The 256,069-nt window shown below is 57.7% G+C and overlaps 5 protein-coding genes and 1 long non-coding RNA gene across 63 annotated transcripts; 4 read left to right on the forward strand and 2 right to left on the reverse strand.

Annotated features, from left to right (window-relative positions):
* Positions 1-27,537: 27,537 nt before the first annotated feature.
* On the reverse strand, positions 27,538-39,769 carry MRPL21 (mitochondrial ribosomal protein L21). The gene is made up of 7 exons (XM_082748799.1): positions 39,617-39,769; positions 35,760-35,817; positions 33,839-33,924; positions 32,336-32,499; positions 29,810-29,862; positions 28,834-28,937; positions 27,538-27,652 (listed from the first exon to the last, which is right to left on the reverse strand). The coding sequence occupies exons 1-7, from the start codon at positions 39,714-39,716 to the stop codon at positions 27,588-27,590; spliced, it is 630 nt and encodes a 209-aa protein (XP_082604925.1). The 5' UTR covers positions 39,717-39,769; the 3' UTR covers positions 27,538-27,587.
* Positions 39,747-65,026, forward strand: IGHMBP2 (immunoglobulin mu DNA binding protein 2). Of its 3 annotated transcripts, none has more exons than XM_082748797.1 (15): positions 39,747-39,939; positions 42,273-42,442; positions 45,213-45,396; positions 45,624-45,721; positions 47,658-47,821; positions 49,053-49,253; positions 50,682-50,829; positions 53,146-53,320; positions 54,959-55,141; positions 55,456-55,574; positions 56,067-56,161; positions 56,904-57,027; positions 57,828-58,763; positions 61,245-61,417; positions 63,922-65,026. In XM_082748797.1, the coding sequence occupies exons 1-15, from the start codon at positions 39,854-39,856 to the stop codon at positions 64,117-64,119; spliced, it is 3,054 nt and encodes a 1,017-aa protein (XP_082604923.1). In that variant the 5' UTR covers positions 39,747-39,853; the 3' UTR covers positions 64,120-65,026. The 3 variants fall into 3 exon arrangements, with proteins under 3 accessions (XP_082604923.1, XP_082604922.1, XP_082604924.1); XM_082748796.1 differs by having other exon boundaries at positions 39,763-39,939; positions 49,053-49,283; XM_082748798.1 differs by lacking the exons at positions 45,213-45,396; positions 45,624-45,721 and having other exon boundaries at positions 39,779-39,939; positions 49,053-49,283.
* Positions 65,027-79,868: 14,842 nt separating this feature from the next.
* Positions 79,869-102,461, reverse strand: LOC309873351 (mas-related G-protein coupled receptor member F). Of its 14 annotated transcripts, none has more exons than XM_082748841.1 (6): positions 101,268-101,589; positions 100,741-100,933; positions 100,249-100,462; positions 98,406-98,516; positions 87,602-87,825; positions 79,869-81,535 (listed from the first exon to the last, which is right to left on the reverse strand). In XM_082748841.1, the coding sequence occupies exons 5-6, from the start codon at positions 87,691-87,693 to the stop codon at positions 80,590-80,592; spliced, it is 1,038 nt and encodes a 345-aa protein (XP_082604967.1). In that variant the 5' UTR covers positions 87,694-87,825; positions 98,406-98,516; positions 100,249-100,462; positions 100,741-100,933; positions 101,268-101,589; the 3' UTR covers positions 79,869-80,589. The 14 variants fall into 14 exon arrangements, 13 of the variants coding, with proteins under 13 accessions (XP_082604967.1, XP_082604978.1, XP_082604974.1 ...); XM_082748852.1 differs by having other exon boundaries at positions 98,406-98,519; XM_082748844.1 differs by lacking the exons at positions 79,869-81,535; positions 87,602-87,825 and adding an exon at positions 93,715-98,261 and having other exon boundaries at positions 98,406-98,519; positions 101,268-101,570.
* Positions 89,526-111,477, forward strand: LOC309873352. Of its 2 annotated transcripts, none has more exons than XR_014316305.1 (2): positions 89,526-89,605; positions 111,012-111,477. It is a non-coding gene; the product is annotated as an uncharacterized lncRNA (long non-coding RNA). The 2 variants fall into 2 exon arrangements; XR_014316306.1 differs by lacking the exon at positions 89,526-89,605 and adding an exon at positions 98,986-100,269.
* A 9,579-nt stretch (positions 111,478-121,056) lies between these two features.
* TPCN2 (two pore segment channel 2) lies at positions 121,057-156,407 on the forward strand. 42 transcript variants are annotated; one of them, XR_014316301.1, is made up of 27 exons: positions 121,109-121,287; positions 124,461-124,525; positions 125,235-125,311; positions 125,679-125,856; positions 127,821-127,937; positions 131,936-132,042; positions 132,615-132,687; positions 133,902-134,004; positions 134,931-134,996; positions 135,687-135,751; positions 136,064-136,164; positions 136,719-136,800; positions 137,055-137,141; positions 137,894-138,013; positions 138,136-138,195; positions 140,060-140,188; positions 140,962-141,011; positions 142,374-142,473; positions 144,159-144,230; positions 144,568-144,641; positions 145,130-145,211; positions 145,300-145,382; positions 145,906-145,987; positions 146,350-146,444; positions 154,484-155,048; positions 155,391-155,559; positions 155,646-156,407. XR_014316301.1 is itself a non-coding variant. In XM_082748835.1 (26 exons), the coding sequence occupies exons 1-26, from the start codon at positions 121,191-121,193 to the stop codon at positions 154,518-154,520; spliced, it is 2,697 nt and encodes an 898-aa protein (XP_082604961.1). In that variant the 5' UTR covers positions 121,109-121,190; the 3' UTR covers positions 154,521-155,572. The 42 variants fall into 42 exon arrangements, 39 of the variants coding, with proteins under 39 accessions (XP_082604951.1, XP_082604961.1, XP_082604931.1 ...); XM_082748835.1 differs by lacking the exon at positions 155,646-156,407 and adding an exon at positions 146,924-147,091 and having other exon boundaries at positions 144,803-145,211; positions 154,484-155,572; XM_082748805.1 differs by lacking the exon at positions 155,646-156,407 and adding an exon at positions 147,006-147,091 and having other exon boundaries at positions 144,803-145,211; positions 154,484-155,570.
* A 37,509-nt stretch (positions 156,408-193,916) lies between these two features.
* Positions 193,917-195,165, forward strand: SMIM38 (small integral membrane protein 38). The gene has a single exon (XM_082682564.1). It carries the CDS (start codon positions 193,950-193,952, stop codon positions 194,103-194,105), a length of 156 nt encoding a protein of 51 aa, XP_082538690.1. The 5' UTR covers positions 193,917-193,949; the 3' UTR covers positions 194,106-195,165.
* The last annotated feature ends 60,904 nt before the right edge of the window (positions 195,166-256,069 follow it).

Below are 256,069 nucleotides of genomic sequence, written 5' to 3' on the forward strand. Positions count from 1 at the left end.
GGAGGCCTGCACACCCCAGGCCTTGCCTCCCTCCCCACTCCTCCTCCTGCTCCGGCTGCCTGGGCCTCCCCTCCAAGGCCACGACTGCACCCTGTTCCCTCTGCAACTGGAAGGAGCCAGTGCCCTGATGGGCCTGTCGGGGGCACCAGGAAGGCCGGCCAAAGTTTGCCTTCCTGGGGAGTCATCTCAGTAAAGAAGAGCGGGGGTGCGGGAGTGGGCACACCTGGCCACCAGCCTGGGTCTGGGTGTCCGTTCCCTCACCTACACGAGGACATGGCTCTCGGGCCCTAACACACACCCTTCTCAGTACGGCTTGGAGAAGCAGGAATTCTAGTGGCTTAGGCGGGGTGAAGTCCAGAACCAGACATGGCCTGGGTTCAAACACTGACTCTGCCGCTCGCCGGGCTGAGTGATCTTAAGCTCTCTGTGTCCTCATCTGTAAAATGAGGAGAGTGTTGATTACTCTCCTTGGAGAGTCTTAGTGAAAATGACGCGAGTAACTGATGGGAGAAGGGCTTAAGCGTCCCCAGAACTTGGTAGGTGCCATGAACGCGTTAGCCATAAGTATTAGTTTCCCTCCGTGGAGCCTCTGTTTTAAAAGCCTTTGTTTATAAACAGTAAAATGTGATCAATGAATAACTCATTTCCTGGTTTATTAATCAGAAATGCAGATGCGATCGCCAGCCAGAGCTCGCCATCAACCTGAGTTCCGGCCACACTTTCAACAGATGTTTATTCCAAAGTCCAGATTGCCAACACCTGATGCGTTGCCAACCATGAGCAAAAAAGAAAAAAAAAAAAAATGGGCCTTTTGAACCACACGGTTTCATTTATTTGAAATAAAATGGACCCTCCGGAAACCATTTTATAAAGGTCAGAATAGTTCAAGGGCCGCCACTGTGACAGCTCCCAGTCATCTCCCAGGTCCCCGCTAGCCCAGCCTGCCCGGAGAGTATGCACTAGAGGGACTGGGGTCTGAGCTTCTAGGTGTGACCAGAGCAGCGTGCTGGGCACACAGCAGGTGACAGCTCAGAGGGTACTCCGGGGAGTCGGCGGCTCGACGCGTCCCCAGCTGGAGCCGGGCCAGCCTGGACACCGGGACCTCAAGGGTGCCGAAGCGGTGAACATCCCACAGTACCTGTTAACAGCTGCCTGAGCATCCGGTTGGGAGCGCTGGCTGAAGACTTTGGTGTCAAGAAGCAAACCCCCTTCCCCAGCATCTTGCGTCAATGGCTTTTATGCTCCCTGGGGAGGGTTCCTAATGAACATCTGCCCACAGCTGCAAATCTTTCCCCAGAAAAGTGCACGCACACAAGCAGCGGGAAATAATTTCAGTCTTCGACCTTCCCAAGCCCACTGACAAACGCCCAGCTCAGACGGGTGAAGAAAAATCATCTGAAACTCAGAAATAAAGCAAAAGGATACTTGACGGTTCCTTCACGGGCTCATTATGTAACTGGGGTAGCGTATCTCGACCGGGCCCTGGACTCTAAGAAGTTACATGTTAACCAGTGGACTTTTGTCCAACAGAAATGTAAAGAATTTCTGTTGGTAGGGGGGAAAAAAGTATTCCCCCAAATTATGATTTCATTGCCCTAAAGGATGTTAAGCGGTTTGGGACCTATTTAGGAAAAACTCGGATTTGTGTCCGCCTTCCTCTGTAGGGGAAATGCAATTCTCCCTACAGTGTGTACCTTCACCGTACATCCCCTTTACTGCCCAGCAGAGCTCTTTGCTTCTGATACTTCCAGTCACCAAACCGCCACTGCCCAGAGAGCATCAGATCCTCCTGGTTAAGGGTTCGGTCCCACAAGATGCACCCCTATCCTCACCCCTTCAAATGACAGGGTACAGGTCACCTGTGTTCTGACCAACCCACTACGGAGGTTCCAAAGACCTCTCTTCGGGCCCGACGAATTTGCTGAAGTGGCTCTCAGAGCTCAGGGGAAACACTTACTTAGCTTTACTGATGTCTTAGAGGGTATGACAAAGATGTTGACGAGCTCTCTGAGGGCAAGACACTGAGACAGCTGCTGGGGGCTGGGGTGGGGGCATCCTTTTTGCCCATAGCATCCTTCTGCAGCGGTGCAACCCTGGGGGAGACCTTCCTGGGGAAGAGTCGGGGGCACCCACACGCATGAGCCTCCCCGGACCAGCAGAGGCCACCTGGTAAATCGCAGAACCGTGTGTGCAAGACCCACACTTTGTACAGCGCCTTTCCACCCACGCGGGCTGTTATCCTCTCGATTCCGATGCATTCTGTATTTTCTTTTTCCCTAAAAAAGCCCTAGGGTGACTGGAACTTTCGGGACCTGAGGAAAAGCACGGGCTCTACCCAGCCTGGTGCCACCTTTCTTTGGTTCTCATCCCAAGCAGGAAATAACTTCAAGATTCTGGGTTCAGGTCAGAGCATGCATTTCTGCGTTCCCGCGGTCCACAGACCAAAATGGGCTCCAAGTACTGCCCTGGCTTCTGCCCCGGGCTAGTCCCTTCTTGTCCCTAGCAGGTCCTCCTTGTATAGAAAAGGAGGGTCCAATGACTCATCAGTGGAGACTTCTCCAGGAGGTGGGAGAACTTTCAAGCATCTATTGAGCACCTGCTGTATGCCAGGCAACAAGACAACAAGAGCGTGACCGCAGAATGTGAGATCCTCTGAGGCCCCTCCCGCCCTGCTCCATCTCCTCTAGAACGCCCTCCTCCTCCTCCAGCACGAGTCCTCCCGAAGCTCACCAGTGACCCCAGTGACCCACGAGCCTCCTGGGCCAGCAGAGGCCACTTGGCAAGCCACATTTGCCTCTTTCCCTAGAACCCATCCTGTTGGAACCCTGTGCTGCATTTCACAGTTGCCTCATCTTCCCCTCCCGGGGCCTTCTCCTCTTGTAACCTGTGAGTCACCCTGGCCCCAGGTTCTCCTTCTCCCCTGGGACCTGTTCTCAGACGCCTTCCCTGGCTCACTTCCATCTGCCCTTCTCACACCAGATGTGGCTCCAAGCTTCTTGCTTTGGCCCTGCCTCAGTGGCCAGCCTTGCTCCCCTGGCAGCTCCCACGAGGCCACATGGGCACCCCCATTCTGATCCTCCCAAATCCACATGATCAGGGGGCCCTCCTGAGCGACAATGATGGACTCACTTGCTTCCTGGGACTGAGTGGCCCACCAGGAGGAGAAGGCTGTCTTCAAGTGCAGTGGGGCAGGGCCACAGAGAAAAGTGTGTGTGTGTGTGTGTGTGTGTGTGTGTGTGTGTTATATTTTCTATGTCGCAGAAAGCAGCAGATAGTCATCAAGGGGAAAATTAGAACTTTGATGGATTATTTATGCTTATTTTAGTCTAGTATATATTTTTTAAATTACATATGAGAAAGTCACCCTAATTCCTTTAGCAAATAAGGCTCTCAAAAGATCTGAATCTAGGGGTGGCTGGATGGCTCAGTCAGTTAAGTGGCCAGGTCTTGTTTTGGGCTCCGGTGATGATCTCAGGGTCCTGGGATCAAGCCCCGCGTCAGGCTCTGTGCTGGGCATGGAGTCAGCTTAAGATTCTCTCTTTCCCTCTCCCTCTGCCTCTCCCTCTCCCTCCCCAACTTGGGCATGTGTTCTCTTTCTCTTAAAAACAATCTGAATCCAGCCCTAGTCCTACCCATTTTCATTCATTTGTTCATTTATTCATTAATTGGACAAACATGTTCTGAGCACCTCCAGACTGCCAGGATTGTTCCAGGTACTGGAACCCAACAGTGCTAGAGCCTCAGGCCAAGCCCTGTCCTCAGAAGCCCACATTCCGGTAGGAGAGGCAGGCAAGCAGCAAATACTCTTTCATGTGAAAAGAAAGGGCAAAGGAGGAAAAACAAAATGGGGAGTAGAACTAAGGGTGCATGGCCTAACACGAGGTAGGCGAGGCTAGCTTGTATTTTCAATAGACCATGAGTTCCTAAGGGTGGAAACCCTTGTAACCTCACCTCCCCCATCATAGTGTCTCAGAAATGTGAGCTGGAAGATTGACTGATGGGTGAGTGGATGGTTGGGCAGATAGATGGATGGATGGTTGGGTAGATGGATGGATGGATGGATGGGTAGATGGATGGATGGATGCTTGGGTAGATGGATGGATGGATGCTTGGGTAGATGGATGGATGGATGCTTGGGTAGATGGGTAGACAGATGGACAGGTGAGTGGATGGAGAGATGGATGGGTGGGTGAGTGGCCCTGGAGGATTAGCTTCCTCTTGCCCCTCCCATCGGGCCCTTCCTTTGTAGACCCTCAACCCATCACAAAGCCTTCTTCAGGACGCCCTGAACTTCACTCCTACCTGTTCTTCTTCACGGTGTGCCTAAGATCGCCTTCTGAGTCACAATCCCTTTGATGCACCCTGTGGCCTCAGGCAGAGCTAGCTGCATAATTTGTCGGGTCCAAGGCAAAATGAAAATGCAGAGACTCTTGTTCAAAAATTATTAAGCATTTCAAGATGGTGACAACTGAGCATTAAACCAACCACAGGGTCCTTCTAGAGATTATTGGCTCTTGTGACTGCGTGGGTGACACACCCATGAAACCGGGCCTGCCCTGAAGGTCTTCCTAAACACGCACTTGAAGGGCCATCCAGCCAGCGTTTAAAAGCCTCACTGACTTCTGTGCTCCTTCCCTCAAGACTTCACCCCACTCCCTGCCTCTGGGCAACTGTTCCCACTGTTCCTGCTGCCCAGGATGCCTTCCCCACCCACCTCTTGTCTTTGTGCTCAGCCATGATGTTAGGAAAGGAGATGGGGTCAATCAGACCTAGTCCAGACTCTCCAGAGAAAACGCTCAGAGGGCATCTGAGTTCTGATTCAGCTGTGGCCCTGCCCACCTGTGGGGCCCCAAGTAGGTTCCTGTTCCTTATTACAAAATGGGGCTCTGTTCACAGCCCTCCTCCTTTTTAAAAAAATCTAAGATATAGGCTGCCTGGGTGACTCAGACGGCTAAGCATCTGACTCTTGATTTGGGTTCAGTCATGACCTCAAGGTTGTGAGATCGAGCCCCGTGTTGGGTTCTGTGCTCAGCACAGAGTCTGCTTAAGATTCTCTTTCTCCCTCTCCCTCTGCCCCCCCCCCCAGCCCTTGTGAGTTCTCCCACTTAAAACAAAACAAAACAAAACAAAACAAAAACAAGATATGACTCCCCTGTACTATAACACTCATCCCTGTAAAGGGTATAGTTCAGGGGCGCCTGGGTGGCTCAGTGGGCTAAAACCTCTGCCTTCGGCTCAGGTCATGATCCCAGGGTCCTGGGATCGAGCCCCGCATCAGGTTCTCGGCTCAGCAGGACCCTGCTTCTCCCTCTCTCTCTGCCTGCCTCTCTGCCTACTTATGATCTCTGTCTGTCAAATAAACAAATAGATAAATCTTTTTAAAAATGAAGTGTACAGTTCAGTGGTTTTTAATATATACACGAGGTCGTGCACTCATCACCACAACGCAGTTCCAGAACATTCCCCACACATTTCTCCTTAAGGAACCCCCCTTCCCGATAGCAATGCTCTTCCCAGACCTGCAGCCCCTGGCAAGCACCACTTTACTTCCTGTCTCTACAGATTGGTTCCTCCCGGTGTTTCCGTGTTTCACGTGCATGGCACCCAGCCCTATGTGGCCTTTTGTGTCCGACTCCTTCCATGTTTTCACCCCTCAGCCACGTTGTAGCAGGTCTCAGGACTCTTCTCCTTTTTATGGCTGGATTAACAGTCCATTGTGTGTCCAGACTTCATTTTGGTGGCTGCCCACAGCACCCACACATCAGCTCCCCATGCCTGGAGGCTGCAGGTGCCCCCCTACCACTCTGGCCTTGACCCTGAAATACAACTGGTGGTCTTCTTCCCTGCCTGGAAAATTTCCACTTGGCCTACAAAGTCCAGTTCCAAAACCACCTGCTCCAAGATTTCCCTGCTCCAGATTTCTCCCCAAGAGCCGGATAATCCCCCTTCTGGGTCTTCGGGCAGGGCCCGGCTGCAGGACAGTCCGCCTTCCCTAAGACTGGAGGCGCCTCCCGGCCCCACTGCAGATCCCAAACCGCAGCCCGGATCCCCCGGCAGCTCGCCGGAGCCTTTGTGGAATGGAAAAGAGGGAAATTGGCTGGACGCGAACCGGCCGCCAGATACCCTATTTCCTTGAGATCACTCGCTTTGGATGAGCGGCCACGGCAGGAGACAGGAGCCGGGAAATCCGGGGTGGGCTGGGGTGGGGACGCGGACATGACCGCGCGGAGGACACGGGGCGGGGGCACGGACCGGAGGTCGCCGGCAGTTGCAGGACGGAGTTTCCGTTCCAAACGCCCAGTCGCGCGGTTCCCCGGAATTTGTGCTTTTCGCGCAGGAAGCTGGGGGTCCTCCTGACGCGGTGGGCCCCGGAGGTGCCCTGGGAGGGAGCGGCGGGGGCCGAGGGCGCCGTCAACGTCCCTGACGCCCGGCGTGGCCCGGGGTGGGGGAGGGGGGAAGGGTCCCGGAGGCCGGGGAGGGGCGCCCGCCCCCGCTCGCCTGCGTCCCTGCCATCCGGGGCTCCCCTCGGGGCCCACCCACAGCCCCATCGGCGTCCCAGGGCCCCGCCGGGCAGCTCCTCTGCGCCCCGCTGGGGGTGGAGTGGGCGGGAGAGGCGGCCCGCCTGGGGGCGAGGGATGGGGCTGCCCAGGCCTGCAGCGCCCGCGGAGTCTGGCGGGGACCGGAGCGCGGGGACCCCGCGCGCAGAGCCGCTGGCCGCGCAGCGGACCGGTCCCGCCGCCGGGCGCGCCAGGTGGCTCAGGTGCGTGTCCATTACGCTTTCCAGCGACACGGTGACTGCGCGTTCGTCGTGGAAGCACAGCAAACACTGAACGGTCACATAAAAAGCTTGGCGACTTTGGTTGGAATCTCACTACATAACACCGGGCGGCAGTTCCTCTCTCTGTGTGTATTTTGTTTTTAAGATTTATTATTTGTTTGAGAGAGAGCGCGCCCACGAGTTGGAGCGGCAGAGGGAGAGAGAAACTCAGGCTGACCCCCAGGGAGCCCAGAGGGGAGGCAGGGCTTGGACCCCAGGACCCTGAGAACCATGAACCGAGAGAAAACCAAGAGCCAAGTTGCTTAATGCACGGAGCCCCCCAGGCACCCTCCTGCCTTGCTTTCTAGGGATCTTTGTCCTGTCCTTCCCCGCTTGTCTACAAAATGCAAGTTGTAGGGCATAGAAGTGCTTCTATTCTGTTTTTCTTGATTTGACGTTTTGCATTCTCCCCAATAGATGGCTTCTCTTGGGGACAAATGACAGCTGTCCCGAAGCCCCCTTGTCACCGCCCCTCCCACCCCCATCCCACTCCCCTCTGCGGAGGTAACCAAAATTGAGTGGGCTGTATCTTCTTCCAGCCCTTTTCCACTTCTGACATCACACCTCATATATGTATCTAGAAATACATGGTTTTGTTTTAGGGAGATCAGACTTGGCTGTGTATATAGTTCCAGAACTTGCTTCCCACTCTCCCCCCTAACAGTGTATTTTGGAAATCAGCATGTCTGGACCTACCTCTAGCTTAACAATACGCCACAGTCTGCGCGCACCTTTATTCATTTCAAGGCTTCTCTGTTGTTCCTTGTGCTCATTTTGTTTCCAGTCTCACTCTGACCCCAACGTGCTTCATAAGCACCGCTGTGTGCCGCACCTTTCCAGCCTCACTCTCCAGAAGCGCAGTGAACAGGTATATTGCATGTGGGTGAGGACGGGATATTGTATTTTTTTTTGAACAAGGAATATGCACAAATCACTAATATGGTTTGAATATCAATATTTTAAAAAAATATCTAGAGAAAAGCCACACCCCTGCGCCATCTAACACACAGGTAACCACTTATGGCTCTCGTATTATCCTTCCAGTATTTCCTTATAACAATATAAGGGGAGAAAAAAACAAGCAAAGACGAGTACGTATGTTACTTATCACCAGGGTAACGCAAATCAAAAGTGCAAAGAGCTCACACCTCACACCTGTCAGAACGGCTCAAATCAACAACACAAGAACCAACAGGTGTGGAGGAAAAAGAAAAAGAAACAACAGGTGTTGGCGAGGATGTGGAGGAAGGGGAACCTTCTTGCACCGTTGGTGGGAGCGCAAACTGGTACAGCCACGCTGGAGAACAGTGTGGACGTTCCTCAAAAAGTTAAAAATAGAGCTGCCCTATGATCTAGCAATCGCGCTGCTGGGTATTTACCCAAAGGACACAAAAATACAGATTCAAAGGGCTACATGTACCCCCCGTGGATAGCAGCATTATCAACAACAGCCAAATTATGGTAACCGCCCAAGTGTCTGTGGGCTGATGAATGGAAAAAGAAGATGTGGTACACACACACACACACACACACACACACTGGAATATAATTCAGCCATCAAAAGGAATGAAATCTTGCCATTTGCAACAGCATGGAGGGAGCTAGAGAGTATACTAAGGCAAACCAAGAAATAGACTCTGAGCTTTCGAGAACACACGGATGGTTACCAGAGGGGAGGTGGGGGGGGGTAGTTGGCGGAAACAGGTGATGGGGATCAAGGAGCGCCCTTGTGATGAGTACCAGGTGACGTATGCATGTGTTGAACCACTATATTGTACACCGGAGACTATGATTACACTGTAGGTGAACTACTTGGGATTTAACTAAAAACTTTTAAAAATCATGAACAACAACAAAAAAATGAGGAGGTGTGTGTATTTCCCTTCTTTCCTTAAAAGATTTTATTTGACACAGAGAGAGAGCACAAGCAGGGAGAGCTGCAGGCAGAGGGAGAGGGAGAAGTAGGCACCCCGCTGAGCAGGGAGCCCAATGCTGGGCTCATCGCAGTATGCGGGGGCTCCACCCCAGTACTCTGGGATCATGACCTGAGCCAAAGACAGACACTTAATGACTGAGCTGCCCAGATGTCCCCTCTGCCTTTTATTTTATTTTATTTTATTTTTTAAAAAGATTTTATTTATTTATTTGACAGACAGAGATCACAAGTAGGCAGAGAGGCAGGCAGAGAGAGAGGAGGAAGCAGGTTCCCTGCCGAGCAGAGAGCCCGATGTGGGGCTCAATCCCAGGACCCTGGGATCATGACCTGAGCAGAAGGCAGACTTTAACCCACTGAGCCACCCAGGCGCCCCACCCCGTTCCTTTTTAAAAATGTCTTGGGTTATTTTCCTGTAATTGCATAGAGAGCTTCCTTTAAGTTTATTTATTGTTTGAAGGAACTCAGTGTTCCATTGCATACTTTACTATGATTTATCTGCGCCCTGTGGCATTTAGTGTTTCCTGCCGTTTGCTTTATAAACCTTGCTGCAATGAACAGCTGCACAAAGGTCAGTCCTTCCACCGGCAAGTTTAACTTTTGCTTGGATCCTCAGAACTGTGACAGCTGGGTCAAGGTCATGTGTGCTGACTATTGATGTACGTCATTGAATTGCCTTCTGTATGACTTAGGGTTCTTTGGAGACCCTGAACCAACCAGATATTATACATATGCCTTAATGTGATATAGAGATTTATTGTGAGGGATCTGCTCATTCAGTTAGGGAGCCTGTCAAGTACTAAACTGTGCAGGAAGGCCCAGATGGAAACCCGGGAGAGCTGGGGGTGTACTTCCAGAGTGGGAAGGCCCCCAGACTCAAGACCTAGGAAGAGTGCTTGAAGACAGAGGGAAAAAAAAAATCAATGTCCCAGTTCCAAGGCAGCTAGTTCTCTCTTAGGCAGTTAGGAGTTCCCTCTTATTCAGGAGGAAGTCATCCTTTCAAGCTTTAACTGATTGGGTGAGGCCCACCCTCATTAGGGAGGGCAATCTGCTTTGCTTAATCCACTGACTCAAATGTTAATCTAGAAGCAGCCTCACAGACACACCCAGAATCATGTTTGACAAAATACCTGGGCCCCTCCTTGGCCTAGTAAAGTTGACAAATAGAATTAGCCCTCATACCCTCCTTGGAGTTCTCCTGGTTTGCCTTCCCCTCGGCTCGGGATGAGAGCGGTGTTTCTCCAGGTCTCCCCAAATGTTGGAGGTCAAAATGTTGGATGTGCCCCAGCGGGAGAAGTGAAAATGATGTCTTCATGCAGTTTTAATTTGCAGTTTTTTCATTTACTCATTATGAGTAAGGCTGAGGATCTTTTCACAAATTTGGGGGAATATTTGTATTTCTTTCCTGTGTTCTGCTCATATGTTTTGCCTATTTTTTCTGCTAGGTTGTTGACCTTTTCATAGGTTGAGTTGAAAAAAATAACTTTTTAACCAGCATGTCTTTTTATAATGAGCATTATCAATCAAATTCTGTATGACAGAATTCAGCCGGCTAACGTATACATTGAAAAAAAAATAAGAAAGTGCATATTTCAAACCATTTCAAAATGGGTTTTAGTATATTTACAGAATTGTGCAACAATCACCACCATCAATTTCAGAAACATGTCATTACCCCAAATGTCACCTGTCACTTTCCTCCAACATTCCCAGAAGTAAGCAACCACAAACGTCCTTTTGCTCTGTGTGGATTTGCCAGCCCAGGACATTTCGTACTAATGGGATCTGATACTATGTGGCCGTGCCGTAACATGTCAGTTCTTAATACCTTTGATATGACAATGTCCCCACATTTTCTTTATGCATTTGTCTCTTGAGAAACACTGAGTTTCTTTCCTCTTTTTGGCTAAGCCCCATTCTGCATTCCCAAGAAAGGGTTCCCCTTTCTCCACATCCTCACAAACACTAGTTATGACCTATAATTTTGATTATAACCGTTGTTTAAAAAGGCATGACAAGGCCCCATGGGACCCCTGGGTAGCACAGCCCTTTGAGTGTCCGACTTGCGGTTTGGGCTCAGGTCATGATCTCCGGGTCGTGAGATCGAGCCCCGCATGGGGCTCCAAGCTCAGTGAGGAGTTTCCCTCTCTTTCTCCCTCTGACCCATCCCGCTCCCACTCTCTCTCTCTCTCTAAAGTGAATAAATACATAAAAAATAAATTTAAAAAAAAGACATGACAGTTCCCAAAATGGAGTCACCCGTGCTAAGTTCCACACCAGACAACTAAGACTTAACTCCTAACACCAGTTTCAGCCCCTCCCAGAAGGGGAATTTTGAACCAACCCATCTAGACTTTCCTGATCAATACTAGAGAGGTCATCTGCTTGATAGGCCCCTGCCTTCTCCCAAAGGAAGGTAACCTTGCCTGAGGCAATCCACTTTTTGCTAGAAACTTCTTTTTTCTGCCCCCTTCTGCCTGCAAAAGACTTCCATTGGTACAGCTTCCCAGAACTCCTTTCTATTTGCTTGGTGGGAGGCTGCCTAATTCAGGAATCATTTAACAAAGCCAATTAGATCTTCAAATCTACTCTGTTGAATTTTGCTTTCTTTCTCTTATTTTTTTTTAAGATTTTATTTATTTGACAGAGAGAGAGAGATCACAAGTAGGCAGAGAGGCAGGCAGAGAGAGAGGGGGAAGCAGGCTCCCTGCTGAGCAGCGAGCCCGATGCGGGGCTCGATCCCAGGACCCTGAGATCATGACCTGAGCCGAAGGCAGAGGCTTTAACCCACTGAGCCACCCAGGCACCCCATCTTTCTCTTGTTTTTTATTAAAGATTTTATTTTTTTATTTGACAGAGGCATAGCCAGAGAGGCAACAGAAGCCAGGGGAGTGGGAGAGGGAGAAGCAGGCTCCATACCAAGCAGGGAGCCTGATTCGGGGCTGGATCCCAGGAGCCTTTAATCAAGACCTGGGCAGAAGGCAGACGTTTAACGACGGAGACACCCAGGCGCCCCTAAATCTACTTCTTTTATGGCTTCTGCATAGCGACTCATGGAGAAAACTGTCCCCATGCTAGGATTATACGAATAGATTTTCCTACACTCTCTTCCGGCACTTGTAGGCTTCCAGATTTTGCATTTGAAACTTGGCTTGGGGCACTTGGGTGGCTCAGCTGGTTGGGCGTCTGCCTCCGGCTCAGGTCATGATCCCAGGGTCCTGGGATCAAGTCCTACAACGGGCTCCCTCCCAGCCGGGAGTCTGCTTCTCCCTCTGCCTGCCGGTCCCCTGCTCATGCGTGCTCTCTCTCTCTCTCTGACAAATAAATACACAAACTCGTTAAAAATAAATAAATAAAACTTGGGTCCATTTGGATCTTATTCCGGTAAATGACGCAAAACGTACATCAACTTCTTTCTTTTTTCCAGAAGCATGCTGGGTCCCGGCACCCTGGTGGGGAGGAGTTTTGAGCAGGCAGCCCAGCGTGAGGAGAGGACCGTTGCACGGAGACCCCCGGATGGTGTAAGGAAAGGGTCCCCCTCCATAGCAGCCAGCGTCGCCCGCGAAGAGAGCTGCAGAGGCAGAGGTCTGGGTGGAAGGGGCTCAGCCGGTCTGAGAACAGCAAGACCAGGGTGGCTGCAGGTGGCGGCTGTTCAAGTCGTAGAGGGCCTTGTACCTTGGAGGTAACTGTGAAGTGAGATGTTGTTTTGGGTGTGACAGCACTGGACGGCTGCAGGGGGAAGATCATTCCAGCCATTTGGTAAGATAACGCCAAGAAAGGAGACCTCTTCAAAAAGGCTGTACAGAATTACGTCCCGCCTTCATCTCAATTACGTCCCGCCTTCATCTCGTTGTTTCAATCACATGTGCCGTTGAACTAAATATTTTTGAAACCTGTTTTAATGAGTACATGTTTCTTTTTTTAATGGCTCTTTTATATTTTACTATTTTTTAGAAAGGTTTTATTTATGTATGTATGTATTTGTTTATTTCTTTATTTAAAGATTTTATTTATTTATTTAACAGAGATGACAAGTAGGCGGAGAGGCAGGCAGAGAGAGGAAGGGAAGCAGGCTCCCCGCTGAGCAGAGAGCCCGATGCGGGACTTGATCCCAGGGTCCTGGGATCGTGACCTGAGCCAAGGCAGAGGCTTTAACCCACTGAGCTATCCAGGCGCTCCTTTATTTATTTATTTATTTATTTATTTATTTATTTTTGACAGAGACAAAGCAAGAGAGGGACCACAAGCAGAGGGAGTGGGAGAGGGAGAAGCAGGCGTACCGTGGAGCAGAGCCTGATGTGGGGCTCGATCCCAGGACACTGGGATCATGACCTGAGCTGAAGGCAGAGGCTTAACCAACCTAGGTGCCCAGGCATCCCCCTTAAGACAAATTCCTAGAACTGATAAAACCAGATCAGAGTTTGTGAATGCTAATACTTTCGAAGCAATTTGCCAAATCTGCTCCATAAGGCTTGGGAAGTATGACATTCACTTTGCATTTGATTTTCTTTCCAAAAATGAATGTTTTTAACACACACACACACACACACACACACACACACACACACACACACATATAGCTATTTTCCAAGTGTGGTTCCACTGTTTCTGCTTGCAGTGAGGACTGGCTGTTTTTGGAGAGGTTTTGTGGCTGGGAAGGAAACAAACATTAACATCTGATGGGACTGCCTTTTTCCTGGACCCCTAAGGCACCCTATGCTTTGTGGGGATCCAGCCCAGAGCGGGCTGCAGTGGCCCCAACAGCCCTCCCTCAGCCATGCAACACCCTACAGAATTCGGGACACTGTGCATCAAGGATCGTGAGATCAACACCTTGGGTCGACTTCTCTAGGCCCAGGGTCCTTGAAGCACAGTTCTGGGAGCCGTTCTCAGGATGCTGGAGGTGGGGGCAGCCCAGCAGGGTTGGGGCCCCAGCACAAGCCACCCCCAAATAGGCCTCTTAGGCCTTTGGGTTATTTTGAGTCAGATTAGTTCAAAATTGCCATTGAAAACCAGCGGATCCAGGGAAAGCTCTAAAAACAGGTCACAAGGGGGTTTCTAGTACAGGAAATTTACATTTATAAAGGTAATTTCCATTTGTAAGGCGTCTCGGCTCTCACACAGGAAGTGGAGGGCTCTGGGGCAAATCAGCGGGAGGCTGGGACCCTGAGCTGCTCCAAAACCTCAGAGCTTGAACCTCGATTACCATTCTTCACCCCCCTCTCCCCGCACCGGTCCCGCACCCTGCAGCCCCAATCCCCTTCCCCTTAGTTTTAACTTGGGTGGTTCTTACGGTTATGAGAAGATGGTGTGTGTAACCCAAGTTCCAGCCACTACACGGGCTGCTCTTCCCTACGTCCACACTCGATGTGCCTGTTAGCAAACTTGTTTGATTTTCTTGCCTTCATCTGTCTTTGCCAGTCTCATTCCCAGCGCCCCAGTTGCACAACCTACAATGGGTGGAGGAAAAGACTTTTTTCCTCCCCTACAGGCATTGTGGAAAAAAAAAAAATGTGGGGCACCTGGGTGTCTCAGTTTGTTGAGGGTTTGACTCTTGATTTTGGCTCAGGTCATGATCTCAAGGGTGGAGAGATCCAGCCCTGGTCAGGCTGGGTTTGGAGCCTGCTTAAGGTTCTCGCTTGCCCTCTGCCCCGCCCCCTCCATGCTAGCTCTCTCTCTCTCTCTCTCTAAAATAAATATAAATAAAAAAATTTTTTTAAAAATGCATATTATATTATATTACACTTAATAGAGATAAATGGGTTGAAATAAGTCTGGAAGATTTTGCCATCAGCTATTACTTCTTGAGAAGGATGTAGCGTTTGGGTAATGGGAATAAAAGGAATTTTTCTCTTTCTTTCTTTCTTTGTTTTTTAAAAAAAGGGGGCACCTGGATGTCTCAGTGAGTTCAGAGTCTGACGTTGGCTCAGGTTGTGATCTCAGGGTCCTGGGATCAAGCCCCACGTTGGGGGTCTGCTTCTTCCTCTGTTCCCCGCCCCCCTTTCATGTTCTTTCTCTCTCAAATAAATAAAATCTTTTAAAAAAAAGATTTTTTATTTTTTATAAAATGTAAGATTATTTATTTTTTATTTGACAGAGAGAGATCACAAGTAGGCAGAGAGACAGGCGGAGAGAGAGGAGGAAGCAGGCTCCCCGCCGAGCAGAGAGCCTGATGCGGGGCTCCATCCCAGGACCCTGAGATCATGACCTGAGCTGAAGGCAGAGGCTTAACCCAGTGAGCCACCCAGGCGCCCCTAAATATAATCTTATTTAAAAAAAAAAAAAAAGAAAAGAAAAAGAAAGAAAAGAAACAACAGAGCGAAAATGGAGTCCCTTCCACTCACTGGCATGACTCCCGGCCAGGATTTCACACCTACCCTAACCCTAGTTGCAGCCCCTCCCAGGCCTAGTGAGGTCATCCTTGATAGACCCTCCCTTTGCCCCACCCTCAAAGGGAGGTGACCCTGCTTAAAACAATCCTTTCTTTTCTTTTGCTAATAGCCTCCTTGTCGGTCCTGTTTCCACCTACAAAATCAATCCTTCGGTTCTGTACGGGTCCCCGGAGTCCCCTCTACCTGCCACAGGGGCTGCTGCCCAGTTCACAAATCACTGAATAGAGCCGATGAGGCAGGTGGTTTGCTCTGCTGCGTTTTGTTACCTCCCCGGTAGGTCTCCGATCCAGGTGCCTCCACGCCGGGCAGGGTGTGTGCGTAACTGCTCCGGGTTTCAGGCCTGTCGCTGGTGAGGCAGGCATCCTGAAGCCTGCCTTGCAGGATGATTGTGGGAAATTCATGGATGTGAGGGTTGGTTTTACATCAGCCTGACCGGGCTGAGGGGCGTCCAGAGAGCTGGAAAAGTGTAATTTCTGGGCATCTTCGAAGGTATTTCCAGAGAGATTAGCCTCTGATGGGAGGGGCTCAGGGAGAAGGGTCGCCCTTGTCCCCAGCGATGCGGGCTGGCCCCGTCCCATCCTCGGGGGCTGGGTGGAGCACACCAGCAGAGGGAGGGTGAGTTTGCCCTCTTTGCTTGGGCTGGGGCTGCCATCTTCTGCCCTGGACTTGGCCTCGGACCCTGGAATCACGCTTTCCTGGGTCTTCAGCTTGCGTGTGGCCCATGGTGGGACATCGCAGCCTCGGGAACTGTGTGAGCCAGTCTCGGACAACACATCTCCGTCCGTGCACCTCTGTATATCCTGTTGGTGCTGTTCCTCTGGAGTCCTGGACTCGTACGGTGCGACCCTTTGGGGATGGAGTGGGAACTCACGGAAGGGCCTGCGGGACGTTCTGGATGCGAGGCGGTGAGAGTTTGCTCTTGATTCTTCGGCGCACGTGCACAGAACCTCCTGGTGCTTCTGCACGGAGAGGCTGCGAGTGCCGCGTCGTGAAGCTGGAGTCACACGATGGCTGTTCTGAATGAGTGTAACGTATTCTGTCGCACCGGTAGTGATACTTGCCCATGGCCCAAACCCCAAAGGTGCACAACGGCGAACATGAAAAGCCTGCGTCCCCGCCCTCTGGTCTCCCCGCCCCCCACTCTGAAGAGACGCGCTCCCGTCTGCCAGAGACAGTCCAAGGTTGGACACACACATGCTTTTCTGCAATTTTTGCCCAAGTGAAATGGTATCTTAGGACAGCTCGTTCGTCGTGAACAAACATTTCCTGATAACTAGACGGGACATGGGCCAGAGCGGATTGGGAGACCCTCAAGGAAAAGTGTCCTGTTGCGATTTGAAGACCCTTAACCCTGAATGCAGTGTGGACAGGGCAGCTTCCCCTGCCAGGAACTGGGTAAGTGTGTGTTCGAACCCATCACAGACACGGTCTTCAATGATGAGAGACATCAAGACGGGCCCTCTCCTCAAGCTTGGCTTTGGTCCCAACTATCCCATGTCTGTCTGTGGCAACGAAAGCAATCAGAACAAGGCCCCCGGGGGTCTCTGTCGGTCCAGCATCTGACTCTTGATTTCAGCTCAGGTCATGATCACAGGGTTATGAGATCGAGCCCCCTGTGGGGCTCCTTGCTTGGTGGGGAATCTGCTTGAGGTTCTCTCTCTACCCAGCCCGTGCGTAGGTGCACTCTCTCTTTCTCTCCTCTCCGTCTCTCTAAAATAAATGAATAAAATGTTAAAACAAGAAACAAAGTGACCAACCAGCACAGCACGACTGGCTTTGTTCTCAGAGGGCGTCCCCGCCCTGCCTCCCTGCATCTCCACAGTGGCACGGCGGGGACCCTACCCAGGAATCTGGTCCCGTCTGCGTGGGAATATCTTCTATGAGCGTAACTGGACTGAGAAATCACCTGGCCAGGACTCTCTCCCAGCACGATGTATCTGTTGTTCAGTCGCTCATTCTGCCATTTATTTACACAGACTTCACAGGAATATATTTTTAACTTTTTATTTTAAGTAGTCTCCATCCCCGATGTGGGGCTTGGACTCGGGACCCTGAGATTAAGAGCTGGATGTTCTGGGGCACCTGGGTGGCTCCGTGGGTTAAAGCCTCTGCCTCCGGCTTAGGTCACCATCTTGGGGTCCTGGGATGGAGTCCCGCATTGGGCTCTCTGCTCGGCAGGGAGCCTGCTTCTCCCTCTGTCTGCGGCTCTGCCTGCTTGTAATCTCTTACTCTGCCAAATAAGTAAATAAAATCTAAAAAAAAAAAAAAAGTATGAGACTCTGATCTTAGGGACATAGGTTCCAGCCCCATATTGTGTGTGGAGCCTACTGAAAAAAGAAAAAAAAAAAGGAAGAAAAAAATATTGGTTTACCCACAGTTATTTTGCCCATTTTGCAGCAAACATCTAGCCAGAGACAGGCTGAGCCACTTTGTCCCAGCTTCCACGGCTTACAAGGGCAGAGCTGGGGGCTGACCCCGCAGGTAGGCTCCGTGGCCGGTGGCGACAGACAGCAGCGGGCTCCACCAGCCCGGGTTGGCCAACAGTTTGTCACCAGGGTGGGGCGCCCGGCCGGGCTTTCCGAAGGACGCCGAAGCTATGATTATGTTGTCCTCGTCTGCTGGTGTCTCGGCCTCCCCGGGGGACAAAGAGCAAGGCTTGGAGACCGAGTGCGTGGGCTGGGGCTGCGTCTGCAGAGAAGGACAAACACGGAGGCAGGAAGGCTGGGCCGGAGGCTCGCACAGTGCTCAGGCATCAGCTCGCCGCTCTGCTGCCAAAGGAAACAGGTCCAGGAGGAACCATCCAAGCACCGCTGTGAAGGGTCGAGTGAGTGGCAGGGCACATGACCCGCTGGTCCAAGCAGGAGGAGGAGGGGTGTGCCGGGTCCTGGCAGGGTTGCTGGAAAAGTACATGGCTGGGGGCCAGGGCCATGGTCCTAGAGAGATTTCTGAAAGAGCTCCTGATCTCTCTACACATCCCCTCGCCCTGGCCTCGGGTCCCTACATTTGAAAGGTGACCTTTCATTACCAAGGGTGACCTAGAGTGGATTCAAGCACACACAGCCTGGGTTCCGTTCGGGACACCCCTGGGGTCCGTGGCTGCCTTCGGGGTTAAGGGATCAGCAGGGATGGGAGTTAGAAGGAAGGAAAAGTTGCTGGGACTGCAGTCTTTGCTCTTAGCGGCCCCTGGGAGGTCTGACGCGAGGTGCTTTGGGTTACGTCTTAGCAGCGGGGGCTGGTCGGGGCCACACCCTGTCGAGGTGAAGAGCGGACAAGCCGGCTGGTGTGTCTTTGGGACTGATGGGTTTGCTCCTCCGTGACTCTAGGCAGCTCACGCTGGGCAGTCCCTGGAGGGACGCCGGCCACCAGAGCGAGGAAGAGCCCGGTCTCTGTGAGCTGGCTCAGCTTTCGAAGGAAAATGAAGAGCACGTGTGGCTCAAGCCCAGGGCTAGACGCGGGGAGCCAGGTGGGACATCAGACAGTGGGCATCGGACTTCCGGGCTCAAGAATGTGTTCACCCCCCCACCCCCATCTTCACCACTGTCTTCGTGTCCTGGGGCTGCTGGATGAAGGTCCTGCAGACCCAGGGGCTCACGCAGCGGGCGTCTGTCTGTGGTCGCATGGTGCAGGAGGCCCGGAGTCTGGGATCACTGGGTGGGCAGGGCCGGGCTCCGCGGCAAGCGCCAGGAGGGGCAGTCCCAGGCCTCACCCCCTGAATCGGCTGTGGCTGTGTCGCTCCCGATGTCACAGTGTGTCCTCACGGTGTGCGTGCTCACATTTCCCCTTTCCTAAGGACACCCGGTCTCAAGGGATCAGGACCCACCCTAGCCCAGTGCGACGTCATCTGAACGGGTCACATCTGCAATGACACTGTCTAAATAAGGCCACATTCTGCCATGCAGGGTAAGGGATCCAACATAAGAATTTTGAGGGAACACAATTCAACGCAGCACGACCGTCTAATGGGGCTACCTCCCTTCTCCGTGTCTGCCCTGGCAGCGGTATGCACCTGTGCGCGCTCAGGGCTGGGCTGTGACGTGTCTTGCTGCCCTGAGGCTGCTTGAGCTTGGACTTGGGCTTCCCTTGAGTGGCCAGAGGCCCTGGGCTTGTGTTCTGGGTGACGATAGGGTGCCTGAGCCCCCCAGGAGCAGAAGCAGAGAGTGTGGTCCGAGAACCGCGTACCTGGAGGTGGCCTTTCTCCCGCCTGGCTGTGAGCAGAGATCGGGAGACTCCGGCAGGAGACTGACACGCCACGACCGCTCCTGCCCCACGAGTGGCCAAGAAAGGCCAGAGTTCCTTTAATCTCTGTTGATGCCCAAGGCCCAGTTACCCAACAGGTACTTGTCCTTACCACGGGTCTGCTGCGCGCCAGCGCAGACTTCGCCCGGAGCCGGAGGCTTCTGCATGCCGCCTGGACACCCTGGCAGGGCTCCGCTCTGGGAAACTGGCCGCAGGTGGCAGTTAGTTTGACACGGGGCACAGAATGTGGCTCAGCTGCTTCCCGAAGCAGAGAAACAACATGAGACACATCGAAATGCGCTTGCAACAAAGCCTATAGTTACTCTTAAAAAAAAAAAAAAGATTTTATCTATTTGAGAGAGAGAGTGAGAGTTAGCAGAAGAGAGAGCAGCGGAGGCAGAGGGCGAAGCAGGCTCCCTTTGGGGCCTGACATGGGGCTCGATCCCAGCACCCTGGGATCATGACCAGAGCTAAAGGCAGAGGCTTAATCAGCTGGGCCACCCAGGTGCTCCCCCGTGTTTACTGTGGCCACAAAAGGGATTTATTCTCTCCAGTCCAGTTTTTCGTAATGGTGTCTCTTGGCCTCTTGGTCCCCTCCCCCGTAGTGACCGCCTGATGGACAATTCGCAGAACCTTCGAGCTCTTTCCTTCCTCCAGGGCGCTGGGAACTCGGTGCTGTTTATTTCCTCTGAGTGGCATCACGGTCAGTGTCCTGCTGGGGGGTCCTCTCCTGGCCCCGCGCTGCTCCTACCTTGTCGAAGGGTCAGCCAGTGGCCCAGCTGACTGCAGTGTCCCCTGCCTGGGCCTCCTGCACGACGCCGGGTCTCAGTGAGGACTCGAGAGAGGAGCGAGTCTCCCGGCTGCTGTGTGCGTTTGTGTGTGTGCATGCGTATGTGCGTGTGTACACATGCGGGTGTGCATGCATGGGTGTGTGCACATAGGTGCATGTGGGTGTGCACATGTGTGCGTGTGCATACGTGTGGGTGTGTGCATGTGTGTGAGCACTAGGCGGCTGTCCTGGGAGAAAAGCAGCATGGACAGGGCTTGGCCATGTTCTGGGCGTCACCACGCACGTGGCCGTATTGGACTTGGCCCCAGTGGGCAAGGGGGTTGTTTGCTCTGATTCGTGTGCAGGGACTAGAGGCTCACAAATTTTCCGTGCTATTGGCCTGCGTGTGTGTCAACCGCGTCTTTTATCTTCTGTGTTTCTGAAACTCTGGCGCTGGGGGCCTTGCTGACTCCGGGGGGACGGCGCCTCTAGGGTTAGCGATTCCTAGAGACAGTGAATAACGAGCCCGAGAGGGCGACTTTCCAGTGCCAAGAAGCCCACATAGAGCCTCACCCCCCCACCTGTCTTACTGGGCTCTCCCGCTCGGGGCCTCTGTCTCCCGTCCTGAGGAGCCCACGGCAGGTCCAGACAGCCAGGGACAGCCCCTGGGTCCCAGATCCCCTGAAATTATCCAGACTAGCCAAGCCTCAGCCTGTTCATTCTGCCCCCGCCTGTTTGTCCTGCAGAAACCACAGGGAAGGCTCCTGCCCACAGCTCCCGTCTCCCTCTGCCTCCTGACCGCCCCTGGTGCTTTCCTGTGTGCCCCCCGTGGCAGTGCGCCCCTGCCTCTCGGGATCTGTGAGCAGCAGCACACGGTCTTTTCAAGGACAGCAGACTCCCGATCTGACGGCCTCGCTGTACCTCACTGGTGATGAATCCGGGGGGGCTCCGTTGGTGAAGCGTCTGCCTTTGACTCACGTCATGATCCCAGGGTCCTGGGATCAAATTCTACACCAGGCCCCCTGCTCAGCGGGGAGTCTGCTTCTCCCTCTAACTCTGCCCCTCCCCCCTGCTTGGGCTCACTCTTAAATAGATAGATAGGTAAATAAATAAATCTTAGAGAAAAGAGCTCTATTTTTTGAAACCGTGGGATGCAGAAGAAGGGAGGAAGGTGGTGGCCGCGTAGGAGGACCCCAGGCTTGTCTTGTCCCTTGAGCACGACTAGGTAATTATCAAATCATCCTGAATATCCCAGAAACTGACCTGACCACGGACAGAACAAGCCCCACAACTAAAGACGGAGAAGAGACCGCTTCGAAGAATGGTTTTTATTCCGTAGAATCCCACTCTGCATGACTTGTTACCGGAGAGTGTGATGCATAATTTAACAAAACCAGTTATAAAAGATTTAAACCATATGCCAAATAGCATAAAATAAAAGAAGATAAAATAAAATAAAATGAAACAAGGCAGAGGGCTGCAGCTCCCCCAGCCAGGAGGAGAGGCTCGCCCAGGTGACCACCGGGCACGTGCCCTGAGGTCCTGGCCAGGTGGACTGAATGGCCAGGGAAGGGCTCACGGGTCCTTCTGGAGACTAAGACTGATGGCTCAGGAGGATGAGGTGTTCACCCGTGAGAACCGGAACTCTTACAGGGCCGCCCAGACCCTGCGTCATGAACACGGCAGACTCAGCAAGGCTACGTGCTCATACGGTAACTTTTTTTTATTTTTAACAGATTTTATTTATTTGACAGAGAGAGATCACAAGTAGGCGGAGAGGCAGGCAGAGAGAGGAGGAAGCAGGCTCCCTGCTGAGCAGAGAGTCCGATGTAGGCCTTGATCCCAGGACCCTGGGATCACGACCTGAGCTGAAGGCAGAGGCTTTAACCCACTGAGCCACCCAGGCGCCTCTTCATACAGTAACATTAACCCTGTGATCACTGGGGAGGGCACAGGAACAGGGGGGTGTTAGCCGGAGGCGAAGGTGCAGTGGGGGGAGGGTATTTTCTGGGGTGATGGAGGGGTCTGAGCCCAGGCCTCGAATTCTGCTGCTTGAAATGGCTCCGCTTTGAGAATCTTAGTTTTTTTTTGTTTTTGTTTTTTGTTTTTGTTTTGTTTTGTCTTTTTTTTTTTTTAAAGGTTTTATTTATTTATTTGATAGACAGAGATGACAAGTAGGCAGAGAGACAGGCAGAGAGACAGTAGGAAGCAGGCTCTCCACGGAGCAGAGAGCCCGATGCGGGGCTCAATCCCAGGAACCTGGGATCATGACCCGAGCCGAAGGCAGAGGCTTTAACCCACTGAGCCACCCAGGTGCCCCTTGTTTTGTTTTTTTAAAAACAAACAAAAGTAGGCTCTACAGCCCAGAGCAGAGCCCAGTGTGGGGCTCGAACTCGTGACCCTGAGATCATGACCTGAGTGGAGATCAAGAGTGGGACGCCTGACCGCCGGAGCCATCCTAGGACATTTTATTCCAGTCCAAACATTCCAGGAGAGAGAACTCTACAAGCCTCAGCTGAGCCCCAGAAAGTTCTGGGCAACAGATGGGGGCGGGGCCTGGGGCTGTTCGCAGAAGGGGGGACATCAGAAGACACACTTGGCTCCCACGTCCAGCCTCAGGCTGTTCAAGGGAACAGGTTCCCTTTGGCACCTTCAGAGACTTAGAAGGGTTTCTTAAGGAAAACATCCCTTACCAGTGGAAATACCAGTTTCTTTACAAAGCCTGGACTTGGCAGTTTCAGCGGAGACCCCCGGGAGGGGCGGACAGACCAGGTGTGCCCACCTGCATGCACAGCGTCATCCCTGGAGAACTTTTCCGGAGGGCCAGACCCGGGGCGCAGCACGTGCGTCCGCCGTCAGCCAGGCCCGTGCCGATGAGGACGCTTCCCCCAGCACAGGCGCTGGTGCGGGGCTAGGCCGGCGCTGCCCCTGGGCCCCCAGCACAGACAGGAAACCGAGGAGTCTCCTGGGCTCGCTCGGGGCACGGAGGCCGACCTCCCCGGCCGACAGACCCTCTCCTTTGAACAATTCAGAAACCCCCCTCGAAAAGACAATTATCGTATGATCTCACTGATATGTGGAATTTTAGAAACAAAGCAGAGGATCATAGGGTAGGAGTGGAAAAAACAAAACAAGATGAAACCAGAGAGGGAGACAAACCATAAGAGACTCTTAATCATAGGAAAGAAACAAACTGAGGGTTGCTGGCGGGGGGGGGGGGGGAAGGGGGGGTGACTGGGGGACGGGCATGAAGGAGGTCACGTGATGGGATGAGCGCTGGGTGTTACATGCAGCGGATGAGTCACTGACCTCCACCTCTGAAACCAATCATACATTATATGTTAATTAAAAATAAAATAAAATAAAATAAAATAATCCTTGCCGATGTGCTCTGTCCCTCAGAGATTGTTCCCGGAGACAATCTGATAGACTCTGCCGGCCCTGAAGTTTGGTGAGAAGCTCGGTGGGGCAGGGCAAGACCCCCACCTCGCCATTCTGTTCTCACGTGGACCTTGAACTCTTGGCCGGGCCGAGAAGGGGGTGCTGCATCGCCCGGCAGCAGGAGCAGGAGCAAAGAGAGAAGAAACCCGGAGGGCATCTTTAGGGGACATTAGGTGTCCCTAGTTAATGTGTCCTCAGTCCTCACAGTGTCGCCGCACAGGAAGTGGGTCGAAGTGCACCCAGACTCCCGGGGTGTGGCACCGGTCCCCTAGAGCCATGGTCTGTGCCCCGCCTTCACGGAAGTGGCCCTTGGCCCCTGGAGTCTGAGGCCCGGGGTGTGGGGATGGCGGGAGGAAAGGTCAGCGTGGCAGCCACGTGTAGCCTTTCCTGCGGGCTCCCGGGAGCCATGTGCCTCCCTCCATCGCTGAGTTCCTCCTGTGCCTGCGCAGTTTACATCTCTGATGCTCCTAGAGCTTGGTCCGAGTCTGGTTCCCGCAGACACGGCTCATCTCCCCCACGAAACCCCTGGGCCATCAGCATCGCTAGGGAGCCAGGCAGAGTCATCCTCGTCCTGGGGCTGGCCGTCCAGGGAGGGCAGGAGGGAGGCCAGCGGGGAACCTGGGGCAAATGAATACACATGCACTGACCCCAGGGAGAAGGCGGGGATCCACAGTGACCCGGGGAAGTGTCCCCTGAGGTGGGATGGCCCAGCAGCCCCATCCGAGCTGGTGTACCCACAGCAGCCTGGCGTGCGGGTTAGTGGTTGGGGGGACCACGAGGGGTGGGTTACTGGGTTAGTGGTAGAGGAGACCTAGCCCTTGTGCCTAACCTTGGGGCTGTCCTGCCTCCCACTGGCCCCTTCCACGGTCTCCTTACAACACCTGATGCCCCCCTGTGTTCTTGGGACATGCTGGGATCGGCCGGGAGTTCTCATGGTGGCCTGGAGAGGGTGAGCGCGCTCTGCAGGCCAGGGGGGCACACTGGGGCGCCACGTTGAGGGGCAGCGGTCAGAGAGGGTCAGGCCAAGGTCGGTGCCGCTGTGCAGAGGGGCTAACAGGTGAGGTGGGCGGGTGCTTGGAGGCCCTGGGTGAAGCCCAGGCCGTTCCCGGAGCTGCAAGGCGTTCCTGCGGAAAAGCACGCAGAAAGCTGGCCTGAGGGAGCTGGGGGCAGCTGGATGGGGACAGAGCAGGAGCAGGGCCAGGGTGCCCTGCCAACCCTGGGGCGCCCGTCCACCATCCGCTGCCAGAACTGCACTGCTGTGTCGCAAAGAACCCATGAGCTCATGTTTATACTCTGCAAAAATACAGACGTGGGTCATTTTTTTTTTTTTTAAGTCAAGGGATGTCATTAACCTAGTCCGATTTTCTTCTTCTTTTTTTTTACTGTGGCATAATCTATGTCCCATAGAATTTACCATCTTCACCATTTTCTTGGGAGAGAGAGAAGGTGAGAAGAGGGAGGAGGCGAAGCAGAGGGAGAGAAGATCTCCAGCAGACCCTGCGCGCTGAGCGAGGAGCCCGCGTGGGGCTCGGTCCCGGGACCAGCCGACCCCGCGCGCTGAGCGAGGAGCCCGCGTGGGGCTCGGTCCCAGGACCTGACATCAAGACCTGAGCTGAAACCAAGAGTCCGCTGCTCCGCTGACTGAGCCCCCCTGGCGCCCCCTCCTCAACCATTTTGAAGATTATTTATTTGACAGACAGAGATCACAAGTAGGCAGAGAGGCAGGCAGAGAAAGGGGGAGGCAGGCTCCCCGCGGAGCAGAGAGCCCGATGTGGGGCTCGATCCCAGGACCCTGGGATCATGACCTGAGCTGAAGGCAGAGGCTTTAACCCACTGAGGCCCCCAGGCACCCCTCCTCAACTATTTTAAAGTGACAATTCAGTCACTTTAAAGTTATGACATTCCCAATGTTGTGTAACCTTCACCCCCATCTGCTTGCAGATTTCCCATGACCTCCGACATCAAGCAATAGCTCCCTCTTCCCCAGGGCTTGCAGCCTTGGGAGCCTCTCTCCTGCTTTCTCTGCGGATTTGCAAATCCCAGGTGTTTCATTCAAGTGCAATCACACAACACGTGTCCTTTTGTGACCGGCTTCTTCCACTCAGGGTCACTCAAGGTCCATCCACGCGGCGGCCGCGTGGGCCTTCATCATCGTTGTGGCTGAACAACGTCCTACCGTACGAGGGGCCACCTATGTCTCTCCACCCACCTGCGGACCCTGGAGTTCTGTCCGCACTTTGGCTGCTATGAACAAGCCCAGTCCAATTTTTTGTGATTTTTTTTTTTAAAGTTTACTTATTTATTTGTGGGAGAAAGAGGGGGTGTGCATGCACAAGAGTCAGGGGAGCAGAGCGTGAGGAACAAGCAGACGCGGGGCTTGAACCCACGACCCTGAGATCATGACCTGAACTGAAATCAAGAGTCGGATGCTTAGCTGAGCCCCCCAGTTGCCCCAAGCCTAGCCCAGCTTGTAAAAGCAGTGAATGTTCACGAGCTCAACAGCCCTGCTGATGCCCGGAAGGCCCATCCCGTTTCCCAGAGCAGCGGCCGCGTCTCGTTCTGGGTAATGCGCTCGGCGGACACCGACCCAGCACTTCCCTTCACCCGGCGTCCCCGCGGTGGTCCAGTGAAGCGGGTACTGCGATCTCCCCCATTGGACGGGGGAGGCAGTCAAGGCCCAGGGTGCACGGGTCTGGGGCTCACACCCCAGCTGTGTGGCTCAGAACCACCCCGAGCCCCAGAGCTATACTGCTGGCTGGAGCAGGCTTTCCACAACAGGCTTTCCGGAACCTATTGGATGCTTCCAGCATGTGGCTGTGCCAGAGGCAAGAACGTGGAAGGGGAATCCTGTCGGCCTGAGGCACATCCACGGAAGTTCGCAGCGTGGCCCTGGGGGAGAGCAGTCCTGGTCTGGGGTCTGGGTCCCACCACCCCTCACACCCCAGCATCACAGCCCCCACCAGCCCCCTTGGGCCTCCTCGTCCTGCAGGACTGCGCCCCCTGCCGTCCACGGAGGGTACTACAGGGGGAGTGTCCCCAGGGGCCACCGGCTCTGCAGCCACCAAATCCACGTGGTAGGGACGGCCCCCGACCCCCACGGGACTCTCCGAACACTCCTGCAGAAGGAAACATCCACTACGGTTCCACAGAAGGTCCTCTGTGTGGCTCGCAAGCCCCGGCTGTCCTGTGGGAGGAAGGCCCTGCCTCTGGGAATGACACAGCTCAAGGGGCCCAGCCGCCAAAGAGCCCCTCGTCCCTACCCGCTCTCCTGTTCCCGCAGCCACTCAGGGGTTCAGGACCTGCTGCCCCTCCTTGCCTGACAGGTCCCACACAGATCTGGGCCACCCCAAAGCCTCCCAAGACAGGTGGCTTTTTTGGATCCATCCCCGCAAAGCCTCCGGCCCCTCGGCTGTATCTGCCACTGTCCCTCCACCCCCACTGCCCCCCGCTGCCTGTCCTTCCGCGTCCTGGTCGGAGTACCAGCCCCTGCACTGTGATCCTCCTCCTCTGCTGGACCAGGAGCAAAGGACAAGAATAAGAGCTCTGGGCCCAGACTGGTTTGAATCCAAGCTTCTCAAAAGAGCAGAACACTAGCAACCGGTCCGCTCAGAGACGGGGTTTGCTCAGGCTTTGTGCACCCCACCAGAAGCGGAATCCAGACTGTTTCTCTTGGCCTTAGCTCCTGGGTCCCAGCTGCGCCCCCTGCACCACGCCCTTGGGCCCTGCCACCTTCGGTGCGGTGGAGAGTAGCCAAGAACACAACCTTGTCTCCCGAGCAGGCCTCCGGTCTGCAGCCCTGGGAGGGCCGTGCTTGTCACTCTTCCCAAATCCCAGCTTCTCCAGCTCAGGGAGCTGCTTACGGAACGAAGCTCACAGACACGGTGCTCAGGTTCAAACAACCGGCCAAAGGAATGCCAAGCTTTTTGTATCGGAACTCAGAAACATGGTCTCCAGAAAACAGGCGTTTATTTTTATATTCTGTAAACATGGCCTTCGTGGTTAGCACAAACGTGGAGCAATCTCGATGGTGTTTATCCGGAGGACAGTCTGCGGGTTCACGATCACTGGGAGGGAGAGAGAGCAGGGTCACAGCTTGGCCGCACCCGGCGTGCTCACGAGCTGCGGTGAGACCCTGCTGCCGGGCCACCTGCTCTTTGCGAGTGAGTGCGGGTCAGCCTGGCACTAGCCCTTCCCAGATGGCACCCAGACCCCGTGTGGGCCCTGCCGGCCACATGCCATGAGGGCCTCCTGAGGGACCCCGGTGCTCCGTGAGCCCCCATCGGAAGCAGCACAGGCTGTTAAGACCCGGGGCCTCGGAGGCCGGGAGCAGCCCGGCCCCCTTCTCCTGGCATGCGGTGAGACCTGCGGGCTGCCCGGGGGTGACAGAGGGCGGAGGAGAGTCTCCTGTGGCCCTGACCTGTGGTAAAGGCCACCCCACGGTGTCAGGGTATTTTACCAACTCCCCACTACTGGTAGTTCAGGCCAGCAGTTCCCGTGGTGACCAAGGACTGTGAGGGCTACAGGTTTCCCCAGACAGGCTGCCGCAGCCCATGAGCCCAGCCTTGAGCAGCCTCACAAGGTGGCTCCAGCAGAAGCTCCTGCGCGGACGGCCCTGCAGAAGCTCCTGCGTGGACGGCCCTGCACAGAGCCAAGCTCCCGTCGAGACGCCCCCCGCCGCGGGCCCACCGAAGCCCACGCACCCCCCCCCGGCCCCTCTGGCTCTCCCTTCTCTATCAACAGCCCCCACCTTCCAGCCTCCCTGCTCCCCTGGAGGCTCTGCAGACGGGCTCGCCCTCCCATGTTCCGTCACACACACGTGTGGGTACAAGCGTATGTGGACGGACATATGTGCCCGGAGGCACAAGGTCAGGTGTTGCTCCAAGATTCGTTCCCGTTCTCTGTGACGCTGCGCTGAGAGGACCCACTGGCAACCGCCACGTCCCGTTCCTCTGTCCAGTCTGTGTGGGACGTGACTGCTGCCTCTGGCATCTGCGTCCGTGTCTCCCGGGGCACGCGGCGTCAGGCTGTGGCGAGGGCCCGAAGCTCCCGGGGTCCTCTCCCTCCACACCTCTGGCCTGTTTAAGACGGGCCTCCATCTGCCCCTCCACACCGGAGTACTGGGGCAGAGCTCTCTCCCCCATGTCTGTGGCTGGTGCATCCCAGTGGCCCCAGACCCCCAACAGCCGCAGGACCATCGACGGAGCAGGGTGGGGACAGGACACCTGCCAGGCTTCCTCTAACTTACCTTTTTTCCTCTTGTAGTTTTTCCTTTTCCTAAATTTCATATTGATTTTTGGCCATGATTCTGTCTTTTCAATGACTGTGGCCTCTACACGAACGAGATCCTTTCTAGGAGGGAGAAAGATAATCAATGACACACCTTCTCAATTATTTTTCGATCTTACTAATGCTCTATGTAAGAATTTCCAAAACAAACCTTTACTTTCTTTTTCGCCAATTATAAAAGTAACACGTCCTTCCTGCAGCTATTTTTTGAAAACCACCAAGAAGCATGATCGAGCCCGGTGTAGAAGGAAGGGGCGAAGGCTGAGGGGACGGGGACCAAGGGTGTGAACTTCTGGTCACGAAATAAATCAGTCACGGGGCTGTGACTTCGCTCGGGGAATCCAGCTGATCAGACTGTAATCATTTTGGGAGGAGACAGAGGGTAACTAGGCCGATGGAGGTCTGCACTTGGTAAGGTATAGAGAACAGATATGATACTGTATGTGAGCTGTAATTTAATAAGGATAATAAAAAAACAGGAGCGCCTGGGTGGCTCAGTGGGTTAAAGCCTCTGCCTTCGGCTCAAGTCATGGTCTCAGGGTCCTGGGATTGAGCCCCGCATCGGGCTCTCTGCTCGGAAGGGAGCCTGCTTCTCCCTCTCTCTCTGCCTGCCTGTCTGCCTACTTGTGATCTCTGTCAAACAAATAAATAGAACCTTAAAAAAAAAAACACCCAAAAAACAGCACATGGGCCCTTGGCTCTCTCGGTTGGAAGGGCACACGACTTGATTCTGGGATTGCGAGTTCAAGTCCCACATGGGGGAGGTAGTATTTACTTAAAAAAAAAAAAAAAAAAGAACAGGGTAGTCTGTCAACAAATCTTACACGCCCCACAGTAAGAAATTAGCAGCACTAGTTGGGCCCGGGCGTCCTCTATCTGGCCTCCCCCCACAGCCCACTGAGTCCCAGAAAAAGCCCCGCACAAGTGCGCGTTACCCGAGGAGCGGCTTGCCGAGTAACGTGAAGTTGTCAGCTCCAACCAGCAGGACCTGTGAACGAAGCAGGCGTGTCACCAAGTGCCAGGAGAGTCAGCGGCGCAAACACCGGAGCAGGAAGGAGGTACCCGCCACCTCATGGTTCCCGGGATTCGAACTGGTGGGGAGGCAGCCAGCCCTGGCCCCAGTGCTGGGTCTACCTTCCTGGACCGGCCCAATGGCAAAGCCCGGACCAGTGTCCCCTGAGCACTTGACATGCTGATTGCCCACCCGGAGGACAGTGTCAACTGTCCCGTGCAAACAACGATGTCCTTTTTTTTTTAACTTTTTATAGGAAGGTACAATGTATGTGGGAAAGCCACACCGTGGCGTCCCTGAGGCGGTTCACAACTGCTGACCCCGCCGAGACGGAGGCTCAGGTGGTGTTCTTTTAGAGACTGGGAAAGTCCACGTGGACAGTCCAGAAACCGTCCTCGGCGCGGCCAGGCGTGGCCAAGTGTGGCCTCAGATGAAGACATCTTTGCATTGCGAGGACAGCGGTGTTTTTAGCAGATGTTGGAAGGCCATCTTAAATTTTACTGATAAGAAAAATCCCTGATCAGGGCGCCCAGGGGGGCTCAGTCAGTTAGGTGCCTTCAGCTCAGGTCATGACCCAGGGTCCTGGGATCGAGCCCCGCACTGGGCTCCCTGCTCAGCGGGGACCCTGCTTCTCCCTCGGACCCTCTCCCCCTCATGCTCTCTTGCTCTCAAGTAAATAAAATCTTCAACAACAACAACAACAAAAAAGAAAGAAAGAAAAAGAAAAAAGGGAAATACCGAATCGTATAAAACCTAAACATCGACAGACGAAGCGTACTTTATAGCGACTTCAGCGGACTCTGACGACAAATAACCGAGACACCGTCTCACAGTGACTTTCAGGCTGACGCGTTCTCTGCCACTCAACCTAAGTGAGGACAAGCAATCGGATCGCGTGGTCCTTTTGAGAATGTTTTTGTTCATGCGACAGGTTTCAAAACAGTATCTTTCTGGGGGGCGTCTGCCGGCTCAATTGGTGGAATGCGTGACTCCTGATCTTGGGGCCGTGAGTTCAAGCCCCACAGGGGGTGTAGGGATTACTAAAAAAAGCAAACTTCAAAAAAAATGTCTTTTTAGAAATCTTCTCAGATACACTCGAGTCTCTTACTTATTTTATTTTTAAAGGTTTTATTTATTTAACAGAGAGAGACACAGCAAGAGAGGGAACACAAGCAGGGGGAGTGGGAGAGGGAGAAGCAGGCTTCCCGCCCAGCAGGGAGCCCGATGAGGGTCTGGATCCCAGGACTTTGGTACCATGACCTGAGCTGAAGGCAGACACTAACGACTGAGCCCCCGGGCGCCCCCCCTCCTACTTTAGACGTTATGGAGTAAATGAGCCCATGCCGAGGAGCTCATGACAGAGCCCCCGTGGCATTCGGGAGAAGGGAGCTCTGGTGGCTCTTGCAGTCCACACGGTCAGTCAGCGCAGCTCAGAGCTCAGACTGAAGGCGGGGATGACACCATCTTAGAAACAGAGTTTAGGGGCGCCTGAGTGGCTCAGCCGGTTAAGCTGCTGCCTTCGGCTCAGGTCATGGTCCCAGGGTCCTAGGACCCTAGCCCGTATCGGGCTCCCTGCTCAGCGGGAAGCCTGCTTCTCTCCCTCTGCCTGCAGCTCTGCCTGCTTGTGCGCGCTCTGACGAAACAAAAGAGCATTTAATACTCCCCTTGGTGTACAGACTCGAAGAGTCTGCAGTCACAAAAGAAGAAAGGTATAGAAAGCTAGTGCAGAACACTTAGTAAATATATATTTTAAGCTTTATTTGAGAAACAGAGTGAGCTCGATCGAGTGCACAGATGGAGAAGTCCCACGCACACCCTGTGCCAAGCGGGGAGCCCAAGGCGGGGCTTGATCCCGCGACCCTGAGACCATGACCTGAACCAAAACCAAGAGTCAGACACTTCACTGACTGTGCGTCCCAGGCACCCCTGAGAACTTAGACTTTATATGCTTTTATAAACAGAGTAAGAGAAAAAACAAAAAGGCCGCCCGAAACAGCAGGAAGCATTTTAAGTGGTGGGTGGAAACGCCAGACTCGCAGACCAAGGGCGTGGAATGGCCGGTAAAGCCCACCAGTGCCAGCCAGATGCCCCGGGAGCAGCCGCCGTCCAGCCGACACCAGCGCAGGGCTCCCGCCGAGACACTCTCCACGGCCATGCGGCTGCAAACCCTCTGCCTGTACCTGGGAGGCTCATTCTTTTCTCCGGGAGAACATTCCCGACACGTGGGACCTCAGTACACGTATTTTCCTGCACGGAAATCTCCTGGGTTGGGGCCAGCCGCCCGCACCGCCCCTTGCTCCGCTGGCCGCCCGCACCCAGGGGGGACACCTGGCTCCTGCCTTCGGCTCTGCTCGCCTTCGCCTGCCGACCCGAGAAAGCCTCCTGAGGACGAACCCGGGGGCAGGAGGGCACATTTGGTGACCGCGCCCTGAGATGTGGATGCTCTCACCTTCTCCAGCCGTATCCGCTCTCCACACGCGATGTCTAACTTGTTATTGATTAAAATCAGGTCCTCGGAGGTCACTTTCCACTGCTGGCTGGCGAAGTGCACCACGGCGAAGAGCCGGCCGTACTGGCCCGTGGCGATCAGCTTGTTCACCTTCCCCACGACCTCTGTGGGGGAGGAAGCCAGGATGGTGGCGGGCCGGTCGGCCACTCACACCGGGCATGGCAGCCACGCGGTCCCACACAGCCCAGGCCCGCAGCGATGGTCATATGAGGCCCCGTGCCCCCTGCTCTCCCTCACAGGACGGCAAGCTCCAGTGGCGGTGGGGGTGGGTGTGACAGCTGTCACCGTGCCTCTCCACACAGCTGGGGCTCAACCTGCCCTTCCCAGGGGCATGGGCTCCTCGGCACGGGGGGCACCTAAAGACACGTGTCCCCCAGACCTCACGGAATGCCCCACGGCCGCCTGTGTCCTCTGGCCTGAGCACTCAGCGTGCCTGACTCGGTCTCTCTGACTGGGTAGGGCAGGGGGCAGACCTTCACCCTGTGGAGCTCCCAGTCTTTATTAAGAAAAAGCCAGAGGACTGGCCAAGTGAAGGAGAGGCCTTTCTGCACCCAGGAGAAGCTAGAATGACCCGCCACCCTGTGCCAGATTCCACCTTCAAGCTGCTGCCCACACAGCTCTGGGCTCCACGGCCTCACCTCGGCTCATCACCTGCTCTTTCCCACCCCGGTCACCGTCTGGTAAGCATCTATGAGCCCTGACCCACCCCGCCTGGCCTGGGGCTGGTGCTCGGAGAGGAACACACACTTCTTGTTCCCGAAGCAGAGTCAGGCCAGAGCCGCGGCTGGAGAAGGGGCAGATCACCGCGGATCTCGCGCCGCATCTCAAATGGTACTTTAAACCTGGAAGATGGGGGTCTGGGGGGCTCAGTCATTAAGCGGCTGCCTTCGGCTCTGGTCATGATCCCGGGGTCCTGGGATCGAGCCCCGCATCGGGCTCCCTGCTCAGCGGGAGGCCTGCTTCTCCCTCTCGCACTCCCCCTGCTTGTGTCCCCTCTCTCGCCGTCTTTATCAAATAAATAAGTAAAATCTTTTAAAAACAGAACAAAATAAACTGGAAGACGCCCCACGCGGACCTGCATCTCCAGCCTCGTGAGGGAAACGGAGCCCTGCGCTCGCTCACGCACTGGTGGCCGGCCACCGAGTCCCTCCTCCTGTCGCAGCACCCTGACAGTCTCGCCACCCCCCGGCGCAGCACCAGCACCCAGTGCTCCCCCGGCTGCGGAGATGGAGAGGCCCCGGGCCGCTCCCTCGCTGGTCTGCCTCTTTGACCTCGGCAGGTGCGACATGAACGAGGGGTGACGTTTTTGTGTCCAGTGGCAAACATGAGCCTAAGCGTTCACCCCACGCTGGGTCTCAGGGCATGTGAAGATGTGAGATCCTGTTCTGTGGCTGGGGACAGGCCCTCCTCCCCGCCCCTCCCTCCGGCGTCCGCCTGGGTCACCTGCATGGCGTTTGGTCTCCTCAGCGGGGTCTGGCAGGACAACGTCTGGCCAAGGCGGTGAACTCAGCGATGTTTTAGGAACGTATCTGTAAAACACATGTGACGCGTGTGTGGCCCGTCCGTGGGAAAAGACAGTTCAGAGTCTGTAAGAAATGGCTGTGCTCAGGCTGGAGGGCCGTCACTGCCTGCCGACATGGGACTCTTTGGTACAGACCTGCCCCCTGGTGGCACTGGGGACAGCTCCCACATGACCCCGTGTTTCAAGAAACACCCACTTATCCCTCAGTAATCAAAACGGGAAATCCAGCCATTTTATTCCAGAAGAGTCCCTCCTGGGAATAACTACCCCCCCCCACCCCGGGCCATCCAACACCTCCCCGCCGGGCTCCTGCGTGTCACCCCAACATTCCAGGGCTCTGTGGGCAGGGCTCCCACGACAGGAACACCCTTGCTCTGCCCCTAGCAGGTCCGCCCTGACCCCTAAATCCTCTACCAGGCACGTGCCTGCTCAGCCTTCATGCCCAGACAGGAGCCTCGGGACTGAACCCCGCCTCGGCCACCAGGTGAACATGACCTTGGCAAGCTCCTCATGACTCCACGCTCCAGTTTCTTTCACGGAGCAAATGGGCATAAAAGCACCTGCCCCCAGGGCCCGCGGACCGGGTGGTATGGGGACGTGCTCGGTGCTCGGGGCCACGGCACTGCCGTCCGTCTGTCCTGTAGCAGAGGAGTCAGCTGTGCGTGGAGCGCGGCCCACGGGCAAAAGGAGGAAGCAAGGTCTGTCTCATTTGGCCTTGAATTTCTGTAGACTACAAAGAGGGGAGAGTTCAGGAGAACCCACATCGGATTCAGTTACTCAGAACCATTTTAAAGCTCTTGCTGCTGTTTTCCGCCAGAGGAGAGGTCAGTCTTTCTGTGGCAGAGCTCCTGCAAGGAACAAGGGCAGCTCGCCAGGGAAGAGCCGCTTCCGCAGCCACCCCGGGCCCCTGTGCTGTGCGGGCAGCCAGCAGGCGCTCCCCACAGCGGAGCTCTGGGCGCCGTGGCGTCAACTGGCCAAGGAAGTGAAACGGAGCTCGTCCACTGCGCTCAGCTCAGAGCACCTGGAAACACGCTCCTGAACTGTGGCCTGGGGACCTCTGATGGACAAGGAGGAACAGGGTCTGACGGGGGAGCCCCAGCGTCCTCGCGGGGCCTGGCCATCCCCTGCTACAGACAGCGAAACAACGGACGCTGGAAACCTGAACTCCAAGGGGAAGAGACAGAAAGGGCAAAGTAACGGACATTCCCCCTTAGGATCTCTCTCTATCACCTGGTTCTGTTTTTTGAGAAACCTAAGAGCCCCCTGAATCTCCCCACTTCTGAGCCTGTGATGCCAACACTGTTGACAAGTCGCTGCCCGGCGCTGTCCTAAGCTCTTCAGATGCAGGAATCTACTGCAGGCGCACAGAACCCTACGGAGAGAGACACTAACAACATCTCCAACTGGCAGGACAGGAAACAAAGCTCAAGGACCCTGGCCGGCAAGGGGCGGGGCCAGCAGAGGGCCCCGGAGCTTCCTAATTCTTAACTGCTATCCTCCACTGCTCCTGGGTATTCCTACTAGTGGGTGGGATTTTTCTTCCAAATGGTATTTAAGTTCTCCCTAAAAATTCTGATCCAACCTTCCTGTGATTCCATCTTCTCAGAAGTTTCTAATTAGGAGCCATGAACCTTCCTTAACAGAATGAGCTGCATAAGCCCTAGCAGCACATTTGTCCGGACACTCAAAGTCCTAAGTTTATGTCAAGGGTTTTTGAAAAAATACCATCCAAAAGTTAAGAGAAAATGTAGATGTTCTTGAAAACCCATGCATCTGCTGTTTTGACTTGAGAAAGACAGTCCTACAAAGGACAAGTCACCCAAACCCACATCTCAGTATTACCCTTCCGGAACCGCGGTGCTCTGCGAACCGAACCTTCGGGAAGCGGACCCCAGGGAAGCTGAGGGAACAAGAAACAGCAATCGTCACCGGTAAGAAAGGCCACCGCTCTCCAGAAGGCAAAACACACAAGAACTGCTTCTGCGGGCGCCCGTGTCAGGGCGCCGGCTCCCCACGCACCTGCGGGAAGGCCAGGTCAGCAGCGCTGGGACAGCAGCGCCCAGTTACAGCTCGCGCGTGCCGAGATGTGTTCATCACACCACGGGAAAGCGCCTAAACCCAGAACCGCTCACCCACTGATCTGTTCCTTGACCGCCACATGCCTGGTGGGCTCAGATCCAGCTCTGTCCCCCCGAGACAGCCTGCAGAGCGCCCACCTCCTGAACACAGCTGGTTTCTGCGGCCAATGGCATGCGGCAGAAGGAAGAGCACGGCACTTTTTTTTTTTTTTTAAAGATTTTATTTTTTTATTTGACAGAGAGATAGAGAGAGAGCACAAATAGGCGGAGTGGCAGGCAAGGGGAGAGGGAGAGGAAGAAGCAGGCTCTCCACGGACCAGGGAGCCTGATGTGGGGCTCGATCCCAGGACCCTGAGATCATGGCCTGAGCTGAAGGCAGATGCTTAACCGAATGAGCCACCCAGGCACACCAAGAGCATGGCATTTCTGAGATTAAATTCTAAGACTGGAACGGAGGCCGCCTGCTTACGGCCAAGGTGTGAGCTTGGAAACAGAAAGTCCAGCCCCAGCTGACGAGAGTTCCAGAACCATCCAGCTAAGTGGCCCCCGGACTCCTGACCATTGGAAATGGTGCGCACGACAAACGCTGGTCATCTCAAGCTGCTACGTTTTGGGGTAACTCTTGTTCTGCAGCGACAGGCGACTACTACGCCAAGGGACAAAGGCAATCACGGTCTACCCGGCGAAGGGCCGGGAATGCAGAGCTTAGGAGTGAGAGGCAGAGGACAGTAATTCATGAACTGTCGAGGGTTTATTTATTCTTTCGTCTGAAGATTTCCTGTTCCTGAAGTTTCCTTCGTGGGGGCTCCTGGCTGGCCCAGATGGTAGAGCACGTGGCCCTTAATCTCAGGGTTGTTTCGAGCCCCATGTTGGGCATGGAGCCAACTTAAATTAAAAAAAGTAAAATTTCATCTGTATCTACCTGAGTTTTTGTTACGAACGCATGTTGACTTTCGTCAACTATTTCTTGCATCTACTGATCCATTTTTTTTTTACGTTGAGCTGCGATTTACATTTCCTGAAATTCACCTTTCTGTAGTTACCTGTTAGCAAATGTTCCGAGTTATTGGTGTCGTGGGCTGGTTTCTCCTCTACTGCCTTGCCGTGCCTGGGGTTTAGACCTTCGGCTTTATCTCTTCTTTCTCTATGACCATTCCTCCGCTGACTGCACCCAGAGGAATGACTTTTAAATATCCCGTCTACACTGGCGACTCCCAGGTTTACACCCGCAGCCTGGATTTGACGATCCACTTGAGTATTTGCTGTCACCACTCGCACGCAACTCTAGGAGGCATCTCAAAATCTGCGAAGGCTCCAGACCCCCCCACCCCCCACGCCTGCTTCCTCACCCCACCGCCCACCATGGCATCCTCATCCTCCCAGGGCGCAGGCCAGAAATCTCAGTCACTCTGGACCCTTCCTCTGGCCTGCCCTCAGAGCTGTCGGCAAATCCTCCTGGCTCTCTCTTCAAGAGATCCAGGCTCTGCCCACCCACACCCTCCAAGCCACCACCCCTCTTGCCCGAGTGGTTACTGACACCCTGCCTTCCCTATTACCTCCTTTCTCTGCAGCCGCTAAAGTGATCCTGGGAAAACTTAGGTCAGATCCTGTCACTATTTTGCTGAAACTCTCACAAGAGCTTTCTGTTTAACTCAGAGAAAAAGCCAAAGCCCTTACAGGGGCCTCTAGCCAAAGCCCTTACAGGGGCCTCTGCATGATGCGTCCCCCCCACCCCCCATGTCTCCGGCCCTACCTCTTGTTCACTCTGCATCTGCCACTCCAGCTTCCTGGCCATTCCCATAACGTGCCAGGCACGCGCCTGCCTTGAAGCCCGGGTGCCCGGACGGCTGTTCCTCTGGCCCCCCTCCCCCATTTTCTCTTTGTGTCCATTCAAACAGCATCTCAGTGGAGAGGCCTTCCCCGACTGTCCTATTTAAAACTGACCCCCTCTCTCCACTGCACCCTTTATCTTTCTGTATAAGACTGAACGGCTTCTAACACACTATGTCACTTATTTTTAGACACTGCTGTCTTGCCACGCCCCCCTCCCCCTCCCAAATGCCACCTCATTAAAGCAGGGCTTATCTATGCTTGTTACTCCTGTATTCCACCCCCTCCCCACCCCTGCTTGACCCAGAAAAGGTGCTCAATAAATGGTGGGTGAATGAAGGAAGCCCAGTCTGCTGAGTCAGCACATGAAGCCCCGGTTGGGAAGATGCGCTGACGGGGGACTCAGCGCCTCTCCTGGGGGCCGCCCCACTGCGGAAGGCTCAGCTGCAAAGTTTCTGCACCTGATCTGCTTCCCTGTAACTCTGAGCTACGGTCCTGCCTTAGCCCTGGACCCCAGAAGGAACAAATATGCTCCTTCCTCTCCTGGGGGGGGGGGGCGGCGGTCGTCCTTTAGCTCTGTAAGGACAAGGACTGTGGTGCGCCTTCCATCCTGCTTCCCTCTCTCAGTCTTCACGGCCCCATCTGCCTATCACTCCGGCCCCCTTCTCTGTACTCCATGGAACTTGTGTTTCCGAACGCGGGGGGTCTGGCGGCGAACACAGCATTCCAGAGGCGGTTTTGCGTCCGTAGGCCACGGTAACTCCCCCTGCTTTTGCCAGAACGTCCCTCCCTGCTTCAACCCGAGCTTCACTACTGGAAGACGTCGGGCGCACAGAAGGAAAAGCCGAATCGTGGGTCTGGAGCCCTCCGGCAGCCACTGGCCAGTTACCAGCTCACCACCGGTCCTTTGGATTCCCACGGCCTCGGGCCCCACTTGGCAATTACTTCTAAGTAAAGCACAGGAACACTGCTCCATCGGAAGGTCGCCGGCGCTTCTATCCGAAGCGGACACCCTCACGGAGAACTGCACGCCGTGGAGGCGCAGAAAGAGAACAATTCTTTACTATGGAACATACACTCGGACCTAGTTTTAAAACACGATGAAACGGGCACCTGGGGGGCTCAGTGGGTTGAGCCGCTGCCCTCAGCTCAGGTCATGATCTCGGGGTCCTGGGATCGAGTCCCACATCGGGCTCTGCTCAGCAGCGAGCCTGCTTCCCTCCCTCTCTCTGCCTGCCTCTCTGCCTACTTGTGATCTCTATCAAATAAATAAATAAAATCTTTAAAAAAAAAAATAAAACACGATGAAACGCTTCCGGACACAGACACACACCCATCACTTCGAGCAGAAATGCACGGTTTCTGACGGACCGAACTGCTCGGACCTTCCTGAGAACGCGGCCGCTGCTTCGGACGAAGGCGTTAAGGTCCGGGTGCGGCCCGGCCGCGCAGCACCGGCTTCCAGAGGCCGCCCCGGCGGGCGCGCAGGGCGGCTGGAGGCCGGGGCCGCGGTCCCGCCCAGCTCGCGGCCGGACAGACCCGCCGCGCGGCCGTGGCACCCGGACAAGCCACCTCGGTCGGCTGCCCCGGCCACACAGGCTGCGAGCGAGCTGGGGAGCCGACGGCAGCCGCGAAGCCGCTAACCGAAGGAACCGGATCCCAACCCGGGTTTCCGCGGCTGCAAAGCGAGTACGATACTCGCGCACCAAAAAAAAACGGGTCAACACCGAAGCGGCGGACACGAACCCGCGCGCCCCGTTCCCTCTTCTCACCCCGCCGCCAGGGTCTCACCGGCTCCGGGCCCTGGCGCTCTCAGGACGCCGCGGCTGCACGCGGACACCAGGCGTCCGAGGGCCACCGTCGCGGCCCGCGTCGTCACGGCCGCCGCCATCTTCCCGCAGCGTCGGCCGGAAGCGGAAACGGCGCCGGCTCGAACCTCGTGCGTCGACGCACAGGGTCCGGCCCGGGAACTCCGCCCCGCGCGGCAGCCGGCCCTCCGTTCCCCCGGGCCCCGGCCGGGCGGCGGCCATGGCCTCGGCGGCTGTGGAGAGCTTCGTGACCAAGCACTTGGACCTGCTGGAGCTCGAGAGAGACGCGGAGGTCGAGGAGCGCAGGTACGGGGTCGGTCGGCAGTTCCCCGGCGCGGCCGGCCTCGGGCAGAGACTTTCCCCTGCCGCCCTGAGGCCCGCCCGGGGCGCTGGGGGGTTTGGCGGCCGCTGGAGCTGGGACTGTCGCCTCCCGGGCGGCCCGGCCCGTCTCGGGGCCCTTGAGAAGCCTTTTCTTTTCGGCCGGGAGCCCCCTACTCCCGACCTTTCCGTCCCGGGTCTTAACTAGCGTCAGCGCGTCCTCAGCCCTTTTTCCTCCTCCGGTGCGGGCCGGTGGGAGGGCGCGAGGCTGCGGCCGCCTGGGCCGGGCCGGGGCGGGGGTGGGGGAGGGGGTTGGGCCCGGCCGTGGTCCTGGGAGAGGGGTTGGGCCCGGCCGTGGTCCTGGGAGAGGGGTTGGGCCCGGCCGGGGGTCCTGGGAGAGGGGTTGGGCCCGGGCAGGGGTCCTGGGAGAGGGGTTGGGCCCGGCCGGGGGTCCTGGGAGAGGGCTTGGGCCCGGGCAGGGGTCCTGGGAGAGGGGTTGGGCCCGGCCGGGGGTCCTGGGAGAGGGGTTGGGCCCGGGCAGGGGTCCTGGGAGAGGGGTTGGGCCTGGCCTGGGGTCCTGGGAGAGGGGTTGGGCCCGGCCTGGGGTCCTGGGAGAGGGCTTGGGCCCGGCCGGGGTCCTGGGCAGGGGTGGGTCTGGCCGTGGGCAGGGGTGTGGGCAGGGATCTGGGCCTGGTCGGGGGACCTGGGCCAGGGAGTGGGCTCGGGTGCTTGTGAACGGGGCCTTCCCAGCCGGTGTGCTCCCGCCGTGAGCGTCGCGGGGACGGGGCAGCGCGAGCCCGCAGGCGGGGGGAATGACCAGCCCCCGGGCCCGGTGAGGCCAAGGCTGGCTTCGGGGACAGGTGGTGCCAGGCTCACAGAAAAATGGGTGCGGTGGGTGGAGGGGGTGCAGGGACAGGGGCTGCGGAGCGAGCTCTGCTTGCTCCTGAAGGTGGATACGCATTTAGCTGAAATAGAAGCATCGAGCGCTCACCGAGGGCCGCGCGGGCTCCTGGAACCCTCTGTGTTGTTCAGATTTTGTGCCCGAGGAGCTGTGACAGCGGGTGCTTCGGTGACTTGCCCGGGGTTGGAGGGGAGGCAGTCTGATTCCGGGCCTGGCAGCGAGTCGCTGCACTGCAGACGGGCAGGGGTTTGTGCGAGAGGCTTTGGCTCCGGAGGCTCCGAGCGTTTGCGGTCGCAGCGACCTACGTAGAACCGCAGCTCCACGTGTGGCTGTGGGACCTCGCAGGGTCCGTCCCTGAGCCGCAGCCACCTCGCCTGCAAAGTGGGACTGTTCCCACCTCGCAGGTTTGCTGTGAGCGCAGGACGGGCCTCGGTCAGGCCCTCCGCGCAGTACCCAGAGCAGTGACCACCCGCGGAGAGGTCGGCAGCGCTCAGATTGAGCAGGGCCTCGTGGGCGAGCCTGTGGTGTTCCGTGCCCAGCGATGGCTCTCTGGGCAGGGGGAGGGGCGGCATTAACCTTAAAAATAAAACAGCCAGATGGGTTTATCCGTCCCAGCAGAGAGTTGCAGTTCGGGCTGAGGGAGCTGTGGCCCACGCTCTGGGCTAGTGTAGCCGGTGACGGAGAGGACCTTCAGTTCACGGAGAAGGAGGGCGTGGGAGGGGTCTCTTTGAAGGGAAGCCCGTTCCGGAAAGGCAGGAGTTCACGTGGGTGACTGTTGCTCACTGCCTGAGTTGCAGGGGTGGCTGGTTTCTTGAGGGTGTGCGATGTGCATCTCTCCCTGCTGCGTGGTGGAGGGTCCTGTCCTGTCAGGGTCTGTAACTGATGGGGCGGTGCTGCTCCTGCTGGTCTCCCCCCTCCACTTTGGTGAGGCTTCCCTCTATTAACTTCCAAAGCGGAGCACATAGATTTCTATTTCAGGTGGATCGTGTGGGCGCTGCTGCTTGTGACTGGTCGGGGCAAGCCCCTGAGGTCAGCCAGTCTGGAGGCAGGAGGCTCTGTCTGGTCCAGACGATGAGGGGTGTGGCTTGAAGCAGGGGTGTGGTGGTGAGGATGAGAGGCAGAGTGGATTCGTGTGGGTACAGATGGCAGGCGTTGGGGGGGGCACCGATGGGCTTAGTGACCCAGGGGAACCGGGGTGCAGAGTGCGGGTAGAGCAGGTAAAGAGACCAGCTGTACCAGCAGGACAGGATGGGGAGGGGCAGGACGCCAGGGACAGGTACGGAGCCCGTTGGGGTTTTATTTAGAGCCTGGGCACAGATCCTTGTCTGTTTCCCTCTCCCTTTTACGTTCATCCCGGGTGGGTGGAAGTGAAAGCTGCTGGAGTGTAAATACTGAACCCTCAGTGTCGGGTGTCTTCCAGGTCCTGGCAGGAAAACATCTCCCTGAGAGAACTCCAGAGCCGAGGCGTGTGTTTGCTGAAGCTGCAGGTGTCCAGCCAGCGGACGGGGCTCTACGGGCGGCTGCTGGTCACCTTGGAGCCCAGGAGATGTGTGGCGGCCGCGGTGCTTCCCAGCAACAGCTTTACGTCAGGTCTGTGCGTTTGCAGCGGAGGCGCGTGCTGCACCCGCTGGCCTCCGGGCCGTGCCTGGTACTCCGTGAAGCCCGGCTCGCACGGGGCTAGCGGGAGAGTTACCGCGGACAGTGAACGCTTAGAGAAGTTTGCCTCTCACGTGGCTTCTCGGTAGTCCAGGTCAGCGTGTCCAGGATGGCAGCCGCGAGCCGCAGGTGGTTCGGGGCGCCCGGACTGCGGCCGTGAGTGCTGTGTGTGCGGTGCTCGTCGGATTTTGAAGCCCCAGTACAGAAAAATTCAGATTATCTCCAGAGTCATTTCTGATACATGTGGAAATAGTATCTGTCGTGTGTTGAGTTAAAATATGTTGTTATTAAAATCAATTCACTTGTGTCTTTAAGAAAAATTTTTTTAAAAGATTTTATTTATTTGATAGAGCATGAACGGGGCAAAGGTAGAAGGAGAAGCAGGCCCCGCAGAGCAGGGAGCCCCGCATGGCTCGATCCCAGGACCCTGAGATCATGCTGAAGGCGGATGCTTCCCTGGCTGAGCCACACAGGCGCCCCTTAAATTTTTTTATCGCGGCTCCTAGAAAGTGCAGAACTCCACGCGACTGCCGTCATATTTGTCTCGGACCGCCGTGGTGCCGTGTGCAGTTCTGTCTTCCCCGGCTTCCTGAGCCCAGCTCGCCCGGGGGCCGCTCGTGCCCGCCCTGCTGGGGAGGAGCAGCGGTGGCGAGGAGCTGCTGAACCCACATGAGGGGTGCCTGGTGTCGCCCTCAGACCTGGGGACAGCAGCCTTGCCACCGCTGTACTTGGCTCTAGAAAACTCTCCATCTTGTTTTGGTGGTGATGGGGGTTTCTCATTTGCTGTTCGGATTTCCCAAACTCTTGCGCAAGGTTGTAGGAGTACCGGCTGGATTCGGAGACCGAGGGATGGAGGGGCTGCTGGTTGGAGTCCGGTCTCCCACGTTCTTGTTGAGTGAGCGAGTCCGGTCTCCCACGTTCTTGTTGAGTGAGCGAGAGCTCTTCGCCGCCCCGCGTCGGTAGGTGGGGCTGGGGGCGATATGGTGGCCCCTTTCCGATTTGCCGTCAGGGTCGAATGTCCATGTGGGGGACACTCTGCAGTCCGAGAGTGGACGCATGTTCAGTAGTGGATGCAGCAGCCCGCACCGTGCCCTGTGACCGCAGAAACTGCTGAGTGGTTCATATACGGGAAGCCAAGGAAGCGGCATTTCTGTGGAAATCTGGTGTGTCACTGCAACTGTGGATCAGATCGAGGTGGGTTGTCACCTCTTCATCCTCTGAAGAGCAGTTTGCAGGCTCGGCCTAGAAACATGGACCCCTTGCAGGGCGCTGGTGGGGAGGTCCCAGCAGGCATGGGGTCAGTATGCCCAACCCCATAGTGGGCCCCACACACAGAACTAGACCCTGCCCCAGGAGCACTGCTGCCGCCTGCTGCTTGTCTCTGTAACGTTGGGAAGGAGCCCGAGAGAGGTTCAAGGTGCAGATGAAGTTCATCGCCTGGCGGAAAACAGCCTGGGCTAGGAGCGCGTCTGGTGCCTGGTTGTTCCAGGCACCCGTGGTGTTCACTTTCTGACGCAGAATAAGGGGAGTGTGGGGGGTGGAAATCTGTGAGTAGCTCTGGCTTTATCTGAGTGGAGTCTGTTTGGGTCAGAACTGTCTTCTGTTCCAGGTGATGAAAAGCCAAGCCAGGGGTGCCTGGGTGGCTCAGTCGGTGAAGCGTCTGCCTTCGGCTCAGGTCATGATCTGAGAGTCCTGGGATCGAGCCCTGCGTCGGGCTCCCTGCTCAGTGGGCAGCCTGCTTCTCCCTCCGCCAGCCACTCCTCCTGCTTGTGCTCCTTCTCTTTCTCTGACAGATAAATAAATAAAAATCTTTAAAATAATTTTTTTTAAAGCCAACCCAAATTGACTTGGGGAAGAAGGATTGCATTGGTTGCAATACTGGGAAGTTGACTTCAGGGCTCACAGGAGGTCGCTTGGACTTAGTTTCTCTCCATTTCTTGGGTTTGCCTCTTCTGGGTTGGCTTCCTTCTCAGGCGACACATGATAGCCCTTCCGGCCCGACATGCCCTCAGGTTCCTGATCCGGCGGGACAGACGGGGGCCTCTTCGCATCTGCTTGGAACGTTCCTCCCTAGATGTGCTTGTGGCCCCCACTTTGTTCAGGGCCCTCCTGCTTACCTGTCACCACTCGGGGGCCCTCGCCGTACTGTTTCTAAAATGATGTCCTCGTCTCTCCCCATCGTCTCCTGGCTTCATCTTTCCTTAAAACCTCTGGTGCGGATGTCTGTGTCCTGTTCCCAGTCAGACCCATGCCTAGAGCGGTGTCTGGCACAGAGCAAGCGGCTCTTGAAGTGTTCTATTGACGGGTGTGTTTGTCTTAAATAGTTCATTGGTCTCAAGTCAGTTTTCATGTTTAATTGAGGTATTGGTTAAAAGGCTTTTACTGTGGGCTCCTGGGTGGCTCAGTGGGTTAAAGCCTCTGCCTTTGGCTCAGGTCATGATCCCAGGGTCCTGGGACCGAGCCCAGCATTGGGCTCTCTGCTCAGCAGGGAGCCTGCTTCCCTTCCTGCCTCTCTGCCTACCTGTGGTCTCTCTCTGTCAAATAAATAAATAAAATCTTAAAAAAGAAATTTTTTTACCGTTACTGATTTCATTTCTAAAGAAAGCAGTGGAGATGGGATATTTGAAACATGCTGGAATTTATTACATAAAATAAACGGCTTAAGTCTGCTCAGTGTTCGTGTAACGTGAATCTGTTTCTGCAGGCGATATAGTGGGTCTGTACGACGAAGGGAGTCAGCTGGCCACGGGGGTCCTGACCCGGATCACGCAGAGGTCGGTCACGGTGGCCTTTGACGAGTCCCATGACTTCCAGCTGAACTTGGACAGGGAGCAGACCTACAGGCTGTTAAAACTGGCCAATGATGTCACTTACAAGCGACTGAAAAAGTAAGGGGGCGCGTGTGACTGGGAGTCCCATGTTCCTTTTCCTCAAGCAGCGCGTCCTGACCGCGCGTCCCGCTGGACACAAGAGAGCTGTTGGGCTGAGTGTGCAGTCACTGCGGGCCGCTCGTGCGAGACGGCGGCTGTGGTGGCCGTGCTGGGCAGGGGCTTGGGCAGGGAATCTATGTCTGGTTTTCACCAAAGCTCCTAATTCTAGTTTTCTCCCTTGGCAGGGCTCTGATCACACTGAAGAAGTACCATTCCGGCCCCGCGCGCTCACTCGTAGACGTTCTCTTCGGTGGCTCCGCCCCCAGTGCCGCCAGTGAGATCCGTAAGAACCTCTGTGTTTTCTTTTCTGCTCAGAGTCACTGCGGAAGCTCTGAGAACAGCAGGGCCTCGGGTGTCGGAGCGAGAGTTGGAGGACACACGGTTAGACGGCGTCTTTGTGTCTTCTGTAAACCTGAGTGACTCGTGTGGACTAGACTCTCATACTCCGCGCAGAGATGCAGCTCGTTCTGCTGACTTTACAACGTCCTCTCGAACGAATGTATGTTCTTTTAGGATGTAAGATGTTCTAGCTCAGTGGTCTGTGGAAATAGGATGGCTGAGCACAGTCTGTGCTTAATAGTGTTCTTGTGTTTGTTTGAGAAGTTCAGATTCTAAAGGCGTTTGATCGTTTCTCGGCGTCCTTCAAATTGAAGGTTGTTTCTTTCTGATGAGAAGAGTACTGTGTTAGGTGTTAATTATAGAATATTTGGAAATGAAGACCTGTGTTAACGAGGGAAACAGAAGCCTTGCGAACCTGCCATCTGGAGTTAACCTCCCTGTGTTTGTGTCTAGTCTACTCTTTTCCATGTGGAACACCAGGTCTTTCTCATACAGACACGTGCACACACGTGCTCACACGCACCCCTTCCTTGTAGGTGCGCTTTCTCCCAGCCTTCTGTGGTCTTGAAGAACTCCAGTTTTGAGGGGAGCATGTTGTCTCAAGCGGCTGCCATGACTTGTCAATCTTCTACATTCTGATTTTGCCACCTTCCCAGCATGCCCTCAGTGAAGCCTTCGGTCTCCTGCTGCCTGGGGGGATGGGGGTCATCCTGGGCCCACGTGATGTCGTGCCTGTGCCAACCACGCAGGGTCGTGTTGGCTTTAAACACAGGGCTGCTGGGTGGCCCCTGTCTGGGTTCTGAAGGCACGATGTTTCAGTGTTTTATTCTGTCAAATATTTATCGAGAGGCTGCTGTGCAGTAGAAGCTGAATTAGAAATTTATATACCGTGTTTTAGGGAGCACGGTACGTTGTGGTTAGGCGGGCGTTTAAGGAAAAGGGAAGCAGTGCGGAATGGGACATGCTGGGACTTTGGGTCAGGTCTGCTGCTGCTTTTCAGCTTTGTGTCTGTCTGGCCAGCCTGGACGAGGGCGCTGTGCCCGGGAGTTCTCACTCACGGGTCCGGTGTCTCCACGTACAGGGGCCCTGCAACTCTGGACACGCAGTAGCTACTCTCAGAGCATCCAGCACGGGAGGCAGATGACTGGTCCTTATGGAAGATTCAGCGGAGAAACAGGATTCCAAAATTTGCTCCTAATTTTTTTTTGTCATTTTATGGGCACTTAAAAAGGGGCAATGTGGTAGAAATAAATAACTTATTTTAATTTTTGTTGATTTTTAATTTTCTTTTTAGTTTTGAGAGAGTGAACTGGAGGGCGCACGTGGAGGGGAGGGGCAGAGAGGAGAGGAGAGAGCAGCCTACGCAGGCCCCCTGCTGAGCACGGAGCCTCACGTGGGGCTCATCTGTCTGGTGACCTTTAGATCATGACCTGAACCGAAATCACGAGTCCGATGCTTAAATGAGCCACCCAGGCGCCCCTGGGAGAAACAGGTTCCAAGAAACATTTACTTGAGGAAAATCTGTTATCGTGGAGCCTGAGTTGGCAAACTTTTCAAATAAAGGGATGGATTGTACATATTTTCGGCTTTGTGGGCGCTGTGGCAGCCAGAGACCGCGGGCCAGTGAACGGGCGTGGCTGGGCCCCCGAAAACTGCACTCACAGAAGTAGGTGGCTGGCTGCATTGGGCCTGTGGTCCGTGGTCTGCCACTTCCTCTCCTGGTGGGAGACCCGGCAGGTTGCTCCTGTGTCGCCTGGCTGGCTCCAGGGAGGTGCCGAGCCCCACGGGCGGCGCTTCCTTCCACCGGCTCCGTCTGCCGGGAGCAGTCGCCAGCCGCTCCGAGCCAGAGCCTAACACTGTCCCACTGTCCTCTCCCGCAGAGCCGCTGCCGTTCTGCAACCCGTGCCTGGATGCCTCCCAGAAGGAAGCCGTCTCCTTCGCGCTGTCCCAGAAAGAGCTTGCCATCATCCACGGGCCTCCTGGCACCGGGAAGACCACCACCGTGGTCGAGATCATTCTTCAGGCTGTGAGGCAGGGCTTAAAGGTGGGCCCCGTGAACACGCATGAGCTCCTGTGAACACGCGTGAGCTCCTGTGCCCGGCTCACGGGTGCGCGGCTGGGTCCCAGCCTGGTCAGGACCGCGCTTGCCTGTGTGCTGTGCGCCGCTGTCCGACCTTCCGAGGCGAGTGTTGTGTGTCACTGTTCACTTACGTTTTTTTGGCTGGGAAAGGGTCTTTTTTCTTCCCGCGTCATCGTGAGTCATCATGGATTCTGAGCACGTGCGAAACTTTTAGAAAATCTTTCTTGTTTGTAGGTGTCAGATCATGGTAAGAATTAGAATAATGTCAACATTGTACTGGGTGTTTTTTATGAAGCAGTTCTCCTTCTGAGTGCTGTCCGGTAATCCTCACAGAAACCCTGGGTGCTGGGGACGGCCGGTGCCCCCCATTTCCGGAGGACACAGAGCTCAGGGCACACGCCCCAGTCCCGAGCCACGGGTGGCAAGGCCAGGGTGTGCGCTCAGGGCGATGCTCTCCAGGGCCCGGCTCCAAGCCCCACGCTCCTCTGCAGGCAGAAGTGCTGCTGCTTCGGGGCGAAGGGGGGGTCTGGTGCTGGGTCCCGGAGCTGGCCAATAGTTTCCTACGAGTGAGTGACTTGGTGGAGGCACTGGAAAACTTGAGGGAGTGACGACTCACCGGTAGGAAGCGGGTCTGGAGGTGTGATTGGACGGCCTCTGTGTGCACAGGCAGACGGAACACGCCCCTGTTCCCGCTCAGGCCCTGGGTGGGGGTCGGGGGTCAGCTGTAGCGGCCCCTCCCTGCCGCCCCTGCCGGCTGTCACCTGCTCCTCACAGTGGCACTTGAGGCTTTTCTCTCCTGATTGAAATCACTGCAGAAAATAGTTTTAGGAGCAGGACTGAGCCCACCAGAAAGATGTTCCCTCTTTCCACTTTGTCAGATGATGAGGTGATTCCACTGGTGGTGCGCTGGTCACCAGACCCGGTCACCTCAGGGCCTGCTTTCACCTTCGAGGCCTTTCTTCCCTGGTCGCAGATGATTTAAGCTTCTGGTGCTTCGGTGACTAGTTCTGCAGACCCACGTTCCAGCTCCCGTAGAGTCTGCGGCGGTCCGAGTCCTCTAGGCTGCGCCCACCCTTGCCGCAGCCCCGTGTTTGCGTTCTGACCACTTGTGCACACTCCGGCCTCCTCTGCCTTCAAGACTGTCTCTTTGTTTTCTCGCGAGCGTAAGTGGTTAAGTGGAGCTGTGCTCCCGCAGGTTCTGTGCTGTGCTCCCTCCAACGTCGCCGTGGACAACCTGGTGGAGCGCCTGGCCCGCAGCAAGCAGAGGATCGTGCGCCTCGGGCACCCTGCCCGCCTGCTGGACTCCATTCAGCAGCATTCCCTCGACGCGGTGTTAGCGCGCAGTGACAGCGCCCAGATTGTCGCAGACATCAGGAAGGACATCGATCAGGCCTTCGTACGTGCCTCCTCCCTGCCACCGCTCTGCGTGGGTTCTGACCCGCAGACTTTTCTAGGAGTCACTTCTGTCTGTGTTCCTCTCGCTTTTTTTGGTCTCTTGTCAGTTCTATTAAGGATTTCAGATGTCAGGGAGGCTCAGTCCATTAAGTGTCTGGCTCTTGATCAGCTCAGGTTTTGGTCTCAGGGTCATTGGTTCAAGCCTCGTGTTGGGGTTCGCACTGGGCCTGGAGTCTACTTAAAAAAAAAAAAAGAATTTCAACTTCAGGACTGCTCATTAAAAAAAAAGTTTCCTCCCAGTTTTATTAAGAAATAAAGGACTGGCCGCTTTTGATAGAAACTTATACTCAGCATGTAATAGGGACTCTACTGTTTTCTGAGTAGTTTCGTGAGCAGGTGAGGGTCGTCTTCAGGAAGACGTCTCTCCAAGCATCCCTGGGTCTGGTCATGGCTGGGTAACATCAGCAAGAAAAACCCCAGCAGCCTGAAAGTGAAAATTCAAAAACTCATCTTCCCAATTTTTGGTCCATTTTACACCTCCCTGTGGGACAGACGCAGCAGTGACAGGTTCCTTGGAGACATGTTTTATCTTGTAGTCCAGTACTCGGGAGCTCGCTGGTTCTCTGAGTCTCACGTCCCCTCCGCGTGCTCGCCGTCAGCTGGTCTCACGGCCTCACGGTGGTGCCGGAGTGGTGGGGTGGTGCTTCAGATGCCCCTGTTGGCCCAGCAGAGGTGGGGACAGATGAGGCGTGTCACGCGAGGGTCGAGGGGTTAGCAGTACGCACAGATGGTGTTGCCTCCGCCACAGTGTGGAGGACTCTGCCTCTTGTCCCCGTCGACCTGGGTCTTCTCCGGGAGGGAGGCGCAGGAAGACCCTTCCGGCCGACCCGGCCACACCCCGTCCTCCACAGCGGAAATCACACGTAGGAAGGGAGTCTTATTTAGTATTACAGAAAGTCGAGGCTTAGGTAAGCACTTTATAGGCTGAAGATTTGTTGTTCTCTTGGCAAGTGTGGAATCCCCGCTGAAGGGTGGCCTCACTGGGAAGCAGCGGGGACCCAGGTCTGGACGGCAGGGGCCCTTCTTGCGTGGAGCCTGTGGGGGGCCTGTGCTCGGGAGCGTGGGTCCCGGTTCCTGGTTTCATCTGAGTTAAGCTCAAAATGCCGTGTGGGTCGAGGGCCTGGACTCCACCCTCTGCCTGTCTCTGTGCAGGTGACACTGGCTGGAGGGCCACACGGGGTGTCAGGCACTTGCTCACCTGTATGGGTCTGTTGCTCCTTTAAGACAGGTTTTGGACATTTTAGTGCCTTTCGAGAAACTTATGAAGTGCGCCAGCTGGTCATGAACGCAATCGCTTCATGAGCGTGAAAGAGCGAAGTAGGTGCAGAGTCGGTGCACATACGTGTGTGTTCTTGGTTTTCCTTCGCAGGCGAAGAACAGGCAGACCCAGGAGAAGAGAGAGAAGAGCGGCGTTTGGGGTGAAATCAAGCTGTTGAGGAAGGAGCTGAAGGAGAGGGAGGAGGCCGCGATGCTGGAGAGCCTCAGGTCGGCCGCGGTGGTGCTGGCGACAAACACAGGTGAGGGGCCGGGGCCGGCCGGCTCTGACCCCCAGGGGCTGGGACGCGCCCTCCTGCTTCCTGGGGCAGGCTGGAGTGGTGTAGAGTTGTCCGGAGAGGGTGGGTGGGGTCCGCCGGGGAGTTGTCCTGGTAAGGAAGTTTTGGTAGTGACACAGGAACAGGTGTCTTCTTGAGCGAGCTGCTCTCTTCGAGAAATTTGTTCGTATTCTCACTGATCGAATGCGTAGGTCTGGAGCTGTCTGTGTCATCTCCTAGTGGTAAGAACATCTGTGTGGTCTGTAACTGGTTTGGAAATCGGGACCCCTCCTCCCCGGGGCTTGCTGTGCTCCGTGTTGAGTGACTTTGCAGTGCTGACTCTGAAAGGCCTGTGTCGTCCCACGAGGCCACGGAAGCCGCCGGCTTGGGCAGGAAGGACTGTGCTGAGTCCCTCCTCCAGAAGCAGCACGTCTGCTGGGCTTGGCCAGGGGGCTCAGTGTACGTGTTGGGGTGCACTTTTTACAGCCCTTAGGCCTCACTTTCTGTTGGTGCAGAGCCAGGGGTGGGCCAGCTGGTAGCATTGGGGGCCTCCTCATGTCTTGCATGTGCACACGCGTAGCCCGATGCATGTGTGTGTGTGTGTGTGTGTGTGTCCCTCCAGGTTCCCCAGGGACAGGCTGGAGCTTTTCTCGCTCCCCGACTCTTCCTTGGGAGCTTTCTGGTTACCTCTTGCTCTCTCCAGCTGTTCCACGTTGCCTCAGAGAGGGACGGTTTTGGGCAGCTGCCGGGAGGAAGGGCTGTCTGCATCAGGGCAGCTCCCAAGTTGGGGGAAATACAGGCCTGGTAGTGGGATCGCCCGGGCGCTGGCAGACGGCCCCAGCTGTCGCGTTTCTTAGGGAATGGGACTTTAAGGGAGTTCCTGCGGCTTTTCCCCATGATCGCTGGCCCTTGGCTTCAAGGCTCCCACAGAAGTCAGGACACGGGCAAGGCTTTTCCCATAGGAACACTGCAGAGCTCACTGTTGTGGCCCAGATGGAGCCACGGCTTTTTTTTTTTTTTTTTTTTTAAGATTTTAATTATTTGAGAGTGAGAGAGCTCAGAGAGAGGGAGAAGCAGACTCCCTTGCTGAGTGGAGAGCCTGATGTGGGACTCAGTCCCAGGCCCCTGAGACCATGACCTGAGCCGAAGGCAGAGGCTTAATGGATTCAGCCTCTCAGGCGCCCCGAGAGCCGCGTCTTCTAAAACAAACACTCCCTGGGTTGCTCCAAGCCTCTAGCTTCTCTGTAGAGTTCTGAGAAGATGGATTCCGGCAGTGCTGCCTGTGGTCTCGTTTTAGTGGAGGGAGAGGGTTTCCAGAGGCCCTTCTCCACCGGACCAGATCTTTAAATATGGTGCTTCCTGGAAACCACAGTGCAGCCTTCCCCCTGCCAACTCAGCAAGGTCCGCTTGTGGCTCTTAAGTCCTCCCGTCCTGTTGGGAGGGGAGCTAGACCGGGTCTCTTGCACGTGCTTCTCTTTGCACCGTGAAGTCGTGTCCGTGCGCTGAACCCACCAAGCCTCTTCCAGCGGCTTCTCCAGCTACCCCTGCAAACCCTGTCCTGTGGGGTTCATCGCGACGCGCGTCTGAGTCTCAGAGTCGTTGCGACCGCCCAGCTTGCGGCAGGCACCTTGTGTCCTTTGTGTCAGTGCCTGTGTGCCGTGTTAGGGTTTGGTCATCGTCACGGGCCTGTGCAGTTCAGGTGGTGCCCGCGTTTGTAGATGAGGAGCAGGCTCAGGCGGGCGGCCTGCCTGGGCCCCTGCTGGTTATGAGGCTTGCGTGGGGTCCGGGTCTTGCTCGCACGTGAGCTCTTGCCAGGGTAGGGCTGTTCCAAGGAGGAGCTGGGGCTGTTGTCAAGTACACGGTGGCGGGGGCGGGGGTCTGTGGGTCCTCCCTTCCCTGCCGGACCGATGCTTGGTTCATTGTTCTGTGTGTCCAGTAGGACATCTTATGGGGGAATTAATGAAGGTTTAGATTTAGAAAATGGTATAAAAATAACACTAGAAATCAGATGCCCTTCCAAGGCTTTGGTCCCAGCCACAAGGGGTGATGGATTCTGATGCTTGGAATGTTGGGGCGGCCCTTCCTGGGGGCGCACTGCCCCACACTGAAACACAGGTGGGCTGCAACAGATGTGCTTAATGTTCTTCCCAGGTGTGTATTCCAAGACGCACACCTCTTACACACTCTGAATGCCAGACTGGGCTCTGAACCAGCCGGCCTGTGGTGTCTCTTTCGGTGAGGTCGCGGCGGTGGGACGCAGCCAGCACCTTCGGTGAAGGCTCACACTTCCGGTTTCCCCAGGTGCCTCTTCCGACGGCCCTCTGAAGCTGCTGCCCGACGGCCACTTCGACGTGGTGGTCATTGACGAGTGCGCACAGGCCCTGGAAGCCAGCTGCTGGATCCCGCTGCTGAAGGCCAGGAAGTGCGTCCTGGCCGGCGATCACAAGCAGCTGCCCCCCACCACCATCTCTCACAAGTAAGGGCCCTGCCCACGGAGCCCTTGTCCGCCCTGCCCGCCACCCCTTTGGTGCAGCCTGGGGTGTGGTGACCAAGACGCCCTGACATGCCCTCCCTGGGGGTCTCCTGCCCATTGTACTGTGCGTGCCGCTGTAGGTGTCAGTGGGACAGGCTGCGTGTGCCCGAGCTCGGGGTTCATAGTCACCAGGTGCGTCTCCGTAGTCGTGGCTCCTGGCACCGTGCCCAGTCCGGGCCAGTTGGATGGCGTTTCCCCGGCACGGCCAGCCGGTCGATGTGCCCATTCCCGCCGGGTGGGGTTGAGGGATGGTTCTGTGGGCCGGCCAGCTGGCCTCTGGGTCGGTCCGGCCCTGGCCTGGCGTGGAGTCTTCGAGTCCTGCCGGCACATCCTGCGACCTAGGCCACAGGGAGCGATTCCGTAGGCTCCAGTCCCATGTGCCGTAGACGCAGTGGCAGTCCCCGGCGTGAGTGAGCTCAGCCGCCCCAGCCCCCTCCTCACCGCACTCCCGCCGCTCCCTCACCCACTGCTCTGGCCACACGGTCTCTGCCCTTGCTCTCTCCATCCGGACGGCGCCTTCCCGGACCCGGGGTGGCTGTGCGCTCCTCCGTTCCGTAGTCTCTCAGGTGAGCCCCCCGGGGCGCCCCGTGACCACCCTGTCTCAGCGCCTCTCAGTGTTCCTGAGCACTCCTGGCTCCCTCGCGGTGGTGCAAGGCGGTCTGCGGGTTCCTGGCCGTCCCAGCCAGGATGTAAGTCACAGAGCAGGGACCCCCCCTCCCGTGCTGGCGGGATGCGTGCCAGCCAGTCCGCTGTGGTTGGGACTGGCAGCCGCCTCGCTTATGTCTTTGGCGCAACTTGGGTCCAGCAGGCGTCCGGGTGGGAAGAGGGTGACCACGAGGTCATACAAGCCCACGGAGTGAGCCCCTGAAGCACGGGGAGCTCTTGCGCGGGTTTAGCCTCCCCGGCTCGGAGGGAGCTGGTGCGCCTTCGTGGAGGAGAGACGCTCCTGGCTCTGCAGCCCCTTGGCGGGGCGGCATTGGGCTGGTCCCTCGAGCTCTCTGTGTCTCGCTCCCCTCCTGGGGCAGTGGGGAGCACGACAGGAACTACCTCCTGAGGTTTTGTGGGGCTCGGGTGAGTCCGTAGCGGGGAACGTTCCCAGGAAGCGTGGAGGGAGCGCGGAGGGCCTGCTGCGGGGCTGCTGAGGCCGGCGCGTGCTGCCCCTTTAGAGTCTGTCCGTCGCGGCTGTTGTTGCTGTCGGATCACCAGCGTAAGCCAGGTGGATTGTCTCCGGCTCTGGACTTCGGAAGTCCAAACTCTGCGTCCGGGGGTCACGGGATGGTGGCAGGAAGCTCCAGGGGAGGGTTCATTTTGGTCGCGTCTTCTGCCCTGAGCCTGACCCTCCTGCCTTTCTCTTAGAAGGCGCCCATGATTCCACTAGGCCCAGCTTCACATCAGGTCGCATGGTCGCAGGTCCTGGCGTGAGGCCACGGACATCGCTGGGGTGACCACACCCTTAATGTTCAGTCCTAACGTGGCGGGGGTTGGGTTCTGAGGCTCTAGCACTGCCTTCCTCCCTGGCCTTTGGTTTCAGGCTGGACGCGGGCACTCAGGCCTCTCTCCCCGGTTGCTGTCTTGGCGCAGGGCCGCGCTGGCGGGGCTGTCGCGGAGCCTGATGGAGCGGCTGGCGGACGAGCTCGGCGCGCAGGTGGTGCGGACGCTCACGGTGCAGTACCGCATGCACCAGGCCATCATGCGCTGGGCCTCGGACGCCCTCTACAGCGGGCGGCTCACCGCCCACCCTGCCGTGGCGGGGCACCTCCTGCGGTGAGTGGTCTGGTTCTGCCCACCCGGCCTGACTTGTTTCCCCCAGGGCCCCGTGAACTGTGTTCAGGAGAGATTTTAGAGTCAAAGTTATCTCTGAGGCTGATCTTCAGGAGGGGAGAGGGGCCTTGCCCCGGAGAGCTGGCGTGGGGTGCTCGGTCTCTGACGCCGTTCGCGCCCCCTGTGTTCTCTGTGGAGCAGCCTCGTTCTGCCGTGGGAAGAGCCCGGGCCCGGGGGTTGACGGGAGACGCGAGTTCTGTGGTCAGGACCTCGGTCCCGCTTCATCCCTCCCACGCTCAGTCTCCCGCTGTGCGCAGGGACCTCCCAGGAGTGGCTGCCACGGAGGAGACGAGTGTCCCGCTGCTGCTCGTGGACACGGCCGGCTGCGGGCTTTTTGAGCTGGAAGAGGACGACGACCAGTCTAAGGGGAACCCTGGTGAGCTTGCTCGGACGGGGCCAGCTTTCTGGCTGACGCGGACCCTGGGCTCCTCTTTGTAGAAACCCCAGCGTCTGCAGCTGCCGACCTCAGAGGAGCTGAGCGGGGCGGGAGGAAAGGGGCAGTGGGAGCCCGTCCCCAATGAGCTGGGGGGTTCGAGGCAGACAGGAGCCCTCGCAGTGCCCTTCTCGGCTGGCAGCACTAGTTCGGGGGAGCAGTAGGCCTGGGAGCTCTGCCTGCTCAGGCTTGGGCAAGATCCTTGCTCACCCTAGTACCAGCCTGCCGGGTCGCATGCTCCGTGTTGCTGGGTAAACTGAGGCTCAGCTACACGGCCTGCATCTTCATAGGCTGGACCTGCGACCCTGCGGCTCAGGGCGTTACCCCAAGCGTAATGTAAGATCTGGCAAAGTGGGGGGCAGGCTGAAGGAACGCGCACGGGTGGCGGGACAGCATGGGGGGACCTGGGCCAACAGCCTGCTTGCTGCCCCCCAGGTGAAGTGCGCCTCGTCAGTCTGCACATCCAGGCCCTGGTGGACGCTGGTGTCCAAGCGAGTGACATCGCTGTCATCACGCCGTACAACCTCCAGGTGCGAGGGGCTGCTTTGTCTGTGTGTCGGGGGCGCAGTCACCCCCAAGTGCCCGAGGACGGGTCATGTAGCATCTGTGGCTATAAACTCCAGGTAGAATCAACTGCCTCATGACTGCGTCTGGGGCTCATGTGACATCGGCGAGCATCTCTGTCTGCCCACCCGCCCCTTGTTCTTGCTCTGCCCCTCCCCCCTTCCCTGGTTGGCTTTGTTTTCTGGCCACCTCCCCGGTGGCCCTGCTGCCTCGGGCATCCTTACAGGGTGGCCCTGGACCACCAGTCCCTCCACGGCATCTCACACAGGCTCTCAGCTTAGAATCTTATGAGTCTGGCTCCAGCCCCTGCCCCTGAGCTGGTTGCTGTGGCCAGAGCAGGATCCTTGCCCTCTCCGGGTCAGTGGAAGCACCTGCCAGCTCCGTTCTTTCCAGGGTTTCTCACGTTTTCTCTCTCCATGCCTGTGTGCTTGATGCAGCCGCAGCAAAATACTGTGAGGTCTGTGGCTCGGTCGCCATCCTTCCTGCGTCACAGGCACCACCCACCGGGGCATCTGAGGCCCGTGGCTCTGCGGGGTCAATGTCGTGCTGGGGTGTGGGGCCCCATCTGACCTGTCCGTGTGCTGCTGTGTGAGTTCGCTGAGCTGTGAGACAGCGGCGGGGACCGCGCTGCAGCGGGAGGCCCTCTGCTGAGTGTCGAGGCTGCCCCGGCCTGAGCCGAGCTGGGAACATGGCTTCCTTGTGTTCCAGGTGGACCTGCTCAGGCAGAGCCTTGCCCATAGGTACCCCGAGCTTGAAATTAAGTCTGTCGATGGTTTCCAAGGCCGAGAGAAGGAGGCTGTGGTCTTGTCCTTCGTCAGATCCAATAGGAAAGGTATGTGGGGCTCAGTAGAGTCCCTTTGGGTGGCACAGAGGGCGGACTGGGGTTCTGCTGGGGGCTATGCTGGGCCCCAGTGAGAGAGCAGGCAGGGAGTGGGGGGCAGTGGGGCCCCATCCGGAGCCTGCTGGGGGCCAGAGCCGCAGGAGGTGGGCGTGGTCCCTGGGGTGCTGCAGGAGTGGGGCCTGGTGTCCCCGGCAGAGGGAGCAGAGCATGAGGTCAAGCTGCGTGGGAGTGCGGGCGCGCTCTCGGGGACCGCCTGGACGCCCTGCCTGGGACAGGGAGGCCCTTGCAACACAGAGCTCGGTTTTTGGCCTTAGGGCGCCATTAGCCTCAGGGCCCAGCTTCTGTGCCACTGCAGTTTGGGGCTCTTCTGTTCAGTGTTGCACCCAGAAACGGCTTATCTGGGCTTCGTAAGGCACCGTCGGCAGAGAGCCGAGGACAGCGGAGTGGGGGGCTGCTGGGGAGCTAAGGTCCTGGAGCACCGCTCATGCTGTCCCTGCTGCTGGCTGCTGTCACCCCCAAGCTGGGCTGAGGGAGGAGCTCGTACTTTGAGACAAACAGTGGTTTGGTACCCGCCACGCCCAGACCACGTGCGGTGGGAGCCAGACTTGGGGAGCCCTGGGAGGGCAGCAGGACCCCTGGGCAGGCTGCCAGGTGGGGGCGGGCGGGTGCTCGGTGCGGAGGGTGGGGTGTTGGGTGATCCCCTCGGTGACCTGTGCTGCTCCGGTGCAAGAGTCCATTTCCCGTTCCTTAGTCTTGGGTCCACTCTGCCACTCACCCTGGCTTGCTCCTAGGCGACGTGGGCTTCCTCGCTGAGGACCGGCGGATCAACGTTGCAGTCACCCGCGCTCGGCGCCACGTGGCGGTCGTGTGCGATTCTCGCACGGTCAGCAACCACACCTTCCTGAAGACCCTGCTGGGGCACTTCACGGAGCACGGGGAAGTGCGCACGGCCTTTGAGTATCTTGATGACATCGTCCCTGAAAACTACTCCCACGAGAGTTCCCAGGGCCACAGCCAAGCTGGGGCGAAGCCCCACGGCTCCGTGGTGTCAGCCAGGAAGCCTCGTGGAGGCCGGCCGCAGGACGGGACCCGGGAGACCAGGGCAGCCGCGGGGCTGGAGCGGAAGAGGACGGGTGGGAAACCCTCGGGCCCTGAGGTCCCTTCTCAGCCCAGCCTCAATGGAGGCAGCCCAGAGGGAGCGGCGACCAGAGACCCCGCGGAGCACTTCCGGGCCAAGATCGCCGAGTTTGTGGCGAGCGAGAAAACTGAGCTGGAGTTTCCTGCGTCCCTGAACTCCCACGACAGGATGTGGGTCCACCAGATAGCTGAGGAGCACGGGCTGAGGCACGACAGCTCTGGGGAAGGGAAGAAGAGGTTCATCACCGTGAGCAAGAGAGCCCCGCCGGCCCCGCCCACCCTGCCAGCCCCGCCTCCTCCAGTTGGGGCGGGCAACCACACCCCTGTGGATGCGCCCGGCCCCACCCAGACAGAGCCCCCTGCTGGGGGGCAGAGCAGCCCGGACACCCTGAATCTGAAGGCCCTGCACCTGGAAAGGCTGCAGAGAGCGAAGAGCAAGCAGGAGCGGCCCGCCATGGACGGGGCCACCACGGACAGGGCCGCCACAGACAGGGCTGCCACGGACAGGGTCGCCAGGGACGGGCAGCAGGCCTCGCGCTCTGGGCCGCGCACGTTACCAGAGAAGAAGAAGAAGAAGAAAGAAGCAAAAGGTAAGTGGGTTCACCTGGTGGGGGTGGTGCCAGCTTGGCGTCCCCTTCACTGTGGTGTTTCCCCACTTGAAGCCAGCTGTGACCCTCGGAGAGGTTTGGGACTTGCCCTGCGTGCTAAGGCCCTGATTGTGCATCTTGTTACTTGTTTTTAACTGGTTTGTGAGCTTTCTGGGGCAGCGATTGCTTACGGTGACCATCGCGTCCCCAGACCTCAAGCAGGGCCTGGCCTCCTTGTTAATCAAGAAAACATCTAAACACGAGGTCGCTCCTCGTGATGGGAACCACACCAGGGAGCCGACAGCGTGTTCGGGTGAATCCCGGCGTGCTCACGGGTCACAGCATGAGGGGACCTCAGTGTCCCTGACCAAGTACACGGAAATGCAGGAGGGCCCCGGGGTGCGTACACTGCTGGGGAAGAGCCTGAAGGAGGAGATGAGGACGGGGACAGGAGCTCTCAGGCAGGCAGAGTCCGTGCTGGGTGACGGCTTGTTCTGCCAGACCCGATCGGGCTCTCGCACGTCCCGCTGGCCTGCGTCCCGGCCCTGCGTGCACTGTGGTGGCTGCACACTGACGCGTCCCCTGGGGCCCTGCTCCGCCGCCCCCGTACCTCACTGTGATCGTGCATCCACGGGCGCTGGGCTTGGAAGACTTGGGTTTTCTGAAGCCTCTGGGTAACCTTGTACCCCAGCTGTTCCTCTCCCAGCACGCCCGTGGAGCCGCTTGTGTCTTCTTGTTTCCGTTGAGTTCCTCTGAGCAAAGCTGTACACACCCGACTCTTGGTCTTAGAAAGCAGCCTCGGGCCTGAGGCTGTAGCCGATCCACCCTGTGGACAGAGGAAAAGAAATGTTGCGCAGAGGAAAGAAATGTTAAGTGCTTTTCTTTTCTTTTCTTTCTTTCTTTCTTTCTTTTTTTTTTTTTTTTAAGATTTTGTTTATTTGACAGACTCAGGGAGAGAGGGAACACAAGCAGGGGGAGTGAGAGAGGGAGAAGCAGACTCCCCGCTGAGCAGGGAGCGTGTTGTGGGCCTTGATCTCAGGACCCGGGGACCCTGACCTGAGCTGAAGGCAGACGCTTAAGGACTGAGCCACTGAGGCGCCCGTTAAAGTGCTTTTCTAAGCCGCACTGAGAAGATGGTTCGTGCCATGAAGGGCAGGTGCGGGGGCACCGTGATGGGGTCCTGGTCCGTGCTCCGCAACGTGTATGGCGCGCTCCCTGGAGGACAGTATCCTGGGGAGACTTTGCCCCGTTTAGGCGATGGTAGCTCCACTGAGGTTTGAAGTTTCTTCAGGCCGCCACCTTCACAATTCACCTTGCCCCTCAGGCTCAGAACGTGACCCTGTCCAGTTGGTCCCCAGGCTCTGCTGAGGTTGTCACAGCTGAGAAGCAGAGGCTGGTCTGAGCAGGCCCCTAGAGCCATGGCGGTGGCCCCCCGGGAAGGCTGCTGCTGAACGCATCAAGGGCTGCCTGCTGCTCGGGACGGTCGGGGGAGTGACAGGCGCTCGGGCCCGTGGGAGAAGCGGTCGGAACACTGAGGTGTCATTCTGAACACTCTGTGCCTGGTCCCTGCGTCTTCTCTGTTCCCTGAAAATGCCGGCGAACAGTGGGCACCTCGTCAGCCCTTCTCCAAGCTTCCTGCTGCTGCTCCTGGGCCTCAGCGTGTCTGTCTCGCCCCTGCCCTCTGCTGCGCGGCTGCTCGGCGCATGTGGGGGTAGAGCCAGGCTCCTCAGCCCGTCTGGGGGAAGGGCCGGGGACCGTGGCAGAGTTGTGCCTGTATGGAGGGAGCGGCGTGGCCACGGCCGGCTGAGGTGCTGGGGGGCTGAGGTCCCTGTTTCCCCTGGGTCCCCTCCGCGGCCGACCGTCCTGACCTGCGTACCAGCCGAGTGTGAGGAATTCACTCAGGGAAGCGTCTCGTCTGTGCTGTGCCCCCGTCACTGGCAACCGTCTCCTGACGGATGCCGTCCTGGTGTTCCCCGGCTGTCCGCGCCTGTGTGTCCGGGTCGTGCACGCCTGTTTCACAGAGCTACACTTACACGCGGTCTCAGGTTGGTTTTCCACTTGTGAGCATTTTCTGTTCTTCAAAAGGTTTCTGTGTACTTGGTCAGAAACGCCGAGGTCCCCTACCGCGGGGGCCCGCGAGTACGCCGGAGTCCTCAGAACACGCTGTCGGCTCCCTGGTGCGGTTCCCATCGTGAGGAGCGTCCTCGTGCTTAGAAGTTTTCTCGATTAAAGAGAATGGGCTTTTCGGGGGCACGTGCCATGCCAGCCCCTTCTAGGAAGTCCGCGTGCTGCCCACACCTGGCAGGGCCGGTTATTAGGCCGCTGAAGGACGGTCGCTCTTGGCTGGACGGACACCAGGCTTGACTGAGGGCCATTGGCCTGATCACTGTGAACCGAGAGTGGGAGCTGCTCACGGCAGCTCGGGGCAGCCGTGGGCCCGACATCCACGTTCTTCCCCGTTTGAGTGACCCTTTTCTTCTCTAGGGAACACGGCCATAGATTTGCCCGGCAAGGAGGACTTCGAGGCCCTGGTCGCGGCTGCCATCAAGGCTGATAACACCTGTGGCCTCGCTAAGTGCACAGCCAGCGTGGCAACCCTGGGCCAGCTCTGTCTGCACTGCGGCCGCCGGTTCTGCCTCAGCCACCACCTGCCCGAGGTAGGGCTGCGGGGCGGGCGGCGGGGCGGCTGTGTCTCCGGGGCTCTGGGCAGACGTGCTCCACGCACAGATGGGAGCTGGGGCTGAGCGCTGGGTTTTTCTGAATGGGTGTAGACCCGTGCTTTGTTTTGAATGCATCAGGGTATGAGAAAGTAAAATGTCACACTTGCCAAACTGTGAGAAAATTGGTGGGAATTCTGGACAGAGAGGACTTTGTTCCAGTGTCTTTGGGGTCCGTCAGTGGGTTAGGCTAGGGAAGGTGGGGGTTTGGCTTTAGATCTGAAGTGGGCTGGCTGCCCGGCTGCTTTTTCATTCATTTCTTGAGCTTGTTTGGATGGGAATGTCATCTGCTGGGCCTGGGGAGCTGGGGGCCAGAGCAGGCTTCATCTCTGCCCTGAGGAGTGAGGACCTGTAGGCACCTGGTGTGAGACCACATCTGGTGCCACGTGCCGACCGTGGTGAGGGAGCATCTGGGGCCAAGCTGGCAGCAGGGGGGGGGCTGGGCTGGGGAGGACACGTGTGAAGGCCCCAGAGAGGGGGTGCCCTTGTCCAGCTGGGAGCAGACCGAGGCAGGGTGACGGAGTGCAGGCCGAGAAGCCTCTGCCCCGAGGAGCTGAGCCCTGGTTCTGGAAGCTGTGGGGCTTCTGGAGCGCCCTCTGTGTTGCCGGAGCGCCGGCTGCAGCACCGGGGAGGCTCAGGGCGAGACTGGGACGTCCTGGGGTGGGTTGTGGAGAGCGTGGGGCGGTGGGCGTGGGCCCTGAATGGGTTGTGGGTCACGATAGCACAGGAAGGAGGACCCAGAGGGGCCATTGGGTTTCTGCTTCGGGCCGATGGGAGGTGGCGGTGGGGCTCTTGGAGGCTGGTGAGGGGTGGGTGTGGCGAAGGCACGTGGCACCTGTCCTGGCACTGTCCCGGCACTGTCCAGATGAGCTGCGTGGGGGTCGGGGTGGTGTCCCACTCTGGGTCAGGGGGTGCGGCTGCCTACCCACAGGGAGCTCTGCTGCCTCGGAACCTAGACGGGGCGTCCCCCTGGGGCAGGGTCTCCTCCCCCCCCCCCCCCTTCCCTCCACGCGCACGCCCGCGCACACTTTCTTCTCCTCACGCACGCGCACGTGCGCACGGTCTGTGTTTGTTCCTGTTGACAAAGCACGAGGCGTTTTAGGATCTGTTTATCTAGAACGTTTAGAGATCATCAGGTGTGAGGTTTGGGCAACCAGCTCGCATCCCTGGCACAGCCTGTGTGGGTCTCTGTGCAGGGTGGTGAGAGGCGGCAGCCCCGGGCGGCTCCCGCTCCCGACCCGAGAGCACGCCCTCCCCGTGCGGCTGGTGGCAGTGTCGAGGAGGGCACTGGCATGGTGTCCGTCTGACGGGATGCTGGCTGCGGGGAGGGCCACAGGTGCCCCTGCTCTGAGATGTTCTGTGGGCTGAGGCTGTGCAGAACTGGCGCAGGGCTGGGTGGCAGGGACCGGGCCGCAAGCACCAGCTGTCACCTGCTTCTTCCGGGACGTGGGCGAGGGAACTCTGCCTCAGCCCGGGGCCGCTCTCCTGACACGTTCCCTGGGTGCCGTGTCTCAGTCTTTGCCCCGTGACTGGGATGCGGTGAGGAGCGGGGACACTGCGTGTCGGGTCCTGGGCCACGTGGAGGGCATGGCGCCACACGACTGTCTCTGCGGGAGCCGTGGTAGGCAGCCTGCGGGCCCAGGGCTGCCCAGGAGGGGCGGGGTGGGGACACCCCGTGAGTAAGGGAGGGAGGGGGACAGGTGCTGCGTGGGTGGTGGGCCACAGGGGTCTTCGCTGTCAGGCACAGGGCTGGGGACGCCGACAAGCGAGGTCCAAACTGGGTCCCACCCGGCAGTTCCCAAGGGAACTCCCTCGGTGTGTGCAGCGGGGAAGCGCGGGCTTTCTGGAAGGCTCCATGACCTGCGTGCTGGCTGTCACGCCTGGTGCTGGAGGTGCTCGGAGGGTTTCCTCCCGTCTCCCTTCCTCTCCTTTCAAAAGGAGGAGCTACGTGAGAGTTTCCCGGAAACGGGGGCCCTTCATGGGGTCAGGCACGTTCTGGGGCTCCGGCCCAGGCCTGGTGCTGGGGACAGACTAAAGAGTGCAGCCTTTGGCCTGGAGGGGATGGCGGTTGCACTTGGGCTGGAGCTCACGGAAGGGCAGCGTGGCTGCAGGGTCACGCCGACCGCGCATCGGCGTTTTGTTGCCACACCGCTGCCGGTGGCTCTGTGCGTGCGTCACCCCCGTCGGGAGCTTGTGGGGATCTGGCCATGCGTCCGTGTGTGCTCAGAGGATGGTTCGGGCTGAGCTGAGGGCGGGGGTGGAGGGTGCTTCCTCATACCTCCCACCCCGGCAGCCTGATGGGGAGGGGCCCGGCTGCAGGAAGAGGAGGGAGCCCCTCCGAGACCTCATGCTGGGACTTAACGGTCCCCGGACTCTGCGATGGGCGACGTTGCAGGGCCTTTGTTCCCGTTAGGCTCCGCGCTGACTGCTGTGTCCCCCCGCAGATCCATGGCTGTGGGGAGAGGGCTCGTGCCCACGCCCGGCAGAGGATCAGCCGGGAGGGAATCCTCTACGCCGGCAGTGGAACCAAGGACAGGTCCCTGGACCCCGCCAAGAGGGCCCAGCTGCAGAGGAGGCTGGACAAGAAGCTGGATGAACTGAGCGGCCAGAGGAAGAGTAAGCGGCAGGAGAAGGAAAAGTGACGGGCAGGCTCTTTGCGTGCAGCCCCAGAGCTGCTGTCTTTGGAAAACATCTGCGAGGGCAAGCAGGGCTGCTTTCTGCTTCCCTGTAGCTGCTCCGTGACAGTGTGCAACCTGACCCACCTGCCTGTACCGGAGCCAGGTGGGGCACAGGGTCTGGGAGCAAGGGTGGGGTTCTGGACTCTGGAGATGAGCTCTTCCCCCCGACAGCTTTCGGAGGAGGGTGCCCAGGGCACGTGGTCATTGCCGCGTGGCCCTCTCTGGAATTGGTGTGGGTTGGCCCGTCCGTGCCCCTGTCCCCCTTCTCTTGCCTGGAGCATTTCCTGGTGTCTTCCTAATTAGACAGAAATCCCACCATCTGAACCTTGGGGTGCTGCCATGAGAGTCCCCCTGCCCTGGACTGATACCCCCTCAATCTTTGTCCAAGGAAATTCCCACCATCCGGGGCCGGCCAGCTTTCAGGCCGCCGGAAGGAGGGAGCACACCTGAAAAGTCAGATCACGTGTCTGAGAACGCGGGCACCTCTCCCATGCATCCGCATGTAGCTGCCTTCGCAGAGGCCCGCTTCCGTCTGTGTCCTGTTCCCTGCCGGCTGTGGGGCCCTGTCCTGGTTGTGCAGGGCAGCGGACAGAGCTCAGACCGGTCGCTCCTGCTCCTGCGAGGTCTGGAGTCCACTGAGGCATGTGGCCCGGGTGAGCCCTCCGCGGGCGGCGGTCTCGGGAAAGAGCTTCCGCAGAGCGGCGGTGCGGCCGACACGAAGCAGGAGCCCTCCCATAGGTGCTCCCCAGCGTTCTCCACCAGCTGCTTCAGGGAGGACGGCCTCAGACGGATGTGATGTCTTCGTCTCAGAGTTTTATTTGTTTAAGTGGGACATAAATTAAGAGTAAAATAAAGATCTACGCGCACCGCCTGCCGTGTGTGTTGTGTGTCTGTGGTGAACGCGCTTTCCCCTCTCTGCTCCCCGTGCCTTTCCCGGAGTGGCCCGGAGCTCAGGGCCAGCCCACGTTTGCTCCGAGCGCTCGGCATCTCGAAGGCGCTGGCAGCACCCAGAGCAAGGAGGTGGCCATGCAGGGCTCCTGTGGGGGCCTTGTCCCCATTTACAGACGACAAAGGGCAGGGAAGAAACCCTTGGCATTTTTATCAGAACGGAAGTTTGAAGTCGGGAAGGCTGGGGTTGTAACTGGTCCAAACCAGGCCAGCCTCCGTGGAGAGATGGCAGGAGAGAGGCTGCCGCCCCCGGGAGGAAAGGCAGGTGGCAGAGACCCTGCCTTCCTGCGGGCTCAGAACCCAGGGTTGACCCGCCTGCCCTCACCAGACCTGGTCTCACAGAACTTGCATCTGCTGACCCAAAATGCCATTCGTGTCCCTGTGACCTCAGCCTCCCTGACCAAGCGTTCAAGATGTCTGTGTTGTTCTGGGCGCCTGGGTGGCTCAGTCAGTTAGGTGTCTGCCTTCAGCTCAGGTCATGATCCGGGGTCCTGGGATCGAGCCCTGCATCGGGCTCCTGCTCAGCGGGGAGCCTGCTTCTCCCTCTGCCTCCCCCATCACTTGTTCGTGAGGGCTCTCCCTCTCTCTCTGACTGTTTCTCTGACAAAATCCTCAAAAAAGAAAAAAGATGTCTTTGTTGTTCTTAGGAGCCTTCTCTGTCTTGTCTTGCCACTGGTCCCCAAGTGCCCTTTATTCAGCTCGTTTATTGACTGTGTCTTTGGCCCCGGGCTCATGCTCTCGGACTGTCTGCTTTCGCAGATGTGGGGCCACCCTCTTCCGGGGCCAGCCCGTTCCCTTGCCTAGGGCAGACACCCTCTCTCCATGCCCAGGGTGGACCGTGGCCCCCTACCTCCTCCTTATGTGGACGCCTTCCCTGCTCCTGTCAGCTGGCTTTAGGACTGAACTGTGCAGGAAGGTGAAGCAGTGGGGACCCCATGGCAGTGTGTGTGTGTGTGCGCGTGCGCGCATGCCAAACACAGTCCTCTGGGTGGTTTGTGTCAGCACAGGGTGCCGCCCCCTGCAGGAGCCACGTGGAGCATCGCAGATGGCTAGCTAAAGTTCTCGCTGCCCCTAGCAGCCAGTGGTTGGTGGGAAACAAGATTTCGAGGAAATGAGATCTGTGCACACAGAGCAGTGTTTCACTGTCCTCGAGGGACACAGTGGCACCTGTCTCGCATGCTGAGGATGCTTGCTTTTTCTCCCTGTCTTTGTGGTAATAAACTCTGATCCTCTGGCCACAGCAAGGCCTGGTTCAGGGACGGGCCAGAGTCCAAACAGGGCCCATCAGGGGTCTAGCCTGGGGTTCACATGCGGATGCTGAAATAAAGATGTTCGCTCTTTTTCCTGAGAGTGGCTGGCAGAGAGGAAGCCCGTCTGTAGGCGGGAAGGAGGCCAGCATAGAAACAGGTAAACAGGGGTAGGAAAATAACACAATTATGTGGTTTGAGCACCTGGATCCAGCCATACCTGACCTCCACCCCATTCTTCCCAGTGTCCTGAACTAGTGTCTTTTTTTAGCTGAAGAAGGTCTGCCTTAGGTTTCTGTTACTTGCAGCTAGCACGATCTTTGCTGGTCTAGTCATGCCTTTGTCTGTTCATCTTCCTGGGCATACTCTGTCCAGCATGGAGGCAGTATCGAATCAGGACACCGCTGCTCTAGAGAGAGCTCTTCCCAGGGGCCACCTTGCCAGGAAGAGCGCGAAGTAGAGGAAGGAAGGCAATACAGCATGGGCTGGGGTGGTGGGAGGCCTCCGGAATCAGAAGGCCCTGGGTGGGCTTCCACAAGTGCCCACCTCCCTGAGCTCCTCTGCTCATCGGTGATGGGGTTGACAACAGTCTTCACCTCTAGCCAGGCCAAGGCATCCACAGAAGGATCTGTGGGCAGCGTCGTGTGTCCTAAGCCCTAGGTCTGGGTTAGGCTCCGTGGCAGTGCCGGGCACAGGGTTTGCTGTGGCCGCCACGCCCACCTGCCCCTTGCAGGAACCTTTACCCTCCCCCGCCAACCTCCCGGCTGGTTTTGACGCCTTGTTAAAATGTCAGAGTTGACTGTTGCAGCACAAAAAGTTTCTGTTTCTCATCCCAGGGAGACCTTGTTAGGATGATGTTTGTAGCTGGTTGCTTGAAGAATGTTCTACATTTGGCCCGGACAGGGTAGCCCAAAAAAAAGAAAAAAAAAAAAGTGCCAAGCCAGACATCTTCCCAGGCTGTGAGGGTGGTCTTGCTGGTAACCTGCGGGCCACAGCCCTTCTGGAGGAGCCGCCCAGCGCTGAGGATTCCCTTCTGGGTGGGCACTGAGCAGGGAGCCCCGTCTCTCCTTTTGGGGTTAGGGAGCAACATGGCACAGGATGGAGCCCCAGCGTGGACCAGGTCAGTTTGGGGGTTCATTCAAGATTCACCCCCATATATGGGCTGTGTGGCTCCTGCCTCTGTTTCCCCATCTGTAAAGTGGGTGAATAACAGGACCTGCCACCCCCCCCCCCCCAGGTTGCTGTGCAGGTGAAAGGCTTTAAGGTCCCAGGGCCCCCAAGACTGCCTGGCACGTGCGTGCTCAGGGAAGGTCTGCAAAGCTGCAGACACCAGGAGGGGCAGGTGCCTCGGGAGGGTTTGACCCACAGTCTTGCCCACTTGGGGCCCTGGGGAGGGCGCCCGGGGCCCCAGGAGCCAGTCAGCCCTGTATGGGCACACCTGGCTTCCTTGGGGACAACAGGGCTCACCCTCACCCCCTGCTGGTGGGCCAAGGACGGGACCAGCCCGCTCTGTGTTTACCAGGTTGTTTGGACCGTTACCCGAGGGACCGGCGGGCTGGCGGGCACCGTGCTGCTTTGGGACGTTTGAGGCCGGAGTTATAACCTGGCACTTAAAGGGAACTGTGGCGTGTGCTGGGAGCAGTGCAAAAGCTGCAGCCTTATTTGGTCTGGAAACTTCTCTGCTTGGAGGAAAAGGGGGACGAGGAGGCCGACGGCTCATCTGGGCGGGTGGATCCGTGACTGCCGGGACACCGTGTCCAGCGTGAGGACTGTTTTGCTCCCTTGTCCTGCGTGCGGCTGCCTGGCCATTCGTCTCTCAGCCCTGCCCTTGTGGCCGGTGTGTCGCCGTCGCCAGATCATAAAGCCACCCCTGCAAGCCTGCGGCTCGGTGGGCGGCGGGGGACGCAGACGGCTCTGCCGGCCGCCGCCCACCCACTCCCTCGCACCCCGCTGCGGCGATGAGGCCGCACGTTCCCTGCTGTTCTTGCTTTGAGGAGCCTTGATGTATTCATTTAGTTATTTACTTGTTTTTTTTAAGACACTTTTAGGGGCGCCTGGGTGGCTCAGTGGGTTACGCCACTGCCTTCAGCTCAGGTCATGATCCCAGGGTCCTGGAATCAAGCTCCATGTATGACTCTCTGCTCAGCAGGGAGCCTGCTTCCCTTCCTCTCTCTCTGCCTGCCTCTCTGCCTGCTTGTGATCTCTGTCTGCCAAATAAGTAAATAAAATCTTTAAAAAAAAAACTTTTTAAATTAAGTTTTTTGAGATGGCACAAGTTGGGGGGCAGAGGCAGAGGGAGAAGCAGACTCCCCACTGAGCAGGGAGCCCGATGTGGGGCTCGATCCCAGGACCCTGAGATCATGACCTGAGCCGAAGGCAGACGCCTAACGACTGAGCCACCCAGGCACCCCCATTTACTTGTTTATACAGGTTTTATTAGACTTTTTATTTTTTAAATCATGCAAAGACTTGGGACTTCATCAAAGGTTTTTTGTGCCCTTTGAGAAGGTCCTTTATTCTGTTAATATGGCCTCTAGTACATTAATTGATTTTCTTTAAATATTTAATTTATTTTTTTGTTTATTGGGAGAAGCAGACTCCCTGCTGAGCAGAGAGCCTGATGCAGGGTTCGATCCCGTGACCCTGGAATCATGACCCGAGCTGAAGGCAGAGGCTTTAACCACTGAGCCACCCAGGTGGCCCGCATTAATTGATTTTTGAATGTTAAACCAAGCTCGAACTCCTGGATAAATCCCACTCGGTCATGGTGTCTAATTTAAGTACGTGTGGCTGATACGCTGTGTGGTCGGGCGTATTTGGAAACCGCCGTTTTGGGGTCTGCTCCGAATCGGAAGTGACTCTCCTTCTGTGGGACAGCCGCGCTTGGGTTCTTATCGTCAAATGAGACAGGGATTCTAGGACTTCGAGAAACAGACCCCGAAGGGTTTCTCGTGCCCCTTGTTCCCCACTGAGCGCAGTGCCCAGACCGTCCTCGGTGGGAACGCACGCATGTTCGCCCTCGCCCCGAGCACGCACCTTCCGCGTCAGGCCCCCGTGTCCGACCGTGCAGGGGGGCTTTGGGGCTGAGTTGGGGCTGCCGTTCTCCATTGAGTTGTGCCCTCAGGCTGCGGCCACTCAGAGGAAGGGACGCCGGCTTCCAGCTTGCTCGGCGCCGCTGCGGGGGCTGCTGGCGGCCCTGGCTGTGGTCTGGGAGGGGGCGCGAGAGGGAGATCGCACAGCCCACCCCGTGCAGGGAGTTTCTGCTCCATCCACTGTCGCAAATGAAGGAGCGTCCTGGTGTCTCTTACACGCGTCCCTCCAGTCGCGAGGACAGAGTGGACAGAGCTCGTGGCTTGCTCCTCCCTGTCCCCCTCTGTCCCCTCCTCACTGAGATCTTCGGGGCGGAGCTGTAGCAGAGCCCTCCAGCCCGCTAGCTAGGTCTCCGAATGTATGGGAAAACACATTCCTGCGGGCGGCCAGAGGGTCGTTGAGCGGGGAGGGCCCCTGCAGCCGGGAATGACTTTCCTCTCCCTCCGCGAGCCCACCCGCAGCTGTCTTCCAGGCCAGGCAGCAGTCCGCCACGGCCTGCTCGGGACAGCCGTCACGGTCTCGTGGCCTTCATTCCCGAGCGGTGAGGCAGCAGGAGGCTCCCCCCACGGGCGTGTCCCCAGCCCCCAGCATGGAGGGCAGCTCGCTTCGTAGGAGGTCAAGGTGACATGGCAAGTTTATGCTGGGAGGCACGGCCCCCCTCCGCCCCCGTCTGACCTGACTCAGACTCAGCAGCGACACACAAAATGGAAAAAGTTTTAAAAACATGGAGCCACATTCCAAAGAAGATAAACATCTCCACCTTCCAGAAACCCAGCAGGGCAGGCAGTGGTGTGGACACCGTGGGCCTGCCAGGTGCTTCCCCGTGGGTGAGAGAGACAGACAGGGCCGATTCTCAGGGGGGCTCAGAGCCCAGGTCCCGCTCTGGAGCTAGAAGCTGGGGCAGGATTTCCTGACTCAATAGAGAAGAAAAGGCTGTTCCCGTTACCATGGGTGCATGAGACGCTTACCCGAAACCATTTCCCATGCCTGTGGGTTCTGGGGCTCAGGAACTCAGATAAGGCAGACTTCCGATGCCAGCCCTTTGCCCCCTGTGGGATCAGCAGAGCCACCGTGGGGTCACGCTGATGGCACTGGTCTCCAGCTAAGACCGTGTCTTCTCTGACTAGTGCCGAGTCTGCCCTGTGGCCGTCCTCCTCCCCCGTGGCCTCTCCCAACAAATCCCACGCACTGGAGTCCGGTCCCAGGCTCGTATCCTGCAAACCAGGCCTGAGCCCCTCCGCACAGCCTCGGGCTCTAAGTGCCGGGCGCTCGCTGAAGGTCCCCAGCTGTGGTCTGCTGGGCTGTCCTCCCCCAGCTCCGAGTGACCACCTACTCACATCCCAGTTAGGTATCTAAGAGGCATCTCAGACTCACATCCCAACCTGAGTGGCCTGGTGTGCCACTTGGCCATGGGCTGAATTGTGATCCCCAAGAGATACGTCTGCATCCTCATACCCAGAACCTGTGTGGGTGCCCTTCTTTGGAGAAGGGGTCTGCAGAGGTAGTTAAGGATCTTGAGATGGGCTCGTTCTGGGGGCCGGTGGGCTCTGAATCCAATGACAGGTGACCTTCTGAGAGACACACAGGGGACAGACACACAAGAGGAGGAGATGCCCATGGGAGGTCAAAGGTTGAGGCCAGGGAAGGCCTGGGGCCCCCGGAAGCTAGAAAAGGCAGGGAGGACCCCGTCCCCCACCCCGGAGCTTTGGAAGGAGCGCACCCACATCTTCATTTCGGATTTCCAGAAACCATGAGTGAGTAATTTTCTGTTGTTTTCAGCCATCTCGTCTGTGGTCATTTGTCACGGCCACCGCAGGACAGTCACACACCTTCCAGATCTGCGCCTCGTCCTCCAGGCCCCCAAATGCCTGTGGTCACTATGTACCTCTCTGCCCTGCACCCTGATCTGCCAACTGCTCCTCTTTGCTCAGGTTTCAGAATGTGCTCGCCTGTCCCCGGACCCCAGCAGTGGCTTCACCCCAGGGCCGCGGTGTTCCCACCACATGCTTCTGCTCCAGATGCCCCTTTCTCCTCTGCTCTCTGACTCTGGGCAGACGCTCCGAAGGGGACTGGGAGTGGGGAGGAGGGCCTGTGGTCCTGTCCTTCCCAGCGTTCGCCCAGCAGTGGCAGCTGCCTCCTGTCCGGGCCTCTCCTGGTACTTCCCAAAGCAGCTTCTCGCCTGACATCAGAGGCTGCACGGTGCCCCTGGAGTTCTGTGGGGCTCGTCCTGTGAGCTCCTGCATTCTGGACACCCTCTCTGTCCCCATCCGTCCTCCCTGTGCTGAAGGTGGTGGCTGCTTCCCGTGGTGATTCTCTCTGTGAATCTCAGTGTCCCAGATCAGATCCCGTGGTTCAGGGCACCTGCTGTGGCTTCCCTTGTTCCTGACCAGATCCCAGCGGATCCCCGGGCCTTCCAGCCTCCTGCCTTGATTCTCAGCCGGGCAGGCAGAGCGGCCATCCTGGACGCAAGCGGGGTCTCCGGAGTCGGGCGGACAGAACGTGGAGCTTGATGGGAACGGCCCGCGCGTGTCGGCCCGCACCGCCAGCTTCGTGCTCGGTTTTCATCTTCCCAGTGGCCGGCCGTGAAGTCCACGTGCTAGGTGGTGGGCAGGGTGGTGACCAAGAGTGAAACGAACGGACTAGAAGGTGTGCAGAGCCATCAGAACAAGCAGACGTGGTGCAGGGAAGCCCTGTGGAGTGAGACCTCCGTGCAGGGGTCTGCGCGTGCTGCCCACGTGGCTCTTTCTGTGACCCCCACCCCGGGGCGGGAGCATTTGCCTCTTGGAGGTTTCCAGGCATCCCTTGTCGAGTGCACCACTTGGGTGGCCCCCTCGGCAGCTAGGGCGGTGTCTCTTCGTGCTTCTGTCCAGGAACCTTTTCTGCACCCATTGTGCTGATTCCTCTGCTCTTTTTAATTTTTTTTTAAAGATTTTATTTATTTGAGATTGAGAGAGAGCGCACGAGGGGGGTGGGGGAAGGGAGGAGGGGGAGAGGCGGGAGAAGCAGGCCCCCCGCGGAGCAGCCCCCTGCCCCCGACTCGGGGCTCCATCCCAAGACCCGGGATCATGACCTGAACCGAAGGCAGGCGCTTAACTGACTGAGCCACCCAGGCGCCCCTTCTAATTAGGTTGTAAACATTTGCCCACGTTTTTACGGTTGAAGAACTATTTCCTGTGTCCCTCTGTGTCGCGCCCTCTCTATGGTGTTGGGGGGTGTTGGTGTGTTGTTTGAGGTCTGCTGCTTCCTGCCTCGTTTTTGTTCCATATTCTTCCTGTCTCCCGTTGGCACGAGGACTGTCCCCAGATGCCCGGTAGTCACGTGCTCGTGCCCAGGGAGGGGCCGGACCCGGGCGTGCCCTCGGGCCTCACCCACCGCTTCCTTCTTCCCTTACACCGCCGCACCCCGCCTCCCGGCCCCCGGGGCCCCGTCCCCGAGCCTTCAGGGAGCGCGTGGTGCGTGTCTGTTTCGCGAACCTCCATCGGTGTGGGGGTTCCGTCCGTCCTCTGTGCCCCGAAGCTCCTCCGTGACGTGAAAAGTCTTCTTCTCACGGACACTGTGTAAAGTGAACCAGTGGAATCATTTTGTCATTGCAACACACGGTCACGAGCGGGAATGTTTACCGGCAACGGGAGGATGTAACACTACGTACTCAGTGTCCCACTGATTCGGAACACCTGTCTACGCACAAAAGAAGGTGACAAGGCGTAAGGCCAGACTGTGAACGTCTGTCACCTTTGGGATTTGGTGGGATTCTTACTATCTTGTTTGCACTTGTCTTCCTTCAAGTTTCCCCCGATGCTGAGTACTGGTTTTGTCGCTGGAACGGAATGACTCCTATTGGCTGGCTTTGTGGCCGTCTTTGGAGCGGGTCACAGGCAAGGGCAGGCGGGAATCCCCCTGGGTCTGGGGTCCACGCGCACCATGTGGGGCCCCGTGTGGTCATTGACTGTGGCTGTGGGTCTCACACGGGTCGGAGGAGGGGAAGGCAGGTGGCGGGGAGAGCAAACAGGCCCCAGCTGTGTTGTAGGAACATGGCTCTGGGGAGGCCATGGGGAGCGGGTGCCCCGGGTGGGCGCGGATCGCGTAGGGGGCCCTGCTGGGAGGGCAGCAGGAGTGTGCGGGGGCGCTGGGCAGGGCGGCGAGGCCCACGTGTAGAACATTCGCGGCTTCGGGCATCAGAGCTCGCCCGGCTGAGCCACGGTGGCGCGAAGGGTGGGGAAGATCTTCCGGTTTCTGGCCCAGGTGAACCATGAGTGGCTGAGGAAGGGCCGCCCCAGTGTTCTTAATAATAATGTATTTCTTTTGCTTTTAATCCCCACGTGCCGCCCGGAAGTTCTGCGGGCTCAGGGATGTATGCGTATGAGGAACTCCGGATTTTCCAGTCCTGCCGGGCCGCGTGGCACCTGCCGGCAGTCTGTTCTGCGGGAGTCCCTCCGGGGCTCACCGTGGGCGCCACGGGGCCGGGGACAGATGCACGGAAGGCTGCAGCGTCTTGGTGGAAGTGGAGCTTCCTGGGAGCTCTTTGTCCTCTTCAGGGAGAGGGTCCCTGTCTGAGCTCTTCCCCGCGCTGACCCAGAGTCTGCCTCCCGGGGGTGCTGGTGCATGTGTATTGGGTGGCAGAGCCGTGTGTGTGTGTGTGTGTGTGTGTGTGTGTGTGTGTGTGTGTCTGTGGGAGGGGCTGGTTAGGACTCCTGGCCTGGCTCTCGACAGCCCCCCACCCCCAGGCCCACTCCCCGGGCGCTGCTTTTTTTTGTGGAGGTAAAATTCACAAAACCTAAAACTAACCGCTATAAGGTGCGCGGTTTGGTGGGCTTCGTAAGGATGTACAGCTATTATCTGTAGCCCCAGAACGTTCTCACCACCCTACAAGGAAGCCCTGTATCCGTTCGCAGTCACCTCTCCTTCTGCGGGCCTGTCTTCTGTCTCAATGCACTCTCTCTATACGCCATTTCTCGTATGCGGACTCGTACGCTCCGTGGCCTTGTGTCTGGCGGCTTTCACTCCGCAGAGTCGCTTCAAGGCTCACCGACGGCTCAGGATTCCCTTCCTCTCCACGGCTGAACACGATTTCATTGTCCGGCCAGACCCCACTTCATGGACCCGTTCCTAGTCATCCACGCAGTTGGGTACATTTTTGGCTGTTGTGAGTCATGCCGCCGTGGACATCAATGTACACGTTTTTACGTGAACGTGTTTTCACTGGTCTCAGATGGTCAGTTTGAGTCCCCTTGACTTTTTTTTTTTAAGATTTATGTATTTATTTTAGAGAGGGGTGGAGGGGCAGAGGGGGAGGGAGTTTTTTTTTTTTTTTTAAACGGTTTTACTTATTTATTTGAGAGCGAGAGTGAGAGTGAGAAAGCATGAGAGGAGGGAGGTCCGAGGGAGAAGCCGGCTCCCCGCTGAGCAGGGAACCCCATGCGGGACTTGATCCCAGGACTCCAGGATCATGACCTGAGCTGAAGGCAGTGGCTTAACCAACCGAGCCTCCCAGGCGCCCGGGAGAGAGTCTGAAGCAGACTCTGTACTGGGCACAGAGCGCGGTGCGGGGCTCAGGCTCGGCCCCGAGATCAGGACCTGAACCGAAACCAGGAGCTGGATGCCGGACTGATTGCACCATCCCAGCGACCACCCCCCCCGACCCCGCCGTCCTCCCCTGACTTCTTGAAAAGCGCCCCAGACTTCCAGCCTGCCTTGTCCGCCAGGCTCTTCGTGACGCCCACTCCTTTGGCCCTTACTCTCCTCGGTGAGGGGCGTGTGCTCGCTAGCTCCATATTTCAGGCGAGGAAACTGAGGCACAGGGCCACGAGAAGACTTGCTGACTCTCCCTGGCTGGTCTGGCCTCCCCACCTGGGCTCCACAGCTCTGAGGCCGCCTCCCTCTGAGCGAGGAGAGCGCGGCTAGTGCCTGTGTGGGCTGGGCCGGGCTTGCTGGCAGGCCGGGGGACACGTGCGGAGCACTTGCTGACCACCAAGACACGGGAGACCGTTGTCCAGGAGGTGCCCCTGAGGGACCGTGACCGAGGAGGACACCACGCGCTGCAGTTAAGGCTCCGAGGAAGGTCCCCGTGGGAGAGGCGTCTCCACACCTGCGGTCTCCACGCCAGCGTAGGGAGCCTGCCGGACGCTGGTGCACACTTCCTGCTCGCAGCAGCCCCGGAGAGGAAGCGGGGGCATAGCCACGGCAAGGTCCCAGGAGGCTTAAGGACCAGAGCCGGGATCAAATCCGTTTCCAGCCAAAAGTTAGGATTTTAATCACCGGCTACACCGCTTCCCCCAGCCTTCGAAATCTCATTTTGCGACCAGAGCCGTTCCTTGTTATAATGGTTCTCCTTGGGGAAAAAAAAAAAAAAAAGTGAAGAAATCATGATAAAAACTGCTCATGATATGCTAACTGAGCACAGAGGTTTTAATATTTTGCAGATTACCCTCCGCACGCGTCACACGTTTGCACGGTTGCCATCAAACTGCCCAGACCCGTGTGAGCTCCGCTGTTTCTCACCGAATGAGAAACAAACATTTCCCATATTTGTATTTGTCACAACTGTCATTTTAAATAGCCTCCTGGGGTTGCATCGTGAGGTTCCCCATAATTTTGTAAACCACTCTCCCCGGCGTTTCTTATTTAGATGAATCGGCACGCAGAGCCCGCCGGCCAAAATCTGGCCCACCACCACCTTCTTTGTATGGCCCGCAAGCTAAGAATGGGTTTAACTTTTTTAAATGGTTGGGAAAATAAAAGTCAAAAGAAGACCTACAGTAGTGGTATTAAGTGTGAATTTCAGTGTCTGTTGGCAAAGTTTGATTCCAATTCGTTTACCTGTGGCTGTTTTTGACTGAAGTGGTGGTGCCAGCTGTGTGGGGACTGGGTCGTGCTCAAAGACTGTAATGTTTCCTGTCCTGGACTCAGGACGGAAAAAAGTTTGCTCACTCCTGAGTAAGATCATTTATGATTTTTTTTTTGGATTCTTTATTTCTTCAAAATATATTGTGAAGTGGCAGGTGCTATCCAATCCTGGGGTACAGTGGGGCGTGGAGTGAACAAAGCATCAGGGTTCCTGATGCCCTTGGGAATGGAATGTTCTGGAAGTGATGCTGGATGGGGTGAGGAGAGGGACAGTGAAGTCAGAGTATCTCAGAGAGTGGCCAGGGGAAAGTCATGGGATCCAAGAAGACCTCTCCAAAGACGTGACACCCGCGGAGGTGATATTGGAAGCGAGATGTGACGTTGAGAAGGAGAAGCCCTGTGAAGAGCATGGACAGGAGTGACTGCGGTGTTAGCCGAATCGTCATCGGGGTGATCATTCAGGGTGTGTGTAAGTCAAACCATAATGCCGTACACCTTAAACTTGTAGAGAGATGCATGTCAACTAGTTCTCAGTCCAACTGGCAGAAGAAGAGTTAAGTGCAAATGCTCGGAGACAGGAACCCGACGGGCACTGTGGAGGAGTCAGTAGGAGGGAAGTGTGAGAGGGACAGAGTGATCGGAGGGTCCAAGTGGTGCGACCTCAGAGACCATGGAAGGGAGCTTGGATTTTGCGTAGAGCCACCCTGTATGAGGTCCTTGGCAGATCCCCAGGATTATAGAAAACAGCCTTCAGGGACAGAGTGCAGGTTTGATGGAGAGAATTGGGCAGATGCAGAATATTTTGGGTGTTGGAACCTACAGGGTTGCTGAGAGACTGTGGGAGATGAGGGGTTGAAGAGAGGGGTTAAGACACCTCCTCAGGTTTTTTTTTAAAGATTTTATTTATTATTTGACAGACAGAGATCACAAGTAGGCAGCGAGGCAGGCAGAGAGAAAGGGAGGAGGAAGCAGGCTCCCCACTGAGCAGAGAGCCCAATGCGGGGCTTGGTCCCAGGACCCCGGGATCATGACCTGAGCTGAAAGCAGAGGCTTTAACCCACTGAGCCACCCAGGCACCCCACCTCCTCAGTTTTGGGCTTAGGCAGCTGGGTGGATGGGGTTATAATTCCTGAGATAGAGCAGACCAGGAGACGAACGGAGTTTTGGAGCTGGGATTTACACAGGACTGCAAGGACTCTTCGGGTGATGTGTGAAGTTTGTGGAGCCTATTTGACACCCGAGGAGAGATTTTTAAGAAGCCAGATTGAGGGCGCCTGGGTGGCTCAGTGGGTTAAGCCGCTGCCTTCGGCTCAGGTCATGATCTCAGGGTCCTGGGATCGAGTCCCGCATCGGGCTCTCTGCTCAGCAGGGAGCCTGCTTCCTTCTCTCTCTCTCTGCCTACCTCTCAGTGTACTTGTAATTTCTCCCTGTCAAATAAATAAATAAAATCTTTAAAAAAAAAAAAAAAGAAGCCAGATTGATACGAAAGTTGGAAGCTCAATAGGCAGGCGGGTGATGGGGTACAATAGGGGACAGGGGTATCACGGACTCTATAATGCTAATCGGCCGTGGGACTAGATGGGCTCATGTGGAGGACAAATCAGGTTAGAGGAAATAAATATGATAAGTGCTGATTATATTTCCTTTCTTGTACAACTCTTTGTTTTTACTAGTTATTGATTGCCTTGTTTTTCTCATTTGCTTAAATTTTATGTACTTTTAAAAATGATTTTATTTTATTTATTTGACAGAGATCACAAGTAGGCAGAGAGGCAGGCAGAGAGAGGGGGGGGAAGCAAGTTCCCTGCTGAGCAGAGAACCTGATGTTGGGCTTGATTCCAGGACCCTGGGATCACGACGACCCGAGCCGAAGGCAGAGGCCTTAACCCACTGAGCCACCCAGGCGCCCTTTTATGCACTTTCTATGCACAGCCTCAAACACTCTCATAAAACTCAAAACCCCTCTTTCTTGCTTTTTGCTATTAGTGGCCTTTAGAGAGTGAAGGTATGGTAGAATTGTTGTTTTTTGGGTTTTTTTTGGAAGACTTTTCTTTATTGGGTTGATGGTTGGATCATAGGCTGAGGATCGTTTTCAGCCTGGCGCTGGAAGGCAGTATTTTCTGCTGCTTCCTGCAGCACCCTGCACGGTCTGTTGCCTCAGAGTTTCTTTCTCCATTTTGTTTTCGCATCTTGTCTTTCATGTTTAAACTTTCCCTGGAGATCTTCGACTCTATTTTTATTTAAGAGTATGGTACTAAGAGCTGATGGATAATTCTGTGGATGGGGGGGCTGGCTGAGTTGACTACTGGCTTCACTATCAGTTTATAGAGAAGGGACCACTGGTTTTTGTAAGAAAGCACTACATACACTCTGTAGGTCTCATCTCTTGGATAGGCCATTTTGCAGGATGGTAGACAGGATAATGGTCCCGCAAGGATGTTTGTGTCACTCACATCCTCACCATTAAGGATGTGAGTGACCTTAATGGTGAAGGGACTTTGCAGACATAATTGAGCATCTTGAGATGGGGAGGTGGTTCTGGATTGTCTGGGCGGACTTAATAAATCCTTAAAAGAGGGAAGCAGGCCTGTGAGAGGAAGGTGATGGGGTGTAGCAGAGAGTGATGTGAAGGTGGTGGCTGACTGGCTTTGATGATGGAGGAGGCCGATGGCCTCCCGAAGCTGGAAAAGGCAAGGACACAGATTCCCTTCTACAGCGCCCAGGGTGAACTCGGCCCTGCTGATCCATTTTAGATTTCAGACCTCCTAAACCGTAAGATTATACATTTGTGTTGTTTGAAGCCACTCAGCTTGTGGTCCTTTGTCGCATCAGCCACAGGCATCCTAACACACCCGGTGAGGACCCTCCCATCTTCTGCCCAGGGAGCTGGGGGGGGTCTCTGCTCTGACCAGGGTGTGCTTTCACTTTTGTCTCCTTTCCAGAACGGCCCCATATTCCTGCTCTTGGTCTTGTCGCCGGATACAAACCTGAGACTGGTTTGTTTTACTTTGGAGAATACTAAGCATTTGTCATCTGCTTGGTGTTTACGAATGTGAATTTGGGCTGGGCTCTGAGTTTGCTGAAGAGTGTGAAATGCAGCGATGCACTCTCCCACGCTGGCGCCCACCCTCCAGAGGCAGGACAGCACGTGGGCCGAGCTCAGGGACTCTAGAGCTGAATACCTGGCCTCAGAGCCTCCTTCTGCGGCCTCCTGGTTCTCCGACAAGCCAGTCAGCCCTTTCCCACCCAAGCTGCCTCAGCTGTAAAGGAGGTGCTGGTAGAAGCACCTCCCAGTGCTGGGGGGACTGTACAGTTCATGGCCGTATAGTGTTAAGAATGGCGCCTGGTCCGTCGCGGGGGCTGCCGGCCGGCAAGTCATGGCTGGTTTACAGTCACGTGCTGCGTCCGTATTATGTGCCTGGCCTTATGCGGTCCTTCCCCTGCTCTAGCTCATTTCAACTTCACTGTAAACCTGTACGGTGGATTCAGTGAATTCTTTCCCTACGAGCAATCCCCTGGAAGGGGAAGACCTGGGTCATGTCGCAGCGGGGACGGAGAAGGGGGCGGCTGTGGTCCAGGTTTTTTGCCCCTGCCTCCTGGGCACAGTCCCATCAAGATCTGTTGTGCATCTCCAGGGGGTCAGCAGGGGCTCTCCTGGTTCCAGGGCAGCCTCCTGGAGCAAAGCAAACAGACCTGCCGTGGTTGCCAGGTGTGGTGCTGCACAGCAACCCGAAGGCAAAGGTCAGGGGTCAAGCGCTGTCCTGGGCCAGGTGGAGGACGAGGCTTACGGCCAGTGGGTTTGGTCAGTGGTGGACATGGCTGGCCAAGGACTGCAGTCATGGAAGGGGTCAGCAGGACCCCTGGTGGAAGGCAGACCATGGGCATCCCCCTGGTGGTCAGCTGATGCCACCAGCATGTGCCCAAGGACCAGCATCAGGCCAGAAAGTCACAGGACCCACACCCTGCCTCCTGCACAAAGATGTCCTTGGAGGGGAGCAGGAGGCTTGGAGAATGTGCTTCCGCATTCACATGGAAGCAGGCTACCCACCCACAGAGCCTGGGGGACAATCAGGTTCCACAGGCCAGGCCTCAGCGAAGGAGAGCCCTGTGACACCCAGGAAAAATTGCATTTTGTCTTCCCAGCTGAGTCCCATTGTGAGAGCCAGACCACATCAAGGCATGGGGGGCTTTGGCCTAGAAGAAAGAGACCCCAACAGGGCAAGGGGCAAGGCTCTGGGGCTGTTAACAGCAGGCCAGACAGACACTGGGCAGGGAAGGCATGCAGATCCCCGGGGCGCCCAGGCTCTCAGGCCCCCAGCTCGTTGGTGCTGGGGGGGGGTGTCTCCCTCCCCTCCCCGTCAGGCTCCTCCCTCAGCACCCTGCGGAGTATGGCCCCCGGGGACTCCCGCAAGCACCAGTGTCCCTGGCTGCCCACCACGAAGTAGATGACAGGATTGGCACTGCTGCTCAGGGCCGAGGAGAGGCATGCCATGTGGTGGAAAAGAGTCTTCTGATTCTGGGGCAGGTCCAGCCAATAGAGGAAGAACCAGCTGATGCCGAGAGGCAGGGCGCAGATGAGGAACATCGTGACAGAGGCCAGGATGACCACGTACAGCCGTGTGGGCTGCGGCCGCCCCCACTCCTGTGAGCTCCTCCGCACCCGCACGAAGAGGGTCACGCTGGACAGGGTCATCACTGGGGTGAAGATCCCCATGATGAGGAAACTGAAGACGGAGTCCACCGTGTAACACTGCCTTAGGCTGAACCAGAACTCCCTGCAGAAGAGTGAGACCAGCACGTTCATCAGGAGGGACAGCACCCAGAGCAGGGCACACACCACGGCTGACAGGTGCCGGGGCCGGCGACACTTGTACCAGATGGGGAAGAGGACAGACAGGCAGCGCTGCGTGCTGATGGCCGTCAGGAGGGTCAGGCTGGTGGTGTAGGTGAAGGACCTCGCTCTCTCCATCACCTCATAGGCCAGCAGGGTCAGGTCGAGAGAGAGGGTGACGGCCGTGCAGAGGAGGAAGAGGAAGTCCGCCACGGCCAGGTGGAGGATGTATGTGCAGAACGGGGTCGTCTGCCCCGGGCAGCTCAGCAGCCAGACCACCAGGCCATTGCCCATCATGCCGCACACGCAGACGGACGTGGCCAGGATGCTCAGCACCTCGGCAGCGGTGTCCGGTGTGTTTATCATGGAGTCATTTTGGGAGAGTATCTGGGCATAGGAGTCCGCTATAATCCCGTTCATCCTGTGGAAAGAATATGGACCGACTTGAGGTTCTGTGTTGCTGGAGCCCCAAGGGGCTTCTTGGGGCCCCACACCCCAACTGTCCAGTTTCAGGGCTTTCTCCTGGGTTCTGTTTATAAGAAACATAACCAGGAGGGGCACCTGGGTGGCTCAGTGGGTTAAAGCCTCTGCCTTTGGCTCAGGTCATGGTCCCAGAGTCCTGGGATCGAGCCCCGCAGGGAGCCTGCTTCCCCCTCTCTCTCTGCCTACTTGTGATCTCTGTCTGTCAAATTAATAAATAAAATCTTTAAAAGAAAAAAAAAAAAGAAACATAACCAGGAGGCTTAGCCCATTCCCTGCTTTCCTGGTTCCCATCCCGCCAACTCTGCCAGCCCTGCTGTGATATACCCCAAGTTGTTCTAAACATCCTTTGTCAAGTGAAGAGGTTCTCTTGCATTTTGAGTTTATTATTATTCTTTTTTAATCATGAAGAAGTATTGACTTTTATCAAAGGCTTTCTTTTCGCTCTTGACTTACCAAGTTCCCTTTACACATGAGACCCTTAAAACTCTGTTCTGGCTTCTCTGTCCTACATACTGCTTTTATGGGCATGTGTGTTTAAAATATGTAAGTGGTTTGGTGTGAGCTCTGGTGCGGTGTGGCTGACAGCCACTCAGTACTCGTTCTGTGCCCTTTTCATGATGTTTCATCCTCCAGGGAGACCACTGAGCTCTGGCTGGTTTCCCCCTTCCAGAGAGCATCTTCAGGCATAAAGCTGGGGTGATCACAGGGCTCATCTCTTCTGTTTCCCTTTTCTTGGAGTTCACACTCCGGGGATGCCTCTTGTCCAGTATCTGAACACAGCTGAGTCTTCTGTTTTCTCCAGTTTTCTGGTTGTTGACCGTGGGAGGGCTGGTCCCGTACCAGTTCCTCCCTTGTGGCTAGACACAGAAATGCCTCTGATGTATTTTCCTCTTGATCATTGCTGGTGTGGAGGAACCCTGTTGATTCTTGTAGTTTTTATTAATCAGGCAAATGTCCTAATATAGCAGACCATACCTATCCATTTTTCTGTTGACAAGTTTGATTTTCTTATCCCTCTAATTTCTTTTTCATGTCTTATAGCATAGCCCAGAACATCTAGTCGTCTGCTGAGCACTGGTTGCAGTCAGGTGTGTTTATCTTCTCCCTAAACTTCAAGTTTCTCTATCAGATGTGATGGTTACTCTGAGTTTGTGGTATTACCTTTGATCAGGGTGAGAAAATTCCCTTCCTGGTTGTCTGAGAGTTTTTATCATAAATGATGGAATTGATCACAATTATTTTTCTGCATCTACTTAATACCTTTCTTTTTTTCCTCCCTTTGTCTCTTTATGTGGTGGATCTATAGTGGTACGTTTTCTGGTATTTACTCCTTGTTACATTTTTAGGATAGACCATTTCTATTTGCTCTGGTCACTCCCTTTTCCCCTCAGGTATCCTGGTTTTATTTAGAAAATGTCCCCCCATGTTCATAAATGAAATTAGCCTATAATTTTCCCCTCTTGTACTATCCTTGTTTGTTTTTTATTTCAAAGATGTAAGATTATACTGGTTGCATAAAATGACTTGAAGAGATTGCCTTTTTTCTCTACCTTCTGGAACAATTTGTAGCATGTAAGGATTATCTTTCTTTGAAGATTTGGCAGAAGGTAAAACCATCTGGTCAGGTTATTTTTATGTGATTGTTAGGAGACAGGCATGGCTTTGTGAAAAGAAAATTACAAGTGCAACTATATAATAGGTTTAATCAGATTTTGAATCTCTTCTTGAGTTAGAGTAGGTGATGTTATTTTTCTGGGTAATTCTTCATGCTTATGGTTTCACATTTATTGGTAGATACTGTAAATAATCTACACAATATTCCCTTATAATTTTTAAAGCCCTAATTCAATCTTCCATTTTAAATTTGTGTGCTCACTTCTTTTTTTAAAAAATCAGTTTGCTAGAGGCTCAGTTTTACGAGAACTTTTTCTTAAACGTCTCTATTGTTTCTAGATTTCCGTTTTATTTATTTATTTATTTAAAAGATTTTATTTATTTATTTGACAGAGAGAAATCACAAGTAGGCAGAGAGGCAGGCAGAGAGAGAGGAGGAAGCAGGCTCCCTGCAGAGCAGAGAGTCTGATTCCGGACTCGATCCCAGGAGCCTGGGATCATGACCCGAGCCAAAGGCAGAGGCTTTAACCCACTGAGCCACCCCACTGAGCCACCCAGGCACCCTCCAGTTTTCTGTTTTAAAAAAAGATTTTATTTATTTATTTGAGAGAAAATGAGAGAGCATGAACAGGGAGGAGAGGGAGAAACAGGCTCTCTGCAAACAGGGAGCCCAACGTGGGACTCGATCCCAGGTCCCTGGGATCATGACCTGAACTGAAGGCAGACGCTTAACTCACTGAGCCACCCAGGCACCCCCGGTTCCAATTTTAATTGATGCTTTTACTTCTTTTACTTTCTTTGGATTTACCTTGTGATTGTTTTTCAGCTTCTTGTGTTGAACTGCTAGGCAACTGTCAAAATTTCTCTTTCTAAGGGGCATTTTGGGCTCTGGATGACTCCTAAGTATTTCTTTAGCTGTTTCATGCATTTTGGTATATAGTGTCTTCATTGGTGTTCATGCCTAAATATTTTAATGTTGAAAACCACTGAAAATACGTAAAATTTATATTTCCATAAATTTGTTACAGATATTATTTCATAGCACTACGAATATTTTTATCTGCCACAAATAAGTTTTGTCATTTTCTCTTCGGCTTTTGGAATCTTTGTTAAGTGGGGACAAATCTGAGATGATCATGCCGTCCCTGTCAAGTGTACCTTTTATGTCGTGGCCTTCTTCACTTTATTTTTTATCTATTTATGAGAGTGAGGGAGAGAGAGAGGGAAAGAGCGCACAAGCCAGGCAGAGAGGCAGTGGGAAAGGGAGAGCCAGACTCCCCGCTGAGCAGGGAGCCTGATGGGGAGCTCCGTCTCTGGACCCTGGGATCATGACCTGAAACTAAAGCAAATACTTAACCGACTGAGCCATCCAGGCGCCCCAGGCCTCTTCACTTTCAATGCTGAGATCTGCTACCAGGATTTGGCCTTGGTTTCTGTTGGTATCCACAGGGTGTCACTGGTCCAGGAGCAGGTCTGTGGTGGGGTTCATGGGTCGGAGATGTGGCATCGTGCAGACGTTTGTAAATTCCGACTCTGTTACCATGAATGCTGCAAATCTGGGGCTTTAGTTCCTGAAATTGGTGCCCGACTCAGCTCACGCACCCTTCCCCCACAGTCTCAGGCAGGGGGGGAGGCTCCTGAGGGCATTCTGTGCAGAAAGCTGCTTGTCTAAGCAGCAGGGAGCTCCTGGACTTGGCCTTGTGGAGCCCCCTCTGCTCCAGCTCCAAGGGACTTCCCAGCCCCACAGCCCTTCCTCATCCCCACCCCACCTAAGCCCCATCTGATGTTCTCTGGGCCACCGGCGTCACTCTAGGACCCAGAGATTTCCTACCTCTCCAGGGCTGGGTAGGAGGGCGATTATGTTTTCTCCCCAGTTTCTGGGCATCCACAGTGGGAGGGTGGGACCATGACCCACACAGCCTCCATAGGTGCCCTGTCCTCACAGTCAGGAGTCCCTCCCGCAGGATCCACAGATGTTTAAGTAACATTGATCAAACTTCTACTATGTGCCGGGTACCTACATGGTGCTCTGTGTCCCCCGGGGTAGATGATAGCATATGGACATGCGCGGAACACATGTCCGCACCCAGGAGCACAGATGCACACACAGATAGTACAGATAGACATAGAAACACAGTATAGATGCACAGCAGTGGCCAGGACACTCACGGTCCAGGGTGGGGGGTGTACAATAGACATGATTATCCCCTGGCCCCCGGGGGGTACATAAGAAGGCAGGGACCTGCTGGAAGGTGCTGAGGTTGGAGGGCGGCAGGGAGAGGCTCGGTGGAGAGGCTGCTATGAGAGACCCATTGCTGTCTGTGCAGGGGGCTGGGACCCTGCTCCCTGGCCCCTCCCCAGCCAGCGGAACCCTTTACACACCGCCCTCCCGAGCCACTAGTGATTGGTCCCCGCCCAGTGCCAGGCTCAGCGAAGGAGTGTCCTCGAAGCCCCACGCTAAGTAAGGAATGTGTGGGCCGCTCTCCAGGGATGGAGGACGCGGGTGGCACCTGCTCCTCGGGCAGGGCGGGATGCACAAGGTCACCCTGTGGGCCGACTGACCCCCCCAGTCCAGTGCCCCACCCCACCTCTGAGTGCATGTAGTGCCCCCCGACCCTCTGCTCTGGTCAGGGTCGCAGAAGCCTGGACAGGGGCCCTCCGCACACCTGGGCTGCTTCTCAGCTGTCACCTGATACCCCGCTGATGGGGACAGAGGGCGGACCAGGCCAGGGCTATTCTGGGTCCTGGGCTAGAGACCTTCCCGGGGATGCTGCTCGAAGGGGAGGCCATCGACAAGCAAGACTATGCAGCTTTCGGGGTGGGAACTTCCAGAGGGGCTGACAGCTGCCGGGAGAGCAGCTTTAGTAGCCAAGCGGCAGTGGGGACAGAGCGCGTGGAGGGACAACGGGTGTGCTGCAGGCGCGGCGGCTCCCTAGACCCCTCCAAAGGGGCGGCTCTCAGCAACAGAGACCCCCAGATGTGCCGAGGAGGCAGCTGTGGAGGCAGGGGTGTGGGTGACCCTTTGAAGGGGTGTGTTGTAGTGGGCAGGGGGGAGGCGAGGGTAGAGAAATGGGACCAGGGACGGAGGACCCAAACGGGAGCTGCTCAGCAGAGGGAGACCTGAGGGCGCAGGCGCGGTCACGGCTGCAGGGGGGCGGGGGGAGTGCGCCTGGGGGCAGAGTCGGTACCGCGGGCAAGCGGCCTGGGAGCTGGGCACTGCCCAGGAGAGACGGGAGAAGCGGGGAGCCCACCAAGCTTGCGGGACCCCATGCGGGAAGGTTCCTCTTTTCCAGTGAAAGAAGGAAGAAGAGGGGAGGGGTGTGGGGGGCTGGGGGAGGGGGCCTCCTCCTGACAGCTATGGGCCCAACTGTGTCCCCCTCAGTGATCTGTTGAGGCACCAAGCCGCTGCGCTCCTCTCAGAGGTGGGCCTGTACGAGGTGTTCAAGGTGAAAGGATCTGATCCGGAGGGCGGGTGGTGATCTGGTAAGACCAATGCACTTCTGAGACGAGCTGCTGGAGCCTACTCTCCTCCCCCGCTGCCTCCCCTCTGCTGGGCTCTTCCCTGAGGCCCCCACTCCCTCCGACTCTGAGCTACGAGGGTTGTCACTGGGCCTGTGAGCCCCTCGGGCAGGCCAGCATCGGACTAGAGCCCCTCCACGCCCTCCCCGCCCTGGGCCCAGGCCTGCACGTAGCCAGTGCTCAGTGATCACACGTGAAAGGTGATGGTTTAGAAGACGGTGCCTGTCGAGTTAGCTGTAGGATGCCTGTCTTCAGAAGCCTTGTTTGAATTTCTGTCTACCTCACCTGACGCCTTCGGGAAATGTCATTTCTAGCTAATACGGTCCATCTCTCCTTGTCCTTTAAACGTTTAAAAGGTCACCTAGATGAGATAGTAAAACAGTCTCCTTTAAAAGGTCTGAGGGTCAAGAGGACGTAGGTTTTGCTATGCCCTCATGCTGCCTCCCAGTGTTAACGGTGGGATCACACCCTTGACGGATTTTTTTTCTGTGCATTTCCATATAACGTTTTTACAGAAATGAAAACCTATGACTTGCTGCTTTCCCCAAAACAAAGTGAATGTCTTCTTCAGTTGTGCTCACCTGACACCTGTATGTCCCTCCTTTGTCCTGGCCTGGCTGTCACCACTGATGGGGGCTCCCATGTGGCTGGCCCCTTGGGGGTGATCTGAACCACTTTAAATATGGTTGTGAGCTAGGCTTCTGTTGTCCGTTTTATTTGGAAGATGCCAGCTCGGGGAAGTTGAGGCACCTCCCGGGCCATCCAGCCATGTCTGGCTGAACAGGGACTCTCGCCCCGGGGTTGTTGCTAGGCACCACCCATCACCACCATGCTCTCCTCCACCCAGAGAGTAAAAATGTGAGGCTCCTACCTGCTCCCGACATGGTGCTCAGTCCTCCGGGGAAGGGTGACCGGGCTCTGGTGCCTAACTCCAACGCCTGGAGGCAGCTCCACTGGCTCCATGCCCCCGAGCTGCTCCGGCCCAGTCCCTGCTCCCGGCTCTGCAGGGCTTCTCCCAGCTCGCCTTGGCTGCTCCCCACCCTGGCCTCACAGGAGTCCTGTCCCTGGGATGCCTTCACTCTGCTCTCTGAGATGCTGGAAGGGGAGCTTGAGGCATAAATACAGGAAGGCACCCACCCCACCCAGGAGGCCTGCAGACAAGCTGGCTGGGGACTAATGGACCTAGCTGGGTGTGGGCTCTCAGGCTGCCCATCTAGGCTGGGGGATGCCTTTCAGGGAAATGAGAATAAGGCTGGGGGCCGTGAGGAGCTGCGGGAGTGTTCACGCCCTTCCTGTGCCATCCTGGCCGTGTCTCCCTGCCTGAAGGCCATCTGGGACAGCCAAAGAGGCCTCAGAGCATCAGCAGGCCCTATCATCTCGGCGTTAACATAGCGCTGTGCAGGAAAGAGGGTCTCTTGTGGGCCGGGAGAGGCCATTAGGTCGACACAGCCCTCTGCATGGAGAGATGCTCTGGCTAATGGACCTGCCCAGGGCTCTGCTTGCTGAGGGGCGGAGAGGAAGGAGCCTGGACCCTGGACTCCAGAGCCCCATTTCAAGTCTGAGTTTGTCCGCCTATTAGCTGGGGAGCTTGGTGGTTTAGGGGACCCCTCTGAGCATCCGAGGCCTCACTGAAATTCACGGAGCCCCTTCCGGTCTCTCTCAACAGCTCGAGTACAGCGCTCGAGGCAAGAGAGAGGGAATCACTCTGACCTCCGTCGGTGACCTTTCCCCGCGCAGGCTGAACCCACTTTCCTGCCTGGGAATTCACGAGTCCTCTACAACTGAGCCCTCTCCAGGTTCGGATGGAGGCTGACCTCACGGCTGTGTAGCCTGGCGGTCCGATGCCCCGCGGGACATGGTGGCTGCTTGGGGTCTACACGCGTTGACTGACGGGTGGCTGGGGCCTGGGGCTGCCGTGCCCACCCTCATGCCCGGTCCTGGACGTGAAGGAGAGGTCGGTGTGGGAGACCTCTGGCCTCAGCTTTGGGAAGACACGTGAGTGAAGAGAGGAGAGGCACGAAGCTCCGATGTCGAAGTGTCACCAACGCCCCACGTCATGGACAGGTGACGGAGGACAGAGAGACCCCACTGTGCTCATGGGTGTCCCCAGGGGACACAGAGCATCCTCATGTCAGAAGAGCAGCTCGGACCGTCCCAGGCTCTTACTCTGGGCTTGCCGAGCCGGGGTGGTGGACGTCTTACCCCGAGGAGGTAACACCTAGCCTGAGAAGGGGCGGGGACACAGGTGACCCAGGAAGACACGGGCTTCCTGGCAGGAGCTGTCTCGTTCGGGCACCTTCTGTGGCTCACATTTCCCGACTAGTGACAGGTGAGGGACAGAGTCCCTGGAATCAGGGGCCCGGATCCAGCTGTTCCCCGCCCGCGACCGCACCCCGACTTCTCAGCGACAGGAGCCAATCCGGTTCCAGTGTGGGCCCGTGCGTGCGCGTGCCTGGGCACGGTTGTCCGCGTGCATGAGTTCGTGCGTGCGCGGGGACGATTGTACGCGTGGGTGAGTTGGTGCGCGTGCGTGAGGAGTTCGTGCGCGTGCGCATGAGTGCGCGCGCCTGAGTGCGTGCGCCTGCGCGCTTCAGTGCGGCTTCTGTCACGTGCCGCCCAGGAGCCTAACCCGAGGGGAACCCGGGACCCGGAGGAGGCGCCGGCTTGGGTCGTGCTGGTGACACGGCGAGGACCGGCAGACCCCACGGGCCACCCGAGGCCGCGGGCGTCAGCCTTGGACGGCGGCTGCGGTGCGCCCTGGCTGAGCCGCGCCCGCCCCGCGCAGCCGGGCCCCGCTGCGGTCGGGCGTGGAGCGCGCGGTGCGCCGCCTTCCCGCGTGGGACTCTGGAGATCCGCGCTTGCTCCTCCGGGGATGGTGAGTGTGGCCCGCGGCGGCCCTGGAGGGCGAGTCTGGCCGAGGGGCGGACCGCCCCCGGGGCCTGGGCCCAGGGCTGGGGAGGCGGGCCCCGGAGTGGACTTCGGGTCCTGTGTCTTGGGTAGGGGGAGCGCACGTTCCGGTGGCAGCCCTGGGAATGGTCGGCGGGAGGGAAGCGCCTGCTGGGAACCGCTGATGGAGCTCCGCGGTAGGGCAGTGGGTGGGCTTCCGAGACACCCGCCCCTCCGCACCCCCGCCCCGGGCCGACCAGACTCGTTTCTGTGACTTATCACGGGCTGTGCAGATCGGCCGGGAGCGACCTCGAGTGGCCTAAAGCACAGGGGTGCGGGGCGGGGGTGGGGGCCTGGGACTCTGGGGCGCTAGGACATTCTTGGGGCGGTGTGATGGAAATGTTCTTCGGCGAGGACACAGACGTTCCTCGCAGCGATTTGGTGAGGTCGCGAGTGTGCATACGTGTGTCAGAGATCATCGACTGCGTTAACAGTTCATTTCATTGTGCCTAATGTCAACCGCAAGAATTTTCTTTTCTTTTCTTTTTTTTTTGGACGAAATCTGCCCAAGTAGGTGAGCCTTCTCCCAAATTGCCAGGAAGCTTGGCGCTGGCATTCTGACTCGCTGCGGCGGACTTTTCCATGAACTTTTGTTCTGTTGTCTCCAGCCCCCAGTGGCCTCAGATACAGGACTTCCGCGCTCGCATTCCGAGTTGCCCTGAAGCAACAGGGCGGATGGAGTGATCTCTGCGCCGGGTTTTGGTAGCTCCCTGGTCTGGTCACGCACGTCTGTAAGAGCACCTTTCCTTGGGCTGGGCTTCTTCCCATCCGGGGAGAGGTGACTGTTAATGGACCCACCCCTTCATCCCACCTTCTAGATGGATCCCGCGGCTCCTGGAAAAGACGGGGTGTCTTGGCAGAGGATTCTAGACCAAGACGTGCACATGTAAAAGGATCTCAGGCTTCAGAATTCTGGCCCCAAAGAGAAAACTCGGTTATCTCACAAGCACAGCCGGCAGGGGGTGGGAGCCAGCAAGGCCGATGCCAGAGAGGCGTTTCTGTTTGGTCTTACGGAGACAGGCCAGGAAGACGCAAAGAGGCCTCAGCTCTCAGGCTGTGTGTTGTGCTGTGTGCCGAGCACGAGTCCCCAGCCCGCTGCCTGCCCGCTTCATCTGCCAGCTGCCCAAGCCTGGGTTGCGCCCTCCTTTGGTCTCAGGCACTGGACTGTGGGCTCCAACAAGGCCGGTCTGGGTTGTCCTTGGACTGTGATGGGCCTGTCCTGTCTAGTCAGTGCGGCATCCCCGGGGCCCCTACTGCCGGTGCTTTGCTGGTGGCCACTGCCAGCGGCCTGGGTTCCAGGGCAAGCACGTGGCCACCAGAGCGGTGGGACAGTGACGGGGGCTCCACCCTGGGTTCGAGCAGCCTGTCCCTGGGAGCCCAGCTGTGCAGGTTAAATGAGCTGGTGGAGGTTTTAGCCCAGGGCCCACTGCACACAGCAGGTCCCCTGCGAATGGCAATCTGTGCCCTGCTCCCCAGGCTGGGATTGGTTCTTCCTTGTCCCTCCTTCCTGGCCACCCTGCTTTCTCTTAGAAGGGACACTCTGCCCCTGCTCCAGAGGCCTGTGCTGGATCTGTGAGAAAACCCAGGCCCACAGCTTCCGGGTGGCAGTACTCTGTCTCCCTGAGGCTTGCTCTTGACTTTGCACATTTGGCCCTGTTTCTTATGTGCATCCTCCAGGAGTGTGCTTGTCCAGACAGCGGTGGCGGGGGGGCACCGAAAGCAGGGCCCCACAGCCCTACCCTAGCGGCTCTGCAGTCCTCGCCCCGCGTATCTGGTGGTGGTAGCACGTTGTGCTTAGTAACAACTGGAGTGGCAGGGAGACCAGTGTTTGTTCCTCGTGGGGCCAGCTACGGGTTCCTTCGTAGGGATGGCGATATGCAGCCCCTGAATTCGACTCCTGCGCAGTGTTCAGGGGAGGGCGGTTAGACCCCTTGTTCCAGAGAGTTCCATGGTGGAGATCTGTGATGCTCGGGTCACTCTGCTTCCTGATTTTCCCAGACACCAGAAAGAAGGAGGCTGGGGTGGTCCCAGCTGAGCTGCCTTTGGTGGGGGACCACAGAGGCTTCTGTGCCCCACCCCTGCAGCCAGCTCCCTGGGCCCTTCTGTAACTCCATACCCAAGGTGGGAGGAGGAACGAGCCCTTCTCCTCTGCTCCCGCCTCTCCATGAGCACAGATGGGAGGCTGTCCGGGGTGGACAGGATGTGCCGGCAATCCCCATGTGGCTGGGGACTGGGTGGGGGAGGAGAGGCCTTACTCTCGGGGAAGACTGTAGGGATCCGCACCTGAGGAGGGTCCAGAGGCTGGGCAGGGCCGATCCTGGGGTTCACCCCCCACCCTCCCAGCCCGCTGCCCACTAAGCACGGCCAGATGTGTATTCTTGTGGGGCTCCAGCCCTTCCCCGATCTCCAGGTCCTGCAGTGAGTGAGGCTGCCCGCCCGCTCGCTGGGCTGGGTTCTGAGCTGCTGCAGCTGGGCCCAGGCAAGGAGGTCAGTTCATGCTCCCAGAGGGGTGGCGAGGGGTAGCTCCTGGCATTAGACTCAGGGCCAGAGGCCTAGGGTGGGAGCTCCTGAGGAAGAGGTGAACCTCCAGGGGCTCGGATTCACTGGGTCCCAAGACAGTGGCTCCTCAGAGGCTCCCTTGTCCGTCTTTAGGACTGGGCGGCATTTCTTTCCAGCGGAGGCTGCTGGCGGAAGCTTTCCCATTGAGTGGGTCCCGCCCCTCGTTCGTATCCTCAGGACCTGACTTGGCTTCTTTGAGTCCCCAGAAGTGTCAGAAGTGTCTCTGCTTTTTTTGGGATTCTTGGACTGGCTTTCAGGGTTGGAGGGATGGGCCAGGAGGTGGGGGGAGTGTGCGAGGCCGGGGCGGGTGCACCCCATGCGGGGAGTGGGAGAGGCTGGCGCCCCGGGCTCCGCTCTCTGAAGCTCTTCTGCCTCCAGACACTCGGGGTTCTCTCTCTGCAGAGCAGGGACCTTGATGGAGGAGCCTCTGGGCTTGTTGGAATGGGGAGCACAGGAGCAGAGGCCTGGAGAGGCCAGGAGGAGCGAGTCCACCACCTGGGGATTGGTTGCCAAGAAATGCATTTGGGGGTCAGCCCACCCCAGGGTGGTCCTTCAGCCCTTGCTCTGGGTTGACCAGGGTAAGGAAGAGCAAGTTCAGGGTCTGCAGGTGGAATACCAGGCACCACCTGGGCCAGCAGGAGAGGCTGGAGGTACCGCCGCACCCTGGGTGGGCCGGCTGGCGGTTCTGTTAGCCAGCTCCCTCCTAGCCCTCTCCCTGCTTTCTGCAGATGGGGGCCTTACCCCAGCCTGGGCCACTGGTGCCTCTGCCCTGGTCTGTCCTTGGGCCTATGTAATGAGCAGGTTCCCCCAGAGCTTCCCTGCCATGGGGCTGGGGTCCCAGGCTGGACACCTGGAGCCCAAGATAGGCCTCTTCGGGGACTGGTTGGAGGTGGGCAGGGGGCAGTCAGGGAGCCTCTGACCCAGCCCTAGTTGAGCTGTCTCTTGGGAGGGGCTCCAGCCTATTGCTGGGCATTGGGGAGGTACCAAGTTCAGGGAGGCCAGCCCCAGCCCCGCGTCAGAGAGGGTGGGAGAGGGAGGGGCATTCTGGACAGGTGGCAGGAGGAGAAGCAGCAGCCGTACCCAGGGGGCCTCTGTGTGGACACGCTGTGTTCCAGGACAGGACCTATATTAAGCAGCACATGGAAACTGTTTCCAGGGGGACCAGAGAGCCCTGAATGGGTGAGAAAGGGCATAGGCTTTAACCAAGAGGACAGGGCAGCTGACCAAAGCTCCATTAGGCAGAGGGGTGGTTACCCTACCAGGAGAGGGACCACTCCAGAGGTGTAGACGGACCATTTGGGAGAGGGAGCTCCCCAGAGGTGTAGACGGATCAGCCAGGAGAGGAGCACAAATGCCAGAGGACAGAGCAGGTCGGGTGGGTGGGGCATAGCTTGGGAAGGCGACCATCTGGGCTGTTCGTCGCCGACGGGGCCTCACTGTGGAGCAGGTGCAGACAGGACAGAAGGCAGGAAGCCTTGCTCAGTGCACGTTATAAAATGTTTATTGATATACATTTATTGTCTTCTATAAAACTTGCATTGGCTACACAGGGCCCCTGTGCTTGGAGGTGGCCTGGGGTGGCCAGGTAGAGCCAGGGCCCACTCCTGGGTGAGGACTGGAGCCCAGAGACTCCTGGACAGTGGGCCAAGGTTCGAGAACCAGGTGCACAGCAGCATGGACATGCTGTGCTCTGGGAGGCTGCCCAGGGCCTGGCCTGCAGGGAGTCGGAACTGAGAGTGACCTGCCCCAGCTGCCCGAGGCCGCTTCTCGTCTAGCTGCTTGCCATGACCGGAAACTCCCCCATCAAAGTCACCAAAGGATTCAGGGCAGGGATGTTGGGTGCAGAAGGATGGAACTACAAGGCAGGTTAGCCAGAACTCTCTTCCAGGTAGCACCGTCCGTTCAGCTTGGCTCGCCAGTACTGCCTTGAGGGGGCGGAAGGGAGCGAACAGGTGCCCTGACGGGGGCAGAGCTGCAGCCCCGCGGGGGAGCAGTGGTGCTGGCTACACTGCTTTCAAGGAGGCCTGATTGAAAGGGGTAGGAGGGGGAGGGGGCTGGCTGACCCCTCGTCCCCTCCTTTGCCGACCAGCTTCTGGCCACGGAGGAGAATGGCAGGGGAAGCTTGGCCCGGCCAGAAGGCCTGCATGTAGGTGGCTGCTCGGGCTCCTGGCCAGCCACCCCAGAGCCTCCAGCCCACGGAGAAGGAGGCACGAGGAGCCAGAGCAGACCTTCCGCCTTGCACCTGGGCCCTGTGGCCGCGGCCCAGCTCCTGTCTCGGCAGCAGAGGATCTCCGGAGGCTACGGCCCCTGCCGCCCAGCTGGCCCCTGCCTCTCAGGACGCGTTCCCGGTGGGGCACTGCATCTCCATGGTGACTGTGTTGGGCGTGCCGCCCCCGGCTTCCCCCAGCTCGGCGCCGTCCCGCAGGGCCCGCTGGAAGACCACCCGGAGAGGCTCCCACAGCCGCTGGGACTTGTCCCTCCCCGCCAGGAAGTAGACGACGGGCTTGGCGCTGCTGTGGATGCAGATGCAGAGGTCGGTGACGTACTCAGGGAAGGGGGCCGGGATCTGGAAGACCCAGAAGAGGAACCAGTCGATCCCCAGGTAGATGGAGGACACGAGAAACACGGACACCATGGCCAGGATGACGTGGTTGAGCTTGGCAGAGCGCTGGCGCCGCCGGGCCCGGCATTCCACGTGCAGGATGAGCAGCAGACAGGGCAGCACCATGAGCGGGCAGAAGACGAGGAACAGCAGGATGCCCAGGAAGGTGTCCATGCGCCCACAGGCGCTGCCGGAGCCCCGCGAGGCCAGGAACACGCAGCAGTAGTGGTGGACGCCGGTGACCAGGAGCGACAGGGTCCAGAGCAGGGCGCACACCACGGCCGACAGGCGCTTGGGCCGGCGGCGCCAGTACCAGACGGGGAAGACGACGGACAGGCAGCGCTCCGAGCTCACGGCGGGCAGGAGGCTCACGCCGGCCACGAACGTGCAGAGCCCCACGACCCTGGTCACGGCGCGGACGTAGTCGGCGAATGTGCCCAGGAAGCCGCCCGTGTTCAGGATGGAAAACACAGCCTTGCTGAAGAGGTAGCCGACATCGGCGCCGGCCAGGTGCAGGAAGTACACGGAGAAGGGGCTCCGCTTGATGGAGAAGCCGAAAAACCAGAGGACCAGCCCGTTGCCCACCAGGCCGCACAGACAGAGGAGCAGGAAGATGTAGTTCATGATGGCGGGCGGCGGCAGCATGGTGATCTGCTTGATGGTCAGGAAGCCGCGGCTGTAGAGCTCGGGGGCCTCACTCACGTCAGGACACATCTGGGCGGGTGCAGAGGGGGAGACACCTGTGATGCGGGCCGGGCCCCGCCCCCAGACCTGCACCTGTGTCCCAGCTGATCACGGGGGTGAAGCCAACGAACTGGCTGGAACTAGAGCAGAAGACAGCCTGCTCCCACCTAGTGCCCCTGCTCTGGGTCCCCAAGTCTGCAGCTCGCGGCCTGGAGGAGCCAGAGCAGAGACCGTCAGACAGAACAGAGGCCCGGGACGGCCCACCTGTGGGAAGAGACTCGTCCAGAGGTGTCTGTGTCACGAAAGATACGAACCACGGAAGCACCTTTCCAGGTTGAGGGACCGTGGTGAGCCATGGCCAGTAGATACGACACCTAGATTTCAGAGCGGCCCTACGGGTCCCTGAAGGCTGCTCGCGGGGTGACGGGGAAACGCTCGCCTGTGCCGGGGATCCTCGTGCTGCAGCAGCGTTAGATTTTCTGAGTCGGAAGATGCCCTGTGGCCCTGGACGGGAAGCTCCTTGTTCTCGGAGGCCCCAGGCTATTCGGGGGCAAAAGGGGGCTTGATGTCTGCAATTTACTTTCCAGCAGTTCTGGGAAAGAGTCTGTCTTGGGAGGCATCGAGAGAAAACACAGGCGCCAAAGGCCACCTGCTGGTGAAGGACACGCGCCTGCGCTGCACTGTCCGTGCAGATTTTCTGTGCATTTGCCAGTTTTCACACCAAAATGTGAAAATATTTATTTCAAAAAAGTAGAATAAAATAATTGAAAAGGTGGACCCTGGCCCTCACTGGAGTGGGAGCCTGTCCTGTCGCGGGATCAGAGAGACAGAGGGATGTAGAAGTGACCCCTGCAGGGCTGGGGTGACCTGGGTGTCTGGATCGTGAGGGATCTGGGTGTGGCCCAGCCCCCCCCCTCCGGGAGGTGGAGATTGTGGTGCTCTGGGGAGGCATTCTGATGCTCGAACAGTCTGGCCGACCGAGGGCACGGGACTATCTTGCCTGCAGGGTCTGGGCCGGGGATGAATGTGTGAACCTGGGCCCGGAGCAAGACACTGGTTTGGGGGGCGTGCACACAGCAGCACCTGTCCCGAGCACAGTGGCAGCTGCTCTGTCCAGCTGGTGGGTGCTGGGGGGCGGGAGGGGGGCAGCGGGCACGGGACCGTGGGCTGAGTGGCCCGTCCGTCATCCTTTCCCCCCTCCCCAGAGAAGCCAGGAAACCCTAGATCGTAATGTGAACTCCCCTGATCTTTAAATGTTCGCATTTAAAAACATCGTGTGGGCCAAACATCACACATCCACAAGCTGGATTCCTTCTCAGGCTGTCACTTTGACCTCCCATTCCAAGCGACAGGGCTGCGCAGAGCACAGGAGAGCACTCCCCTCCTTCGGCCGGGCAGACGTCACTAGTCCATCCGGCACTCCCTCCCACAGAGCCTGGGCCTGACACCCCCACCCTAGTCCCCGGCAGACCCCCCCCCCCCCCGTCAGGCGGGCTATCGGTTCCCATTGCTCAGGACTCTCCCCAAGAGGAAACAAACGGAAAGGTTTTTGAGGCTGGAACATTCCACCGCCTTCCAGATGGTCCTCAGCTTTGCCAGGTACCCCATAACGGGGGGAGGGGGTTCTGTCAAGGGAGTCTGCAAGCAGAGACTGGAGGTGTTGGCAAGACTTCGGGGAGACTGTGAGGTCCAGGCAAGCACGTGAAGGGGGTCTTCTATACCAGGCGCGCTTGTTGGCTCAGCATCTCTGTCCGTCAGCCTCCAAACCCCTTAGCTCGCTCTTTGCTCAGCCTTTCCTCTTGGTGGCTTTGACCACTTTGGGCCGCGGAGCAGTGGTCCCCAAGACCCAGTGCCCAGACAAGCCCACGCCGAGGGATCTCTCAGAGCTCCTCACAGGCAGGAAAAAGTCTGCAGTTCCCTCCCCTCCCCGGAGTCAGAGCGGGAGGGCTGGTGAGTCACTGGGCGTGTAGCTACCGCCCCAGCCACATGCGGCCTTGGAAAATGCCTGTTCTCAGCCCGGCCCCCCTCCCTGGGCTCTGCCTTTTCTCTGGGGATTTCTGGAGACTTCTCCCCAGCCGGTCCCATCTCTTCCTCCCGTGGCTGCTGCTCTACAGTGGTCACCAAGGGAGAAGACCAAGGGCCACAGGCCCTGGGCAAGAGTCCAGGCTCTGTTCCGACCTCTGGGCTCATCTCAGTCGAGGTACCGTGCTGTCGTGAGCCTCCGTTTTCTCTGATGTGGAGGAAGTTGTACCAGATGAACTCAGAAGGGCCTTCCAATGTGGAGCGAGCTTTGCCCAGGATTGAGAAGGGGGCTCCGGAGTTTTCCAGGAGCTCAGAGAAGTAGGGGGCTGGCAAGGGCAGAAGGGCTGGGTTGGCTTGATGCCTTGTTGGGGTCTTGGCCACAGCCGGTGCCGAAACGTAAACCATGACTACCAGACCCTGGCCTTCAGCAGCTTGGGCAGGGTGGCCCAGCGCCTGTGATGCTCTGTGGGGCCCATGGCTTCAGGGACGCCTTGGAGCCCGCTCCTCCGGGTCTCCTGGCAGGGCCTGGCCCTGGGATATAGCTGACCCCCATCTCTTCAGGGAAGAGACGGAACAAGGCTGCTCGAGGGAGAAACGGCTCACACAGGGTATGCACGGGGAAGGGATTTGAGGCTGCTGGGGATGCTGGTGACCGGGGGGCCCCTGGGAGCAGGGCTGGGGCACATCGCCCAGAGGGTCTCCTGCCCACCAGTGTGTCCTGAGACAGGGGATTGGTCTGCGTGGCAGAGTGCAGGGGGAGGGGACGCAGGGCTGAGCCCGCCTCTGCCACCCCACCCCTCCTCTGCCACCCCACCCTGCCCCACCGTGCCTGGAGCCCCCTCTGCTGCCCAGCAGCACTTGCCTTACTCCGGCTGCCCGGATGGGCCTCCCAGGAACAGTTCCCCACCATCTCCAGGCCTGGCGAGTCCAGACTTCTCGCGGCTCTGCTCTCTGTGCGCTGGCCCGCACACTTCTCCTGGCAAAGGCAGAAGGGGTGGCGTCAGGGCAGCCGTGTTCCCCACCCGCCTAGAAGGCCCCTCCACTTTCCAGCGCCCCTGCCCCAGCCCCCACAGCTGTCTCCTTAGAGGAAAGGCCAGCAAGCAAGCACCTGGCTGCCTGAGAGGTGGGCTGTGCGGGGACACAGGATGGTCCTGCGGGGTCCAGGGTGGGTCATGTCTGCACACACTGCCCCCTCCTGCCCAGGCTCACTGCCAAGATGCTCACTGCTGCTTGCTGGGGGAGAAGCCTCTGGCCTCACCCCTTTTTGCATGGTCTGTGTGATTTCTGAAGCCAGGTGGCTTTTGGGCAGTTATGCCCACGCGCATTGGCCTTGCACGTCCTTTGTGCCAGCCCACGGGGGCTCAGGGCTTCCCGGCAGGCAGTCCCAGCCGTAGGGTCAGGCCCCGTGTTTGTAACACGCTACGGTGCAGGGTCTTCCCACAGTAGGTGACTGCAAGGCAGGACAGCCTGGTCAGCCGTCAGCATCACTGACCCCACCATCACCCCTGGGACAGCGACTCTCAGCCAGGAGCCGGACACCACGCCAGCCAGCCAGTGGCTATTGCCCCCTGCGGTCCTTGTTACCGGCTAGGAAGCAGGGATCATCGTTCCCCTATGACAGGGCCTCCGAGGCTCAGGGAGGTGTGGCCACCTGCCCAGGGGTCCCCTCGGTAACACCTGTGCCCACTGTAGCCCGGGATATTTGCATATCGTTGAGCCCCGAGGGGCTGCAGAGGAAGAACAGGTGGAGGGAGTTGGCCAGGAGAGCCCCAAAGCAGCCCTGGCCCCAGGCCGGAGGAAGGGCAGCATACTCAGCGGCGGCCCCAGGTCAGGAGGCCTGGGAGGGGTGACAGCCACGGAGCGGGGCATCCCCGCCTGACGGAGATAGCTCCATCCTGGCCAGGCAGAGCTTCTGGCTCCATGTGCCCCAGGTCCCCTTTGAGTGGACTCCCGCTCCCCAATTTGAGCCCTGCCCCAGCAGACAAGCACGGAGCTGTCCCACTGTGTGGTTGGAGAAGCTGAGGCCAAGCTGTAGGCCACTGGCCATGCCCTCCTCCCCAGAGGGAACGCTGGGCTCCTCGGCCAGCATCCCCCAGAAGTTCTTCCCGGCCCGCCGTGGCACGTGTCCCTCCGCTCCCTGAGCCAGCGTGGGACCCAGGCAGGCGCTCCTGTCGTCTGGCGGGGAAGGGTGGCCAATGGCGGCCTGCGACCCCTCTCTCGGACAGCGCGGCCATGTGCCCCGTGGTGTGGGCAAGTGTGTGTGTGCCTGGCGTGTGGGTCACAGCGCGGCATGCGGTGACAGCGGGGCGGGAGCCCTTGTACTCCAGAGGACGTGGGCGTGTCCGGTGCGGGCCACTGAGTGCGCATCTAGAGCCCACACCCCCTCCAGCCGGGCCACTGGCCCAGCCGCCTTGGACGGGCCTTCCCTGCGCGCTGGGGCTTGCCCAAGCTCTGCCTGCCCACGGGCTACCGGCTTCGCCCCCGGCCTTGCTGGTTCCCTGTGCCCCCCGCTCACAGTGCTCCCAGTCCCCCTGGCGGTCCTCCTGGTTGGATGCCCCCCCCCCCGGGCCTGGGCCCTCGCGCATGTCCGGCCGCCAGCCTCGTTCGTCCTTTCTCCTCAGCCAGGTAGACCCCCCGCCAATACCCAGATGACCCCCAAGGGTGGCCAGCTGGGGCCAGGCATGAAGTAAGGGCCCCCAGCTCACCTCTGCGGGTCGCTTCCATGGGTAGGTGTCCCTAGTGTGTCTCTGAGCTTTTCTCCTGCCTTGCCTGGGGCAGTCCGAAGGGCTCGTGCCCCCTACAGAGATCTAGAAGCCAAGGGAGCCCAGAAGGGCTTTGAGAAGATACGTGTGCGACGTGTGTGTGGCACGTGTGTGAGCACGGGTGAGTGTGTGCGCTCCTCGGGCTGGGATCCGGCTTCTGCTAAAGCAGAGGGCAAAAGCTGCCGGCTCCGTGCACTTCTGACCCTCCCTCCCAAGCGCCAGGCCTCCGAGGGCTCTGGCCACCTGTCCACCTCCTCTTTCAGCCCACCTCCCCCAACCCGCCCCCACACTTGCCGGGGACAGGTGAGGCTGTCCTCCGGAAGGCCCAGGTGGGCATAGCCAGACTGCAAGCCCCCAACCCTTCTTCCCAGCCCCTCTGTTCCCAGCTGTCGCCGGCTGCGCCCCACCACAGGGAGGCTGGGGTCCCCTGCTCACGGCTCAGCTGGAGGAGGCTAATCTGGGGACACCAGGGGCTGTCTCCTGGGATCAGGATGGGATGCAGCTGCTCCGCCTTCTGTGCCCAAGCTCCACACCGCTGAAGGGCGGCCGTGCAGCGAGCTCGCTGGCGGGCATGGGAGAGCCCTCTCTCTGCGCTTGGGACGCGGCCGGCTGGGTGTTCCTTCCCGCCCTTCCAGAAAGCAGACTTGGATGGCTGGCGTGGGTGGGGGTGGGGACAGAGCGGCCCCCCCCCACCAGTCAGGAGGACAGAGCAGGAGTTGGGAGTAGAGGAGGGTGTGGGGGTCGGGCGCTGCCGCCAGGACAGGGACTCTCAGAGCCACGGGAGTGTGCCCGGGTCATCTCTGGAGCCTCAGGGTTCCTACTCGCAGCCACGTGATGTCTGGGGGCCGAGTGCCCTGACAGCACCCACCTCGTTCTCCCTCCCCGCCCGGCCTTCGCCCTGCAGCCCTGGTAGCCAGAAAGCCCTCCCTGGGCCGCGGCCCGGCCGCCCCCGGCACAGCTACCTGCAGCTGTCCTGACCTTCTGAGGTCTTTCCTTCGCGGAGCACGACACTCGCCCCTGGCCGCGGATCCCCGGGGCAGCAGGCCAGCTCCGAGCACGGCCTGGAGCCTCGGAAAAGGCAAGCTCAGAGTCGAGGACAGCCCTTGCCTGCCTGCCTGCGGAGGAGATGGCTTGGGGAGCAGAACCCGCCCCAAGCCCAATTCCAGGCCTGGAGGGAGGGGGAAGGGGAGGAGGAGGGGCTGAGCCAGGGCTGGGATGAAGCTTCGGGAAGGAATGCCCCGCTCAGGAGCCCCCCCGCGCCCCCCAGCCTCACTGGGAACTCATCTCCCTGCCTGGTGACGTCATGTTGGCAGGAGCACTGCTGCCGGAGTCCAGCTGTTCCTCTCCCTCGGTCCCGCAGCTCCTCGGGGCTGCCCTGGAGAAAGCACAGGGCTGGGCACCTACTTGGTTCCTTCCTTCTGCTCCCGCTGGGCATTTCGGGGCATGCAGCCCCAGGAGGGGCAAGTCGCCTCCTATTCTGGGCCTGATACAGAGGAGCCAGGAGGTAGTGAGGCGAGGGCTCCCTGGAGAGAGAGTTGTAGGCACTTTTGAGAGGTAGGCTGAGCAGCAGGACAGTGGAGCCACCCAGGGGCCACCCCATCCCCCTTCCCACCTGGAATCTGCCTAGGGCCCCCTGCTGGTGTATGGAACTGGGAACCCCCTTTCCCTGGCCCTAATAGCAATCAGATGGCGCAAGCGGAAAATCACAGCGCTTGCCTGGGGATGGGGGGGCGGTGCGGGTGGCGGGCTGTGCTTGCCTGCTCCGCGGGGGATGAGTCAGGCTTGCCCCCACCCTTTGAGCCTTCTCAGGGTCCTGGGGCAGTGAGCCAAAGCTTGAGGGGGCGATGCAGGAGTCTCAGGGGTGGCTGCGAGGTTGGGGGTGGTGCAGAGTGGCTTCCTAGGGAGCCACACAGGAAGGCCCCCGCCCCTTGCCCTGCACCAACTTTCTCATGCCCCCCGGAGCCCAAGGGAATTCCTCGCAGTGCTTCCCCTGTGGGAGCAAATGGTGCCCAGCTCGGGGTGGGGTGGGCATCTGGAAGAGGACCCAGAAATAGAGCTTCCCTTGCACCTGCCCTGGGAGCTCCAGGCCTCCGGCCCCTGAAGGAACCCGATGTCCCTGCCCAAGTGCCACCGCAGAGTGCGTTTGTTCCCCGCAGGGTGCGGCTGGTCCTCTGGGGCCTTTAAGGCAAGCGGGAGGGGAGGGCTCTAGGATGCTGAAGCTCTTGGCCGAGAGGGAGCCTGGGCAGGGAGTAGTGGTGACCCTTCCCTCCTCTCGGGGCAGGCCAGCTGGGGCCCAGCTGGGCTGCTTGTTTACGTGGGGAGGTGGGGGTGGGGGAGGCCGGGGGAGGCCGAATCCAGGCAAGTTCCAAGTGTAATTGCTTTTGGACACTTAAAAGGAATCGTGTGAAGGCAGCAGCTCTGAGGTCCACGCCTTATTTGGTCTGGAAATTTGTTTCTTTCAAAACTAAGGAGAGGGGCTTGTAAATGGGAATGCCATCCTTGGGCTGAGTTTGCTGGGGTCCTCTCGCCACCCAGTGTCCCCAGCTGCTGTCCCCACGTGGAGCAGCATGTCAGGGCGAGGGGGACAGGTCTGGAGGCCGGGCTCCTGCAGGGACAGTGAGAGGGCCCCCAGCTGGGCTGGCGCGGAAACCGTGGCCTCAGGCTCTGTGTGTGGGCCTGGCGGCACTCACCCGTTCATGCCCACCCTCCCACCACAAAGTGGAGGACCGTGCTGAGGTCACACAGCCATGGTCGCTGCTCTCTCACATCCTGTCCTCACGCTCTGAGCTGCTCCTACCCTGCCCTCCTCCTAGTAGAGAGGAACTTTATTTTTAATGGTCCCCTGCCACGGGGCTCACCACACCCTACCCTACGCCCCCTCCCGGGGGCGCAGGCCAGGACCCTCCTCCGCTGGGGTCCCTAGGGGCAGGAGGCGGGTTCTGGCAGGGCTAGCTCACGACAGCGCCCATCTGGGGTCCACCATTGCCCAGCTGCTCCTGGATGAAGGGCGGGGTGTGGAACAGCCTGTGGCTCCTCCCGTGGTCCCTCCGACCCCGCAAGGTTGCCCAGCCCCCGACGGAATATTCTACCACCGCAGATATTTACTGAGCATATGCTAAGTGCCAGGCACTGGGGCCCAGGCCGATGAACCCGACAGTCTGTGCCCTCAGGGAATAGAAGTCAGGCAGGGCGGCTCAGAGTCAGATGGCGCAAACAGGTGTAAAAGCACACCTGGACAGGGGGCCAAGTAGATCAGGATGGTTTCTTTGAGGAGCAGATGATGGAGCCCATGGGAATGTCGGGCAGGGATGACTCCGGTGAGAACGGGAAGGGAGGCATCCCTAGCAGAGAAAATGGCACGAGCAAAGGCCCTGGGGTAGGGAGGCATGCGGCACAGGTGAGTTGGGGTAGATGAGACCCCAGCTGCCAGGCAGCTGTGAATAGCCCCTCCGGACCCAGGACGTGGCCCTCCTTGTGATGACTTCACTTTTCTGCTGCCATTTGTGCCATGTGCTTGGAGGACAGGTGCAGGGCTGACTGACAACCCCAGCTGCCCCCTCCTGCATCCTGTGAGCCAGGGCCTGCCTTAGTTCCATCATTCAGTCCTCACGGCATCCCCTGTTTTACAGATTCATTCAGCGTGCACGTCCTGAACACCGACTGAGTGCCAGGCCCTGTGCTATGCTCAGGGAATCCACTGATGAACGAGACAGATCGTGATCCCTGCTGGCAAGGTGCCCGGGCTGTGGAAGTGAGGAAACGGGACGCAGGGAGCAGCTCTGTGTCCCCCTCGGGCCCCCGCGTCCCCACTGCAGGGCCTGAGCCAGGGCCCGGTTCTGCCTCTGCAGGCCCGGTACTGGGCGGGGAGGTGTGGGGAGTGAGGCGGAACGATCCAGAGCCCAGGATCTCATCCTGGCTTCGCTTCTGATGAACCGAGGAAACTGGGCCTCGGTTCCCTCAGTTGTCCCATGGAGTTGGGTGGGGGGGGACAGGGACCAGGGACCAGTTGATACCTTGCTCTGGTCACCCTTCATTCCGGCTCTTGAGGCTGGTTCTTTTTTCACAGAGGGCTACTAAGGTACATTTCACATACCAAACAGTTCACTTCTCTAAAGGTTCACTTCTCTAAAGGTTTTAGTACCTTCACAAAGTTGTGTAGCCATCACCACAGGCTCCTTCGGGAACAGTCTGTCACCCTCAAAAGAAACGTGGTACCCATGAGCAGTCACTCCACATCCCCCTCCCCAGTCCCTGGTGACCAGGCATCTACTGTCTGTCTCCGGGGATTTGCCTGTTTTGGACATTTCATAGAAGTGGAATCACACACTTAGTGGTCTTTCTTATCTTGTTTATTCCATTCAGTAAAAGTCTTCAAGGTTCATCCACTTTGGGGGCACATGCCAGTGCTGTGTCGCTTCTTATGGTCATAGGCTGGTTCCTTAGGACCATGTGCTCTAGGACCTGTTCTCTTCCCCTTGACTAAGATCCTCCAAGAGACAAGGCCAGTGTAGATTTGGTCTGCATCTCCTGGGTTAACCCCTTTGCCCTTTTGGTTTCAGCTCTGGAGATTAAAAAAAAAAAAAGGTCTCTCTGAGGTCTAGGTGGCTTTCCTGATGGGCAGGGGTGAGTGGGTTCCCTCCTCCTCTCCCCCTTCTCCAACCAGGCGGACTCTCAGTGATGGAAAGTGCACCTCGGGAATCTGTGCAGAAGCCTACCTACTCCTTTGTCTTGCATGTGGGCGATTATTCATTTCTTCATTCATGCATTTGTTCATCCATCCATTCTTATCTACATTTAACACATATTTACCGAACACCAACAATGGTGCTGGGAAGAAATGGTGGATAAATCAGAACAGGAGGAGGGGAAGGACTCATAGAAGAAACAACACAGAAATTCCGAGTGAGATCCACGCAGTGCAGAGAATTAGCAAGGATGAGGATCGAGAATGATGTGGCGAGAGGGCGGGGAGATGTAATTAATGTGAGCCTAAAATACTGACCTCCGAATACCCAGGTCTGACAGTTTGTGACCTTACGAAGCAAACGAGACTTTGCAGAGGTGATAAAGCTAAGGATCTTGAGATGGGAGAAAATCCTGGATCATCTGGGTGAGACTGTGTGGTGACACGGTCTCTATAAGACGGAGGCAGGAGGCTCAGAGTGATGTGTGATCCCTGGGGTTGGTGGGGGAGATGAGGTGGGAGGTGTGATGACCAGAGTCAGTGGGGAGAATCATCATTAGTGATGACTAATGAACAAGGTCGGAGGAATATGAAAAGGAACCTTGAGCTAAAGAATGCAGGTAGCTCCTAAAGGTTGTAAAAGACAAGGAAATGGGGTCTCCTCTAGGTGCTCCAGAAGGGACAGGCGCTGCCTCCTTGGTTTTAGGTTTCTGATCTCTAGAACTAAAGAGAAGAGATGTTTGTTGTTTTAAGCCCCTGGATTTGTGGTCCTTTGTTGCCGCAGCCATCCAGAAGTAATACAGGTGGTAGCAGCACTTTTGAGCAAGGCCAGTGCCTTGGAAGCTCTTTCTGCTTGAGTAAGACCTGCAGCATCCAGGAGGAGAACAGCAGGTGCAAAGGCCCTGAGGTAGTAAGGATTTGGTGTATTAGCAGAACAGAAAGGTCGGCCTGAGGGCAGGAGTGTGAAGGTGTGTGTGATGAGGCTGGGGAGGTGGGTGCCGCCTCCAGCCCCCTGGCAGCCCAGGTGAAGAGCTGCCTCCTGGAGCCCAAGGTCAGGATGCTTGTGGGCACAGCATCTTGGTCAGTTTCCCATCTTTCCAGTTGGATACTCTCTACCTAGTTTCCAATTCCTCACTTCCCTAAGGCCCAGAAATTTCCCAACTTCGCACTTCTCTCCCTCCCCATGGCCTGGACTTGGGGCAGGCTTCTGGCAACTCTGGCCTGGCCTCCCTGTGATTCTCCTCCACTTTAACTGTACCTAAAATTTTGGGACAGGGTAAGCAGTTGACTTGGGTGATGATCTCAGGAAGCACTACAAGGCAGGGGGGAAGCTAGCCGAGGAGCAAAGGAGTCAGGAGAAGACCCCACCTTGTTCGAGGGGGTCTAGTCTTCAGCCCACCCTGGCCTCAGCCTCCATCATTGGCTCATTGTGACAGTCAACACCTGCAGACCCAGACAGGAGCCTAGGGCAGGTGGCTGGAGGGTGGAGATAGGCTGAGACCAGCAGTCAGGCTGGCCGTCAGACCCTCAAGGGGATGTTCAGTTGTTTCTTTGCTTTGGGGGAGCAGCCTCCTGTTGCACTAAGTCCCAAGGTCATGTTCTGCATTCCCATCTATGCTTGTGTCATGCATACATACAAATACACTGAACCACATCAAGCTGGTTACGGTTTTCCCTGGGGCTAGTGCAGAATCGTAGTGTCTTCTCAGGTCTGGGTGAGCTGGTGTCTTCTGTTTGTGGGAGGCCACGGTTCCTAAGCTTTCTGGCATAAGTAGGTATTTTCCAGAGAAAACTCAAGATTGTTTGGCTTCTGGTACATCTGTTTGATCTGGAATTTTCCCTGAAGCCTGGTTCCATCTGCCAGCTGAACAGATCACATTGGTTGTGTGTATGTGTGTCAAGTCTTCTTTTCCATTTTTTTTAGAAGATTTATTTATTTATTTTAGAGACAGAGGAGGAGAGAGAGAGAGAGAGTGAGTATGGAGCAGGGGAGGAGCAGAGGGAGAGAGAAACCCAAGCAGACTCCGAGCTCAGTGTGGAGCTCAGTGCGGGGTCGATTTCATGGCCCTGAAATCCCTTAACCAGCTGCACCACCCAGGCGTCCCTCAAGTCATCTTTTTTTTTTTTTTTCAGGAAGTTTTAAGTTCCAGGATATTCAAAACATGGTGGTGAAATGCACCTAACATAAAATTTGCCATTTTGATCATTTTTTGGTGCCCAGTTCTGTGGCTTGAACTACATTCATTGTACTGTCTCCAGAACTCTGTCCTGCAGAATAGAAACGCTGTGACCATGAACCATTCACCCTCCAGTCCCGCCATCCCCCTGGCACCCGTCGTCCTACTTTCTGTGAATTTCACGACTCTAGGAAACCTCACAGAAGTGGGATCACACAGTATATGTCCTTTTATGACTGGCTCGTTTCACACCACTTAGGGTCCTCATGTCCATCTGTGTCATAGCAGGTGTCGGAATGTCCTTCCTTTTTAAGGCTGATACTGTTCCGGTGCCAGGATGGACCACATTTTGCTCGTCCTCTCATTCACGGAGGGATACTTGGTTTGCTCCCGTGGTTGGCTGTTGCCCATCCTGCTGCTGCGGACATACCAAGTATCTCTTTGCAAATGTCTCTTTGACACCTGCTTTCAGTCCCTTTGGGGATATTCTGGAAGCGGAATTGCTAGACCCTATGATAATTCTAGTTTGACACTTTAGAGGACTCACTGCGCTGTTTTCATCCTCCCAAAGTCCCCCAGACAGTGCCCAGCAGAGGCTGCTTCTCCACGTCTTGGCCAACACGTGGCATTTCCCATTGTTTTCCGAGCGCCTCCTGATGGGTGCGAGGTGGGCTCTCACTGTGGTGACCTGTACTTTACTTTTGAACAAAGAAACAGTGCTATCCTACCTGATAGAACCCAGCTGTCCTTGACAACCAAGGACACACTGTCCCTCCTTCCAGAAGAGCAGATCCAAACTCCTTTCGGCCCCTTATCCATGTCTGGGTGGTGTTCATTCCTTCTACCTGTGTCATATCCCTTCTGGATCTTGTAACTTGAACACTAGACACTGGGCAGCCACTATGAACACATTTCCTATGAGCTAGAACAGGAAGGGGAGGGGGGGAAGAGCACATCCACACCCACAGTGGCCCTTGTTCCTGCAGCTCGGACGAAGCAGGTGAGACTTCCTTTTCCTCTACCTGTCCCAGACCATTCCCTTGGCCTTCTGCACTCATCTCGGCTTGGCTTGGTTCTTTGGCGAGGGGCTGTAAACCTGCATCTTTGAAGGTTCCATGACCTCAGGGGCCTACCTCTTGGGTTGCTGGAGTTTCCCCCACATGCCTACCAGGACCTGGGAGTTCTGAGGGTGTATGCTCCCTACTGCCTGGTAGGTTCCCAGTTTCTGCTTGGAACCAGGATCAGCCATGCCAGACAACATAGTGGGACCCTTTGCTGCCTCTTGATTCAGAGCCTAGATGGCATACTAGGGTGCTGCTGAGCCCATGCAAAGCAGGGCAGCTGGGGACACAGGCTGGGGACACATCGGGGCCGGTCATCTGGTGCATCTGATTGTTGGGAGTCTCCTCTGTGAGGCTGGCCTTTAGGGAGGCTTTATGTGGGACCCAAATCTCTCTCTGCCCGCTTGGTGCCCACTAGAAGAGAGTGTTCCCCAGACCTTCTGTGACCAATCCTGTTTCTCCCGAGTCCCTCACCCTCCATCAGGCGCCGCCAACAAGGCAGTGTAGACCCCTATTTCTGACCATCGCTCCAAGTTAAATGAAAATCCAGGGGCGTCATTGAAAATTCGGTCCTTATAGCCGCTTCTGGACACCCTCCGACCACCTCTCCACGGCTGCAGAGCCATAGCTGTCTACTGTCTGTTGGGTCACTCGGCCCCAGCTGTGGAGAAGTGGACACGGCCGCCTGGACGAACCATAGAGCCTTCTCTTGTCCGGGACCCCGCTCGGACCCGGCAGGCATCAGCTGGGAGGGCCCATGGCATAAAAGAGGCTAAAGAGGCCCATTAGGCATCATGCTGCTTGCTTCATCGTAGAAGCCGTCTGGTCCAGCGGCTGGTACTTCCTCTTGGAGGAGATACCGCTGCGCACCCTAGACAACTGTAGCACTAGCCGTTTCTCTGAGCTCGCAGACCCATGCCTTTTGTGGGGTCCATGTCCCACCTGCTGGTAGGCACATGTCTCACCGCGATTTCTAGAGTATTTATGCCTCTGGCTCATTAGGTCCGAGCTGCACAGTGTCATCAGTACCCTGAGTCAGTGTGTTGTCCCGTGGAGTGGCAAGGTCCCCAAGTCCCAGAGTGCAAGGTCATGACGCAGGGCTGGAGAGTTAACGGGCCCAGGGGAAGATGGGGCAGGGGTACTATTGTCGCTGCCCAGTGGAAACAAGCTTCCCATTTGCTTGTGTTTTATAAATAATGAGTTTGGGGAAAAAGGATTTGCTGGGTGTTGGGAGCATGTTGATTTGCTCTGATGGAGACCCCCCACGTCTGGAAGAACGTGTGAAACTGAATTCACCCCTGATCGAGTCCACAATATTCCTTTTGGTTTTCTATTTTGTGTGTGGGGGTGGGGAGAGAGAAGCAGTTCTGGGGGATTCCACTCAGCCATTTCTGTTACAACAGCCCTCCCCCTGCCAGCCAGGGAACCACCACCGGCTGAGATGGTCTGTGCCACCCTGCTTTCCAGAACAAGGGGGATGAGCACATGGGGACTTGGAGGACCCACGGAGCTTGGTATGAGATGGGTCAGTGTCAGAACCCTGTTCGTCGCTTGACCTCCATAAAGAGGACCACAGGGGTGATGTGAGTTTCCCAGAATTCACATCGGCTCGGACCCAGGGTGCTCTACTCTACCCCTCCCACATCTGGATCCTTCCTTTTCTCCGTTACAACTGCCCAAGTAAATGGCCTTTTTGGGGGGAAGGCAAGGAGATCTGTACATTATACATTTTTGGTAGACAAGCAGGGTCCTTTCTCCGGGGGCTCCATAAAATCTGGGGCCTGGAAAAGGGGAAGGGATTCAATACCATAGTGAGTCAGGCCGGTCTGTTGATCAGATCTAGATGGGTCTGGCTTATTCCAGTCGAGGAAGGTCTCTGTAGGGCTGCTCATCTGTTTGTGAATTATGTTAAATTATAGTCATTCAGGTAACAAATGGCTGACTCTCAGCACTTTTGTGTGATTAAACCAAACATTTTGCTCTCACATACTTCACCATCCAGTAGCCATCGTCAAAGATCACCATGGGTCAAGCTTTTCTGGTTATTACTGTTCTTATTATGGCAATTACGTCCTCCTTGGCTCCCTGGCCATGGGCTGCATGGGGCTCTGTCATCTCCATTGAGTTCTGGAAGCCCATTCCTGGGAAGCCCCAACATTACGTTTCTCCCACTTTGGTCCAACACCCTGGGGGTAGGGGCTGTTCCCATACATATTCTTGAAGTTCCCGCCAATGGGAATGGAAAACACCCGTCCAATTCTGGTGCATAGTATGTCTTCCTGGGTCAGATATTTTGTTGCCATGCTCCCGGACTGTTCTGGGGTTTGGAGGTAGGTGCAGATCTAGATGCAGGAGGTAGAGGTGGGCTCTTGAGGACATGTCAACGCAGGAGTAACCCTTATAGTTTCCTCAAGTTAATGACCTTCGAAAAAGGACAGGGCTGCTTTGACCAGCAAGAGAGTTTCTGTGGAATTGGGTCATCCAGCGTCTTCAGCTGCATTGGAGTCTTTCCAATGTTTAAGGCTCCCCTCTTCCCCATTTGATGCCCTCATGTAACTGAGGAGGGGCGCGTGGCCACGAGTTGAAATGGTCGTGTCATGTGGAGTTCAGCCACCCCACCGGGTTAGAATTTGGGTTTGGATTTTCAGAAATCTCCTGTGGCTATAAGAGATGGGGGCTTTTTTCAGGCAGTTGTGGAAGTGTTCTGATGCTTCACCTTGGCCGTGCACTGAAGAGTTAATGCCTTGAGCTCGTTTTTTCTCCCCTCCTCATGTTCCTCTACAGTCGGAAGAGGCCCACCAACTCCAGGTCACGTACACGCTGCGGGGCGTGATTGTCACTGTCAAGGCAAAGGGTGTCGCTTGATCCTCTGGTACGTGCTGGAAGCCTCGTTGGGCAGAGCACACCGTGAACACCCCCGTTCATCGCTGACTTGAGAAATGACAGCTCCCATGCTCCCACCAAATTCCCACCAAGCAGGATGTGGAGAAGTACGTATTATTCAGCCTTCAAGGTCAGGGGCTCCGGAAGTGGCCAATCCAGAGCATCTCCCTTTGACAAAGAACGTTGGGTGGCAGGCCTTGATCTTGGAGCGCTGGCCGTCAAGGAGGGAGGGCCACAGAGAGTGGCTTCACTATGGAAGCTTGCTGCTCGCAGGTTCCCACCGAGGTTGCCTGTCGTGGATGCTCTCTGTCCCGTTCCCGGACACCCGGTCCCGAAAGCCCGCCAGTAAACCTACATCTCCGTTGCTGTCTGCGGGCCTTTTCTTCAGTCTCTCTGGGTTATCACCCGGCGTTGGCTTAGAGTCTGCTAGGTGGGGCCGCACAACCTCCGTGGGGCTCATGGTGATTGTTTAAGTAATTGTTTTGGCTCCCTGGGTGCGTGAACACGGGTGTCCCAGTCCCCTCTGGTAGTTGGGTGCCTTTAAATGGAATCAGGCCGGAGACCACATTTCAGAATCTCATCTCCAGATCTGACTCCTGTTACAGAAAGTATCCATCTGAGTTTGATCAAGAAAACAGAGTCTCGGGATGCCTGGGTGGCTCAGTTGGTTGGGCGGCTGCCTTCGGCTCAGGTCATGATGCCGGCGTCCTGGGATCGAGTCCCACATCGGGCTCCTTGCTCCGCAGGGAGCCTGCTTCTCCCTCTGACTCTGCCTTCCACTCTGTCTGCCTGTGCTCGCTCTCTCGCTTGCTCTCTCTCTGACAAATAAGTAAATAAAATCTTTAAAAAAAAAAAAAAAAGAAAGAAAACAAAGTCTCTCCAGGTATTCCAGAAATTAAGGCTTTACTATAGAAACCGGGGCTTCTCTGAATAAGAGCTTTGGGTAAAGGTCTGGAAATCCCAGAAGATCAGGGAAACAGTCACTGTTGACTTTGACGTGGGACACTGGAGCAGAGGGGACACACAGGTCAGGGAGTGGTCCAGAGGCAACCACCTTTGGTCCCTAGGGGTAGGAGGGAGGAGCCTGGGAGAGGTGTGGAGACCCACTGCTCACTCCTACCCAGAGCCAAACGGAAGCTCCCGGAGACATCTGTGAAGCTGTTGTATCTGGTTGGCACAATGGCTAGAGAATTCTGCTTTACAGATAACTTCCACATCTTTTGAAAATGCCTCTTATTGGTAAAGCCTTACTAGGAACCATTCAGAGAAGGTGATTCTGGGACATGCCGTTCTCAACCTTAGAAGGAGTGGCAGTAGCATGTGGTGTGTATCAGGTTAGCCGGGGATACCGTGACCAAGCACCATAGGCCGGGGGCCTAGAACACACAGTTCTAGGGGACTGGGGACTCCTAGAGGCTGGGACTCCTAGAGCAAGGTTGACAGCACCTTGGTCTCTGGTGAGAGCTTTTATCCTGGCCTTTGGATCACTGCCATCTCGCTGTGCCCTCATGTGGGCACAGATGGCACTGATTGCTGCACCCCCCCCCCATGACCCCATGTAACCCTCACCACCCCCGAGGGCCTGTCTCCAAATACCACACGGCAGAGTCAAGGGCTTCAACACAGGAATTTGTGTGGGGGGACACAAACATTGAGCCCACCGCACTGGCACACCCTCTGTCTCTTTTTTCTATTTTAGTGCGTATTTTTTGTATTTACGATACTCGTTTCTGTGGTTGCCTTCATGACCTTATATAACATCCACAGTCACTTATGTTTCCGGTCTTTGTCAATGGGTTTCCTACTCTGGGTGGTGTGCTCTTCTGTTACGTCCTTAAGATTTTATTTAATTTCACGAATTATAGATTTTGATACTTGCTCTGTTCCGTTGCTAGCTTTCTTTGTGGGATTCCTCTTACGCATCTCTTGGATCTTCTTTGCCCGTTTCCTGTGTCTATAATTTTGTCTCAAGGTTTTGTTTTGATTCATAAAGTTTCTTGTTTTCCTTAACCCTCTGTGCTACTTGTTGGCTCATCTCGGTTCCTTTCTGATTCAGCTCTCACTTCTTAGATTCCTCTCTGGTTTTAATTCTTTTTGGTTCTGCCACCCCCTTCCAGATTTTCCTATTTCCACTTGCTTCACTTTTGCGTTTGTTCTCATTCTCGCTCAGGCTGTCGGTCACAATATTTCTTTCTCTCTAAAATAACAGACATTGTTCAGCCATAAAACAAAACAAAACAAAAAAAAAGCGGAATCCTGCCAGTTACGACAGTGTGGATGGACCTGGAGGACGTTAGGCTGAGTGACATCAATCAGGCAGAGAGAGACAAATTAAGATGTGATCTCGTCTACCTGCAGAATTGTAAGAACAACAAAGTCCAGAAACCGAACAGAATGATGGTCGCCAGAGGTGGGGGGAGGAGGGCAGGGGACATGGCAGAAGGGGTTAAAGTAGAGACTTCCAGTGAGAAGATCAGCTAAGCTCTGGGCATGTAAAACTTTTGAAATAGCAAATGTATAGTTTTTATCTGTTCGGAGGGCATGTCTTTGCAGCATGTCTTCTGGGGGTTATCACTTTTCCTCACCCTCTCTTTAATACAGTGTTTTCCCGTGTGTGTTTTAAAGACTTTATTTATTTATTTGAGAGAGAGGGTGAGAGAGAGAGAGAGAGAACAGTGGGAGAGAGAGAGGCAGACTCCCTGCTGAGCAGGGAGCCCGACGTGGGGCTCGATCTCAGGACCCTGGGATCCTGACCTGAGCCAAAGGCAGACGCTTAACCGACTGAGCCCCCCAGGTGTTCCCCGTGTGGGTTTTGACGATAGTTCTTTTCTGCTGCTCGGGTTTCTCCCAGGAAGATGAGTTTTTATGAATATTCAGAAGAGGTGGGCTGTAAACTGTGCCTCTTATCTGGGCCTCTGCTTCACTCTCCCCCATCCCTGTCCATTGGAAGCTTTCCCTGGCAGTTTCTTCTCAGTGCAGGGCTTTGTCCTGTAAGGAGGTTTCACTTCATTAGCCCCAGAGTTCACGGGGCCCAGACTGCTCCAGCACCGGGCCCCTGCTCCTGCTTCCTTGCGCTCACTGCAGATGGAAGCCTGTGTGTCCGCCTCTAGTTACTGACTCCTCTCCTGCAGCCGATGGGGCCACCAAGCTCGCCAGTGAGTATCTCTCAGGGACCCGGAGGTCCTCCACTTCTCAGGCCCAGCAGGCCTGGCTGACCCCCCTCCCTGGCCTCTCTTGCCATGGCTGATGGCACGTTGGGTTGCGGCCCTTGGCGCTCTGTCCCTACCCACTTGCACGTTCTGGTGTCTAGCTGCCTAGTTGCACTGCGGGTGGTGTCCGTGAGTTTTGAGTTTTGCTATCTTAGGCGCTCTGTGCATATTTAATGGGGCATTTTGGGAGAACAGAATACTATAGCCTCAGCATTCCTTCTTCCCCCAAATGCCTTCAGGCCCTACTGGATAAGCAGCAGCAGAAACATCTGCTCGGGAGTCAAAGGGTTGACGATAGCTCGCAGCCGATCATTCTTTAAGGCGAACAAGCAGAGCCAAAGATCAGAGCATGAAATGCTTGGGGGTCTTGGTCTTTCTAGGCCCCCATTGCCAGACTGCAGAGGTCAGAAGAGAGCAGCAAGGAGGACCACCATGTACTGTTGCTGGGTTGTACACTGCTTCGCTGTTTGATGCAGGGTGAGTGTCTCCAGGGTGGCACGCCCAGCCAGCTCTGAGCCACTGCTTGGGTCCAGCTGCCGGGATGCTGCTGAATTTCTGAGGGGCTTGTATGGTCCATTGATTGGTCACTGGAGATGGATGAGGGCTTCTCCTCTACCCCACAAAGCAAATCTTGACCATAAACCTCCAGGTCCTCTAGCCTGGCTTGGACTCTTGCAGGTCGAGGCAGGACCAGCCCTCTCCAGCCTGGATGACCACAAGTGCCTCCTTGGCCTGGAGTCTAGGGACCTGCCCTTCGAGACCCCAAGCATTGGGTTTCCTGGTTCTGGGCTCTGCCCCTTGGTCCTGGGACCAGCTGAGGCTGGCCTGGCTGCGAGTTCAGAGTCCAAGCTGTTTTCCAGGTGGTTGTGGGGTCTGCCTCCACCCCTGCCCCACGGTCTCTTGCTCATCCACTTTCGCCTTCCCTGCAGCCCTGAGGTGGGCTTCTGCAGTGCTCCATTTCTGTGCTGTGGCACCCCCAGCCTTTTCTCTCTCTGCCTAGGATTCATCATCGAAGGGCAGGGATGCAGATGTCCACCCAGAACAGGGTTTCCCACCCACAGCCCTCTTAAGGCCCAGGAGTGAGAACACATTCGTGCCAGGAAGCCCCCAGCACTAGTCCCAAGTGATTCCCAGGAGGCCTCTGGTCTCCTGATGTTGGGGGGGGGGGCTGCCTCCTGCTCCCTCTAATCCACCACCCCAATGCCAGCCCACCACCCTTCAAAAGCACAAACCCATTGAGTCTCTCTCCCCTGCCTAGATCCTCCAGCAGCCTGCCTAGCTTTTAGAGTGAGATCTGTACCCCTCAGTATGGAAGCCCGGCCAGGCGGGTCTGCTGCTTCCCCCTCACTTTGCCTCAGACCCCTCCTCTCAAGGTCCCTGTCCTCAGCCTGCTGTCACCTACGTGCTGCGCCACCTCCTGCCCCACTCTGTGACCAGCTCCTCCTTCTCCTTCAGAACTCAACTAAAATGTCACCTCCTCCCAGAAGCCCTCCCTGACCATCTCATCTGAAGATGGCCCCACTATGGGTGTGCTTTCTAGAATGGAGATATAATTCACCTACTATAAAATTGACCCTTTAATTTATTTCTTTTGAGAGGGAGAGAGCAAGAGCAGGGGGAGGGTTGCAGAGGGAGGGAGAGAATCTCAGGTGCGGGGCTTGATCTCCTGATCCCAAGACCATGACCAGAGCCCAGACCAAGAGTCAGATGCTTAACTGATTGAGCCACCACCAAGCACCCTTTTAAAGGCATAGAGTTTGGCGGTTTTTAGTATATTCACACGGTTGTGCAGCTACCACAGCTGACTGGTTCCGGAACGCTTTCATTACCCCAAAAGAAACTTCGAGCCCATTAGTAGTCCGTGTCCACCCTCCCTCTTCCAGGCTTTGATTCCCCTAACCTGTCTCCGTGCACTTTCCTGTCCTGGGCATTCCCACAAGTGGACCTGGCTTCTTGGCCTGAGCGGGCTTGGCATTTCATCTCTTCCTACGGCTGAGGCCCATCCCCTGGCTTCCGCACGCCCCTTTGTGCAGAATGCCCTGTGGGCTCCTGACATCCCCGCGCGCTCTCCTCGTTGCCCATCTCCTTGATGGGACACCCCCTCCGGGAGAGAGAGGGCCTGGCCTGGGTGCTGCTGGCTGTACCCGGAGCCGGCACATGGGGCGCCCAGCGAGCAGGGGTGTGCGTGCCCGTCACAGCGGCTGCCAGTGGGGTGGTAGCATCCGGGCTCCCGGATCTAAGCAGGCTGGTGCCTCCAGGACCGCGCCCTCGAGCGGCCCCAGCCAACGGCCAGTGTTGCGGGGCAGTTGTGGGAACACCCGGCTTCCTCACCCCTAGAGGGGCTTCTGGTTTGAGGTTCCCACCGGAACCGAACCCGTTGCTGTCAGCTGGGAATGTGCCTTCTATGGCTTCTTTCCCGTCCCTGACCTGCTTCTCCACTCGCATCTGGACAAGCTACTCCAACTCCATGCCAGGGCTCCCCTCAGGCCTTCACTGCAACCCTGCGCTCCAGGCGTGGCCTTCAGCTCCACGCTCGCCTGCCCCTGCCCCTGCCCCACTGACCCCCAGCCCCCCCATTCCTCCCTTGGCTGCCACCCCAGGCAATTCAGTTCCCAACAGGACAGATGATCTGGGTCTCCCCGGATTCTTGTTGCTTGGGTCACGTGTGAGAGAACTGAAAATAGCAGGGGCAGCCTGGCCTGGGAAGTATCTGGTTTTTCCAGAGGGGGTTGTCCCCAGGGCGCTGCGGAGGGGGTAGCTCACCAGCGCCCCTGCAGATGGCCCCAGGCTCGGCTCTCCCTGGCTCTGGCCAGGCTTGGCAGCCCCTGTGTCCCACCCACCGTGTGACCGCGGACGGAATGCGTGGCCTCTCTGAGCCTCAGTTTCCCCACGTACACCAGGGAGATAATTGCTGCCTTGTCCTCAGCGGTAGTTTTGAGACGAAGAGTGACACGGGCCTTGGGAGTCCTTTGTGACCTTCAGACGCTGTCGTTTCTCACAGATGTGTACTACAGGGACGTTGGGGGAAGAGTGGGGACGGGGACTGAGGCCCTGTTGTGCGTCCCTTCTCCCTGCACTCCTGGGAGTCTGCACTGTCTCGTTGACCCCACGTTACGCGTGCGGAAACCGAGGCCCAGCAAGGCGCCACTGAGCTCACGAGGTCGGAGCTGTGGAGGGATACGAGGTCAGACGTGAACGAGCGCCGAGCACCTTCGGTGTTCCTGGATGGTGCCCAGGCCCGTCCTGCATGTGTTCGTGCTCCGTAGGAGGGATGAGTGAACGGATGCAGCAAAGCCACCTCTAGAAAGACTGATGTGGGCGCGTGCTCACTGCCCCTGTGGCTAACGGGGAGCCCCGCCCCGTGGTGGGCCGTGGGCCGGAGGTAGCCAGGAAAGCAAGGAACATGACCCAGAAGCATCTAGAGCAGGCCCAGGGAGTCCGACCTGTGATGGAGGGTGTCTCCAGGCTGCAAGGACATTTGGGCCCCTCTTGGGATCTCCCCTACACTCCTGCAGCCTCACCAGGAAGTTCCCATTAATCTCCCTGTGAAATCAGTTGCCTGACACCTTGCCCAAAGTCACAGAGCACCCCCTCTACTCCCCGGCACGTGTTTGGGAACCGAGGGGACATTTCTGACATTCAAACCAAGTTTCAAGCCACCCCCGGTTGGGGGTCTTGGGAGAAAATGCTCTCTGTTGTTGGTGTAAGCCTCCAGCAGCGGCCCTGGTGTGAGAGGCATGAAGCGATCCCGAGTCAGTGTCCCCACCAAGAGGACGCTTTCTCCACTGCAGCTTCCGGGGAGCACTGGCAACAAAGAGACATTGGAAACACAGCTGTGTGCTGGTGGGTGGGCTTTTCAATTCCGTGAGTGGACGGGGAGCAGGGAGCGAGGAGGCCGCTGTCCTGGTGAATCTCAGGTTTGTTTTATTGCTTGGAGTTGGGCCAGGCACTCCCTTTCTCATCTACTCTGCACACTACCGGCTCTGACTTTGCCCGGTGCTGCCTCGGGGTAGGTCTCGTTTTACAATCCCAGCCGTGCCAGGGCCCAGTGCAGCCTTGCCCCAGGCCTGGTGTGCTGTGGCCTGCCCACCCGCTACTCCATCCTCTCCTGCCTGGGGTTCCTGTGCTCAGCGACGGAGTGAATGACTGGCCAGGGCTGTATTCAGACATGGAGCTTCTAGCCCACTGGGTGAAGCCACCTCAGGAGGAATGCCACTGAGCACCCCCCCTTCATCCGCCAGCGAGAGGCAGTGACAGCTGTCTTGGCGCACAGGATGGACATGAGGACAGATAATTGTGGTGTGGGAGATGACCTTATGGGCACAGGAATTAATGTTAAAGCCTTGTCACCTATCGCAGCAGGCATCCTTCTTTTTAGAGAGAGAGAGAGGGAGCGTGAGAGTGAGCGGAGGGGCAGAGGAGAGGGAGAGAATCTCCAAGAAGACTCTGTGCTGAGCCAGAGCCCAGCTTGGGGCTTGCTCCCAGGCCCTCAAGACCACAACCCCAGCTGAAGTCAAGAGTCAGTCACTTAACTGAGACAGCCAGGCACCCCGGCAGGCATCCATCCAAGATGACCCCCACAGAGCCCCTCCCCTTGAAGGTGGGCTGACCCCGGTGACTCGCATCTCACCAGTGAACACAGCAAGGGTGAAGGGACTGGGCTAGACGGGATATGACTTCTACCTTGTTAGTCCTCTCTCTCTCTCTCTCTCTTTCTCTGGCTTTTCTCTCTTGCCTGCTCTGATGAAGCTGGCTGCCCTGGCGTGAGCTGCCCCAGGGAGAGGACCACATGGCAGGGAACCAAGGCCCTCAGTCCAACAGCTCCCGAGGAACTGAATCCAGCCGACAGCCACTGACTGAGCCTCGAGATGGGTGCAGCCCTGACGGACCCCTCAACTGCAGCCTGCGGGAGACTCAGTCTTGGAGGCCCCTGGCCAAGCTGCATTCAGGTTCCAGTCTAAGAAAAAGTGACAGGCCACTGAAGTTCTTTTAAACCAAGAAGTTTGGGGATTATTTGTTACGCAGCAGTAGATGACCAACACACGTATTTACTTTAAAGGGCCTCAGAAAAAAAGCGTAAGTAGCTCATCGTTTGGGTTTGCAGACATTTATTGATTGATTGCAATGAAACTCAGGAAATGAGTCCATTTTAATCAGCTGGAAGGAAACCTAAGATAAATAAAAGAGTAAAAATAATAGATAAGAGTGAATGGAGGAGGATGGACAATGACCAAATTTTGATAAGAATTAAGATATTGGGCACCTGGGTGGCTCAGTGGGTTGAGCTGCTGCCTTCGGCTCGGGTCATGATCTTGAGTTCCCGGGATCGAGTCCCGCATCGGGCTCTCTGCTCAGCCGGGAGCCTGCTTCCTCCTCTCTCTCTCTGCCTGCCTCTCTGCTTACTTGTGATCTCTCTCCGTCAAATAAATAAAATCTTAAAAAAAAAAAAGATATTGATGGGACAATAATTTCAAGTCCTTTGTTCCTTTCTCACCTAAGAAGGATGTAATCTTTTTCTTAAAATTTTTTTTTTAAAAAATAAAGATTTTATTTATTTGCCAGAGAGAGTGAGCGAGTGCACAAGCTCAAACCAAGGGAGAGGCAGGCAGAAAGAGTAGCAGGCTCCCCGCTGAGCAAGGAGCCCGATGTGGGACTTGATCCCAGGACCCCGGGATCATGACCTGAGCTGAGCCACCGATCAGCTTTCTTTCCTGTGGAGGCGGAATTCTGGTTCCTGGTACCTTCAACCTCCCAGCAGCGTCCCAGCATTACATGGGTGGTTAAGGTAGGATAGCTGGCAAAAGGGATTTGCAGATGTAACCAAAGTTACTAATCAGCTGATCTTAAAATAAGAGTGTCCTGGGTAATCTGATGCATCCATTATACTCAGAGGAGCCCTTACAGGGAAAGAGATGTGGCGGAGGGAGAAGCTGGAGAGGTTGGAAGCATCTGGCTGCCTTTTGAAGAGTCTCACTGGAAGCACGAGAGAGGTTCAGTGCGCCCTTGCTGGCTTTGATGACGGACGGGGCCATGAGGGAAGGAATGTGGTGGTCTCTAGGAGCTGAGAATGACCCCTGGTCGACATCCAGCAAGAAACAGGGACCGCAGCCCTAGCCAGCCCATGAGTGAGCCTGGCCCTGACAACTTGACTTTGCCTTGTGAGGCCCCGATGTGAGGACCCAGTCTAGCTGCTGGACTTCTGACCCCCGGGACTGAGAGATGATATGTCGAGGGTGTTTTTGATAAATTTGCGGTAATGTGTTACTGCAGCAATGGAGAACAGCTGTTTATGTGCTAATGTTGGAAACACTTCATGTGTATGTTGCAAATATTTTTTTTTCAATTGTGTGTGTGTAAATTGTCTTTAAACCTTACCCTTAATTATATTGACTCTTACATAGTTCATTACCAGAGGGTAAACTCAAGTTCCATTTTTGGGGGGTGTCCTTTGGTCGTGACCCCCATGTACCTAGTGCTTATAAGCAAAACACAGATTCCTGGGCTCTGTCCGGAGTTTCTGATTCAGCAGGGCGGGGAGGGCCCAGGATCTGCCTTTCTAGCCAGTGCCCAGGAGCTGCTGACGCGGGTCTTTGAGAAGGCGGTCCTCCCACCCCCACCGAGTCCTTAGAACCCCTCCCTGCCGGTACGAACCTGAGCCCCACCCCTTGGGAGGCAGGGCCCGGGAGAGCCCCGCCTCCGCGCGAACCCTCCGTTCTTATTGGCTGGTGGAGAGGGGGCATTCCCTAACGTCACAGCGCCATCAGCTCCTCCTCCTCCGACCTCCAGGGGCGGGGCCGCCACGCCTGCGCAGTGGAGCTCGTGCTGGGCATCCGGCGCTCCCGGCCGGGTTCGAGCGGCGCGCGGCGGTTCCATGGCGGACCCCCGCGCGGAGTCGGAGCCCCTTCTGAGCCGGGCCCGGGGCGACGGCGGCCGCGACTGCCCGGCGGGCTCAGCCTCTTGCCGCCCCGGTGAGCGGCTGCCTGGGAAGGGGAGCGGGCCGCGGGGGTGGCGCACGGGGTCCTGTCGGCTCCGCGCCGTTCGCCGTGGCCACTGCGGTCGCGCCCCACGGGTCAGGGTCCGAGCGGGCGCGGGGAGCTCCGGGGGACGGGGGCTGCGCCCTGCGGAGTAGCGGGCGCCCGGGCCGGCCACGCGCCGCAGGGTCGCGCCCTGCCTCCCACCAGCCGGCCCGAGAGGCGTCGCCTAGCCGGTCGGCCGCTCCCCGCAGCCCCATGCAGCCCCCTCGATGAACCTCGGGCGGACCCAGGCCTCGCTGATCGCCTTGGGGGCCCCTAGGAGGCTGCACTTCCGTTTTCTTCCCGGTTATGTTGGGGGAAACTGAGGCACAGAGCGGGGCGCTCCCCTGCCCCAGCAAGGTCACACAGCCGGGAAGTGGCTGGGCCGGGGTTCGAGCCCTGCTGGGGGTAGACTGGGCAGATGTGGCAATCTCCTCTCAGTCTTGGTGCTGGACTGTCCCCAGAGGCTGGCCCCCCTTCAGCTTGGGGTTCGAGGGTGGGGGCAGGCCTCCCCAGCCCAGCCCAGCCCAGGGAAGCTTCCTTCCTTTGCCCTCTGCAGCTCCCTCTTGCCCTTCCTGTTTACCAGCGGTGCTGCTGAATCCCGAGGCGGCTGGGCTGGAGGGAGGAGTCCATCTGTCTCCTGCAGAAGTCCAGCCTTGGGTGCTGGGTTAGGGGTGGAAGGGCCTCAGCCTCATTTTGCTGAGGAGAAAACCAAGGCTCAGAGCATCTCCGGGACCTGTCCAAGGTCAGCGCTGGGCTGCCCTGGGGCTGCTGCTGGTATCTTACTGGGTGTTCCTTCCGGGAGAACTTTCCTTTTCTGGATTGCATGCTTTCTCTGTCCTGGAGGGGCCCATAGCGTGGGGGCCAGGAATGGCTGGCCTGCCCTCACCTCCCACGGGGACTCTTAGGTGGGGCTCTGTGCACCGGGTGTTCGAGCCCTGCAGTTGGATCCTCCTCCTCACGGGTCGGGGCACTGTGCTGCTCCGGGCCCCGCAGACCCTGCAGTCAGGTCCTTCTGACCCAGCCTCTCCTCATCCGCCCCAGGGGACAGTAGCTGTTTCCTCTTCTCATTCCTGGTCGGGGAGTCACCCTCTTTCTGGTCATGGAGAAGTCAAAGGACGAGGGAGCGCCACACTGTGGAAGGGGCTTCTGGAGTTAAAAGCATCGGGAGCTACGGTGGCGCAAGCATTCTGCACAGCCGTCCGGTTGTGTCTGACCTGGGAGGGGGAACTGAGGCACAGAGGGGAAGCGGCCTGTCCAGAGTCATCAGGGAGCCCGTCGGGGCTCCAGGCAGGTCGTGCAGGGTGGAGTCTGGAACAGGAAGGAGAGGGGGCTCGGGGCAGAGACTGGCTCTGGGCTGCTGGGAGACACAGTGTTTGAACCCCTGTTGTCCTCTGCTGTCTTCGGCAGACGTTCTGCCCTGACGCTCTGACCGGGTGTGCCCGCTGATCCCTGCTTAGGGGACATAGTCCTCCTGGTAGGGCCACCAGCCTGAGCCAGGGCTTGGGGTCTTGGGAGAACTTGGCCTTGGCAGAGCCACGTGGAGGGCTTAGGGTGAGGCTTCAGCAGAACGAGCGGTGGGTGGGTGAGGTGGGCACGGTAGTGCCAGCTGGAGGCAGTGTGGACTTTGTCCAGGAGCACTGGGGACTCGTGGGAAGCTGTGACGTGCTCACGACTGAGGGTTTGTGACAGGGTTCCTCTGGCCTGCTGCTGTCAGTGTGCGAAGCAGGTAGGGAGGCCTTTCTGAGGTTTGGGGCCCCGAGGCCCAGGCCAGAGGTTTGATGTGTGCGGGCAGTTCCCAGGGTGCCTGACACCCCTGGCCGGCTACGGCTTGTCTGGACCTGGGCCCCTTCAGCGGCACCCCGGGTCTGCGTCTAGAGCGAGCCCACAGGCTTTTCTTGTCCAAGAAGCTTGTGTGCTTAGATCTCTCCAGGTGGCGAGCTCATCTTATCATCTGGGGTTTGGGTAACTCCGGGCCCTTTCTGGGCCCTCAGACCACCCTGCCCTGTAGCCTCCCCTCAGGGCCATTCACTCACACCATAAGGAAGCTTTGAGGACACTCTGTGCTGACCCCTGCATGGTCCCGGGCTCTGTGGGTACAGCAGGGAGTGGACCAGTGGGCCGACGGATCCCAGTTCCCGGGATGCTGTCAGGGGAAGCAGGGTTCGCATCCTCACAGCCTCCCTGGGAAAACTTATAGGGCTCCTCAGGGTAAGCGCGGAGGTTGTACGTGGGGGGAAACTGAGGCATATAGCGGTGGGTGTTTGCTGTGATGGCAGAGCCAGGCTGGAGTCGTGCCTCCTACTTCTGTCCAGGGTCCCCTGTCTCCTGATTGCCAACTCCCCCACCCCCCTCCGCCAGGAGCCCTGAGGATGGGGACAGCTGCTTCCCCGGGGAATGGGGGCAGAGTAGACAGTGGCCTACCGCCTGCCCTGCGTCTGGCTTCGGTAGCTCTGCTCTAGAGGCGTGCATGAAGCTGCTTCTCCCCGTCCAGAGCTGCTGGCGCAGAAGGACCAGAGGCGACAGGAGGATGTTCAACAGAAACAGCTGCCTGGTTTCGAAGCCCCGCCCTGGGAGCTGCTGGGGGCTGTGTGCCGGCTCCCCCTGACCTCCCCCAGGGCCTGGGCTGCCTGGGTTGCCCCCTCTCTCCTGGACCGCAGGCCGTGTGGGGTTCTTCTGTTGCAGAGGTGGCACTTGGCCGTGAGCAGTGGCTGCATCCCAAGGCTGCAAGGACTGACCTCGCAGCCTTTGGTTCCTTGATGGGCCAGGGCTGGGGATGCTGGGATGAGGCTTCAAGCCGCCCAACTTGTCCCAAAGGCTTCTCGTAGTCGGGAGCCTGTGGGGGCCCCTGTGGGGCGCATCCATCCTCCTGTGCCCTGACACCCCCCCGCCACTGGGGGGTGAAGACGGCAGGAGGGGGCCACAGTGGCCCGCTCACAGAGCATGCTCTGTGTGCTGGGCCAGGCCTGGGGCCGCTCCTGTGCGGACTTGCTGCTGGGCGAAAGGCGTCTCGCTGCAGAGCCTGGGAAAAGAATGCCTGCAGGTTCTTTCCTCGGTCTCCGTGGTCCCGTAGCAGGCGAGCATCCCGTGGTCCACGTTGTCACCCAGTGTGGCTTCTCTGCCCGCAGGTGCTGCGTCTTGGCGGGACCTCTGCTTTGACCAGGCTGCTGTCTTCATCGAAGATGCGATCCAGGTGGGCGGCACCCGCTCCCAGTGGCTGGGTCTGGGCTGGTCTCCAGGCGTTTGTGGGCACTGGGTGATGGCCGCCCTGCTGATTCCCACTTGCTGTCCTGGGGCAGGGGCCTTGGTGGCTGAACCATGTGGTCATCATAGCCGTGACAATGGGGCCTTTGGGGATGGGTCGCTTGGAATCCTCCCTAAAGTAGGTGGGCGCCAGGTCCTAGAATCCATCACTTGTTTTGTTGAGTTCCCTCCTGCTGAGAGCCTGGCCTGTGCCTGCCTCTCCCGGGGCCTACAGAAGACGCCCAGGGGTGGTCAGACCATGCCCCCTGCTGGAAAACAACATCCAGGCTCGATTTCGGAAATAGGATATGGAAGGGGCCATGTGGGGGGCTAGGCGGGTGGGGGGGCAGCCTGGAGAGTGACACAGCGGGGGGCCTTGCAGAGCAGAGTGGGGACCCTCACAGGCAGGCAGCGGGCGCAGCTGTACGTTAGGAAGTGGGCGTCTGGGCGGGGCCGTGGGGTTTCGGGTGCCCTGCGGGGTCACGAGACAGCCCTTTGTCCACGCGTGCCACTGAAGTAGACTCTGGCCTGCAGCACGTCTCTCTGCCTCAGGGCTTGTCGTGGGGCCAGTGGGCGCCCAGTCTGTGGCTGGCCATGCGTGCGGCTCCGAGGGGACCCCCGCTCACGCCCCCCCCCCGCCATGTGATGTTCACTTTCAGTATCGCTCCATTAACCACCGCATGGATGTCAGGTCGATGTGGCTTTACCGGTTGTATTACTCGAACGCGTGCCAATGGTGAGAAGGCCCACGCGTGCGGCCTGGCCGGGTGCGGGGAGGCCGGCCTCAGGGTCCACGCGGGTTCCCCTCCCTATGGCGGAAAAGGAGCCGCTTTCCCCACCTTCTGGGAACAGACCCCCGCCCGGGGAAGGAGAGGCTCTCCCGGGGCTGAGCTCCAGGCCTGGCCTTCGAGCTGTGACCCGAGCCCTGGATGTGACCGCGCGAGAGCGGGCACAGACCGGGCGGCGTGGGCTCCGCCTGTTGAAGCCGTGGTCTGTCCTCGCTTCCCAGGCATCCCGCCTGCGGATCTCGTTTTGGCCCAGAGCCCTGCTGGTGCGCGCATTTTAGTTAGTTTTTGTTGGTTTTTCTTCTGTTTTTTTTTCAGGATATTGAGCTTCACCATTTTCTTGATCCTGTTTTTGGCCTTTATCGAGAGCCCTTCCTCGCTCACTAGCACCGCGGACGTCCGCTACCGCTCGGCCCCCTGGGATCCACCCTGTGGTCTGACGGAGGGCGTCGAGGTGCTCTGCCTGCTGGTCTTTGTGGCCGACGTCTCTGTGAAGGTGAGGTGGGCGCCGTCAGGGGCCAAAGCCCAGGGGTCAGCGCCCTCCCGGCCTGTCCGCTGCTTTCCTGGTTCATCTACCCTCCAGCTGCCTTTTTCTCCGACGGCACTTTGACCTTTGAGCGGAGGCCTGGGTGGTGGAGAGTTCTGGTCGCTGAAACAGGGGCTCTATCTGCTTCCGCCCTCTCCAGACCAGACCGAGTCTCGGCTCTGCCTGTCGGGCGCACAACCTTGCGGGACCTCCGGGGTTGGCCGAGGGTCTGGCGGTGCCCTTGTGAGGAGAGACTCCAGGAGAGCAAGGCAGGGCCAGTGGTCTCTCTCTTGCCCAGCCTCCCACCCCCAAGAGAAGAGGAACACGGGAGGAGGTGGGCGTGGGGCGGAAGGGGGCCTGTTGCCACATGGTGTGGGCCTGAGTCTAGATTCTGTCTGACCCGGGTCCTTCCAGAAGCTGGAGGTGGGCCCAGCCTCGCTCATTTGAGGCTCTGAGCCGTGTCAAAGGTTGAGAGCCCTAATGGTTTCCCTGTGAGAGGAGAGGGGCCGGGAGGCCAGGTCTGGCTGCGGGTCTCGTGCTGCTTTTATCAGACAGCTCTGGGGCTGGGCCGTCGGGACACCGCTGGCCACACAGGGTGTGGGGCTGTCCCCAGAGGCCAGGGTGCCTTTACCTGGTCCCTGCTGGGCTGTCCCGTAGCTGACACTGAGGCCGTGGCAGCTTTGCCTTGTTTCTTCAGCCCGTGATGTGTCGAGGGGGCTTGGGGGGTTTTTAAAACTGGAACTGAAAGTGGTGAGACATTCTCATTAGTGTTTTTGAACGGCTGGTGCTTCTGGGAAGTCTCAAAAGTCAGAGCAAGTGTACATTTTTATCTGCGTGCAGTGACATCTGGGTGGCCTGCCGTCCGTGACGTGGCTGGCCAGTTGGCCACAGAGAGAGACCTCCGGCCTGGTTGATTTTTACTGGTTTATTTAACATTTTTTTTTTTTTTTAAGATTTTATTTATTATTTATTTGACAGAGAGAGATCACAAGTAGGCAGAGAGGCAGGCAGAGAGAGAGGAGGAAGCAGGCTCCCTGCTGAGCAGAGAGCCCGATGCGGGACTCGATCCCAGGACCCTGAGATCACGACCTGAGCCGAAGGCAGCGGCTTAACCCACTGAGCCACCCAGGTGCCCTATTTAACATTTTTTAAAGAAATATTTTATTTATTTGTGAGAGGGAGTGAGTGCACAAACAGGGAGGGGCAGAGGGAGCCCGATGTGGGGCTCAATCCCAGGACCCAGGATCGTGACCTGAGTCGAAGAAGACAGGCTTGACCGACTGAGCCGCCCAGGTGCCCCTCAGGCCTGGTTTACAGACGGTTCTGGGTGTGGGCTGGCTCTAACCAAAAGTGGACCATGGGTGGTGTTACAGCCCCTTTTCCAGAATGGTTCTTTTTTTTTTTTTTTTTTTTAAAGATTTTGTTTATTTATTTGACAGACAGAGATCACAAGTAGGCAGAGAGGCAGGTAGAGAGAGAGAGGAGGAAGCAGACTCCCCGCTGAGCAGAGAGCCTATACGGGGCTCGATCCCAGAACCCCAGGACCATGACCTGAGCTGAAGGCAGAGGCTTTAACCCACTGAGCCACCCAGGCGCCCCACCAGAATAGTTCTTTTCCAGAGTGGCTCTTGGGCATAAGCTAAGCTGACGGTTGGGATGGGCAGGACGGCTCGGCCCCCGTTACCGACGTGGAAGCAGGCAGGCGTGGTTAAGTGCTGAGCCCAGGATCACTGGCTGTCCGAGGTCACCGGCAGGCTGGGCGGGAAGCTCAGCTTCTTGCTCCCCGTGTCACGTGGAGGCCACACTGGCTGCCAAAGCGGCCCTGCTCTGGCTGCCCCGGCCTCACCTGTGTGTGCCGGCAGGCTGGGGCTGGCTGTGGGGCTGGTGTCTGCGGGGCCGCCTGCTCGCCTGCTCACCCCCTGCCCCTCTTGCAGAGCTACCTGGTTGGGTGGGCCCAGTTCCGGACGAACCCCTGGCTGCTGGCCTACCTCGTGGTGCTGGTCGTGTCTCTCACGGACTGGATCGTGTCGCTGAGTCTGCTTTGCCAGGAGGTAGGTGGTGCTGTGGCTTGGGGTGAGGAGCGGGGAGCTCTGGGCGGCCTGCCCCCTGCCCTGCTCTGCCCGCCCTCGCAGCCCTCCAGTCAGCCATCGGGCCGTGGGGTCGTGTCCCATCTTGCAGAAGGAAGCACTGAGGCCTGGGGAGGGCACAAGGACCCCTGATTCCCGCCTCACCATGTTCCAGCTCCGCTCCTCCACCGGCTGGGTCCCCTGCCGCCCCGGGGCCTTGCCCTGGCCACGTGCCCAGACCTCTGGGAGTGCCGCAGTGGGAGAGTCCATGTAGCCGAGTGCCCCGTCCTGCCCCCCACCCAGATGCACTGCCCAGTGACTGGATAGGACAGAAGCGGGGAGACTTGGTATGGGGACATCCGTGTCCATCAGGAACAGTTGGGCACACGAGCCTGTCAGGTGCTTTAGCCAAGAGAGTTTGTATAGAAGCTTACACAGGCGTTGAGTAACCCACAGAGCAGAACGGGGGTGGGGCGGAAGCTGCAGGAAGCTCAGGGGAGGGGCCCCCAGAACCGGGGCCCCGCCCTCCAGGCCCTGGAGCCGGGCAGAGCACCCAGATCCTACCGGAGACCGCAGGAAAGGGAGGCTGGCATGGGCACTGCCCTAGGGCCAGCAAGGAGACGGAGGGCAGTGGCGTGTCCCCCTCTGGCCTCCCAGCCTCTCCCTGGTGCCCTCACTGGCAGGAGTGAGCGGGCTGCGAAGGGAAACAGAGCTGCCGGCAGGGTGGCCGCTCAGTGTCCGCCTCCCACTTCCTCGCAGGAAAGAGCTCTGTGAACGTGCAAACCCATGTCTGTGCAACAGGCAGGGGAGGCCGCGCGCAGCCTCGGGTTTGTGTTGTTGCTGGTTGTGGCCCTGACGGATCCTTCTGGGTTCCTCCTGCTCAGGCTCCCCGTGCCCTTGGCCGCAGCCAGCTCCCTGCTCCTGTGGCTTCTTACCCTCGAACAGGGACCCAGACCTTCGTACCTGGCCGGTCTGTGGCTTCAGGGGTCCTGTTTTTGGAGTCTTGGAGTTTTCCAATAGTTTTTCTCCTGGCTGTGCCTCGAGCCCCAACCCAGACCTCCCCGCGCCTCATGCAGCAGCACTGTCCTTGGCAGTGGGAGTGGTGCTCCCCCCGCCACCGGCATCCCACCGTGCTTTTCATGACTCTTACGGCACGTCTGTCCACGGGGTGGCCATTTCCAGAGCAGCAGGGCACTGGACTGTGGCTGCGGAGTGGAGGATGGCCGTTCTGTTCTGTCCTGGTACTCGGAGCCTCTGGTGCACATCCTGGGGCCACCGGGCGCTGCCTCCCAGGGCTGGTGTCCCTGAGCCCACCTCATGCCATCAAACCCTTCGGGGTGGGGCGGTGTAAGCCGGGGAGTGCCGTGGGCTGGTTGGAAGCCGCATGGCCCCTGAGACTCAAGTAGTGGTCTTGGGGCACTCCCAGGCAGGGCCCTAACCCGCATGCCTGCTGTCCAGTGAGGACAGATCGGCACCCTGCCCAGGGAAGGGGCCCATTGCGGTCACCGGCCCAGCTGCCACGGCCACATTGGGGTGGGTGAGCAGAACTGGGCTCTGCTTCTAGAGGGCAGGCCGTCCGTGGTGGCCTTCGGGGCAAAGGCTCGGACATTACAGGACATGTCGTTTTGTCTTGTGGGCGTTCCCTCTGTCCGTCCACGCACACACTTCTCAGACCTTTCCCCACTGTTCAGGTCTGTTCTTTCTGTGCCCTGACCACCCCACGGGAGTTGTTCTCTTTCTCAGTACGGACAGGCTGGACCCTAACCCGCTAAAATGCTTCTCTTCAGCACCCCCTGTGGCGGTTCTCCTGATGGAGGCCATAGCGCCACACACGGTCCCCTTCTGGGTGGGGTCAGCATGTCACCCAGAACTGTCCATGGACCAGGTCTGCGGTCCTTCCCTGTGGCCAGCTGGCTGGTCCTAAGGAACTCCTCACGGGCACCAGGGGAGGGAGGGTGCAGACGGACTGGGGGCCTCCCCCCCCCGCTCCAGCCTGGTCTCTCTGTTTCTACCTTGTAGCCCGGAGGTCAGATTACGTGGGGTCTACCGGTCACTGGGTAGGCCGTGGTCACGACTCTTTTCTCGTGGGAGGCGAGGCATCTGCCGGTTCGTTGGCGGGCTGTGACTCTGGAGGCCTCGTCAGGGGCTTCCCTGGCGCTGGGCCAGCTGCTCATCAGTGTTGAGTCCTGCGGCTGTCCCTCCCCGTCCTTCATAAAGGTCACACATCCCTGTGTCCATGACCCTGATGTGGCCCCAGCATGGGGAGGGCTCTTGGGAGGTGCGAGCTGCACCCTGGACTGTGATTACAGGCGAGGGTCCAAGACCCTGGGTGTGGGTGCCAGTAGGACCTTCAGCTGCCGCTTGGCCTAGGGAGGTGGCCGAAACTCAGGATATGGTTGCTGAGACAAGGTTCCATCCAGCGGCCGTGCGCAGGTCATGGGTGAGCTGGGGACGCTGGTTCCTCAGCCCACGGGCATAGGGGGGCAGTGGGCAGAGCCCGGAGTGTCCGTTTATTGATGTTACCTGGGGCTTTCTGGTCCTGTGCTGAGAGTGGGGCCCCCTTCTGACCATGTGTGTGGCCCAGGGAGGTTGAGTCAGGCCTTGGGCTCCCGTATCCTGTGGACGACCTGGAGGGTCTGCCGTGTGCCCCTGCTGGTGGGACCTCGTTCTCTTGAGAGAGAGCCCTCCAGAATGAGGAAACCCCAGGTACGTCGTGGCATCTGGAGGGCCATGGGTGCTGTGCTGGAGGGGGTGGCGTTTGCGCTGGCCTGGGACGGACGAGGACAGTTTGCTCGCTGAGCAGGGGTGGCCTGAGGGCTGCAGGCAGTGGGACGGCGGTGGCGGCCCCTGGACGGGCCAGAGTGAACCTGCGGGCCAGTCCTTCGGCCTTGCACAGGGCGGGACGCGGTCAGCTGGGCTTCTACGACAAGATGCACAGAGATTTAATGTGACACTTCAAACCACGCGGCCGAGGCGATGGGGTGATTGTGAGAGAGGTGTTAACGTCTTCATATGGAAGGGACGAATTGCCAAAAAATCACAAAAAGCAAATAACCACGTGGCTTGACAAGTTCCCCAAGGCGAGAGGCCACAGAGGGGAGGAAGGGGCGCTGGGGGTCAGCACTCGGGGGTCAGGTATGGGGAGCCGGCTGGAGGCGTTGGGCAGACCCGGGCCCAGAGGTCACTGAGGCTGGGGCCAGCTTCCCGGACAGGAGGACCGGCTGCGGCAGGGGTGGGGGCGTGGGGGGCAGGGTCTTAGAATGGGTGGTGTGTTGGCTAGTGGAGGAGGAGGGACGCCTGAGGGAAGTGCTTGAGAGGGCTGGGGTGTCCTGCGGGCAGTGGGCGTGGGGGGCTCCCCTGCTTCGGACGGGAAGGAAGAGGGAAGGGGGCCACCGGGGCCTGTGCGTGTGCATGTGTGTGTGTGTGTGCGTGTGCACATGCCTGCCTGCAGTGCGTGTGCGTGTGCATGTGCCTGCCTGCGTACGTGTGCGTGTGCCTGCCTGCATGTGCATGTGTGTGTGTGCCTGCCTGCATGCGTGTGCGTGGAGGTGTGCGTGTGCAGGGCATGCCCGCGGGGCGTGTGTGCTTGTGGAGGGCGTGCGTGTGTGTGTGTGTGTGTGTGTGTGCTGGGGCTGCAGGGTGCAGGGTGTGGCCTGGTGGCCGTGTGTGCGGGAGGGAGCAGGCCGCAGAACGGGTGGGGCGGGGGAGGAGCCAGGAGCGTGGAGCAGTCCCCCACCTCCACCCCGTGGGACAGACAGCTTTGTGGGGCGGTGTGGAGCCCCCCATGGCGCTGCAGGGCTGATGGGAGCTGGGTGGCCCGTTGGCAGGGATTGGGGGAGGCTGCGGAGTGGGAGTTGGGGAGCACGGAGGAGGGGGCCTGGGGCCTGGAGCGGCTGGCCGGGAGGGGTCTGAGTGGGTCTGGGGGGCCCCTCGCAGGTCGGGTCTCGGGCCTGGGTGCAGAGCCGCTTCCCGCTGTCTTGCAGCGGCTGCGGGTCCGCAGGCTCCTGCGGCCGTTCTTCCTGATGCAGAACTCGTCCATGATGAAGAAGACGCTCAAGTGTATCCGGTCGTCGCTGCCGGAGATGGCCAGGTGGGCGCTCCGTGCCGGCGCTCCCGGTGCTGCCGTCGGGGGTCTGGGACTGCGGCCTGGGGCACGACTGGCCCCAGCCTTGGAGGCCAGGGAGTGGGTTTCCGGGGCCCTCCTGGCAGCCTCTCCGCGGTCTGGGACCCGCCTGACGGCTGTAGGGCCCTGCGGGTGCTCCCTGGCCGTCCCCGCTGGGGCCGTGACCCCCTCCCCCCACTCTCCTCCCATCCTTCCCCCCCCCGCCCCCGCAACCTGCCTCCCTTCTCTGTCCCCTGGCCTCCCTCTGCCTCCGGTCCGGTCCGCTTCCCCCGGTGGCTCACGGGGCTGGCCCTCGCTCTCCAGCCCAGGTGGCTGGATGTGGCCGTCCCCTCTGAGAGTCCAGGGGTCCTTGGACCACCAGACCCGAGGGTACCGATGGTCCCTGCCGGGGAAAGCGCTCCCTAAGGACAGGACCGGTAGTGAGCACAGGTCAGGCTCGGGGGCAGGGAGCTCCCTGAGTGCTCGGGTGGCTGTCCCTAGACCCCATCCCGCTGGGTGCGCGGGGCGTGGGTCCCGTCTGAGCGCCTGCGCCTCCCCAGTGTCCTGCTGCTGCTGGCGCTGCACCTGTGTGTCTTCACCATGTCCGGGATGCTGCTCTTCACAGGCGAGAAGGTACCGTGTTCCACTCTGTTTGCGCCGGGAGCCCAGGGCTTTGATGGACGGGTCGGCCTTGTCCTCCAGGTAGCTGTTGGGCCTGCAGAGCTGGCGGACTGGTTAGGCCACCTGCCCTGGCCTCGTAACGGGGGTTGGCGGTGGTCCACCTAGACCCCAGGTGTCTCTTCAAAGGGCCAGTCTTCATGTGCCTGTCACCATGGCCTCTCGGGCTCAGGGCTGGGCGGCCTGGCTGCTGCTCCCTCTCCTCTCTCCTCCCCTCCCTGCCCCGTTGCTGACCCAGATTTCTCTATACCCGTTAGGTGGAGGCCCCCTCAGACTGGCGCTGGGGGCCACTGGGTGGGCTGTGCCACCGTCCGCCCCACGGCGCCCGTCTCCCTTCTCCGGCTGCGGGCTTTTGTCCAGCCCCAGGCCCCCTTCCCTTCCCACTTCTGCTTCTCGGCTCCCCAGCGGCTTGTTGCCGTGTGGAGGTGTCTGCCGCCTCCCACCCCGGTCCCCGCACGCCATGCGTCTGTGGTCCAGTGTGTCTTACCTCATGGCCTGGCCAGGGTCATGGTCGTCCTCGGGGTGGAGCTGTCCCGCATCTCTGTCCTGGGTGTGGCCGAGGGTCAGCTAAGGCCAGTTTCTGTGGAGTTTGTGGCGGTATTCGGGGGCTCGGACTGTCCTGTCCGTGAGGACTGGAGACTGTCCTGATTTTGGGAGAGCTGGAGCTCCCGTGTGTGCGCACGCGCGCGTGTGCATGTTTGCACGCGCGCGTGTGCATGTTTGCACGTGCCTGTGTCCATAAGTATCTTTTGAGTGTGTCCGTGTTTGTGTAATTGTGTGTGCTGTGTGTCTCTACCTGGGTGTGTGCTGTGTGTGTGTGTGTGTGTGTGGTCATGTCGTTAACCGGGTGTGCCGTGTCTCTGTGTATGCTCCAGCCGGGGTGGCTGAAGGCTTTTCCCCGTGGTTCTGAGCAGACCGGCTTCGTGGGCCCGTGGCCTGTGGATATGCAGCCGCCCTGGGCACTGGCTCTTGGGCCCAGAGGCCCTGAGTTAGGCTCCGTCTGGCCACGAGTGCAGAGTCTGCTGGGAGGTGACGGGAGGTGCAGGTCAGGGTGCACCCCAGGTGCTGGGGTGCTGACCCCACGGTGGCTGGAGCTCTGCCGGCCGCAGGCCGTGGCTTTTGGGGGACAGAGGCCCGACAGCCCACACAGCTGCCCCGTTTGTTCTCAGCAGGGCGATGGGCAGGACCGGGAGAGGCTGATCTACTTTCGCAACCTGCCGGAGGCTCTGACCTCCCTCCTGGTGCTGCTGACCACGGCCAACAACCCCGACGGTGTGTGGGGGGGGCGCGGGGCCCGGGGCTGGGGGGATGAGGTGAACCCGGAGCCTCGGCGCGGGGCTCTGGGAGGCCGGAGCGCATCGGGCTTCTCTGACGCTGGGTGGAGCGTGGAAGGGACGTCGGGTTCTGTCCCTCGCTCATGCCTGGTTTTTCTTCCCGTTTGTCTTTTCCCTTCTCCTTCCGCCTCTTCCCTTCTCCTCCCACTTCAGCTCCTTGCTCGCTCCCTCTGCCTCCCGCTCTGCTCCCTGCACCTTGTCTTCCCCGACTCCTGTGTCCACGGAGAAGCTGAGAATGAGCGCGGTGACAAGTGCCGCGCTTGGCGGGTTCCCTGGTGGCTTCCTCTTTGAGGCCCAGCCACCGTCCCTGCCGCCGCTCAGGCGTGGCCGTGGGGTACAGCTCGTCCCTGAGGTGACAGGCCCTGGGTGTTTGGTGGCTGTGGTGCTCACGTTTGGGGCTGCTGCTGGGGCAAGGGTGGTGGCCAGGATGGGGTGCTGCGGGCCTCTAGGGCCCGGCTGTGGCCTGGCCGCCCTGGCTGGTGACTTCCGTCTTGGGCTGATGCCCCCGTCACGGAGCCCTTCCCGGGAGGGCAGCCCCCAGCTTCCACGCCCAGGGAGAGCTGTGCGGCGGGACCCTGAGCGTTGTCCCCCCATGTCCTGTGAGTCGTAGCAAGTCACCCAAGGGAGAGCTGAGCTTCCGCGAGTGGGGAGTTCCCAGGGAAGCGGGTTTCAGCTTCGTGCAGGGGAGGAGCAGCCTCGGAAAGGAGCGCGTTCCCCCCCGGCGGCAGGGGTGTGTGCGCAGAGGTTGGCATTCGGAGGGGAGCCAGAGCCCCCCGTCTGCTGAGGGCATGTGGTGGGGCCGTGATGAGGTCAGAGCGAGGCCGAGCTTGTGAGCATGTTTCTGTTTCTCCGTTTTCTTCACAGTTATGATTCCTGCATATTCCAAGAACCGGGCCTACGCCATCTTTTTCATAGTCTTCACCCTGATAGGTGAGTTCGGACAGACTTGAGGGGTCACTCGGGACGAGATCCTGTCCCTCGTGGCAAGATCCCGAGTGTAGCATTCCCGGCCCTGTGTGCCCTCCCGACCCTCAGTCTCCGCCACAGTGTGTCGTCTCTGACCACGTGACTTCACCTGAGCGTGTCCTCCTGTGACTTCTCTTCAGCCGCCTTCATTGCTGACCTGGCTTTACTTTGCCTTCCCGACCGTGTGACCGCGCTTCCGCGTGTCCTTCCCGACCGTGTGACCGCGCTTCCGCGTGTCCTTCCCGACCGTGTGACCGCGCTTCCGCGTGTCCTCCCCGACCGTGTGACTTTACCTCAGCGCTCCCTGCTGACCGCACTTCAGCGCCCTCCCGACCCTGTGACCTGTGCTCTCTGACCTGTGACTTCTCCTCAGCGTGGCCCACCTCGTGGTTTTCAGTCGTGACCACGGATGGCCTCTGTCCTCGGTGCCCGTGGCTGGGCAGGCCCGATGGCCGCATGTTCATTAGACGGGGACGGGGAGGCCCGCGTGTTGACTGGTGCGCCCCAGGCCCCTGGCAGGAGTGGTGGCCTCTCCCTGCCCTGGGCCCCTGGGTGTCCCCCACCCCTGCCCTGGGCCCCTGCAGCTGCTGCTCCTTCCAGACTCGGCCCCCCCATCGGTGGTGGTCCCCACTGACTGGCTTTTTCCACTCGAAGGGAGCTTGTTTCTGATGAACCTGCTGACGGCCATCATCTACAATCAGTTCCGGGGCTACCTCATGGTGAGCCGGGCTGCTGTCCCTGCGGCTCCGGGAGGAGCGGCCCCGGAGGCCAGGCGGGCCACGACCAGCGGGGCGGCCCCGCGGTGAGGGGTGGCTGGGTGGCGGCCAGGCCCCTGAGGAGCCGGGGTGCGCGGGGGTGTCCGGGGGTGTCCCGTGGTGTCCGGCTCCCTCCTTTGGGGAGTCCCGTGGGCCGTGAAGTGTCGGGCCGTCCCCCGGGGCCTGCGGGGCGAGGGCTGCTCCCTCGGGGCACGGGGCGGGGGTGAGCGGCCAGGGCAGGCCCGGCCCCGCCGCTCAGAGCCCTTGTCCTCGCAGAAGTCCTTCCAGACCTCGCTGTTCCGGAGGCGGCTGGGAGCGCGGGCCGCCTACGAGGTGCTCTCCTCCGTGACAGCAGAGGGAGAAGCCCACCCCCGAGAGTGAGTGCCGGGGCTCCCGGGCGCCCTGCCTGAGCCGGGGTGAGGGGGCTGCTGGGAGGGGCCGTCGGATGCTCCGCACGGCGTTTCCGGGCAGCGTGTCTGCCGAGCCCCCCGTGGCCGCTGCCTGACGCGAGCGCTGCCTTGGACTCGCGAGGACGCTGCATCCCTGGTGCTGCAGGGCTCTGTCGCCCTCCGGGGTGACTCGCTTGTATTCCCGACCCCTGGAGACTGTGGGCTGCTGAGGGCCGCAGGGCCTGCGCCGGGGGCGGAACTGGTGGGGCCAGTCAGTGGACGGCGGCCGCCTGCGTGGCCCGTGAGCCGCCCCGGCCTGTCGCCGTCATGCCCTGCGCCTCTGCTGAGCGCCAGCGCGCTCCTCTGGAAGGCGGGACAGGGTCGCCTGGGCACTGCGGATGACGGGACGACGGACGCGCGTGTGGCGGGCCTCACAGAGGCCCTCGTCCGTGCTGCCTGCCGCGCGGCTCCAGCCAGAGTTGGGGGCGCTGCGGTGTGCTGAGCTGGCGGGGCTCACTGGGGTGCGGGTGTCTTTTCCCCAGCGTCGGGGTGCGGCCCCGGGACTTCCTGCAGGTGCTTCAGCGAGTCCAGCTGGACGGCTCCCACACCCAGGCCGTCATGGAGGTATTCGGGCCCCCCCTTCCCCCGGCCCTCCCTAGCCCGTGCTTCCGAGCTCCGCCTAGAGGTCCCCTGGGCCACCAGCTCCCTTTCACCACCGGGGTGTCGTTTCAGATCCGCCGGGGCTGGTCTGGGCCGGGTGGGGCTGGGACGCGGCGCCGTCCTGTCCCGGGCCCGCCGTCCTGTCGCGGGCCCGCCGTCCTGTCCCGGGCCCGCCGTCCCCCGGCCCGGCTGACTGGGTGTGTTTCCCTCCTCTGCAGAAGGTGCGCTCCTACGGTGGCGACCTGCTGTCAGCCGGCGAGTTTCAGAAACTCTTCAATGAGTTCGACAAAAGAGTGATTAAAGAGGTAACCGGGGCCAGGCCACGTGGGGTGAGTGGGGAAGGTTGCAGAACCTGTTGGCTTCGATCCCTCGGGTGACTCTTAGTGACCAGTGCCAGGACCCGCCTCCCCAGGAATTCCAGCCCCTGGGATGGTAGACAGCTCTTGGAAGCCGGGCGGTCTTGTCAACCGTATGCACTTCACAGACCACAGGGACTGCCTGGGCCAAGTCTGACCCAGAGGAACTGTCCACACGGTTTTCCTTGTCTTCATGACAGACTCTTACCTGCTTCCGTGTGTCCTTCCCCAGGACGGTCCAAGTTTGTCTAAAGCCTTTGTTTTGGTCCTTGACACCGATTTGTCAAGTCCCCAGGTGGCCCTTGGCATCCAGCTCAGCCCTGTGTCCACTGAGAGCCCTGTTCCGGGTTAAGCTTTCAGTCACTGTCCCATACTCCTTCTCAAACGCTTTGTGTCGTGTGGGAAATGCTTGGCATATATTCAGATGGTGGCTGCGGGTTCTGTCGTGGTTTACGTGGCGGTCCGTGGCCAGTTAGAGTCTCTCTAGTTCTCTCTGACGTTAAAAGATGACCGTGACGGACATCTAAGCGTGTGCGGCGAGTTCCGTGTTTGAGATTATTTTGTTGGGCTGGAAGACAGGGATAAGGGAGGAGGCAGGAAAGACGGAGTCCCAGAGTAAAGGCGGACGGGCCCTGCTGGGCAGCGGCCGCCGTGGCCCCCGCGGGCGCGCGCTGCTGAGCCCGTTTGTGTTTCCTCCCCAGCCCCCGCCGCGGCCCGAGTACCCGTCTCCCTTCCTGCGGAGGGCCCAGATCGTCTTCAGCCACCGCTACTTTGACTACCTGGGGAACTTCATCGCCCTTGGGAACCTCGTGTCCATTTCTGTGAGTGCGGGCCCACCCTCATGAGGACGCGGGAGGCGCCTCATTGCCCCTGCCCTGACCGTGGCCTTGGCACCCGGGCGCCGGGCCGGGCTGGCAAACCGCCTCCCGCTCTGGCTTTGCAGGTGTTCCTGGTGATAGATGCAGACGTGCTGCCCGAGGACCGAGACGACTTCGTCCTGGGGGTGAGCTCTGGGGACGTGTGGCTGGCAGGCGTTCGCCAGGGTGACGGGGAGTCAGCGGGAGCGAGAGGGCACAGCCTCCCCCTCCCCAGGGCCCTTGTGGTGCAGAGCCGCTCCTTCCACTGTGGGGAACCCCCACAGGACGGTGGAAGAGGTGGCCAGGCCCAGGAGGGGCTGGTGCGGCAGAGGCGGCAGGTGGGGCCGCTGGCGTCTTCCGGCTTTGTGTGGCCCTGGGATGGGGGCTCCCCCACCCGGTTGCTGCTGAGCCGGTTCTCAGCCCTTTCTGGAATGGCGAGCGCCCCTCCTAATGCTACAGTCTTTTCAAACTCCGTGAGAATGTAAAAACAGTGTTTTCATGTTGAATTTTAAGCAAGATAGCCCCAGTACCCCCACAGTACTCAGTGCCAGCACTCTAACAAAGCAGGTGTTTTATATATATATATATATATATATATATATATATATATATATATATAATTTATTTATTTTAAAAGATTTTATTTATTTATTTGACAGACAGAGATCACAAGTAGGCAGAGAGGCAGGCAGAGAGGGAGGGGGAAGCAGGGTCCCTGCCGAGCAGAGAGCCCGATGCGGGGCTCGATCCCAGGACCCTGAGATCATGACCTGAGCTGAAGGCAGAGGCTTAACCCACTGAGCCACCCAGGCGCCCCCAAAGCAGGTGTTTTAAAGTTTACTTTGACGAATGATCTTGTGAACAATTTTAAAACTGAAGAAAGTGAGTAAACGTTCTCTGATTACGTAGGAAAAAGCTTTTATCTGATATAGAGCTGACCCAGTGCGTCGTGCATATTAAACAGAGACTAGACTTCATCGTGGCTTCTAAATGGGAAAAATGCCTTTCCTGACCTGACGCTTGAAATTCCTTTGTCTTATCCTTCAAGTCCAGTTCTCAGCTTTCTTGTTTCCATTGTATTTCCTTCCTGGACGACACCGGCGGGCTTCTCAGGCACAGGAGAGGCGACTGGTTTTTATTCCTGATGAAGTCAAGTTGGATACAGTTGACTTATATCTTACCTGCTTTAACAGTAGTGGTTAAGCGCGGGGGTCGGCGTGATTGTGAGAGACGTGAATGCCGTGGGGGGTGTTGGGGTGCCTGTGTGGTTCCATCCTTTTCTGCCCCTGATAATAGCTCGTGATACGGGGTCAGGAATGTTCTTCCTGCCTTAACGGTGACCTTGTCACGGGTGTGAGTGAGGCAGCATGGAGAATGTGGAGTTTAGGCTGGATGGCGGGGTGACGTGACTGCAGCGGCCGTCTTGACACCACGTGGCCCTCCCATGGCTCTGTGCTCGCTGGGGGAGGGTGCCCGGAGGCTCCCAGTAAGGAGGGAGCCCCTCTGTATTTTACTGACTGGCTTCAAAGGGGATAGTGACACAGTGGTCTGTGGTGACCTTCAAAGCTAAGACCTCCTCTGCCCCCCCCCACCACCACCACCAGGGGCTGGGAGGACCCTGCTGAGAGCCAGGCGCACCCACCAGGGAGGCCACTGCCCATGTGCGCTGTTAGAGGTTGCCCCGATGTTCCCATGGAGAGTGGCCAGGAGGGGTCGGGACAGAGAACTGGGGGCGTGGGCTCGGGTGGCAGCCGAGATGTGGCCACACAGGGGCTGGTGGGGGGGTGGCGGGGGTGACCAGGCTCTGCAGGCCCAGAGGGGACGGAGGGCCAGGAGAGCGGCTGTGCCGGCGTGGGGTCACCGAGGGGAGGTTGGGGGCAGGGGGAGGTGGGTGCTGGAGGCGCCCCGTGGCGGGGAGGGCACGTGGAGGAGCAGCCCTAGGCGCCCCGAGGGGCCAGTGAGGGGCACGCGGGGGCCGGGCTGCCTGCTAGGTCCCTGTCTTCCTCTCAGATTCTCAACTGCGTCTTCATCCTTTACTACGTGCTGGAGCTGCTGCTGAAGGTGTTCGCGCTGGGCCTGCCGGGCTACCTGGCCCACTCCAGCAACGTGTTCGACGGCCTGCTCACCGTCGTCCTGCTGGTAAAGTCGGGGGCCGGCCGGGCCGCTGGCCTCCCCAGGCGGGCGGTGTGCTCTCCGCAGCTGGCTCTGCGCTGTGTCCATCTCAGGCTGTCCCTCGGGAGTGGAGGCCCCCAGGGATTTGGGCTCCTGCCTCCAGGGACAAGGGTCTTTCCCCAGTGTTAGCTGCGTGGTGGGCCGCCAGCGGGGGCCTGCAGGAGGCTGGGTTTCCGCGGCATCTGAGCGCGGTGGGGGCAGGCTGCCTGTCCCGCCCTGGAGCGGGGCCGGGAAGGAGCCCGGGGTCTTCACCTGCCGATCAGCCCCGGCAGCAGACCTAAGGATGGTGGGACCTTGGGGAGGACGGAGGGCGGAGGGCGGGGTGGGGGTGGGTCTTGGGCACCCCCCGAACCACGGGAGTGGAGGGTCACGTGCAGTGTGTGTGTCACGGCAGCCATCCTGATACGGTGTTTATTCGTGTTTGCTGTGGGCCCTTCGGGACAGGAGCAAAGACAGTCTGAGAGGAGAGCCTCCCGTTTGCCCTTGACCTGGGTCTCCCCCAGCCTTTCCGGTGTCGTGCCCTCGGGTGTGCGGGCCGCTGGGTCCCGAGACCTCGGTGTCTTTCTCAGCCACAGGAAGCCCCACATTTGGAACCTACCCATGGGGACAAGAACGGAGCTCTGACTTCCTCCCAGAGCCCTCTGGTGGGGAGTGGGTTACACACGAGCTGTAGAGTTTGATCGAAAGCCGCCCAGATAGGTGTTGCTGTAGCGATGCCTTCTTTTCTTTTGTAATTAAAGGTTTTGGAGATCTCAACTCTGGCTGTGTACCGATTCCCACACCCGGGCTGGTATGTGACTGGAGAGAACCGAGGGAGGCTGCAGCAACCAGCACCCCACCGAGGCCCCAGGGGAGGGTGGTCCACGGCCCGGGCGCCCCAATCTGCCTGCTTGTGCTGCTCAGCTCCAGGGCGAAGCCCCCGGGTGTTAGGAGGGCATACAGCTGGGTGCCTGGCCGGCCGAGGACTGTGGGAGCTGTCCCCTCCCCTCGCTCTTGGGAACAGGTCCTAAGTCGCCGTCAGAATGATAGCGTTCCCAGAGCTGGGACAGGCCTTTAGAGGGCAGCAGGCTCAGCCCCAGGACCAGGATGGAACATGCAACCCCGTGTCCCGGGCTGTGGAGACCCGCATCTTAGAGCCGGGGTGACTCCTGAGCGCTGGAACAGGGCTGGAGGCCGTGTCCTCTCCCACTCTGGGCTTGGGTTAAGTGCCCTGGAAGTTGGCAGGGACGGGGCTGCTGTGTGAGCCCCACTGCCTCCGCTTCTGGCCGCAGAGCCGTGCGGATGTCTGGGCCGGGGTCCCAGAGCGCCTCGAAGTGTGGCTTGTGGAGGCTGTCAGGAGGTGTTGCCCAGAACGCGGTGGTGCCAGCCAGTGGCCTTGCCGGCCCCGGGCATCCTGGCAGTCCTGGTGTCTTGGCAGGTCTGTGGGCTGCCTTCCTCCTAGTGGAGCAGCTGGAAAGTGCTGGAGACGGGGAGTGGGGCCAAGAGACTTGCTTTAGGGTCAGCGGGCCCAGGAAGGGTCTACGTGGGGCAGACAGGTCGGGCTGGACCTGCCCTTGGTGGTGTGGTGGGGCATGGTGGCCGCAGGGCCACCCTCCCGCATTTCTGAAACGCACAGGGAACCCACCGGGCGCATGCGGGGGTCCCAGGGGAGTGTTGTGCCGGGGGTGGGGGGCGGGGGCGGGTTTCCAGCTGGAGGGAAACAAGAGCTCGCCGAGCCCCTGAGGGACACCCGGAGGGGCCGGGTACGGGAGGGGGTCCCGGGATAGGGGATGCGGCTCAGGAGCCAGGGTCAGGCGACAGGGACAGGAGATGAGGTCAGAGGATAGGACCGTGGCTAGGGTCAGGGGTCAGCGCACCGGCTCCGGGACCAGCAGGACCTGGCACAAGCAGGACCTGAGCTGGGTGTCGCAGCGTTTGGAGCCTGAGTGCTCTCCTGGGTAAGACGACGAGGGGTGTGACAGCCCGGGCCATCCTGGGCCGGCAGGGGTGGCCGTCCAGGCTCTGCCCTGTGCCCGCGACAGAGGCCCGCCCCACCCCCACCCCCGCCCGCCACTTGCTCTCTGCATCTGTCTTTGTCTGAACACGCATCTCCCTGTCTTCCTACTGCCGGCGTCTCGAGGCTCTCCAACCCGTGTCCCGTGTGTCTCTCCAGGAAGCCAGAGACGCTGGGCCTGCTGTCACTGTGGGACATGGCCCGGCTGGTGAACTCACTCATCGTGGTCCGGTTCCTGCGCATCATCCCGAGCCTGAAGGTATGTGGGCGTCTGACCTCCCGGCTCCCACCCCTGCATTGCTCTGGAGAGTGGCTGGGCCTGGGCAGGGCCGAACTGAGACCAGGACGGTCCCCCTGGGCACCCTGGTCCCCTTGGGCTGTGTCCCCAGCCGTGTGCTGCTGCCGGGCGGTGCTGGAGGGCGGTGTGAGCCTGCGAACGGCCCAGCCCTGCTTGCCTGGACCAGGACAGGGAGGGCCGGCACGGGTGGCTGGGTGTGGGGCACCTTGGGCCGCCGTAGGGATAGCTCTGTGCTTTGAGGTCATCGCTGTTTGTGAGGGGTGGGGGCTGGAGCCCTTGGAGCCAGTGTGTTCCTGGGTTGCCTGAGGTTTCCAGGAGGCCACTGGTGTGGGCCTTTCGTGGCTTCTGGTACTGAGGGCCAAAGGCGAGATTGGCCCAGGCGCTCCTCTCCAGGTTCCCCAGTACGGGAGCGGGCGTGTGATTGGCTGGTGCCAGTCTGCTCGACTCCCAGTCCTGGTGGCTCGGGCCTGTCTGTAGGCCTCGTCACCTCCTCACGTGTCCACAGGGAGGGACACCAGCCTGAGGGGAGGGGAGCTCGGTGAGCAGGGCCTTTGGGCCTGGAGCCCAGCCAGCACAGAGGGAGAGTTCGCTCCTCCTGTCCGTTTTCCCAAGAACTTTTCTGGAGAGAGAAAGCCAAGGACATCAGACTTTTCTGTGTCCAGGTCCTTCCCCCGGGCTCGTCTGTCCTTCCTGGGAAGCTGCCCGCCTGTGCCATTGGGGCTCCCTGTTAGCTAGTGGGTCCTCCCGTCGCATGGTGGCCTGGCGGCCCTGGGTGTGGATGGGGGGGCCGTGCCCGGTCGTCGCGCACGCCACACCCCATGTGGTCCCACGTAAGCACACGCGGATGCACGTTCTCAGACGGCACCTGTCACCACGCGGACGTGAGCACACCTGCAGCGTCACCATAGACTCCAGCCTCATGCACACGCTGAACACGCACGTGAGCGTGTGCACAGTCCCACATGTACACACATGCAGAATGTACACATGCGCTGCCGTGCCCACACGCAACATGGACACACACGCACGTGGCTGTACACACACACGGTGACCCGTACGTCCACACGCACGTGCACACACGCTGGTTCCGGGTGTTGGCGTCTGGAGCAGTGGGCTGACGGGAAGGCCATTCTGGGGCTCAGGTTCCCGTGTCCGGGGAGCGGCCCTCGATAGCCGGGGTGCCTGGCTGGGTGTCTGAGCCCCTTCCCAGGCCTGACCGCGGGTGAGCTGCACACCTCAGGTCTGCACTTCTTTGGAGTCTCCGGACCCGGGAGGCGCTAACCCAGCCTTCGCGGGCGCTTGGCAGTGTGACCTGAGCTCCCGCGTGTGCGGGCTTCGCCGAAGGGGCTGAGATTGAGACCGTCTGTGTCTGGGTGGACGGCGGTGTCTGTGTGCGGTGTATGTGAGTGTGTGCGGTGTGTGTCTGTGCCTCTGGAGGGATGGATGTGGGTGTGCGAGTGTGCAGGCGTGTTTGTGGGGGGCCGTGGGGTGCGCCTACATGTGTGAACGGGCGGCGGCTGACTGGCGAATGCATACGGGTGTGTGGGTTGTTAGTTCACTGGTGCTTTTCCGGGTCAGGGTAGTGGGCAGGGTTGGTGTCCCCTCAGTGGGGCCAGGAAGAATAGGGCCTGCCGTCCTGTTCTCAGCTAATGGCTGTGGTGGCCAGTACCATCCTGGACCTGATCAGAAACATGCGGGCTTTTGGCGGGATCCTGGTGGTGAGTCTGGCTGGTGGGCTCTGGCCAGTGGGGGGGTGCGGGCACGAGTGGAGCCGCCTGTGGGTTCCGGTGAGTCTGAGCCGAGGCTGGCTGGCCGCTCTGGAGGCCCTGTGTTAGGGCCCCTGGGTCCTTCCCCCTGGCCCGGGTTGTTCTCTGGCTTGCTTGGTGGTCGTGGCTCCTCCCTCCTTCCCTCTGGGGCTGGAGAGGGTACTCGGGAAGAGAAGCCCCAGCGTTCCCTTGAGGGGAGCAGGGCGGGGCACAGCGTCGAGGGCTGGGAACATGCTGCCCTGCGGGTCCGCCTGCGGGGGCCGCTGAGCAGGCCCGGCCCGCCCCCCAGGTGGTGTATTACGTGTTCGCCATCCTGGGCATCAGCCTGTTCCGCGGCGCCATCGTGGCTCCTGGAAACGGCAGGTGAGGTGGGGCCTGAACGTCCCAAGGGGAGAAGTGCCTCTTGGGGGTGTGGAGGGGCGTGGGGCGGGGTGGCGGTGTGGGGGTGTGGGGGTGGCTCCCTGGGAGCGGGGGTGTCTCCTAGTTCCTCTTCCTCTGTCTCCCCTCCTTCCCCGCCCCGCCAGATGCCCTCACCCAGCATCTCTACCAAGTGTTTCTGAAGCCTGTGGCGGCTCCCAGCCCTGCACACCCCAGGCCAGGCCACACGCTGGTGGAGGGGGGCCCGGAGCCAGACGTGGATCCCGCTGTCCCGAAGCTCTGTTTCCCACGCACGTCTGCAGCTCTCGGCTCCTGGCTGCTCTCACAGCACCTCCGGACGGGGGCCCCCTTTCCTCTCCGGCTTCTCCGGGCCCAGAGGGCTTCCAGCTGGGCAGGGGCTCAGGCAGGGCTGGGGCGCCGCGGGGTCCGTGTTCTGGTCCCCATCCCCGACCCAGCTTGCCATGTCCCCGCAGCCTGAGCCCTGACAACAGCTCGGCACCCTGCGGAAGCTTCGAGCAGCTGGAGTACTGGCCCAACAATTTCGATGACTTTGCGGTGAGCCCTGCACCCCCCGTCCTCGGTGCCCTTGCCCTCCTGTCGCCCTGTCCCGGCCCCCCTGGACCCCGTGTCTGCCGCCTCACAGGCTGCCCTCATCACTCTGTGGAACGTGATGGTGGTGAACAACTGGCAGGTGTTCCTGGATGCCTATCGGCGCTACTCGGGCCCGTGAGTGACCCCGCCCCGACCCTGCACAGTGTGTCCCCGGCCGGCACGGCCCTGCCCTGTCCCCGCTCAGTGTGACCCTGGCTGGCATGCCCCACCCTCTCCTCTGCACAATGTGACCCCACCCGGCACTGCCCTGCCCTGTCCCTGCGCAGTGTCACCCCAGCCGGCATGGCCCTGCCCCATCCTTACGCAGTGTGACCCCGGCCGGCACTCCCCTGTGCTGTGTCTGTGCAGTGTGACCCCGGCTGGCACAGCCCTGCCCTGTCCGCTGCGCAGTGTGACCCCAGCTGGCATGGCCCTGCCCCATCCTTGCGCAGTGTGACCCCGGCTGGCATGGCCCTGCCCCGTCCCTGCACAGTGTGACCCTGGCTGGCACACCCCTGCCCCATCCCCATGCAGTGTGACCCTGGCCGGCACGGCCCCACCCCGTCTCTGCGCAGTGGGACCCCAGCCGGCATGCCCCTGTCCCTGTCCCATTGGCACCGCTCCCGGTGGCCCACGGCTGGCCTTCTTGTCTCCATAGGTGGTCGAAGATCTACTTTGTGTTGTGGTGGCTGGTGTCGTCTGTTGTCTGGGTCAACCTGTTTTTGGCTCTGATCCTGGAGGTACCCGAGATCCCTGCCCGGCTGTCTCGGGCGGTTGCTGACTCGCCACAGACGGCTTGAGGCTGTTGGCCGGACCTGTCCAGAACGGGGCGGGAAGGGGGCTGTGCTGGGTCCCGGTGTGGTGCTGCTTGAGCCGGCTGCCGGGAGTCTCCTAGGATGTCCTTGACATTGAGCCTGTGGTGGGGGCTGGGGGAGCCTGTCAGGCTCCTGCAGGAGTGGGCGGCCGTGTGGGGCCCTGGATGCCAGCATCCGGGAGGGGCTTGGATCCCTGCACTGGACGCCTGGCCCGCACTGGGGGGCAAAAGGCTGGGTCGCACGGGGCTTACACCCACTGGCCACCCTTTCCGCCTCCTGTTTGTCAGAATTTTCTTCACAAGTGGGACCGCCGCAGTCACCTGCAGTCCCTTGCTGGGGACCCGGACAGCACCTACCAGACGAGTGCAGAGCTCTTGTTCAGGTGTGTGGGTCAGGAAGGGTCTCTGGGGAGGGGAGGAAGGGAGGGTGAGGCAGCCAGTGTGGGGGGTGTCCTCGGTGACCGCAGCATTCCTCCTGCCGCTTCTGCGTTGGGACCAGGGTCTGGGCTTCCTGTTCTCCTGGCGCTGGGGCTGGGACCTCTGTCTTGCTCTCCGATGAAGTTGTTTAAGACAGCATCTCCGGTTCGGTTAGTCTCCAGGGGATGCTGTTGGTGGGCGGGCGGCCCTTACCTCCGCGCGCCGCAGGACAGCGGGGTCGCCCAGACAGCTGCGGGCACGCCTTCCCTCCCCGCGCCTGCGCTGTGTCTCGCGGCCCCTCTGCGCGGCCACTGGCCAGCCTGGAGGGCCACCCCGCCCCGCCGACTTCCAACCCCGGGCTTTTAGGAACGCCCTGCACACGTCCTGGAGTTGGGTCTAAGTCCCCATGCTCACTTGGGCGCGTGTCTGATGATTCCTAAATGAGGAGCAAGGCGGCCCACCCTCCCGGAGCTGCCCGAGTCCGCCCTCTCCAGAGCTCCCTGCACGTCTTCTCCCCGATTCCCCAGGGAGGCCCTGGAGGAGCCGACCGAGGACGAGCTCATGGAGAAGCTGAGCCACCATCCGCACCTGCGGCTGTGCAGGTGATGTCCAGGTGCGCCGTCCCGGCGAGGGCGGCGGGGGGCCCCGTGGCCTCGGGACTGACGCCGTTGTGGGAGGAGGCAGCCGCCCTGAAGGAGAGGAAGGAGAGACTTTCTATGGATGGACTAACGGACAGAGGGACGGATGGAACTCCTCCACCCGCCCTAGGCTGGGGCTGAGAGCAGAGGCCCCGGGTCGCTGCCGATCCGAACCACTAACCACCACCAGCTTTTCTCGGTGGCTCCCGGGTGGGCTGCTTGAGCTTCGTGTGGCGTCTGGGCCGCGCCGCTCTCTTCGTAAGCTGGCTTCGGCAGGACTCCGGCTTCTCTGAGTCCTGGAAGAGGGGACTCCTCAGGGACTCTCAAGACTGAGCAGCGGGAAGCCGCGGCCTGCCTTCCAGAGCCTGTGATTCCCGTGGTGCCTTCACTGCTGGGGGCTTGCAGGGACCAGAGGCCTGCCTGGGGCCCGTGCAGGCCAGCCAGCAGCTTCCCAGGGCATTAGGTTTGGGATCCTGGTGGTTTTACGTGAGGAGGATCTTAACCGTTTTATTATTTAATGGTTCGTGTGAGTGTGATTGGGTGTATTTCTTTATGGGTCAGAACGCCAATAATTTTTATCCTGAAATCTTGCAAAGAATGAGGTTGTCATTCTTTACTGGGACACAACTCTGTTCCTACTTCTCTGGAACAGGGTGGCCAGTGGTTCAGGTTGTGCACTACAAACCTGGGGTAAGGGTGTGTCCAGCCACTGGCACATCTACCCATGGTGAGGGCTCTCTTTTTCTAATTTGTCTAATGGCTTGTGTGAGCCAGTGGTGGCTCTCCGTTACGTGTCCAAAGGGGTGTGGCAGAAGAGGCTAGTAGGCCAGGGAGGAGGGAGAGTGAGTGATGTGTGGCTGGCCACTTTGTCCCTTGAGCCACCGTGGGTCCAGACTAAGAAGTGGTTTTCTCATTTCAAGGGCCGACTCGAGTGATGGGTGGGAGCTGCTGGAGGTCTGTGGAGAAGGACTGGAGTCCTCGCGGAGCATGGCGCTGGGAGTGGTTAGCCGTGTCTGCTGTGGGTGTGGACCCCGTGGGGGCGGGGGTCGAGAGCGTGGGTGCAGACTCCGCGGCGGGCAGCGACCGCCTCCGCCTTCCCAGCTGCTCTGGGAGATGGGATTGGAGGAGAGTAGCTAGAAAAAGGAGCTTCTAAGATGTCCAGAAACCCCAGCGCTCTGGGCTGTGTCTCAGGGGCCCAAGAACGTCGTAGTTTCTGATCTTGGAGTTGGTCTGAGATCCGGCGCCTGGATGTTGCTGCCCCTCAGGTTTGGGGGCTCTTTGGGCGCTGTGAGGACTCTGTCCCCTCTGCAGGCTGCCTTCTGGGAGAGCTGGTTTTGGGCGGGGGCACCTTGTGGAGTAGTGGGTTAGAAGTGTGCCCCCAGCCTGTCTCGGCAGAGCCCTGCTGGCTCTGGGGACGAGGGTGAGGCCCCCTGGTCAGCTGCGGTGCGCACCTGCAGTGGGGTCATTCCTCTGCCCCTGCCCTGAGGTCTGAGCGCCATCTGGTGGCAGGATCTGGTTCACATTTAATGCAAGCTGGACCCCATGACCCTCAGGGGGAGCTCACGGCATTCCTGGGGCCAGCCGGTGTCGGGGAGCCCAGCCTCACTGTCCGGGCCGCAGGCTTGGCCACCTGCGAGAGCTCGTTCCAGAGGCTGCTTGCCAGGTGGGATGTCACGTTCTCTGCCCTGCCTTGTGCAGGTCCCTGAAGGTCTGCCTTCCTGCTTCCTGGCTTGTGTGCAGAGAAGTCCCCTCTGGTCGTTACCGTCACGTGGTGGCGAGTTCTGCATGACCCATGTTAGACCCTGGCAGACCGTGCTGTTCCGAGCTGGCGCTGCCCTCAGGGTGGGGTGACCGGTGCTGGGGCCAACGGGCTGGTGTCTCTGAGATGCTCTGGGTCAGGGGCACTGACTGTCCCATCTGTCAGTTTCAAGTGGCCTCGGCTGCCAGGCCTTTGTCCCGCTGAGACTCGGGGCTGAATTCACAGTTGAGCTGGGGCTTAGGTTTTGGTTAAGGGAGCAGGGCTGGTGGGGGTCTCCTGGTCTGCAGTGGTCCCGGTGGCCCCTCACCCCAATCCTGTCCTCAGCTTGGGTGCTGCACTGGGTAAAACCCATATGAGAAAGGGCACGTGCTCGTGTGTCTCAGATGAGCCCTTGCATCTCTGGTGGGGCTCATGGTGGTTTTTGTGGCTGTGGGGGCTCTGGCTCACTGGTCCCTGGAGTCCCCCAGGGCCATGCAGGAGTCTGGGACACCTGGAGTGGTATGCCTGCCCCGGGGAGGTGGGAGGAGGCAGGAGCAGGAGGCCGCTGTGCCCAGAGGAGCCCTGTGGCTCGGGTCAGGCTCTGAGGAGGGCCCTGTGTGTCCGCAGGCTGGGGAGCCCTGGGCTGGGTGGCAGCGAGAGGCGCTATGGAGGCAGCTGGCTTGGTGGAGGGGGGCAGGCCCCGGGGGGGGGAGAAGGGCACAGGCTGGGGTGCCCGCTGGGGAGGGGTCGTGGGTGGGGTAGGGTGGTGTGGGTGTCTGTGGGCCCAGAGCTGCACACACCAAATAGCAGGGCCTTAGCTCCTAGTCGTTGATGGCCCCGGAGTGTGGGCAACGCTGGGACCTGGGTGGGCACCCAAGCCACAGCCTGCCTGGGAGGCCTGGGTCCTGCCCAGCAAGCACTTGCAGCCTCCACGTTTTGCGGGGGTGGGGAGGGTGTCTCATGTTCCCCCTGCCCAGCTCAGGGCCATCAGCTGCCCCCGGCCCCTGAAGGTGAGCTGCTTCCAGGTCCTGCACGGACTAGGAGGGCTGCGACACTCTCGTGCTGAGCTTCCCCGTGGAGGCCCCTGCCCTCTCTGGGGAGCTCTGGAGGGACACAGTTGCCATTTCTGGGGCGGGGGTGGAGGTGGCGGGCCGAGCAGGAGTTGTCTCCTGTTTAACAGCAGCACGGAGGGAGCTGCGCTCAGGAGAAAGTTGCAAGTAGAGCTTTCTTCCAGAGTCAGCGGAGGGGAAGCTGTGGTTCCGGTGCCCTTCGCCCTCCCTGCTTCAGGGAGGGCCTCCCCAGACGGCCGCGCGGGGACGGGGTCGCCGTGGGTTCCTGCCGGCCGGCGCTCACTGAGTTCATGGCCGTTCTGAGCCTCCAGTCCTGTCCTCGGGCCCCCAGGGTCGCCAGTAATCTTGCCAGACAGGTGACCTCGGCCCTCGTGAAGGCCGCCCAGTGACTGTGTGGGAAGGTCCCCAGGCTGGGTTTACGCAAGCTGTCCTCAGGAGCTCGGTTCTGCGGTTTTTGCAGGAATAGCCCAGAAGCGCATCCCGGCGGGCGGTGGGAACTTTCCGTTTGCCCCGGGGCTGTGCCTTCCCTGTCACTTGTGGCGGCGGCCTGCCGGGCTGCCCAGCGTCAAGCTGCTCCTTCTCCCTTTGCGGCGAAGGGGGTGCTTTGAAGCTCCGAGTGTCCACCGCCCCAGACTTCGCCTAGTTCCTCCTCCTCCTCCCGCGTTCCTCTGCGCGCACCCTGCGTCCTCTGCTCGGTGGGTCGTGTGGAGGCTGTTGCTGGGTTTTACTTCATGCCCAGATTCTCCCTCCGCCGGTGGGCACCACTTCGGGCTTTCGTGTCCATTTGCCTTCTTTGGAGCGCTGCTCTGCTTTGTGGTCTGAAAAGATGTTCCGGGCTCAGGTTGCGTCTTCTCCGGCCCAGCCCCGGAAGCAGCCGTTGCTCCAAGGGGCCCTGCTCCTTTCGGCGGGAATAGCATCGAGGAGCTAAGATGTTGGTGTGAGCTGTGCCTCCTGCTATTGGGGTGTCGCTGTACGCGGGTTCTCTTGGTACATGGAGCTAGGGAACGTGTGTGTGCATCTCTCTGTGTGACTGTCCGTCCGTTCGTCTCTCCGTCCGTCTCTTGGTTCGTCTGTCCAACTGTCCGTATGTCCATCCGTCTCATGGTCCATCATCCATCCGTCCATCTACCCATCTGTCCGTTGGTGTGTGTGTCCATCTGTCCATCCATTCATCTGTCCATCTGTCGTCCGTCCGTCCGTCCATGCATTGGTCCATCCGTCCATCCATCCGTTCTTCCATCCGTCCGTCCGTCCGTCCATCCATGCATCCACCCATCCATCCATCCGTCCGTCCGTCCGTCCATCCATGCATCCACCCATCCTGTCTATTAACAGCTACGAGATCACGCTAATTCCTCCATTTTCAAACCGACACCACAGGCTGCGCCTCGTTTTCTCTCTGCAGGTTTGTAAGCCTTTATTTCTGAATCGTACCCGTCCATCTGTGCACTCACCTGATTATTCTGTAACGACTCCTCTCCCCTCGCCGCTGCCGCCTCTTCCCCCACAGAGATGCCCTCCTCGCCGCATGTGGGTGCCCTTCAGATGCCCTCCAACCTCAGACCTCCAGGAAAGAGCTTTCTAGATGGAGATGGTACTGGCAGGCTTTTTAAAACTAGGAATAGTAAAATTAGAGCCTGGCCAGCTCATTAAAACCAAGTAAGTTAAAAAAGTAAACATTAGAAGAAATATTTCTGTATTTTTTAAAAGATTTTATTTATTTATTTGACAGAGATCACAAGTAGGCAGAGAGGCAGGCAGAGAGAGAGAGGGAAGCAGGCTCCCTGCTGAGCAGAGAGCCCGATGCGGGACTCGATCCCAGGACCCTGAGATCATGACCTGAGCTGAAGGCAGAGGCTTTAACTCACTGAGCCACCCAGGCGCCCAATGTTTCTCTCTATTCACAAATAAACATGATTGTCCAAATAGAAAGGCTAAAATTATTGAAGAGTAAGAATTCAGCAAAGTAGCTTGCTGTAAGAGTAATACACTGAAATCAGCCGCTTTTCGATACACGAGCAACAAACTCATAAGTCTCCTTTAAAAGATACCAAAAAAGGTACTAGGGTACTATCTACCCGAGAGTAAAGCCTTCGGGGTCCTTAAAGATACACTGAACGTGGGATATTCAAGGTCTGCACACAGGAAACTAAAGTGTCGTTCACGTCCAGGGCTGTGGACTCTTGCGAGGGGCGTGTGCTGGGTCTCGTAACCGCCCGATCGCGGCTCTGCGGGCCCAGCGGCGCTGGCGCTCTTCACGGTGGGGCAGGGGCTGTGCCCCACCCGGCTTCTCGGGGAGGAGCCCCTGCCTACGCTCGTTCAGGTCGTCAGCCAGAGTCTGTTTCCGAGGCGGGAGGGCTGAGGCTGTAGGTAATAGCACTTGGCGTGACCCTGTTTCCTCGTTGGCTGTCCGCGGAGGGTGGCTCTTAGGAATTGGAGGCTGCCTGTGCCCCCTGCCCCACGGCCTCCAAACCTCAGTCAACAACAGAGGACCTGCTGCGAGTCCAGTCTCTCCCCCTGCGCGCCTCTTCTCCAGGAAGAGCCCTGACCCCTTACACACTCACCTGATTAGGTCAGGCTCACCAGGGTGCGCTCCCTTCCTTGAAGTGCGTGGTGTCGCAGATCAGCACCCAACCCTGGGGGTGAGTCACAGGTCCACCCACACCCGGCGGGAGGACATGTACAGGGGTGAGGGGCACGGGGCGGGGGTCATCTCCGAATTTTCATGGCTGGAAAGCGTTGATATTGTCAACATGCCCGTTTCCCCCCAATTAATCCATGGACCTGTTAAAATTCTAAACAATGCTGATTTTTTTGACAAAGTTTGAGAAGCTGTTTGGAAAATTTACATGAAACTGAACATGCAAAAATAGCCATGTTGCTTCTATAGGACAGTATGGTTGAGGCCCAGGGTGCCTGGGTGGCTCAGTGGCTTAAAGCCTCTGCCTTCGGCTCAGGTCATGATCTCAGGGTCCTGGGATCGAGCCCCGCATCGGGCTCTCCGCTCAGCAGGGAGCCTGCTTCTCCCTACTTGTGATCTCTGTCTCTGTCAAATAAATAAATAAAATCTTTTTTAAAAAATGTGGTTGAGGACCTTTGCCAGTGTTCCGGACTCACTGTGAAGCTATGGTGACCCGGACAGCCCGACCCCGGTGTCGGGGCCAATGGAGGGAGGGAATGAGGAGCACAGAGTTGCCAGCAGCGAGGGGCTGGGGCAGCTGGGAGGCCCGTGCACCCCCGGGGGCTGGAGTGGCCTCGGTCAGTGTGTGCTGGGCCGGCAGGTGCAGAGCCGTGGTGGCCGTGGCTGGGCCTGCAGCTGGATGGGGTCCAAGGACCTGGGCGGGGTCTGCTGCCGGGACCTGGGAGTGGGGTCTCAGCAAGCGGTTTGGGGCCTTTCATGTGGTCTTGTCCGCTTGGCACAGCAGGGACGAATCCTGTCTTTCACCAAAACAGCCAGGTTTGGGTTTTCTGCCTCAGAGATAATTGGTGGTTCTTATTATTAAAAGGTTAGAACAATCCTTTTTTTTTTTAAGTGGAAGGCAGGCACACTCTGCTGCTCTTAAATTTTAAGAAGGGGGCGTGGGGCTCGACAATGCCCTTCACATCAAAGTGGCCAGCAGACGCCACGGGCAGGGCGCGCGGGCAGCTCAGCCCCGGCCCACTGATCACACTGGAGGCCGCAGCCATTCTGGTACCACAATTGGAGCCGCACCAGGGCGGCGGGCCCGCACCTGCGGGAACCTGTGCGGCCTGGCGGCTGCCCTGGGTTTAACAGCAGTTGGCTAATCCGTGTCTGGGCCCCGGCAACACCTGTCGCCAGGTGAGCCAGACCCGCCTTCCCCGCCTCCCTGGCGTTCCCCTGCCCCTCTCAGCTAACGGGCAGGTGGACGGGGCTCCCTAACACCGGACTCCGGGGCCAGCAGCTCTCAGAATCCCCTGGAGGTGGCTCGCTCTGACAGAGCTGTGAGCCACAGCCCCAGCGATCTGATTGGGGTGACCGGGGTGGGGGTGCTAGGAACCTGCGCTGCTGATACGTTCCTAGGGGATGCTGCTACGGCTCCAGAGACCAGAGTTGGAGAACAGCCGGCTCAGGCAGTTAGCTTTTCTCCCTCCTTGTTTGCTTGGTTTCCCCACTGTTGTCGGTGAATTATAAAACAGTACGTTGTGGGGGCAGTTACAGAAAGGACGCCTTTCTGAGTGGTCCTCTCTGGGCAGAGGAGTCAGGAAAGGTGCTGGCTTCTGTCCCGGCAGGCAGAGTCCAGGCAGCACGATGTCCTCCCTGCCACCACCCCCCCCCTGCCTTTTCTGTTGCCTGGGTTCCGGTTCTGTGCGCAAACAGCACAACTGGACATGGAGAACCTGGCTGGACCCCAGGCTGGGCGAGAGCCCTGCCAGGGTTTGGGGGAGTGGGTGCGGCGGGCAGGGACACAGACCAGGGCCCTGGTCCCACCTCCGTGGGGGTCCTACCACCCTCCCCCAGCAGCATGATCGTATGCTCTCCGTGCTGTTCCCTCGCCCTGTGGGGCAGTGGGTGTTTTCATTCCTTCCTCTGTCCCCAGGGCCTGGTGGTGTCTGTGTGCGGCTGATGCTCAGTGAGTATCTGTGAGGGGAAGAATCGATCTCTTGCTGCCGTCGAATGCCGGGAAGAACAGACGGCGTCTTACCTCCGACACTAGCATTGTCTAGGCATATGCGCTGCGGGGCTGGGATCTGTCAGGTGTGGACGCAAAGTGGGATGAGAGCGGAAAAGGCTGAGGGCCAGGAGCAGGAGGAAGCAGCTGCACGTATGCCCGAGGAGGACCCACACCCGCCCCAGGCCTGCGAGGAGCTCCCCGGCGGCCTTGGGGAAAAGGGGAACAGGTTTCTGCCGGAGGCGGCGGCGGGTGGCTGGTTAGTGCGAGGCCCAGTGGGGTGGAGGCATGCCGGGTGGGGCTGGGGCCCGCGGCCTCGCTGTCCTCAGCTTGTATCCAGGTCTTCGTGGGGGGCCCACGACGGGAAGGTTGTGAAAGCCGCGAACACGTAAAGGGATTCTCAAGAGACCAAAGCAGTGATGATAATTAAGATGAAGAACCGCGATTTGGGCGGCGGCTTCCCACGTGCTTTTCTGAGCCCTTCACGAGGCAGGTGTGGGCTTGTTTCGTCCCATGGAGTCACGGGCTAGGGCGGCACTGACAGACGGGTAAACCGAGGCACGGAGTACAAAGAGGCGGAGGCCCCCTGGCTGTTCACTGCACTGCCTCCCCCTGGCCTGGCCTCTACCTTACCTCCTCCATCCCTCCGCACATCACGCCGCGCGTGCCCGAGACAAAAGTCTGTGATGTTTGTAGAGACAGCGTGCGGCGTCAGACGGTCCTTTCCTGCACGCGGGAGGGTCCCGACAGTCCCCACGGGGTGCGGGAAATGACAGGCATGACCAGGGGCTCTTTGGGGGGCAGGCTGGGCTCCTTGTGACTTCCTCCCACTTAGCCACCATCCGGAGAGGCTCCCGGCACCCGGTCTGGGCCCCGCCTGCCGTGCGCCGTGACCTTGACGTGCAGTTAGCCTTCCTGAGCACTCGCTCCCTCGACTGGAAAGGAGGTGGGGACTGCGGACTGGAATAATGACGCTAAAGGAGCCGGTGTGCTGACCCCGGAGGGTTTTCGAACTTCAGACCTCCACGCTCCTTGTAAGTGGGGAAACTGAGGCACAAGGTTTTTTTTTTTTTTTTTTTTTTTTCTTTAGGAGCCTGTGCCAACAGGTGGCCAGGCGGAGTGTGTGCCCAAGGCTGTCATGAAGGCAGATTCGCTCAGCCCTGAGCAGGCTGTGACAGGGCCTGTGCCTGCCCACGGGTATGACACTTGCTGCTGGACCCCGGACAGGCCCGCACACATCTCCATCGCAGTGGCCTCTCACCCCCCCACGTGGCCCGCCTCTGGCCCTGGGAAGCCTTTTGTGGTCCTTGACCCATCGACTAGAGGCTGGGGTTGCTGTCCTGCTGCACTGGCCTCCATCACTGTCCCCAGCAGCCCTCGAGGTGACCCCGAGCCCAGCACATCGTGTTGGCAGCTGGGGGGCGCACCATGGTGGCAAAAGCCGTGCCCCTTCCCCTCTGGGCACTTTCGGTCTCCTGCGAGTGAGAGGGCTTCCGAGACGCGGGCTGGTGTGTATCCGTTTCCTTGGTCACTTCCGTTCCCGTCGGCAGAACTCCATCTCGGGTAGTCTTGCCGCCCGGGTTCAGGTGGAAGGTTCCTGATAGCGCCCCCCGGGCTGGGTTTGCCTAGAAGCAAAGCCAGCAATGCCCCAACCCATTACTCTGTCCTCTCAATGGTTCCGAGGTGGGCGGCTGGTCCCTTTGACCGTGTCCTACACTGACTTCTCCCCTGAGAAGGTTGTTTAAGGGAGGGACAGGACGTCTACCGGGCGTCCCCCAGGCCCAGGCAGGAAGTGGATTATGGAGAAAGGTGGCACGAGCAGCTTTAGAATAAACCGGAAAGTTCCTGATTGGACAGACAGTGGACGTTGGTTGCCCTTGTGGTGTCCGGGGTTTGTCAGGCAGCTGCCGAGTCTGTGGCCCCTTCTTAGAAAAAGGTCTTAGAACTGTACCCTAAAACACGTGGAAATACAAGGAGAGTAATTATATGGAGAAACTGCGAATGGGACATTAACAAATCCAAACGTGGGACAGAGAGCCACAGCCTGCCCCCAGTTCACAACATTTTGAGATGTGGGCCCGGGTGGCCACGTCACGGGAAGGTACCTGTGATTTCTGCTCGGGAAGGCAGGAGCTCTCCTGATCCCTGGGGTCTGGTTTTGCCACCCAAGTCCCCAGGTCCCCGGAACCATGGAGGTCCCCATTGATTTCCTGCTGGGACTCCCCCTGCCCCCACCTTCCCTGAGTTATGGGGACACAAGTGACTTAGTTCTGATTTCGGCTAAGGCTGAGGGCGGTGGCCCTACCCCGCTGCCAGGAGGCCTCCCCGGCGCCCCCATCGGAATGAACCCCCTCCTGCTCCCACCACGTTTTCTGTCTGGTCCAGCAGGTGGCGGGGGGGCCTGTGAGCACCCAGGGTCCTGGAGGGTCTCACGCCTCCTCCATCCTCATAAATGAAGTAAATCCCGATGGATGTGACTCCTGACCCAACCCAAACGGAGTCTGAGTCAAGAACAGACGTTCTCTGGTCTCATTTCAGTGGCTCCCAAACGTGACCTGCATCAGAACCTCCGGGGGGTGCTTGTGGAACCCAGATCGCTGGGCCCCACTGGAGGGTCTGATACAGCAAGGCTGGGGAGACCAGCTGGGGAACGGGCATTCGGAGCCTGTTCCCAGGCGATGCTCACACGGCTGGCTAGGGCCAGGCACTCAGTGGGGGTGCCCCTTCCCCTGTGCCGTGAGGATCAGTGGAAGCCCCCCAAAGTCCAAGTCCTGACCCCCGCCCCCCTGTAACTGTGCATGTGAGCTCACGTGGAAATAAGGTTTGGCAGGTGTAACTATGTGAAGGCTCTTGAGACGAGATCCTACTGTCTTTCGAGTGGGCGCTAGATAGAATGACAAGCATCGGTGTAAGGAGAGATCACAGATGTGGGAGGGGCCATGTGACCACGGAAGCAGTGGTGGGAGGGAAGGGGCCACAAGTCCAGGGATGCCTGGAGGCTCCAGATGCTGGGGCAGGAGGGACCCTGCCCCAGAGCCTCTGGAGACAGCACCCTGCCCACACCTTGATTTCTGACTTCTGCCCAAAAGTGGGAGGAAATCCTTTTGTTGTTTATGGTCACAGTGGCCACAGGACACTTGCACAGCCCCGGACAAGAGCTAATGAATGGTGGTTCTTGTGTTTGCTGAGCTCCATGAGGCTTCAGATGACGAACCCCAGACCTTCAAGGGGACCAGTGCTCAAGGGAAGAAGCAGTGTGGACAATGTCCTGCTCCTGCTTCCCACCCCTCTCCTGGAGGTGACCCAGAGCACCCTTGAGAACATGCCTAGGCCTGCACTGCGTTGGTCCAGGGCTCTCGTTAGGGCTGCGACCCAGGGACTGCCAGAGAGGGCATCTCCTTGGTCTTGTTTGGAAGTGGAGTCTCCAATGCGAGGCCTGGCTGGGGAGGCCGGTTGGGCGGGGCTTGTGCTGCGGGGACTTTCCTTGGGGCTGTGGCAGGATCCTAACAGCCTGCTCTGGGCCCAAAGGCGGGGATTCGTGGGGAGGCATGTGGCCACAGGGCTCTGTGGTGGCCCCTTCTCCCCGCTGCCCTTAGTGTCATTAGTGTGGCCTGGGGTGGAAGTAGCCTCAAGCGGCTGTGGGACTCCGGTTGGGCAAGGAGACGGGCCTCGGGCCGCGCCTGGCATTTCCCCTCGATGCCGCTGGGGCAGAGGGAGGAGTGGGCCCTGCGGACACCCTCCCCGCATTCGTGTGGCCCGAGAGCTGCTCTCCGGCCCCTCCCCTGGCTCCCGACAGGCCCGTCTCCCTCCGCACTGGGTGCCGGGCCCGAGGCTCCCCTTGTTTCCAGGGTGGGGGGCACCTTCTGAGGAAGCCGAGCAGCACCCCCCCCACCCCCGGAGGAGGCGTGTGCAGAGAAGCAGCACCAGCGCGCAGACCCAGGACCGGAGGATGGGCTTGGGTGTCCTGGCTGGGGCAGGGCTTCCTGTGGTCGGGGCCGGGCCACCTTGTCAGTCCCCTGGACACCTGCGAGCCAGCTTCGGTGACAGGAAACGCAGGTTCTTCATGCTGCCCCTGCTGGCAGTGGGCTGGGGGCCCCAGGTGTGATTTGCATACAGGTGAGGGCTCAAGACAAGGCCCCGGGCGCCCAGCGGCAGGGCCAGGTAGGACGCACACACCTGGAGGGAGGTGGGGCGGCACACACGCAGTACTGAGGCTGGCCAGCGGGGGGCAGCAGAGCTCCAACAGCAGGTGTCTCCTCGGGCTGGGCCTGGACCCAGCCTTCCTCCCTGACTCTAACCCCAGGCCAGGGGAACAGGGGCAGCTACCCTGTCTGGAACTTCTTTCCCAACATTCTCTGCAAAGGTGTGTCTTCCCACAGACATCCTCGACCCCCAGGCCCATGCTGGGGATGTCCCCGGCTGCCCCAGGCTCGGCTGCCTCTGCAACGTGCTCTCACCACTGTTTTAAGTGGCCTGCGTGGGATGTTTTAAGTGGATGCGTGGGACCTGCGTGCCGGCAGTGTCCTGGGGCTGCTGAGTCCATACAGACATCTGCTGAGCTGTGGGTTCCGGTATGGAGGGCAGCCTGGCCCTCTGGAGGGCAGGCAGTGCGGCTGCGTGAGCACGGAGGGCAGGGTGTGCCACGGAGCTCGCGGACCCTGAGCAGGCGGCGCTCTCCGGCCGAGCTGAGCTTCTGGCTGGGTCTGGAGGGGTCTCCGTGCCCGCCCCGCCCACCGGCCCGCGGCCCACCCACGGAGGCAGCTCCCTTCTCCCTGGGTGGGGACATTTCTGGGATGTGCCCACATCTGATGTCCCCAGAGGGAATCTGGGTGCTGGGGGGTGGATGGCGTGGGTTTTGCTGGGTGCTCTATCGCGGCTCAGAAGACCTGGCACTTCTGTGGGTTCTCTGTTCACGCGGCCTGGTTTGTCCAGAAGTCAGCCTCCTCAGCATGAGCCCTCCCAACAGCAACTCGAGCCTGTGCCCCAGGGCCTTTACACATGACACCACCCCCACCCTGACAGGATGACAGACCCTCCCCTCCCCCATCAGCCTTGACTTTCTCCTTGTCCTGTTGCCATCGGCGGATTGTCAGGTGCGGAATAGACTCTGTTTACAGTTTCTGTGTCCTGGAATGTCAGCTCCACCAGGGCAAGGACAGAATCTTAGTCACCGCTGAGTCCCGAGTGCTCAGAATATCACCTGGCACTTTGTAGGTGCTCCCCAGATTCCTGGGGGCTAAGGGGACAGATGAATGAATGAGTGGACACTGGAGCCTGGGCCCAGCCCCCGAGGCCTCCCTGCTCTGCCTCTGAGCAGCCAGATGTAGGGGTGAGAGGGCAGAGCGCTCCCTGCCTTGGGCTCAAACACCATCGCGCCTGGTTAGCAGAGGGGCAGGGGCTGAGAGGTGAGTGTGGCCACTCTGGTCCCCCAGGTGCCAGACAGCAGGTGGTCTGGGAGACCCCGAGGTGGGGGTGCCTGGCTTAGCTCCTGGGGGTGGGAGGGGGCGCTGTGGGGGTGCACCCAGGCCCTGGAGGAGTGGGTTCAGGGGCACCTAGGACAGAGCTAGGGCGACAGGCCCTGAGGAGACAAGGGGGCAGATCCCATCTCTCTGCCCAGAGCCAGGCCCTCCTGAGGCCAGGTGCCGCGGGGACAAGGACAGGAGGGGAGTGGAGGGGACCTAAAACCACATCCTTGGAAAAAATGACCAAGTAAGCTTCTGGGTGCTGGGCCAGCCTCAGAGCAGACCCAGAGGGACCCCTGGCTTCCCCTTCCTCTGGGGGACAGTGCGCCAGGCATGCCCCTGCATTCTCATTTCTATCTCACAGAGGCAACTGAAGCTCCGAACATTCTGGAGGAGCCCCGTCCTGCCCCGTTCCCCGTGCATGTCTAGGCTGCCTGCTTCCAGAAACCAAAGTGCCGGCCGCTGTTAAGGGCAAAAGGAATTAGAATCACGTCAGGGTCTGCCTGGGGTAAGGGCCACCCCAGGGAGAACAGGGAGACTGGGTTTGCGCAGAACCAGGGGCCTCTTGTCATCCTTGAGTGTCTCAGGCGGCGTGTGGCCGTGGGCTTGTGGAAAGCGGGCGGATTCTTGTTCCAGAGCCCCAGGCAGGCCGGCCAAAGGCAGGGGACAGGCCCGGCACGTGGCCAGCTCTCGGGCTCCGGGAGGGCCTTGCAGGCCCCTCGCTCTGATCAGATGCCTTTGGCATTGTTTTGAGATGCAAAGAATGTGTTTCGGGGCACCGGGGACCCACGGTCTTGCTTTCCGCTGGCCACAGAGTTTTGTCGCATAACTAAAGGGCAGTGACTTTTCTTGACCACAAGGCAGTGAAGGTGTGCAGGACGGGCTCTCTGCTTCGGCCTGGTGGCGGTGGGGGCGGCGGCCAGGGGAGGGGAACTCCAGGCCGGACACGGGGAGGGGTGCGGGAGGAGAGAAGGGCCGCTCCTGGCCAGGGCCACGCTCCGCCGGCTGCAAGCAGGGAACCCGCCCCGGAGCGGCCATCCTTCAAGGCTCCAGGATCCGTGCTTCTGGGTGGAACCTTCTGGCACCCATATTTCTCTTTTTTCCCTCCGGGATCAAAATTCAGCCACATCCCCGGTTTATAGATAACGTGGCAGGAAGAGGATGGACGCGTGTTGGGGGTGGGGAGGGAATGGGCGGCGTGGCTACTCCCCCCGGCACCGGGGGCTGCGTGTCGTACCAACTTCCCGGGGCACCGTGACAAGGTGCCGCTGACGGGCTGATTTGAAGCAAAAGACATTGGGGGTCCCCGCCTCTGGAGGCCAGAGAGAAGTCTGGGATCCGGGGGTCCGTAGGGCCGTCTCCCTCTGGAGGCCCTAGCAGAGGGTTCTTCCGACTTCTTCCAGCTTCGGGGAGCCCCGTCCCCACAACCCCCACCCCTGTGGCCACACAGCCCCCTCCCCTGCGTGTGTCTTTCTTCTTCTTGTAAGAACACCAGTCATCAGACTAAGGGCCCCCTCCTCCAGTGGGAAGACCCTGCTCCCACAGAAGTTCACACTCCGAGCTTAGGTGACGTGAATTTGGAGGCTGGGCCATGCGGCGACCACGGCCGCGGAGCCCCCGGCAGGTTTGTCTGCAGCCAGGAGACAAATGCGGGCCGTGTGACGGGCGGGCCACCCTGCGTCCACCGCCTCGCGAAAAGCACGCGTTCATTCGGGACGGCGCTCCTCCTTCCAGAAAGTGGATCCCAGGGAAGGGGATTAACTTCTGGTCTTTTCTCTTGTAACTTCACTTTTCCACGGGAATCCCTTGTCCCCGCACTGGCCAGACTTCCTTCTGGAGGCCGCCACCATGTCCGCTGGCCAGGCCTCCGGTCCCCCTGGCTCTGTGTGTCCTTGCTCTGGGCCCCTCTGTCAGCTAGTGAACCCCGCACAAACCCCAGTGTCCTGGGGGTGCTCCTGTTGGAACGGGCCCCGCCACGGATCTTCTGTGATGTGGGGCTCAGTGGGCCATGCCCGTGGTCGGCCCCCCGCTGCCAGGACGTCGTCTGGGTGAGCAGCCCCGGCCTCACCCAGCCGCCGGGGCCCCCACGGCTCGCTCACCTGGCACAGAGAAGCAAGGATAACCAGGAGAGGGACTTTTGATCTCGGGATGGCTGGCACCTTTGCCAAGAGCCCCCAGATGTCTCTGCCTGGCTCAGACCCAAGCCAGCTTCGCAAAGGGCAGCTCCTTCCAGAGAAGCTTTTGGGAAACACCTTTGACAAATGGCTTCGCGCGGCGGCCTGGAGCGCCGGGGACCCAGCCACAGGGCTCCTCCTTGGCTCCCAGCCTGGGTCCCAGGACGTGGGGCCATATGGCAGGTTCAGAATGTGAGCCAGGCCCCAGCATTCCTGCGTGGCGGCCCGGAGGCCCCCCACGGCCACAGCCCACTCCCCGTCTCTGCCAGCGTGGAGTTGTCCTGACTTTCCAGTGCACTTGGGCGGGAGGGGGCGGGAGGGGGCGGGCGGGGGCGGGCGGGGGCCGGAGGGCTCCCACACTTAGAGGCGAGCGCAAGCCGTCAGGGCGTGCAAAGTGCCACGGGGACCCCCCGACCCCCACGGCCGCCGCGCAGCAATGCTCCCCCAGCCTCTGACGCGGCTCTCGGAGTCAGGGACGCGGCCGGGGCCCGGAGTTATTTTCGTCCGGCTCAGCCAGGCCGATGGTCTTTAATGAGGCCATCACGAACATTTCCTTGTAAGCTCGTTTTAAGGAAATGTTTGCGCACTGAGCACTTTCCCACAGCTGTGGGACAATGTGCTGTCCCTTGCCAAGGATCACTTTTGCCATCCTCGTCTTTCCTGTAGCTGGAGGTGGGCCTGGAGGCCCGCCAGGCCCGCACTGCCAAGCCGCCTCCATTGATCATTATCAGGATGCGTTTGATTCATATCTGACGGAGCGAGAGGCCGGCGCTCGGCCGGCGCTCGGAGGCCCCGCTCTGCCTGCGGGGTCTGGGGGGCTGCGGCTGGCGGCGGGACGGGCGCCCGGGCCTGGGGGGAGTGGGGGGTGTGGGTGACCGCGCTGGCTTGGCCACAGCCGTGTGAACCGGCAGCCCAGCCGTGCGCCCAGGTCTTTGAAGCACTTCCAGTTTGCCTGGCTCCGTACGCCCAGTGCAGACCTTTGCCTTTCCAGTTCATCCAGATCCACGGAGCAAAACCAACTGCCCAGTCCCCCTGAGGCCTGCTGGCCCTGCCTCCGGGGCCTGTGCGCCTAGGGAGGCGTTTGTGGGAAGGTGCCTCAGGGCTATCCTCTGAGCCTGTCCCAGCCTCCTGCCTGCCGTGGGGACCGGCTTCCTTCTCAACATCTTCCTGCTTGGGGCCACTTGGAGGTTACAGCCCTTGGGCCGGCCCTCTGCCGAGCTGTCAGGATGGGGACCTGCCATGGGACAGGGACACCACATGGCAGCTTGGGGGTTTTCAGGAATCACAGCCTCTGGGCGGAAGAAAGGGGGTCTGGAGCACAGACGTCCAGGCAGAGGCAAGGAAGCCGCGTCTGGTGTGCATGTGGCTGGGGTGGTGACGTGGAGAGGTGGAAGCGGGCTGCTGCCGACAGAGGGGTGGGCAGGCCAGGGGCACCTGCTGTCCAGTGAGCGAATGACCAGGAGGGTAAAGTGTCGAGCAGGCGTGTTCTAGATGGGGAGTCCCTCATGTTTTTGGAAATGGAGAACTTTACACAGGAAGGGCCTCTGGAGGCCTTCACGTCAGACCCGGTTGTCTTGGGAAAGCTAAGACCCACTGAGGCAAGGAGCAGCCTGGGCCGTACAGGGAGAGGCCCCCCCCAGGCCCACTTGGAAGGGGTCCTCAGATCTCTCACAGAGCATACCTCAGGGCCCGGGGTACTGTTTTTGTGCTGAGGAATACTGAGGAAGGCCCTGCCATTTATGCCACTGTGTTTGCTGAACACCAGGGTTTGCTGAGCACCATATCGGCCCAGGGATGTGTAGTGAGCATGGCAGGTGCCGCCCCTGCCTGAATGCTGCCCCAGATCACCTCTTCCGTCTCAGCTCACATCTATGAAGTGGGGTACCTATGACCCCCACTCCTCAGTGCTGTGGGATGGTCATAGCTGGTCACAGCCACACCTTCCTCATCAGGGCTTTGCCTGGGTGTTTGTCATGGCTCCAAAAAGGTATGTCTAAGTCCCAAACCCCAGAACCTGTGAATGTGACCTTATTTAGGGAAGAGGGTTCTTTGCAGATGTAATCAAGTTAAGGGATCCCAAGATGTGACCATCTTCGATGATCCGCGTGGGCCCCAAGTCCACTGACCAGTGTCCTTATAAAAGACAGAAGAGAAGAGAAGATACAGAGAGGAGGAACCCCGGGACGATGGGGTCGGGGTGTGTCCAGACGCCCTGGCGCGCTGCAGTCCCAGGAGCTGGACGAGAAGGCAGGACCCTCCCCCAGGGCCTCCAGAGGAGCGCAGCCCTGACCAAACCTGGATCTTGGGCTTCTGGGCTCCACACTGGGAGAGAATATATTTGCTATTTTGAGTCGCCCAGTCTGTGATCACGCACACATTCTCTCTCCCCGACACGCGGCCCACACCCTCAGATCTCTCAGGTGGCAGCTTGGCTTCCTGAGAGGAGGCCCTGGTGCCCATCAGAGCACCTGCTCCTGTCCCTTTAGGAGCTCCACTGCAACCCATAGCCACGCCCTTATTGATCCTTTAATGATCAGTGCGTAGTCACTTATTGGTTACTCTGATGACTATTAATTATTATTAAGTGAGTGGATACCTCCTCACCCACCCACCCACCCGTCCATCCATCATCCATCTGACTGTCTGTCCATCCACCCATCCATCCATCTATCCAACCATCCACCCGCTCAATCACCACTTACTGAGCGCCCACTGTGCACCAAGAAAGAGAACAGAGCCCAGGTAGGGGAAGTGGCGAGAACCAGGGAGCATCTGTTGTGCCCGATGGTGGTGGTGTGCAGTGAGGGTTTGGGTTGGGCCAGGGTTGCTGCTCCATTTCTGGTGAGTCAGGGAAGTCCTCTTGAATGAAGGGCCATTTCAGCAAAGACCTGTAGGAAGGAAGGAGTGGGGAAGCCATGCAGTGATCTGAAGGAAAAGCCTTCCAGGCAGAACGTGCAGCTAGTGCAAAGGGCCTGAGGAAAGCCTGGTCTAGGTGCTGAGACTTATGCAGGAGGCTACACCAGGGAGCAAGATCTTATGGGCAGAGGCACGTGGCCAGACCCTGTGGGTCTCATAGACCAGTGTAGGGACTTCACTTGTGTGCGAATGAGTCCAACCCCTGCAGGCGTGAGTGGAGGTGGGATTGGAGAAGATGCCCATTACTAAAGCTCGCCCTGACGGCTGTGGCATCTGTGGCCTTTGAGCTGGACAGTCTGGAAATGAGCACTCCCAGGAGCCATCCTGGCCTTGGGCTCCAGAATGGAGAAATTTGTGGGAATTTCTGGGAGACACCAGGAAACTGAGGCTCGGAGAGGAAAGTTCTGCCTCCGGGTTCCTGTGCTGGCAGAGCCTAGAACCTGATCCTACATGAGCATAAGGGTAGAGCTGTGACCTGTCTCTGTGCACCCCTCCCCCACAGTCTCTGCACCTGACGTAGAAGGGAAGATTGAGAAGCCGGGACATCCCAACCTCTGCTCCGGGGGTGGGGAGTGGAGGTTAGGGTCCCTGGGCAAGAGGGCTTTGAGCTTAGAGGTGGGGTTTGGATGTGGGAAATGGAGGTGTAGGTATTCTAAGGGGGGGAACTATGTGAGCAATGCCCAGTGCTGGACAAAGGAGGCCACGAGGGTGGCCTCGGGGAGTCTTTGCGGCTAAGACGAGGGGAGGGAGATAGGGCCTACCAGGGCCTGCTGAACTGAGGTACTCGCTTCGCCCTAGAAAATGCAGATTATTCTACTAAGACAATTGTCTTTTTTGGAAGATAATGAATGTTATCCACCCACCCACCCACCCATCCATCCATCCAACCCCCCGTCTCTCCCTCTCCCTCCATGCGTCCTCCAACCCTGCATTCTGTGGCAAGCATTCTTCTAGACTGGGGATGTAGGCTAGACCGCTCTCTGCTCTCAGCCCTGACCGGTAGCCACAGACACTGAGCGAATCATTCTGCAGCTAATTCCACTAGAATGGCGAGGAGCACCAGGAAGGAAAATGCAACGGCCGCTGAGCGGAGAGCTGGGGTCTTGTCTCATGGGGTGGTCATGGTGGGCTTCTCTCCGCTGAGATGAGCTGGGCTCACCTGGTCGAGGGAGTGGAGAAGAGCCATCCTGGCAGGGGGAAGCAGAAGATGCCGAGGCCCCTGAAGCAGGAAGGTCTTGGTGAGGTAGGAGGACCATCCGGAGAGCCAGTGCGTTTGGGGGAACAGTGGGGGGCCACGTGGAGGCTGCCCAGGAGTCCGGGGACCCAGGTCTTGGGTCAGGGGATGATCTGATGACGCCGACATTGTCTGAGCCCCTCAACCGCTCTGGGGGGGGAGGCGCGGCCGGCTCGGTGTGGACCCCTCGACTTTCTTCTACGCTGTTGGCTTTCTCAGAAGGTGACTCTGAAAGGGGCCCTCAAGGTCAAGACGGGCACTTGGAGGCTTTGGATGCCGAAGCAGTTTTACTTTGACCGAGTCAGCCGAAGGAGCACGTGGGCCTAAAATGAGGCGAGTGTGTGTGTGCTGGAAGCGAGTTCACACGCTCAGAACTCCTGTGGCAGGATCCACGCGGCTTTTCCCTGTCTGCTAATGGTACAGTCTGTTCGGACCTTTGGAACATTCCTCAGCTTTTATTTAATGTAGGAAGAATCATTTCTGGAATTAGCATATAAATTGGCCAAAGTCAGCAGCTCTGGAGAAGGCACTTTCCCCGGGTGTCGGGGCGGGATGGCGGGGCCGGGGTGGGGGGCGTGAGGATGAACCCGTTCTCCTTCAAGGGGCAGAGACAAGTTCTGTTTGCAAGCCTCTGGGCTGTCTCCCAGAATATGCAACTGGGGAAAGGGTACCTGTGCCCTCAGCGATGGCCTCCGAGAGGCGGGGGAGGGGGATGGGCTCGGCCGTGAGGCAGGAGGAGTGACCCGGTGCGTGGGAATCTTTTCCAGATAGATGGCTTGCTGAGGGAAACGTTTCCCACGAACTGCTTCATAGAACAAGGTTATCGAAAGGGGAAACCCAGAAATGTTCCCTCCCTGGTTGTCATGTCTGGTCTGGTCGGGGGCAGATATTTGACACATTTTATAGCGCTAGTAGTTCTCGGGCTTTTGGATAGGGGTGACCAGTTGATCATTAACTGTTTGCTACGTGTGGCATTCCAAATTCTGGCCCGAGAGAGCTCTGTGCCGCGTGCCGATTCCGCCTACGCATTGGGCCATGGCCGGGCGGGCGGGCTGCTCCCCGAGGCCAGGGGCTGGGGCCCGGCAGGGACGCTCGCTGGTCCTCTCGATGGCCCCGGCGCCCCCTCCCCGGACCGGGTCCGCTCTCCTCCTGGGCCTTCCCCGCGGCCAGTGTTTTGGGGTTTCTCTCCCTACAGGAGATTCCTGCCCAAGGGCAGTGCTTGGCCTGGTCGAAAGTCTCCCAAACGGCTCCTCGCGCTGCAGAGTCGGGCCCCTCGGCCGGGGTGGGAGCCGGGAGGTGACACTTGCGACCAGGTGCTCATTTTTTACATTCACTGGATTTTTCTACCGAACTTCCGGAAACATCCTTTTCTTGCAGAATCCAAAGGCAATTGCGAGGCATTAAAAAAACCCGCTCCCCGAACCACGACCAGCGCCTCTCCCCGGCCCCCGACCCCTCACTCGGCTCAGCTCGCTGTCCTGTCTCCCTGCCCTGCCTTGGGCCCCCGGGCCCCGCCTCCGAGCCTTCCTGGGCACCGAGGTCTCCGGGGGACACTTGCAGATGGCAAATCCGGTCCCTCACCAGGGGCTTAGAACTTTCTGTGGCTCCTCGAGAAAAAGCTCTAACAGAAAAGCTCCAACCCCTGGTTTGCTCCTCGGAGGTCCCACCCAGCTCGCTCGCCTCCTTTCCGCTCCGTGGCAAGGGGGCTCCGGGGACACCCCCGGGCGTGGCGTGGCTGTCCCTGCCCTCCACCTGTGCACCTGCAGCTCCCACGTGCAGACGCTCCCGCTCAGGCTTACAGGTGCCGCGTCCCACGGGGAGATGGATCCAAAGGCAGCCAGAGCTGGGACCCAAGGGTGCACGGGCACAGCCAGCGGGGAGCAGCCGGACCTGGGCTTGGGCCTGGGCCAGCGGCTGTGTGACCTTGAGCAAGTTACCTGGCCTCTCTGAACCTGGCTTCTTAGGCCCGGAAACAGGAGACGCAGTCACATGTGCCTGCCACGGGCCTGGCAAGCGCTCAGTGACCAGGTTTTCAATGCGGTGGCCGGACCTTGGCAGGTGGAGCCCAGAGCCCAGACTGGGAGTAAAAAAGCCAAACTTGGTGCCAGGAGGGGCGTTGTGGGAAGACGCTGTTTCGTTTCTCTGCAGCCCGCATTCAGGATGGAGTTGCGGGGGGTGGGGGCGCGCGTCGGGCACGGGGTCCCATTCAGCTCTGCCCCCCTCCTGCTGGGTGACTTGGGGCCAGAACCTGGCCTCTCTGGGCCTCTGTTCTCACCTCTCAAGTAGGGGGCTGCTTCCATGCCTTTGGGGGCTCCCTTGGAGCTAGCTGCCCATGGTGATATGGTGGGGTCCTCTGGGGTGTCAGGCCGGACTGTCCCTCGGCCACTCTGTGACCTCCAGCTCCCCTGCAAGGCCGGCCCGATCACAGAGGGCCCACGGCCTAGAGCCGAGACAGATCCAAAGCACGATTTCCTTTCATGGGCAGCAGACTCGTGGTAGGAGAGAAAGTGCTAGAAACAGAAGGGCCCTGAGGCAGGATTGCTCCACGGTGAATGCTTGAAGCTGCCTTTCCTTCCCCGGACCCTGACTCTGCGAGGGCCCACCTGCTCAAGACGTGGGCGGAGGCCGTGACCAGCTCGGTCCGATGGGGCCGGGGAGCCGCCGGGCACACAGCCACGGCTCGGACCAAACAGGGGAGGCAGTGCTCGCTTATCGAGGCTTTACCCCGGGCACCTGGGCCGAGAACGTCCTTATCTAAGTAGAGCCTGCCCCCAAAGTCCTGGCGACACCCCCCATCCCGCGTCCCTGTGAGATGTCCCCCAGAAAAGGGAAGAGAGTGTCCCTGTTTCGATGAGAAGAACACAGTCTCCTTGGGTGCGAGCCCAGGCCGGGGCCCATGGAACATTCCCATTTCTTGGATGAACAGCCCGAGGCCCAGAGTGGGAGAGCTTGGCCCAGGTCAGCCGCTGACGTCTAGGATTCCAAATCTCGGGTGGGATCTGAAGCCGGTGGGGGCTGACTCTCCAGCTCGCCTGTGACCCTGACCCTCCCACCTTCCCCAGCCAGGGGATGCCTCCAAGGGCGCCGGGAGAAGGCCAGGGAAGGGGGGGACAGGGGTCCCCGCAGAAGACGCTCCCCCAACCCAGGTCTCAGGATCCTTCCCCAGCGGCTAGGAGCCGGGGTCCCAGAAGGAATTCTGCCGAGAGAGAGCTTTTTCCCCTTGAAGGAATCAGAAGCACACACACACACATTCCTCCGAATCAGGGGTGTGCCAAGCAGGCAGGGAGGGCAGGGCCCCTGGACCGGCCCGCCGCCAGCAGTGCGGGCACATGACGGCCCTGAATGCTGCTGGCAGGAGCTCAGGCCGGGCGTTGGCAGTGGGCGGCGGTGCCAGGGGCGGGGGTGGGGGGGTGGCCTTTCACCAGCTTGGCACCTTGGACATGTGACGGTCAGGGCAGCCCGAGGGGTGCCTGTGTTTGCTGAACCTTCCGGGCCTGGCCTCTGCGCCCACACTCGCCGGTCCGGGGAGCTGGGGGAGGCGGCGTGAGGGGGGAACGCGCGGGCTTCGGCATAGCCAGGACACGGGATCCCAAGTGGCTTTTTCTAACTCCCCCGATTTCGCCGGGAGAGGCTCTTGGCAGTTTCCACAGCGGGGTCACCGCCACCGTCCAGCTCCACGTTAGCGAAGGGGCAGCGTGGGGCTGTGGGGATCGCGTGACCCCCCAGCGTCACACGGTTTCCTAGGCGCCGTGGTCTGGATTCCTGGCCGCACCCCTGAGTGTGCCGTGGTTCCTTTAGGAATCGTACAAGAAATGAGCCGGCATTTATGTGTGCTGGGGGAGGTATCAGTGTCCTGGGGCAGCCGTAACACAGGACCATAGACGGGGAGGCTTAGAGCAACAGAAATCTCTCTCTCCCGGTTCTGGGGGCCACAGGTCGGGCCGGCAGGGCCGTGCTCTCCCTGAAGGCTCTGCGGTGGGGTGAGGGGATCCTTTCTGCCTCTTCCAGCTCCTGATGGTGGCCTCACCCCTGCACTCCCTGCCGCCATGCGCTCGTGATCTCTGCTCCACTTTCTCCTTCCCCTTAGACACAGAAACCTTACGGGGTCTTCGTGGCCCTGTTACCGGGCTGTTTCCCAGCCTCCCTCAGCTGGAGGAGTGTCAGCTCCCTTCTGCTGTGTAACGAAGCACTGCAAACCGCGGGCCTTAACACAGCCAGGATTTAGGATTTCTTGTCATTCTGTGTTGGCTGGGCGACTTTTCGCATGACCCAGCTGGCCTGGCTGGGGCCGTGTGATCCGGGATGGCCTCACTCCTATTTCGGGGCCTCGGCGGGGACGGCTGGGCTGCTGGAGGTGGCTGATGCTCCTCTCCCTGTGCTCTCACCTCTCGGAACACTGGCCTGGGCTTGTTCCCACGCCAGCTGGGGGTCCCAGCACCCAGAGAACAAGCCTGAAGCGGAAGCTCTTTTCCAACCTCTGCTTGTGTCCCTCCTTCTGTCCGGGGATGAAGCACAAGGCAGGTCACGGGGCTGAGCCGAGATTCTGGGGTGGAGAAATAGACCTCACCCCTTGCCAGGAGGCGTGACAAGGTCAAACTGTTGGGCATACAGGGGCGTGTGTAGAGGGAAGCATGAGTAAATTGGGAGTCACTACCGCCACGAACTGCCCCTGAGGCTAAGCAGCGTGGGTCTTCCAGAATGTGTCCTTAAAGGGAAACCCCTTTCTTCCCTTCTTCCGTCCTGCTGCTTGGAATGTGCATGTGAGGGCTGGAGCTCCTGCAGCCATATTGGACCGAGGATGATCACCACACCCTGGAGCTGGTGAATCAGCAAGTTGAAAGGAGGCTGGCATCTGGCTAACTCCTCGGAGTCTTGGACTGACCAGACTTGGACTTGTCTCACATGGCAGCAAAGTCACCTGTGATCACACTTCATGCCTCTAAGGGGTCTGGGCTTCTTGGGGCCGACAGTCTGGGTGCCTCTGGGCTTGGGTGCTAGGGGCAGGACTGAGGGAAGATGGGCTTTGAGGACCCGAGACCCAGTGGCACAGGTGGAGCCCTGGGTCTTGGGTCCTGCCCATCTAACATGACACAGTGGCTCTGATGCATCCTTGCTCTACGACCGGAGGATCCGAGGCCTGTATGAGTCAGGCCATCCAACTGTGCAGCCAAGCTCAAAAGCACAGAGCTGGTGTGGGTTGCAGTCTGGGGCCAGTGAGCCAGCCCGTCATTTATACCTCTTGGTCATTCCGTCCTTCATTCATTCACCCACCCCTGGGCTCACTCCCTTGTTCATTTGACACTTTGTGAACTCGTCCCCTGGGCCAGGCCCTGCCCCCAGCGCCGCGGACAGCACGAGCCTGCGGAGCTGACCTCCCCCGCTTGCTGCTCCAGGTTTGTGGGCTTAGAGACCTGTCAGTCATTGGCCTCACGAGATAATGCTGTCTCTTGGGGATGTGACCCCTGTCCAGAGGCAGTGCTGGGTGAGGGAGGGCAGCCTCCCGGGGAAGGCCCGGGGGTCTCCCAGGGTCGGCGTGGGCACGAGCGGCTGTGACTTGTTCTCTGCGTAAGCCGGCTCTGGATGCGGGGTCTCATCTGTAGAGCAGGGACCCTGGTGCCCCGACCGGGGGGCCGGTGAGAGGATGTGGCTGTCCCACGTTCAGAACGTCATGCTGGGGCTGCTCTCCTGCACGACTCGTGCTTCAGCCAGTGCCCTGTGGGCACCGCCCGGGGCTGCAGGCCGAGGCTGCAGCGGGGTGTCCTCCTCTGGCTGCCGTGGCGGCTCCCGGGCCCCGCGGCCAGCTCAGGCAGCCGTAGCCCACTCCCCAAACCCATGGGCTTGCACAGCTCCTAGGATGCACGGTCCCCTGGTCCTGGGGGCCGAAGCCTGAGACGCAGGTGTGGCAGGGCGGGGTCCCCTCTCCTCGTATGTGGACAGCCGTCCTCTCTCTGGGCCCCCCTGGGGTCGTCCCTCCGTGAGTGTCTGTGTCCTGATCTCTTGTCATAAGGGGGAGGGCGCCCCCCCCATGGCCCCACTGTAACTTAATTTCCTTTCTAGAGACTGTCTCATCAGAGGCTCTAGGGCTTAGGGCTTCAATGTATGAAATTTTGGGGAAACCCAGTTCATCCCATAACACATCCCTGGGGCGGAAGGTGCCCGGCTGGGGACGGGGAGACGCCGGCTCTCTGAGCATGGTCTGGGAGACCCTTACCTGCTTGGGCCGGGATGGCGAGCGCTGGGCACAGCGGGTGCTGCCCGGGGAAGCAGACAGACTGAAGCTAGTAGGCGGAGACTCTCGAATTCTGCCATCGGTGTCTTCTCCCTCGGCTCACTGCCTCACCAGGCATCCTGGGAGTCCCCACTGCATGCTGGACAAGGCCCAAGACCCCCGGGGTCGGAGCGCTGGGTGGAGGGGGCCTACAGGCGGGGGGTGTGCCGCGGTCTGGCGGGGCCTCGGGACTCAGGACTCCGGGCTCCAGTCCTGACTGGCCGCTTCCCAGCTCTGAATGGCAAGCTCCAGACCTCCCTTCGCCTCAGTGTCCTTGTCTGCGGGGTGAGTCACCGCGGGGCCTCCCGGGGTGGCTGGGGTGGTCTCCACGGGCCCGAGAATGGGGTTTATCCTCAGGTCGCTGGCGGCGGCGAGTAACAAGGATGTGCCTGGGGGGCACCAGACCTCACGTGCCTGCGTGGGCTTTGGCCCCACAAAGTGTTCTGCTATGTTTATTATCTCGACCCTCAAAAGGACACTCCGGATGGCAGGAGGGCCCCGCTCTTCCGGTGGCTTAGCAGGGCTGGGGGAGACCAAGGTCTGGACCGGTGAAGTGGCCGGGCACGGTGCCCTCCGCCCTACCCTTCCGTCGGTGGCAGCCCCACCCCGTCTCCTGTTCCTGCCCATGTTTGTTGGGTCCAGCGTGTCTCCCGAGGAGTGCCCCCCCCCCAGGCTTCTCCCCAGAGGCGTGGTGGCCACCCTCCCTGACAGCGGCCTCCTTGTCCTCGAAGGGAAGAAGCAGAAAGGGCCTTTGGGCGAGTCGTGAGGACCCTGCCTGTCTCTGCAGATGGCCCTCTGGCGTGGCCTGGGTCCCCAGCGCCCTCCCTGCCCTAGGCACCCCTTGTGCAACCCCTCCCTCACCAGCAGGAACTCCCAGGTCTTCCGCCCTTGCCTGTTCCCCACACGGGTGGGGCCTTCTGCCCTTGGCCCGTCTCCACCGGCCCAAGCCTCACAGTCACATCTCTGCCCTCTCGGGGACATTTAGGGACATCCTCGTCTCAGGTCCCTATGCCCTGGTTTTTCCAAACCCCCTGTTCCCCACAGCTTCTCTCTGTGTCCTTGGCTCTTGGTCCTGGGTGTGGTCTGACTTCTGCCCTTTGCCCTTTGCTGGCCTTGACCTTGTGTCCAGCATGGGGCAAGGTGGGCTGACAGAGGCGCGGCCAAAGCGGGAGATCAGGGAAGGCTCCCAGGAGGAGGTGACTTTGAGGCTTTGAGAATTACATAGGCGTTCACTAGGGAGACTAGAGGTTTAGGGAACAGATAGACACCCAACTGGGGGGCCCTTTTGGAGTCCAGCAGTGGCAGAAGGGTCTCCGACCTGGTAGGCCCTGGGCACCTGTCGGCCCCGGGTCATGCAGCCGGTTTGAGGCCGAGCCAGGACTGGAACCAGGTTTATCTGCCCCCACATCTGGCACGCATTGTTCTGCAGCCTGACACTGCCTCTGAGCAGCCAGCCCAGCCCTCCTGGGCAGTTAAAATGCAGTTGAATGTACAAAGTTCAGTTTACATACAAAGATGGCCATGCCTGGGCAGGTGGCTGAGGGAGAGCACTGTTCGAGGAGCCCGGAATCCCTCCCTGAGTCCCCAAGTGACCTTGGGCCAGTGAGTGCCTTCCCCTCCCGGCGTGTGCACGTCCTCCTCTGGGCGCTGCTCCGACGGCTCCGACGGGACCTGGCTGGGCTGTGGACAGTGGTGCCCGGGGGCTGGTTCCAGGCTGCTGTTTACTCGGGTTCTGCATGGAGGGTTTGACCTCACGCCCGCGACCCACCCTCCGGTCCAGCTGAGCCCGCCTCCTCTCTGCTTAGCTGACTCACAGCTCTGCTATGTGTCCTGCAAACACTCTGAACCCTCGCCCCGCAGCAGGGCGCTCCGTGCCGGCCGATGCAGGCCACACTCTGGGCTCCAAGGAGGACGCGTTTGGGTCCCCCAAGAAACACCCGCCATCCTCCATGTGCCTCTCCCTGGTGGCAGCGTGCTCCCACATCTGGGACCTTACAGCGCGGGGTGTGCCTCTGGGTCTCCTGTGGAAGTTCTCCTTCATTCTTATCCTGACCCGTGGTGGGCTAGGGCGGAGGGACCCAGAACTCCTGGGTCCTGTCCCTGACCCGCTCCTGCTGGCCCGGGGCCTGGGGCAAATCAAGCCACCTCCCTGGGAGAGAAACCAGTGGTTTACAGAGACAGTGGCCACGGAGCCTTTCTCCTGCTGACCTCTTCTGTGTGGCCCCAATCTAGATGGGCCGAGGAGGAGGCTCTGTTTGAATTCAGGGGGGCTGAAGAGCGGAGGTGGCTTTTGAACTCCCATACCCCTGGGGCCCTTGGATCCCCACCAGAGGGAAGTCACACTCAGAGTCCCCGTAATCTTCAAGGTCACTCCCTATGCGAATCTTCTGCACCCCACTCCAGCCCAAAGTCAAGGTTGGGCCTCGGTGGGGATTTGAACCTGGGGATCAGGACCCCAGATTCCACAAGCATTCCAACTACGCCCTGAGGTTGGTTGGCACCTGTGACCTCTGCTGGAAGCCAGCTTGGTGGCGTTGGGGACGCGAGGGCAGAGCCTGGTGCTTGTCGGGCGTTCCAGAATCCTTGCTGAGTGAGGGCGGACATGTGGGGTCCTCGGTCGTTCTCCTGCCGCCTCTCCCGTCTTTCCTGCCCTCCCCCCCGCTACTTCCCGGGTCAGCTCACAGTCACCCACACTTCCTGTCGCTTTCTCCCCATCCCAAAGGACTCCAGGAGCCCCTTTGTCCCACTGCTGGGCTCCCGTGCTCTGTGGAGAGTGGCCCGAGGAGACTGTCCTGGGTTGGGATGTGCTGTGGGTTAGGGGAACAGAGATGGTACAGACGGTGGCCTGAATGCCAGGGCAGACGGTGGCTGAGTGGCTGGAGCCGGGACCCTCAGCTCCCGGCCTTTTTATGCAAAGCCTGTTGGATTGGAGGTCCTGGAAATACAATATGAACTCGAGGGGGATATACATTATTTTTCGTAGCCACATCTGAAAAGTAAAAAGAAAGAGGTAAAATGGATTTTAATTACATTTTTGTATCACACGAGCTATCCAAACTATTATTTCAGCATTGTAATCAGATCTAAATTATCAACAAGATATTTTACATTCCTTTGCATGGACTTAATTCTCCGAAATCCGAGGTATTATTTTTATACTGACAAGCACATCTCAGATCAGACCCTAGATGTCCCACGTCCCGCCACGCCATGAAGTTACGTTAAACAGAAAGCCTCTTTATGTTGCCTCGGTTTTTCAATTTAAATTAGTCCAAATGAAATATATTGAAAAAACACATTTTCGGGGTCTGACCCGCCACAGACCATGTGTTCCACAGCCACGCGTGGCCAGGGGCTGCCGTGTCGGACGGCACTGTTCTGGAAGCTTCTGGGTCCTCCTCCTCCTCTTCCCTGTCCAGTCCCCTTCTCTCTGGCTCGGGTGGGCCTGGGCTCACCTGAGACACTCGCCTGTTGGAGGATGGGGTTTTGGAGACATTGGACGGGTGATAAGATGGGGGTCTCCAGGCTTGTGGGGGCCCTTCCCCACAGCTGGATTGTGATGGCGTCTGTCCAGGGGTGTTTGGCGCCTCTCCCATTTAGTCTCTATCTTGTATGAGCATCAGTGTTTACAAGTCAGGGCCAGACACGTCCCTGACAGTGGTTTACATACAGATGGCACTTAATAGTGGCTTGGTGCATGAACGGTGCAGATGGTGGTCTCCCCAGGTGGAGCTGCCTGGCGCTGCCTTTTCTTTTTCCTGCTATGGGGGTCTGGCTGACCTTCCTCGGGACCTCTACATTCTGGGGTTGTGCATCCCACGCGTGGGCGACCCTGGCCTGTCACGGAGGCTTGCTTCTCCCCACACACAGACTGTAGCCCGTCCTCCTGATGATGCCCTGGGAAGCCGCTGCTGCATGAACCCCAGTTTGTGCATGGGGAAAACCAGGCCCGGAGCTGCCCAGAGCTGCAGAGTTTGCAGCCGGCCGAGGTGGGCTTTGACCCCAGCTAGGTGGGCTCCCGCCCTCCTGACGACCACTGAGTACTTGTCTGTTCCGACAGCCCAGATCCCGGTTCCAGTCCTGGCTCTGCGGCCTCCTGGCTCTGGCCTCGGTTTCCCTAACGGTTCCCTGAGTGGGCTGGACCCTCTGAAGGCTGAATTCCTCCCAGCTCTGGGGCTCTGCGTCCATTCCTGCGTCTTCTTTTCTAAGTGATTTTATTTTGGTGATGGGGCCGAGGGAGTGTGAGATTGGGGGACATGGGGGGGGGCCGGAAGCCCATCATGTGGCCCAGCCCCGGCGGGAGGAGAGGCCCAGCACACGGCTCCCGGAGGCCAGGCCAGGCAGCCTGCCCAGCCGGATCCTGACGCTGGGAGAAGCCCGCGCTGCGTCTTGGCACTCAGGCCTCGCAGCTGCCGGGGGCTGGCCGCGCGCGCGGTCACTGGGCTGGCGCGGGTGGCCGGGCGGTCGGGGCGGGCGGGGGGGTGACGGGGGCCCCCGCATCCATCACTGCCAGCAGCTCCCGCGGGTCCTGCCAAGTCGTGGTGGAACCGGGCCCAGGTGCCAATGTGCTTGGTAACTGGATTGCTATTTGAAAAATCAAAGCGGTGTCCAGAAAATCCAACCTAAGCATTCGTACCGGGAGCCTGGAGCCAGGCGGTGGCGGCCCGCGTGCGGCTGTTTCGGCAGCGTGGCCAGTGGGAAGGTGCCCTCGGACGGAGCAGATGACGACAGGGACCGCTACCCACCCAGGCTCGGGAGGAGGGAGAGGAGGACGGGGAGTGCGGGCTGCGCCGGACCCCTTTCCAGTTGCGGAGGGAAACACTGTAATTTTTTTAAAAGTCAGAATTTTTAAAAAATGAACTTTCAGGTTGAAGGAGATGTTTTCATATATGTACTGGGTTGAGTCGTGTCCCCCTAAAATTCACGTCCGCTGGGCACCTCAGAAGTGATGTTACTTGGAAATAAGGCCGTTTGCAGAGGTAACTGGTCAAGATGAGGTCACAGTGAACTAGGGTGGGCCCCGAACCAGTGCCGGGCCACGCAAAGACAAGGTCAAGGGGCCGCATGACCACAGAGGCCGGGACTGAGGGGAGCAGCTTCAGCCCAGGGGGTGTTGGGAGCCCCAGAAGTTGGAAGAGCAGGAAGGGTCCCCCCGTCCCCCCAGAGCGTCCGGAGAGAGTGTGACCCTTCCCACATCTTGACTGCAGACTTCTGGTCTCCAGAACCGGGAGAGAATTCTGCTCTGTGGTAAGTTGTTACGACAGCCCCAGGAAGTAAAGCAATATATAATGTTAATCTGTTTTCATTGCAGTGCAGTTGTAAATATAAATTATCATTATTATTAGCAGTAGTATTTTATGGAAGAAGGAACCCTTGGAAGCAAAGGTACCAAAGGCCCATGACGGTCTTAATTCAAGGCGATAAGACTTGCCCCACTTCCAGGAACTCAGCTCCTGGTCTGGGGGCCGTGCGGGGCCCCGTGGGAGGCTTCCTGAGCGAGGGGACCCCGATATCTGAGTGGGGTTGAGGGTGGCGGGGGAGACGGAGCTCTGGAGCAGGAATCTGGAGTTCCAGTTCCAACTCTGCCAGGCCCTCCTGTGTGACCTTGAGAGGGGACGTGGACTCCTGAGCCTCAGCGTCCCTGTCTGGGAGCTGCCCGCCGTAGAGCGCGTGGTGCTGTCCTCGTGGGTCGCGGGGCTTCCGAGCTCAGGGACGGCGAGGGTCCTGCGCGGCGCCTACCACCCGACGGGTCACCCTGGGCTTGCTGCTGCAGGTCTGCGGGTGGGGCGCGTGAGGCCGGCATGTGCGTAAGGACGTTGTCGCCTGGCGGAGTTTTCCGTCGGGGTTGGCAAAGAGCGGCCTCCTTCCATGGGTGCAGTTCTGGATGGACGCCCGCCTGCCTTCTGCCCAGCGTGGGGTCCCTGTCCCTGCAGGTTTTCCTCCTCACGGTCAGCTCAGTACCGTGCTGGCCCTCCACGGAGGCCCTGGAGGCTGTCCCCCCCGCCTCTCCCACCCAGGCGCCCCTTCCCTCCGGGGTGGCCCTGTGTCTAGGCCAGACCTCGTGTGGGGGCAAAGTGCTGCCCCAACTGCCCGTGGGGGCCCAGAGGAATTCTGGGCTGGGCTATGGTGGCATCTTGGCCTGGCTGCCCTACCAGGCGGTGGGCTCTGGGCGCAGGGGTGCGTGGCAGTGGGGGCGGGGCAGGCCTCCGTCACTGTCCTGCATGTCTGTCATCGCTGGGAAGCCGTCTGGGGAGACTGGGATGTGGACAGGATTTCAGTTCTCACCGTGCAGAGGAGGAAGCCGAGGCAGACTGGTCTGCAGGCAGCACAGCCGGGACGAACGTGCAGGAGGCCATTCTGGGAGTCAGGGAACAGCAGGTCCTGTCCCCCTGGCACGGGCCCTTCTGGGAAAGTGGCAAGGCTGGCCAGAGCCACAGGGACTCCGTGTCATTCCTGCCTCTAGGTGGGGCATTCTACACGCGCAGTTCCCAGAGCTTAGAACCCTGAGCTGGGCACGCACAGGGCCTCCTGGCTTCAGAACGGCTCCTCGGGACTCTTGCCCCTTCTTGCAGACCCCTCGGCCTCCACGGGACGCAGGGTGGACAGATTCTCCAGCCTGGACGCACGACACCGCTCTCCCCTCCGCCCTCTCTCTGGGGCCAGGGTTCCTCCCCAGACAGGCCTGAGACATGGCCACAGCCCCCTCCTCTCTCTGCTGGTCTCCAGCTCCCTGGGCCCCAGGGGGCAGCTGGCAGGAAGAACGGTGGGAGCGTGTCTGGGCCACCACATGCCCCGGTCTAGGACGTGACCTTGGGCCAGAGAGAGTGGTGAGCTTCTCGAGAGCAGAGCCCAGCTCAGTGCCCCTGATGCTGCCCCCAGAGGGATGAGTGTTTCTTGACCACTGAGACCTCGCTCCCTCCCGATTCTGTTTCTCTCCTTGTGAGCTTGGGCAGTCAGTTCCCCTGAGGCCTTGTCCCTCCCTGTAGGAAGTGGGTGAAGGTGGCAGCTGGCTTGGAGGTTCCTGGGGCGCCTACAGGACAGCCCCGGGGGTTTGGGGTGTGGACGTTGGAGTCAGGCTCATCTTTGCTGGTGATGGCAGCTGGGGTTACTTCTCCAGGCCTCAGTTTGCTTTTGTGCAAAATGGAGAGAACATAGGACCCGTTGGATAGGTGACCACTGGGGACACGGCACATCCGTCGTTCGGCGTGTGCCTGCCGTGCAGGACATGGTCATCTTACTGCGACTCTATCACTTTTGTTGATGAAGATGACGAATTTTGAGGGGAGGTTATCAAGCTATGCTTAGCATATGGGAAAAGCCACCCTTTTGACGGTTGGATGCCTTTTGATAAAGGTACACAGCTGTCAGGGGACAGAGCAGCACCATCGCCCCCAAAGGTGCAGGCAGTGACTCTCCCCACTTTCCGCAGGTCTGGAAAGCACAGACCTGCTTTCTGTGCCAACGATTTTCCCTTTTCCAAAATGGTGAGCAAGCGGGGCCATGCGGTACATCACCTTCGGTGTCGGGTTCCTGTCGCTTGGCCTGGTCTGAAGGTTTCTGGTTGGTCCTTTTTACTGCTGAACATTCCCGAATGTTGCCCGCGTGCTGAGTTGTCGGGAATTTGCTTTTCCACCTGCCAGGTAATGAACGTTTGAGTTGTTTCTGGTTGTGGTTAATGTCGATAAATCAGCTTGCACAAACATCTCGCTCCAGGCCTTTGCATGGATGTGTTTTCCCTTCTCTTGGGTGCATGCCTGAGGGGGGATTGCTGGATTTATGTGAAGTGGATCTGTAACTTTATAAGAAACTGCCAGACTCTTTCCCAGCACGGCTGCCCCGTTTCGCATTCCCACCAGCTGCGTCTGAGCGTTCCAGTCGCTCCGCGTTTCGTCAGCACTTGGTGTTGGCAGCTTAAACTTTTAGCCATCTTCGTAAGTATCGCATTTCATCTAACGATGAGGAACATTGTTTCACTTGCTTATTTGACACCCAGTTTGTTCTGATGTGACATGTCTGTGCAAGTTTTGCTCACTTAAAATACTGGGTTGTTTGTCTTATTATTGAGTCTCAAGAGCTCTTTGCATATTTTGGACATAAGGCATTGATCTGATGTGTATTTTGCAAATATTTCTCCCTGTCTCTGGCTTGTCTGCTCATTTTATGAATAGGGTCCTGTCTGCTGCTGGAAGAGGCAACTCTGCCTTCCTTTTCTGCTAGGGGTAGCCCCTGCTCGGTGGCCCCGTCCCCCTCCTCCCTCCTTCATTCAGCCTGGGGCACTTTGCCCGTCGGTGCTGTGAGCTGAGCCACTTTGGCCCAGTGCAAACATTTTAGTCATACTCTACCAACTCCATCAGTCCCAGTAGGTTACTGGTTCCATTTCTCAGGTGGGGAAACTGAGCTTTAGAGGGTTAAGTTACTTGTCTAAGACTCAGGAGTGGCAGAGTTGAGAACCGAACTAGGACTTCACGATTTCCCGTGACGCCGTGTTTGCTTTCGCAGGCCGGCGCTCTCCAAGTGGGCTGAGCTGCACCATGCAGGGACCTGGGAATGAGGTACCTAGGGATGGCTGGCACAGCACATGGTTATTTCTGAGTGAGGAGGTTGTCTCCTCTGGAGCGTAAGGGCAAGGATTTCTCTCGTTTGGTGTCTTTTCCCGAGAAGCATGGTCGTACGCCCCCAGGGACTTTTGCAAAGAGTCAGCTGCATGTGAGAATGAGCCTCTAAACATGGCATCATCTCTCCACAATGCCCCTCAGGGTGGTGGATAGACTTGTCAGGCCCCCGATGGATTTGGGAATCATAGCATCCCTGTGATCAGTGTTTGTACACAGTAGGCACTCAATAAATGCTCATAGTGTGAATGAACGAACTTGGAGCCATCCATCTAGTGGATATCACCAATTATAACAACACCCAAGGGACCATGATAATCAGGGTCAAGGCCGAGTGTCCAGGGCCATTTGAGAATTGAATGACGTGGTTGTTGCGTTACCCAGGTTCTGGGGTCAGGATCTCGAGGGGAGATGAAGACAGGCTGTTGGGGCAGTGCCTGGGGTCTTGGGAACGTGCTGCTCGCAAAAACCCAGGTCAGTGTGACCCACACCATGTTGTGAGTAAAATTATCCCACTGGGGCCCAGGATGAGCCGGGGCTGGCTGTCTTGGGGTCCCCACCAATGCTGTCTGTCCTTGAGTGGATTTTGTTGCCAGTGAAGACATGGCTACCCCAGTACAGGGCCTGCTGTGGCCCCGCAGTCTGTCCATTGCAGGTTCTTGGTGGAGATGAGAGGCCTCCAGCAGGAGCTGGCCTAAGTGTGGACTCTCATCCCGGGGACTGGGGCAGGGAGGCAGGGGCTCGGACAGAGTAGCCTCTTGGCCTCAGGTCCGTGGCAGGAGTCCTGCTGCCGTCTGAAGCTTAGAGGCGAACTCCTCACAGAAAAAGGACGTTTATCACCCTGTTTCGGTTTCCGGTGTTAGGATCACAGCGAGTCCCCGAGTTGGGGCTTCTGGGTTTGAGCTGGAACATTCTTCACGCGCATCCCTGCTGCTTCCCTCTCCAGCCTGGACACTTTCAGGGGCCGGTGGGTGTCCGAGCCAGAGATGTGCTGGTGGGAAACTGGGACGTGCAGAGGCAGGACCCTGGCTTGGGGTCACCCAGCTCCTGGGGGAAGACGGTGCTCATCTGCCGGGGAGGCCAGCAGAACTAGGGTGACCGGGGCAGAGCGGAGGCCAGACTCCTACTGGTTTCCCTCTGAACTCCGGGCCGGCAGACAGGTAAGGAGAGGCTCGGTCTGGCTTAGTCCTGCTCTGTGACCTGGCTTCGGGTCCAGCGGTGATGTGTCCCTTCCCTGGCACCTGGGGGATAGGCAGGAGGCTGTGTTGCATCAGCGGGGCCAGCTGCTGTGGGCCTAGAGGGCTTGGGAGCTCTGGGAGGCACAGGAGGCCCGGAAAGGAGAAGCGAGGGGGACCCGCCCTTGTCGCAGGCTGTCCACATGCCAGGCTCTGCGCGGGAGCCTCTCTGCAGACAGCCTCACCCAACTCTCCACACCGAGGCTCCTGCGCTGTGGCACTACCGGCGTTCTGGGGGGGTATGTCCTGTGTGTAGGCTGCTGTGCAGCGCCCCATGGCCTCTACCCGCCGGATGTCCGTTACCAGCCCCCGGCTCCACGTGACCACCAAGAATGTGTTCAGGCGTCCCCAAACGTCCCTGGATGGGCAAGATCACCCCCAGTTTCTAGAGAGGGGACCTCAGGGCCCTAGGGAGACTGGTGACTGGTCCAAGGTTTACCGATCGGGCCCAGGGGAGGGTAAGATCTGTACCCAGGGCACCAGGACAGGCTCCTCAGGAATGGGAAGGAGGTGAGCTTGACCCTGACCCCCACAGAAGGTCGTCGGGCTCAGGAACCGGGAGAAGAGGTCAGTCATCTCTCTCCGCACGGCAAATTTCCCTAAGAATGAAGGGCTGAGAGCAGCAATGAGCACTTCTCTCTCAGACTCACGGATCAGGCCTTCGGAGGGGCTTAGCTGGGTGGTTCCGGCCCACTCAAGGCCGGCGTCTGCGGGAGACCAGGGCTGCTCCTCCGCTCAGGCTTGGAGAGCTGGTGTTGGCGGTGGCCGGAGGCCTCGGGTCCCCGCCACACCGGCCACTCCGCGGGGCTGTGTGAGTGTCCTTGCTGCGCGGCGGCCGCCTCCCCACGGCGAGTGGCCCTCGAGGACGCGCGCAGCCCGGAAACCACCCTGCGGCATTTCTGCAACCCTGTGGGGGTCCCCCCACCCCGACCCCGTCAGTCCTCTTCGGAGGGGGAGGGTCTGCCCAGGGCGTTTACACAGGAGGTGAGGATTGTGGGGGGCGCATCTTGGGAAAGGGTGACGGCAAGCAGGAGAGGCATCCGGGTCGGGGCACTGTGCGCGAGGGCGGTGTGTCCGGGAGGAGGGAGAGCAGCCTGGTTTGTGTGAGGGACCACGTGGCATGCAAGGGATGAGGCAGAGAGCGGCGGGTGGTGGGGGGACCTCCACGGCCAGGCAGAGGCTTGGACTTGACCCTGTGGGACAGAGTGCCCCACACACCTGTGGTCCCCTAGTGGCACCACTGGATGCTGTGGGGTTTTGGGGGGTGTCTCAGTTCCCCCTCAGCAAAAGGGTGGGGTGCAAGGTAGAAGAACCGGGTGTACAGAAGCGGTGTGGGTCACTCTGTGCCGTGTGTGGCTCTGCACCGTGGTGTCCCTCGCCAGGCCTATCAGAGGATGGGGGTCGGGGCCCAGCTGACAAGTCAGTGGTTCAGTGTGGAGCGCCCACCGTCCCGCCACCTCCTCCACTGTGGCCTGCGGGTCTACGTCTCAGGAGGTCTCCATCCCACGCTTCCTTCCAAGAGGTGACCGGGAACTGGGGGCCACTGCTCGACCCTACCCTCTCCCCCTGCAGCCGATGCCCCCTCTTCCTGCTGCCTCTGGGGGTGCAGCAGTGCCCAGATTCCCACAGCCCCAGCACCCAGGGGGATGGGGGGCTTTGGGAGTTTTGGGGCAAATGCGCGTCCAGGAGAAGCCATGTCCGACCCCAGACTCAGCTTACTCAGCAGGAAATCTCACGGGGTGCCCTCCGAGGGTTATCTTAATCCCCTGCTTCCTCTGCTGTCCTCCTGCTGCTGAAACAAAGCTCAGAATAAAAAAACCCCAGAGATTTTAGGAGCCGGAAGCACCCTGGGCCTCATAGACTCTCCATTGTGCCTGATGGAGGGGCAACCCTTGTCTGGGCTTTACGTAACGTGGCTTGGCCGCCGTGCCTCCATTGTCCCACACCGGCGGCCACAGAGCCCCATGTCAGCGGGCCGGTTCCCCGGAAACATTGCACACATGATCCAGGCTTAGCGGGCCTATGTGTGACCTCAGATTACCTGGATGAGAAATGGCGGAGAGGAGGTGGGGGCTCCGGCGGGGAGGGCCAGGGAGGGGGAAGCAGAAGTCTTCCTGGCAGGCACGCTCACCAGCGACGGCCAGAGTCCCCGCAATCACGGCGACTCTCCTCTAAGCAAGGGTCTTGCGCATACCTGCAGCCTTCCCGCGGCATGACCCCACCGTCCCGCATGCATTCTGGGAGAGGGATCGGCACGTGATGGCAGGACTGGCCCTCGAGGTCTGGGGGGGTGTGGCCTGCACCCGGGACTGTGATTAGCGGGTGTCTAAGCCCACGGGCTGGAAGGTGAGGAAGGCGCTTCCTCCAAGGCCCGTGACGCAGCTCAGCAGACACAGCGCCCGCAGGTCAGTGGTGCTGGAGGAACGGGGGAGCTGGGTCAGGCTCTGTCAAGGTCATGTGGGGGCAAAACGGGCATTTGTGAAGATCGATTTAGGAGAAAACTTAAGGCAACATTGCAGCCGTCTTTGGGCAAGTTGGCAGAGAGGAAACCAGCGAAAGGGTTTGGAAACCTCTTGGTGGGCTCCGGTTCCCTTCTCTGTGCTACCGTGTGTTAAACAGCCCTGCCTGCCCCCCAGGAATAAACACAAGCCCCTCTACAAAGAGCTGCTTTGTCTGACCTTGGCTGGGAACGTGCGCCTCAAATGCTTTGGGCCTCGACATCCGCAAGGGATCGCAATGGGGCTGCACGTATTGATTCTGGAGGTAGAGGTGTTAGCGAGCAGGTGAGTTGGCAAATACGGCATCCGTGAACAACGAGGGACGGTCTCTCCGCCTGGAAGAAGAAGGGGAGCTCGAAGACCCTCCCCGGATAGGGAGGTCGGCGGGGGGGCTCTCTCAGAAGGCAGAATTAAAGCCCAAACCTGGAGGTCGAGGCGGAGGAGACAGCCCGTGAGAGCTGTGTCAGGGTCCGCACAGTGTCCTTTCTCAAGGTCGAGTTCAGAGTGGCCACTGATTTCCATTCGGCGTGATCAAGGGGCAGCGGGCTTTCTCTCTGCCCTTTACTTAGGGCTTGCCCGTGGCCTGTGTTTTCTCTTTCCGTAGCTTCTCTCAGACTGTTTATTTTTCTTCTCATTTGACCCCCTCTTCCTCTGCTCCTTTGGACCTTCGATACTCAATCTCTGCTCTTTTAGTGGTGACCCTCGAGACTTCGACTGGGCGTCATTCGTGACACCCCTACGTTAGTCCGTATTTTATCCTCCTTGCAAAGATGGGGGGTTTTGAATATGCTACCCGTCCTCTGACTGATACTCAGTTGTGTCACACACTTTTATTTCTAATGTTAAGCTCCCCAACTTAGGCCTGATTTTTCGTGTTTGGCGTGGTCAGTGTGGCTCATACAGACCCAGGTGCCCCCACGCCCTTTGCTCACAGTTTTTCTTGCATTTTCCTTCCTCGGTTATTCTCTTTGGCCCGAAATGTATTTTTGGGGATTGTCTTCACCGGCAGTCTATTAGCGGCAAACATCTTAATTTTGGCTTGTCTAAAAGTAAACGGATCCGTCTTTTCTTCTATGGCTTGTACGTCTGTGTACTGTTGAGACGGACCTGCTCTAGGCTCCGTCAATGTCCGTCGACACCGTCCTCTGAAATTTGTATGGTTTCGCCTTCCGCGTTGACTTGTTCAATCATCTGGAGCTGATTTTCGTGTGAGGCGTGAGGTAGGGGATCTGTGGGGCTCGTCAATTTCTCCACCCAGTATTTTGGGGTCTAAATAAGGCGCACAGTAGGACAGCACGTCTCCACCAAGATCTGTATCTGTCCCCTATGCTGCATAGCCAGTCCCCGCTAACATGAGGCTTAAAGGGGTGTCCGTCGATTAGCTCACAGTTCATAGGGCAGAGGTCCAGATGGGCTGACAGCTCTCTGCTCAGGATCTTGCAAGAGTCTAGGGTTAAGGTCTTATGGGGAGGCTCTGGAGGAGGACTCCACTTCCAAGTTCACTCGTGCTCTTGGCTCCTGGAGGCCACCCTCAGGTTCCAGCCATGTGGGCTAGACAACACGGCAGCTTATGTCTTGTTCAGTTCTCTCCGCTCAAGTTGCTTCCATGTACAACCCACCCGTGGGAGGGACCATGCCATGGCGCTTGTGTTAACCACAAATACATGACTCGCTTTGGCCAATAACGTGTGAGCAGCGGTGGGCATGGCTCCTGGTGAGGGAGCCTTCAGGGAAGCACCAGGGCTGGTCAGGAGGGAAAGGCAATCCGGGGGCAGGGAACACGTGGGCAAAGATCGTCCCTGTGGTTTCCGTGGGTTGAGGATTGGCAAAATTTGAGTGATTTCAGCTCCAAGGGCACTGAGGCTGTCCCCGGTGGTGTGGCACCTGCCCTGGGGTGATGAGGACAGGGGACCGGAGCTCAGAGTGGGGGAGCCCCAATAAAGGAGGTGGTTGGGGTTTAGGCTCTGCAAGGCTGGTTTGTCTTTGGGACGCACGCTCCCGGGCGAGCCGTTTGCCGTCTCTAGGAATGGGCTGACCCCGGTAGGGGCCGTCCCTCCAAGGTCACGAGGCCCAGAGCACGGGAAATAAGATGCATGCTTAATTCAGTGAACAATACTTAAAAATCATCGGAAACGGCCCACTGGTCCGAGACTCAACTCTAACCTCCTAGGAGAGGAAACCCAACACGGAGAACAAGGACAAAACTACAGGACACTTTCTCTCCGCCAGCTTGGCAAACACCAGAAGGCAGCGTTGCCGAGGATGGGGAGGAAAGAGGTCCCGCGTGTCGCTGTCCGAGCTGTCACTCGGCCTGGAGAAGAAACAGCATTCTCCTTGTAAAGTCAAAGACACGTGTTCCCTGTATCCACACACACATGCGCAGAGATGAATACCAACCCCTAGCGTGTGTCCTTACGCCCCCATTTGTGGGTGGACATAGTTTTAGGGGCTGTTTTATTCCAGCCCCTGCGCCACGCGAAGGCGCTGGGTCCTGCCTCCCCGCTGCCGTTGAGCCGCGCGCGGAGGGTCCCACCGTCCCCTGGACGTCGGCGCTGCCTTGCCTCTCCCCCTGCCTCCGAGTGACTTTCCTCCGAGTGACTTTCCTCCGCTGACGCGGCCTCTTGCCACCACGGGCCGCGCTCATGGCCGGAACCGCCCACATCCGTCCCATCTCCGTGTTTTCATCACATGACAACCCCAGCACCTGTTGTTTTATTTTTTTTTGCTTTCTGCGGCATAGGGGACACCCCAGCCAACGGCCTCCGGTCACTGTGGTGATGAGGATGGACTCCTGCTGCTCGTCACCGGCCCCGGGGCCCGTCCGTGGGGCCCTTCGAGGCGACTGTAACTTATCCAACCTTCTTTCAAGGCAGGGCCCTCTGCATCTGTCACCGAGACGTGCCTGATTAAAGTGAAATCCAGGTATTTTTAAATTGTTTTTGAAGATTTTATTCACTTATTGGACAGAAACAGAGAGAGAGCCATGTAGTGAGCGGCAGCAGAGGGAGAGGGCGAAGCACACTGGCCTCCCGCGGAGCAGGGAGCCCGAAGCGGGGCTGGATCCCAGGACCCCAGGATCACGACCCAAGCTAAGGGCAGAGGCTTAACCCACTGAGCCCTCCAGGCGCCCCTCCAGGTATGTTTTGATTCACTCGGCCGACGTCGGACTCTCTGGGGTGTCTGGATCTGTGCATCTGTGTCTTTTCTCCGCTCTGGAGAAGGCCGCGGTCTCTTCCGCTCTTCCGTCCTCTCCTCTGGGCTATGGCGGCCGTGAGTCCTGCCGTCCTGGGGCAGACCCCCCCACAGCAGGGCCTGTGCTAGCGGACAGGTGCAGAGCCTTCTCCCCGAGCGAGCCTAGCCTGCGGGCAGGCCCCGGCTCGCCTGCACTATCCCGCGCGGGTCACCGGATGCCATCACCCGCTGGTGACAACGGGGACTCCAGGAGGCGTGTGCACGCAAGCCCCTTGGGGTGGCCGTGAGAGCGTGGCGTTTCTGACGGGCAGGCCCCTCTTGCGCGACACACATTTTAGCGGGGATGGGACCCCGCCTTCCGGCTCAGCCCAGCGTTGAGGGCCCACTGTGTCCTCACGGCGGTCACTCTCCGGCCTGCTCCAAGGGTCTCGCCAGCGTCTCCCACATCCCCGCCGCCTTCCCTTTTTAATTCGGACATTAATAAGAGAATCGGAATCGAGGCCCAGTCACTGCGGGGAAACAGCTGAGATCTCCCCCAGCCCCCTGCTCACGACATTTCTTTCATCTGCGAAAAAAAAAAAAAAAAGTGATACCATTAGGTCATCTCCTTTTTTTTTTTTTTTTTAAATCTCCCATTTCTGGGAAAAATCTTTATTTTGTGTATTTCTCAAGCATCTTGACATGCCGGCTCAGACTAACGGAGGATCACTTCCTCCCAGCTCCCCTCCAAATTCCGGCCGGTTTTATCTTTTGCAAAGTCCTCTGTGCTGCAAAGCAAACCCCCTCCCTCAACACCCCCCCTCCTTGTGAAGAAGAAAGGGCCCCCGGCTCTCTGAGGTCTTTAGGCAAAGCAGATACATCCCCACAGAGCCTTCAAAGATGCCTCCTCCCAAGCCGGGGAACTTCTGCCCGTTAACTCTTTCAAAGAGCTTTAGTCCGCGTGTGAAAGCCGTCTGGGTTCATTGATAAAAAAAAAAAAAAAAAAAACAACCCACAAAAAACCCCCCAAAACCCGGTATTGTTTTTAGCACCGTTGAAGGTATTAATGAATCGAATCGGAGGACAGTGAGTCTTTGCACGGGGCTGTGGTTATCTCTCTTGCCTTAAATCATGAAACAATGTCAGAATAGAGACGCCCCCCCCCCCCAACAAGCCATCTCCGGAGAGGCTGGCGGCACACCTCTCCCTCCCACACCCCGAAGGGTTAAGCAGAAATGGTTAATATTCCTCCCTCCGCGCCCCCGTCCCGTATGCTCGCGTTTGAGCCCTCATTCAGACGGGAGCGAGCCGCCCCCGGCCCGGCGACAGCTCCCCCTCCTCTGCACGACGCGTCTGGTCGTGCACGCCACGTGCACGGGAGCACAGTTCCACGAACACACCACACCCAGCTCCACCGCGGGCCCCCACCGTGCACGCACGGACGTGCGGCCCCACATCCCGAGTGGGGTTCGCTTTGTCCCTTTCTGTCTGGGGGGCTCAGCCCGAGTTGAGAAAGAGGGAGTGAGGTTATTAAGAATTCTGACAAGGTAGGGCTGAATAAATTGTGTTTTCTTTGTGCGCCTTAATCCGGTGTTGTATTGGCTCCTTGGACATGGCTAATTTATTTGGAATTTCATTCTGTTCCTGACAGCGTCCTTGACTAGCTGTTTGATCACCTCGAGCAAAGTTACATACCAGCTTTCAACTGTTGCAAGGGCCGCGGTGTAATTTTTCTCAAGTGCATTCTCCTGGGTCCGGCTTTCTGCTCGCAGCGGAATGCGTCAGCTGGCTGGGGGAGAAGCCGGCCCGTGCAGGGGTCTCCCTCGGGGAGGAAGCTCTCCATTTTCCCCCACTCGTCCCACTGTTTGGGATTTTAATCTGCTTTTGTGGGGCAGGAAGAAAGAAAATTAATTTTCGCCCGTCTGTGCGTCGGGAGCGTTTTAGTGGAAACCCAGTTTGAAATGCACGTTCTGTGGACTTCGGTGCCCCCCTCCCCGCCCCCCTGCATGCACACAGGCTGTGTTTTGAGCTGCAATATTATCAGGGAAAGAAGTAATTCAGACACAAACCTTCCAAGGGTGCTAACCCTCCGTCTACACTGCTCCTTGTTTCTCCAGCAACGTGTGCCTGTCTTGACCTTCATTCTCTCTTAGCTCACATATTTCTGTAATGTTTGCTTGTTTATTTTTTTGTAATAGTGAGCATGTCTGCTTATTGAAAAAGAAAAAATAATGATGATTTTCAGTAAGCCTCACTCTAGCACGGTTGTGGCTGGTGGTTTTATAATGTGGGCAGAATTCGGTCTCATGGAAACGCGCGCTTCCTTTACTTGGGGCTCTTGGCCCCGATGCACGCACCTTCCTACCGAGCACCTTCTAGGTGCCCGGGACGGTGCAAAGACTCTGGGGATCTGGTGAGAGCTCACATGCCAGACTCACATTGAAGACCGCAGAGACGTCCAGGGCCATGATGGAAGCGGACACCGAAAGCAGCCAAACAACCCAAACCAGGGGGATAGGGTCCTGGGTGAGAGGACCCAGCTTCCCTCGCCAACTCCTGCCCCGGAGTCCCTCACTGAAGTCCACCGGCTCCTTGTGGCCTTTGAGCACAAAGTCCTGCAAAGTACGCTCCTGCCCGGCTTGTGGACAGGGGGAAGGGAGATTGCCCCCTTTGGCAGAGGAAGAAGCTAAGGGCCAGATCACTGCAGAGCACCCCCAGGAGAGCCGGCAGCTCCGATGGGGCTTTCGGGGCTGGTTCTGATGTCGCCACCCGCAGCGACAGCTGGTCCAGGGTAGGTGGCCGGCTATGCCTCCCTCCCTAGCTGCCCTCCTCGGACTTCACCTTAGAAAGGGCTCACCTGGCATCCTCTTAGGGAACAATGCGGGAGGATCTGCCTGATGTTTTTTCAACATTAGGCCATCTGGGTGTAGGAAGACCCCTTGGCTCTTTGCTCTGACTTATCCTGGGTCCTCAATCTGTCTTTAGGGCTCCCGGCTAGAGCCTCCCCTGCTCAGCTCTGTATATCGTGGAAAACTCTGACTCCCTTTGATGGGGACAGTCGTTATCTTTGTCACAGGTTGCCTTCGGGCCAGGTGCTTTAAGAGGTGGTGCGCAGGAAGAAACACGAGTTCTGGGGGGAGGGGGAGGAGGGCAGAAGGAAGGGGAGAAGCTGGGAAAAGGTGTGACTTTGGCCACAGTCCCAGGTTCACGGTGATCTGGAGTGGAATTGTGGGGCCTACTTTTGGCCTTTGAGTTTGCCCTGACCTGCGGGGGAGCTGGACGTTCACCCCCCCCCCCCGCCCAAGCCCAGCCAGTCGGTCCTGGGCATGAAACCCCTTGGGTGTTTGTTCTGGGTCTCGGTGCTGGGTGGCCCCCACAGCCAAGCACGTACCCCGGAGGATAATTGTGTTTGGAGCAAAAGGACGTTGAAGCCAGGGGTCGGGGGCACAGAGATGGGTAAAGGGTCCCAGGGTTATTTTCTCCTTGGGGGTGATGGCCACCTTGCTAAGGTCTAAGGTCTGCCTCACCTGCCCATTAGGCAGACCCTTCTCAGGAGAAGTCAGCACTGGACACAGCCATGACATTGTCTAGGGGATGGGGACACTCACTTCCTCTCCTGAAGGGCGTGCTGACCTTGGTCTCGCTGACTCTGGGGCCGGGGCCGCTGTGATCTCAAGGAGTGTGGGCACATGGACGCCATGTGATGAGGACGCTGTTGACTTTTCGTGTCCCATGGTGTGCTTGGCAAACAGGGAGCTTTACCCAAGGCCACCTTGTCCCCATTGGCTGGGTTGGGAGCTGCGCCGCGGGAGGCAGAGGACGGGGCTCTCTGGCGCGGGCTCGCCCCTCCAGCTGGCCCAGGTTTCCGACCCGGGGAGGCTGACCACTCAGGTAAGCAAAGTGCCCGCTCGGGAGCCAGCCTGACTTCATGGCTGCTTTCCCCTGGGACCTTGCTCCAGAGGTAGATGGGTGGGTCCGGGAAGGCGCCTCCCGCACACCCCAGAGGAATCATCTGGAACACTCTGGAAGCCCTCATCAAGCAGCCACATCTTCAGGAATGCTCTGTGGGATTACTGCTTCCCCATTGTGCTCCCACTGAGTTCTCACGTGAGTGTGATGTGATCTTCAAACCTCCGCACAAGGTGTACAAGCCCAGAGCTTAAGGTCACCCGAAAGAGTCATGGTCAGCAAATGCGCTGGGTCACCAGGCGAGACCCACCTGCTGGTGGCTACCTCCGCGGACGGAGACAGAAAAAGACATTTGCCACCCAGAGAGCAAAGACGGGCCTGGTGCACTTTCAGTCGGGTGGTATGTGAGCTTGTAGGAGTGAGCGTTGATGGAGGAATGCCAGGGGGACTCGTGGTAGGTCTGGCCCAGGGTGAGCGCCCGGCACACGTTCCTGGGATCATCATCATGAAAACCACAAGCGAATGCTTCCACTCTAGCCCTCTGCGCATCTTAGGTTGTGTTCCTTGTCAAAGCCTTTGCATTTAGTCCTTAAATAGAACCTTCTGGGAAGGCTGACAGGAGCATATTCTCATTTTGTAGGTAAAGAAGAAATTCAGGAACTGGCTCCGGGTGGCCGGCACTCCTGGAGGCCTCTGAACCTTTTTCTGTTGCTGTACCTGTGGCTGGACCATTTCCCAGGTGAGGACCGGCTGGGATCCCCAGCGCCGGGCTTTCAGACACTTGGATCCTCCCTGCCCGGCCCTGTGAGCCCCAATGGGGGCCCCTTTGTGTGATGAGGCCATAGCGTTGGAGCTGGAGGAGGCGACCTAACTGTCTCTTCTCCCAGGAAAGCATGTTCGGGAAAGGCCAGCAGTGGGGGGTGGGGGGTGTGCAGAGGCCGCGCAGGTGTGCGCGGGGAAGCACATCTGTGCTCGAGCGTGCATTGCATGTGTGTCTGTGTGTACGGGTGCGTGTGTGGCAGACCTACAAGGGCGGGCGGATGCTGTCATTTCAGAAACGGTGTGGGGACATTTCTGAGGACGTCCTCTCCGGCCGCAGTGGGGACAGTCAACGACCCCGCGCTCCTTGCCCACGCCGCTCCCTGGATCCGCACGCCGGGCCCTTCGGATCAGACCGGGGCCATCTGCCCCGCTTTCCCGGGAGGGGTCTGCGCCCGGAGAGGCGGAGGCCGGGCCCCGCGTCCGTCACCAGCGAGGCTGGGGTGGGCCCCGCCGGGAGGCCGAGGGTCACCGCGAGGGCGAGAGGGGACCCCGCGGGGTCGGGCGCTGCTGGGAGCGCGCCCCCCCCCCCCCCCCGCTCCGACCCCGCCCGCCGCTGCCCTCCTCGTCCCCGCGCCCCCCTCCTTCCCGCCCGCCCCAGCCCTGCCCCGCCGCCGCCGCCGAGCGATAGCTAATTGGGCAGAGAAAGGGCCCGATTGTGTGCGCGCCGGAAGCGCGGGCGTGGGCGGCTGAAAGCGCCGGAGAAGGTGGCCGGCCTCGCCCCGCAGCTGCCGCCGGAGCCGCCGGGGGTGACGTCAGCGCTGGCGAGCGGGGCGCCCGCGGAGAGGGGGGCGCGCGCGGCCTCCCGGCCCGGCCGCTCCACAATGCGCCCATTGTCGGCCCCGGGGCCGCGCGCCGCGTGAATGGCGCCCGGGCCTCTTGACCGCGGAGGCCGCGAGCCTCGCCATCCGGCCTCGCACCCGCCAGGGAGGCCCGGGGTTGGGGCGAGGCCGCCCCGGCCCGCCCCCCGCGGGAGCAGGCTGCACCCCTCGCGCGGCCCGGGCCCGGGATTCGCCCCTCCCCGACCTACCCCGTGCTCCCCCCGGCCCCTCCGCAGCCCGGGGCTGGGCCCGGCGCCGGAGCGCGCGGCCTCGGCATGGCCTCGTGGCTCGGGGGAAGCCTGGGCTCCGACCCGCTGATGGTCCTGCTGGTCCTCGTCCTGCTGGCGCGCTTCCTTCTCTGGTCCTGCCTCGGCACCTACATCGACTATAAGCTGGCCCGGCGGCAGCGGCGCAAGCCCAAGGAGGACTAGGGCCCCGGCAGGACGCCCGCTCTCAGGGCCATGCATGTGCGGGTCTCCCCTCCCCGAGGACCCTGTCCCAGAGGCGCCCTGTCCTGAGGCTGAGGGTGTGTGTGTGGGGGGAGGGGGGCGAGCAGGGCAGGCAAACCCTCCCGCATCCCACCCACAAGGCAGAGACCGACGGTGTCCCACCGGACTGACCTGGGCTGTCCTGGTCACTGCCCACCTCCCATGCCGGGACAGAGGGGCCAGCGCGGCTGGTCTGTCCAAGGTTCTGGGGCCTGCCATTGGGGGGTGATCGTGAGGGTGGGTCTTGCTTTAAAACGTGCTCTGCCTCCAATTCTTTATCTGTATGTTTGATGGACAAGGTGGGGATGAGCCAGAGGGTTGGGGGTTGGGAGGGAGGACAGAGGTGGCCTCATCACAAGCCAGCTCTGCTGCTGGAAGGTGCCCTGTGTCTCAGCTTCCTTTTACACCCTCCAGCCCCACCCCCCTCCCCCACCCCGGTGGGATCACAGAAGTTCAGACAACTGGCCTTGGCCTTCGCTCTCCCTTCCACAGACGCCCGGAGGGTCTCAGCACAGACTTGTGACACCTGAGCTCAAGCCCAGCTCTGGCTGACTGTGGGTCGACTCTCTTTCTCCATCTCTAAAATGGGCACAGTAATCCCTGCCTCTCTCAGAAGGGTATGAGGAGGGTTGGAGAAGGGGTGGGGTGGGGGGCAAGCCCCCATATTCTGCACGCGGTGGGACGTGTGGAGGACAGTGGAGGAGAGAAGCCAGGAACCCAGGGCCCTCTCTTCCTTTGTGCTTTTAAGTGTGCGGCTGAGCGGCCGCTCGGAAGGCGGACAGGCGGGGCATTTGATGCGCGCCAAGGGTCTGGCTCCTCCCTGCCGCCCATCTCCCCGGTCATGGTCATACTCCGCCTAAGGAGGGTGGCAGCTCGTGCTTCTCATTCTGGTGGCAGACTGTAATCGTCCTGCAGATTCTAGCAAACACGATGGCCAAGCCACCCCAAGACCAAGAAGCACAGGCAGGGATAAGATATCCCGGGAGGCTGGGGCCCGGTTGCTCAGAGCCGAGTCTTAAGGAGAAGTTGTCGCTGAGCTGAGCGAGCAGACTCGGGGAGCCCTGGCCAGGAACCGCCCACCTAGCCTCGCGGCATCCTGGCAGAGGGATGAGGGGCCTGAGCCAGGGATGTGGTGGGGGCCGATGAGCTCACCAACACGGTGAAGATCTTGTCTCACTTCTGAAGGACCTGAGCTAACCGCAGGGATGGGAGAGCCACTCGGCTGAATCGGTGACCTTCGGGGGGGGGGACCGACCGGCCTCAGAGACTTTGGGTGGTGGGGTGTCTTGGAGGACAGTCTGTAGATGGTGTGTTTTCTTATGGAGGACAGTCTGGGATGTCTGCACAGGGTGGGGTTACCATGCATGGAGTCATCCAGGGCTGGGGGTTGGGGGGGAGGTGGCTGTCCCCTGGGCTGCTGTATTGGCCAGTGGCCTAGCAGAACTCGTGTCTTCACTATGTCAAGAACCTGAATGCAGGATTAGGGGAGGAAGTGTTCTCCTGTTCTTAAGGAAAATGTTCAGTTCTCTTTAAAATGATCGTGCACGATTTCACCGATCTCTCAAAGAAAAATCACAGCTGTCGCCACGGTCCTATACCAAGGAGGGTAGCCCACTGTCCTGGTTGGCCTAGGACAGCCCCAGTTTTAAAACTGGAAGTTCCATGTCCTGGAAGACGTCTCCGTCTTGGGCAGAGCAGGCCCCGCCCCTGCTCGGGTGGAGGAGAACTCAGTTCACACAACCTTCTACCGCGTCTCCAGTGGCTGACCTGCCCATCAGCCACCTGCCGCCTGCGTGTGCACGTGGGTGCATGGAACGGCACCTCCAGGCGTATTTGAGCTTCACCATTTGGTCCAGTGGGCCAGAATTCTGGGGATCTCGCTGCAACCCCTTCCTTTGGGGTTGTCTGGTAGAGAAGACAGAAGCAGGAGACTGCTGCCAACACAGGACCCCAGAAGAAGACCAGATTCTGCCAGTGTTGAGTCCCTCTCCACTTAAACTAGTTCCCCCCCCACCCTCTGAAGCCAGTTTACATTGGTTTCTTAGTTCACAACTGACAAAATTCTATTTGTGCAGTTCTCTGCACCCATGCACCAGCCTTCCATCTGGTGTAGGACTGGCTCAGAATGAGCAACCACTCAAGCAGGGCATCCACATGAACGAGAGGCTGGGCCCTGGCCTGATAACCAGGCAGCCACTGCGAGTAACAGCCGGGTCAGCAGTGACTTCGATAAGAGAAGCTTTTCCCCCCTTCATTTTTCTTTTCTCATGTTGCAAGAAGTCTGGCTTTTGTCATTCCCAGGCCAATGCTATTACTGAGGACTTAAACCATTCCATATTTCTGTTCTGCCGTCCTTCACACACAGCTTTGGTCTTCATGGTCACAAGAAGGCTGCTGCTACTCCAGGCATTCTGAATGAGTTCCAGGCAGGAAGAGAAAAATAGGGTGATGGAGGGGGAAGAGGCACTCCCCTGATAAGTAAAACACTTATTTGTACATCTTATCAACCAGAAGCATGTCACATGGCATCCTGAGATGCAGAGGAAGTTGAGAAATGGAGTTTGTTAGTGGGGCTCGCTGTTACCCTAGATAGCGTCAGGTTTCGGTTATAAAGGAAGGCTAAATGGATATGAGGTAGGCAACTGGCAATCTCTGTCACTGGTCCTTTGCCTTTATTTGTAGTTGTCTTTATTTGGGACCTATTTTGGGTATTTGGGTAACTTTTGTGGTACCCTTATGTGCCAGCTTTGCCCTTGTCTGCTCTGCAGGGATAGTAGCTGAGCTCACCCGTCTTTTGCAGTTCCAACCTGGAGTCACACTGGCTTCTTGGGGCTCCTAAGGATTCATACTAGTAAGAAAGTCTGAGCCTGAGCCAGACATGTTCCTTCTGAGAGAAGCATGGCGATGCTCCTTGGTCCGCAGTGAGCGAAAGGCACAGACCTGGGGAACAGCTGATGCATAAGTGAATGGTGGTGATGGCTAGCGGGTATATAAATGGAGGGGGAGATGTAGTCCTCTACTTGGTAAACACACAGAGTGGAGTGCTCACAGTGTGAGAGGCAGCATGGATACAGTGTATAAAACAGTGTCTGCCCTCAGGCAGCTTGCAGACTGGGAGCTCAGAAGTGGGCAGAGAGACCTGTAAGTAGATATTAGATCGGCACTTAGGCAGATGGTTAGTTAGGGCTAAAAATGTGGCAGGTGCAAATTATGATATACCATCAGTGTAAAATATACACCAGATTTGGAAGGCTTGGTACCAAAAAATATTGTATCATCTCATTAGTAACATTGTTTTGATTATGCATTGAAACGATAATATTTTGGACACTATTGGGTTAAATAAAATACTAAAATTAATTTCACTAAAATTAATTTCTAATGTGTTTTAATGTTGCTCCTGGAAAATTTATAAGCACATTTGCAGCTCACATTTTTATATCATAAAGCATTGTGCCAGAATTGCATAATGTACAGAAAGTGCCCTGGTGGGCAAATGCACTCTGTGTTCTAGGAATGCAGAAGAGGGCTTTCTTGAGGATGGTTTGAAGTGCCAATGTAAGTACTACACACCAGAGCTTATGAGATGCAGCTAAAGCTGTTCTTATGGGAAAATTCATTGCCTTAAAAATACTTAGATGAACAAATAAGGGAGAAAGAAAAATTGATGAATTAAGTATACGGCTCAATAAATTTTAAAAAGAACAAAGGACAAGCTAAGAAACACAGAAGACAGATAAATAAGGGTAAGAGAGGGAATTAGTGTGTAATAATTAAGTGATAAAATTAACAAATGTTCCCGAGTCCTGGATTTTTAAAAATAACATTTCTTTTGGATTTCCCTTTTCTTTTTAAACATTGTGTTAAAATACACACAATGTAGGGGGCCTGGGTGGCTCAGTGGGTTAAGTCTCTGCCTTCAGCTTAGGTCAGGATCTCAGGTCCGGGGATCGAGTCCCACATCAGGCTCTCTGCTCAGTAAGGAGCCTGCTTCCTCCTCTCTCTCTCTCTGTCTGCCTCTGTCCCTACTTGTGATTTCTGTCAAAAAAAAAAATACACACAATGTAAAATTTACCATTTTAATCATTTTTTTTTTTTTTTTAAGAGGGAAGAGTGAGAGAGTGTGACCCTGGGCAGGGAGTGGGTCAGAGGGAGAGAGAGAATCTCAAGCAGACTCCAGGCCCAACATAGAGCCTGACTCGGGGCCTGATATCATGACCTGAACCAAAATCAAGAGTTGAACAGTTAACTGACTGGTTGAGCCACCCAGATACCCTCCTCCACATCTTAACCATTTTTCAGTGTATATATAGTTCAGTGGTATTTTTTGGGGGTGGGGAACAAAAGTCAACCACATTCTTATGTTTCAAATTTGCCAGTAAAGAGTAAGCTCCTGAAACCCTAGGGTCCCACCCTTGACCTGAATAAAAGCAGAACCCCAGGCTCATGTGCTGTCTCTCTAGCTGTGCCCTTGCTGTGTGTCCCCAAGTGTGCTGTGTACTTTCTACCTCTAAACCTTCATTTTTTTCAGTTTCCTGTTGGTTGTCTTGCAATCACAGTAAGAACCACAGGGGCCATTCTAACCACAACCTTGGTTATTGGGAGGCTGAGACCACACACAATGCCTCCTTTAAGACAAGAAGGCATAAAGACCCAGAATGTTTCAAAGGAGGACTGCTACCCCATGAAATACTCATACCATTTACCCTGCTCTTAGCTCCTACAAGAAGGAAAGCTTCCATTTTTTTGTGTAATCATCTCCTTGATTCCAAAATCCAGCAAAGATAGCATGGAAAGAAGAAATGCATGTTGATGTCACTTAGGAAAAATGATGCAAAAATTCGAATCACTGCATTCAGCATCACATCAGGGAGATAAAACATCATGACCAAGTGGGGTGGGTTCCAGAAATGCGAGGATGGTTGAATACTAGAAAATCAGTTAATATTATTTCCCATACTAATTGCTCCGAAGAGAAAAATAGCTTCATAATTCCCTTAGATTTATTTCCAAGATATTTGGATAAAATTCACATCCAATCTCAAAACAAAACTCATCATAAAGCAGAAGAAATAGGTAATATATTGATAAGTTTTAACCTGAAAAGGTAGCTCTCTCTTAACAGGGAAGGTAGCCTCAGGACGGATGGGGTAGTGCCCGCAGTGTCACTGTCAAAGTCACCGTCAGGGTCACCTCTTGACTGGTGGAGAGGAAGGTGCTGCTGGGTGGGGTTCTGGGGTGAGGCGTAGCCTGAATGATTGGGAAAGAGGAAGCACAGAGGGGGAGGTATGCTGGGGAAGAGGACAGCCTCACATTGTCACAGTTAGATGGATGGCTTCTTTGGAAAAGCAGAAAAGCCTTCCCCAAGAATGATGGCACATGGTTAACCCTTCAGGAAAGTGGGCGGACCCAAGTCCCTATGGAGAGACCACCTACCGCAGGCAGGTCTATATGGGGATACGTTGGCACAAAAGACCCCATTTGTAAGAGCAATGTGCAGAACAGGGCATCTGGGAGCAAACTTCATAAGAGATGTGTCAGATGCTTGGAAGGTCAAGTTGTTCCCTTCCGTAGGTTTTGGGGTACGCTTTGAGCGCTACAGAGTCCCTGTAGGTGGGAGACCTTGGGAATGAGGGAGGTGGCGGGGGAGGAGAGGGGCAGTGGAGAGGGTCACACCTGACCCTTGAGGATAGACTCGACCCTGTCTGTCTCTCACTTCCTACTCCGATGCCCCGCGACAGGCAGAAGGAGTCTGGCGCCCCGCTTGGACCTCTGGAGTGCGCTCTGGCAAATGTCACTGCAGCTTAGCCAAGACTGCACAGAGCAAAGCCACGACCTTTTTTGGGAGGGAGGAGGGTGCCCACATGTAGGGTGGCTAATTGTCATGGGACTGAGGCACATGCTTGGGATTGGGGGTTCCCTGTGACACATCTGCCGTTCTAAAATCAGGAACGTCCTGGGTGCACTGGGATGGTTAGTCATCCCGTTTGTATGAAGTTCTGGGTAGTGATGAATTAAACTACCCAAAGAGTTCTGCTCTTTGCCCTGGGAGGGGGTCTTAGGCCCTTGGAATGTTCTGCCTGATCCCTGTACCTGGGACCTTGGGCCACTTGGGACAGTCTCCCTGTACCTGGGACCTTGGGCCACTTGGGACAGTCTAACAGTGGGATTTGTTACAGGGGCTTTATTTCCAGCTGATCTCTAAGAGGGGCTGGGGACCGAAGGCTGGATATGTGGGTGGTCAACTGTGTCTAGGGGGTCCAGCCCGACAAAACCTGCACACCAGAGCTCATGCTGGGGGGACTTTCCTGGCTGGTGATATGCTGTGTGGGTCACACATCCTTGTGGGGTGGAGCTGATACTGTCCGTGACCCCGCAAGGAGAGGGCGGCCAGAAGCTCGGTGCATAGACTCTATCCGGACTCTGCACCTTCGCACCTCTGTCCTTGGCTGATTTTGATCTATATCCTTTTGCTACAGTAAAAACCCTCCACGGTGAGCACAGAGCCTCCGGTGAGCCCGGGGTCCTCCTAAGGAATAGTGAACCTCAGGTGGCTTCCGGACTCTTGGACTCGTAATTGAGGTCAAAAGTGAGGGTGGCTTTGGGAATGTTCCTGACTCCTGCACCTTCCTTTTCTGCTCCCCCCAACCCTGAAAACCACAGAACAGGATCCCCAGAAAAGCCGGCCTGCTTTCTGCCTCTCCCCCGGCGACCTCCCCTCCGCCCGCAAGAGCAGCCTGTGGTCCTAGCTTCTCGCTCTCCGCTGGGGCTGTTCTGTGAGTTTTCAAGGAAACACACGTACCTTCTCCCGTCCTATTCTCCCGACCTATTCTCCCGTCTTCTGTCCTATTCTGTCCCCACGCATCAGCTTCTGTGGGGTTTCTATTTTTTCTGTAATGTGCATTTTTTTTTTTTTTTTAAGAAAGAAGTAAAGAAACAACGGCGTTGTACATATTGAAAAAATGCGGCTAGTTCAAATCCACGACGTGAGGGTCTGGAGGGGCTCAGGGAGGGTCTGCACTTGTGTGTTGAGGGACAGGGGTCAGTGGGGGAGGGATGCCTGGAGTGCGGGGGTGGGGGGCGGGTGAAGGGCGTGGCCCCATGGTCTGTGCACGAATGTCATCACTAGAAATGCTCCTTGCATCCCCCATGAGGCCGTGCTGCATGGGAACTGGCTCTTTCGACTGCCCCAGGGACTTGGCACCCGGCTCTTTTCCCCGGATGTGGGTCATTGAGGAGGACCGAGCCAGGCTGGTGCAGGGACACCTGGGCTGCCTCTATGGCCATTCTGCATGGGGACAGGATGGGGAGCGGCGACCTCCAGAAATGGCTCACTGGTCCTGACTGCATTCCCCAGATGGGACGTGACACAGGACACCCTCTGCCCAGCTGCCCCTTCTGGTCCCGGGCGTCCTGAGACTAGATATTTTGGAGGGGCTGGCGGATGCGGGGCAACTACCTCACCTCTCAGCTGGACATTGGCCCCAGGGTGCTGCGGGACAGCGTGGCCCCCTGCCCCTCTCCCCCAAGCCCCACTTGGCCGGGGCGCAGGCGCTCAGTCTCGGCGAGCTCCCCCGAGAGCAGCCGCAGAGCCCCCGTGGTGGGGATGAGTCACCCGTTCTAAAAATAAAAAGACTGAAGCCGTGAAAGAGCATATTTCCTTTTTAAGCCAGATGTGTCCGCTGAGGGACCCCCCGGGAGTCCGGTAGTGCAGGGGGGCCGGGAGCCTCCGCTGCACAGGTCGTCCGGGCTCCTACCTCCCCACCACCCCCGTTCACACTCACCCCTGGTATTAGCACCTGTACAGCCCCTGGGGTAGTGGGGAAAGGAAGTTGTATAAAGAGCACCCACATCAGGCAGGTGGGAGGGGTGGAGTGCTCAGAGATACGCACAGGGGAAGGGGCATTAACTCTCTCTCAGGGTCTGCAGAAGGCTTCCTGGAGGAGGTGTCACCAGAGGTAGGACCTTGGGGCTCTGATGGGCAGATGGGGGGAACGGTGTTCCAGGCAGGAGAGAGAGCATGAGCAAGGGCCCCATTGCTGGAATGCTCGTGGCACACTGGGGACCCTCAGGAGGACTTCTCAGACCACCCAGTCACACAGGCACATTCCTGGGCCCCTAGACCCTCTGTCTTTGAATCCCAGAGCAGGGCCTAGGAACAGGATCAACAAGCCACGGGGTAATTCACCAGTTCTCTGAAGTTTAAGATCCCCTAGTCTGGCTGCTGGGTACATAGAGGAAGGGATAAAGATGTGCAATGGTGAGATGGGTTCGAGTTGTTAGGGCTTTGACGTTCACCTAGGAGTTTGGACTTTATCATCCTGGCAAGAGGGAGCTTTCAAGGGAGGGACACTCCTGGATCTGTGTTCGGGAAAGGTCCCTGAGAACAAGGGGGCCAATGGACCAAAGGCGAGAGGGATTCTAGTGGTGAGGAGACTCCTCAGAGGCCTGGGCACAGGTCAGGGGGCTGGGACTGGAGAAGCGATTGCGGGAAAGGGCTGGGTTCGTGGAGACCGCAGGGATAGGACGTGGGTCACTCTCTTTGCCCCAGGCTTCAGGAGAGAGCCCTGTGATGGTCACTGGGAAAGTGTGTGCAGAGTGTGAGCAAGTGGGGAAGAATCAGCCACTTGTCATCAGTGGAGGAGGCGGAGGAAGAGAAGCGGGGCGGAAGGGGAGCCCTCTGGGTTTGAACAGCACATCCTCTCTTTCTACCCGCGTGACCTGGGCGTAATGCTTTAACCTCACCGGGGACCAGATTCCTGTCTGCAAGAAGGGGACAGGATGGCCGTCCCCCAGGAAGCCCGTCGAGCAGAGCCTGTGCACCAAGACCCATCCGCGCCAGGATGTGGGAAGGCCCAGGAGCTTCGCTGGGGGAGCCTGTGTTAGTGAGCTGGGTGAGACTTTTCTGGGCGTCCCACGAATCTGGCTGGAGCTGTGATGCTGAGCGTGAGAGAGAGCCCCGTATTCGTGAGAAGTGTGGCTCTCCTGGCCCTGTCGGATGGAATGGCTAGAACTGTCCCCAACTGTCACCACAGTCACCCTTCTGCAGCCTGAACAGGACTGGGAAATAGGACTGGTGCCTGAGGGTCGTCACTTAGTGGGCAGCCACGGAACTGCAGTTCAGTCTTCTCTGGCCAATCCCAAGTCAGGAGGGGGCCCCAGTGAAACCACTCAGAGACCGAGGTGCCCACAGGGAGCAAGGAGGGACAGGCACCGCCGCAGTGTGGAATGAGGCCGGGGCCGCCGCAGGCCCGAATGCAGTGGGTGGGAGAGGCCTTGGAAGCTTGGCTGTGATTCCCAGGACCTGGGGCCCAGGGGTGGCTGAAGGGACTGGGACCTGCTTCTCTCCTTGTGAAATCAGGGGGCCGGGAGCCACCCAGGTGGCTGGAGCCACCCCAGGGCAGAACAAAGAGCAAAGGCAGGGGCACCTGGGTGGCTCAGTGGTTTAAGCCTCTGCCTTCAGTTCAGGTCATGATCTCAGGGTCCTGGGATCGAGCCCCACATCGGGCTCTCTGCTCAGCGGGGAGCCTGCTTCCCCCTCTCTCTCTGCCTGCCTCTCTGCCTACTTGTGATCTCTCTCTGTCTATCAAATAAATAAATAAAAATCTTTAAAAAAAAAAAAAAAGAGCAAAGGCAGCAGGGCCACCTGCCGGCCCCCGCAGGTATGGGTACGCTTGGCAGGAGAGCCTCCTAATTTTCCCATAGGGTCAAGTCATTGCCCCCTTGGTCCTCTTGTCAGAACCCCCTGAGGCTTAGCTGAGCACAGAGTCGCCCAGCTGGAGGCCATTTGCTTGGCTCTCCTGTGGCAGGTGTGGCCATGGGATTGAGCTGTGGTCCACAGTTTGTGGGAGGAAGGGAGGCATACTGCTGTCAGCCACATCCTGGGAAGGAATGCGTTCTCCTGCCCTTGCTCCTTCTCCCTGTCAGGCTAGATCATAAGCCAATGGGGACAAAGGAGAGGAGGCTGATGTCCTTGCTCATGGAGGAGCAACCCAGAGGAGGAACCCAGCTCCTTGGACAGCCCCGTGGCATGGAGCCCCTGGCCCGCCATGGATGGCCCTCGAACTCCAGGCTGCCAGGAAAGAGAGAGATGAACTTGCATCTTGCATGTACCATTGTACCAGGGGCTCTTTGTTACACAGCTTTGTGCATATCCTAACTGCTACACCCTCACAATAGACCCATTGTGTTCAAGTTTCTCATTTGTGAGTGAGCCCTGACAGCTCAGAGCCAAGAAGTGCTAAGGACATGCCACACCCTCTTTGAGGTCTCAAGGATGGATTGTTCTGAAATCTGCTTTTGGCAAAAGCCTTCTGCTCACAGGAGTGCTCAAGTCAAGGTGGGCTGGCTTGTCCAGTCCGGGAGCTAGTGGGGGCTGGGGCAGTTGAGATGTGTTCCCTTGATGCCCTGAGGTCTTGGGTCTGAGTGAGCCGTCTCCCGCTGCTCAGGGGTTCCTGTCGATGGACAGTTGGGCAGATGTTCTTACCATAGCCTACAGCAGGTTCCTCAAGATGACCACAGAAGCATCCTGGCTGTCTTTATCCTCCCAGATTACCAGGCGAGTGCTCACCATGGCGGTGTGGACAGCTGTCTGATTGTGGTCTCAGCAGCCCCTAATTTTGTATATGCCAGCCCACTCCTTCCCCGTAGACTGGCCAGGGACCAGTGGGGAGGGGAAGGAAATCCCCCAGATACAGACTGGCCTGCCCGTCCATCATCAGCTCCCAGGAATTCGCAGAAGGAGCTTGCTCTCGAAGAGTAACAGATACCTAAAAATAAAAAGTCAGGATGGAGAGAAAATAGGCCTTCAATAGGGAGGGTGAATCTGGGGACCGGGTTGGGATACGAAACACGTATGCTGCCCACGACATCCTCCGAGGTTGTGATGGCTGAGTTGCAAATTCCTTGTGGCCGAAGTGAGCAGGGAAAGGAAAGCTTTCAAGTTTATATGGTGCTCGGAGGAAACACACTGCTCCTTAGGGACAGTAAATATATCCTTAGCCCACTTCACCTCAAAATTATTGGGAGATACGTTAACAATGTTTGTTCTCCCAATCCATGAGCGTGAAATGTTTTTCCACTTCTCTGTGTCTTCCTCAATTTCTTTCATAGTGTTCTGGAGTTTTCAGAGCACGTGTCCTTCGCCTTGTTGGGTAGGTTTATTCCTAGGGATCTTATGGTTTTTGGTACAATTGTAATAGGATGGACTCCGTGATTTCTCTTCCTTCTGCCTCATTGTTGGTGTATAGAAATGCAACTGATTTTTGTGCGTTGATTTCATATCCTGTGACTTTGCTGAATTCCTCTCTCATTTCTAGAAATTTTTTGGTGGTGTCTTTTGGGTTCTCTACATAGAGTATCATACCATCTACAGTGAGTGAAAGTTTGACTTCTTTGCTGATTTAGATGCCTTTTATTTCTTTTTGTTGTCTGACTGCTGAGGCTGGGACTTCTAGTGCTATGCTGAGTAACAGTGGTGAGAGTGGGGATCCACTCTAGGCATCCCAGTTGTTTTCCTTATGTTAGGGGAAAAGCTCTCAGCTTTTCCTTATTGAGAATACTTGCTGTGGGTCCTTTATGACATTGAGGTATGTTCCCTCTAACCCTATATTGTGGAGAGTTTTATCAAGAAAAGATGCTGTATTTTGCCAAATGCTTTTCTTGCATCTATTGAGAGGATCATATGGATCTTGTCCCTACTTTTATTAATGTGGTGTATCATGTCCATTGATTTGCAGATGTTGAATTACCCCTGCAGCCCAGGAAAAAATCCTACTTGGTTGTGATGAATAATCTTTTTTTTTTCTCCTGATAAACTAGATTTTATTTTATTTTTAAAAAGATTTTATTTACTTATTTGAAAGGGAAGGGGAGAAAGAGAGAGACAGAGCAAGTGAGCACAGGAGCAGGGGGAGAGGCGGAGGGTGAAGCAGGCTTGCTGTTGAGCCGAGAGCCCAGTGTGGGACTTGATCCCAGGGCCCAGAGATCTTGACCTGAGCCAAAGGCAGACACTTAACCGACTGAACCACCCAGGTGCCCCATGAATAATTCCTTTAAAAATTTTTTATTTTATTTTTCAGTGTTCCAGAATTCATTGTGTATGTACCACACCCAGTGCTCCATGCAATACATGAATAATTCTTTTACAGTACTGTTGGTTCCTATTAGCTAGCATCTTGTTGAGAACTTGTGCATCTGTGTTCATCAGGGATATTGGTCTGTAATTCTCCTCTTTAGTGGGGTCTTTGTCTGGTTTTGGAATCAAGGAAATACTGGCCTCATAAAATGAGTTCGGGAGATTTCCTCCTATTTCTATTTTTTGGAACAGTTTCAGAAGAAAACACATTAATTCTTCTTGAAATGTTTGGTAGAATTCCCCTGGGAAGCCACCCAGCCCTAGACTCTGGTTTGTTGGGTGAGTTTTGATGACTGATTCAATTTCTTTCCTGGTTGTGGGTCTGTTCAGGTTTTCTATTTCTTCCTGGCTCAGGTTTGGTAGTTTATATGTTTCTAGGAATTTATCCATTCTTCCAGATTGCCTAATTTGTTGGCATATAATTGCTCATAATATTCTCTTATAGTTGTTTGTATTTGCAATGACATGAGTAGAGCTAGAGGGTATTTTGCTAAGTGAAATACATCGGTCAGAGAAAGACAAATACCATATGATTTCACTCAGCTGTGGAATTTAAGAAACAAAACAGATGGACATAGGGGAAGGGAAGGAAAAATAAAACTAGATGAAAACAGAGAGAGAGGCAAGCCATAATAGACTCTTAACTATAGAGAACAAACTGAGGGTTGCTGGAGGGGTTTGGAGGGATGGGGTAACCGGTTGGTGAGCATTAAGGAGAACACCTAGTGGAATGAGCACTGGGTGTTACACGCAACTGATGAGTCACCGACCTCCACCTCTGATGCTAATAATACACTCTATGTTAACTAAATTGAATTTAAATAAAAAATTTAAAAAGTAAATAAAATATTGGGAGATAGTAACTGTATTAGCCAGCATTCTTCAGAAAAACAGAATCAATCTGATGTGGGTTTGCATTGAAAGCTATTTATTATAAGGAATTGGCTTGTATTACACAATGATGGAGGTTGGCAAGTCCAAAATTTCTAGGGTGGGCTGGCAGGCTGGACCCAAGAGAGCTGATTTTCTAGTCCAAGTTGGAGATCAGTTTGCCATACAACCAGGAAGAGCTCAAGTTGCAGAGACGTTCAAGGGCAGTCTGCCGGAGAATTCTCTTTTTGCTCTTCCCAAGCCTTCAACTCATTGGACGAGGCCAACCACAGAGGGAGAGCAATCTGCTTTCCTTAGTCTATTAGGTCAAACGTTAACCCCACTGAAAAACCCTCATAGGAACATCCACAAGAACATTTGACCAGATATTTGGGCACCCTGTGGCCCAGCCAAGTCAATACATGAAATTGACTGTCACAGAGAAGGCTGGTGTTTGCAGTCAGGCCCTGCCTGGGTAGGTCCCCCAAACGCAACTCCAGAAGGCACTTGGGGGTAGCCTTGGTTCTCACAGAAGACAGACGAGCCCACTGCCCCTTTCTGCTACAGCTCTGTCTCCAGGGCTGGAATGCATTTCAGGGGCCCGAGATCTCTGGTCACAACGCTGACCACACAGCTGTGGGACACACTCACTGGTTTACTTATCTTTTCACTGGGTGGTGGGGTGGCAGTTTTGGAAATGAAGGAAAGGAAAGTGCCAGATGCATGAGGATCCGTCGGGAAGAGCGACCTCAGGGCCGCGGCCTCGGACAAACGCTGGTGGGGGACCTTCAGCTTCATGGATCTGCCAACAAGTAGCTTCTCCCTCTCAAGGGCAAAAGAGGCAACGCAGAAGAAGGATGGGGAAGACATCCACCTGAATTTGGGAAGGAGGGAAGAGGAGAAACAGCTAAGGGGGAGTGGTGCCTCGCTTTACCTTGCAGCACTTATGTTGTGGGGACTCGTAGCTTCTCCATAGCTGGATCCCCTCGCCATTGTCCCTGGCAGTGAGTGGAGGGCCGCTGGGGCCGAAGGCCATGCTGCCAGATTGAGGGAGTAGAGGCCATCCCGCAGAGACCAGACCACGCTGAGACACACCTGGCAGGAGCTGGGAGCACAGGGCGGGGTGAGATGGGGGACTACCTCAGTTCCCCCTCTTCCCGCCCTCCACTCTTCCAATCGGGGCCTCCCGAGGGCCACAGTGGCCTGAAGCCCAAGGGCAGACGTCTCCAGGACATGTCATTGTCTGCTGAGAAGAACCTTCCCTGACCCCCAAACCATGTCCCCTCACCCCACCCGCCTGGCCCGGCTTGGCACCGTATCCCCTGTACACCCACTTTTATTTCTCATCTTGGACCTTCGCACCCGCTGATGTGGCTTTGTGTTTCTGTTTATTGGATTGTTTCTTTCTACTTTGTATTTATTGGATTCTCTAGAACGCAAGCCCAGGAGGGCAGAGTTGGTCGGCCTGGTTCACTGGAGAACAATCCCTAAGCTCTTCAACCCTCGTCTCTGGGTGACTGACGGGTCCTGAGTCTTCTCTGGCTGCACGTCCCCAGTCCCTGCAGCCATCCCCTGGGGCTGAGTTTCCGGCTGGGCTCTGGGTGAGACAGGACTGACGGCGGGGACAGGCCCAAGGTCGCAGGGCAGCCTGCCTCCTGTCCAGCTAGCCGTGCAGCGTCCGTCAGCAGACACGGCCTCGCCTCAGCTCCCGGGCCGCTGGCCAAGCTCTCAGGTCAGTGCTACGTGCGGCGCGTCAAGTGCCGGGCTCTAGGCCACTGACTGGTGAGGGGGTGTTCATCGCCCTTGGGGGTTGACGAGGCATTGTGAGGGCTGGATGCAGTCACGGCGCTCACATCAGAGCCAAGGCTTACCGAATGACCCAGACGGGCCAATCACCTTTTTAAGAACATTCCATGCGCCCTTGACTCTTCACAAACCTTCTATGTATGGGTGCCAGTACCGTCCCAGGCAGCAAGTGGACATCTGGGTCATGGGCGGTCTGTGGGGTGAGCCCCTCACCCCCAGGCATGCTGTCCTCTGGGCACCGTGAGGCACAGTGGGAAGACGGTCCAGCAGGGAACTGATGCAGAGGAGGGACACAGGAGGGGTGGGGAATTCTGGCCTGATGTCATCTGAACTCAGCCGTGAAGGTTGGAGAGGAGGTTTGTGGGGTGTGTATGTATGTGTGTGTGTTGCTTTCCAAGGGAAGCAGGGCTGAGGAGGTGGGGAACAGGGAGGGTGGGTTTGCCGAGCGGGGTCCCTGGAAGGGAATGCCCTCTCGCCAGATTCTGCCTGCTCTGGGAGAAATGAGCTCTTGCTTGCAAAGAAACATCTGTCTGGGGAGCTGCGCAACGAGATGTTTTTACGCATGCCATATATAATGTGGGAGCGGCCCGCTCCACATTCCCTCTGTGTTTATTGCAAAATAACCTTATCCTAAGAATAACAGGAAAAATATCACCCCCTCCCCCCACCCTCACAAATCAGCTGTCCATGTTTTGTGCTCCCCTCAGGCCTGTGCGGACACGACTTTGGAACCACAGTCCAAGAGCAGTCTTGTTTGTGCACTGATTTCTTCAGCAAACGTTTACTGACTCCTTACCTTCTCTGGAAGAGGGGCTGTGTTCTGGAAAATACTGGCTTAGATTTTCCTGGGGTTCACTACCCGTGCAAAGCTCCCAGACTAATCAGGGTATGTTAACTGCCATAAGCATCAGTCCCCAGGGATGGGGACCTCATCTGGTCCATGTGTATTTCTTATCCATGACGGTGGTGCAGGTGGGGTCGGGACTCTGCTCCACATAGCCATGCAGGGCCCCAGGCCTCTCCTGCCGGAGGTTTTGCCGTCCCCCAGAGCCTTGGCCCCTCTGTTTGGGGCCCAGGATTGGGCTGGCTGTGGGTGAAGAGAGGGAAAGAGCAGGGTGAGTCACACAGGCCTGGCCTGGAGCGGTGTACCTTGTTTTCAGCTCATTCCATCGTAACGGGTTGGGTGACTCTCTGGCCAATGTCGGCCACCGTCAACAACACACCGCTTGGTTCTGAAAAATGGAGTAAGAAGCGCACCCCAAACTGCGGAAGGAAACGTTGGTATTGTCACCACAGTTGAAGGTCTTTGGGAAAACATGAGCAGCAGAGCAGACTGAGGATGGTCTCTGGGCCCGAGCCTGGCTTTTGGAGGACGCTGCTGTGTGGATAAGCTCTGCCCACGGCCACCAGCGCAACGCAGCTTTCTGAGTCCTTCCACTCAGCACGAGCTCCACCGGCTCGCTTTCTGCACCTTCCAGAAACCTGTGCTTTGTGTCTTTCCAGTCCCCGTGCCGTAGCTTCGGTCGGGCGCCGGGAAGGGACAAGCTCAGACAGCCGTGGTCAGTCACGGTCTTCAGGACCCATTCGGCTTCTCCCCATTTCCCATCACCTTCTGGGGTCACGACGTGGTCTTCCCGATGATCGTTGTCCTGGTGATGTGACAAAAGAGACTTTTCTTTGCAAAACTGTGTTCCATGGAAGGTGGGCAGGTGTGCCCAGAAGGAAGGATGCTCGGAGCTGAAATTAGTTTGGGATGTTTGGGATTTACAAGGGTAATATCAATCGATTCCAAGGACTCTAATTCCAACTATAATCTGTTGCAAGGTCTGGCTGCGTTTGAGGACCTGCTTCCCATCAGGCCGTAGTGCTTCCGAGAGATTCCCGCCTTACCTTGGTTTTCTGCAGAATGGTAACAAGGACCCTATTTGGGCTCTGCAGGTGACTGTTCCCAGGGCTCCTGGCCTTGGGCTGGGTTAGGTGACCCCCATAGACGCCCCCCCCCCAGTCCCCTGCCACTGGTCACATCATCTTGTCTTGTGCTGCAGTAGCCTGCTTGAGGCCTTCTCTAGCCTGGGGGCTCTCTGGGGGCTCTCTGCGGGCTGCGATGGAGCCCGGCTGACTGCTGAAGTCCCATTGTTTGGCTCGAGTCTGGAGCAGAAGAAACACCCAATCTGTTGGAAGAAAAGAAGGAAGAAAAGGAGGAAGAAAGGAAGGAGAGAGACCAGCCGCCCAGGCCCCGTGCGCGTGGAGCCCGGCCCTCCGGGCCACCTGTGCACACAGACACGCGATCCCGTGGGAGCTGGAGCCCCGCGCTGCTGTGGATAAACAGAGTCTGCCCCGCTGGTGTGGCCCCTTCTTCTGACACCGGCCTTTGCCTCCCTGAGGAAACCCAAGACCCGGACTGGGACAAGGTTGGCAGATGTCGGTGAAAGGGGCCGTCTGCCTTCGCAGATAAGAGTTCCCCAGACAACGGGATGGTCTCGGCCAGGAATTCCCACCGGGCTCCAGTCGGGAGGCTCCGACAGACCTGGGTCGCGGCTCCCTTGCCTCTCAGGGCCATCTCTGTGGGTCTGGGGCTCCCATTTTCCGGAGCATTCCTTGGCGGCCGTTCCCCACCCACCTGAACCCACAGCCATCTCGTAGGACTTCTCAGAATAAGATGTTTTTCTCTGAGGGCCCTGAGCTGGGAGTGCTGGTTTGGTTCACCCAGCCTGAGCCAGACCCCACTAGGCTCTGTTCAGCTGAGGCCTGGGGACCTTGGGGTGTGGGGGGCACCGAGCCGTGATGGGTAAGTGATTAGGGCTCCCCCTTGCTGGGGGTTCATCACACTCCATCTTGGGGCAGGGATGGACGGCTCCATGCGGTTGTCCCCTCTAGTGTCCCCAGTGGAAGACGGCCATAGGAGAGCCAAGGAGGTCAACAGAATGCTGAAATCCCCTGTGGACCCGGGCGTGACTCCCAGCTCCGAGCCATGACCCCTCCTCATTAACGCGCTTGCTTTGCAGTGCGGAAGCCATGTGATGCGTGGAGAAGAGGAGGCAGAGGATCCGACGGCCAAGGTGCCCTCCGGAGAGCCCACACCCGCCACTGCACTTGCATTTGGGTCACTGGGAACCCATTCTGTGGGACCCCACCCTCCCTCCTGGGGAAGCAGGAGTGACAGAAAGAGTCAGGGGTTTCTGCCCCGGTCTCTTCTCAGTGCTGTCCTGTAATCAGCCTCGACTTCCCCATGAAGCCCCCAGTTGGAGCCTCAGAGCACCCAGAGGGCGGGCCAGATCTGGTGTCCTCCGTTGGCTGCGGTCTTTAACTCCAAGCCTGGGCTCGGGGCTGATTCTTTCACAGGGGACGTTTTTCACAGGGGCCCTGCTCTGCGCCCTTCCTGGCTGGGCGCCTTCCCCGTCCCTTTCTCCAGCCTCAGGCTCGGGACCAGACTCACATGTTACTTCGATGGGAAGCGTGTCCTTCCTTCTCTGGATGTGGCTGTCACCCAACTGTTCTCCGGACTCCGCCGACCATAGAAAAAGACCACGAAGTTCATGGTCAGAGGCGCAAACACACACAAGGGAGGGAGGAGCTTGTGGCGATCTAAAAAGTGAGGGTGAAATGAGGGGTCAGGTGTCCCCAGCCCCATCTCTGTATCAGTCAGCTATGGCCCCGGTAAGGGATGACAAGCCAGTCTCAAACTCCGGGCACACAACGGTCAGGATGTATTTCTTGCTGGACTGCCGGGTCCATGGGGCAGGTCTGGGGCCTGGTCGGGGTCTGGCTGACCAGCACTGGGCTCCCCTGGGCTTGGCTCTGGGCCAGGACCCCAGCCCCAGAAGCATCTTTCAAGCCCTTGCTTGCCCGTGTCGGGAGACGTTGTTCTGTTCAAAGTGAGTCAGCTGGCCGAGCCCCCAGCAGTGCGCGGGGGCTCTACTCTGCCCGCGGTGTTGGGGGGACGGTAGCCACGGGTGCAGGGTGGAGTTAAGGACCCTCACTGTGGTCTACCACGGCCCCTTTCTAAGAACTTGGAGCTGAACTTTGCCCCGGGTCGGGGTGGGTGGTCTTGCCAGTGTGGACAGGATTGGGACTTTGGATGCCCAAAATGGTGGGTTGAGGTTCACAGCCTGTCGGGTCCCTTATAGACTATGGGATGGCGGCAAAGCTTGTTGGAGCCCCGGGTCCCTCGAGTGTAGCGTGGAAGCGGGGATTCGTCCACACCCGCACCTGTGGCCAGAGTGGAGAGAGCTGGGCGGGCTGAAGCCCCTGCACACGGCGGCGGCTGAGAGTGCACGGCCAGGCCCCCACACAGGGGGCGGCTTCTGCCCGGAAGCCCTCCGGACATTAGTGCCCAGAGGAGTGCGGGCCCCCGGCCTCACTGCTCAGCATGGTGGAGAGGTCACACGACTGCAAGGGTTTCAGATCGGCTCTGAAGTCAGAGCCTTCTCCCCCGACATCCTCGGGCCTTGAGCACAGGCTGGTTCCGGGGGGATGGGCGCCGCGATGCCCTCCCTGTCCTTCTCCCCTGCAGGGACGCCCCCCTGGGACCCAACAGAGCCACCGCCTACCACCTGTCGACGTCCCATGGGGCCCGCTTCCTGGGAGCACCCCCACTCGATGCACGGTTTGTGCTCCTTTGTCACCCAGGGGCCACTGGGATAGCAGGGACCCCCACCCAGGTCTCCTTTCCAGAGTCGCTTTGTCTTTTTGGGGGAGGTGACCGTCCCTTTGAAAATGGGATGGAAGCTATTGGACCTTCGCCCCTTTATAAAACATGGAGACATGTCATCTTTGGGGTACAGTTTCAAGCACCTTGTACGCTCCCCAAAGACCATTTATATACGAGAAGTGAAGAGCCCCGTCCAGGGACACGTCAGAGGACGGATGCCACGTGAGCTCCCATTGGACAAGGCCAAGGGACCCATCACGGTAATGGACACTGCCAGGAATGGGGTATAATCCCATCACGAGAGCGTGTCTCCCGGAGTGCACACTGATAATGAGTAGACCGATCGGTGAGCACACAGTGGAGAAGAGAAGGGTCTTCACAGAAGATCACCGGTTAGCAAACGCGGACGGGACAGTGGGCTCCGGAGATGACAGTTTTGCAGCCATCAGAGCAGCCCGTGACACGGGTAAGGGTAGGGAAGTGCTCAGTGGGACGGATGGGAAAGTTTAAGCAAGAACGTGCTCTTTAGAGTACCTCGAAGCATCTTTGTAGGGGGATGTTACCTTCCGCGGGGTGCCTGGGGGAGCCTGGGGGACACCAGCCTCTCCACGCCGCCCTCGTCAGCACCGCCACTGCTGTGTGGCCCCGTGACGGGCGCCTCCCGACCCTCCTGACGGCCCGCACCAAGGACCGGCCTCAGTTCTGTAGCTGCCCTCAAGGGACCAGCATCACGAAGACAGAGCCAAACTGAAGAATCTCCCAGGATAACGGAGACTCGAAAAGGCGTACGGCTACGGGTGACCCTCGATCTCGTTGTGAAACGAAATGCCCGTGGGGAACGTGACGGGGACGGTTGGAAAAGTCTGAGTAAGGATCGTGCGTTCTAGGATAGTGCTTCGGCGGACAGTTTTCAGAACTCGTTAACTGCGCTGCCGTAAACCTCCCGAAAAACCCTGTTCATTCCTAAAAATAGTAGCAGACGTCCTTGTCATTGAAACGCGGGTGCAGGAGTCCTTAAGGACAGCTGTGAGCTGAGCTGTGCCCCCGTCCCCGACCCCCCAGTTCCCGTGTGAGGCCCCAGGCCGCGCGTGGTTGCCTGGGGAGTGAGGAGGTGGCGAAGGTGGGACGGGTCGGGAGCGAGACCCCCATCCGTGGACCACAGCAGGGCTCTCCCTTCCTCCGCTGAGTGAGGACCAGCGGGACGTCGATGCCCACAGCCAGCTCGCCGGCTCTCCCCGGAAGCCAAACCCCCAGGTTCCAGAGCCGTGGGGGCGAAACGTCAAACGTCAGCCGGCTCTTTACCTACTATCGACGGCGCCGGGGACACATCAGGTCATTTGTGACGTTCTGAGTGCGTCTGTGGGTAATCCGGGGCGGTGGGGGTACCTAGGTGGAAACCTTGACAGGATGCCAAGAAGACCACCACAGGCTGAATTCTAGAATTCCTGAGGCTCCTGGGACCCGGCTCTCCTGAATGCAGGCGATGGGTGTGAACTGTCCCCAAAGTGTGTTCCTTGGATCCCTATCCTAAGAGGTTCTCCACCCAGAAGGGCTCCCTGGGCAAGCATATTTGAGAAAGGCAGCGATACTGGCACAGTATTTTATTAAAGCACTTTTATTTATTTATTTTTAAAGATTTTATGTGTTTATTTGACAGATACAGCGAGAGAGGGAACACAAGCGGGAGGAGCGGGAGAGGGAGAAGCAGGCTCCCCGCTGAGCAGAGAGCCCGACGTGGGGCTCGATCCCAGGACCCTGGGATCCCGACCAGAGCTGAAGGCAGCCGCTTCATGACTGAGCCCCCCAGGCACCCGGAAGTATTTTTATTTAAAGCCTCTGAGGCGTTGTCCTCAGGAACCGGCTGTAACGTCCTCCAATGAGGGGCAGATGTTCTTCGGAATCCCTCACGGGAGAAGCGGGAACAGGGGATGCCTCGGCCTCGCAGGAACCACTGTGCTGGCGGCACAGACCCTCCCGGACCTCCGTCCGCCCCTCCTAGCGCCAGCGCCAACGCCGTTCCCAGGAAGGGCGCGGGGAGGGGAGGCAAACCCGCCAGCCCACGGGGTGCCCAGAAAATCACGCGGGCAGGCGTTCGTGACGCACCGGGAATGCCAGGCATGTTGCTGGGACAGGACGCGGGGGTCCGGTGCGTAGATCCGAACTGGGCCCTTCCTTCCTCCTCTATGCCCTGGGGGCCCTGGCCACACGGGGCTCGACTGAGCCACGTTCCTCGCCCACAAGCCTGATTCCCAACAGCCCCTCCAAACCCTCGGGGCTCTGCTCACCTCGCCTCTTCCTCTGCTCTGGTCCCCCTGCCAGGCCCCGCCCACCCCCCTGCTTCCCCTGCACCCCGCTGCACACCCCAGAGGGCTTCTGATAGCCGGCCCAGAGGCCCGCACTGTCTGTCTCTGCTCTGCTCAGCGGGGCGGGGGCAGCGGCCCTACTATGCCAGAGCTGCTCCTCGGTAACATGAAGAATCCACGTGACCGAAAAGACCCTGGGACCCTTCCGGCTGCTTTCCCCGGGATCCTGCTCCACGGACACCCACACGCTGCAGTGTCCGCACGAGGCCTACGAAGCTCTTGGCTTGGGCTGCGTTTGCTGCAAGTGAGTTTCCCCCAAACCCCCGGCCAGCGGATCCCTTCACCTCCGCGGCGTTCCGGGGCCCCGGGGGGGGGGGGGGCGCGCACTTGGCTCCGCAGACGTGCTCCAGCCTATCTTGCCACACAGGCCGACAGCTGGTCTCCAAAGCCATTATCAGAAGCCTCATTACCTATTACCGTCCGAGCCGGGACCCGTCTTGTCATTCCGGATGTCCTGCAACGTTTCAATCTTGCTTAGTTCTGTGATTTCATTTCAAATCTCCGCATGTTCACAGGAATCAGCTGGTGAACTCATCTGTCAAAACAGGTCCTCCCTTTTATCTTTGACTCCGGTATCCGGGACCTCCCCAAATGGCCTTTATTCAGAGCTGAAGCAGACCACTTCCCCTCTTAACAGTAAACAGCGTTCGCTAAGAAATGAGATAGTTTCGACGATGAATTTTAGCCATTTTTCCATTTTCCCCCACCTAATTGAGTGGCCAGATGCTTTGGTCTGCGACAAAGTGGAAACTCGCCCGGCAGACGGGGGGGCTGCCAAATGCGTTTTGCTCCTTTAATGTTTTCTGATTGTTTCCAGAGCTGCTTTCTGCTAGGAGGAGACCCCTGCTTGGTGGGCGACTGTTCCCGAGAACCGAGCTTTTGTTCCCCGGGGCCGATGGGCCGCCGCGACAGGAAGGATCGTGATTCCGATCGTTGGGAACTTGAGAGAAACGTCCCTTCTAACGTCAGCACCTGCCCCCCACACTTCTGCCCGGGGAGGGACCATGGGACGGCCGGGGTCCGCCACTTATTTTCTCAGATTTCAAACCACGTGCCGGATTCCCACTGAAAATGGTATCGTTCTCTGAATCTGTGTTGACCCCAGATGTACTCCGATTAATTATTGATGATAAGGAGACCCACGGCTGTTCTTCCCTGCCTCCCCCCCTACCTCCCACCGCCGGGCTCCAGGCAGGAAGGGTGGGAACATTCTTGGGCCGGGGGTGGCGTGGGGAGGTGGAGGCCCGGCAGCTTGAGCTGGAATCACTGGAGGGTCATGGCCGGCTGCGTTTTCCCCAATGTCATGGCTTTAGATTTGTTCCAAGTTCTCTCCCAATGAAGAATCGGCTATTTTTACTCTGCCGAGGAAAAAGAGAGCCTTGACCCAGGTTCTGTAATTTACAGGACTGATGTAAAGGGGTTGTGATGGTTTTATGGCGTTACTGACCATTTGAGGGGGGAGTAGGGAAGTGATTTCCTCTGGGAAGTGGGGGTGTACGGCGCTTTGGTTCCTCATTGCCTCTGAGTTGATAGACCGAGAGTCTGAGAGAGGGACAGGGCGAGGGCAGCGGGAGGGGGTCCTAGAGGACCAGCGACAGTAAGCCACAGAAAGGTGACTTGGGTGGCCTGTAGGCTCAGGCTATCAGGGGCGCCAGGGGCGTCCGGTCAGCCCAGGGGCAGTTCCACGGCCCACACAGGGCATCCGGGGTTGACCCTGGGTTTGGCACCAGGCTGGGTGGGGAGCGGGCAGGGGCTGCCACACGTTGGTCTCCACCTGGGCTGACCCCTCAGGTGATCAAGGGTCCTCGAGAAGCTTGGCGAGGGGGACCCGCAGTCACCTCGGGATCTTCTGGGTCATAACAGCACAGACTCTGTTCCCCAGAGAGGACCCTGGGATCCAAGCCACTTGGAACCACACCTGGAGTGTGTAGACCGTCTCGCACGCGCGATCTATCATGAGGCCAAGCTCGGGGGCCCCCACTGTGCTCACTACGTCATGCGTATTTCTTTTTATTTACAGAAATGAGATTTAAAAAAACGTTTATTTATTCTAGAGAGAGAGAAAGAGAGAGAGCACACACGATCGGGGGTTCGGGGACAGGACGGGGGAGAGGGAGAGACAGAATCTCGAGCTACTCTCCACTGAGCTTGAGCTGGACGCGGGGCTCGACGTCAGGACCCTGGATCACGACCTGAGCCCAATCAAGAGCTGGGCACTTAGCTGACGGGGTGCCCAGGTGCCCTACAGAAAGGGAGATACTTTAATGGCTGTAGGCACAGCTGCTGTGCCTTCTGTCTCCGACTTGTCCTTGCTTTGGGGTCCAGGTGAGGGATGGTGGGTTTGGGGGGATGGGTTTCTATCACGTCCCCCAGACAGTTGCGTTGCCACTGACTCTGGGCTCAGGTTGGCTTCCCAGGATCTGCCCGTGCCCGTAGGGGTGATCCCTTGGGATGCGGTTTCAGCTCTTCTTAATGGCCCCTGACCCAGGGGGCTGTGTGTCTGTAGGCAGGAGGAGTCCCATTTGACATTCATGGGGCCAGACGCTGGTCTCTGAAAAATGTGTCCAATCACCAGATCTGTCATGTTGTCCATTGGGGGATCCAGTTCCTACCCAATCTAGTGAAAGTGAAAGGTTTCTCTTTGAAGAGTTTACTTGGTGGGGCGCCTGGGTGGCTCAGTGGGTTAAAGCCTCTACCTTTGGCTCAGGTCATGATCTCAGGGTCCTGGGATCGAGCCCTGAATCGGGCCCTCTGCTCAGCGGGGAGCCTGCTTCCCTGTCTCTCTCCACCTGCCTCTCTGCCTACTTGTGATCTCTGTCAAATAAATAAATAAAATCTTAAAAAAAAGAATTTCCTTGGTCCTGCAGGGTATCTGATTATAAAGAGAACACCATATATGCGTTTTCTTCTTTGTTTTTCGGCGTGGGAGTCCCGGCAAACTATAGCTCACAGGGTTCCTGGGTTTGTAGGGCACAGCGTACAACTGGCTGAGCTCTTCCGTGTCACTGAACCCCATCTGCTACATTTCAGGGTATCAGATCCGGTGTGTCTCGATAATGGGGGATTGGAGATGCCCCAGTGTAGCACAGTGGCCTGAAGACACTGGGACACGAGGCTGTCAATACTGTACCACATCCGGTGGAAGAGGGAGTGGGTGTTGGGAACTGGGTAGCTCAGTACGATGTAGCAACAAGTTGAAAAATGCACCTGAACCAGCAGGGAAATGTAAATCAAAGCCCATCAAGAAAACATGATCCTGGGGTCCTGAGATTGGGTCCCACGTCGGGCTCTCTGCTTGACAGGGGGTCTGCTTCTCACTGTCCCCAAAATACCTGAAAGAAGATCTTGAAGACCCATCTGTACACCCATGTTCACGATTACATCATTCCCAACAGCCCAGGGCTGGGAGGGACTTAAGTGTCCACTGATGGGTGAGTGGACCAGCAAAATGCAGTCCGTCAGCACGGCGGAATATTTTCCAACCTTCAAAAGGAAGGACATCGTGGCAGGTGCTATGACGTTCATGGACCCGGACACGATGCTGAGTGAAAGAAGCCAGACATGAGGACAAATGCTGCGTGACTCCTCGGTGTTCACAGGAGGGACGCGGAGTAGTCAGACTCGACAGAAGGTCGAATGGTGGCGGGGGTTGGGGGTGGGGGCTGGGGAGCTGGTGTCTCACGGGGACAGAGTTTCTGCTGTACACGGTGAAAAGGCTCAGGTCGTGGTTGGGGCGGTGGCGGTGGGGCGAGGTGAGTGGGTTGAGTGCCACTGGACTGGACACGTGACAGCGATTCAGAGTCAACGTTCCATTCTGTGTATTTACCGCAATAAAAAAAGACATAAAAAAAATCATTTGAATTCCTTTAGCATTAGCCTTAATTTCACAGCGTTTCTGTCCATTTTTTTTTTTCAGTTATTGGTTGTTCCAAAACGAAAGGGTTCTAAAATCCCCAGCCCCTCTTCCCGTATCACAGCAGAAACGAAATCTCTGAGAGTCAGAGTCACGCAAGAGGCAGTCGGACCCCATCCCCGCTCGCCGCAGCGGGACCGGCGCATCTCTCTCGTCTCTGCAGAAAATAATAATACGGTCGCACAAGGGTGGCTGTGTTGAGGCGAGTTGGAAGGGTGCTCAGTTCCAAAGGCAGGAAAACCGTGTCACAGGCGTGGGCCCGGCCGCTCAGGAGGAAAAGCCTGGACACTCCTCGACGCTTCGTGGTGTTTGCGATCTTTGTGAGGTTTGTTATGTTTGGATCCAGAATCCTTTCCTCCTCCTGAGTCACACCCTTGGGCAGACCTCGCTTTGTATTTGCAATTTTGTGTGAGTTTTCTCCGGGCGTCTGACGGCACAGCTCCCCCGCTTTGTCTCCGCCGGGAGGCTGCGATCCTCGAGTCGGGGACCGATGCGCCCCCGGTGGGCCCACCTCCTCCCGCGGGCTGGGGCGGCCTTCCTCCTCTGCCCTCTGCGTCCCCCCAGACAGGCCTGCCCCTCCCCCACGCCCCTCCCCGCAGTGCTGGGCGTTGCTCTTCTCACGCACCGCCCCGTTTCACCCCCGCATGAACCTGCTGGCTGGGGTCATGCCATCTTAGTCCAAATCACTTGCCCAAGCTCCCTGCTAGTAAGTGTTGGAGCCGGGATTTGAACCCAGGGCTCTGAAGACAGAGTCTCCCGCACATGCCAGGGGTACAGTACTCCCCGTTTGGCATGAGGGGTATTAGCGACCCCGTCAGTAGGAACAGGCCCCATGTATTCATCCGCTCTTCTGTGCCTTGTATCGGCGGCATTTTGGCCTCACTGCTGCGCTGAAAGGTGGTACCCCTCCATTTTACAGGTGTGGAAACTGAGGCTCGGAGTGGTCAAGTGATACACTAGGCTGCGTAGCTTCGAGGGAGGAAGAACTGGGATTTTATCTCAGAACGGTGGTCCCCTTTCTGGTGGCCCTGGACCCCGCACTGACCTCCCCGGGCACACCGGGTTACGCCTTTTCTACGTTCTCCACGTGAGTGGGGACCGGGCCGGTGTCCCTGGACCTGTGGCCAGGAGCACTCGGCCCCACTCTCAGGAGGGCCCCGTGCTTGGCTTCACGTTCTGTAAGGTTTGGGAACGAGGGACCTGACCACCTCCGTTCTGCTGCGGGCCCCGCACATGCCCATCTCCCCCGGCCCGGCCACCGTCCCCGAATCCATTTGTAAAGTGAATTACTACAACGCAGGGGGAAAGAGAAGCTGCTTTATCTCCACTTGGGCAAATCCATTAGGATTAACGGCCCCTCAGGAGCCCCTTCGAGGGGCTGACGTAAGCCTGTCTGCGGTGATTTGTGGAGTGACCGTGTGATAAGGGCTCCCGCCCGTTTTAACGCGAGGCGGCCTTCCCCCCGGCGCCCGCAACGAGTGGGCCTATCTCTCCATTTATCGAAGCCCTTCGGGGGATGAGGCAACGGGGCAGAGGAGCCTTGCTGCCTCACTGTCTGCCCGCCCGTGGGGGCCTGCAGCTCCTGCCAGCCCCCCGGGTCCCTGGGGTTGGGACGGCATCCCGGGGAGGACCCACGCCCTCCCAGAGGCTCCGTGGCCGGCCACCAGCGGGGCGTGCTGAGGCTTTTGCCCAGAAGCAGCTCCCGTGCGACCCTCACTCCTCCCAGGGGAGGACCAGGGGCTTAACTCATGGAGACTTGGGGGCTCCAGCCCCTCTGTCTCGGGGATCTGCCCACAGAGGGCACGCCGTCTCCTCTTTCTGCCTCGTGTCAGGTGGCTCTGTCCCGTGGGGAGCGAGGCTGGATTCCCGGGGTTACCTTGACGGAGCGAGCAGGCTGTCTCAGATCTGGGACTCGGTCCCTCATGTCTGTGGGTTGGGGGGCCCTGAGCCGGCTTTTTCAGCTTTAGAAGCGATGGCTCCATTATTGCTGCAGAGCTCATCCAGCCCTAAAAGGGTTCAGGACTCTGGTAAGGAACATATTTGGCCCTTGTCGAGTTGTGGCCCCCAAAAGATGTCCAAGTTCTTTACAGGTGCAATTAAGTGAAGGATCTTGAGGTGAGATCATCCTTGATTCACTGGGTGGGTCCTAAATCTGGTGCCAAGTGTCCTTGTCAGAAGAGGAGAGAACCCAGGCTGAGGGGAGGGGCTTGTGACCACGGAGGCAGAGGCTGGAGGGACACAGCCGTGAGCTGGGGACACGTGGGGCCCCAGGAGCTGGAAGAGGCAGAAGGGGTCCTTCCCCAGAGCCTCTGGAGGGAGCCCGCCCTCCCGACAGCTTGGTTTCAGACCCCAGCCCCCAGCCCTGGGAGAGAGCACGATTCTGGGGTTTCAAGCCCCCAGCCCGCGGTCACACCATACAGACCCCGAAGCCCCAGCCGAGAGAGCCTCAGATGCGGGGTGCCCGGCGCTGTTGACAGGGTCGGATTGCAAGTTTGTGAGTTCGCCGTCATTTGCGGATGTGAACAAAAATCATAGTTAAAATAGATATTTTACAGAAACTTTTTATTGGCGTCTTTTACAGAAAACTGGTTAGGAGAACAGACAACTAGGCACTTGGTATGAGTTGGGTGTCCCCGGGGTTCTTTCTGGGGACACAGTGGCTGGAGCTGGGTTCTTGGCGGAGTCTCAACCCCGACCAGCCATGGGACGCTGGGGAGGTGAGAACACGTTTCTGTGTCTCAGTTTCTCCATCTGCAAAGAAGGGGGTGTGCAGGGCTCTCTCTCCGCCACACATTGCTGCCCCAGGGCGGGGCTTGGGGAGCCCCTGGAGACCGAGGCTGTCAGGAGGGCTGGCTGCTGCGGGGCACTTTGGGTTCCTGCTGTCTCCCGTGTCCTTCTGCGACCTACCCCTGCAGGTCGGGACCTTCCCTGTGATGTCTGGGGCCGCACAGGCCTCTTCCCTGCCGCCCCGTCTGGGTGTAAGATGATTTCGCCTTCCCAAACCCCCACTGAGAGATCCGGCGGGCTCTGCAGCTGAGCAGAAGCTGCACTGGGTCCCTTTGTGAGGTGACCAACTCTTTGTGAGGTGACCGGCTCACTTCACGGCTCTGAGCCTCAGTTCTCCCATCTGTAAAATGGGAATGCGTGGTGAGGACCTGGCCGGTGGTCACTCCTGCACGGATGGGGTCGGGAGCGGCATTGCTAATGGAGAGACACCCCCACAAGAGCAGGGTGGTGGCCATGTGTGGCAAGGCATTCAGGACGATGGTGCGGGGGGGGGGCAGGGTGTGGGGCACGTGCGATGGGACCAGGATCCTGTTGCGGGGAGTTTGGAAGGCCAGGTGGAAGAGCTAGAACTTTATTTTATTTTATTTTTTAGGATTTTTTTTTATTTATTTGACAGAGAGAGAGAGAGACACAGCGAGAGAGGGAACACAAGCAGGGGCAGTGGGGGAGGGGGAAGCAGGCTTCCCATTGAGCAGGGAGCCTGACGCGGGGCTTGATCCCAGGACCCCAGGACCATGACCTAAGCCGAAGGCAGATGCTTAACAACTGAGCCACCCAGGCGCCCCGAGCTGGAACTTTAAATCATGGCATGGAGGAGTTTCTGGTGCTGCCAGAGGAACAAGAAACAGCAAGGACAAGCCACTCGGCCCACGTCACACAGCACTTGAGGGGCCAAATGGAAGAACGGGCATCCGGTTTCTCCAGCCTGTGCTGTCTCGCTGGTGCGGAGGGGCCGGCCTGCCCGACGGGCTTCCAATGGGAGTTGCGGCCTCGGAGGTGAACCCCAGGCGGCGAGCCCAGCCTGCGGCGCCCTTGGCCTGCACATGGGTGGGGGTGACGTTTCCGAGTGATCTTTAATTTGCCTTGAAATCAGGCACAAGTCCTTTGCAAAACAGGAAGCGGTCTCTTCGGGCCTGACATGAAGTAGTCTTGCTGTCGCCTTGAATGAGAGAGTGAGACGTGTCTCCAAGGAGTTGGCCCCCGGGAGCAGCCGCTGGGGTCGAGTGGCCCGGCGAGGCCGTGGGTGAGCACGACTGATAACAGCCCCCCGGGTCTAAACCCCCAGACTCCACGAGCGCGCGCCGCCGCCGGCCGCCGTGTTCACATATCACGGCGGATGGGAAGGAGGCGGGCTCGGTGATTTGTCTTGCCCTTCAGATGCATTTCCCGTTTTTTCGGGAACGGGAGAGGGCCCATCTGGTGATTAGATTGTGGCCGAGGTAGCCCCCTCCGGGTCACTGGCCCCCGACCCAACGTGTCCCCTCAGCCACGCGGCCCCAGCATCGTGGTGGCTCCAGTAGCCCAGCCTCTGCAAATAGGAGCCATCAGGAGGCCTCCCACCCCACGGAAGCTTCTGGAAAGGGTAGGGGGGGGCACGCACCTGCCTTTCATCGTCCCTCTGCTTCCTTTCCTGGCACCTGGCTTTGCTCTCCGCCATCTCTTTACTTTTTTCCTTCAAAGGCTCTCCCAACTAGTGCATATATGTGCAAACACGCGCAGACGCTTGCACACGTCTGTGCACACACATGCGTCCACGGCCTTCTTCACCGGGCCCCGCCTGGGACCGTCCTTGGCCAGCTCGCTGCCTCTAGACTCCTCTGGGCTCCTCAGCCGGTGGAGGCCGGAGGCCGGTGGGCTGAAGGAGGGCCCCGGGACGCCTCGTCTTCCCGCTCACGCCTGGCCCCGCTCTCGCCAGCCTGTGGCGGTTCAGGTGCCCCGAACCCGTTTCCCCACCTGCGTTACAGGCCCCCCTCCTCCCGGTTCTGCGCAGCCGCATAAAGCATCTGGAGTTCTGCGGACCATGAGCTCAGCACAGTGTGGTCCATTCTGATGGCTGCCTCGCCATTCCCGCCGCTGAACGGGGGCCCCCAATCTCCCCCAAGGCAGCTCCTGGGAGGGGAGTCCACACCCCCACGCACCGCTCGGCCACGGGTCCGTGACCCTCCTCCCCTTCCCTCTCCAGCCCCCAGCCCCAGCCATCCAAGGACTCCGTCCTTCCGGGAGACCCCGCACCGGGACCGGGGCACGTGGCTTCTCTTCTCAGGGGAGCTTGCGGGGGATGCTTCTGCCGTGACCACATCTCAGCGCACCCCCTCCCCTGCCTTCTGAGATCTCCTGTCCCTCAAATGACATCCAGACAGCGATGGTAGCAGGCATCTCGCTTCCAGCTCAGGGGCCCACCAGCCGGCCAAATGGGGCGTTTAATTGGCAAGAGAAGCTGGCCGTCTGCCCAGAAATCCTGAAGAAAGGCCCCAAAAGGGACCTGCTTCTAAAACTGCGCCACACACCTTCACCGTGTACCTCTGTGTCGAATACTTGGAGGGGCTCTCGAGACCCCCCAGCCACGCAGAGCCAACTCCAGCCCCCCGGGGCAGGCCTGTGCTCTGTGCTGGTGGGACCCGATCAGTTTGCTCCGACGTGGAAACCAAGGCAGCCCGAAGCTGCAGCCAGAGAGTGCAGCACGGTTCAGGTCAGAGGTCAGAGGTCCTCTCTAAGGACCACGCTGAAGGCTCGCTTCGCATCCTTTCCCCCAGACTCTGAAGCCACAGCCTCCTTCCGGACATCATCCGGAATCCCAGCCGCGGGTTCCTGAGTCTACGGAACGTGGGTGTCAGCTGGATGCAGCGGAATGGAAGCCAGTGGCGGAGTGAGGGCTCCTGGGGAGGCTCACTCTCAGAGGCTCTGCGGTTTATCCCTCCCTGCAGAGAGAAGTTGGGGTTCCCCAGGGCTGGCGGTAGACCACAGAATTCAGAGCCAGGGCCGTGTGTGTGCAGGGCGGACTCAGGACAAGGGAAGGCCTGGGGCGCAGAGGGGCAGCCTGGGGCAACTCCGGCCCCAAGCCCCAGGTGGTCAGCTGACTCTGCTGTCGGCTGAAATCCGAGGGGCTGGAATCTCAACACTGGGGGTTGTGGGGCTGAAAGAAGCCAAGCAACTTGGTAGGGAAGGGGCCAGCCCTCCACCCACCCCGGTTTCTTCCCCTGTGGAACGGGTACCACCCTAGCTCCTTTATCAGTTGCTGAGAGATGAAATGAAGCGTGAGGGCAGAGGGCAGCCCTCAGATGCTGGTCCATCAGCTCAGGGGCCACTGCTGTCAACTCAAGGACATCCCCGCTCTGTCTTTGTGAGTCGTCTGACTCTGGGCATGCTTCTAAAGCCCTATGCCTCAGTATCCTCACAGGTGAAATGGGACAGTAACAGTCCTACAGCACAGGGTGGGGGTGCAATGGGTTGACCTCTGGAGAGTCCATGGAACAGTGTCTGCCTGGCACTCAATGTAGGCTAATTGTTACTGGTATTATGATGGTGGTGATGTGAACGTGACGAGGATGGTGATGATGGTGGTGATGGTGTTGATATTGGTGGTGATGGTGATGGTGGTGATATTGGTGGTGATGGTGATGGTGGTGATGGTGATGGTGATGATGGTGATGGTGATGATGGTGATGAGGATGGTGGTGATGATGATGGTGGTGATGGTGGTGATGGTGGTGATGGTGGTGGTAATGGGGATGGCAGTGATGTTGATGTTGATGGTGATGATGGTGATGAGGATGGTGGTGATGATGATGGTGGTGATGGTGGTGATGGTGGTGATGGTGGTGGTAATGGGGATGGCAGTGATGTTGATGTTGATGTTGATGCTGATGATGGTGATCGTGGTGATGGCGGTGATGGTGATGATATTGGTGGTGATGATGGTGATGATGATGGTGATGATGGTGGTGATGATGATGATGGTGATGGTGGTGATGAGGATGGTGGTGATGGTGGTGATGGTGATGGTGCTGATGATGGTGGTGATGGTGGTGGTGGTGGTGGTGGTGGTGATGGTGATGATGGTGTTGGTAATGAGGATGGCGCTGATGTTGATGTTAATGTTGATGTTGATGCTGATGCTGATGCTGATGATGGTGATGGTGGTGATGATGATGGTGATGGTGATGATGGTGATGAGGATGGTGGTGATGGTGATGAAGGTGATGATGATGGTGATGGTGGTGATGGTGGTGATGGTGTTGATAATGAGGATGGCAGTGATGTTGATGTTGATGCTGATGATGGTGATCGTGGTGATGGCGGTGATGGTGATGATATTGGTGGTGATGATGGTGATGGTGATGAACTGAGCACTTCCTATATGAGCACTTCCTATATGCTAAGGTCTGTCCTAGGCAAAGACATACCACTGTGAGCAAGGTAAACATGATCCCTGCTCTCCTAGAAATCAGTCCGAGGGAGGATGAGGCCTGAGTAAACTGATAAATATAAACTGATAAATATAAAAAAAATCATGTCACGAGGGAGGAGCTAGTGATCCATGTGATAGGCGGGACACCCCAGCAGGCCCCTTGGAGGAGGTGACATTTGGATACAGCGGGAGGTCTGAGTGTTTAGGTCACCGCCCTCCCCTCTTCCCCCTCTATCCCCCTGGCGGAGTTTTGAATTTCAGTTGGGAACCTGAATCCGCGATACCCTTTATGGCTTACTAGATTGCTGTTTCACACGACTCAAGTCCCCTCTCTGGCGCTCCCATCGGCACAGCGTGTGTGTGGGGTACAGTCAGACATTCCTCTGACTCCTTCTGTCACTGGGATGCCAAGTGTCTCGGGCCTGTGTTCACGGCCTGGATCCGCCGTGGAGTAATTGGCAGTAAACGGCCGGCACGAGGGGCCTCCCTGGGTCAGGGGCCTCGGGAGGGTTGAACAGTTCACTTCACAGCAGCTCCCCGTGGCTTACCTGAGACGGAGCTGGCTCCAGGAGCAATTTCCCCTGGACGAAACAATCTCTAGAATTTACCATATATCATTCACCATGACGTCTTCTGTTTAAACAGCGGCTGCCGGTGGAGGGTGTGCTCTGAGGCTGAGTGTTTAAGGGGGATTGCATCCCAGCCCCCTGCCCCAGCCCCTGTGGAAGGCCCTGCTTGGGGGGAAAGCAGGCATATGGAACCCATTTGGGAAATTCTTTCTGCATCAACTGCTTTTTCCAGGTAAGACACATGCCCGTATTGACTGTGAAAGATGAAATAGCTCTTTTGCTCTGCCCGTTACGTTTTTATGGTTCTTAATTAAACACATGCCCTCCCCGGGTTGGGAAATTGAACCCTCTTTGAGCAGCCCTTTCTCAAGAGGTGGTGCTGGCCACGGGGAGGGCCAATTAGAACCCCCCTGTCCTTACCACCTCCCAGGACCTCCCAGGCCCTCCGAGTGCTTGGAAAATGAGTGCTTGACAGAGGAGCTTTGATTCCGCACGCCTGGAGAGCGTTAGGCTTGTTTCCAGGCCCAAGGCAAGTGGCAGAGTCCCAGGCCGTCAGCGGGGAGGCCTTGGGGACCCGGCTTTCAAACTTCATTGAGCATCAGAGTTCTCCTTCATACCCAATCACATGCAGACCCCCGAGAGAAACCAGATGAAACTGCCCAGATGGTGGGTGGAGGGAGTGCCCAAAGCCCCTTGCACAGCCCGTGGGCAGCCCTGGCACAGGCCGCGGGTGCTGGTAAGGATTGGGTGCTGGTAATGATTGGGTGCTGGTAAGGATCGGGGTGGCTGGATTGGGTAAGGATTGCAGGTGCTACCTGGCTGCTCGGGGAGCTTGAAATGGGCACTGGTTGGGTCACCTTGTCCCCTCCCTGGGTCCGGCTGAGTGGCCCCAGTGCACCCAGGTTCACTTCTTCCAGAAGGATGGCCTCTGTGTCCAGCAGCATGGACCACGGGCTGGGGATGTCTCTCAGCACATTTCCAGGGGACCCCAAGATTTCTTGGGGTGCCTTTGGGTTTCTGCTCATAGGAACAGATTCACTGGCCAAAAGCAGTCTGCAGACCTCAGGGCTCTTCCTTCATGAGTGGGGAGGGGCCCTAGCTCTTGGTGGAAGTGCCCTAGTCAAGCCCCCATGACCCTCAACCAGGCAAAGGGGGGCATTTTACCCACTTTTGTTTTAAAGCCAGGCTACTGATGATGTGATCTGCCTGCAGTAGAGTTCATTCTTTCCAGGCGTACAGTGCATTTTGGATTAACGTATAAGGTGCTGTAGCCACCGCAGAATCCAGAATAAAGCCAGAATCCAGAATAAAACCTTCAGGAGTTCCCTCCCACCCCAGCCCCTGCTCCCACTGATCTGCTTTCTGTCTCTGTGATTTTGCCTTTCCCAGAATGTCATGTCAAGAAGTCATACAATACGCAGCCCTTCGAGCCTGGCTTCTTTCGCCGTGGATTATGCCTTTATAATCCAGCCGTTTACGGGGACGCTATGTGTACCTTTGTAGATTGGGCAGCTTCAGGGAAGACAGAGCTAGACCCAGGGGACCCCCGAGCAGCGGAGCACGCTCAAAGGCAAAGCGGCTCCCAGTGAACGTGGACGTGATGGTGCCGTCTTCGCAGGGTGACGTGAGACGTGGCGTGGAGAGAGCTCCGAGATGCTGGGGACCTGGGGGCTTCCTCCAGTTACGGGATGGCAGTGGCTTTGTCTGGCGCTGTGGCCCTACACGACAGTGTCTGAAGTGGGGAAGGGGCACCTCCCTGCAGCGTTTTCCTTGGGGAGCTCACCACAGGCCCCCAGCTTCCCCACGATGCGCTGGTCAGGGCCATGTCATGTGCCATGTCTGGGGCCAGCCAGGTTGTGACCGATCAGCCCTTTGGCGGGGGAGGGGCTCCCGAGGCACTGAGCAGCCAACACCTGGACAACATTGGGGCCCTGCTGGCAAGGAAGAGCGGGGGCACCTGTGGGGCAGGCAACCGGTAGAGGCTGCTGGATGAGGGCGCCGAGGGTGACGCGATGGCTCGGGGGGTTCTCCATGCTTATGGACCTGGGGAGGAGGAGGTCATTGGGGCAGGAGGTCACCGTGATGGCCAGCTGACTGCCGTGGGGCCTTCCCAGAGCTTCACAGGTGACAGCCTTCGTTGTGACTGTTCCTCAAAGGAGGGGGGGTCAAATGAGCCACGTATGAGCCCTGCACGGTGCGCGCCATCCACCCTTCCAGGCTTCCTCTCTTTCCTGCCTCATCCCTGCATCTCTGGTCCCTCTGCCTCTCCGTCCCTCCGGCTTCACCCCTCCTTCTCTCAATTCCAGATGCAGGGAGGCATCTGAACGAGATGTCACGTGAGGCCACGCGTGGACAGGAGAGTGAGGCTCCACGGTGTCTCTGTATCCTCAGATCTCTCCTGTCTCCTCAAATTCTCCAATCTCTGTCTCCCTCTGTCCCTCCCCGCCTCCCCGCCTCCCTGCATTCCTCCTTTCCTCAAATTCTCCATCCCTTCCTGCTAACAGGGGAGCCCTCAGAATAGGGAAGGGCCCGTGTCTGATCCTGGGGAGAAGGGGAGGGGCTAGGCCCTGTCCCCAAGGACCCCACTGAGGGAGCCTCGCCGGTAGGGTGTGGAGACGTGGTCCCTCGCAGAGCTTTCCCTGTGAGCACCACGGAGGCCTGCAGGTGGAGAGGAGCCGTTCAGCTCAGGTTCAAGGAGAGCGCGTCTCCCTTCCGCGGCCGGTCCGCTACCTTTTGTGTCTCCACTCGCTGAGTTTACGTAAGATCCGTAGGAGTCAGATTTGGAGGGAGGAAGGCGTCTAGGTCCCACTGGCCTGTGTCTCAGGGCTTCTCTGGTCTGGGGGGATGCGGGCTGTGGAGGCCCACCTGGGAGGTGGGAAGGAAAACCCCACATTGGCTTTTCTTGCGGACAGACTCTTTGGATGGCTCTGGAGCGCCAGACGAGGTTTCTGGCCAAAAGCCTCAAGCTTTGCCCCAGGACTGTCTAGGCTGATATCATTTGAGGATTATAGAGGCTAAATTATGTGCTTGACTGGCTGATCTCCTTGGTAGCAGCATTTGTGAAAAATGAAGGGTTTTTTTGGCTGCAGTGGAATTTTCAAGAGTGATCAGGAAAGAAACTTTGCCGCTCCTGTCATGGGACCTTTCAAACCTGACAAGAGACGTCATCAGCAGCCACGTCTCCACGGACGATCCGGAGAGGCAGGGAGGCATCTGAACACGATGTCACGTGAGGCCACGCGTGGACAGGGGAGTGAGTCTCCCCGGTGTCCCTGTTCAAGCATACTTAGGTCAGCAGAGTCCTGCTCAGAGGCTTGAGCCCGGTCATCGGGGCCTGGGAAGGGCTTAGGAGGCATGGATTTTCGTTTTCAAGTTTTGGAAAGGGACATGCGACATGCTGGGACGGAGGGGTGCCAGTCTGTGCCCCTCACTGAGGCTTCCTGGCCGTGTCCGGTGCCGTGTCCCCTTTCCTGAGAGAATATGGGAGGCAGGCGTGTGGCAGATTGCCTCGGGACAATGGGCCCCTCTCCCGTCGGGTGGGCTGCTGGGCCCCTAACAATAGGCCTGGGCCAGCCCCTCTCCTGCTGCCCACGGCCTGAGACAGATGCCCAGGAGCCCCCTGTGAGCGCCCCGGAGGTGACCTCTGGGGCTGCCCTGTCAGTCCGTGCAGGGGCCGCGGAGAGGGAGGCGAACAATGGAGGCCTCACGCCGGGCGCCCGGCCTCCGCCACGGGCCGGGGCTCCCCGGGAGGGCACGGCCTGCCAGGTGCTCCTTTTGTCTCCGGGCACGGGGGCCTTCCACGGGGGTCTCCCAGCTCAGCGGCAGGCGAGGCTTGGGGCTGGAGGCCCTCTTGTTGTCCTCCGGGGAGGACCCACGGAGCTGATCTTGCTGGCCCCGTTCAGTTCTGGCAGCCCAGCCCCGCCCTGCACTTGGCCTCTAACAATGTCATTCAGAAAAGCAGTTCACGTGGACTGGCCGCAGACAGCACCAGGGCTTTGCACGTCAGATTTTATGACCAGCTCTGCCCTAGGAAATGCCCGGCTGCAACGTGCCGTTCCGCCTTGAGCTGGGGGCACAGGAAGAGATTTTGGAGAGATGTTGGCTCCGGGGAATGTGCGCAAGCCTGGAGGGTTCTGTCTCCGCTGAGAGACTTACCCTGGGAGAAAACCCGGCATTAGCTGAAGGCAGCCCACGAATGCGTCAGGGGGTCCTCCGTCCACGGGAGGAGCAGTAACACGAGTGTGTGCGTGTGTATAATTGTGTGTGTGTATGATTGTGTGTGCGCTTGTGTGTGCATGCCTGAGTGTGTGCCTGTGTGTGTTTATGTGTGTGTGCATGGGCATATGTGCTTGTGTGTGTGCATGTGTGTGTGCTTGTGTGCATGCACATGCAAGTGTGTGTGCAGCTATGTGTGTGTGCATGAACGAGTGTGTGCATATGTGTGTGCGCGCTTATGTGTATGCGTGCACAAGTGTAGGTGATTGTGTGTGTGCACATGAATGAACACGTGTGCATGTGTGTACGCATGTGTGTGCATGAATGAACGCATGTGCGTGTATGTGTGCATGAATGAACGTGTGTGCGTGTGCGCACACGTGTGCATGAATGAATGCGTATGTGTGTGTGTACATGAATGAACGTGTGTGCGTGTGTGTGCGCATGAATGAACGCGCACGCGCGCGTGTGTGTACGTGTGTGTGCATGTGTGCATGGGAAACGTGCATGTGGGGGCACGGGAAACGTCCCCCTTTGTGAACGCACGTGTGCGTGTGTGCGTACGTGTGTGTGCATGAATGAACGCGTGTGCATGTGTATGCATGAAGGAACACGTGTATATGTGTGTACACGTGTGTGCATGAATGAATGCGTGTGTGTGCGTGTGTGTTCATGAAGGAACGCGTGTGCATGCGTGTGCGTGCATGCATGTATTTCACGCTGACGTCTCCTGAGGCCTCTCTCTGACTTGCAGACGGCCGGCCCGCACCTTGTCCGTGCACCTGCACCTTCAGGGTCCCCATGTGTGTCCAAATTCCCTCTTCTTACAAGGATGCGAGCCAGCCTGGACAAGGGCCCACCCAACCGCCTGGTGTAACTCACTCACCTCCTTAAAGACCCTCTCTCCCAGCACAGCCACACGGCCACATGCTGGAGGTTAGGACTCTGTTATGTGAACCTCGGGCAGGAGCACAGATCAGCCCATGACACACCCCGGAGGTATTAGGCTGAGTGAATAAAACCCATCTTAAAAGCTCCACACTGTATGATTCCATATATGGAACATTCTGGAAGACAAAAGAGGGAAAGCAGGATGATGTCCCGGGGATTATGGATGATGGGTACGGGGTAGGTAGGACTAGAAAGAGGGAGGAGCAGGCACATCCTCGTGGTGAGGATTCTGGGTCTTGACTGTGAGGGATACATTCACTCACACAATCTTCCGGAGAAAGGTGCCATCCTGTGACTTTGTAGAGGCTCTAAAAGGCACGTTACTCGGGCAAAATCCCTCCACCCCCCAGTCAGAGCTATTGGACTTCATGGGCCATGTCCTCCCCTGTCTGCTAACTGGAAGACCAGCCTTTCCTCCTCCTAGCCGGCTCCGTGATCCCAGAATGTGATTCAGCCGTGGACGCTGCTGTCCCCTGAGCCCCTAAGTGTCCCACAGCCTTCCCAGACCCCAGTTTCCACGGCGTGAGCTCATGCTGGAAGAGTGCTTGCCCGGGACCGTGCTCTGCAGAACCCTTGGACCCTTGGACCATGTGGCTGGGGACCGTGGGCCAGTCTGTGCCGGGAAATTGCTCTGGACGGGTAGCAGAGAGCCCCGTGGTGGCAGCCTGGGGGTGCCCTGTTGCACAGCGATGTCCTTGGGAGGCGGCGGCCCAGCAGTCTGCTCGCTCCCCACGGGGGAAGAGACCGAACTTGGGCTGGGTGGGCAGAGTGTGTGGTGAGGACTGGCTGGCTTGGGGCGGGGGTGTCCCCACGACGGGCAGTCTGTCCGACCTGGCCGGCGCCCACAAGCAGGCCTCGGAGACGCAGGCCTCTTTGGTGGCCGTCCTCCTGCTCTGAGCAATGTGTGTCCCCCTCCCGCCCCTGGCTGCCTATGACAAGTGGCTTTCAGTAGATATGACAGCCACTGGTGGGGGGTCCCTGGCCCCGGTCCACGTCTCCACACTTGACTTGCTCAGAGTTCACTGGCCTGAAATAATGTCCCCAATGCGAGTCGGCGGATGGAACGTTCGGAGTGGACGGGTTGGTGGGGTTTTTTTTCCTCCTTTTTTAATACATTAAACATGCATTACTGGATTTCTACCCGGTTCCTCTGACAGCTGTGGAAAAATAAAGAAAATTCAGTTTGAACTTAAAAAGCTAGGGCTTAATTTATGTCCCGCACCTTTGTCTGCCTGGTCCTTTTTCCTCTTCCGATGGAAAGGCCCCAGGGAGCGGGAGACACAGCTCTGCCACCCCACGTGGCCCCGTGGTGCCCGGGCCTTAATAGGGGCGCCCAGTGGCCAACACGGAGGGGAGTTTTCAGATGGAAATGCGACGAAACAATGCAATCATCTGTCTCGCAATCTGTTTTGAAGGGGGACGAGAGGGCTGCCGGGAGGAGAGAGTCGGTTTCTGCTGGGAGCTTTCATTCAGAGCGTTTTGTAGGGAAAGACAGATGTCGTGAATACTGATGTGGACGGCCTGGCTCCGGTAGAGGTTTTTAATTTTCTGAGTTGTAAAGACAAAGTGTTTTAATAATACAGGGAAACACATGTTCATGGAGGGCCTTTTAGCTCATTCTGGTTTCCCTCTCTCTCTCTCTCTCTCCCTCCTCCTCCTCGCTGGCGTCCTTCTCTGCCGAAGGGTCCTTTCTCTGTGCCGAGGAGGAGAGAGAGGAAGGAGGCTTGGTGACCACCAACCACGTTAGCATCTGGAAACGCAGCCCGAAGAGAGGGCCGTTCCTTTTGGCCCTTCGCGGGGGTTGGGGGCCTGGGAAACATCCCCTTTGTGCCGCTTCTCGGCTCCCCGTCCCAGTGGAAGGACAGGACATGCGTCTCTGCAACGCTGGGCTTCCACCAAACCTCCCAGCGTTTCTGAGTCTGGGGCAGAACGGTGCAGCCGGAAGGGGCATTCGTTACGCAACCAACATTTCTGGAGCACCTACTGGCAGCGGGGACTGGGGACATGGAGGCGAGTCAGACACGCTCCCTGTGCTTAAGAAGCTGCTGCTGGGCTGCGGGAGGAGCAGAAAGTCAGCCGTATCAAGGTGAGGTCAGGACGTGCTGGGCGGGGTCCCTGCCTTGAGCTCTTCTGGAATCAGGGGGACCGTACCCCTGAGGGAGGTGTCCCACCTGGTCTTGGAGCTCTTCATCAAAGGCAGGAGCCCGTCCAGTACCGCCTGCCTCCCCCAGGAGGTTGTCGGGGGACAGACGCTCCGTCTCCCATTTGATGGGCTAAGAAACTGAGGCCCAGAGGCCCAGAGCGACAGCTCTAAGAAGTGTGGTCAGCACTGAACCTCGGGCCTGGAAGCCCAGATCCGGGGCCTCCTGGCTGCCGAAGGTCCCCCGCCATCGTCAGATGGAGCTCAGCACAGACCTGCTCTGGCAGCCCCATGGGAGCCCCAGGACGGAGGCGCTGCGGTCGTGTCCGCGCTGTGCACGGGAGGTGGGGTTGGGGGGCCGGGGGAACTCGCCCACGGCCCTGTGGCTCACACCCGGCGGAGGCCCGCCTGAGTCGAAGCTGTCGTTGCTTGTTTTTAATCGTGGTTAAATACAACACGACCTAGTCCTCAGCATCTACACTGGAAGCTGCTTCGTCATCCCCAACGAAACTCTGACCCCGTGAGGCCGGGACTGCCCCGGCCCCCGTAGCCCCGGGATGCTCTCTGTCTCTGTGGACTTTGTCCACTCTAGGGACCTCGCATGGGTGCGGGCACAGGGCTTGCCCTTTGTGACCGGCATCTTCCCCTCCGAGTGGGGTCCTCGGGGTTCCTGGGAGATGCGGCCCGCGGGACGCTTGCCTTCCCCCGTGAGGTCGGGTCTGGACCGTCTTCCACGGCAAGGACGGACCGGCTTCCCTGTTCCTCTGTTGACGACAGGGTCCTCCTTGAAAATGAAATAATTACGTTCTTCTATAGACTAATGCCCAGGTGGGTGGTGCTGGGATGCGGTTGGCGCCGCTGGAGGGAGGGGCCTGAGCCCCGAGAGGCCGCAGAAGACCCCGTAGGGCTCCTTGTGCCTTCAGAGGCTCTGGCTAGACGGGGCTGCCGTGCCCTGGCCTCAGCAGACAGACACTTTGGTACCTGCTGGTCATATGCCCCGGGCAAGGCTCTGGGTAGGGATTCAGGGGCAGGTAAACCACCATCTCCTCATGAGGCAGAAGGGAAGGGGCACCCAACACACTTATTCATTTGACAAGCAAGTATTGAGTACCTTCTGTGTATACCAGCACTGGTACCCAGAGCTGGTGTTGGTGGCCTGGGTTTTGGGTCTGACGTCCTCCTGTGACCGAGGCCCATATGCTCCTTGACCTCCCCTGCTGAGGGATAGTCAGGGGGTAAAAACCTTGGAGAACTGCCACCCTCAGCTTCCCCATCTGTGGACCAGGGTGTGCCCTGTGGGACCTTCTAGGCTGATGCTCTGAGTTCACTGTTCTGGGCGTGGGGCGACTCTGGGGTTGGCTGGGTCGGGCTGCTACAGGGTCTGGGAATGACTGCTGGGCAGGAGGCTTGTGCGGGAGCAGCCCCAGTGATGCAGGGCAAGCCCGGCCCCTTTCTGCTCATCTGAGTAGGCTCATCGCTGGGGAAGGCAGGTCCTGACCTTCAGCGGGTTTGCTCCCCGGCTCCCCCCGACTCTTTCTAGCACGCATCTCTGCAGCCACGAGACCAGGAGTGCACACTCCCTCTGAGAGAGAGGTGCACAGCCACGACTTTTCTGGAAGGCCCGCTGCCTGTGCCGAGGCCGGAGACCCTGGGGAGGAGCCGTTCTGGCTCTGTGGGCAGTTTAGATGAGGCTTAGTGCCTGGGACCCTTGGATCCAAACCTCTGTGCGGGTCCTTGAATTCCTAGAAGTGGGTTGGATCAGACAGCACACCCGGGTCTCGGCTGGAGAGGCCTGTCGCTGGGAGTGGCGGTCCCATGTGAGGCCCCATGTGAGGTCCCCCAGCTGTGCCTCTGCTCTCCAGATCTCACCAGTGTGAAGCTACCTTCCTTCTATGTCTTTGCCAGTTTGGTAGGAGCAAAATGACACTTGAGCGGTCAGTGCCACAGCTGCATTTCCCTGACGGCTGGCAAAGTTCGACGTCTCGTTACCTGTGTTTGCGGACCCTATCTTCCTTTCATGAGTCACCTAATTGTATCTTTAGCCCATTTTCCCATGAGTGTGTTTTTCTTTCTTATTGATTTATAAAAGCTCTTTGTATATTATGGATATGAAGATGGTCAGAGTTCATTCATGGATGACATTTCTCTTTTCTGGGGACAGTAAATAGAACTGTTGCCCCTTTCTAACCTTGAGAAAGGTTAGCTGATGTTTGAAATTCTTACTGTCCCCTCCCCACCAAGCCACTCAGCTTTATACTTTTCTTTGCATTTCACAGATGTCTGGGCACAGCTGCCCCTACAGGAGCCGTATAAAGCCCCAAGGAGAGCTTGATCTTGGACCAAAAGGCCCCAGTGTAAGAGCCTTTGTGGGTCCTAATGCGCAAGAAAGGATGTCTGAGTTTATGTTCTCTGGGTGCTTTCTCTGGCCAGCAGATGATTGGGAAGGGCGGAATCACAACCACCCCCTCCCTGACGCGCACAGCCCCGGGGCCCCGACGAAACACGCAGTCACTTCTTTGGGGACCAGCAGATTTTTCAAACAAAGTTTGCCAAATAAGCACATTTTGTTTTGTGTTGGTTTTTTTTTCCCCTCCAGGGCAGATGCAAACGGTCTTTTCAAATCGGTTTGGAGGAAAATAAATGAGCCCACGCTGGGGCTTCAATAAATCTTTGCGTAGCTACAAGGGTGAGTTTTGGGCCCGATGAAGGGCCCAGTGTGTGGCTTATGAATGATGCCCAGTGATGGCTCCCCACCCCCGCCTTCCTCTCTTCCCCTCCCCCGCCCCCCGACCCAATTTAAAATTGGACATTAATGTTTTAAGACAAAGGGAGCTTTGGGCATTTCTCCCCCTCCTGGAGGGTCTCCTGGTGAAATATTTGTTGTGGCTGTCCTCCGCGTGTGCCTGGGGTCCGTGTCTTTGAGCCAGGACCTGTCTCCCGGAGATGATCCCAGTGGCCACCTTCTGCCCGGCGGCTCAAGGACCCCCACCCCGGCTGCAGATGACTCCGGGTCCCCAGCGAGGATGAGCTCTCCTTGCCTCCCTGCTGGATACCGGACAGTGCCGGCAGCAACACGGCCGGGCTTGCGCGGTGCCGCCTCCTGACCGGTCTCCTGGTGCTGTCCCCGTCCACTTGCCCAATGGTGGCTGGCCGATGGATGGCGTGAGAGACCCTGAGAATCCTCTAGCCTCTGCCCAGCAGCCTGGTCGCTCTCCCCCTCTCGTGTCCCACCCTTTCCCTGACACACACTCTGTGTCCAGCACGCCGTCCTCAGCATGTTACCCAGGAAGCTTGGCACCTGGGGTGACCCTCACCTACCCGGCCCACCTGGAGGAACCCTGCTCTTCCTTAAGCGTTGACCCCAAGCCTCCCCAATGTTGTGCCTGCCTTGATGTCCCTTCTTCTTTTTTTTTTTTTTTTAAAGATTAAAAACATTTTTTTTTGACAGACAGAGATCATAAGTGGGCAGAGAAGCAGGCAGAGAGAGAGGAGGAAGCAGGCTCCCTGCTGAGCAGAGAGCCCGATGCGGGGCTCGATCCCAGGACCCCGGGATCATGACCTGAGTGGAAGGCAGAGGCTTTAACCCAGTGAGCCACCCAGGAGCCCCACTGATGTCCTTTCCTGATGCCTGGTGGCAGACCACCACGCCCATAGGCGGTGGGGGTGTAGGGACTACGTGCCCCATCCTGTGGTCTCTGCCCAGTCCTCTCTGGCTCTTTCAGGGGTCCCTGTCCTCCGGGTCTGTGGGATTCCTTTCTCGGAGCGGTGTCGGGCGTAACAGGACGTGCCAAGAAGGACACGTGTGCATTCCACGGGCCACGGGGAACCGTGGAGTGGGAGGTGACGACATAGCTGAGCCAGGAGGGGGCCTCAGCGCCCAGCAGCAGGGGAGAGTTCCTCCTTGACTCCATGACATGCGGCATGGACCACTGGTCCATCCCTGCCTGGTGATCTGTCTCCCCCCAAATTATATCCATCACACCTCAGAATGAGAATTTATTTGGACGTAGGGTCTTTGCAAATGCAATGAAAATAAGGATCTTAAGATGGGATCATCCTGGCTTAGGAAGGGCCCTGAATCCAAGGAGTGTCTTTATAAAAGAGGAGAAGACACACTTGCAAAGAGACCACGTGAAGTCGGGGCAGAGACAGGAGTGATGTGGTTACAGCCCAGGGATGCCTGGGGCCCCCAGCAGCCAGAGGAGGCAGGAAGGACCTTCCCCAAGAGCCTCTGGAGGGAGTGGGGCTCTGCCCACACTTGACTGCGGACTTCCGGTTTCAGACTCAGAGAATCGATTTCCGTCCTTTGAAACTACCACGCGTGTAGTTGTCACAGCAGCCCCATGGCACTCATACGTGTCCACTGCCAATGGGACTAAAATCATTCGGATGGAAACCGGAGGAAGCTTTCTCAGTCTGCAGGGTTCCCTCTTTGGGGGAGCAGGCCTGTCCTCCGGTCACTGCCGCGCAGCACACTGTGCTGGCCGGGGTCGGGGAGTCAAAGACCCCACCTCTTTGGCCTCAGGCACGTAGACTCCCTCAGCCTGGGAGCCCCTGACTGTTCCTGCTCCCAGAGTGTCTGCCCAGGAAGGCCGGCCGGGAAGGCGTGGATTCGTGAACAGAGGCAGCAGGGCGCACTCCAGGGATCTTTGTCACCTGTAACACGTGGTCCTCTTACCTTAAGGTTTCCACACATGGATATACTTGAAAAACAAGCCCAAAATGGAGACCAACGTGTGCGTATACATCAATATGCTGCTGTTTTTTCTTTTCTTCCAGAAAGAACAGCCTGGTTGCCCTGTCCCCAGTGTCCTGACTTGTTCCCTTAAATAGGACTCCTGATGGAGGCTGTTTGTTCTGGAAGCAGGACTTGGATGCATGGTGGATAAGAGGGAAGACACCAGGGTTGGGAGACGGCATGAGCAAGGCCCGGCCGGGGGAACGTCTCTAGGATCACTGGAGAAGGCCTATAATCAGGGGAGGGGCAAAGGTTTGGGGGCTCGATTTCAGCTTTAAGGAAAGTCCTTAGATTTTGTTTTGTGGACATCGGGGGTCACCGAAGTTTTTTATTTTATTTTATTTTTTTATTTTATTTATTTGACAGAGAGAGGCAGGCAGAGAGAAAGGAGGAAGCAGGCTCCCCGCTGAGCAGAGAGCCTGAAGCGGGGCTCGATCCCAGGACCCTGAGATCATGACCCGAGCTGAAGGCAAAGGCTTTAACCCACTGAGCCACCCAGGTGCCCCAGTACAGAAGGTTTTTAGTGGGACAGTGATGTGGATTCAATCTGGCCCAGGGGGGATGAACCCAAAGGGAGTATTGGAAGAGGGACCCCAGGGAGGGATTCACCATTGTCCAGGTTTTGGTGGACAAGGCTGCAAGCTTGTCATTTCCTAAGTCACTGACTGATGGACCGACCAACCGATCAACCAACCGACTCCCTGCTCTCCCTCCCCTGCTCTTCCATGAGGCATGGATCTTGTTTCTCTTGCTGTAGTCCGGTGGCAGATTCCATGTGGGGAGTGGACAGCTCACCCGATTTTCTGAGAACACCCCTGGATTGTACCCCTTGGTGATGCAGACACCTTCTATCCACATGGTCAACATCTGGAAGAGTTCTCAGAATACAGGTTGAGCCAAGTCTTGGGTTAGGCTTTGGGGTCCTTCTATAGAATCCCTGGTCATCTTGGAGAAGACCATGTTATGTCAGAAACCACAGCTGGGGGCTCCCAATTCCACTGCCCTGCCCCACTCCATTGCCCACCACCATGATCAGAAGTTTCAGCCCTGGCTAGGAGCTTATAGAACTTTCTCCATTTGGGGGTTTCTTTACCCAAAGAAGGGTCTTCTAGGTTTACTATATGATGACACTATTGCAGCAGAAGTAGCCAAAGGTGGGGACTCCTATGGCCCTCATTTACATATAGGGAAACCAAGACTTGGGGAACTGAGTGACTTGTAGAAGGTCATTCAGCCAGCTTAACAGGAAGGGAGCCGGGATTCAAACAGAGCTGGGAGGCTTTCCCGCCAGGCCATCGGGAGGCAGCTTGTGTTTCCTGGCTGCGAGACACCAGCCACCTCCCACCTCCGAGCCCCCTCAGTGCATCTGATACAGAAGCTCCTCTTAGGGTGTCTGGCTGTTTGTCTAGCTCCAAACTGGTTCAGGATCCCATCTTGTTTGTTGGACCCATTGCCAATGCAGAGGTGGGTGGGCTATTAGTGACAGGAGGAATCTGGGCGTCACCACCTGCCTAGTCATCCACGCATCCACCCACCCCCCTACCCACATGCCCCTCCGTCCGTCCATCTGTCTGTCCACCGAGCATCATCATGTGACGGGGCCACTCACCTTCAAAGCCGAGAGGGGGTTTTCCTAGAGAAGGTGTAGGAACCAGAGCAGGAAACATCCATCCCCGTGTTCCCCAAGTCTGGTCGTGTAAACACTGATGCAGTGAACAGATGCACGCGCGGTTCCTCTTATGCCCTGCCTCCCGTCATCCCACCTCATCCTTTTTAGAGAAGGGCTTCCCGTGACAGCCGGCTGCATGCAGGGGGGCCCTCCGAGCACCTCCCCATGGTGGCCCCAGGGTGGGTCCTTTCTGCTCTGGGCTTCTCTGCTGTGCTGTGTCTGCAGCTCAGTCCCTGGATTCACTCACAAACCTGGAAGTGTGAAGGAGTGAACTCTCTACGGTCGCTCTTGGCCACGGGGGATGAGAGCCAATGGGTAAAGCCTCCTCTCCCCCATCCCCTTCCAAACCCCAGAGTGGCTCCTCAGAGGTGCCCAGCTGGGGATGGACCACAGATGGCTTCATCTTCCTGCCCCTTCTTACTCTCCCTGGTCCCTGTGTCTGGGCCTGATCCCCCAAACATGCCACCTGCCTACTACCTGCCTTTTCTCAGACTCCGGCAGATTCCCAAGCAGTATGGGGGGTCGGCCCATTTAGAGCAGCCAGGGTAATAAATATAAATAAATAAAAATAAAAAAAATCCATCAGTTTCCTTAAGGACCCCAAGTGCCTTCATCCTCTCACCCGTTGGTCCAGCTGGCCACGCCGTGCCCCCCCTCGCGGCCGGTGCTTGCCCTCACCACGTTCATGTTCATGGCCGTGCAAGCAGCCGGTGCTGAACATCTCGTGGGGAAGAGGGGTCCAGGCGGGAGAGGCCGGAGGCAGACAGACACGGGTTCAGCTCTGCGCCCCTGCTTTGTAGAGGTGAGATCGTGGTGGGCTGTTTCACATCTCTGAGCCTCCGTTCCCCCATATGCACAGCGGGCGTAAGAACACCAACTTGAGAGGCCCTCGTGGGGAGGCAAGGGGATCTCGTACGTCGGGTGCAGAGCCCGGCAGGTGGTGGGCTGGGGGTGGAGGCAGCCTTGGCAGAGGGGCCGGGTTTCTGGAAACTGTACCTCAATTCTGCTGTCCTGTTCCAGTCCCCAGCGCGACTCAGCACATCCCTTGTCCTTGCCATGGCTAAGAGAGTCAGCAGCCCACGGTTTGTTGGTAGGAACCCAAAGAAACAAACACCGTGGTCACTGGGAGGCGACGGCGGGGCTGTGGGCAGCAGGCCCGAGGTGGTGATCGGAGGTGCTTGTGGCACGATCAGCCTCGCCCTAGGTGTGGGAGACGGTTCCTTGGGAAAAGTTGCTCTTTTGGGTGCACGTCAGCTGGTGATGGAATGAGAAGTTTTGAGAGGCTTAAAGAAACCCTCCCTGATCTTTGGAAACCTCTACTTGCCCTCATTCAAGCCCCAACAGCATTTCCCTGCTGACGGCTCCTGAGTCACAAGGGCCAAATTTGTGACTTTCATGCCCCCAGAGTCAGATTTAAAGACAAAGAAAACTTCCCAGTGGGAGAAACAGCCGATTCTGAGGACATGTGAATCCTCCATGAAGGGGGAATGTGCCCCAGCCAGAGCGCCAGGTGCGTGCTGGTGGGCTCCCTTCCACAGGCCCGGGGAGGGTCTCCTTCCCACTGGATCGTGGGCCCCCACCGGGCGAAGTCCAGGGCACCTTACAGTTCTTAAAGGAACAGAACAGACCAGATCATTTTATTTTCCCTTTGCTTACCTTCAGCTCCTGTCGGTTGCCTTTTAGGGAGAGCTTCCTGCGTTTCTTTACCCTGTGGAGTCCTTACGTTGTCCCAGGGGCAAGACACGGTCATGCCCCCAATTTATAGATGGAGAAATCAAGGCTCACTGCACATGATGCCCCCCAGGCTTGACCCCAGCTGGTCAGCCTGCACCAAAGCCCTCCTCGCTCCCACCTGGGCACTCCCCGCGGCCCTCTGTCTCCTGCCTCTGGTCTGCCAGCTCTGAGAAGGGTGCGGGAGGCATCTCAGGGTGGAGGCCCGGGTCCCCAGAACATCGCATCCTGCAGGCTGACCATGGGGCTGTCCTGCCTGGTGCCAGCCAGCCCGACCTCATCTGGCCTGCCTGTGCCAAGTGGCCCTTTTGACTGTCCCCATCTGTTTGCCCATGGGGTCCAGAGGCTGTCTTCTGGCTCAGGGCCCAGCTTTAGCCTGGGGAGCTCCAACTTCCATCCATGGCTCTTTGTTTCAGTGTTTTATCCAATCCGTGAGTGTTGGGTCAGTACGGACTTCAGAGAGGATGGGGTCCAGCCCCCCTGCCCTGTGCAGATCGGGGGGGCTGGGGAACTGAGGCTCAGAGAGGGAAAGGGGCAGGCTGGCGGGAGAACTGGCCGCCGGGTCCTGTGGTCTTCCCAAACCCTTGTTGGCTAACCCTGTGGTCCCCCAGAAGCCTTTGTCCACAGATGTCAAGGTGGCGGGCCCTCAGGCCCATAGGCCAGTTTGGGCTCTGTGGAGGGGTCTGTGTGTCAGCCGAGCCAGGGGGCCCCTGAGCTGGGGGTACGGGGGAATGGAGGACTCAGGGCCAGCCACCCTCCTCCCCTGGGCCAGCAGCCTCTCTGCTGGCCTTTTCTGTGCGGTTGTACTGAGCCTCCGTCCTCCACTCCCTCCCCCCGTGTGGCTCACAGTAGGTGCCCAACACGTGTGGGCAGTGCCTGCAGGAAACGGCCCACTAGCCGACCCAGACCGTCGTTCTGCAGGTGGAAGAGAGGGCCCGGGCAGGGAGGGAGTCCCCTAGGATCAGCAGCATGGGGACAGGCCAATATGGCACCTGGCTGTATGCTGGGGACATGAGAATTTCACTTGGGGGAGTGGTGGGGTTACAGGGGTACTGGAGGGGGGGTGAGGGGCATCGTAGGGGTGTAGGAGGGGAGGCTGACAGACTCTTTGGTGACCCCTCTGCTCCAGGCCCTCCAGTAAAGCACCCTGTGTGACCTCCCCCGGGAGTGTGGGCAGGACTCATGACCTGTTTCCAAATAACAGAATGACAGAGAAGTTGATGGACCATCACATCCCAGACGATGTTATGTTGTGTGTGACTGGCCGGCCGTCACACTCCCTCTAGAGTCTCCCCCTGTGTCTGGGGGTGGGGGGAGCTTGCCTGGCGGTGCCTGTGGATGGCCTCCAGCTGATGGCCATGCGAGGTCAAGCTCAGTCCAGCAGGTGTGAGGAAATGCATTCTGCCAACAACCCGAGTGAGCCTGGGAGCTGAGCCTTCCCCAGTCGAGCTCCAGATGCGACCACAGCCCAGCGTACACTGCGGTTTCAGCCCCACATGGCCCTGAGCAGAGGACCCAGCTGCTGAGCCTGGATCCTGACGTGGCCTCGGTAGCTAAGGCAGGATGAGAGCGAGAGGATTTTGTTGCCTGTGACACAGCCTGGGAAGGTTGTCCTGGATAAGCCCTGATAACAACACCAAGCGAAGCCAGAGAGGTTGGGTGACTTCTCGAAGGTCACAGAGCTGTAGGGCGAGGCTGTTGGCCCCAGGCTGTTCCTAGTCTTGAGCACCACCTGCCAGCTGAGAGCGGACACGGGAGAGGTGACAACAGGACAGTGTGGGGTGGTGGGGACCAGGGCGGGCAGCCCAGCCCCACGCTCACCCCGGCTTTGCTCAGTCAGGAGGGCTCCTGTTTCCCACGTGGTCCAGCTGAGGAGGAGGGACCCCAAGGGAGAGAAGCGTGGACATGGCTCAGGGCTGTGTGGGGCCTGACCGAGAGCCACCAGCCTGCGGTGCCCCAGGCTTCTCATCCTGAGTCTGGAGCCTCCCCCAGCTGTCCTGAGGGTGCGGAAGCCCCAGGATGGCTCCACGGTGCAGCATGACCCTGTCTCACACACCGGGGGCCCCGGCAGGCCTAGAGAATGTGCTGGGGTCCGAGACACACCATGCTTTGCTCCCCAGGCAGACCCCCAGCTCCCCACCTAATTTGTCGGGTACAACTGGGGGTGTTGTCTTGTCGAAGGCCCTAGTGTGTCTCAGTCCGCCCTCCTGAGGTCTCATAGGGGTGCCAGAGGGGGAACAGAAAGTCACATCCTGTCCCCAGCCCGTCCTCACGGAGCAGCTGGTGCCTAGGGGAGCCGCAGCCCCGAGTCTGGCCTCCGAGCTCTGGCTGTTCCTGCGACCTCCCTTGCTTCTGCCTTTGACTTTCCTTATCCTGAAACGGAGGACTTCGGACCGACGAACTGGCAGGTTTCTTCCAACTTCAGGAGTACAGTTGGCAGCTAGAGGTGGCCCGGGTTCTCCCAGACGCCTGCCAGGGAGCCCAGCTTCCATCTCTCCCCCTCTGGCAGAAGGCACTGCCGACATGAACCCTCTTTTCTGGGGAAAGACCTGTTATCTGTTTCTGGTGACCTGTTATCACCAGAAATCGGGTCACTCCCTCACAGAGGGGCAGGTTTTGATGGACGGGCATGATTCCGAGCTCCTCATGGAGGAAACCGAGTGCCTCCCATATGAGAGAATGAAGGAGATTGCGAGTGGAGAAGAGAGAATGTCTCCAGGGCACTGCGGTCCAGCAGAAGGTCGGGGGACCATGGACGGGAGCTGCTTGGGTGATGTTGAGTTTTCCTGGAACCATGGTTTAAAAAACAGAAGAACAGGACAGCTGCATGGCTCAGCTGGTTAAGTGCCTGCCTTCGGCTCAGGTCACAATCTTAGGGTCCTGGGATCGAGTACGGTGTCAGGCTCCCTGCTCAGGGCGAAGCCTGCTTTTCCCTCTCCCTCTGCCCCTCCCCTTTCTTGTGCTCTTTCTCTCTTTCTGTCAAGTAAATAAACTCTCAGGAAAAAAAAAAAAAGGAAGAACAAACTAAGAAAAGGATTTATTTTAGTATTACATTTCATTTAACTTAATACATCCCAAGTGCTATCCTTTCAATATGTAATCAATGGAAAGCATTCTTAGGGACATTTCATACTCTTTTTTGGCATTCCGGATATCGGTCTTACTTGGTAAGACGTCTTAGAAACCCAGTATCTCTCTGCAGATCCTAGCCATGTCCCAAGTGCTCAATTCCAAGCGGGCGGCTGGGGGCTGCCCTCGGGGCCTGCACAGCTCTGGGGATAGAGATGGGCTGGGGTCTGCCGGTGCCACCAGCTAGCCGTGTGACTTACACTCCTGGCATGCCAGGCGCTGTTCTGAGAGTCTGACATCTACGAACTCCAGCCAATCGGCATTCCCATTTTCAAGCGGAAGAAATGGAGGCACAGAGAGGTTAAGTAATTTGCCCAAGGTCACACAGCTATGGAGAGGTGGTGTTGGGACCTGAACCCTGAGTTTTATTTGCTAGCAGCGCTTTGTAAATGATGGCACAAAGTCAAATCCTTAATCTATCAGTGAGTCAATTCATAGAGCAGCTCCCGGGAAGGGGCCGAGCTGTGGAATGTCTCCGTGCTCCAGGAATTCCCTGCAGATCGTAGACATTTATGAGCTGCCTGCTCCATAGCAGCACGAAGGGCGGCCTGGCGCAGACCTGGATTTTTCACCAGGGACTGGCTTTTCCTCACCTTCCCATGGTACCCCTCTCCCGCTGCTGAGTACCCATCTAGGGCCCTTGTATGCCAGGCAATCTCGCCTCCCCACACCCCCACCAGCCTCCACCCTGCCTCAGTCTTGCCCCAAGAGCTCACACGTTCAGGCTGAGACCCATGGCAGCCTGGGCATTCCTGCAGGCGAAGGAGGGTGGGCTCACATCCACAGAGAAGACTTGCTGCCTCTCCCACCTGGTCGCCGGCGGGATTTTTCCCTGGGGCGCCCTGGACCCCAGAAACGGGTGCCAGTTTTCACGGCCACGTCAGTTTCTGGTCTGGGTTTGTTTCTCTGGACCCACTGATCTTAGCTTCTCTCATTTTCTCTCTTTGTGTCTTATTCATTCATTGAAACCCACTGAAAATTATTATTTTTTTTAAAGATTTGATTTACTTATTTGACAGAGATCACAAGTTGGCAGAGAGGCAGCAGAGAGAGAGAGAGAGAGAGAGAGAGAGAGAGGAGAAAACAGGCTCCCTGCTGAGCAGAGATTCCCAGGACTCTGGGCTCATGACCTGAGCCAAAGGCAGAGGTTTTAACCCACTGAGCCACCCAGGTGCCCTGAAAATTATTTTTTTAAAGACTTGCTTTATTTATTTGACAGAGAGATACAACAAGAGAGGGAACACAAGCAGGGGGAGTGGGAGAGGGAGAAGCAAGCTTCCTGCAGAGCAGGGAGCCTGATGCGGGCTCGATCCCAAGACCTTGGGATCTTGACCTGAGCCGAAGGCAGACGCTTAACCGACTGAGCCACCCAGGTGTCGGGGGCAGGCCCCTGGCCAGGGCGGCCTCCGCCATTGAAAGATGGCGCCTGGCTAGTTGCCAGGTGAGGATTGTCTCGTGAGACTCAGCGGAACGCCCAAAGAGGAAGTAAACAGCATTGGTTGCAAGCGAAGTTGTTCGTTTAGGTGCACAGCCTGGTTCGCTCCCTCCTGTGCCCTGCTCGCTGATTGGTCATGTAAGCGTATATAAGTGTGTAGACGTGCGGAAATAGAGAGAGAGAAGATGCATCGGAACCAGGTGTCTTGTCGTCCTTGTGCGTCGAGGACGATACCCAGGAGCCCCTGAAAATCATTTTTTTTTAACGTTGAGTTTTGCCACATATATAAGCGATGTGCCCACACCTTGTCTACGCCCAGGTAACGACCCCATGGGCCAAGGAAGTGAACAGTTCCAGCTCCTGCCCTGTGCCCTCTGCCAGCCAGCACCCCCACCCCGCGGAGCCCCTCATCGGCTCCCTGTCGTCCTAGCCGAGCTCTGCCTGTCTTTGAGCTTTGGAAAAATGGAACCCTTCAGGACGTGATCTTTCCTAGCAGCCTCTCTCGGTCAACACCATCTTTTGGAGACCCATCCCTCCTGTTGCATACCTCCGAGATTTGTGCTTTCTTTCTAAACGATGGCTGGGAGCCATCCCTTTGTCGGAGTTCCCCGCAGTTTGTCCACACGCTGTTAGTGGGCATCTCCCTCGTTTCCAGGCGTGGGCTGCTATGAATCCGTTCCCGTGAGCATTCCAGCATGCCTCTTTAGTGGCCACGGGCATCCTTTCTCCCGGGCTGGACGTGCCGGGCCAGAGTGCCATGCTCCTGCCCCTCAGTCTCCCCACTGCAAGGCACGAGGACCTGGGCTGCTCCGCGTTCTCCCCAACATTGGAGTCTTCAGTATTGTTAATGTCAGCCTTTCTGTTGGATACGCAGTACGCGTGGCTTTAATTGCATTTCCCTGATGACCAAGGGGGCTGAGGATTAGTAATCAGATTCCTATTGGTCCACGGGACAATTCTTCTGTGCAGTGCATGCACCGGCCTTTCCGCTACTTGTCAGAAGATTAGGTTGTCTGGCTTTTTCTTATGGATCTTTGGGAGGTGTTTGTGCATTCCCATTGCAAGTCTTTTGTTGGATTTATGCATTGCATCTTCTCCCATGCTGTGGCTTGCCTTTCTCCCACTTTAATTATGTTTTTCCATTTCTTAAGCTTCTTTCCCCGCTTTTTCTTTTCTAAAAAAAACCACCCTTTTTCTTTTAAGATAATTATGGTTTCACAAGTAGTTGTAAGGAGTCCTATGGAGAGATCCCCTATGTGCTTTACCCAGCTTCTTCCAACGGCGACATCTTGTAAAGCTAGAGTACGGTGTCATAGCCAGATGCTGACATTGATACAGTCAAGACATGCAATGTTCCTTCACCATGAGGATCACCCTTGTTGCCTTGTTGTCTTTTCATAGCCACCCCCAGTTCTCTCCTGTCCTGCCTCCCTCCTTAACTTCTGGCAACCACTCTTGCCACAGTCTGAACCATCACAGAACCACAATCCGCCCTACATTTCTCTAGGTTTTCATTTCAAGAATGTCATATAATTGGAACAATACTTCAGCTTTTTTTTTTTTTTTTTTCACTCAGTATACTTCTTTGGGGACCCGTCCACATTGTCATGTGTAGCACGAGTTCATGCCTTCATATTGCTGAGTAGCAGTCCGTGGGTGCACGGGTCACAGCTTGCTTATTTATTGACCTGTTGAAGGACATCTGGGCTGTTTCTGGCTTTTGGCTATTACAGATATGGATGGCTGCTATAAACACTCACATATAGGTTTTTGTGTGAACATAGGTCTTCGTTTCTCTAGAGTAAAAGCCAGGAATGTAAAACCAAATTGTCGTCCTGAGTGGCTGCACCATTTTGCATTCCCCCCAGCAACCTATGATATGCCCAGCTTCTTTGTATACTCAGTGACACTTGGTGCTGTCCCTATTTTTAATCTTAGCCATTCTGATAGGTGTGTAGTTGGTTGTGGTTTTCATGTGCACCATTAATGGCTAATGACGTTGACCATTATGACGTTGACCATTTTTCATGCGCTTATTTCCCATCTGGATATCTTTTTCCGTGAAATGTCTTCACGTCTTTGCCCATCTTCTAATTGGATTGTTTGCTACTTTATTGTTGAGTTTTAAGATTTCTTTATACAGTCTAGATACTTGTCCTTCATCAGATATATAGATCGCAAATTTTTGTCTATTATTTTTGTTTGTTGTTTTTTTACCAGTCTATAGTTTGCCTTTTCATCCTCTTGACAAGGTCTTTGGCAGAGCAAAAGTTTTATATATTTTTAAATAATATTTGTTCTGGGGCACCTGGGTGGCTCAGTGGGTTAAGCCGCTGCCTTCGGCTCAGGTCATGATCTCAGGGTCCTGGGATCGAGTCCCATGTCGGGCTCTCTGCTCAGCAGGGAGCCTGCTTCCCTCTCTCCCTCTCTCTGCCTGCCTCTCTGTCTACTGTGATCTCTCTCTGTCAAATAAATAAACAAAATCTTTAAAAAAAAAATATTTGTTCTTTGGGTGACAATTCAAGAACTCTTTGTCTAACTATAGATCCTAAAGATCTTCCCTGTTTTTTCTAAAAATTTTATAGTTTTACCTGTTGTACCTGTCTATGATCCATTGGGAGTTGATTTTTGTAAAAGGTGTGAAACTTAGGTCAGGGTTCATTTCATTGCCCAAGGCTAACTATTTCAATGCTTACTTTCTTCCACTGACTTGCATTTGCATATTTGTAAAAAATTAATATATATCAGTATATATTTGTCTGGATTTTCTGGGTCCTCTATTCTGTTTCATAGACCTATATGTCTATCCCTCTAACTTTCTCATATTCACGTATTTTGACCATATTTTCATTTTTATTGGTTTAGCTTTATAATAAGCCTTGAAATCAGGTAAGCTGATTCTTCTGGCTACATTCTTTACAAAATTGTTTTATCTATTCAAATTCTTTTTCCTTTCCATATACCTTTTGGAAGAATCTCATCTATATCTACAAAATTCTTACAGGAATTTTGAAAGGAATTATGCATATAAATGAATACCTTTATATCACTTTAGAGAAAATTGATATCTTTATTATGTTGATTCTTCCAATCCAAGAACATTGTATGCCTCCCATTTATTTATATCTTCTTTGATGTCTTTCATGAGTTTGTGTAGGGTTCAGCCTATAAGTCCTGTGCACGTTCTTGTTAGATTTACACCTGAGTATTTAGTTTTTGAGCAACTGAAATAGTATTGTATTTTAAACTTTGATGTCCTTTTGTTCTTTTGCTAGTAAATAGAAACACAACCAATTTTTGTATGTTTATCTTGTTTCAGTGATCTTGTTGAACTTGCTTATTAATCACAGGAGTTGTGTGTGTGTAGATTCCTCGGGATTTTCTACAATCATGTTAACTGCAAAGAGAAACAGTTTTATTTCTCCTTCCTCATTTGTATGGCTTTTATTCCCTTTTCTTGCCTTATTGCAGTGGCCACAACTTCCACTACCATGTTAAATAAGAGTGGTGAGAGAGGGCTTCCTTTTTCTCAGCCTTTGATGGAAACTATTCGTCATTTACCATTAAGTATATGTTAACTGAAGGCTTTTTATAGATTTTAAAAAATTATTAATTTGGTGAAGAGGAAGGTCCCATCTACTCCTATTTATTTCAGTGAGTTCATGTTGAATGTTGTCAAATGCTTTTTCTGTATGGATCAATACGATCATGTGGTTTATCTTCTTTCACTTATTATTACAGCAAATTGTACTGATTAATTTTTGAGTACTGAACAAACCCTGCATTCCTAAAATAAACCCCATTTGCTCATGGTGTATAATTCACTTTATACATTACTCAATTCTATCTGCTAAAGCCTTTAAAGGCTTTTGGTGTTTGTATTCATGGAAGATATTGGTCTGTGATTTCCTTTCTTTCCTTTTCTTGTACTGGTTTTGTTTTTGGCATCAGAGTAATACTGGCTTCATGTAACAAATTGGAAAGTGTTTCGTCTTCTATTTTCTGAAAGAGATTGTGTAGAATTGGTGTTAATATTTCTGTAAACATTTACCAAAATTCTCCAGTGAAATTGTGTGGGCCTGGAAATTTTTTGAAAAAAGTTTTTTTTTTAAATTATGAATATAATTTGCTCAATAATGCTATTTAAGTCATCTATTTCATATTGAGTGAGCTGTGGTTTTTCAAGGAATTAGTCAATTTCACCTAAGTTGTCAAATTTGTATGTGTAGTCTTTTATATTACTCTATTTTATCCTTTTGATGTTTCCTGGATCTGCAGTGATACCCCATTTCATTCTTGATATTGGCAATTAGTGTCCTCTCTCTCTTTTGTTAGTCTTGCTGGAGTTTTATCAATCTCATCACTGTTCTTAAGGAACTAGCTCTTTGTTTCACAGATTTTTATTTATTACTTTTGTTTAACTAATTTTTAAAACATTATTTTTCCGTTGTCCATTTTATTGATTTCCACTCTTATTTTTAATTTTTCATTTATTCTGCCTTTTTGTTCTTTTTTTTTTTTTTTTTTTTTTTTTTTGCTTTCTGTAAGTTCCTGAAGTGGGACCTTAGGTTGTTGAGACATTTTCCCTATTTTATGCATTTAGTGCTATAAAATTTCCTCTAAGCACTGCTTTAACTATCTCCCTCTATACTGGCAAGTTGTATTTCCATTTTCATAAAGTTCAATGTATTTTTAAAACTTCCTCTGAGACTTCCTCTTTGATCCAAGCATTATTATTGTATTGTTTAGTTTTCAAGTGTTCATAGATTTCCCTGTTGTCTTTTTATTATTAACTTCTAGTTTGATCTTATCATTGTTGAAGAACATGTTGTATAATTTCTATTCTTTTAAATTTGTTGAGGTTTGTTTTGTGGCTCAAGATATGGTATATCTTGATATATGTTCCATGAATGCTTCAAAAGAATGTACTTTCTACTGCTGTTGGGTGGGATGTTCTATAACTATGGGCTAGATTCCATGAGTTGATTGTGTTGTGTGCTTTTGTTTCCTTGTTGACTTTCTGCCTAGTTGTTCTGCCGGTTGTTGCGAGAGCGGTGTTGAAATCCCCAACTATAATTCTGTATTTGTCTGTTTATCCTTTCAGTTCCATCGGTTTTCCTTGAGCTGCTTTCAAGATTTTATAACACTTTTAGTTCTCAGAAGTTTAATTAGTACATGTCTTGTTGTGAATTTCTTTGGTTTATCCCGTTTAAAGTTTGCTCAGTTTCTTGAATCTGTAAGTCTAAGTCTCTTCACAAATTTGGGAAGTTTTCAGCCATTATTTCTTTGAGTACTTTTTCAGTGCTGCTCTACTTCTATTTTCCTTCTGGGACTCTGATGATGTAATGCTAGGTCTTTTGTTATAGCTCCACAGATTCCCAATGCTCTGTTCATTTTTCTTTTAGTCTATTTTCTTTCTTTTGTTCAGATGTGGTAATTTCTATTATTCTATCTTCCAGTTTTTCTTTGTCCCTCCCATTCTACCGTTGAATTTTTATTTCAGTTAGTGTATTTTTTAGTTCTCAAATTTCCATTTGTTCTTCTTTTGTATTGATTTGCTGATTTGCTGAGGATATCCATTTTTCATTTGCTTCAAGTGTATTCATAACTGTTTACCGAAGCTTTTTATCGTGACTGCTTTAAAATCTTTGTCAGATAACACTAACATCTCTGTTATCTCTGTGTTGGCATTTATTGATTACCACTTTTCATTTGAGTTATTTCTCATTCTTGAGATGATGAAAGGTTTTTAATTGAAATTTAACATTTTCGTATTATGTTCTGAGACTCTGGATCATATTTAGATCCCCTGCTTTAGCTGTTTTTTTTTTTTCTTCAAAAGATTATTTTATTTATTAGACACAGAGAGAGAGATCACAAGTAGGCAGACAGGCAGGCAGAGAGCGGGGGGGGGGGGGGCAGGCCGCCTGCTGAGCAGAGTGCCTGATGCGGGACTTGATCCCAGGACCCTGAGATCCCAGGACCCTGAGATCATGACCTGAGCCAAGGCAGAGGCTTAACCCACTAAGCCACCGAGGCACCCCTTAGCTGGGTGCCTCGGTGGCTTAGTGCTGGTTTTTGACAGCACTTTGGTACTCCTACCATGCCAGGTGGAGGTAAAATTAATTTAGGTGCATGATGAAAGTTAGAGGTAAAGGTTCATTTTCTTTACATTGGCTATCTGGTCAATCTGGAACCTCTTATTGAAAAGATCATCCCTTTATTCCCCTGGATTGCAATAGTCCTTGGGTCTTAAGCTGGGTAACCATGCAGGGGTATCAGTTCTATACTCACTGCTTCATTGACAATGTATCAGGATCTAGGTTAGGAACTAAGAGTCTCATGGACTTACGGCCTTATAAGGAGATGATCTTGAGAAAGAGGGGTGAAGACAATGGTGAAGAAATTGATAGTTGTATTATTGGGGCATGGAGGGTTATCTCCAAATTAACCTGAAGTGGCAGATCAGGGAAGATATCCTGGAGGCAATGACCCCAGACCAGTGTGTGGAAGGATGTGCAGGACTTGTCCAAGAGAAGACTGGCAGCAGAAGGACATTCTGGGCCAGAGGGAGGGCCTACAGCTGGAGGTGAGAGTCAAGAAACATCCTGGTACCCAAGGGCTGCTATTAGATGTTTAGCATTATAGAAATTGGAAGTTCAAGGAGGAGAGAGCATTCAAAGAGGAGGCTAGAGACCTTGGTGGGGATGGATCCCTGGGGCATGACTGATTACATAGCACAGCTTGGATTTTACCCTGAGGGCAAGGGGGAGCCAGGACAGGACTGACAGCAGGGAGGGACATGGCCAGAGGATTCTTGGGGACAGAGGAGGGAACACCTCAGAAAGGCCAGGCCATAGGCTGAAAGTCAGTGATCAGTGATCAGTGCAATGATATTCAGGGGATTATGGCCTGGGGCTCGGGAAGTGGCATCAACCCCCTCTTGTCAAGTCAGGAGAGGCACAGATGGGCTCCACTGTGGGTCCCCATCATCCCGGTTGCCGGGCCAGAGTGGATCTCCTGTCTGAAGTCAACATGTGGAGACAGAGGTTGACCACAGGTGCATGGCAAGACAGCTGAAGTAGAAGGTGGTTCCACGAGAAAGGTTGTCATCTCCAAGGTGCTGCAGCTTCTGGGCAAAGCAGACAACGCAATTCAGGTCAAGCGGGAACGTGCAAGAAAGATCAGAAAAGCAAGGTGGGCAAAGAGCACCCATGGATGGGGGGTAGTTGTAAACAAAGGTTTTCCCAGTGCTTGGAGGCATGAGGAAACACAGCCCCTAAATGTGGCTGCTGCACTCCTGCTCTGGCCACAGACAGACTTGTCCTCTGGAGAAGTGATGTGCTAAGTGTAGATACCTAGTGTGGTGTCCTTCTGGCCCCTATTTCTTATAACTGGCACCTCTTTTGGAGTCTCACTGGGGCACCCCCCCCCATCTGTTCTCTGCCACTGTCCCCCACCCAAAGGAGATGGAACCTGGATGGACACCTAACCCTACTTTGTCAATTATATGGTGTATAATATATATATATATGTCAATATATATGTCAATTATATGCTGTCTCAACAAGACAAATTCAAATAGGTCACCTTGAAAGAGTGGCCATTTTCCAGGTGTCAAAAGCCCCAAGAAGGAGAGAACAGAGGAATCCAGAACAGCAGAGAGCAGAGTCTTTGGGTAAGAAGCTACCCCTGTGTCCTTGTAAAGAAGGCACCATCTTGTTTAAGCCAGCCAGATGAATAGTCTCTATCTGTAGCCCTCACGCTCTAGCTGTTGCTCCAAGCCATGTGCTGGGGACGGACTGCCTGACGCTATAACCTATTGGCTACACATGAGTCCAAAGGAATTGGGACAGTCATCTATTTCTGTGTAACAGGTCGTCCCCAGACACAGCACTCTCAAACAATGATAAACATTTACCATCCTTGATAGCTTCTGAGAGTCAGGGATCTGGAGTGGTTTAGGTGGGTGGTTCTGGCTTGAGGTCTTCCATGAGCAAGAGTCGTATCATCTGAAGGTTCGGCTGGGGCAGGGGAAGACACTTCCAGGCTCACTCACATGGATGTTGTTGTCACTGGCTATGGGCCAGGCACTTCAGGTCTTTCTACTGGGCGTCTCTATAGGCTGCAGCTTGAGAGCGGGGGAGGGAGGAAGGGAGAAAGAGGGGGAGGAGGCCCGCGGGATGAGTGGGGTTGGCTGCTAACAAGGAGGGTAGGAATGAACATTCTGCAGAGAAGTCAGAGAAAGCCTCTGGGCTTTCTGGAATGTTGCTTAAGGTCCTAGTGATGAGAGATGCAGCTGGTAAGGAAGGGGAGGCAAGAAGGACTTTGACGCCCTTCTAAGGGAGGTGGGGAGGGGCATATCTTGGGAGCAGTGGGGAGCCCTAAAGATTGAA

The sequence above is a fragment of the Mustela nivalis genome, assembly GCF_964662115.1.
Source record: "Mustela nivalis genome assembly, chromosome: 9".
NCBI lineage: Eukaryota > Metazoa > Chordata > Mammalia > Carnivora > Mustelidae > Mustela > Mustela nivalis.

What these genes read in the sequence shown, in the direction of transcription:
- MRPL21 (XM_082748799.1), bottom strand. Translation starts at nt 39,716, where the DNA reads ATGGCGGCGGCCGTGACGACGCGGGCCGCGACGGTGGCCCTCGGACGC. An exon ending in AGCGCCAGGGCCCGGAGCCG is followed by an intron (nt 35,818 to 39,616) that starts GTGAGACCCTGG and finishes TTGTTCCCTCAG; the next exon opens with CTTCCCTGGGGTCCGCTTCC. An exon ending in AGCGGATACGGCTGGAGAAG is followed by an intron (nt 29,863 to 32,335) that starts GTGAGAGCATCC and finishes CTTCGTTCACAG; the next exon opens with GTCCTGCTGGTTGGAGCTGA.
- IGHMBP2 (XM_082748796.1), top strand. Translation starts at nt 39,854, where the DNA reads ATGGCCTCGGCGGCTGTGGAGAGCTTCGTGACCAAGCACTTGGACCTG. An exon ending in GCGGAGGTCGAGGAGCGCAG is followed by an intron (nt 39,940 to 42,272) that starts GTACGGGGTCGG and finishes GGTGTCTTCCAG; the next exon opens with GTCCTGGCAGGAAAACATCT. An exon ending in TCACGCCGTACAACCTCCAG is followed by an intron (nt 56,162 to 56,903) that starts GTGCGAGGGGCT and finishes CTTGTGTTCCAG; the next exon opens with GTGGACCTGCTCAGGCAGAG.
- LOC309873351 (XM_082748848.1), bottom strand. Translation starts at nt 101,740, where the DNA reads ATGCCCAGCGGGAGCAGAAGGAAGGAACCAAGTAGGTGCCCAGCCCTG. An exon ending in TGCCAACATGACGTCACCAG is followed by an intron (nt 98,520 to 101,597) that starts GCAGGGAGATGA and finishes TGCCTTTGCCAG; the next exon opens with GAGAAGTGTGCGGGCCAGCG. An exon ending in ATCCGGGCAGCCGGAGTAAG is followed by an intron (nt 81,536 to 98,405) that starts GCAAGTGCTGCT and finishes TTCTTTCCACAG; the next exon opens with GATGAACGGGATTATAGCGG.
- TPCN2 (XM_082748800.1), top strand. Translation starts at nt 121,191, where the DNA reads ATGGCGGACCCCCGCGCGGAGTCGGAGCCCCTTCTGAGCCGGGCCCGG. An exon ending in TGCTCTTCACAGGCGAGAAG is followed by an intron (nt 132,688 to 133,901) that starts GTACCGTGTTCC and finishes GTTTGTTCTCAG; the next exon opens with CAGGGCGATGGGCAGGACCG. An exon ending in ACACCCAGGCCGTCATGGAG is followed by an intron (nt 136,801 to 137,054) that starts GTATTCGGGCCC and finishes CCTCCTCTGCAG; the next exon opens with AAGGTGCGCTCCTACGGTGG.
- SMIM38 (XM_082682564.1), top strand. Translation starts at nt 193,950, where the DNA reads ATGGCCTCGTGGCTCGGGGGAAGCCTGGGCTCCGACCCGCTGATGGTC.